This window comes from Camelus ferus, chromosome 5 (assembly GCF_009834535.1).
Source record: "Camelus ferus isolate YT-003-E chromosome 5, BCGSAC_Cfer_1.0, whole genome shotgun sequence".
NCBI lineage: Eukaryota > Metazoa > Chordata > Mammalia > Artiodactyla > Camelidae > Camelus > Camelus ferus.
In genome coordinates, this window is record NC_045700.1 from 40,651,165 (window position 1) to 40,912,027 (window position 260,863).

The 260,863-nt window shown below is 36.6% G+C and overlaps 2 protein-coding genes and 1 long non-coding RNA gene across 6 annotated transcripts; 2 read left to right on the forward strand and 1 right to left on the reverse strand.

Annotated features, from left to right (window-relative positions):
- Positions 1 to 18,125: 18,125 nt before the first annotated feature.
- LOC102513357 (glutathione peroxidase 1-like) lies at positions 18,126 to 30,095 on the forward strand. Its single transcript, XM_032479163.1, has 3 exons — positions 18,126 to 18,155; positions 24,478 to 24,822; positions 29,702 to 30,095. Exons 1-3 carry the CDS (start codon positions 18,126 to 18,128, stop codon positions 29,768 to 29,770), a joined length of 444 nt encoding a protein of 147 aa, XP_032335054.1. The 3' UTR covers positions 29,771 to 30,095.
- A 15,846-nt stretch (positions 30,096 to 45,941) lies between these two features.
- On the forward strand, positions 45,942 to 225,899 carry CSRNP3 (cysteine and serine rich nuclear protein 3). Of its 4 annotated transcripts, XM_014560204.2 has the most exons (7): positions 45,942 to 46,091; positions 60,832 to 61,002; positions 81,493 to 81,579; positions 151,140 to 151,310; positions 200,138 to 200,397; positions 213,079 to 213,375; positions 215,375 to 225,899. In XM_014560204.2, the coding sequence occupies exons 3-7, from the start codon at positions 81,567 to 81,569 to the stop codon at positions 216,419 to 216,421; spliced, it is 1,788 nt and encodes a 595-aa protein (XP_014415690.2). In that variant the 5' UTR covers positions 45,942 to 46,091; positions 60,832 to 61,002; positions 81,493 to 81,566; the 3' UTR covers positions 216,422 to 225,899. The 4 variants fall into 4 exon arrangements, with proteins under 4 accessions (XP_014415690.2, XP_006185891.2, XP_032335502.1 ...); XM_006185829.2 differs by lacking the exons at positions 45,942 to 46,091; positions 60,832 to 61,002; positions 81,493 to 81,579 and adding an exon at positions 134,155 to 134,393; XM_032479611.1 differs by lacking the exons at positions 45,942 to 46,091; positions 60,832 to 61,002; positions 81,493 to 81,579 and adding an exon at positions 135,699 to 136,242.
- On the reverse strand, positions 86,331 to 106,540 carry LOC116663646. The gene is made up of 3 exons (XR_004319905.1): positions 106,093 to 106,540; positions 93,334 to 93,344; positions 86,331 to 86,340 (listed from the first exon to the last, which is right to left on the reverse strand). It is a non-coding gene; the product is annotated as an uncharacterized LOC116663646 (long non-coding RNA).
- Positions 225,900 to 260,863: the final 34,964 nt, after the last annotated feature.

Genomic DNA, 260,863 nt, shown 5'->3' on the forward strand with positions numbered 1-260,863 from the left:
TTAAAAGAATATACCTAGAATTTTTTAAAAACTCAATCTGACACTTTCCATTAATAGCCTACCTTAATCTACTTACATTTATTTTATGTACAGGTATATTTGATTTTATTTTTATCACCTTATTTTGTGCTTTTTATTTTTCAAGGTATTTTTTCTTTGTTTCTTCCTTCTTTTCTTGTCCTCTTTTGCAACAATTTTGTTATCTTTATTTTCTTTTCCTCATCTCTACTAGTTGCAAAGATACACATTATCTGCTTGCCTGCTTGCCTTCTTCCTTCCTTCCTTTTTTCTTGCTTTTCATAAGTGATTACCTTTAAACTTTAACATGCATACTTAATTAGTGAACTACAATCAATAGTTGTACTCTTATCTGGAACGTTGAAGTTCCCTAGACTAATTACATATCATTGTTCACTTCATGTGTTATTTTTGTCTACTATTTTAATTCTACCTTATCTGACACCCAACGAATTAAGCAATACTATTATTGTGTATTTATATAGGCAGTGCTTATTTAGGCTTACTTAGATGTTAGTTAATTTCTTCCCTCAAATATGCTGCTTCGGCCTACTTCTTCGTTTCATGTTCTATTTCTTTCTTGAAATATATGAGGAATTCCATTAATAAGGTCGTAGATACTAAACTGACTCAGTTTTTCTTTTTCTGAAAATGACTTTTCAGCCACAATTTTAATAGATTAGCTTAGATTATAATTATTTTTGGTGTTTTTAAAAATTTTTGTGTCATTATGAAATTACTTTTACTAATCTGACTCAGAATTTATGCTAATATGATTTGAAGATATTTACTAATATCTTTAATTCGGAAAATTCTCAGCTTTTAGCATTAGAAATATTTTCTCATCCCATATTTTTCTATTCTCTCCATCTGGAACTTTTGAGGGTTATATACTGAAATTTCTAAATCTTTCTTCCATATCTCTTAATGTCTCTCTATTATTTTCAGGGCCCTTTCTGGATAATTTGTCAGGCTTTGGTATTAGGATAATACTGTCTTCATAAAACAAGTTTGGACGTGTTCATTCCTGAAAGAATTTCTGTAAGAGTGGAATTATTTCTCACCTAAGCGTTGATAGAATTCACTAGTAAATCCATCTGGAACTTGAATCTTCCTTGTGCAAAGTTTTAAATTAAAGATAGTAATTTCTTTAACAGATATATGGCAACTGAGATTTTTCCTGTTTTTTTTTTTTTTTTTAGTTTTGATAAGTTGCATCCTTAATAGTGAATTATTAAACTCTTCCCCAAACTCAGATCGAAAGTAAACAAGCTAATAACCATTATCATCCTACCTCTTAAATGTTATAATGGCTATCTAGACAGTCCAGTAAGGAAAGAAAATGGAAATGATGGTAATAGGATTGAAAAGAGCAGAAATCAATGAAATAGAAAATAAACTGTAGAGAAAATCAGTGAACCAAAAGTTGGTATTTTGATGCTGTAACCAGAAATTGACCCAATATTGTAAACTGACTATGCTTCAACAAACATATATATACAAAAAATAAAATAAAATAATTAAATAAATAATAAGCACGTTTATCATGGATTAAAAAATGAATGTACAACTTTATGTTTTCATAGACCTGAAAAGGCATTGATTGCTTCAGATATGTGAGTTATAAATGTTTACTGACCAGATGTGAATAAAAAATGTTTAGTTTCCTGAGAAAAAAAAAAAGTTGGTATTTTAAATACATTAATAAAATTGGGGAAATCCCTAGATAAGCTAATCAGAAAAGATAAATTGCAAATTTTCAATACCAGAAATCAAAAAAGAGGTATGATTAGAGATGCCACAGACATTACAAGCATAAATAGAGAATGATATGAACAATTTATGCAGCAAATTCAATAACTTAGATGAGGAAATTCTTACATAATATACAGTTCTTCCTATTCTGGAGCCTATATTTTATTCAATTCTCTGAATTTTGAGTCTTAATAAGCAAAAACTCAACATTACTATAAATTTATAAAAATCAAATTTGGCAGTAAGCAATGTTTTTTCCCCAGTTCTGATGTAATTGATATCTGAATTCTTTTATTTAAAACAAATAATAAAAACCTTATGTTTTTCAGATGGAAAGGATTCAAGAAGAGGAGAGAAACAATTAGAAGTCAAAATGCATTAGGAGACAACTCAAACATCTTGATAAACGTAAAAAATTATATGTATTTTAAATGATAAATCTTATAGAATATCATTGAAGTCAATCCCTATGAGGTAGGAGGGGTTATTGCCCTATGCTCAATTCTAGAAAGGCTTTCTATACAAGTTTGGCATTATGAGAGGGAACTATAAGTAATTCTAACTATTGCATTATTTTCCCATACTAACAAGCATTCTCTTGCAAAATATTCTAGTATTTTAGGATACCAGATTCTGATGTGTCTTGGTTGGCATTTTTGGGGGGTGGTTTCTCAAAAAGCTAAACACAAACATATGACCCAGCAATTCCACTCCGAGGTATTTACCTGCAAGAAATGGAAACATATATTCACACAGAAACTTGTACACAAATGTTTATAATAGGATTGCTTGTAACAGCAAAAAGGTACAAACAACCCAAATTTCACCACTGGATGAGCAGATAAAGGTTGTGATATATACATACAATGACATATTATTCAACAATAAAAAGGAAGTACTGATAGATACTACATCTTGGATGAACCTTAAAAACATTATGCTAAGTGAAAGAAGCCAGACACAAAAGGTCACATATTGTATATTTATTTTCATATGATATATCCAGAATAAGCAAATCCATAGACAGAAAAAGGATGGAAGAGGGCAAAATAGGGAGTGATTACTTAATGGTTAAGAGGTGTTTTATGGAGTGGTTAAAAGTTTTGAAACCAGAGAGAGGTGGTGGATGCATAACATTTGAATACACAAAATACCACTGAATTGTACACTTTAAAATGGCTACGTGAATTTCACCTTAAAGAATGTATGTATTTTTTTAAGTTTACGTTACTGCAACCTTATCCACTAGAGGGCGCTGCTTCCATTAAGAAATATGACTAGTACTTTTTTTGGCCGAGTAAGAGTTAGACTTGTAAAAACACTTTCTGCTTATTTTGCAACTATTTTAGATGTAAAAAAAAACAAAAACAAAAACAAGACTAACAATTGTACATTGAAAACATTTCTGGAAAAACAATGTTTTACATTTGAGTGTACCTCTTGAAGAAAAAACCAGTTTGTGAAGCATACGTAGTAAGATAAGATTCCCTTCCTTGAGGATAGTAGACCTCATGGTTCAAAAATTAAACGAACATGAATAAATTATGAAACTAAAGAAAAGGTTAATGGAAAGCACTTCAAAGACTCATATAAAACTAAATGAGCAAAGTGTCCAGGTATTCATATCAACACAAAGTTTCAAATACTTTTTCATTATTACTGTAAGAGAGTCTTGAAAGTATTTATCCATATTTTCATGAACACAGTAACGTTTGGTTTTCCAACGTAGCTCATATCTTAACTTCTCTCTCTGATTCATGAAATAATTAATCATGTATTAAAATTAATAAAGCTTCATTTGTTGAAATCATGTGAGGAATAAAATAGACTATAATCTTCCTGAGCTATTGTGGCTAGGACTTTTAACAAAGGAATCCAGAAAATGTCATGTATCCACACGTATGGAAATTTTATTTTCAGCTCCAAAACCACACAATAAGTTACTCTTCCTATGAAACGAAAGTCCTACTGCTACCATACACAGCACCTCCCAATTGTAGCAGGGAAAAAATAGCCCAAGAAAACATCGTCCACAAAGTAAATCTGATCCAAAGCATTCCGATTAGTACTATATAATGATAGTATTGTAAAGTGAGCAGTCAGCATTTCCCAAGGCACATTAACAGGAAGCAAAGCCTTCCTCAGGAATTAGCTGATAAAGGCTATAACGACCATACTGTAGCAAAAATCAGAATGATATCACCACTAAGTCATCTATGAAACAAGAAGCAGGCATACCAGAATAGATGATCTGGGACAAGACTCAATGTGAGGCCTGGCAAAAAAATCCAAAAATCCAGAAACATAAGCTTAATCATAGGCCTTTACTTAGGAACACCTGGAAATACAGGAGAATCTACTCTATAGTCAGTACCAAATCATGTGTAGATTTTCCTATAGTGCTTCAATTCAGACATTCTAAAAACCAACAAATGAAATATCCATTTGTCATCTCCATGAAATAACTTTCAGATATTTTTAAGATAGCATGTTGGTTTTCAACTGCTGACTAATAAGTAACCACAACATACTGGTTCAAACAACACATATTTATTATCTCCCAGTTTCTATGGGTCAGGAATCTGGGCACAGCTTACCTGGGTCCTCTGCTCAGGGCATCACAAGGCTGCACTCAATATTTCTTTGGATTCTGTGAAACATCTTTTCAATAAATCCCCTTTTCATTCATTTTTGTTTGTTTGGTCTCTTTTGAAAATTATATTAGTTTTAACCAGAGACGTCTTAAGTAAGACCATCAATAGGTTTTTGAGATGTTCTGGAGGCAAAAAAAAAAAAAAAAAGAAAGAAAGAAAGAAAAGAAACACAAAACGTCTGCAGGTAAATAATTACTTTGTTTCCTCACTTCTCACTCTTCAAGGAGGATACCTATCAAACTTAAAACTTTTAATAGCTTATAGTAGCTTCCTTTTCCACTCTCACCTTACATAGTTTCTTAGGGATACAGCAGATTTAAACTTAGATAAATTTATTTTCTGGGAAATGTTTTAGTATAAACTCATTGAAACCACCCACAGCAGCTCTGCAGCTTAACAGAGAGAGAAAAAATATAAACTTATAATTTTCAGTAGAAATAATTTAACATAAAAGAAAGTGACAAGTGCATTGTAAGGATCATGAAGAGATTCAGTAGCACTGAATGAGTTTATTGAGTATTCAATACAGCTTTTTTTTCATATGTAGTTCTTTTCTTTTTAAATTTTTTTAAACAGTGATTTATATATTTATTTAAGGGCTTTTTTTGGGGGGGTGGTAATCAGGTTTATTTATATGTATATTTTTAGAAGAGGTACTCAGGATTGAACCCAGGACCTCGTGTGTTAAGTGTGCACGCTACCACTTGAGCTATACCCTCTCACCCCCAATACAGCTTTTCTATGTATAAGCCATAGTTCATAAATTGTCTGACTCTACTTTGTTTCAAGATACATGTATTAAAAGACCATATACATAGATTTAATAAAACATAAATAAATTTGCCCTTTAACATTGTATCTTTTGCTGATTTTTCACAATTATAGAACCCTAAAGAATGAAGGGTTACACAATATTATTTTTGAAAGTTTTTAATCTAATAGTATTTTAACATTTCTATAACATAATTTTTTTAAAAACCTGAGGCTACTTTTTCCTTAGGTATTTTTCATTATGCTTCTTAATATGCTGAAAATATTTTGAGATGCATTAAAAGTATACCCTATGATGAAACTCACCTGCTTTAGAGAGTATAAAGTTGGATAGATGATAGATTGCTGATTCTTGCTCTTCATTGCTAAAAAATATAAGTCCAAATAGGCTACAGTGAATAGTTAAAAACCAACAACTACACGTATTTCTGTTTGAAGTTATCACTGTATTTCGTACTTAGTCATTGGAATAACAACTACTAATAGCACAGAAGCACATGTCCCCCCAACCTGCCATGCTGCCATGGGCCACGTGGGCCTGTCTGCCTCGGGGCCTGTTTTGCCCTCCCGGGTGGCAACACTGCCAGTGGTTATTGCTCAGTCTCGACTACTCGTTTTCTGCCCACACTTTACCTCAACACAGAGGAGTGATTCAAGTCTCCATTGTCACTCATTTCTTATGCCAAACTCAGCAGTGAAATGTGGCAGGATACACACTCACACATGTAAATTGGCAACGAGCCCAAACTTGAGAGCCTGAGATCCTGCCACCCCTGGGTAATCGTCTGAGTTCACAGGTGATGCTCACTCAGCAGCTTGGAGGCTGGGGAGGCAGAGTCCTGTGGGGAAGCGTGGCTGTGTGCTAGGAATAGGTGAGGGAAGCCTTTCCAGTTAGCTAATGGTAAACATGGAAGTAACTGTTCCCTGGGTAACCTGGGTCTGACACCATGGCCTCCGGGTAGTCTTCCTGATGTCTCAGGGTTGGAAGTCTGCAGTCCGTCTCTCAGAGTCTTACTAGATTCTACTTGGTCCTATATTCTGATTAGACCTGGGGGAATCTGGATCATGCATTTTGAATTTTATATACATTTTATTATTTTCTTAGGTAAAAAGTCCAGAAGTAAAATTGCTGGGTCAAAGATTATAGTTAATTTTATCATTTTTGACACACATTTTCAAACTGCCCTAGAAAAAGAATATAACTCGTACCAAATATTAAGTCCTTTTCAAAGCTATAGAAAACTTGTAGTGGCACAGGAATAGGTATAATAATACAATTATATTAATTCAAATCCAGAAATAGATTTAAATATGCATAGGGATTTAAGATATGAAAGATGATATTTCATATCATTTGGGAAAACATGGATTATTTAATGCATATAGTCAGGGAGCTGTATAGTCATCTGAAAAAGAAGTGAATCCCAATCTCCCTCCTTATAACAAAATAAATTCCAGATTTACCAAAATTTAAATATTAAGCGGGAGGTTATAGCTTAGTGGTAGAGTGTGTGCTTAGCGTGTATGAGGTCCTGGGTTCAATCCTCAGTACCTCTATTTTAAAAATCAAATAAATAAATAACCTAATTACCTCCATCCAAAAAATTTTAAGTATTACAATAAAAATATACAAATATAGAAAAAAACACAAGTCTTTTATTGGTGTTATACTTGAGTAGAAAATGACTTTCCAAGTATGCAAAAATCCCAAAAGTCCAAGGAAAATTACTGATTTTCTTGAGTATGTATAAATATTTTTTGAAAGACATGTATATGCAGGAAAACATTCAATAAATAAATCCACAGGAAAATAATAAAGTGGGACCATATTTTCAACACAAATGACAAAGAATTTCTTTTAAAAAATAGTTCACAGAAAACAAAATACAAAAAAAAAAAACTAATAAACATCTGATGTTTGGCATCACTAGTACTTAAAAATGCAAATTGAAACAGCACAGTATTTTTTAACACATTATATTGGCAAAGATGAAAACATTTGATAACATCTAGTCTAGTATGAGTGTGGAAAAACAGGCATTTTTTTTAAACAAGGTTCTTGTAAACTGAAATAACATTTTGGGATGGAAAATTCACAGTATTTATGACATTTTAAATTAACATATATCTTTTACTCAGCAAATCCATTACTAGGTGTTTATCCTATAAATAGATTCACTCAAATATATGTGATAACGTCAAGAATTGTCACCTTGCATTATTTATTATAGCAAAGAACTGGAAATAACTTAGATGCTTGTCAGTAGAGTTCTGGTTAAATAATGTGACAATTGCTTAATATGATACAATGCAGCTATTAACAGAATGAGGCAGATTTGTATTAACAGAAATGGATAGTTGCTGTAAGTAAGAAAATAAAGTTAAAGAATAGCATATTTAGAATGAGTTATTTGTGTAAAAATGTATATATAAAAAGACGTATTCTAATTGTAATGAGGTATCACCTCACACCAGTCAGAATGGCCATCATTAAAAATCCACAAATGATAAATGCTGGAAAGGGTATGGAGAAAAGGAAACTCTCCTACACTGTTGGTGGGAATGTAGGTTGGTGCAGCCATTTAGGAAAACAGTATGGAAATTCCTTAAAAAACTAAAAATAGACTTACCATATGATCCAGCAATCCCACTGCTGGGCATATATCCAGAGGGAACCCTTAATTCGAAAAGATACATGCACCCCAATGTTCACAGCAGCACTATTTACAATAGCCAAGATGTGGAAACAACCCAAATGTCCATAGACAGATGACTGGATAAAGAAGCTGTGGTTTATTTATACAATGTAATATCACTCAGCCATAAAAAAAGAATAAAATAATGCCTTTGCAGCAGCAATATGGAAGGACCTGAAGATTGTCATCCTAAGTGAAGTAAGTCAAAAAAGAAAGAAAAATACCATATGATATCACTTCTATGTGGAATCTAAAAAGAAAAGAAAAGAAAAGAAAAGAAACAAATGAACTTATTTACAAAACAGAAACAGACTCAGAGACATAGAAAACAAACTTAATGATTACTAGTGGGGAAAGAGGATGGGAATGGATAAAATGGGAGTTTGAGATTTGCAAATACTATCTACTATATGCAAAATAGATAAACAACAAGTTTCTACTGTATAGCACAGGGAACTCTATTCAGTATCTTATAGTAACCTATAATGAAAAAGAATATGAAAAGGAACATATGTGTATATATGTATGACTGAAACATTATGCTGTACACCAGAAATTGACACAACATCCTAAACTGACTATATTCAATTTAAAAAAGAAGATATACATGAAACTGTTAATTTTTTTACTTCTGGCAGGTAGAAATGGAGGCTAGAGGTTGGCCTGGAAACTTTCATCTTTTATATTATACTCATTTGGATCATTTTGTTTTGGCCACAAGCATGGGTTTTTGTTAATAGAATATTTTTAGTAGATTTATTAAAGGATGTTCCAATCTGTTCTTTCACTTGTTTGCCTTTTTTCAAGATATCTTCCTAATAGGAGTGGATAGTTCTTGAATGGCTTCATTCAGACTGATCAAAGTGGAACATCAGGGAGAGGAGGAAGTACATCGGCCTCTTACTGGGTATGATATTCATTCTGTTTCCCTGCTTCCATGATTTTCTCTAAATTACGTGATTACAGAGGCCCTGAGTATATCCCCTAGCCTTAGTTCTGGATCGTGCTTCTTAAACTCATAAAAAACATGACTCTTCCAATCCCCACCACCTCTCCCTTCTCTTTGCTTTTTACTCGTCAGTAATCAAGTCACTGACAAGTGACCCTGGATCAGTGGGTGGTGCCATCTGTTGGTCAGAAACAGGAACTCAGTTAGACTACCTTAGGTTGTGTAAGTTTAATAAAAGGATGTGTATGGAAATTAGGGAGGCAAGAACCCCACAGGAACTCAGGAACAGCTGAATGGTTGAGAGGCAGTGAAACTGAACACCATCAGTTAGAATTATCCACAGAGTATTAGGGCTTATTTATTTGGTCATCTCATTAACTGAGCACATCCTTCTGGGGCGATTATGGAGTCTTATCTCAGCTGGTACCAGCCCCCAACCAGCTTGTTTGTCTCATTTGGAGCTTTTTCTTCATGTCTTCACCTCACTCGTGGCTCTCATGTCCCTGCCTCCATGCGGCCTCCTGGATACCTTCTCAGCTTTTGTTCCCACATGTTCTGCTCCTGCAGATTCTGTTTCCTAGGATAAGTTCAGGAGAAGGGATCTCACTGACCTCATGAGTTACCCATGCTTGGAGATTTCCTAAGCCACTTTGGTTGGTTGCTTTTGAGACAGAAACCCACCTTGTGCACATAAAGGATTGGAGAATACAGAAATAACTTACCATAGGTTGGGGCCAATGTGTTAAAGGCATTTTAAGTTAAAGTAAGAGAATTATGCTGGATTCTTTGCCTAAATAACTTTAAAAGATCTCTGCAAGAAACTGTGGAATTTATATAACAATAAGAAAATGATACTTTCACTATTATTATTTAGACCTCTCTTTCAGCTGTATAATTAAGTAAAAGCAATGAAAAACTTATCTGATAAGAATATTGTATCTGATAAGAAGTTGGCCAAAAAACATTAGAAATTATCAAGTCTGGAAGAAATATTATGTAACTTATTCTTCTGATTTTCTGGTTTACATATATATTTTATAATGTATACAATATACTAATACTAATATATTATTAGATTGGTAATTATTAAGTAGACATTTAACTAGGGATATGTTTTAAAATCAACTGATAGTGTTTACATTCAAAAAGATTATAAGCTACTCACCTGACTGTTAACTTTATGAGGTCAGGCTGTTGAGAGCCTCAGGGACCAAAGCTGCCAGTGTCCCCCCATAGGACAGGCCACGGGGATCTAGATGGTACCCACTATGTGGCTGGTGCCAGTACTGACTCTGATGGCCCTGACCTTCTTCATTCCCAGCTTTCTCCAGATGTCTCAGCCAAGCCAGTCTCCCCAGCAATCCATTCTGTGTGGTTACTCTCCATTTCTTTTTTCTCCACTGTGTTGCTGTAGACTCTTAATTGAGCTCTTAAGCCCTCCCGGGGCTCTTTTTGTTCATGAATAGCAGTCTGTTTTGTACGGGAGGGTGAAAACTGGCATTTCCTACTCTGCCTTCTTGCTGAAGTCCTAGATCTGTCTTTTACTTATCACACAGAATATTTAAAAGACACGTACTTAAGGATCAGTATTTAATAAAATTAATTTTTACTGCTTCATGAGGAACATTCTGAAGTGAAACTGGCTTTTTCTTTCTTTCTCCTGCAAGTTTGTGGCAATAAAAATAAAATTACTAAAACTGGAGAACAGCAGGATGCCACTGAAGGTATTTTTGCTAAAGCACCAGCAGTTTTACCCATTAGTGCTTCTGCATCATCTATGCAAATGTCAACAAAGTAAGAAAAAAGCAAACAATGTCTAAGTGTTATTATGAAAAGCATTTTGACCTCATGGACCCCTGAAAGAGTATTGGGGAACCCAAGGCTCCACAGCACACTCTGTAGAACTGCTAATCAAATAGCAGTCCTTGTTGCTTAGTGGTGCTTCCACTAAAATATAAGCTTCCTAGAGTCAGGTTTATTCTTGTCTTGTTTGTCCTTTTAACTTTTTAAAATTTTTTAGGGGGGTGAGTAATTAGGTTTAATTATTTACTTTTAGATGAGGTACTGGGGACTGGGGATTGAACCCCAGACCTTGTGCATGCTAAGCTCATGCTCTTCCACTGAGCTATACCCTTCCCTTATTTGTCATTTTAGTTTTATAGCACAGAAAAGTGCTCGGCATAAAATAGTATAAAATAAATATACATACAAATATACATTTGTTAATGAATGAATTTAATATTAGTTGTATCTGAAGCCGGCAATTCACTGTTTTGCTTTTAGTGTTCCCCTAATAAATGTCTATCAGTCATTCCCCTGATAAATGTCTATCAGTTATTTTGGCTGATAAGGTAAAACAAACAAACAAACAAATAAACAAAAACAAAGACTCTATAAAGCTGGTCTTTTAAAAGGCTTTCCCTGCATGTGACTATAGCCTAAAAATTACATAGTCAGAAGAGATTTTCTCTAATTCCTTAGAGCAACTTAGTCTTGTGCCTGAAAGCTAGAGAAGTCACCTCTGATGCATGCTCTGGTAACTTCCCATCACTGAGCCCTGCAATGGAAGGTCAGCTTTTCCATGGCAACCTCTGTAACAAATGGTGCAAAACACATTCTTTCCTTTTTTTTTTTTTTTTTTTCCTTCTCTTTCTTTTACAAAAGCTTCCTTTAAAAGGCAGTGGGGAGGGTAATTATAAAACATTTAATGTCCAATTGCCTTTTCAAGTACTTTTTTTTTAAAGCCGAAGTACCTGCTTCTTATTTCAATTACTAGTGGCTGTGAACAATAGAGTATTTCTCACCACAGCAACTCTAACTGTATTTGGTCTGTAGTGAACTTGTCTGATGGAGAGCATAACATCCCCATCAAAAGCCACGCTTGCAAGGGCAAGTGTCTCCCCACCTTTGCACCTGCTGTTTTCTCTGAAGAGAATGTTCTCTCCCCCTTTCCTGACAGGTAAAACATTACCCGTCATTCAAGCCTTAACTCCAGTCTCACCTCTTCTCTTTGTCTTCTCCATATGCAAGTTATTGATACATACCATACTGTAGCACTTATCACAATGAACTTTAGATCTTTACCAGCAGGGATGATGTAATTGTCAACTTGGGGTCCACAGGACCTGGTACAGTGCCTGGAACAGAACAGATGTTTAACAAATGGCCTTTGGGACTGTTGTTGTTGCTGTTGTTTTAAGTCAACATCATTATCCTGTTGAGAGAATCACAGCAAAGTTGTTTTATCATCTAATTATGATGCAGATACATCGGGATACACTCCAGTACAGCATTATCACCTAAGAGAAACTATATTTCACAAATGCACACAAAATCACTAGATTTCATAAATTTTACAAAATCACAGGATTTTTTTTATATAAATCCTGGCAATCCATGGCCCAGTCTTGCCATGAGTAAGTGCAAAGAAATAGTAAAGTAGCAAGAAAAATGAAAAAGGCAGTTCAGTTCTTCAGGGTTTCCCAGAAACTTCAAGGAAAGAATACATTCATAAAGAGAACAGTTCATCTCCTTGTCCTGCCGGCAAAGAGTGGTCCACGGGCCAGCAGCACTAGTTTCACTGGGAGTTTATTAGAAATGCCAAATCTCAGTTGTTAGCCCCCAAATATATATTTTAACAAAGTTCTCATAAGATTTGTATGCTTGTTAATGATTGAAAAGCACTGATCTAACTTCTCAAAAATCACCCTTATCCATTCCTCTCATTTTCTTTAGAGCAGCTACAATCCCAGATCTCTGATCTGGGACTGTTTTGTGATTCTAATTTCTGCCAGTGGGTAATAGAGATCTTTCTGGAAAGGAAAACAACCCCCCACGTCATCTCCATCCTTCCTCAGAGGAAGGAAGGACTGTGAAGGTAAGAAGAGAAGACTCCTGGGAAGGATGAGGAAGAGGTAAAGCAACACAGCAGAGGGAAGATGCTTGCAGTTGTGAGTGGTTTATTCCAAGACATCTAAGGTTTGTTGTATTGTCATGAAAAATAGAACAAATTTTATTTTTAGCTTTTTAAAAAGTGTATGCTCTTGAAGAAAACTGCTTGCCTATTAGAATTCAGATTACTCTGCTCAGATTCACTGATTTACTCTAATTGTTTTATTTCAGCTTATCTGTCTGTGATCTGTGATTGAGCAACTCAGAAGTGTATTCCAAAAACAAAAAAGTGTTTTTCCCTATGCTTATTGAACTGTTGACTTGCAGTTCTAACTCACTACACTTAGCAAAAATATGAACTTCAGTAAGAATCTGATACAGATGATCTAAGGAGCCTTAGATGTTGACTTTTCACAATGGAAGCTGTCTTTTTTTTTTTCATATATTCATAGCTTGTTACTTTATATTAAAGGGATTCAGAATAAACCACTGTGGCATAAAAATGATTTTGAGCTGAAGACATCTGAGTTCCTGAAATCCCTTATTTGCCTAAGAGTAGGGACTCCCCAAAGAACCCAATTATCACAAATCACATCCCCAGGAGCAACGCTAATCTCTTCTTGGAGACCAGAAGTCAGTAACACACCCAGACATTGCTACAAAACCATCCCAACTCCCATCTATTCTCCTAATGCCCATTTATCTTTCAAAAAGTTATTTGTTCTTCCATAAGTGGCCTTTTAATTCCCTTCTAAGGGGTCATTTGTTCTCCCAAATGTGCCACTCTGCCCCTCCCCACCCCCTCTTAAGAGGGTATATAAGCCCCAAATTCAACTGCCTCCTTGAGTCACATTCCTTTGTGAACTCCCATGTGTACATATGTAATTAAATCTGTTTTTTTTTTCTTGCTAATTTTTCACTTATCAAATTTGAGGCAATCTAAATTGGTATTAAAATGGTGGACATACTCAAACCAGACTTAGTATGATTTAACCATTATACACTTATTTATTGAATAAAAATTTTGGCAAATGTGAGGTGAATTCACTCTGCATAATCAGTAAAACCACAAGAAGCCTGAACTAGCATCAGGGACACTAGTTGTGCATTTACTTGACGCTGATTCTTTAACCATTCAGGGGTCACATGTTGGTGTTTTTCCTCAGCCCCATGGTATTATTAAAAGAAACAGTGAATTTGAATACGTTTAGGAGAGGCATTTTCTCTGGTTTCATATCATTCCCACTATGCTTCAGTGTCCTACGTGTTTACATCTTACCTCTTATTTTTAATAACTTTCCAGCCCATTGAAGACAGTTAAGCAAGAGTCTTCTGATTTTAATTAGATTGCTCAAGATAACTGTAAGATACCTGCTAAAGTCTGAGTAATATCATCCTAAACAGAGAGCTAGGTCTAAATCCATATCATTAAATTTCATTTCAGCAGATTTTTGTTATGACAACATTATACAAAACAGCACAATAGTACTCAAATTGATTTTCTATATTAATAATTCTAAAATTTTTGAGGGTAACACACTAATAAGAATGTGATAAAGGCCATATACCTTCTCTCTAGCAAAATGTGTTTGCTTCCCTTGTCCCCCAAATATTCCAAAGCAATTTCAAGTTGTTTACGGGCTTCCTAAAGCCCATTTGTAGATTCCTTTTTTATTAGGTACTTAATATGGTTAAAAACTAAGTAACTTGTAGTTAAAAAATTGAGCTTTTGAATAAGCTACTACATTAAATGTGTGTTAGTGTAATACTGAAATTATCATGGATCTTAGCACTTTTCCTTTTTGTGTGTTTTCTCAAATTGAATGTTTTAGACTATAAATTCTTAAGGAAAAGACTATATCTATTACATTTCTCTCCCAGTGCAAAGCATAATTCCACATCTGGTATTATTACTAATAATACTGCATTACTAATCTTCATTATTGATCAAGTATATCCAAAAGATGCAGACAGGTTGGAAAGCTGATGTATCAACATATTTGGAATGGCCAAAGCATAGATAAAGAAAATGTTAAGGAAAAAAACATAACAGAACAAAGGAACAAAATGGGCTAAAACACAAATATGAGGAAGCAAAAAGCATATATGGAAAATGGTAAGAATCAAGAAAGATCCTACAGGACAGCTGTTGTCCAACTGTGTTCCAGGAAGCCCTAAGGTTGAGTAGAAGTAAATTAAGTATCATGATAAAGGGGAGGGACGCTAAGTAATCGGATCTTCAGAGGGCCCTTCAACACCTGGAAAACTAGAGCACTTTTATTTTTGTTTCTATACATTTTGGGTTCCATATGTAATTTATTTTGAAAGAAAAAGTTTCCCACTGTTGAAGCAAACAAAAAATAGTCAGTGTTTTAGGGTTGTTGTTGAAAACTAAATTTATCCAGCTTAAGGAAGATAAAGATGATTTATTATAAAGAAACTAGGCATTTCTCAGAAATGAAGGACAAAACTGTGGGCAAGAATTGAGCCTGCTACTCCAAGGGTGAGAATTAATAAAGCCTCAGAGAGAAACCTGGAAATGGAAATTCAGGAAATGGAAAAAAATCAGTTCGGAAAGCATGCTTTCTCTGCTTCTCAGAGCTATCTTTCTCAGTGAACAGACTTCATTATTCTTTTTTTCTGCAAAGAAGTTTTATTTGCTTCTTTGTTAACATGGTTGGCAGAAGCAGCCAGATCAAAAAGCTACCAGGCATTTCCACGGTGGGCTGGCTGATGGAGCCATGATCACAGGTAAAAAGGTCATAAAGATTAAAGAGAAAAAAGATAAACAGAGAATCTGTGACTTGTGAGATGATACCAATTGGCAAAATTTATGTGATTGGTCTCCACTTCCACTGCCTCCTGGTGTATACACCCTGCATAATCCCCTCCCCTTGAGTGTGGATAGGACTGGTGCATGTGATGGGTTGGCACTCCAGCAATTACATTATGAATCAGTTGACTTTGAGTTAATAAACAATGGAGATTATCATTCCTAAATCTGATCTAAGGAAGATGAACTCTAAAAAGAGGTGGAGTCTAAGAGAGCCATTCTGCTGACCTTGAGGAATGAACCACCATGAGTTTTACAAGGAAATGAATTCCACCAACAGCCATATAAGCCTGAAAGAGAAGATTCCTGGACCTCAGATGAGACTCCAGCTCTGGCTGACACCTTGATTGCAGCTTTGCCGGCCTTGAGCAGAGAATACAGTAAGTGGTGACTGGACTTTGGACCTATAGAAACTGAGATAATAAATGGACGTTGTTCTAAGCCACTAAGTCTGTGGTAATATTACACAACAATAGAAAACTAATAAGCCTATCTAGAGGAGGTGCTGGAGTTCCATTCTGGTAATTATGACATAAACTTTCTGAAAGCATTTATTTGATGCCAGTGCTACTGTTCCCTCTGAAGTGGTGAGAACTTCCCTCTCTACCCACAGTGCACACCTTCCACTAGTACAAACGAAACTGTCAAAAACCTAGTTGTGTGATAGCTTTTCCCTTCAGGTAAAAAGATATATGGGGTACATTTCTATGTGTCCTCTCTCCAACTAGATTATACATCCCATTTGATTCTGTTTAGGGGGAGCATGTGTTGTATAATTTTTGTAACTATTTAAAAAGTATGCTGCATATTGTTTAAAGTCTATTCAAGTGCATAATGGAAAAGCAAATGACATTTTGTTCATTGGTGAGTCTTTCACCAATTTCCCAAAGACGGTTAATATAATTTAGTTTAAAATATTCATTCTATTTCTAGGACTTTCAATTTCAAGATCCTGATTAATAGCCACTCAACTATAATGCCATTATCTTTTTTGACACTAAACACTATTTACTCACAAAAAGAATAATAAATGTCAATTACTTTTAGTCCAAGAATTATTTAGTATTTATAAAAGTTTTTAACAGCTACAACAGGTAGCATTAATACAATGCTTATAACACCCAGATAATTAATATTCACTTTATTATCATCAATTGATATATATACTTCATAGGAAAGAAAAGAATTTCTAACTTGACTAGATTTCTAAGGGAAAATATTTTCTCAAATCCAATTTTTCAAAAGTCAGATCTGCAAATTTTTTAACCTACATATTCAAATCAGTAAGATATTTTCAAACAAATATCCTCAGTACATGTAAATTTATTTATGTTATAAATAAAAATATTTCCATATCCTTACATTACAAAGGATGCAATAGAATTTTTTAAAAAATGAACTGAGGAAAAAAATGTTATTTTAATAATAAATTTAAAGAGAACAAAATACTTTTTCCTTAAAAATAAATAATATATTTATGTTATAGGGACAAAATTAATATTTCATATGTCTCATTATTTATAAAAATATTCTGGCCTAACACTTTATAGTATAGTGCAAGTATGAGTTTAAATTCAGTTTACTTAGATACTTGGGCTTCCTAGTCCATCTTAGCTGACAAAAAATGTTGCAGATCCAAATGGAAAAAACATGTCTGTTTTTTCTTTGCTTACTAAATCATCCCACTCATTTCTCTATGTAGTCCACTAAAAATTTTTGTTGAAATTCAAGCACATTTAATTTTCCCTTAAGTCCATTAGTTTTTCTTGTAAACTAATCAAGTGTTAATTATACCTTTAAATAATGGTTCAAAACCCACTGAAACTCTTTTGAAGATTTTTAATCAGGGTAGAAAATTTGTTTTCCATGTTCTTAAGTGTGCAGATTTTTAGCAACAAAATTATGTAATGATGGAAACATCCGTTTTCAAAATGCTCTTTCTGCAGCCTGCATTTATTTCAGAAAAGAGTTATTTTCTTTTTATTGAGCAACTTCTTGGATCTTAGTAAATTATTCCTCTTAATTAGGTTGGGAAACAGCTTGCATTAAGAATAGGAAATGTGTCAGCTAGGCCATTTTCAAGTGGTTCACTTGTGGTTGCATTATTTGCAATGTCTTCAATCAATTGCAATTCTTTTTAAGCCACTAGTCCATTTTCTGAAGGGTTAGGTCAGTGAAAACTAGAGGAAAAAATCCATATGTCCACCTAAATGAGTCCCAATGAATTGCTTTGTTGTAATAATACTTGAATGAAAATGTTGCCGTTGACCCTTCCTCCAGGTTAAAGATCCACCTTGCCTCCTACAGTAGGTGGCCCTTGACTGCCCCTAATGATGTGCTTATTGTGGGGGCCAGAGTATGAGTAAAGCCTAATGCCTTTCTTAGTTTTCAAATGAAATAAAATAATTCTGGTTTTTCTTCCCCTATTTTCAATAGATATCTTGAACAACTCACTTCGAAGACTGAAGTTTGTCTTCACCTTCACCAAAACCTAATGGTTCTTGATAAAATTTCAACTCCTGAGTCCCATCCAGACCTACAGGGATCATTTCGGGACAATGATCAGAGTTTTAAAACAAGCTTTACAGGTGATTACTATACACCGTAAAGCGACAACTTGTCTTGAATCAGTGATTCCCAAGCAAAGTAGAAAAACAGGCTTACATCAGAATTAACTTGGGATGCTTGTTAAAAATATCCAGACACTGGATTCCATCCAAGACCAACTAAAACCAAATCTCTATGGGGAGGACCTGGAATTTTAAAGTGATTTCTCATGCAGGACCCAGTATAGATAGAAACCACTGCAGTCTGTATCAGTGAAGTGAGCTTGTAATAAGAACTGATATTTTTCTTACTCCTCTGAATATTCTATTGCTAGCAAGCTTTTAGAGTTCTTTGAGGTTCTTGCTTTAGATCTGTGATTCTCAAAATGAGGGTCCTGGACCAGCAGCAACAGCATCACTTGGAAACTTTAAAAATATGAATTATCAGACCCCATCCTAACCCACTGAATCAAAAACTTTGAGTGAGGACCCAGCAACCTGTGTTTAAGGAGCCATAAATGTAATTCTGATGCACACTTAAGTTTGAGACTGCTGTTTGAGGTAAAATAATGAATATTACCTGTCCCATTTTTTAGGGGGAGAACTTTATAATAATTTTGTATATAAGAACTAATTTAATTTCTTAAAAGTTGCATTATTGACAATGATTAAAATCTCACGTTTTCTCTCTGTGTTTCCCTTTATGTTGTGTGCTGCAGATTTTGGCAAAAAGAGTACCATTTTAAATATTTGCATTGGGGGAGTCGGAGATCAGAATTGAGGAAATCTCTTAAGGTTAAATTCTCACAAATACTTCCTCCCAAAGACCTCACACCAGTCCGTGATTTCCCAGCAGATGTTTTCCATTATACTGTTACTGGGTCATGACAGCCTCTGCACGGTTTGCAATTGCTATGACAACCACATTTTTTGGTCTGCAGAGAATAGTACAGCTCAGAGGTGTACTTTTTTTTCTTAGTAATGGAAATGTTGATCCATCAAAGGGATTGATTCAGTTGACAACTGTACAGTTGATAAATCAGCAGTAAATTTGCAGGATTACATTTATTATACATGCTTTATCCAGGGAACAGTGTGCTGTTTCCACTAAATTTTCTAGACAAATAAAGATCCTGTGGTAAGCATATCAGTCTTTAAAAACTATAAAAAGCTGGGGGAAATGTTTTATTATTATTATAAACCATGTTTTTCATGTAGGAGAAAATGATTCTAGGGAAAAAAGCCACAAATTTTGGTGATTCATAGTTACTGTTTTACACTCATTTTGAACCTATTTTCCCCTTGGTCACTTTACAAAACGAAAGCAAGTATTAATTTGCAAAGCAATGATAATTTAATAATATTGTAGACTTGAAAGCAATACATGTAGCATCTAATTGTTGGTAATTTCATTTGGGAACTTGTTATTTAGGGTATCATTAGGTTTTACATACACAAAAATGCTATGGCAAAACATTTTCAGAATTAAGGTCCTTTGAAAAATGAACCAATTATCATTTTTAAATTAAATCAGGAGAAAGTTTTGTGGGTTTTTTCCCTCTAAAAGTGTATGTCTGGACATGATCATTTTTCTCTCAAGAATTATTCATAATGTACTGAAATCATGTTCTGGTGGGTTTATGACCTATATGAGAATGAAAATCTTTCAGAGGTATTTTAAATTATGGTAATTACTTTCAGTTGTAGGTCCCACGAAGTCAGGGTCAAAGTATGATGTTCTTCCAGTAAGCTGTGAAATCTAAGTGCATTTCTACTATAAACGTGATTGAGGATGGGCTCCATTTTCTGCTTGTTTTTGCAGTGTTTTAGTATTTTTTGCTTTGGAATAATTTTGATTAAAACAATCATATCTATGCATCACTTTGATAGGCAATTGTTCTGTTTTAATCAATTATTTTTTGAATTTGCATTCTTTGTTATAACTCAGTGAAAATTTGAAAATGTTTTCTCTTCTCTTTGTACTGGAAATTATAAAATTCTTTATATTGTTTCATTGGCAACTTTCTCTGAATTATAGACCTTGAAATGACTGTGTTTCGTACTTTTCTTTTACCAGTTGTACCTTATTGCCCTGTATCAATGGTGTATGTACTTGTATTATTTCCTCCTCGTACATTATGTGTTTCCTAAAGTTCAAATCTTTGGTTTGTCTTTGTATCCCTTGTAGTAACTAACACATACATAGGTGCTCAACAAATGCTTGTTATAATAAACTGAGATAAAATATTTTATGCCCCTGGAGATTTGAATTGAATTGTGTTAATTTGATATGGCTTTCTACATTTCTGAATTTTCCAGAACTAACTTTCTACATAACTGAATTTTCCAGGGAAACTAACCTACGTTTTAAAACAACAACAAAAATTAAATTCAGTAGCTACCTTTCTGCCTTGTTGTTTCTTTCAGTTCCACATCACCTGGTAAACAAGACAGTGGTGTTTGGATGTTTTTCTCACTCTCCACCCGCTCTGAAATTATGGAGAAAATTTTTGAAGTGATTGTTTATCCAAGGGAAATTATACACCCACACTCAATCAGAACGTGGAAGAAAAGAGTGCCCTTCTCTCCTCATCCTGTTCTTCCGCTTTCCACCCACTTCTTATCCTCTCCTGCTCTATGTCTTGGTGTTTTAGGAAAAGGAGACTCAGGATTTCAGAACTGGAAGGGACCTAAGAGACTATGAGACCACAGGTTGCAACCTCCGGGGCTCTGGGAGCCCAGCAACACTGCAGTGAGCGCAGTGGGCTTGCTGAGGACTGCGGTGTCCCCACGAACACGAGCTGCGTCTAAAGGTGACAAGGCGACGTGCAGGTTCGGCTCCAGGCAATTATTGCCAAGAAAGAATGCAGGCTGGTTCTGCCGGTTTCTTCAAGAAAATTCAAAAATTGATTTTTATGCAAACATCTCAATTTTAATATTTATTTTTAAACTTAAAAAATTAAAGTACAGTTGACTTACAATATTACATTAATTTCAGGTGTACAACATTCAATTTTTCTAGATTACATGTCATACAAAGTTATGAAATATTGACTATATTCCCTATACTGAACATTATGTTCCTTTCACTTATTTGTTTTATAACTGGCAGTTTGTACCTATTAATCCTGTTCACCTATTCCGTCCCTTCCCCCACACCTCTCCCCTGTGATAACCACCTCTTCTCTGTATCTGTGAGTCTGTTTCTGTTTTGTTATATTTGTTCTTTGTTTTTTTTTCAGATTCCACATATATGTGAAAACATACAGTATTTATCTTTCTCTGTCTGACTTATTTCACTCAGCATAATACCCTCCAGGTTCACCCCTGTTGTCACAAATGGCAAGATTTCATTTTTTTAAGGCTGAGCAATATTCCATTGTGTGTGTGTGTGTGTGTATTCCACATCTTCTTTATCCATTCATCTATTGATAGACACTTACGTTGCTTCCATATCTTAACTATTGTAAATAATGTTGCTATGAACATAGAGGTACTTATATCTTTTCAAGTTAGTGTCTTCATTTTCTTTGGAAAAATACCCAGGAGTGGAATTCTTTGATCCTATGGTAGGGCTATTTTTAGTTTTTTGAGGAACCTTCATATTGTTTTCCATGGTGGCTGCAACAATTTACATTCCCACTAACAGTATACTCAGGTTCCCTTTTCTCCACATCCTCACCAAAGCTTGTTATTTCTTGTCCTTTTGATGATAGCCTTTCTGACAGGTGTGAGGTAATAACTCATTGTGGTTTTGATTTGCATTTCCCTGATGATTAGTGATGTTAAGCATCTCTTCATGTCCCTGTTGGCCCTCGGATGTCTTCTTTGGAAAAATGCCTGTGCAGATCCTCTACCCATTTTATAACTAGGTTCTTTGTTTTCCTGGTATTGAGTTGTATAAGAGTTTTTTTTTTTTTTAATATACCCCCTAGTTATCAGGCATATCATTTGTAAATAACTTCTCCCATTCAATAGGTTGCTTTTCCATTTTTTTGATGATTTCCTTCACTGTGCAAAAGCTTTGAAGTTTAATTAGGTCCCATTTGTTTATTTTTGCTTTTCTTGCCCTTGCCTGAGGAGAAGATCCAAAAAAATATTGCTAAGATTGATGTCAAACAGTGTACTACTTATGTTTTCTTATAGGAGATTTATGGTTTCCGCTCTTACATTTAAGTGTTTAATCCATTTTGAGTTAATATTTGTATATAGTGTGAGAAAATTTCTAGTTTCATTCTTTTACATGTTGCTATTCAGTAGCATCACAATTTTCAAATGTTGGCAACTGATGGACATAAAAAAAAGCACTGTTTGTCAAATAAAACATATCCTCAGGCCAAAATTAGTCCATGAGCTACCAGTTCTCAAAATGTGGTTAGACCAAACTTTCATATCACAGCTGAGGAAACTCAAGTTCAGACTAATGTAAAAACTTGCCTAAGACCATCCTGGATCTTAGACAAAACTCCAGCTCTTCAACCATAGGTGCTGGTGACTTGATGTAGATATTTTCCTAAGACGTCAGGAATGAGGTTTACAAGCATGTTCTCTGTGGAGTTGGGGTGTCTGGAAACTGTTTTATATCTTTGATCATGGAAGCAGGAAGGCATCTGTTTTGTGGATTAGAAAGTGGCAACAAGGCTTTATTTGAGTAGGTGATGTGGTCCAACATCTGACAGGCAAGGTAGAGGAATAATGTTTTATTTATGTTCATTGCATTTCTTAATAACCCCAAGATCTTTTGTGCAGAATAACATAGCCACCTTTGAATTTCAGTTAAAATTTTGTTAGTGCTAGGGAATTGATAAATATTATACTACTTCTATTAGATTATTATTTTGATGAATGCTTTAGGGATTATTTATAATTTAGAGAAAGAGAAAATTATCTACTAAAATTGCAAGAATAATCTCTCTCCTGCATTTATAATATTACATTGCATTTTGTTTTCTGCATTTAAAGTGTTTTTTCTCTAAAGGCTCAAGAAACTTCCAATAGATCACTGGTGAAATCAAGTAGAACTTTCTCATAAAAAGTAAGGTTTCTATTTCCTTAGATAAAATTTCCTGAGATAAAATCCACTGTAGGGATTTTATATCCAAATGGTCCAGCATGCTCTGTCCTTGTTTCACAAACTACCCAAGACTGGAAAAAGGATCAACCAAACCAGAAAGGGCTAAAATCTGAAGATGAGAGTATGACTCATACAAAGATTAAGGAAGGCCTAAATCACAAAACACATCCCAAGGCACTCTTCAAATGTTTAATAAAGATGACTATCAGTGGTCCTCAGCTCAGATTATCCAAGAAACTTAAAAACAAACAAACAAACAAAAAAACAGTGCTCAACAAAGAATTCTGATTAAATTGATCTGGGAGGTGGGCACAAAGATATCTTATCCCAGTCCATCTCCACACAGTGGTGTTGGCACCTGGGGGAAACTGCAGTGGTTCCAGATGTAAGGTAAATTCTCTTCTAATGCTCACATCAATCCTTGTCATACACCCCAGGATGTTCAGTATCAGTAACTAAAGAGAAGTGAAAACCCATCTCAGTCCCATAGTGATGTGCTGGCTACAGAAGAGGAAACCTAGAGCCTTAGTTAATTGTATCCTAAGTACCAAAGCTGATTTCTGTTCAGGTGTCAATTTCCCTGGCCAGCCCAAGGGTTTCCAGACAAAGTGGCTTGTGTCTCTAAGACTAAAGTCCCTTCAATTCTGGGGACTCAGAGGTAAGCAGTAGAGGAGATTAGGATATTGACAGAATGAAGCACCACTTGCTGGACATGCTTAGGGACATGGTCACAGTAGGGTCCACCTAAGAGAAAAATATTAGAGCATTCCAGAGACAGCACCAGAATTCTAACATGGGAGGCTGAATTCTCATTCCTGGCTGGCAGGGATGAGAATAGCCCTTTGGCACCGGTCTTAAACTTATATTTGCATAACAAATCACTAATTTTCCCTAGAGGAGATGTTTATTTACCATACAAGAAGTTCTAGAGCCATGAAAGGCTGATGGCGATTATGGAATTAACCAAATACCTCAGCCAGCCATCTATGGATGGCTCTTGTGATGGTTAGTTAAAGGGCTGGCTGGGCTGCTCTAGCCCGCGGGGCTCCCCTCCCGTCCCCTTCCGTCCCCCTCCCCTCCCTTCCCTTCTTCACCCCTCCCTTCCCTTCCCTTCTTCTCCCCTCTCCTCCGCCCTTGCTAGGTGCGTCGCTCCGCGCTCTGTGTACGCCTTCTGTGCGCGTGCGCGCGCTGGCCAGCGGGCCCAGGAGCCTGGGCTTCCTGCGGTGAAAGGGGCCGCCCATAGAGAACCTGGCCTCGTCGCCGAGGCACAACGGTCCGGACTACACCTAGAATGAGCTGCAGCGGCGACTCGGCCTGGGCCCTGTTCATGCTCGGCTTCTGGTGCAACCAGTTTGTGCATCAGGAGAACGCCAAGAACAAGGAGATCCCGAAGGGCTTCAAGTCCGTCCCACTGATGGCAGGTTCGTGCCCAACTTCAAGCTCTTTGAGAAGTGCGACGTGAATGGCACCAAGGCGCACCCACTCTTCACCTTCCTTCGCGAGGCTCTGCTCACGCCCAGTGATGTCGCCACTACCCTCATGACCGAGCCCAAGTTCGTCTCCTGGTATCCACAAGGACGTCGCTTGGAACTTCGAGAAGTTCCCGGGAGGCCTGGACGGCGTGCCCATGCGCAGGTACAGCTGAAGCTTTCTGACCATGGACCTTAAGCCTGACCTGGAAGCTTTCCTGGGGGCCCAGCTGGGCCTAGGGTGCCCCTCCTACCCTTGCTCCTTAGCAGTGAAAGCGCTGCGTTCTGGGGATTTCATCCATGCAGGTGTTTCCTCTAAACCTGCAGGGAAGGAATGCCTGATGTCCGGGAATATCCCCCAGATATTCCTGTCCACCCCTGTCCTGTCCATCCTGCCTCCCCTTTCCCAGACCACAGCTCCTCACTTACACAGTGCTGAGTGTCAGCAGGAAAAAAAAAAAAAAAAAGAAGGAAGGAAGGAAGAAGAGAGGGAGGGAGGGTGGGTGGGAGAGACAGAAAGAGAGAGAAGAGAGCTGGCTGGTTGCAAAGCAATTCTTGAACACAAAGTTCAGGCCCAGAGATGGAGGCTGAATGCTCTAGTATGGCCATTGTCACAGGCCTTAAAGTGATGGGTTTGGGGAAGAACATCAGTCCTCTGAATCACAGTCAGTGAGAACTTGCTTCCTGACTGGACTTGACACCAGCTCTTAGTTTTCATTTAGTTAAGTCCATCAGCACAGTCACCTCCTTGCATGCTGGGTCAGTGTTTCCGGTATGTGCCACTTTATGGACTCAGAATCTTCATCTTCTCCTTCTTCCTCAGTGTCCACTCTGACAGCTAGTATTTGGGCCCTCAGAACATCAAAATTTTTATTATCCTTATCTATAGGAGAACTAGGACAAATTGCCATGAACTTGCTTCTTTAAGGGAGGGAGACCAACGTAAGGGATTCCTTGGTGTTTTTCTGTGCCAATATTTAAACAGTTGCCTTATCACCTTAAGGAAGAGAGAAAATATGTATATATACATTTATTTCCCTTTAAGCTCCGAGTAATTCTCTAATTTACATTTAATTCTCTGAGAGCCTACAGATAGAGGTTTATACAGTAGTGATAACCAACTTTCATAAATTTTAATATTTTAAATGTTAATACTTAACCTCAAAAGAATGTGTCTAGTGAACACAAAAGTTTAAATCACTTATTTTCCAGACTGTGTTCTGCAGACCTAGAGTTCTATGGTTTGTTAGCTGTTGCCCCATACACTCATGTGCTGGTGTAAACACACACAGAATGTACTGGATTGGGAAATGCTGTCTTAAGTAAATGTAAACTGGCATAATTACTCTAAAACTTCAAAAGTTTATGCCAGTTAACATTATAAAGATATATTTTAGCACATTTTAAGAATTATTCAACCAATCAATCCACCTTGGAGGATCATGTGATGAGACTGGTTTTTTTAAAAAGAATTTCAGAAAATGTGTTCAACATCATGTACTGAAGAGCCATGGATTTTGGACTCACAGACAGGATTCAAATTCCAGCTTTGTCACTTGTCCAGAAATGTGACCAAGGACAAGCAACTTGATTGATTTCTTGAGTTGAAATTGGATAAATAATATCTGTCTCACGAGATTGATCAGAGATTAAATTAGTTAACATAGTCCACACAACTTACCAGGCCAGCTAGTATTCCGTGATATTAAACACGATTTCCTTAGACTATTACTTATTGTTGGACATTTGAATTATCTTCAGATTTTCCTTTTCAAAAAAAGCTTTGTATGAACAGCTTGGAACAAATTACTTGTTTGCATTTAGATTATTTTCTAGGACTCTATTCCCCAAAGTGAAATTACTAGATCGAAGGAAAGAAATCATTGTATAGCTTTTGTCACAAATGGCTCTGCAGAAAATTTGAACCAGTTTATGTCACTTAAAATATATAAGCGGACCTTTTTACCCTAACCTGTCACCAGTGGATCTTTATTGTTTTGCTTGTTTAATGGGGATATACCTTAAATTTGCTCCAAGGCAATTTTGTTTCATCTCCAGAATACTGTGGATTTTTGAGTATGCTGGTTTACTGTCTTTATTTTTATGCAAGTGGGCAAGCTGTTTTTCTATTCCTTTGACGTTTATTGAGTAGGATCTGAATTTCCATGTTATAGGATCTTCAGCCAACCTCGTGTTTTAGAGCAGATATTGATAACACATGATAATGCTGCTTTAGGATGACTAACTAGCAAGCTTTGTCATGTGACTCCTACCCTTTGCTCTTCCACCACTTCCCATCCTCATCCTACTCTCTGAATTTTGTAGAATTTAGTGGATCTCAGGTTTTTTTGTTTTGTTTGTTTTTTTTTTTTTTTTTTGACAAGAGTGATACCACAGAATATCCAGTGTGCAGGTCCTGCTAGTCCAGTCTTGAACTTCAGTACTGTTAACTAACTTGTCTTGAACCCAGGGATTAAGGTACTTCCTTGTTTTGCCTCATGTCACTCCATGGGGATAGTTGTCTGTTCTTCAAAAATCAAGCTTTTTAGTTGGGGGGAGAGTTGGTCTGTGACCTGTTGATTGTAGGAGACACCTACTTCCTACCTGCAAATAAGGAGTCATCTTATTAAACTACTAACAGATGAAAAGCGAGATGAGTCATGATCCAAACTCTGAAGCTCTACCATTGTTTCCCACAGAAAGGAGTGTGTGTTATTTACGTAGCAAACGGAACAGCTCCCTCTTGCCAAGGTCCACAAAATGAGGCATCTCTGATACATATGTACATGACTCAGATATTTCCTTCTCTGTATTGGGGAAACATGCATGCTTTGTAAAAGAACAGATATTGAGGACTGTGTGCTGAAAAGAGGCAGGAGAGGGAGCCCTAGAGGAGGGAACCCAACAATTGTCTGCAGAAATGGTTCACTAGATGTCACCCCACACTTGAGTCAGGATTAATGTCTTTTTTTAACAGAGCACACTTCACCTTCCTGGCCAAAAACTTTTATTTCTCCTCCAAACTAAATTGATGGAATAGCTCTGTGTTGAAAATGATTCCAAGTCATAAAGGAATTTTTGGCTTTAACCAAAGGATTTTTAATGTCCATGAAGTATTGACATTTGAGCAATGATGTACTATGCTAACCTATTATGTAATTGTATATAGTGTATTTAGTATATAGAAATTTTAAAACAGAAATAAGCAAAAGAAAGTGGGAAAAAACCCTACATGACATGATCTTGCCTCCAGAAATAAAATTATAAACATTTTGATGTATCTTTCTAAAGTTCTTTCTACACACACACTAAAAATTTGGCTTGTAAAGTACATATTATGAATTCTTTTCATGTCAATAAATAACTTTTTGCTGTGGATGTGTAATCACTTAAATGTCATAATAGTGTTCTATTATTTATTAACAAGTTTCATATAATTAAACATTGGTACTATATGCTTGAGATCCTAATACGTTGAGAAAAGATACGAGCTTTACTGTATTTTTCTCATGTTTTATATTAATGTGGATGACAGTACCAAATCATATCTTCCTTAAACCATTTTAACATTTCCCTTTGAAATAATTGTTCAAACATTAAAAAAATCTTAGAGCAAGCCACTTTTGTCTAAGTACTTGATATATATATGTTTACCATTAAGTTTTCAATTCTAAGGAAGAAAAATCATGACGACCTGGCTTGATATGAGTATTCACTCTAGGGAACCCCGAAATGGCACAGGTTTCTTATTACTCTGTGGGTGGGGCTGGAGGGATCTGTAGACACATTTTATGTTCAAAATATTGTGTGTATGTCATTTACTGGCAAGAGACTCTATAGATTTCAAGGTTTTCAAAGATGTTAGAGACATATTCTTGAGACCAGATGTTTCTGTGTTCTAATTCCTTACTAGGTTAGTGCATGCAATTTATTAACGTCTCTGATCTCATTTTTCCACCTGTAAATGGGAGGTCAGGATATCTACCTTACTGTGTCATTGGAATCAAATGAGATCATGCTTTTAAAACTCCTGGTTCATAAAAGCACCAGGAGTTTATTTTCTGTTTTATAAATGCAACTATCTCATTTTCAGAAATATAATCCATGATTCTTCGCATCAGTTGAGTGCACAAGTAAATAATATGTGTTTAACTCTGTAAAATGCTTTAACATATTTTATTGAACTGCACAATTATAAGTAAACCATGCTTACTGCTGTTATTTCCATATGGCTTTTATCAATATGCTTTTGATCTGTTTATTTTTAGCATTATACATTTTTACAATTTTTGTCTTCCTCTGATTTTTTTCTCTCTCTTTTAATCCTTTCCTGCCTGAAAAACTACTGAAGTCGTTAAAGCCATCATGAAATAAGTCCTGTTGGCTTAGGAATATATGATTTCAGTTTCTGTTGATACTCACCATGTGCTTATGGAATACACTGTTCGGGTTTTGAAAGAGAATAATGATGTGATACTCTGACAGCTCATTCTCCACACCCTTTCCGTAATAGCTCAAGTAATAATTGGAAAGAGGCTGCTTTTCTTTGACAAAGCTGTTTAAAAAGTCTGGTCAAGTCTCACAGTTTTGTTTGCACCTACCCAGCAAGTGATGGAATAAAGCAAGAAAACTTCTGTCCCTCCTCACTGGTACACACACAACACACAACACACGCACACACATGCACACACAAACACACACCCCCATTTAACAGTTTCCACAGGAGGATATTGTGTTTAAGGAATGCTATGTTGATCCGTTGCATTACCTTTATCAGAAATGGTTTCTTTCTCAGGATAGAAAACACCACTGATCTTGACTTAGCACTGAAACAGATATGTGTGCTTGGTGTATTTGTGTACACAGACGTGATTTTGTACACATAAAATTCAGTTCTGTATTTCTTAAAATTTCTCCATCCTATAACAATAATAAAATACCCCCAGCTAGGTGGGAATTGGTTAATCTTTATTTGCAAGCCTTGCACTTCTAATGCCAGACATTCTCTTCTTTTTTCTTTTTTTTCCCTTTCTTTTTTTCCCTAGGTGGGCTTGTCTGAATATTTCCAGAAGAAGTTAGTAGGTGGCGACTTTTATCTACACTTTCTGTGGTAAACGTGTCTGCTCTTACCTTTGGTACTGTGCAAATTGTGTGCTCACGCTGTTTTACTATTTATGGTTGTACTTGCTCAAGCTGTGTTACTGTTCACTACTGCTGTAACATCAAGGCCCGAAAGAGAGGTCAAAATAAACACATTCTGTTCCTTTCCTCCATGGGTATTTTTAGAGTGCTTACTGTGCACCAGATACTACTTGTGTTATTAAGTGTTCACTTCTGATATTAAATTCTTCCTACTAGGTGTATTTATTCTCAGTTCTAGAAAAAGAAAAATCTGTATTCAGACTACAGTATTACATTCAATATATACCTTACATTCAATTTGCTGCCCACTGTATCTGGTTCATGAGATTTACTGGTTTCTGCCTTTCTGTGAACTTTGACAGAAAAGAGTGTAAGCATTTAGACTCTGTTTCATCATTTCAGATTTTAGGAAGGATTTAAGTTCATTGAAGTAGTCAATGTAATAACCACTTTCACTGACCTCCTCTTACTGAACAAATCCCCATTTCCTATAAATTGAGATAAACTGATAGAAAAAAACCTATACATTTGGTCTTGGACCCACATGTAAATTGACATGAAGTCATGTTATTTATTCAGTTACATTTTGGAACACCTTTTTACACATCTGGCACAGCACTTAATAGTGAAGACCTGATGATGAATAAAAATCTCAGCCCTCAAGAAGCTTTCAGGGCTAAGCTATAGGCTAACCTGTTTCTTTCCAACTGATGGAAGAACTGTGGAAACTTCCATGGGCTCCCCTTTTATATACACCCAAGGGTTGGATTTCAGACTCAAAACTGAGTTACTAAGGGTTCCTGAAATTAAGTATTCCTAAACTAAAATCAGGACACTGCTGATATGTACTGTGATATATGACTCTATCAATTTTTATTACCTATCCTTTCAGCGAATATTTATTTTTAAAATACTTGGCATATATTTACTATTATTAATATGCATTATACTAAATATACATCTGTATATATATTATAAGTATAAATATTATTTCTTTAACACAAAAAAACACAATTCTACAAAGAAGATATTGTTACTAATCCCATTATACAGAAGAAGAAACTAAGGCTTAGAGAGGTTTACATGATAGAAACAGAACTGGAATCAGGGTCCTGGTCTGGAGTCCACACTTTAATTACATTGTACCAGATTTTGGGGTCTGAGTGATGCATAAATCAGACACTTCCCCTGAACTCGTGGAGCTTAGGGAGACAGATATTAACTAAATCACACAAGTACATAAACACAGATAGTAATATGTACTTGGAGGTGCAGATACAGGATATTAGAACAAAACTACCATGGGCAACACGATACAATCTGACAGGGTAGGAAAAAATACCCCTGAAAAAGTTAGTTGCGCTGCTTTCTGAAGGATAAGCAAGCTTTAAATTAGTAAATGTAACAGAAAAGGACTTGGAGGTCAAATAAATAAAGCATCCGTAGACAGGACGAGGCTGTGAGGCAGGGAGTATGGTGGAATTTGAGGAAATGCAAAATGGCCGAGACACCTCTAGCAAGGAGAAACTGGCATGAAACCTGGGAAGTATTGGAGGCCAGATTGCGCCAGACCACAGGCAATGCTGGGAATGCTTGTCCTCTTCCTGGGCACTTTGAGAATCCATTCAGTGGTTTTATGTTTCTAAAGTTCTATTTACCTCAAAACCCTTGGCAAATTTTTCAAACCTACTGCACATAAACACAAGAACATAGTTGAAATGTCTTCAATTTTTGTGAAGAACATTTTGTTATAAGTATGTCTTCAGTTGTCTGGGGTTTTTATTTGAAGTTATTTATTGCTTTTAAATTTTAATTATTTTTAGCTTATCTTCATTGCATACTTAGTGGGTTGTAAAATTTTGGGTTAACCTCGTCCATCTGGAATGTCCAGTGTTTGCATCAGTAACATTTTTGGTCTATAATTTTTAAAATATTACCTCAAGATTAATACATGTTGTAGTATAAATTCTGTCTTAGTCCATTCAGGGTAGTATAACAGAATACTACAGACCAGGTGGCATAAACAAAAGAAATGTATTTCTCACGATTCTGCAGGCTTGGAAAGTCCAAGGTCAAGGTGTAAGCACACTCAGTGTCTGCTGAGAGCCTGCTTCCTGGTGGAAGCAATAGGAGAACTCGCTGGGGTCCCTTTGGTAAGGGCATGAATCCTATTCACGAGGGCTCCACCCTCATGACCAAATCACCTTCCAAATGCTACATTGGGGGTTAAAATTTCAACATATGAGTTTAGGGGAGACACAAAGTTTCTGTCCATAACAAATATGAGGATGCTATCCATATTTCTATAGAAAAAGTGTACATAATTCCACTCCCCAGGCTTTCTGAAGAGGAGACACTTTGTTGTTGTGATTAGGTGCTTTTTTTTTATCTTCCACATTGGAATGTGGCCATAGCAGAATGTATGTTTTACTGAAAGTCTTTTTTTTCCCCCAGTGGGTCAAATTCAAAAAATATTTCAGAGCCATTGCATGAGTCAGACATGAAACAAACCATTACCACACAACACATTTGTATGATGGAGATGAGGATGGGTAAAGAGACTGCCCACGTGCCACTGAAGGAAACAGAAAAGGCTGCAGACAAGGCAGGGTCTGGTCTGAGGCTGTGGCTGAGTGGAATTCTGCCAGGTTTTTCAGTGGAAGAGAGCAGAGCAAATAAAATGTATGAATGCATGGAGATGAGAGAATTTTGCATAATTACAAAGTTACGATGAACTTAGAATTCCAGAAAATAAGCAAAAGCCACAGCAAGTGATCAGCCAGGACAGGTATGTAGCTTGTGAGACATGGAGGGGGGAGTGTCTTGTTTGCCAACTTTTGAAAAGAAATCTCCTTTTCACAGAGGCTGATTTTAGGACCTATTACAACAAAGGACCCAAGACCAGCAGAGGAACTAGAGTCTGTGTTGAATCCAGAGACTTTCTTGAGAATGGTGAGTTATTTGACTTTCATGTGAGAAATTACATAAAAATGTTGTGATGGATATTGCTAAAAGGGAATAAACATTGTTGAGACTCCTCAAACTTTCTATTTTTATGGAAATTAGTAGTTAGGAAAAACACACAGAAAGGAGATGATCAATATGTATGTTCATAGATTTGGCTCCTGACAAAACACCCATATGATAATGTCGGGTCGACTCAGCACATTAATGAAATTTGGCAAGAGTTATGAATTGTCTTAGCAACCTCCCCAGGAAGTAAAGTTTGGCTGATGCAATGCTATCTGAGGAAAGGCCAGATCTGCATATCATTAACATTTGTGTTGGTGGCTTCCCAAAAATGGAGGTAGTTTGACCCAAAATGAGTGTTATAATAAACGCCCCTGCTTGCTACAGGAGTGTGAAACCATCTGAGGGAAGCAAAAAACCCAGACATTTCTTCAAGCACAAATGGCTGGTGTCAAAGCTAGTTGCAGTCATGCTATGTTCAGCAGCTGCACCTGCGTGGTAACTGGGGAGCTATCTGGCCATGGATGTTTGTTTCACACATCAGAACTGAAAGTAGAGCATGGAATACACTGGGCAATGTCTCATGAAAATGGAAGTTTTTCCTCCCTCCATAATTTGGGCCTGAAGCCTTAAAACAGGAGTAAACCATGACATAACAGTGTTTTCAGCTGTAAAAAAATACATATTTTTCTACACTCGTAATGGCATTTAAAAGGGAAATGTGCCTATTTGGTCACTGGCCACTCTCACATTATAACTCTCTTGGAATTTCCTTTATAGGCAATCTTTCCTAGAGACCCAGGATTGGCCTGAGACCAATTTATTCGTTGCCAAAAGTTATTTCTCAGGCCCAATTATCTAGGAAGCCCATAAAATGTTAGCCTGGGCAGGCTGAAGAAAAAGATTGTTTTAATCGGGTTTTCCAGAGGAACTCTCAGCATTTCCAATCCAAGATCCTGTTTTGGTTGGAAGAAGGTGCACAGAAAGAAACATTAATGAAGAAAAATGAGAAGTATTATCTCTTATACAACTATAGGCAGATTTCTTGCATCAGGACCCTCCTGATGGAAGTGAAAGAAATAATAAACAGAAGGAGTCTAGAACTAAGGGTCTCCTAAAATGCCCATATTTAGCACTGCACAGTCATTTAAGTAACCTTAAAGAAAGCCCTAGAAGTTAGAGACAGGATAAAGATCTCTTTTGGTAGTTATGTGAACCAGATGAGTATGCTAAATGCAAAGAGGACCAACAGGTTAGTGGGGATTCATTTCAGGTGGAGGGCTAGGAGACTGATAATGAGCTAGGACTTTACTTATTTATACCCTGTTGCCTCAGTTGCAACACCAGCCGCATGGCTGGATCCAAAGAGGCTCCCAACACGCCTTCAGCTGTTCAGAAACTACCCTGAATCCCTTCACTTCTGCTCCCTTATTCCTATAGCCTAGGAAAAATTCCCTTCCACCCCAAACCCAAGATCTACTCTCTTCCATTTCTTCTCCCTCCTTCTTTAAGGAGAAAAACCCCAGTTTATGTAGAGGAGAATGGATTTTGATCTTTACATTTTTCCAAACGTATCTCCTGTCATTTCTTACAGTTAGCTTCTTCCAATTGCTGCCTTTGAACATACCTCCCAACCTCATCACAGAAACCAAAGGTATCCTCCATCACATTGTAGTTAAAATTCTAGCAGGTAGCTATTTTTTTTTTTCAGAAAAATATCCACGAAATACTAGATCTCATCATATATTATAAATTCTATATTAAAAAATCCTACATTTCATTTATCACTTGATTGACAAAAATTCAAAAGTTTGACAAAAACCTCTGTTGGCAAGGCTGTGGCAAAGCAAACACTCTAAACATGGCTTCTGGTGGTCACACAAGATGGCAGAACCTCCTAAAAACAGGAATTTGTTAATTCTGGCAAAATTGCCTTTTTATATCTTATTATTAACCTTTTATATCTTATTATTCTGAAAAGTGGTAAATAAAGGGAAAATAAGATTTATCCTGCCTTTCCTATATTCTCTTAACTAGAATAAAAGTTGAAGAAAGTTTTTCAATTCTAGTTAACAAATGTACAAGGATTAGATTTTCACCAATTTTCAGCTTCAAATAAAACAATGAACTTAAGTTATGGTTATGAACACTTAGTATCACCAAAAAGAGTCCACCTAACCTTATACTGATACAAGTACATAACCAACCTAGGAAGTAAAAGTCTGAAGGTGATCAGACCTCTAGGTCTGAATACCAGAGGCACATGTTAAATCACACCACATAGATTGCAATCAGCAAAATTGGAAACTCTTACTGAGTATTCTCATTTTCACGGCAATATAGTTATTTGCATAAGTTTAATAAGAATCTATTTGCTTTGTAACAGGACACAATTGAAAATATTGGTTATGTTATCAAGGTTTTGACTGGAATGTCATATTTGAGAATGATGTACATAAAATCAGATATGACCAGACACCCTATAGGACTACGGTTGACATAGTAAAGCCCCTGTCGGCAGCCTTAAGTGAGTAGGCCGTGGGGCCCAGGCCAATGTTCACAATAGCTCACACCTGGTAAGAGGTAAATGTACGCGTGCGCTGGTAGCGTGAGTCCTCATTATGAACAATACGTATGCACCAGCTGAGTGAGTCCGCATTATGAATACTACGCATGCGCCACTAGCTTTCTAAAAGGACGAGCGCACCAGCTGGCGGCGCGCGGTCTTCTTGTACTAGGGTGAAGTGCAGTTTCGCTCCACGTGGGCCTCTTGCGCAGTCTGTTTGGCGGCATGTCGGCTCCTCCTGCATTTTTCCAGTTGGGCAGCTCACCTCCTCTTATCCCTCTCCAGCCTCCCTCGGCTGACAACCCCCTTCAGGGTTTCTGACATCCTTTGAGGTGAGTGAGAAAGGTTAATTACTGGCAGGCCAGCAACCTCAGGATAGTTTTGGGGACTTCAGAATGATTGAGAAATTCACCCAAATCTCTATGTACTATAGGTGAAGTCTAATTGTGAGTTCTGGGCTTGGCATCTTACTTTGAAAGGCTTTTAAAAGCCCAATCTGAGATTTCTCATGAGAAGTTCCAGCAAAGCCAATCTTAAAAAGGGCCTGTATGGTCATTGCTACCCTTGCTACACTTGTGTAAACAATCAGGACACATTCAGTGAGACTGGAGTTGATTTGAAGCAAATTCGTCTCACTGTGATAGAAATGGCTGTGACTGCGATAGAAAAATTGTTTTAATGGAAAACTATTGCACATCTTTGTGGGTATCAGGTTCTAGTCCTGCATATTGTCTTTGAGGTTTTGTTACCTACCTATAAGCTGGACTGGACCCTGAATTCTTTTAGTTTCCTCAAATACCTGGCAGTGACTCTCCAAACTAACATTTCCAGTTTTCTTCCACCCTTCTGACTTGGGATAACTAAGAACAAAAATTGCCCCTTTTTTTTTCAGTGCTCTGCAAGCTAAAGTTGGACAACTTGATATAAACTTAGGAGAAATCGCCACAACGGCAGCATGTATGGACAACCCTCATGCCTCTTGCAGTAGGGGCCGATCAAAGTTCACGAGAATACCCCATGACATTGCCAGAGACATTCAAACTGCAAAACATGCTTTGAGCCCAGCATCTAGACATTTTCTCACCTGGCTGACCCCACTACCCCAGACTCACACTGGGTTTATAATCAGTTCCAATCACTAACTCTTATTTTTCTTTTGTTTCCATAGAAATGCTTCCTATTAAATACCTGATTGTACCATATAAGCCTAAATTTGGGAGTCCACTTGCTTCACCACCTCCTGACATGAAACACACATGCTTAACTGAACTGACCTATTCTCAAGACTAGGAGACTGGTTCATTGAGATGCAAAGCAATCTACCAACTCAACTTCTAAACTGAGAAACTTTTTGAGGTCAAAGGCAGAGAATGAGGGTAGCAGAGTATACCACCACAAAATATGCCTTCTTTGGGATAAAGACTTTTGGGCTGGTTATTTTGAGAAAAAACATACACTTCACAGAGAAGCTCTGAAAACAGTAGAAGTTACCCTTTTGTAAAGGAAATTTATACTTAAAAAGGCAATCTCCATTTGTAAGGGACTTCCTGCACCGAGGAGATGACTGAGTTACAAAATCCTCTTGTAAAGGGAAAAGACATAGACTTTTTAAAATTTTTTTTGAGGGGGGAGGTAATTAGGTTTATTTATATATTTGTTTGTTTGTTTAAGTGGAGGTACTGGGGAACGTCGTGTTTGGGAAATACCCACTCTACCACTGAGCTATACCTTTCCTGCCCTCCAAAGGCATGGACTTAAGTTTGCAAAACAAACCTTACTTTTTCCTGGTAATCTCTCCATCACTGGTGTCCCTACACCTTACTTTCTTTTGTCTATAGCTAAAGAGGGTATTTGAGTCAGTGGCTTATGCCACTTGGGGTGTTATTCATTTTCCCTGGGTATCTCTCATGTATACATGAGGTATGCATGTTAATAAACTTGTTTTGTTTCTCTCTTGCTAATCTGTCTTTTGTTGCAAGGGTCTCAGCCAAAAACTCAGCCAAAACTTTCTCCAGTATTGTACTGTGAAAGGATTTCAATCTAAAAAGGAACCAGAGGATATGAAATGGAGATCTCACACGAGTCCTCAGAAGAACAGAACTTAAGGACTGAGAGACTAATTTCCTATAAATGCCTGATTTACAGAAAATGGAGAAAATGGAGACCCCTGATCAATGAACTCCTGACCAATGAACACCCTCCAAGAATCTCTGCCATCCTCAGGCCAATAAACATATTGCATACACTATAGTTAGACTCCCCCTCTTTGTACTTCTTGCCCATAAATACAGCTTACTCCAACCCCTCAGCTTTCTCTGTCTCTCTGTCTGTGTCTCTCTTTCTCCCTTTCCTTAAATCTCAAATTGCAATTCCTCTGCTATTCCTGAATAAAGTTAATTTTTGGTAATCCAAGCTTGCCTCAGTTTACTTCCTTACTTAGATTGACATTTTGCTTTAATATAATTAAGAAGTGGATAGTGTGAATGAAACAGTAATAGTCATGGGTTGATTATTGTTGAAGCTGGGTAATGGATACATTGGAGTTACTTTATTCTTTCTAAAATTGTTTGAAATTATCTTTTAATAAGTTAAAGACTATAATGTACCTTACCTTATAAAAATACAGACTTCTTGGGCTGAAGACCCATGATTTTGATTCTGAAAATCTGAAATGAGAAATAGGAATTTGTTTTCTAGTTTGGGTCCCAAAAATTTCTCTTACAGGTTATGAAAAATATACACTTTTTTGTCTCCCTAGCACTTGAATTATAAGAGTATTTGGCACATAGATTTGCCATGATGTTAAGATGTCTTTTTATCATCACAACTAGACAACAGTTAATGTTATTCCTATTCCTATTTTGTCTATTTCTCTGGTATATTTAGTTCCTTTGTCTAAGAGACCTTCAAACATTTTAACTTCGGTTATTCCTCTTGATGAGAGTGTATGTGTTTTACTCCATAAGAATTTTTCCTGAAATCCACAAAAGTAGGATGATGAGACATTTTAAAGTTAATTATATATGCCTCTCAATGATCAACTGCTATTTGCTTTCAAACACTTAGGTGAGAAAAATATCCTAAAATTTACCCTATTCATTTTTGTCCTTTCATAAGCTTAAGTTTATTCTTAATCCTTTGCTTTAAATAAGATCACAACTGCAGACTGATTTTTATCAAAATAAGAACAACAATGATATGAATCCTGTTATAGGAGAAGAGGGCACGAGAGAATGGTCGTGCTCCAGATCTCGGGCCAGACGGGTGCCATGAGAAGGTCCCTGGCTTTGCGCAAGTGTACGCAAGTGTACTTAAAGAGATACACACTCCATAGGTAGAGTGTGGTCCCTTTCAGGTGAGAGCGGCCCGGCCCCGAGGTATGGGATGGTTAATTTTTATGGGGCTGCGTACTTTCATACGCTAAGGATGGGAGGGGTATTCTAATTACTTTGGAGAACGGGCGGGGATTTCCGAGGATGGGCCAGCGCCCACTTTCCTGCCTTTCCGGGTCAGCGGGGGGACTGCCAGGGCGCCTGTGGGCGTGCCGCCCGGCATGCTAATGTATTACAATGAGCGCATAATGAGGCGCGAAGTCCACAGGAATGCAAGGCCCACGGGACGCGACCGCCGCCATCTTGGACCTAGTCAGCTCGAAGCCGTTTTGGTTGTATCCTGTTTTTCTCAAGGACTGTGTCATTCTTTTAAAGACTGCCCTGCCCTCTTCTCTCCTGTCTCAAGGCTACAGCATCCTCTTTGGTAAGGTCAGAACTTAAAATCTTACTGTTGTTTTTGTTCTCAAAAGGGAGATAGGAAAAAACCTGGGAGGGTAAAAACACCTCAGAGTTCGGTTGTGTGTGTTTGTGTGAGTGGTAACAGAATGCGGTGATTTCAGCTGGACTGGTTTAAACTGGTTGAAAAAATTTTAAGTGGATGAAAAACATTGGCCCCGGCATTCCATTGCCCTACGGAGACGGTTTGGGGTCTACTGAGTGTCCGAGCTGCACGGTGAACCAGCTGCTGCTTTTCTTCACTTCAGGAGAGAGGAAAACCAAAAGTTATTCTTTGAGATTTAAGGAAACATAGAACTACCTTTGAACCAATCAAGAACACTTAAAAACAGTATTCGGATTTTAAGGCCATTTTGAGGAACAGAAAAGCCGCCTGAAAACTTGGACAGTTTAACTGTCTAAGTCTTCTCAGGGTACCTGCTGCCACCTCAGATATTTGAATTCCATGGGAAACTTCAGCCAAACCCCACATTGTCATATAACCATGGCAAGAGTTTTCTTGTTCTTTTTGCTATTTTGCAAATAAAACTGTTTGCAATGTGCAGCTGTAAGTACTATTTCTTTTCTTCCTGCCTGAGTAGGACAAAACAAAGTGTAAATCTTTCATTTAAAAAACATTATTATTTTTCTACTTGTTTTCTTTTGCTTCCCAGAAATTCATATTTAAATAATATTAAATTTTAAAGAAATCTTTAGAAGCAACGTGTTGGCCCTCATTTTTGTCTTTTATATAAATAACCCGGAATTGCTATGATTTCTTGCTATGCTCATGCCAGATTTGTAATAAATATATATGTACTGATAAGGAAAGAGTGCCTACCCACAGCACTATCTGGAAGAAATGCCTCCCTGGGGACTATGGCTGAGATGAACTTGGAGGTGATAAAATGACAAAGTATCTTTCATTTTCATCATTCCCTCTGCGATGACTTTAGAATAGGATGTATAGTCCTGTAGTACCCATCACTGAGATTTACAGCAATTGTTCCTTTCTTTCAGATTGCTGTTACTTTCCTCAGTGTTACATACTGTCATTAAATTCTCCACCCTCACTATTACAGCTTCCATTACCACCCACATGGCACTACGGCTTTATCCATGGGTGGCAGATGTTATCACCATATGTCATCCGATCAATTTTCCACTCAAGGGTAATGTAATGTTTGGGGGAAAGCCAACTCACTCTGTAGTAAAGGCTTTCTCCGTAGTCTTCACCAGCCGTAAATGCAAGCATCCTTTCAACTTCTTGGCTTTGATACCTAACCAAAAAATCAGCAGGGATCTTAGAGATGCATTGCATATTTCCATGTTAGTTGGGTGCTCTCTCACTTTCACCTGCCAAGTTGTTTCCTATTAAGGAGTTTGGCACTATTTTGCTTTCCTCTACTTTTATTCTTCTCAGAATATTCTGGACAGGGAATCATTAGCTAGATGAATACCAAAGGAGATAGTGGTATCAGATCTGGTTCAGGAGGATGTTACTTCTTGTTTATTTCTAGGATCTAGATCTCACCACCATGTTCCAGAGTTGGCATTGCTCAGAGAGCAATGCTTATTCCATGTAATTCTGAAGGGTAGCCAACATTAAGACAAGATCAGTTTATCATTATTCAGCGTGATTTGCACGTGCTCTTTCTCTCATTCCTTTTTGTTTTTTCTTTATTCTTCACTTTTTCTCCCAACTCCACTTCCTTTCCTTGTGACTTCATATCTCTCCATATTTATTGATACTTATCATTTTTTTTGCCAATCACTGTGCTATGCTTTGTATATTTAAATATTAAATAAAATATACTTCTTTCAAGTTTTTCAAGTCTAAAAGATCTCAGATTATTTTGAAACCAGTCCAATCTAAATCACTGAATTTCCCATGCATTTTGGGTAATAAAATGTGGATTGTCTGGGAGGAGAGGAAGCTTGTTTTTATTGATCATGAAATGATCTCCCTTTAGTGTGCTCAGACTGCCTTACAGTTTGGTGAAGGAATTTCTCTTACATTATCCACAATCATCAATATTTTAAAGACTTGGGTTATATCCTTTTTCTATTTTTGTCTTATAGGTTGCAAGTTACCAAATCTCATGGTCAGACTCATTTGACACCTATTAATTCCAGTGATCCCTTGACTTGCCTTTCTCTAGACATTTTCTATTTATTTTCTGTCTTTCTTAATATGTGATAACTAGTAATGTGGCATTCAAGTGTAGAAAAACTGAAATTTTATATAAAATAAAAACATTTCTTTTAAAAATTTCTCATTTACTGTGCTTCTAGGAGACACGCAGTTTTGTGGGCACTTTTGGCAACATGAAATAATGTCTTTAGGAACCACAATGGTATCAGTCTCTTCCTGAGTTATAGCTGATGTTCAGACATTATCCAATTTTAAAGTTTAAATTACTTTTTCTTAAATTATAACTTTGTATCTACCCCAATGAAAACCACCTACTACTTTATTGTTCATTAATGCTGACCTGTAAAGTTCTTATAGTTTTATTTATTATGGAACTCTCTGGGAAATGTGTGTGGAATCAGAACACAACTTATTTTACTGTCCTTCAAGAACATTATATTAATATCACTTAGTTGTTGTAAAAACTAACAACCCTATTTGGAATGGTTTTCAGTGTGTATCCCTGAGGAAAGCATGTTATCAATTTAATTTTTTTCCAGAGCATCTTAACACTAAGCAAATTCTTTATTTTTGATACATCATTTTCCACAACCTTCTCCTATATTTTGTGATAGTTTTGGAAACAATTTTTAAAAATTACCACTTACCCATATAAAAATTTAGGCTCTTGAAGCTCTTTAACAAAGAGATCACATGGCACATTTTTCCCTCACAAAAATATGTTGTCAGCTTTGCTCCCATAACTATTCCAGTTGTTGCTACAGTCCACAACCCTCCTCTCTGTTAGTGTCCTGCTGGGATGCTCTCAGGGCAGGGGGTACATCTGCTGTTCAGTTTGGGTCTCTGCACGTTGCTAACTCAGCTCCAGTCCTCTGGTGCAGACCATGCATGTTTGTACATATAAGACATAGTTTGCCTCCACTGAGGGGGGCTCCACAGAGTCGGAAGCTTGGTCTTGTTTCCTGTAGTATTTTAATACCAAGAACAGTATTTTTCAGGCAGAACTGCTCAATAGATATTTGTGAATTCATGCTTTTAGAAGTACATTGTTAATTTTCCACAAGCAGCTAATGAATAGATTCTTATTAAGTTGTATTGGTCCTTATGATTTTATTAAATACCTTCGATCATCTCTTACTGTCCAATGATTATCGTGCTGTTCTCACAAGAGTAGAGGCCCCACTGATGGTCTCCTGGTCTTCTGGCACCTGGGTGATTTATAGCAACAGGCAAAATACTTGCCAGTTGCACCAAATTTTACCCTCGAGTTCTTACAAACATTTGGGTGATTGCCAGCAAGTTTTGCTGATCCATTCATTCCTGTGGACCAGCTAGCCCGAGAGTAGTCTTAGTACTCTTTATTACCTTTTGATTTGATGCTTCTGAATCTCAATTTCAAAAGGCAATTTAGGAATCCTTTAACGACTTCCTCGGTGAGGATCGGAATGAAGAAATGATTTTCTATATTTTTTTAAATCCCTTGTTCCGTTCATGAGAATAGAGACATGAAATAGCCCCACTGATCCTTCAGCTTATGTTAGGATATCTGGAAGTCTTTTATTTTGGACAGTCTGGCTCCTTGTATGGGGCTTCTTGCTTCTGAACTACATACTTGGATGCATCTGGACTACCACTCCTCCCAATTCACAGTCGTCCCTATTCCATTCACCTGGAAAGTCCTTGACTTGCAAAAATACAAGTTTTATAAAGATAGTCTCTAGCTAGCTAAGCAGACCTAATTTTCATTTAATCGTTTGGTCTGTGCTAAGCCTGTTTCCTTAGTGGTCATTTGTATTATCCTAAAACCTTATCCCTACAGCTCAAATGGGGGAACCTCTACTTAGTTAATACATAAATTATTGGAGTCCCTTCCTATTACAATCTGCTCTAATTTTGAGACTTCCACAAAGGTTGGCGATTCTCTTACTCTTTTGAGTTATCTTCATTTTCCAGCTCTCTAAGAATTCCTTAATTATTGAATAATGGTATTTAAATCTTTAGAGATTTTGTAATATTTCCTTGTCAGGAAAGATTTTTAAAGTCACTCAGACTACCCTCAGGTCTGTTATCTTTGCTTCTGGCAGCATGCAGCTGAGTTCCCATGGTGATCAAGGGTCCAGCAGTCACATTGCTTAGGAGAACATCTCCTCTGTCCCTACCAGCCTCTGCTGTTCCCATCACTTCTGTCAGAGGAGTGGTCTAGGTAGAGACCTGCAGTGCTGAGCAAGGAGCAAGGCCACCCAATGCCTCTGCTCATATTCAGCTCCTTTGAAATGAAGAGATAGCCTGGCAATCAGTGTGCTAGTAGATCCTTGTCCTGGTTGTATGTATATAACGCACAGAACTTGTTTCCATTTCTTTATCTCCCATTCATTCTTAGTCTGCCTCCTGCCACAACCACTCCACTGAAACTGCTTACTGTCAGTTCACCAAGAACTAAACATCAAATTCAATGGGCAACAGTGCTTCCAAAACTTAAGTCAGATAGAGAAAGACAAGTGCTGTATGATGTCACTTATAGGTAGAACTGTAAAAAGCCAAGCTGGTAAAAACAGAGACTGAAATTGTGGTTACCAGGGGATGGGGAGTGGAGGGACAGGACAGATGTCATTTAAGGTCCAAATCTATGAGTAAATAAGCCCTAGAGATAGATGCAATGCACAGTATGGTGAATATAAACAACAATATTGTATTATAAACATCAAACTTGCTAAAAGATTAGAACTTAATTCTTTCAACTCCTAAAAAGAAAGGATAATTATGTAACATGATAGAGGTGCTAATTACTATAATAGCAATCATATTATGATATATAAATGTAGCAAATTAACATGTTATACACCTTAAATTTACACAGTGTTATATGTCAAAAATATTTTCATGAAAGAAGTAAATAAACAAATAAGACTTAGGGGGAAGCTGTAGCTCAAGTGGTAGAGCTAATGCTTAGCATGCATGAGGTCCTGGGTTCAATCCTCAGTACCTCCTCTAAAAATAAATAAACCGAGTCACAACCCCCTACCCCTGCCAAAATAAAATAAATGATACAATAATAAATAAATAAAATACTAAAAAAAAATAAGACTTGAATGTGCATATGACTCACCTGGAGATCTTGTTAAAATGCAGACTGTGATTCACTTTACTGGGATGGAGTTGAGATTCTGCATCATGATGCTGTTCAGGGGCTGCCTGTTCTGCCCTCAGTGGACAGCACTATGTACAGTAAGACACCAGACTTGTCACAGCCTTTGATAGGACATCTTCTCAAGATTCTTTACGCCTTTGCCACAGAAGCTTTGCAAGCATCTTCCACATGAGAGGACCTGAAATGGGAATCAGGGATAGTTTAACCTTCTCCTTATCTCTGGCAGAGCCTCCCAGAGCTACCCGAATAACTGCACACACGCAGTAAAATCAGTGTACGTCTACGTAAAGTCAATTTCAGTTGACAGCCACACCCCTCAGCCAGATTGACCCCCCCTAAAACCTTTCCATAGTTATTCCTACACTACCAATAATTTGCCCTCACTCCAGTTATTCTTGGAGATAAAGAATACTTTCTTGCCACTTCTCTTTTTTCTCCATTTGGTCTTATTTCCATAAGGACACATTACTGATTTAAGAAACTGAATAGCAAAGCCTGTAAATATCTCATGTAGGCAGTATGTACCTCTAAGGTGGAGATAACATTCATTAATTTATATCTCCCCACAGAAACTTTTTCAGACTCTCACTAGTGAAAGCTCAGTTAATAGCACTTTTTATCATAGTGAGCCATAATTTGTATTATATTTTGTAAGAATTCAATCTGTATATAGTTTAAATTCTTTGTCAGTCTCAGATTAACTTCCTTTAAGCTGTGGACAAATGTGCTTTGTTCCTTTAAAGAAGTCTAATGATATTTTCCTCAATTGTTCTTTTATACATATTATGCCTAGTTAGTTCAGGAAGTGAAATGATTTTTGCCCAAGGTTATTAGAATAATATTGAAATTCAATTAGTCACTTTGAGACATGGCAACCAAATGGCTGATTCCTTTTTAATCTTTAACAAGTTCCATTATTCACCTAGAGAAATTGATGCCAGCATTTAAGGACTATGAAGTAATACAAACCACATAACTTTGAAATATTTAAATAGCCTAATTCTCTGGATGAATTATCTTTTTCATACTGACTAGGCTTGAACCTGGTTTTAACTGAAAACAGTGGCAAACAGTAGTTGAAATGCAAATAGTATTATATGTCAATGTAAAGGGTCTTGATTCATTTAATTTTATCTCTTTGCAAACTGAATGTGAATAATGTTATCTTGACATTCAGTCTCAACCTCCTCTATCTACATACCAAAATGTACAATGAGAAGATCATTTTTTTTCACTGAACAAAATCAGTGGGAACTGAAAAACAGGCAGAATAGACAGTGTACCTAAGTTTTACCACGAGTGTTTTGCTTTGATTTCAGCTGGGTGAGGCATTGATTAACCCTGTTTCCCTAAATCCAAAGCAAGACACTTCAATTCAGCTGAGTTCACCTGCAGATATTTTCCATAGCTTGGATCTGTTCTTTGAAATATCTTTTCTCTCTTCATTCCTTTCCTCTCCATATTCCTTTTCTCCACTCCCTGCCCCTCTGCCAGCTGCAAGGATTTGTCCTCTAAAAGGGTGGGGGTGGGAGGGAACGAGGGATGAAAGCAGACAGGGAGCATGAGCCGGAGAATGCCAGGATCTGGCTTTTGTTATTGGTTGGCTGCTGCCTGATGGATAGACGAGGGAGGAGTGAACTCTTCAGTCTGTTCTGACGGAGCCGAAGTGCAGAAACCATATTTACAGGTAAGAGCAAAAGAGAAAGAAAAAATTATTTTCTTTAAAAGAGAATGCTTCTCAATTCCTATTAAGACAGTTTTAGGATACTGAAATTATTCCGAAGACACTTCCTGAAAGTGGATCCTTTTCATTACTTGAGGAAGCTTTGCTATGAGTTATTCTTTTCCCCTGCAAAATCCTTGACTGATAAAAACACCAGAGGCATGTCTTATCCTGGATAACTTTCTAGCAAGTGTTAGAGGAAAAATTAATAGATAAAATGAGCCATTGTGTCTTTTTTGTTTGTTTTTATTCAAGCTTATTTTATTGGAAATCAAAGGAAGGCTTAGGAAAGATTGGTAAATTCCACAGGTCCTGAGAAAATGGAGTTTTCTCTGAATATACAGTGTAAAATTTCATGTGGTGTTTTTAAAATATTTACAACACAGTAAATGATTTAGGAAAATAATTTTTGCAGGTTGTAGACTCTTAGCACTAAGTTAGCATGAATGATTTATACGCATTTACACCCTTTTAACTTACTTCTCTTGACAAAGCTTATGCTGTTGGGTAGTTGTATCATTTTATGTAGTAAATTGTAAGCTTATATGATAATTAAACAACTGTCTATCAGCATGCATGGGGCCATTTTCCATTTTCAAAGCTCAGAAGCTTGTTTGTGAAGAATTAAACATTGCTATAAAAAATAGCATCTTATTAGGCAAGTTTTACTGGTAGTTTCATTTAACAATCAAATATACCTAGATAAGAATTCCATCACAGCATTTATATTGTGGTTATATCCCTAGGGCAATATTTTTTTAACAGCTCAAAAGTAAAGATTCTACTTTATTAGTTGTTTCTCTATCTTAATTTTTTCTTTTATTTACCCTTAGGGAAAACAGGGGAGAGTTCTAAATATATAGACTCAATGACACACAGTAAAGACATATGAAAAATAATTTTACTCTAAGTCCATTTAATTTCATAGTGATTTTAATTCATAAATATAGGTCAATTAAGGATGGGGAACCTCACTAAAATAGAGATTCTTTTAAAAAAGGTTATTACTGACTTGAACACATTGGCCGTCAATTAATACTTGTTGACTATAATAATAAAAGTCTTTCAAAGATATAAATGATTCGTTCATCTATTTTAAAAATTCATCTTTTGAATGAGTCACAAACTAATAAGAATGAATATGCATAATTTCTAAGGATTGTTTTGATCTTGTGTTTACATTTTGTTTTTGTTTGAGAGATGGATTTTGTCTTTGAAGAGCAGACAAAAACACAACAGTTCTTGCAAAATTGAAAAAAGAACGGGAAAAAAACTACTGAATATTGGGTAAAGATTATCTAAATGAATGGAGAACTATCTTTAATTTCCTAAATGTACTAAACATAAATTAATAATATGTTTATACACGTAAAGTGTCACATTGACCCAATCAAATATTCTTGCATGATTTATTTTGAACTGTTTCTGGATTTCAAAAATATTGTGATACCAAAAAATTGTCATGTTTCTGATTATTGATGGAGTCTTCTGATCTTGGTTTTTGAAACAAAATGATGGTAGAAATTAACTGACCCCTTAGACTGGAATTTAAGGTGGTATGTAAGAACAGACATTCACCTCCTGAAATGTGGTAGAGAAAATAAGTCAAGGCAGTTATATTTTTTGGAAATTATAAATTCCAAGTAAATCTACCTCCAGGAATGAAGGGGAATTGATGAAAATTAGAGAGCAGAGTTCCACATGGTTTTAAATTATTCTGTTTCCTTGGAAACCAGCTGCTGCAGATGCATTTTGCTTTCTTTGGCTAAAAATATCATCCTTTTAATAATTGCTAAGGGAAAGGTTTTGAATAAAACCAAAGTATATTGTTGCTGCTTTTTATAATTTCCTTAATAGCTCACATATTTTGGATGAAAAGTAGATAAACTCTTTCTCAATCAGCATTTCCTATCATCCACGGGCAGACGTCTGCATGAGATAACCATGGTAGCTTTTACTGCAGAGACTACAGGAAAAAGAGAGAGAGAGTGTGTGTGTGCGTGCAAGAGAGAAAGAAAAAAAAAGCATGAAAGAAAACAGTTAAGAGGTTCCCGTCCAAGTGAAGAATGAAAAAAGGCAAATGAAAACCATGTAAGGCTGCTCTGTGAGAGACACCAAAGCAAGACCATTTGTTTTTCCTTTAGTGCAAACATTAAGTTTCAAATATAGGTTTTTAATAGAGGCCACTACATCCAGCTTGTCTCCTGCTGCTGCACAATACTGTCTTTCCTTTTCCTCTTTATGTTTGTAGTGGTTAGCAGTATACTAAGACAATAAATCAAGAAACTTTATTTTAATATATTAGTCATTTTAATCATAAGAAAACCTTGACATTTATGTTCAAGCTATGGGTAATGAGGAAGATTAAATACATATTTTGACATATTAGATCAAAAATGTTTTTTAAGTTAATGTCCAGACCATGTTTTATTAATGCAGTCATTTCCTTACCTTTGTAATCTAATATATAAAAATTGCATGTTGCAACAACCTAAAAACTGTTTTTTAAAATATTATTAATGTAATACATTTGAAATTTAATAGGAATTATTGTAAATACACATATATACTCTGTTTTATTTGAAAATTTTCACTTTTTTGGACAAAATTCATTTTATGTGGCTTTTCTTTTTAAGAAATAAAAATCACAATTATCATTGTATTTTGCCATAGGCAATTTCTTAAAGCATTTTCACTATTAACTTTTTTCTCTCAGCTATTTGGCAAGAGAGAAAATCAGCATAAAGCTGTTACATCTTTCCTATTTTATCATTCAAATGAGATTCCTACCTCTGTCTTCTCTTTTACCATTTGTTTAAACGCTTTTGACATGTAATACTTTGTTTTCATAATGTTAACCTTAGTCTATTAGATTTATTGTTGGCAATGTAGTAAATAAAGTACTACATGCTTAAGCCATGTTTTAATATATTTAATATCTGGGCAATACATTATTTAGAGTTAAATTAATTTGTTCTGTCTGTGTTATTTTTCAAGAGTTAAGATAATGGGAAATATTTAGCTTTTATCAATTAACAAGCACTTCAGTGGCAGTACTTTCAGCATAAACATGGATGGCATTGAAGAGCATGCTGACAACAAATCAGACTAGTATGTGGATTATGCAACCTGTGTGAATAACTCACTTCAGGCACAATCAGAATTATCAGGAATATTTCAATTTTCTGAAAATTCCATATTGCATGGAATTACTCTCTACTACAGGTAATTTTTAAATACATTTTGTTAGTAGCGTCTCTGCTGCTTCAGGCTTCTTTATTTGCTACAAGTAGCTTTCCAGATTCATTGATGAGTCTATGTGGGTCTCTTAAGTCTTACAACATGTGTTCTGGAAGAGGAAGTATTAATAGCTTCCCCTATAATACAGGTAGACAGCTCCGTATCTATAATGGAAATACGTTAGTTTGGCAAATTACCCTACAATGCTAGAAATGGAAGGATGGGATTTAAAAAAAATGGAAATCACACCAGGGTAAGAAAGCTCGGGTCAGATTTCACAGTGTTCAAACTGTGAAATGTACTTAGGGTGATTCAAGCAAATGGAAACTCTTGTTACTATTTGTACTATGGTAGACCATAACAAAAATTTTATTGATCAGAATTTATTTTTGACTTAGTATGTATCTAATACTTGATAGTATGACATAGGGCTTATATAGGTATAGGAAGGGAGTTGGTCCAAAGCAGCATTATTACTCTTTAATTGCCGTTTTGTAAATCAAGGAGTAAAGAATGAACTTGCTTATCAAGCTGATAACCACATTCGGAAGTTTCACGTATCTCAGTGAATCAGTTGGGCAAATCGTTTGATTTCTCAGTCAACTGTTCAGCTCTCAGTTGTTGTAATAGACTAAATAATTTGACGTGAAAATTGTTGAATGTGCAAACGCAGAGAATACAGACTCGATGTAACTTTTCAAGCATTTAATTAAAGATTATGATTACCTCGATACATGTCAATGGTAATTCCAAGGATCACACATTAGCAAGAAAACTACTTGACACAAGGTCAACTTTGCTAACCATTCATTTTAGTCTAATGGCCCAAAAGGTAAATAGTAGCCATCTGATTTATTTCCAAAAAGTCTTTGTTCTTTAGTTAGATCAAGAGCTTAACACATTATCTTCCAATACAACAAAGGGTGAGGCACACAGCACGTTTCTATCTCTCCTGACTCACATGCACATTTGTAACTATTATTTTAAACAAAAACCACCAATCACCAGGTAAAAGTAGTTCTTATGTAAATTTTATATCTTTAAACAATATTGATTCTGAAGTTCTTTGGAAAATACTCATTTGGTTTTTATTATGCTCTTTGTGTGGGACTGACTTATAGAGAGAATTCTTTCCTGGAATGCTCATTTTGCCTCTGAAAAAAGTAAGGCACAAAGAAGAATTCCCACAGTGATTTTTTTAGTGGGAAATTGAACATCATGCAAAAAAACAATAGCCAAATACTATGAATTTGTATTAAATATTGTATATAGTGCATTAAATACTAGATGAAAGAAAAGCAGAGTTTAGGAGGACTTTGGAAGAAGGTGAAAAAGCACGTGGGGCCAGATGGTCCCCTATGGGTAACAACACAAGAATTTTAGAGTTTCACAGAACTCTCCATCTCAGACCTGCTTTCGGTTTCCCGTCAGCATGATCATTTTGACTTACCGTCGTAATCTCCTTGACTTTAAATAAATTAGCTGTCAGGGTCAAAAATGCATTTCAGTTTTGTTTTCTAGTAAGTGTTGATACAGTTAGGTGCTGTCATGTTGTGGGTATATCACAATATATTTAATAGATGAAACAAGTAATTTCCTAAGCAGGACTCCTGAATGTATTTACAAAGATTTTCACTTCCTTTTCTATCTCAGGGTTAGGCTAGCCATGGAAAATCAATATTTGTCATCAGTCATTACCCAAGTAATACTGGTTTTGATGCTGTCAGCATATTAAGGCAGAAAGATTCTGGGAAAGGTTTTCCGAAGTTATTTTAAAAATTCTTGCTTTGCTTTCTCAAATTCCTTTCGTGCAGCTCATAAAACTCATACATAAAACTTTAGATTGTTTGGCCATTGTGACATCTGAAACAGTAAGGGGCCCCAAGTGGACTCTCCCATCCTGCCCACTGAAATCCCCAGGGCTGAGGGTCAAATGGGAAACTGCGTTTGGGGTCTCTATTCCAAGCTTCCATATTCAGAGATCTTCACATACTATGTGAGCAGGGCCAAAGGGCACAGCCTCAGGGCCTCCACAGGCCTGTCCTGTGCTCCCTGCCATGGCTTCTTAGTGTGGTCCTTCCGGTCACTTCCTTGACTTCTCTCTAGTCTTTCATCAACCATCTCAATTATAATTCTGTGGCAAGGGGTTTCTTTGTCTTATATTGTCATCTACCATAATGCCTGATACCTTTTATGTGCCCCCAAATTGTTTTGCTAACTGCATAAATACGTGAATAATCTCTTCAGGTAGTCACCTTATTTTTTTCTTGTACCTTCCCAGTGACAGCCGCTCGTCACATGCTAAGATAGTCCCTTTCTTTCATGTGCTTCTTTGTTAACACTTCAACGTGACAGTGTTTGTTTCACATAAATGTCATTAAGCCATGCAAAATTTGGATTGCAGACCTTTTTTTCCTTTTCTTTTATGAGGGAGAGGTAATTGGGTTTATTTATTTATATTTGGAGGTGGTTCATGGGGATTGAACCCAGGACCTCATGCAAAGCATGCACTCTACCGCTTGAGCTATACCCTCCACCTGGATTGCAGACTTTTTATCATATAAACTCCTTTCAAGCTCTCTGACTTTAACAGGGGATTTCATCTGTATGCAGTCCCCGTTTCATGACCCCCTGCTCTGTGCTGTTCCATTATACTACTCTTCTGTTCCTGATCTCACACACGTGCACACACACACACACCACCATCATCATCATCACATATTAAATCAATGGATTAATTGTAAATTAATGTAATTATGTTTATATTAACATGTAATATACATGATAAATACTGTTTCTGTAAGAAAATAGAGTAATATGTATTTTACCAATCTTTAAGTGCTCTTATACATATGCTCTTATTCAATGAATCCCCACTGTCTTGAGTCAAAGATGTTCAGCAATATTAGATTAAAGTTTAAATTGTTCAGCAATATTTCTCTTCTACTCTGAACCCACTTTCTCCCATTTATCCTGTGTTCTGGGGGAACAGTTTTAATTCATGCTTGGCAAGTGACAATGCTGAATCAGCTACAAAGAAACCAAGGGTGTGTGCTGAGAGTTAATATACCCATTTTACTGACGTTTAATATGTCTCAAGGTAAAGATAAGCAAATAATATGGGATGGGTGGAAGTCTCAGTCTATCATAGCAAGTAGAACTTACCAACACACACAAAAAAGAATGTCATGCCCTCATGTCTAGGGAGTCTGTAGAGGAAGAGTGACTGCTAATATACCTTTAAATATGCTGATGTATATGGGGACTGTACTGTGGTGTATATATATACCCCTTAAATGGATGATGCAGTCAGCCAGTCAGTACATCTGCTTCTAGAAATGCATACTCTGGTGCAAATTATGTATTGGTGGTAACTGGCTAACCTATTAGTTCTTTAGATAGTACAGCATAATGATTGATGGAATGCCTACTCTGCCATCTTACTGCCTGTGTAAATTTGGACAAGTTACTTCAGCTGAGCCTTGGCTTCCCTTTCTGTGAAATTCAGTTATCTACCTATGTGATATTGTAAAGATTGATAAATCCACGTAGAATGTTTTTTACCACAGAATTTGAGACATAGTCAGGAATTGTGTGCAATTTTAGTTGTTATTTCTAGTCATCCTTTTCTGTTAATAAACCGAGAATGGAAGGAGGAAAATAATCCCCAGGGTTTTTAATGGTGTCCTAAATGTTATTCCTCATTAGGGAGCTTAAAAATTCCTTTTCCCCTCAATTTTTCCATGTTAACTACAGTTAACTCATTGGATATCAGCTGGCTAAATTAGTATTGTATGAGATAATGAACTTGTGAAAACAATTGAAGCAGTGAGATACCATCAAGAGTCAAGGAAGTGTGTGATGATTAAAAGTATGATTTCAAGTGCCAAAATGCCTGGGTTGGAATGCTGCCTGTAAGATTAATTAGCTTTATGACCTTGGTAGATCGAACCTCTCTGTACTTCAGTTTTTAATCTGAAAATGGTATTAATAATAATGCCTACCTCATATGGGTACAGTGAATATTAAATAAGTTGATATATGTTTTACTTTCCTGTTTCTTTGCAACAATTATCACAAACTTAGCAATTTTTTCTGCCTTTATCTATTTATTTTTATAAATAATATTTATTAATAACATTTATAGAATGAAGAAGCTGGTGATTAGGGAGATTCCATGATTGTGCAGTTAGTTTGAGTTCGAGTCATTAATAGTATCTGGGTCTTTTTTAAACCTTTTTTTATTTAATTGAAGTATAGTTGATGTATTATAAACTTAGCAATTTAAAGCATGCCCACTTATTAGCCTATGGTACTGTAGGTCAGAAGTCCTGCAGAGCATGGCTAAATTCTTAGCTTAGAGTCTCACAAGGCTGAAAACCGGGTCTGCTCAGCTGAATTCTTGTCTGGTCACTCCGGAGGAATAATCTACTACTACTCACTCAGTTCCATGTGGTTCTGGGACTGCGGTCCTGTTTCCTCCTTGCTGAAGCCAGAGCCACTCTCAGCTCCTAGAGTCTGCATACTTCCTGGTCATCTTCAAAGTCAGCTACAGAGAATCTCTTGTGTTGAATCCTTCTCACCCTTAATTTCTGTCCTCTAGTTTAAAGTTTTTATGTGATTGGGTCAGGCCCATGGATAATCTACCAGGTCACTGACTTGGGACTTTAATTACATATACAAATTCCCTTTGCCATGTAATGTGAACATACAAAGTGATATTTCACTGTATAATCCTGGGGCTATACAAAGAATGCACACAAGAGGATGGAGAATCCTGTATTCTACCTTAGAATCCAGCAGAATACCCATGTAAAATGCCAGAACAGTGCCTGGTGCATAGTAAGCACGATTTATGTGTGTTAGCTCTGATTCTTACTGAGTATATGAAAAATTCACAGAACTAAAAAAAATAGCAATGTCACAGTAGTGACCAGACTATAGTGAAATGACATCCTAATGCACCCATTAAAGACATAACTTTCCACTAGGTGACTTGGCAGCGTGTACTGAGAACCTTGTAATTCCACTTCTAGGAATTCGTCCTAAAGATACAGTCAGAGATGTACACAAAAATATATGAAAGAAAATGTTAATTATATGGTGATTTATAAAAATTTAAAAAGAAACCAAGCATCTCCCTTCGAGCTTTAGTTAAATATTACTGTATGGCCATTCAATGAAATGTTATGTAGCCTAAAACACAAAGATAAAAATCAAATAAAACAAAAACAAGTGGTGTAGAGAATTATTTAATGAGAAGGGAACATGCTTATGTTAGTAAGTGGACAGATTATAGGTGGCAAAATTAAATGTATAGTGTTAATCAATCCACACTCCTTTCTGAAGTGTGAAATAGCCTTTTGGCAAGATGGTCCCTTGACAATGGAGGGAACTTACCCTGACACTATCTGTCTGGTCATGCTCATCCATCCAAAGAACAAGAGCACCTTCAAAAGGAGACTTTGTAGCATCTCCCCTAGTTTTCTGTTCTGTTGCCATCCATTTCATACCCCAGAGTGTAAATGGCATGCCCTGATCTCTCACTTCCAATTTATAGCACCCCTTCATACTGAACTGGCTAAACTATATTCTCAGCCAAGATTTTAGAGTATTGTTTTTGTTTCTTTTTAGTTCTAATGCAAAGCATCTGGAATTCATAATACGTACCAGTGGAGGGTGTAGAAGTTAACAGTTATTAGGAAAGTACCTGCAGTGCACATTCTAACACTATAAAACAGCTACCATTAACCCCATTTAATAGATGAGAAAATTTTGGCTCAGACAAATTGAGTAACTCGCTGAAGAACTTGCATTTAGGAAATAGTAAAACCAGGTTTTCAAGCAAGTGGCTTCACCCTTTTCACCATACCAGTGATTCCAGGTAGTTCCTGGGACTCTTTTATATTTTTTTAAATTTCTCCAGAAAATTTTAATGACTAGCCTGGTCTAGGACACATCACCACTTCCCTATACCTGGAGGCAAATTCATGGTAACAGCGCAGACTGCTTTTTACTCCTAAGCTTTTTCCAGCTCCGGGCTCTCAGATCCTGAATTTCAGATTAAAATGTGTTTTTAAATGGGGGATCCAGATACCACCATGAGTTCAGATTAAAGCAATTCTTCCCATTTCTCTCTCAACCCAAAAGGAGATGTACCAAACTCTGTAATCTTTGGAACTAGCATTTCTCCATAGACACTACAACCCAGGCTGATTTCTTCTACATCTTGCTCTTCTGCTACTAAATTCTTGATAACTATCAATGCCCAGATCTCTCAACTCACCAATTTTCCATTTCTTCTTTGGGGATTTTCCTCCATTTTTTACAAAGTCTTTCCTACTTTCCCTCCATATTCCCAGGACCATTCAACCTACTTTGACTTTTATTCACCTTTATTCTGCATCCATCTCTGAATCCAACAGTCTGTCCCCACTCTTGTTCTAGTCTTTGCCAATTAACCTTGGTAACCAACCCAAGCCCATGATTGTACCCTAGTTTCACAGAAGTGTCCTTGTCATGGGGGAATAAAAGGAACTTAAAAATATATACATGGTGTTAGAGGTTTACTATTTAATATATTGGGCTTTCTGGTGTCATAGTTTCATAATAATAAAATCAACCATTGGGTATTTTATTCTGTAAAAATTGCCTAATGACAACAAATATTTAAGTTCTTGAGAGAGATGCATATAAGCTCTGAACTATTATTTTTAGAAAAATAATATTCATCTGTAAGAAGGGCAATGTATCCATCATTCATAGTAGTTCTGACCTCAAAATAGCAAATTATATTTTTAACTTTAGATTCACTTAGTGACCTGTCTTAATTCAATTTTTTCTCATTGTGTCATAAATTGAACATAAAATAATTTGTTTTCTTCCCCTACTCTTAAAATTTCTTCTGTCTTTTGAATGAATTTGTATAAAAGCACTCAACTATTATTTTGAATATTTTAATTCAAAATCTGACTCATCTATTTGGCTGATACAATTTATAATTTATAAAAGTTTTCATATTAGGAACAGCATTTAAAAATTATATTATTTTGTATACTTATCAAAAAGAATTACTAGATATAGGATCAGTAAGAATATAGTATTCCTGTTAGATAGACTAAGAAAATCTGAGTAGATTCCATTTTTTTGGACGTAGGAAACACAGGACCTTTAGGAGGTCCATTAAGAGACCCTGAATTAGAATTCTAAAACTTTTGACTTTTAACAAATATCATACATTTTTAGGTGCTAAAAAAATATAAATCAAGTTATCCATACTTGCCTCTGTTTCCTAACAGTTTCTTCCAGCCATATACTCTCAAAACAGCATTCTGTGTTACAGGGTGACTGAATATTGTTTAGGATTGCTCTCACTGGACTATGTAGAGGGCGCAAACTCAGTCAAGGACATTCATAATAACTGTTCTCCCTTCCCACCTATTACTGCAGACATCTGAATGGGGGTAGTGTCTTAGTCTCTCTCACAATTTAACTTCTCCTGCAAGATCTCTCTGTCTGTTGTCATGGAAATAATTGTAACATTGCAATTTTAGCACTACAACCAGAGCACACCACAGTAGAATCAAATTGGCAAACACAAAGTAGGATGAATCTATTTCTCCTCTCTTTCTCTCTCTGTCTGTCTGTCTCCAAGCATTTCTTATGCTTTGGGACCTTTTTTCCCATCCTTTCTTTGTGTTTATTCAGAATCTAATTACACAGTTCAGTCTCTCTTTAAATGGCTGTGCAAGTTTCTTCGAGGCTACCAGAACTAAAAGTATAGATGTGAGCAAATCCACACAAATTATTTATTTGATTTCATACCTGTTAAGGAAAAATTTCCAAATAGTTTCCTATAAATAATAAAAAAGCTACATCAACATTTTAAAAAATCTATCAACAGCTCTCTTTTTTTAGGAGATTTTCTGCAATTTTTTAAAAACCTCCATAAGTCACTTGAAGATAAGAAAGATTCTTCAATGGATTTCAAGCAAGGTCAACTCTGAGAGCCAGAGTCCTATAATTCTTGCAGTAATAAGTTGCGGTTATGGATTTTACTTCTTAAAAATCTTGAATAAGTAACTTTTAGGGAGAGTGGTGGATAAAATAGTTATTAACTCTTAACCTCCATTTTCCCACTAATAAGTAAATCTTTGATAGTGATCACCATCCATATAATGCCTCTTCTCTACCAAATTAAAAGAAATATTCCTTTAGAATAATAAAGGAAAGCTTACTTTGTCATTGTTAATTTGCAAAAGCTGTACCAGAAAGTGGTACGATGTATCAGAATTGGTCCTATTTGAAATCTAGCAGGTAAGGTGGTCCCACCATCATCAAATATTTGGTAAATTTAGAGACCAGAGACGGTTGTAGGTAAAATTAAGGAACCACATTGCTTTGGGAAGCATTTTGACCCTCCCTCCCCTTCTAACATCTTTCTGAATTCTTTCCCCCCAAAAGGAACCTACCTCTTCAGCCTGGTCAGGTTCTGATTTTAACTGTTCATCTGAGCTGCAAGTTCCTCCTTAATTTCCTTTCTTCTGTCAAATCTACCTTCACCATAGGCCCTCTGGTTTTCGCTTTTTTTTTTTTTTAAATGAAATAACAGGCAAATGAGTAGTCCTTTGAAAGTATAAGTCAGATCTCATCACTCCACTACTTAAGCCCTGCAGAAACCTCCATCTCACATAGAGTAGTCTCCAAAGTCCTTACAGGTTCTACACAATGTAGCCCCAGATACCTGTTTAACCTCGTTGCCTACTGTGCCCAGCCCAGGACCTGGGCACATGCCATTCCTTCTGCCTGGCCCGCTCTTCCCCAGGTGTCAAAACTGCTGGCTCCCTCACCTTCCCCTCTGTGACATTAGCTTACCAACTAATTCAAAATGCAATGTTCTCTGTCAGCGAACCTAGTAGTCACTGTATCACTGGGCTACTTATCTTTCTTCATAGCATTTATCTCCGCATGACATACTATCTATTTAATCTACTTATCTGTTTATTATTCGTCTACCCCTTCCCTTCAACAACACCCAGTAAGTGAGCACCATTAGAGGAAGGAATTTTTTTCTGTGTTGTTACTTTATCATTCTCCAGCATCTAAAATAGTCACTGGGTCATGATAGATGCTCAGTAGATGTTTACTGAGTAAATAATAAATGGCCCCTTAACAAAGTACAGAAGACAAACAGATCTCTTTTCTACAGGATGGCATAAATATCTGAATGAGGACACACAGATTCCCTTACTCAACAATTTGAACTGAGATATACTAAAAGAATGAGACAACTGGTGTTTACTGTTGAGGCTTTCAGGATACAATGAAGTAGAAGATGTTCTGTCAGAAGCCAAGCCATATGCCAGCTGGGGAGACTAAGAAGCAGAAAATACAGAAACCAAGGAAGCCAGTCAGCAGAAAGACTTGGAGCAGATATGCCTCATGGAAGTATAGCTACCAAAATTGAGAAAGACCATGAGGTCACTGAGAGGTACAAAGAAAGTGGCCAGTCTTTTTAAGAAAGTTAAAGTGACTTTAACTTTTTAAAGTGAGATTTGTTCCTTATTATGAGATAGGATTGCCATGCTGAGGTTTGATGGCTTAAGATGTCACCTCTCCTTGGTAACATGTATTGTGCAAACAGTCTTTTGTAAAATAAGTTTGTTCCCCCAACTTATGTATCTCTAGCAAAGGCATTTTAGATGTTGTGTTGGGCTAATAGCGGGAAGAATGTTTTGATTCCTTAGTCTGTTAACTCTTCCAAGTGTCAGATCTGAGCCATTCTTCATCTGTCTCGTAGAGTCAACCCAAATGGGGCTTTAAATTACAATGTAATTTAAAAACCACTCCTTTAATTTTATAAACAATATTAATAAGGAAAAGGAGAATGAGGAATGTGAAAGCTAACAGTGTCAAGGAGTGCTTATGAATGTGAGTGGGACATTGACCAGATTTTAGAGTGGATTAAATTGGGAAAGCATGAGCTGAAAAGCTCTGAACCTGGGTAGTGGCTTCTACCTTTGAGCCTGGGTGTGCATCTCCAGTTTGCCACAGTTCCCACTGCTTACCACCCACTATCTCCTTGATTGTAAGACCATTTGTTATTGTTCCTAGGCTATCATTTTCCTTAGGGTAGAGAAGTATTTCTTGATATATTTGGTACAAATAACAGTAGGCAAAAGAGAAGACTGAGATGACTACATGATTTTATTTTATCTGACCCTCTTTATCCATTGAGGGTAACTGCCATTGCAAGAACTTGTTTTCGCAACTGCAGATCACCTTAAGAGTGACTTTATGGCTATGAAGAAATTATTACTCTCAGAGGTCTAATGACTCATCTAAATTGACATTAACAAATTTTAAAAAATGCATCAGGCTACCTCTGCTGGCTTTCATTACCTTGTTGATACAAGGAATGAAGAGACCTAAATTAATATTTTATCCAATCTAAAAAAAAAGACACAAATGAACTTTTTTTTACAAAACAGAACCAGACTCACAGACATAGAATACAAACTTATAGTTACTGTGGGGGAAGAGGGTGGGAAGGGATAAATTGGGAGTTTGAGATTTGCGAATACTAACTACTATATGTAAAATAGATAAATAATGTCCTACTGTATAGCACAGGGAACTATACTCAATATCTTGTAGTAACCTATAATGGATAAGAATATGAAAAGGAATGTATGTATGTATATGTATGACTGAAATACTATGCTGTACACAAGAAATTGACACAACATTGTAAACTGACTATATTTCAGCAAAAAAAAAGAAAAAGAAAAAATTTTATCCAGCAAAAGGCGTAGGGACTGGTTTACCCTGTATAAAATCTTTTCAGCAAACCTCCGTGACATAGGACTCAAGTATTCCCTGTAGCTTTGCTGAACTGACTGGAAACATGATAAGACATCTAAATTCTGTAGGTATAGCCATTCTTAGCAACCAATTTGATTTTTGACGGACAAAGAGCCCCAGGAAAGTAGATGCCTTTGTACCTGAGAAAAAAGAAACCCCAGGCAGGATAGACATGCCCTAATCAGTATGCCCTGGATATGACAGCATGCAAGTGAGTGATCTGTTTCGTTCTGAACCCTGGCTCTGGCAATGACAGCACATGATTTACTAGAACAAATCAAATAAATGCATTTGACTCCTGTTTTGACGTTTCAAAACCCTGAAGTGTATTTCCTTATGCAGCCCTCTGATTTCATTCTTAATTTTGACTTTTTTTCTTATAAAATACTGCTGTCAGAATGAGAATGCAAATGGCAATGAATCAGGGTAGAACTGTTTTCAGTGCTTTCAAACGTGATGGAAAGAATGATTTCTGCATGGATATGATAATCTGGTAGAGATGGGTCAAAAAATTACAACCCCCCCAAATGATGTGGAGACCTTGACTATGCAGTCAGTGGTGAAATGTTTCAATGCTCTGTTGCTCCCACTCCTGTTACAGGTGCATGTGACAGTGCTGCAGCGATGAGTGGAATTTTAAAGGGGAAGTTGGAAGAAATTGACGACTCCTCACCCTGCTCCTCTTTGCGGGAATCCGATGATGAAGTTTTTAGCTGTGACAGTGCTGCCAGTGTTGATAGTGTCAGTCCGTCCACTTCTCATCATTTCACTGGTGAGTATCTGAGGCTGTATTTCAGGTTGTACTCTAAATTGTGTTGTATGGTCAATTCTTGGAGTTTTTATCTTTATCCACTGGCTTATATCTGCATCCAAGCTTTTTATCATAGCAGACTTAATTTGCAAAACATGATACGAATAACCATTCTGCTTATTTAAGTCTCAGTAGTGTACTTCTGTTTTTCTGTAAAGAGAGTATCGGATCGGAAATGAGTCCAGTTGCAGGTAAGCAAACAGCAATTGAAGAAAATTTTGTATGTGTCTTCAGCTTTCTGAAATAGATCCATCTTTTCGAAAGCCAATCATTTGAGCTCTTCTGAAAGTCTAATACTGGTCAGTGAATCGTGGAATATGTGCAGTGCTGAGCACAACGCATTCACTTCCTACGTGAGAAAATGTTTGTTTTTAAAAAATGCCCTTCTAAAATAAAAGCCTTGAAAGCTTTGAGATTCTATAGTTGTTTGGACACCAGTAAACTGCAGACCCAAGGCCAGGTTCATGCACTACAGAAAATACAGCTTTCTACATGTATTTACTTCTCCTAAGCAGTTAATGTGAAGAACATTATTTAACTTAGTGTAATATGTTTAAACTTAAAATTGTAGCCATTTCAAATTGTGTTCCTTGTAACAGATGCACATATGAAGATTTTGAAATAGGTGAATCTTTTCCAACGTCTCCATGTCCATTCAACCCCAATCATTAGGGGAAGAGAGATTTTCAAATTATTTTTTTAGATGATTTAACATCATGCAAAGCAAAACCAAAGTCAATAAAAGCACTATAAATTCACCCTCCCCTCATAGGATGATGGGTATAAACTTCCTTTTAAAGGTGCATTCATTAAGAAAACATAAAAATTTTCCAATACAAAAAAGGTTGTGTTTTTTTTTTTCCACAATAGTATTTCCTAGCATTATTTTTCTAGGGCATTTGTGTTTGGGAATTTTTTAACTCACCAAAACAGCCTTTTAAAATTCACACTAAAGTTTATATAATGTGATGTGACCCCCTCTAATTCCATTTTTAACCCTCCTCTCTCCCACCTCCGAGAATTCAGAAGTTTGTTTAGTATTCATAAATTCTCCCTCGTCTTTTTCAGAAGCGTTTAGAAAATAAAAGTAGGTATGATTTTATAAGTTTTTAGCATCTGCATTATTTATCTCTTGACTAAAGTAAAATTTATTGTTTATGAACTTGTACAAAGTATAAAAAAGTAAGAAGGAAAAAAGGAGCATTGGGAGAAGGGAAAAAACAATAGCTGTTTTGAGAATAAGATTAGTTACATAGGAAGGTTGTTGTCAGTCAATCAGTGGATTGGGGGGATAAGTTTTGTTGAAAATTTTTTGCCTCTGCCTCTAAGTGACTGTAGCCTTGTGGCAGGCACAAGCCTTGCTGTCACCCATGGTGCCTGGAAAAGCACTGGTGACAGTGAGAGTGAATGACGCTTAGACTTCTTTATTGAGTGAACAGATGAATTTTTAGACAATTTTTACACTATTTTGACAAGTAAAAGTTGTATACATTTAAGGCACATGTGATGTTTTGATATACATGTGCATTGTGAAATGATTACCACATTCAAGCTAATTAACATTTCCATCATCTCAAAGTTGCCTTTTATTCTTTTCTCTTTTTTTCAAGTATGCAGTACTTTATTTTTAAAATTTCAGGAAATTTTTTTTAAAACTGGAGAGAATGAGTCTATTGGATGTGCTTATCCTTAGAAAAGCAACAGTACACATTTAAATTCAAGACCCCCAGGAACACTCTATTAAATACCTTTTCTGCATACCTTGAGAGTTCTTCTTCCCTAATCCCCCAGCACAGAAGGAGCTGCCTAGTATTTCTCAACTTGTTTCTTTTTTGCCACTCCTGAAAAACACCGTCAATCTAGACCCTGTTTCTTTGTGATCCACCTCCTCTAGTGCAGGGCAGCATTTTCCACACACCTGTGATTCTTTTTTTTCAAACCTCTGGCATGCTTACAACCTCCCTGGTGTCTGTGCTTCTCCTAAAGTTATAAATTGACTCTCCTAAAAAAATCAATTGCAGGACTTCTCTATGCAAGATGCCTATTGATTTCTATAGCTTGTGAGTTCACGAAGTACCTATAATGGCCATTTAAACACCATCAGGTCTTGCAATTGTGGCTCAAGATACTTTGCAGCTGAAAGTTATGTTCTGGTGGTTTAGAGGGGTTTGAAAAATTATAGATCAGGCACTTTTTGTGAGTACCTGATCAGTTCCCTGGATGGGTAAAAGTTTGAGTGGAGAGTGGTTTTATTTTGATAAAATGAGCTATCTGATAACTTTTGCTATCTGGTTATAACTTTTCTGTTTCATCACCATGGCAAGAGTCTGTGAAGGTGGAGATATCTGCTGTGCACAGAGGGGTCAGGCCAGTGAAGAAAGCAGCAGCAAAGCTTGATTAACTTTTTCAGCACTTTTCATTGTGAGTTTTCAAGGGTTTTGAGGAAAACATTTACTGATACTCCTCTATAAGGAAATGGTGATATGCATCATTGAACAACTTGTAACAGAATGTGTGATCAAAACTATGATTTGGGATAAACAGTGGGGAGGAGGGGTAAAAAAGAACAGAAGGAAAATGTGACCTCTGGGGTATTCCGGTTACTGTGGGCTATTCTCAGCCTGATCTCCAGTACAAAACATTACTATTTTGTAACGTTGAACAAATTGAGGAAGAAAATGTTTTTAGTTTTTTTGAGAGGATCTAACGATCTTATACTTCAGAGTAAGACCAAAAAACTATAGTAAAGAATCAACCCTCATTTTGAATTCAAAGAATGTTAGAACTAGCATGGCCTTTGAAAACATCTAGACTGCCTCCCTTATTTTACGGATATGGAGACCACAGCCTAGGGAGAGTGCCTTAACAACAATCCAGATGTGAGCTAGTGGCAGAGGACTTTATTGTAGATCCCTAGAGGACTGACCTTTACTCGACTGTGCTGCTCTCTGATGGGTCTGTTACATCACTGACTACCAAGCAGAGGGAACCAAATCATTAAGCGAAAGACATGGCTGTATCTTTTGTGCCAGCTTCTCTTAGAAACAGAATGAGTATTTTTTGGTGAAGGTAATTGGCATCTCATCTCCTGTTTGCCACCCCCCCCCCTTTTCTTCGTTGGTTTCCAATGAAAGTTCAAATATCTCCTGGTATTATAATGCCAGTGATGAATTTATAAATAAATTCAATGAGCCTAGAGAAATAGTGGACCGAGAATTCAATTGAGTGTGAATGAACAATTTCTCCTTCTCTTTCTGTAAGTAAGTGACAGGGCAGACTGTTGAGTCTTTGCTTGTATGTCCCTGACATTGATGGAAATATCTTAACTGCAAACATGTTGTTTTACATTTACATGAAGGAAATTGGTTTGTCTTGGTGACATAATGCTTCTTGTGACTTAATGCTTCTTGTGATAATGTGAAAATGTTACGATGAAAAGTAGGTGAGATGCAGTATACACTGTGCATCACCAACGGCAGCTAACAAATAGAGAATTATTTCATTTACTTTAGAAGCAAAACCTTTGTACGTTCCACTTTTGCCAGAAGGGTGAAAGGGCATCCTGGATCCCCTGGAAAAAGAAAATGATAATGATATCTTTCCAACCCTTGAACTCCAGGACCCTACGTTACTTATTCAATAATTCAAGACTTCAGGAAACCCTCTTAACTTGTATTTCAATGAGACTCAGTCACAGCTTCTGACTGAATGCAGTAATTATATTCCATTTCACTGGCTAGGTACAGAATTAGCTTTTATGTTTGCTTGTTTGTTTTAAGCCCTGGAAAGCTTAACTTAAATTTGACTTTAAGTGTAAGAGCACAATCAGAATGAATTTCAAATAAAATTTTATATATTGGTATCAAAATGAACCTAGAAAAACAGCACATCGCCTGTGGTTTAAACTCTTACTTAGCTACCACAAAAAATTATATACAAAGGTAGTTCTGGTGGTGTTCACGTTACTATTCCTTACATCATTCAAGGCCTAAGTCCCTATTAGCATGAGATCCAAAATACATCATAGGAAATCTTCCAGTTTCCCACATCTCTTATTAATTCAGAATGTCTATAGCTGGAGTTGTTATTGTAGTTTTATTTCATAAAGTACAAGAATGAAAGTTTCTATTAGATATTAAAGATACCATCTTTATATCAGTGATCAGAATATTATCATCTGACAATGTAATTTTTTACAAACATTTCTTCTAGTCTCTGCATTTTATAAATTTCTTGGTAAGAATCATATCTGTACTTTGGGGTCATCTAGAAGTGTTCATGGACAATAAAGAGATGATTACCCAACTGCAAAATACTGTGACTTGAAAAACGGATCCAAATGAATTTAGGTGATTAAAATTCTGCTAACCCTTTTCAAAGTGCCATAACTTTTTGGCTTTGGTTTGAATACCAGAGGTTGACTGGCTTTATACTCGTTGTTTATGATGGTGATGATAAAATCATAGTGCCTGAAGCAAATGTCCTTGTGTTTCTCAGAAGATTTTAAAATTCATCATGCAAATAAGGCAATCTGATGCTCTCTGACAGCTCGAGGGAAGTATATTTGTGTGCATGTGAATGTAAAAAAAAATTAAACCTGGTTCGGCTGAAGAAAAAAAAAAAAAGCCAGTTGGTGCTATTTCTGAATTGGCTGCAATATTTAACCATTTCACTTTGGAAGGTATGTGTTTGTACTCTGAAAATGTTACTTCTTTTTTGTCTGAAGCATTTGGGAATAAACTGGGAATGTTTTAGGGCCACAGAATTGTACCATATGTTTTATATGTTCAGCTACAGTGATCTGGCATGAACTGGAATAGTTAAATGTCTCAAATTTACTGAATTCCACTGATAGTCAGATTAAGGTTTAAAGTACGCTTTTTAAATGTAATGAAGAAAGAGCAATTGTAATAAATATAACAAAACATAAATATTTGATTTTTAACCAAAGATCAACACATAAAAACTAGAAAGGTGTTTTCTTTTAATGATATTTAATTTTTAGGTAGGAAAGTATTTGTAGTGAGTTAAAATTAAAGTGGACACTCAATTTGTTGCATTTGGTTTTATCTTATCTCATAAATATAATAATGGAGCAGTAATAAAGATTGATTTATATAAATTATAGCTCTAGGAATTTGAATGAAGTATTATGAAACTTGATTTATATAATAAATTATTAAATCACTTGAAGATCCTAATGGATATGTGCAGTAATCTTAGCATGGCAAAAAACAAAAACAAAAAACTCAAACCAAATTCTATTAAAATGATTTCCAAAGCACTGTGAAAGCTGGTGAAGATTGCTGCACCAAGTGCTAAAAGCACTAGATATTTCTGGCTGAAATACATTAGTGTGTCCCATTAATTGTGCTGTTGTGGAGACTGAAATGCAATCAATGCTATATATTTTTACGCCATGATTGGATGATAGTGGTAATAAAAATATACATATTTTGGTTTTAAATCATATTAATGAAATTACTTTTAAATATTCACAATTAAGGATACTTTATATGTTTCATCTTTAAATGTGCTCTGATGCCTATAATTTCTACATTTAAAAAAGCGTGTATATTTTGAATCTTAACAATGCCAGAGTTTGGGGTATTTAATTCTGCCTTTGAGAAACCTGGCTTGGAAGAAATAAGGATTATTAATTTTAAACGTAGTTAATTTTTTTAACTTAGCCTGTTCTATTTCATAATTTCCCCAGAGGTGTTGTCCATTATCTTCTTGCTATGTCAGATCTGACTTTCTGCTGTTTGCTGTTTCTATGACAACCATCACCTTGGCTTGGAGAGAGTAGTACAAATTTCAGATATATATATATATATACACATACAATTTCAGATACGCGCGCACACACACACACAAACACACACGCACTTTAATAACTTTTCATTTACCAAAAGAATTGATGATTAGGCTGACAGTTGTGGTGGTTATTAACCAGTACTAAAATTAAATGCTAAGCTAAGATCATGGCTACATAAGACATATATAATGTATGATATATACATTTGGCCTAGATTTCTTAAAAGAATCTGCATAAGCTAGAGGAGCCGCAAAAGAAAACCGAGGGAATAAACTTGACAAAATTTATGGACACTAATAAAGAAGCATATATTTTTAAAAAGACACCTCAACATGAGATAAACAAATGTTTTGATGAAAAATTAAAGAATGAATGAAATCCAGGAAATCTAGGTTAAAGAGCCTAAATAAGCACTGCTATTTTCAACAGAACAGCTCTTACTTTTTTAGCATTCACTAGGTTTGCAGCTAGAATATGAAAATGGCTAAAATTTATAATTACAATTATTTTAGTCTCCTTAATGGTAGGGAATGGGTCCTATATTTCCCTCACATTACTTAATGTTAATAATTGTAACAGCAAGCTTTTATTAAACATTTTATCATTTTTCAGGCATTGTGCTAGATGTTTTAAACAAATCATTTTATTTGATTCTTGTAACACTAAGTCCTAAATAAGTTTATTTTTGATTGGTGTGTTCATTACTTTTTTATGAAAAAGATATGTCTTAATTGATCAAATGATTTTTGTTATCTTAAACATGACATGAGTGAACTGAAATAGGCTAATTGTATAGAAATTAATTAAGATTGTTGGATACAATTAGGGTCTCCTTCAGTAGGTACAGACCCATAAGAAAAATGTTTTCATGTCAGATGTTCATGAAATTTCCAACTTAGGCATATAATATTGCCAGTACAAATGAAATAACTTCCAGACTCCTAACATAGTTTTAAATTTATTAGTAAGTTAGAATTCGATGATCTAAAATTAGAACATTGAAATATTTTGAATCAATATATTTAACATTCATTTATTACTTTAAAAGAGCTTAAAAATTCAGCTTTAAAGATTATTTTGCAGCATTTTTTTCTTATGGTGAAAAGTTATACAGAACCTATATACTACGCAATTGGTTAAATAATCTATGGAAAGCCCGTACAATAGATTACCATGTAGCCATTAAAAACAGTTGAACAAATGTATCTATTGACATGAAAATATATTCGTATTAATAAATAATTCACATTAATTGTACAAGTTTGTATTAGTTTCATGCCATTTGTGAAATCTTACACATGAGGTATTAATGTAATAATATCCAGAAGCAAAAAGAGAAACACATATTTTTTATACAAACATAGAAATCCTTAAGAAAAGCTTTCTCTGAAAGTGGAATTATGGGTAAGTTTTATTATCTATAAATTTCTTAGTATTTCACAATATCTATATAGTCTCTATTTTCATATATTTCAGCCTAAGAAGACTTATTGTGTTCATTCATTTCAATAGTGTTCTAGAATTTTTCACTAGTATAATTGCTGCTGTTATAACACGCTTGTAGATCAATTTTTCCCTAAAGATGGAAATTATAGTTCGAACGGTATCATTTTAATTGCCCTCCAGAAAGCTTTACCGATTTATATTCTAGTAATTGAAGTAGTTGAGTGCCTATTTCCCCAGTGTCTTGCCAAACTAACTAGGTATTCTCTCTCTCTCTCTCTCTCTCTGTGTATGTGTGTGCATACCTATATACATACATACATACATACGAATAGGCCTGGCCAATTTGGTAGGTAAAAACTGATACCCCTTTAGTGCTTTAACTTGAATTTCTCTGAATACTAGGAAGCTAATTATTTATGTATTTATTTATTTACCCTTTTTTGTGTGTATAAACTGTCTATTGTGGTTCTTTTTTATTGTGATTTTCTCTTTCACTGTTTTATAATATTAAGGATTATTTAATTAACATGTATGCAATAATATTCTAACTTTTTTGTCATTTGTTTTTTAACTGTGTTTATGTTTGCCATAGAAATATGTTTATGTGGTCAAATATATCATGGAATTGGCCTTTAGAAAATGTTTAGGCAGACCTCTGCTCCCAAGATTAATTGCATACAAATAATCTCTTCTAGAACTTTCATAAATTTCTAATATATATTTAAATCTTGAGACCATTTGAAAATTACATTGGGATATTGTGTGAAAAAGGAAGATAATTGTCCAGTTTTCCTAAAATCATGTACTGAATAATACAATATTTGCTATTGATTTGAAATTCTTTTCTTATCTTGAACCAAATTCTCGTATACAATAAGATCAGCATCTGTGGTTTTCTTTCTATTTCATCATCTGGATGATTATTCCTAACCTAACAACGGTGTTATGTTATGACTCTCAAGTAAGTTTTATTATCTTACATAGGTGTTCTCAATTTGCCCTAACGCACTACTATAAACAGAAACACAATACACTACCATATTGTTTAAAGACTCTGTAAGTTATTCTCACATGATTGTTATTTGAATTTTAGAGGAGTATTGTCAAGCTACCAAACAAACCATTGCTATGCCATTGGAATTACATTAAATTTATGAGTTAATTTGGTCCATAAGGCAAACTGACATCTTTACAATTCCGTTCCAGGAATGCCAGATATCTTTCCACATTTAACTTTTATATTACCCACAGTAGAGTTTTGTGCTTTTCTTCTTGGCAGTGCATTTTTTCTTGCTGAGTCTCTAAGTTTTTAAAATACTTTTGTGCCTCTGACGAGTGAGACTTTTCTATATATGTTCTAATAGATTATTTCTAGTATTAGGAAAGGCATAGGCTTTTTTTTTCTTTAAATGAAAAAGCTTCCAGGGTTTCACCTTTAATTGACCATTGGATATCCTTTATACTAAGGAGGTACCCTTCTATTAAGAATTTTTAATTAATAATGAACATGAAGTAACATCCAATTCCTCACTGATATATATATATCAAGATAATCATATTTTTTCTTCAGATTCTTAATATGATGAACTGAAAAATATTTTTCCTAATATAAAACTATTATAGCCTTTGACTCTATTTTATCATTAAATAATTTCTTTAATCTCACATGAGGATCTAATTTAGTCTGGAAATTTGGTGCATTAAAAGATCCTTAAAAATGTTTAAAGTTATTTTAAAATCCACTTCAAAATATGTTTCATTGAGAGAGAACAAAACTGATGGCATCATTCTTCTGGATTTCAAATCATATTACAAAACTATGGTAATTAAAACAGTATTATAATGCATGAAAACAGACACATAGATCAATGGAACAGAATAAAGACCCCCAAAATAAACCCATGCATGTTTGGTCAACTAATATTTTATAAGAAAGCCAAAAACACTTGATGTAGAAAGGATAGTCTCTTCAACAAATGGTATTTGAAAAACTGTATATTCACATAAAAAATAGTTGAAACTGGACCCCATCTTAACACCATTCACAAAATTAACTTGAAATGGATTAAGGACTTAAATGTAAGGCCTAAAACCACAAAACTTCTTATGGAAAATATATGGGAAAACTCCTTGACATTGGTCTTGGCAAAGAGTTTTTGGATACGACACCAGAAGTACAAGTAACAAAAGCAAAAATCATCAAACTAAAAAACTTCTGCACAGCAAATAAATAATCAACAAAATGAAAAAGCAGCCTATGGAATGGAGGAAGTATTTGCAAATAATATATAAAGGGTTAATATCCAAAATATATAAGGAACTCATGCAACTCAATAATAAATAATCCATTAAAAAATAGGCAGAGCATCTGGGTAGAGTTCTTCCAAAGTAGACATACAAATGACCGACAAGTTCATGAAAAGGTGCTCAACATCACTAACCATCAGGGAAATGCAAATCAAAACGACAATGAGAAATCACCTCATGCTTGTTAGAATGGCTATTATCAAAAAGACAAGAGATAGAAAATGTTGGCAAGGATGTGGAGAAAAGGGAAGCCTTGTGCATCATTGGTGGGAATGTAAACTGGTACTGCCACTTTGGAGAAGATTACAGAGGTTCCTCAGAAATTTAAAACCAGCAACCCAGTGGAATCCAGCAATCCCATTTCTGGGAAATACCCAAAGGAAATAAAATCACTATCTCAAAGAAATATATGCACCTCCTATGTTCATTGCAACATTATTTACAATAGCCAACCTGTACCCATGGATGGATGAATGAATAAATTGTGGTATACATATGATGGAATATTATTCAGCCACAAAAAGAAGAAAATCCTGCCATTTGTGACAAAGTGGATGAAATTTGAGGACATTAATGCTAAATGAAATAAGTCAGGAAGAGAAAGACAAATACTGTGTGATCTCACATATATGTGAAATTAAAAAACATACAAACTCATAGAAACAGAATAGACTGATGGTTACCAGAGGTTGGAGAGTGGGAGAAATACGGAAAGATTGGTCAAAGGCTACAAAAAAATAAATAAAATATAATATTTCAAAATACATTTCAAATTCATGTACACACACACACACACACACACAAACACAAATGACAAGAAAAAAATGGTGCAAAAAGCACTATACTATTTCCACTTAATTGAGGAGTAGTAAAAAGATAAAGTGTAGATACTGCTTAGTGTGAAAAAAGGAAAAGCTAGAAACAGTGTTAAATACAAATAAATAGATATAGTGGTTCATTGGGTCTCCTTTATTTTTCTGATGAGCTAAAGGATAAATCATCTACTTTATTAAAAAAAATTCTCTCTTCAGTGTTGAAGTAGGATAAAAGAGAATGAAACTGCTGTGTTTAGCATCCCACATCTTGTAACTCCAGATTAAATTTAAATACATTTTTGTTTCTTTGTGGCCAATTTTTGTTGTGATAGCCTCCATCTGGTGTTGATCTGCCTTCGTTTTGTAGTCTGATTACCAGGCATGAATCAAAGAAATCAACTGGTTTCTCTATCTTAAAAGACTGGGAGAAATTACCTTTTAAGATTTCTTTCCCTTTTTTTGCATTTAAATTCTCTATTTAAGATGAGAGAGAGAATTCATTCAGTATGATGGTCAACCAAGACCTGTCAACATAACCACCTTCACTAATTTCTCTTACTGGTAATAAGTAACTATATCCAGTTCTTTAATTGCATTTGTCCTTGCACTTCTTTAAAATATTCAGACCAAATTTAACGGTCATGGTTATGTGAATCAAGACTTTTTATTGCAAGTGGAAATAACACACAATCCAGCTGAAACATAAAAAAAGATAACTTAGTTCATGTAACTGAGAAAGACATAGATGAAATCATATCAGGCAAAAAGTGGATCTGGGGCTCAGATGACAAACTCAGTGCTCCTCCACCCATGACTTGGCTCTGTTCTCACTTGGCCTCGTTTTCTCCCACTGCATATGGGATTGTGGGTTTCCCTTCAGATCTGTGGAAGGTATCTGCCACCAGCAATGTAGGAGGGTTCTCTTTTCTCCACACCCTCTCCATACATGTTTATCGTTTATGGACTTTTTAGTGATGGCCATTCTGAGTGGTGTGAGATGTTACCTCATTGTAGTTTTGATTTGCATTTCTCTGATAATTAGCAATATTGAGCATTTTTTCATGAACCTATTGGCCATTTGTACACGTAGACGTACACCTCTTCCTAGCGCTACATTCTTGAAGACAAGGAACAGTATCTTCCACCCTTGGCTCCAACATAGACGGTGAAATAACTCATGTCTCATTTCATGAGGAGTGTCTTAGTATGTCAACTGTATGCCCATTTGTATTCAGATCCAGTCTCTGCCCTTCCTCTGAAAATTGCTTTTCCTGACTGCCTTGCCTGTTGGCTTCCCTACAAAATGCAAAGTTGGCATTCATATGCCCACTTAACAGATGAAAAACTGATGTTAAGTAATTTGCCCAAAGTCACAGAAGAAAGATGAAAACATCAGAAAGATGCCAACCTCTGTTTTTCAGTATTCCAGAGCCTAAACACTTTTTTATTGCATTATCATGCTACTAATATTTTTCTCTTGAACTGCACTGAATCTTCATTTCTCTACTCATAGATTGAAAAATCTTCCCTTAGCGTTCATTTTTCACTTTATGGTAAAATCACTTTACTATTAAGTCATCTATTATGAAGTCTATCAACAGATAGACTTATGCAACAAAATTTCCTCATATAGTATCTAGAATAAATCCCTCTTTTTCTTTATCCACATGCTGTACTTGATACTAGCACAATGTGCTCCGTGGTGTAACGAGCAGACAGATTTGGGACCAGATTAATTGCATGAATATATAAACCCTATTTCTGTCTGCCACTACATGCAATGTTTCTGAAATCTGGGGAAAATACATAAACACATTAGTTACTTACTAAGTGCTGGGCACTTTCTACAGAGAATATTGGTGAAACTTCTCAGATCTTACTGTGGCAGAGAAGATAAGGACATACTTTTATAAAACAGACTTAAGATTTGTTTCTCATTTTTTGAAGAGAATGAAAGTCGTCAGGGCAGCCCTAGCGACCCTTTAAGACTTTATTTGGCCATTCCTACCCTGCAGGATGATAACTGTGTGGTTTCCATGAGGGAGAATGCCTATGAAAACATTTTAGGTAGATACCGTAGGCTGCTTCATTAACTAAAAGTTGAGGGAACAAATGCTGTAAAGATCTTCCTCTTATTCCTGTCAGTGGATTTTGCTTTTTCTTTTTTTAGGTTTAATTTCTATTTTCTGCAGCTGAGCATGAAAGTACACTAACATAGTCTGTAATTTAGCTGTGTTCCTAGGACCATCTGTAAGAATTTATGCACTTCCTGGGAATCTGATCAATTCTAGCAGCGATTCTCTATTTTCTCTGTGAAATTAAGGAGCCCTGCAATCAATTTTATATTTAAAAGTTGCTTTCTGCTTGAAAAAAATGTGGGCCTAATGTCCAAAAACCACTCTGTGCTTCAAAATTGGTTTCCCTGAATAATTCTCTTTATGCAGACACACATGCATTTTTATGTGATGTCATAAATCTCATGTCATGGAATTTGTTTAATGCAAGGAAGATTTGTTCCTTATCTCCTATTTATTTATTCAGTCACTTATTTTTATCAGTATAGACTCGTACATATTCATTTTATTCTTTGGGTTATAATGTAATACTGTCATTATTTTTATTGCTTAAAGTATTCCAACTTTGACCATTGAGAATTCTTTTGGGTCAGTTCTTGTGTCCTTCTGACATGACTGTGCCTATTGTTTTTCTTTCCCTTCCTTATTTTTTGTCACTATACAATGCTTTTGGTTCATACTGCCCTAATCCTGGAATCACCCATTTCTCAAAGAGCTACGCTTTTTTCCCCCCCAGTTCATTGGCTCAGTGGAAAATAAACTTCATTTATTTTTGCATTTTCTTTATTTTACTTGAATTATAGTCAGTTACAATGTGTCAATTTTTCATATACAGCATAATATCTCAGTCATGCATTTATATATACATATATTTGTTTTCATTATACATGTATTCTTTTTCATTAAAGATTATTACAAGATATTGAATATAGTTCCTTGTGCTATACAGAAGAATTTGTTTTATCTATTTTTATATATAGTGGCTAACATTTGCAAATTTTAAACTCCCAAATTTATCACTTCCCATCCCCTTTCCCCCAGTAATCATAAGATTGTTTACTGTGTCTGCAAGTCTGTTTCTGTTTTGTAGATGAGTTCATTAGTGTCCTCTTTTTCCTTTTTTCTTTTTTTAGATTCCACATATGAGTGATATCATGTGGTATTTTTCTTCCTCTTTCTGAATTACTTCTCTTAGAATGATGATCTCCAGGTCCATCCATGTTGCTGTAAATGGCTAAGTAGCATTCCATTGTATAAATATATCACAACTTCTTTATCCAGTCGTCAGTTGATGGGCATTTAGGTTGTTTCCATGTCTTGGCTATTGTAAATGTGCTGCTATGAACATTGGGGTGCATGTATCTTTTTGAATTATAGTTCCTTCTGGATATATGACCAGGAGTGGGATTGTTGGATCATATATTAAGTCTGTTTTTAGTTTTTTAGGGAATCTCCATACTGTTTTCCATAATGGTTGCTCCAAACTACATTCCCACCAGCAATGTAGGAGGATTCTCTTTTCTCCACACCCTCTCCATACATGTTTATCGTTTATGGACTTTTTAGTGATGGCCATTCTGAATGGTGTGAGATGATACCTCATTGTAGTTTTGATTTGCATTTCTCTGATAATTAGCAATATTGAGCATTTTTTCATGTACCTATTGGCCATTTGTATGTCTTCATTGGAGAATTGCTTGTTTAGGTCTTTTGCCAATTTTTGTATTGGGTTGTTTGGTTTTTTGTTATTAAGTTGTATGAGATGTTTATATATTCTGGAAATTAAACCTTTGTCAATTGCATCATTTGCAAATATTTTCTCCCATTCTGTAGGCTGTCATATTGTTTTGCTTATGATTGGTTTCCTTTGCTGTGCAAAAGAAGCTTAGAAGTTTAATTAGGTCCCAATTGTTTATTTTTACTTTTATTTCTGTTGCCTGGGTAGACTGCCCCAGGAGAACATTGCTAAGATTTATGTCAGAGAATGTTTTGCCTATATTTTCTTCTAGGAGATTTATAGTGTCTTGTCTTATATTTGTCTTTAAGCCATTTTTAGTTTATTTTTGCATATGGTGTGAGAAAAGTGTTCTAACTTCATTGATTTACATGTGGCTGTCAAAGAGCTAGGCTCTTAACTTGAGTCATTGGGCAAACAGTGATGCCATTTAAATGGGAAAGACTGGAGTAAGAGAAGGAAGCCTGGAATATGTTATTTTCTTTCTTTCTTCTTTTCTCCCTTCCCTCCTCCTTCTTTCCTTCCTTTTATTTTATCATTATTATTTTTGGACATGTTAAGTTTGAAAAGCCTATTAGCCAATTATGCAAAGCTGCAGAGTAGAGTGGGCAGTGTGTATAAGACTCTAAATCTCAGAGAAGAGGCTCAGGCTACAGATCTAAATTTGAAATTCACAAATAAATGGTGGTATTTAAAAACATAGGACTGGGTCTGCTTTCCTAGGAAAGAGTCAGATAGAGAAGTCTCAGACTTCAAACCACAAATGGATTTAGAGGTTAGAGAAAATGGAAGAAATCAGGCAGGAGAAAAGCCTAAGCCGTGCATGGTATCTTACAAGCCAAGTAAAGAAATACTTCAGAACAGGAAGTGTGGCTATCTGAGTCAGACTGTCTTGAATTTTTAAGGAAGGGCTGAAAAGTTACCATTGGATTTGGTAATATTCAAGTTCACTAAGGACATTGATAAGTGCTATTTCAGTGGAGCTCTGAAAATGAAGCCTAATTTGGGGGAGTTCAATATAGAATTACTTTTGAGGAATGGAGAATATCTTATTTTGGGTAGTGGCTATAAAATGGAGTGAAGAAATATGGTGGTAGTGAGATTGGGAATTGCTGTAAGGGATTTTTTTAAAGTTGGGAGACATTACAATGTATTTGCCGGCAAGTGGGAATAATTGAGTAAAATGAAGGAGAAATGATGATGCAGGAGACAGAAGGAATCACTGAAGCAGCAAAGACTGAGAATTAGTGAGAGGACATAGATTCCAAAGCTTAAGAGAAGGAGTTGACCCTAGGTGGGAGAAAGAACAGTTTTTCCATTATAACAGGATTGAATGCTGACTATATGGGTGCAAATATCGAGAGTATACAGAATATAATGTTAAGAAGATGAAATTAAATCAGGATCCTTTCAATTTTCTTAGAAGCACTATCATAAAGTGAGAAGGAAAATATGGGAAGAAATGTTGGACAGTTGAAAAGAAGTAAAGGTGCCCCCTTTTTGTGGCATCATAGAACTGAAGGATGAATTAATAAGGGAAATGTGGTAAGACTGTCAGGCACTACTGGGGACCCATTTGAAGTTTGCAGTTATATAGAAATAATTATGCCAGTAATGTAATAACCTACATTTTTTCTAGCCATTATCTGTTCAGCTATTAAGGGCAGGTTCAAAGTGGGAAGAGAGCTGAATTTAACCAGGTGATTTTGTTTTGGTCACATTGACTTGGAAAAGAGAGAAAAAGTCATTCAAGGTGAGTGTTGTGCAAAGGAGAGACAACAATGGTGAATAATGACCCTAAATTCAGTCAGTGGGGAAGGGTGAACATGAGTGGGATGAGAGAAAATTGTGTAGAAGTCAAGAAGCTTTTTTGTTGGCAAAGTGTATGATCTATACAACTTGGAGACTTTTGTTGTAAAGGTTCATTAAGGCTTCCCTTTGCCATATTGATGCTGTTTGCTTTTGTGATGGTAGAACCAGAAACACCTTTTAAATCTCTTTTATGATAATTTGTCAAGTTTGCACCTCTTCTTGGGTCAGTTTTGCTAATTTACAATTTTTCTTGGAAATTAGCTACTTCTTTGGGTTTTTTAATTTTCACCTAAATTTCCACCTAGATTTTCTTATATTTCTTGCAAAATTCCCAATAGTTTTAATTATGTCTTTTCCCATGCCTTTAAATAGAGATTTATCTGAACCATTTTGAGAATTGTTTGCACACTTTAGAGCGCAGCTGATTGAGTGGAAGAATCCCATGGTGACGACTTGATATGTAAATAGCCTAACTAGGACTGATTTAATTTGTTTTGATAACTCTTGTCCACTCTACTGAAATAGAATGACTAAGTGGTACTATTATTTTAGAAACTTTTTGGTCATGTGATACTGTTTATTATAGTTCAACACATTTCAGGGAAAAAAAGGAAAATTCATTTTTTGTTTGTTAGAGTGAATTAAGGGCTGTATATATTTTGATAACTGCCCTTCAGCAGGTATGTGAAGTAAAAAAAATTGGAATAGTATTGCTACTTAAGAAATAATTCTAAATAGAATCAGTGTGACTGTCAGTGGTGCTTTATTCTCTTAAAAAAATAAGGGTAAACTTTCTATGTCAGATTTGTCTTCCCTGCTAGATTCCTTTGCCCTAGCCCTTTGCTTCTGTCAAGAAGCTGTCCTTCATAGTGAATGATGCTTTTGTGGGTTACAGGCATATTAATCATGCAATACTGTATTTTGAGATGCAATTGCAAATGCAATTAAACTATTGCACTGAACTTATAAGTCATATTATTACCTTAGAAACATGGAACAGCAATTTCACGTTTCTTCACTTGTGTTCATAGACTTTCCTTTTGACATCTGGGAACTGTGATATGAGCCAAGCTTCCAGACATGCAGAAGTTATCAGCTTGGGGGTCTCAAATTCTGTGATTCTTGGAGAAGCAAGTTTATCCTCAAAACCCCCACATTTGCAAGAAAGATTTTTTTTTAAAGATAGGAGCAAGTTAAGAGTTTTTTAAACAAGTTATATCTCATTATAGCTAATCATTGAATTGTCCATTAAAAATGGCACAAGCTGATCTTACAGCTCAGTCAAGGCTACCAGTGAAATGTGACCTTCAGTGACATCAGTGAAGTCTAGCACGGCTATTGATTAAAACATGCCAATGAGAGCTTTGTGCCTCACTGACCTGCTGAAGGAGCCCTTTGGAGAAAATGTTGACAAACATGGGAGAGTACTTTGACCCTCGCTTGCCACTCCGAATGGCTGCTAGGGTTTGTAGGGTGGTTTGCAGTAATGTGCATGGGCAACCAGGAAGCCATGGGGCCTGGAGCAAGAGAGGTAATTCCACCTTTCCCTCTAGCCCTGCAATTTTGCAAGAATTTCTAAAAGTGAAAACTAGTTCTCAGGGCATTTCTCAGTTGAACCCCAGATATCAGAAAAGACTAGATATAAGCTGCAAGTGCACATTTTAAAATGATAATATAGGTTTATGTCAATTTTGTTTTTTACTTTAGATGAGCACAGGGTATGTAAGAACAAAAGACGTTATGTTTATATTAGTATACATGTCCCAAGTCTTCTATAAATTTCACCCTCCTTAAATATTTTTCATAGTACCTGAGATAGTTATATTTATCCACAAATCAGTCCCAGGTGTCATTTGTCACTGCTAAGGCTACCCATGGGACTGCAATTCCACTCAAGTAGTGATGTAGCAGGCTATGCTGAGGGTAGCTTACTCAGGTCATGATTACCTCATAGACGTAAGATTCCAGGAAAATGGTAGTTCCCACCCATCTTGTGTAGACCACCACTGATGTGCCAGGGGGCTTGCAGAGGAAAACTAGCAGCCCCTAGATCTTCCTGAGGCACATTATCTAGGCATCATTTCTCTACACAGTTGCCTGGGTCTCAGAGTGAAGTGCTATTGATCAACAGATCTTAGATCCACAACTCTCTCACATGTGCACACACACTTCCTTGCAGAGTCTCATACAGCCAGTGAGACCAAGTCACATCCACAGAGCCAAGGTGCTGAACCAGACTGGTGTCCAGCAATGCCCAGAACTGACATTGATCCTCACTCTTCAGTACTTGGAACTTTGCACTGAATGTGACTTGTTCTTCTAGGAATTATTCTTCCTTTGTGATGGACTCCCTCCCAAGGACTTAACAGACCTTAGCTAGGGCAAATCCTGTCCATCAAATATATTTTTATATCCTTGATCTTCAAACAGGTCAGAATTTGAGTCCTATTTTTTTCCCTTACTAAGGGTCCTTGGCCTTTGTCCAAATTACAGGTTAACTACAGGTATGTAAATTTTCATCACTACATTTCTCAATGCTTTTGCTTTTCTCAGTAGACTATCTTAAATGCCTAAAGAAAGTCTTTAATTTATTTGGTTGTAAAATGCAATTATGTTTTAAATTTCAGTGTTAACAGTTGGTAGTCAAAAGATAGTCTCTTCCTTTAGAGATAGCTACATGTCACAAATATATAGTAGTCAGTTTTCTTATTTGTAAAATAGAACGGAACTAGACAGCAGTTTCCCCACTTTATAAAAAGTGCTATAAAGCAGCAAAAACTTATTTTATTTTTAGGATAAAATCTTAAACGCTACCTCAATAGATAAAAATGACATTTAAATAATATGGGATTAATTTTCATTAACAAGAAAATTAGAGTTGAGATTATGAATGACATTTATAGACAGATTCAACTCAGCATCTAATTTATTTTTAGTATTTGGTTTTAATTGCAAAGAAGTTTTGAGTCTGTATTCACTGGATGCATTACAGGCAGATAGAGATCTGTTAGCATGTTTGTTGGTTTTTGCTTGCTTGACTTGCAGCCTCAGGATATGTATCATTAACAGAGAAGACAAAATATTTCTGAAATATTCCTTAAATTGAGAGTAATAGGTGATACAAGTTACTGCTTTAGCAGTCTTTAGTATGTCGTCATTTGAGTGCCCAATGTTCTCAACAGAATTTTAAGACATTTTAAATTATACTTAAAATTGAATTTTGAATCAAACTTTCCAAAATTTCTCAAGTTCTTCTGCTGAATCTGGGCTTCCCCGGAACCAAACTGGACCCAGTAACCTCTATTAGCTCTTTATTTCTAACCACAGTTTGATAACACTGCTACTGTTGTGAGTACTGCAGATATTCTAGTTTCTTCTAAGTCCATGTCCCCATGCACATTCATGCAGCTACCCATAAAGATTAAATGGAGAAAGAGGCTGGAGACACAGTTGTTCTAAGACAATTTTTTCTTAAAGATTTTTGATGTTTTAAGCTTATTTGAATGACAACATAAGTTGCTTGCTCAGTCTATTTCTTCATTCAAGTAACTCATTTGTAGTACTTCTACATTAGCTATTATTATTGGCTACAATCAGTAGTTCATTTCTGGCTATTGTGGAAACACAATAATGAACCACACTTCACAAGTTTCTCTACCTCCTTTTTAAGAAAAAATTTTATTTTTTTATATGGACATAAAGATTTATCTTAACTTTAGAATGGAAAGCTGATTAATTCTTTAGAAAAAGTGATTATATATATTTTAGTCTGGGAAAATAAAAGCATATAATTACTCCCAGGATTTTTATCTCTATAAATTATTGCACTAATCATTTTGAATTGTGGCACTGTAATTTTAAAAACAAGATTTTCCTTAAAGCATGTTTACTTTAGAGAATGTTTTGCTTAAATTAGTTTCTTAAAGCTTAGGTCATCTTAAAACCTGAATATATAAGTGTTTGTGTTAATTTTATAACCAGTTTCCTTTAAGCAAATCAAAAAACACAAAAATATTCATTGTGATTTTCAGCAACTATCTAGCTATGAGATTTTGGTTGATTTTCCTGGTTTTTTTGGGTGACTTGAAAATACGAATCTCCTGGAGACTAGAAAATTATTTAAATCTAGCATAATGCTGATTAATAAGATAAAATGTCTTTAACTTCTTGTCCATAGTAACAGTTGTTGATTGAATAACAGGTAAATAAATGAATGAAAGTGTATGAATAATTAGAAATTTACTACATTCTTCTAAGATAGATATTCTTTTTATACTAATTCATATACAGTACAATCATTCAGTTCTAAATTTAATGCCTTGTTTATATTCCAAGATTCCTATTGATTTTCCTCTGTGTCACATTATATTTACATCTTGTAGTCAGCTTTACAATTTGAAAATATAACCTTGTGTGACATATTGAAACATTTTCTTTTTTAAGGAAAAAATAAGGAGATATCAACAAACTGAAAAAATGTTTTCAGAGGCATAGTCTTCAGGAAGATACTGGAGTTCATGAGATCTCAAGGTTAGCATACTTTATTATTTTCATGCTTTTACACATCTGAGATATAACTGTGTCACTGTTCTGTGTTGGTATTGTTAGTGTTTAATTGGTTAATAAAGAAGATTGCTTTTATACAAAACACATATTTTTTACAATATCTTTCAAGATTTTTAGAAATTTGAGGGGGGAGGGTATAGCTCAGTGGTAGAGCGCATGCTTAGCATAAACGAAGTCCTGGGTTCAATCCCCAGTACCTCCTCATTTAAAAATAAATGAGTAAACCACAAAAAAAATGATTTTTACAAATTCATTTATTTATTTTGTTCAATTGGGTATGGTTACAAGAAAATATGGTTTCAGTAGAGAATCCATTGGTTATAACATTTTCTTCACTTTTTTAAGTTTAGTGCTGTTAGCATAAAATATATACATTAGGCAGTCTTATAAAATTTTATTTTTGATTTGTTAAGAAATGTACATCAGTTTAGCAAATCTTTAAATTTCTTTTGTATCTTTGGCTATAACATACATACATACATACATATATACACATAGTTTAGAGGGATAGCTGAGCAGCAATCCTGAAATTCTTTGATACCCATTCCCTGACTTTCTCTAGGTACAGTCAAAGAAATTGTATTTTTCCTGGAAAATGTGACCTCAGTAGAATGACAGTTGCTATGAATGAGCAAAAGGATATTTGAGAAACTTTTCTAAGTTGTTTAGGGTCATAAGTCTGGAAAAGAAAAGCAGAATAAGCCTATTATAATAAAGAGTTTAATACTACTCTTATTAAACTCTTTATTATAATATTGAACAAATGTAAAATACTCATTTGGAAGTCTGAGTTACAATGCGGGTTAACATGGTTCATTCTAATGGGATAGCTTGAGAAAGTGGATGATTTCTGACTACTTTATATTGTGGGACCCAATACCAAGTATTCATAGTTTCAAATGAAATTTATTAATGATCTGTTATTTATTTTTGTGTTTGTGTTTATTTATTTATTTATCTTTATTGAGGTAACATTGGTTTATAGTATTATACAAGTTGCATGTATACAACATTATATTTCTACTTCTGTATACACTATAGTGTGCTCACCATTAAAACTTTAGTTTCCATCTGTCACCATACAGTTGACCCTCCTTCACATCCCCCACCGCCACACTGCGTCCCAATCCCTTCCTCTCTGATAACCACTACTCTGTAATGATCTTTTATTTTGATTACCTTGGTCAGGCTTGTCTTCAGTGTCTACTTTTCCTCACTCATCATATCATATCAAGGATACAGTCATTCAAAATTTATTTATGACTTACCATATGCAAGACAATGGGCTGAGTGCTGCTTTGGTTGTTTCAAAATGAGTAAGATCTGGTTCCTGTTCTCAAGAATTGCCCAACCAATATGTTACTCAGAAATTACTTTTATTATTAATGCAAGCAACACATAATTAAAAAGACAGGCTAGGTTTAAAAGGGCATGTAATGAATTCTAAAGTGCAATGGGAATTATTTGGGGATTGTTTGTATTTTCACATTATGGCTTTTATTAGCCTACAATACTGAGAGTTTATACCAATGGGAGTGATGCTCCATTACAACCCACACCCAAATGACCTTTTATTAAAGTAGCACTTCAAGTACAACATAAGTAAGTAATGTGAGATTCTAAGAAAGAAAAATCTCTTTTCTGCCACAACTGCAAATTTAATGTTGTAGAAATAGTTAGGCAAACACCTATGAAAAGAACAAAGGTGAAGCATTGCCTACTTGGTATTTTTTTATTTCTGTACATGCAATTTCTTTATTAAGCTCACCAGAGAATTAAGTCATTTCCTCAATGACCTGGAAAGGCATGTAGGTTTGCAATGCTTGTAAGGTAGGTTTGAGTGCTATAAACCCCTAAGGAATCCATATGCAAATTGAAGCTGGATGAGTAAAGAGATTTGTAATGGAGTGGGAGTACAAACTCCACTTGAAATGGAATTGCACAGTGCTGTGCTTCTCAGATAAAGCTTTTAAAAAGGTGGTATCTTAAGACGTTAAAGCAAGTCAAGTAAATAAAAATAGTAAACATCTTTTTGAAAAGTCAGTGAAGACACCCCTTGCTTAATTGTTCCATGAGACAAGTGGTTAAATTAATTTATATAACAACCACTATCATTCAGCAAATATTAAGTGCATACTATGTGCATGGGGGCAATAGCAGTGAATAAAATACACCAATAGCCTTGCCTTAGTGGAAATTACATTTTAAAGGGTAGAAATATATAATCAATAAAAAGCGAAGTAATTTTTATGTTACATTGGATGGTGTTAGTAGTGCTATGAAGAAAAAGAAAACAGGTAAAGGAATACAGAATGTAAGGAGGGGTGGAATTTTTTAAAAGCCTAATGACCTAGTACTGTATAATTTATTCAAAAGAGGTAAGTATCACTTTTGCCCACATAGTGCCAACTAAAAACAGGTATAGTGAAATATAACATCTGATGGTAAATTTTCTATTCATCATTAGTTAAGGTAAATGTCATTAATGTATGTAAAATAACTAGTATGTATCTCAGTTTTACCAGAAAGGCGTTTTTAAATAATACATTTACTACATGTACATGAAATATTGTCAAAATGTTTTCAATAAAGAAATACACAATTGAACATGGATTAGTCCATTCACTTCCTAAAGAGTAAAGACTGTAGGTATTCATCGGTGTGTGGGATAAAAGTAGTCCATTTTCAGGAATTAAATAAATTTCATAAACCTAATAGTGAAAGCTCTCTATAACCACACATATAGATGATACATTGGTGATAGAAGGGCTGTATATAATTTTCACCTTGTTGTTTTGTCATCAGTCTTATTATCATTTTAGGAGAGTACTGAGTACTAGGATTGAAGACAAAGGGAATTATTTTAACAGTATCTCATTCACATAGTAGACTAATTTTTTAAAGGACATATGTCTTTCTTTGTACATTTATGAGAAGCAATATGGACATTTGGCTATATCGCTATTTGTGATTATCAACAAATGAGTCATCAGGTTTCTTTTGAAGGTAATTTGGTTAAATTTTTTTCTGTGAAATACTAGGTTCTGAGCACAAGATTCTGAAGTTGTTTACAGCCTAGATAATCCTGCCTGTTTTTTGCAATCTGCACTATAGATGAACCCATCACATAAATTGACATTATCTAAATGTCATTTAGTCTTGACTTACTGGATAAAACTGAAAATTTCAGCTAATGTGGTATGAGAAAAGTAGTTAAATCAATTTTTTCATTGTTAATAAGTTAATGTGAGAGGAATATTTAGCCATCCAAATAAAATTTAGATTAAAAGGTTTCAAAACCTATTAAACATTGCAAGCCTTTCAACCTTCCAAAAGATAAGTATTATAGATAGTGTATCATCTGAAGGAAATAAATTTCCGGTATTGAAGTAGCAAAAGAAGTACAAAGTTAAGGTCACAATTGTTTAGAGGGTATATCTTAATTAACCCCAAACAAAGAGTATATATTACATGTTGTATTGTAGACAGAAGAGATGGTCAGCTCTGTGAGACTGACCAAAATGAGGCAATCAGTACAACATTGTTGCCTGTTTTGGGAAAACTGAAAGAAAAAGAAAAACAGAGGCAGAGGGCTAGTGGAAGATTATGGGGGAAAACAAAGAGTTCTCTTGTAATGTCACTGTGTCAGAGATGGATTCCTTCCAAACCAACATTAACCTTTGTTTCATTCATCTGGAAACTTTGAAGGGAAGACTAGAAACTTTTGTTTCATCTCCCATATATTTATAAAATCTAAACCCAGTAATATTTTGCAGATTTGTACCACAAATCCAGTACCCCAGGGACTCTTCCAAATAATGACTCTTCCATCCTCTCACAAACCACCATATACAAATATACATCTTTGAATCTCACATCACCTGGCATGCCCATGCTCTAGGTGACTCCTCCTTCTTCACTTGTCCCCAGTGGTTCTCTAGATGATCATCTACTATTCTTGTTTTTCCATCCTCCTTATAAATAGTTGATCTAATACAGGTTTCTCAACCTCAGCACTACTGATACTTTGATAGGATAATTTTTTGTTGTGGGGGCTGTTCTGTGCATTGGGGGATGTTTAGCAGCATCCCTGGCACTAGTCATTGGTAATATTCCACCTGCCAAGTTTTGAAAACCAGAAGTGTCTCCAGACATTGCCCAATGTCCCTTTGGGATAAAATTATCCCAAGATGAGAAGCACTGATCCTCCAAAACCTCAGTAAATATCCACTGCTTGTCAACCACAAAACCTCCCAACCACCTCTTGTTCTCAGTTAAAATTCAACTAGGGCACTTTAAATTCCAGCTTCTCTTGTTATTGTGAAACTCACTTCTGACCATTTGTATGTTTTAAGCTTCTTTTTATTGGCTTACACCTGACCTTGGATCTAAAATGTCTAACAAAATAATGAGTGAATATAAAATAAATGAAAGAATTAGGGAAAAGGAAAAGGAAGGTAAAAACATAAGATTAAGTCAGGAGTTATGTTAGGTTTTAGGTTACAGATGAATAAACCCTTTACCCCTCACTTTTTTTTTCTTTGAATTCATGAATCTATCCATGTTCTTCAGGCCTGGCTTGAAATTTGGCTTGGACACCAGCAGTTCACCCTCCATATTTCTACAGCCTGTCCTTTTAATACCGTACATGCAAACCTGAATCTGTATAGGAAACCTCTTTTCTTATATGCAGGCATATGAGTGCCACAGGAGAAAATTATACCACTCTGCAGATGGATGGTTTTCTAATCTGAGTTAGCTTTCAGTAGCATTTACTAATCCTTTCACTCTGACCATGGTCAGCCACCATTTCAAAAGTTTGTCACCCCACTCAAGCCATACAGTCTCTCCCCTCACTATCCATGCACCTGCTATTTTGACAAGAAAATTGAGGTCATTGTGTGGAAACTACTTGTGCATCCTTGCAACTCCCTCCAGCATCAAAAGCAACATCTATCAACATTCTTTCTTTCCTCCAGTCTTAAGGGATCAGGAGTCCTTCCTGCTGCCCAAGGCAAAGCCTGTGTTTGATTTTATTCCCTAACATTGAGGCCAAGGCTTTTGACATTAGTTATTCCCTTTATGTCCTTTATCTTCAACTTTTTCTTCTCTGCTGGCCACTTTTCTTCAAGCTGTACATGCTTTTCAAACTTCTATCCAAAAAGAGGAAACCAACAAACAAAAGCAAACTGACCTCTCTCTCCACTGGATTTCACCACCACCACCATCCAATTTCTCTGCTCCCCAATTCATTCAGACTCTCCAAAGCAGCCGTCTACATTCATTATCTCCAACTTCCAAGATCCATTCATGCCTCAGCACAGTGTGATCTGATTTCTAACCCCATTTAACAGAGCATGCTCTCTCTAAAGGCTCCAATGACCTGCAGTCCTTATCTTGACTGGCTCTCTCAGGAGTATTTGATACTGTTAACTTCATTTTTCTTTTCTTCACTCCCTGGGCTGTGTGACACCCCTCCCTCTTGATTCGCCTCATACCTTGTATACCTCTTCTGTCTCTTCTTTCACAAATTCAGGAATCAAAACTCAAATACTGATGGGTGGCAATAGGTAATACAAATGAGTGAAATTAGCTAATTGAAAACAATGAACACTGCAGAGGCCAAACAACATGCCCACAAAAGTTCTTGATAGTTTACTCTTGCTTAGATGATAGCACTCCCTAGAGACCCACACTCAGCTGACTGCTCAGCTCTCCTCTGCTTTCCCTGATCAGACAAAGCCACTTTTGTGACTTTCTTAATGACATAGATGGCAGTGACTCCAATCCTGTCCTTTGATTAAACTGCATAATTGCATATTATACACACATGTGTACAGGATATCAATGCCTAGTAGGGACAGACACAAAAACAAATCAAAGAAATGGACCACGAAGTCCAAAAATAGACATATGTAAATGTGATCATGTAATGCAACAAAGAAATAATCGTACGTTAGTGGGGAGGCCTTCTAGTGAAAGGCTATTAACAACCCCAAGTACACACAATCAGTGTCTGATAAAGAAGATATTTTAAATTAGGAGAAAAAGGGAAGGACAATGGCTCACTATGTAGAAGGTACTAGAACAATTCTTTAACTACTTGGAGAAAAACAAGATGTGAGCTATACATCATACTATATTGAAGTAAATTGCAGATAAAGATTTATAATATATTTTAAAAGATTTAAAATTACTTTAAATATTTTTTAAAAATTTTAATTATTATTGAACATTTAGTAAATTCAGTAACTTAATAGGTATTTATGTGCCTTTGGTTTAGGTAAGACTTTAAGCAATGCAGGAAAGGAAAGAAAAATGAAAAATCATTTATTCCTTTTTATATTTGTGAAAAGTAAAACTCTCTCTTCTTAGTATACAGTTTGGTGAGATTTGACAATTGCATAGAATCATGTAACCTTCACTACAATCAAGATACAGAACAGTTCCAACACCCTCAAAATTCCCCTGAGATGCCCCTTTGTCAGTTTCCCCAACTCCAGTCCCTGGCAGCTGATCTGCTCTGGATCACTAAAGTTTTGCCTTGTTCAGAATTGCATATCAATGGAAACATATTTTGGAATATGGAAGAATTTTGCATCTGGCCTTTAATTATAATGTATTTGAGATAGGTTTAAGCTGTTGCACATTTCAATAGTTTGTTCCTTATTACTAGGTACTATTCCATCGTGTAGATGTATCAGTTTGTTAATCCATTCACCCATTAAAGGATATTTGCGTTGTATAGTTCTTGATATTTTGAATAAAGCTTCTATAAGGATCCAAGTAGAAATTTTTTGTGAGAAACTAAGTTTTCATTTATAATGGGTAAATGCCTGGGTGGGATATTGTGTCACATGTTAAGTACATGTTTATAACTTTCTAAGATACTGTAAAAATATATTCCAAAATGGCTTATACCATCCTGCATTTCCATCAACAATGTATGAGCATTCACATTACTCCACACCTTCACCAGTATTTGGTATTGTCAGTTTTTATTTTATTTTATTTTAGCTATTCTAATTATCCTTGTGGTTTTTAATTTACATGTCCTTAATAAATAATAATATTGAGCATTTTTACTTGTGCTTATTCACCATCTACAAATATACTTTTGTGAAATGTTTGTTCAAATATTTTGTGCAATTTAAAAAAAAAAAAGACTTATTTAGAGCAGTTTTAGGATCACAGCAAAACAGAGAGGAAAGTACGAGATTTCCCAAATATCCCCCACCGTTTACACATGCATAGCTTCCCCCATTATCAACATCCCTCACCAAAGTGCTATCTTTGTTATAACTGATAAACCTACATTGACACATCATTATCACCCAAAGTCTGTAGTTTTCATTATGTTTCATTCTTGGTGTCGTACATTCTGTGGGTCTGGATAAATGTATAATGACATGTATCCATCATTATAGTATTAAGCAAAGTATTTTCACTACCCTAAAAATCCTTTGTGCTACACCTGTTCATCTTTCCCACCACTGATCTTTTTACTATCTCCGTAGTTTTGCCTTTTCCAGAATGTCATATAGTTGGAATCATGTAGTATATAGTCTTCTCAGATAGGCTTCTTTCACTTAGTAATATGCATTTACATTTCCTCCATATCATTCTGTGACTTGAAAAGCCACATTTCTTTTTAGCACTAAAAAATATTCCATTGTCTGGATGTACCACACTTTATTTAATCCATTCACCTACTGAAGGACATCTTAGTTGCTTCTAAGTTTTGGTAATTATGAATAAAGCTTCTAGAAACATTCAGGTGCATATTTTTGCATGGACATAAGTTCCCAACTCTTTGAGTAAATATCAGAAAGTGTAATTTTTAAGTCATATGGTAAGAGTATATTTGATTTTTTAAGAAATCACCAAGTTGTCTTCCAAAATGCCTGTACCATTCTGCATTCCCAGCCACAATGAAGAGTTCTTGTTGCTCCACATCCTATCCAGCATTTGGTGTTGTCAGTGTTTTAGATTTTGGCCATTCTAATAGGTGTATAGTGGTATCTCAGTTTTTAAATTTGCATTCCTCTGATGACATATGATGTGGAACATCTTTTCATATGCTGTTTGCCATCTGTATATCTTTGGTGAGGTGTCTGTTCAGGTCTTTGGCCCATTTTTTAATCTTTTTCTCATTGTTGAGTTTTAAGAATTCTTGTATATGTATAGAGATTTTTGCCTAATTTTTTATTGAGCTGTTTTCTGTTGTTTAGTTTTGTGAGTTCTTTATAAATATTCTGGATAAAAACCCTTTGGGAGATGTGCAGTTTACAAGCATTTTCCCTTTCTGTGGCTTGTTTTTTGTATTCTTAACTTTTTTCCCCCACAGCATATGAGTGGTTTTGATTTCGATGAAGTCATATTTATCAATTTTTAAAATGAATTACAGTTTTGGGTTGTATCTAAGAGCTCTTTGCCTATCCCAAGGTCACAAAGATTTTTACCTATTTTTCTTCTAAATGTTTTATAATGTTGTGTTTTACATTTAGGCATGTGATCAATTTTGAGTAAATTTTTGTACAAGGTAAGGAATTGGGTGAGGTTTCATATTTTGCATACAGCTATCCAACTGTTTCAACATTATTTTTTTTAAACACTCTTTTCTCCATTAAATTGCCTCTGCATCTTTGTCAAAAGTCAATCATATTTGTGTGGGTCTATTTCTGGCCTCTTTATTCTGTCCCACTGATACATGTATTTGTAATTTTTCCCATTATCACAGTCTTGATTTCTATAGCTCTGTAGTAAGTCTTGAGATCAGATAGTGTATGTCCTCTTCTTTCTCAATATTGCTCTTCTCTGTAGATTTTAGTCAGCTTGTTGATATGTATAAAAATTCCTGCTGGGATTTTGATTGGAAATTCATTGATATATATTTTAAAAATGCTAAATTCAACTTAAATAAGAAAAACTACTTGAAAAAATATTCACTGTGTATATAAGGTACAGTCAATATTATTAAAATATAGAGAGTTAATAAATATTTCTAAGAAAATATAAACCTTGTTAAGATAATTGGCAAGACCTTGTGGGAACTTTTTACAAAAGATGTTCTGGTGACCTCTAAACCTAAAAAAGAAATGTTTAACATAACTAAGTAATCAAAGACATTTGATGTGTGATTATCATATAAACATATACAACTCTGGGAAATAATGTAACATACTGACAGAGAGCATCATTTTTAAAGTCAGACTGAACTTTGAATTCATTCTCTACTTATCTGTGAGGATTTAGCAAATCTTAAATTTTCTAATGTTCAGATATTCTATCAATTAAGTAGATATAAAATCTGGCATATTGTAAACACAAATTGGATTATTACTGGTGAAAATGTGGAGAAATAAACTGTATCATCTACAAGGATGGACAAGTAAATTGGTTCAATTTTTCTAGAAGGCCATTTGTCACTGCGTATCAAATAATCGTACTGTGCATATTCTTCGGAATTCCAAATTTTTAAAAACTTTAATAAAATAATTATGAGCACAAAGCTGTGTATACAGATGTTTATTGAGATAATACTTAAAATAATTAAAATGGGAAACATCTGTATGTCTGAAAGTAATGAAATAATTAAATAAATTATTAAATATCCATGCAAAGTAATATCCTGAGTTGGTCAAACTAAGTGTTTCCACAGCATATTTTATAATTGGAGACCTATCTGATATATACCAATAAATTAAAAAGTAGGCTATAAAAATGCTTTTACAGTATGATGTTCTTAAGTGATGTGTATGCATGGGAGAAAGGGTGATTATGTAAATGCATATGTGTATGGTTGTAGCCACATAAACACACATACATATAATAAAAGTGATTATGTCTGGGTGATTGGGTGTAGATTTAATTTATTGCTTTTTTGGTGTTTTTCAGTAGTTTGTAAGTTTCCTGAAAATACATTATTACAAAAAAATAATTTACAACATGGCAGGGATACAAAATCATAAACTACATAAAAACATAAATAGCCAACTACTTAAAACATTATTTCATAAATGACAGTGAAGAGTGATAAGCCTTATTTTTAAGGAAATTCACAAATTAATATGAATATCAGTAAGACTCCAGGAGAAAAATGGGCTAAAAAAATGGATAAACAACTTGTGGAAAAAATAAAATATGAACAGCTAACAAACATAAAAAACTTAATCTTTAACAGTAAAAGAAATGGGAATCTCAAAAGAAATGGGGATAAAATGTTGTAATTTTATGTCTATCAAATTAGCAAAGATATTTTATTGCATGTCTGTTTCACCATCATATACTGTTGATGGAAATATATTAGTAGTAAAATATGTTAAAAAAAAAAACTTTCATATGCTTATGCTTTCTTATCCTAAACAGACAATAGATTTCCAGACAGAAGCAAATGTATCACACATTATATATAATTGTTTGAAACACTGAAAATAACATGTATATTCTATAATAGGAGAATTGTTTTTAAAATTGTGGTACATCTGGGAGATTTATCTCCCATCCACTGAAATTTCATTTACAAGAAATTTTAGTGATGTGAAAAATACTCAGAATATGTTAGATGAGAAAAATAGACATGAAAAAGTGGAAATAATATAAATTAAATATATAAAAGGAGCAGTAAAGTAAATCAGAGACTGGGAGAAATTAAACTAAAATATTCTTAAAATATTTTATAATAATGTAAATATTACAAATAGTATTTGAAATACAGATTTTTTTCAAAAGTAGAATACAAGTGATTTGTTTTTTCCTTTATTTCTAAGAGTTCATAGTTTTTTATTGAGCTATAGTTGATGTACAATATTTTGTAAGTTTCAGATGTACAGCATAATGATTCACAATTTTTAAAGGTTATTCCCTTTATAGTTACTATAAAATGTTGTCTCTATTCCCTGTGCTATACAATATATCTTTGTAGCTTATTTACTTTATGCATAGTAGTTTGTACCTCTAAGTCCCCTACACCTATTTTGTCCCTCCTCCCTTCCCTCTCCCCACTGGTAACCACTAGCTTGTTCTCCGTATCTGTGAGTCTGTTTCTTTTTTATTATATTAGCTATTTTAATTTTTATTTTTTTAATTGAAGTATAGTCAGTTACAATGTGTAGTTTGAATTTTAGATTTCACATATAAGTGATATCATACAGTATTTGTGTCTCTCTGTCTGATTTATTTCACTTAGCATAATGCCCTCCAAGTCCATGTTGTTGCAGATGGCAAAATTTCACTTTTTTATGGTTGAGTAGTATTCCATTGTGTATATATATACATATATACATGTAAACCACACCTTCTTTATCCATTCATCTGTTGATGAACACTAAATGTTCATAGTTTTCATGTAAATCTTAATTTTTTTAAATTTGCTTATCTCCTGTCTGACTCAAACCTTTTCCTGCTACCATGTTTATCATCTCATTTAAAAATAAAGTCATGTAAGTCAGGAAGCTTCTCACTCAGCATTCATTTCCAAAAACCATGACCAAATTTGATGGAGTCTTTTCTTCATACTACTTCTCATCCCCTCCTGAGAACTGCACTGTTAGTACCACCTCTTCAATTCTGCTGCTCTTCATCTCTCAGCTGGAAAAAGTGATGGTCTGTTGATGAGTTTCCCCAATTCCATTTGTGTCCCTTTAAATCCATTCTCAATACAGCTGCCCAGCTAAATCAATCAAATCAATCAAACTAAAACAAATGTCTGATCATGACCTTCATTCACCCTCCTACATTCCTTCAGAGATTTCCTGTACATTGACAAGATCCAAGTTACTTGTCTCGAATACCTGCTTCTGCATTCTTCTTCAATATCTTTGCTTATCATGCTCACCCTTAATTCTACATTTCATCATATACTTACATCTTTGGTTCCATAACTTTGTGCCTTGATGTAGAGGCTTATTTGGATTGAAATGCTTTTCTGTTCATCCCCTCCTCCCTTTTCTTGGCTTCGCTAACTCCTCTTTATACTGAAAGGCTTAGGTCTAGTCCTCATTCCTCATCTAGGAAGTTTTTTTCTGAGCATTTTTCATGTTCTAGCACCATATGTTTACTGTCTATCAGATAAGTGACAACTTTATTCAAATTATCTACTTACATGTTATCCTCCCCTCAAGGCCAGCGAGCTCCAAAGTGTAATGCATATACCCTATGAGGTGAGCAGGAAGATCTTTTGAGATGCAAAGTAAAACTATTTGTATCTCTATTTATGTTTGTTCATCATTTCTAACTTCTGTGTTTAAGTATTTGTATAATTTAGGTAATATATTTGTACAGTAATAAATTATATCATATATAAATGCATATACATACATATATAGGAGTGAAGTACATGCAGAAAGTTTTTTTTGCTGGTGGGAATGTATGATTTACAATGCATGAAGACTATCACTCTGAAACTTCACAAGGGCAAGAAATATACCTTATTTATCCAGATCATATAGCAAAGTATTGGACACATAGGGGCTCTCTGTTGAACTTAACTGAAAGTAAAATTTTAGCAAACTCTTATTCATGTTTATGAAGTTAGTTGTGAAGTGATTAAAAATTTAAATTAAGGTACAAAATTCTCTTTCTCTTGTTTACTAAACTTACTATGTACGAGAGTTAGAGGGAATTTGAGAGAAAAATAGAAAGCAGTAGAGAAAAAAAGTCCATACGAAAGTAACTTTCATCATTGCAAATGGTTTTGAATTATGAGGAATGTGAAGTTTTAGTATACGTATGCTTATAGTTTCCCAAAGTTAGCTAAAATAGAATGCAACATTGTCAGAAGCAAGAAGGTCTGTGAGGATTTATAAAAGGGAACGTGCCTTTCAAAGCAAATGAAATTTTGAGGATAGAGTGTGATTGTGTACCCGATTCTACAAGTCCAGAACTCGCAGGTCCTTTAAAATTCCTTCACAAGGAGCTGCCCAGTTTATATATGCATTGGGATATCAGCCAGTCAGGTTTAATACTAATCTGATAGAAGAACCGAAAGTCTAAACCAGAGAGAAAAATTTCATCAAATAAGTTTGATTACCTTATAGGGAATGACTCTCCTAATTTTAATAAAATTGTAGTCATAGTTATCTGTAATTCCAGAGGAAGATTGTAAGGAAAGTCATCTTCATGGTTTGCATAAGGACAAATGGGTACATGAATGAATTAAATATTTATGAGCCGTGTTTTGGTGTTGTTTTCAGGGTAAATGTGAAGGTATATGTCTAAATATAACATCAGCTGTTGGAAAGGAATTTTTCTCTTTTAATTAGTTCAAAAATTTTTTTATGAAATTGATAAATAAAAAGGCCCTCTTGGAGTTTTTTTCTTAGAAAATATTATAGCTCTGTGTTTTTCTGTCCCTCCTTTATTTTAAGTAGAGCTGATTCTAACTTAGTTGTTTTTTTAGGTTTTTAACAGCAAGCCAAAAACAAGCATCTAAAAATTTGTGTTACTCTTGGACAATTCTGTCTTACTCTAAGGCATACATTTCCTGAAACAATGTTATTTTTATCTCACTCATGATTTCCTTTAAGAATCAAAGAAATGAATATATGGTATGCAGTATTTCTCATACAACCTCATATATTAAGAAAAATAAAAACTGACAGATGGAACCTATTTCAGAACACATAAAAAATCCCTTAGTTTTAAAGTTCTTATGATCTTTAAAATGGTTTTTCAAAACAGGATACTATGCTGTATTTTGGAGACAAAAGTTTAGGAAATTGTCTTCAACACAGGTTTGATTTCCAGTTGTCAACATCATGTAACTAATTTCTGTTACATCCATTAGACATGGTAGCTTCGGCCTTTCTGTTAAATATAGATGGGAGGTGTTGGAAAAAATGGCTGTAATCTTATGCTTTATTTTATCTCTAGGTATTCTGTTTTTTCAATTTCTAAAGAAAGAAACATGACATAAATAACAGTCGACAATACAAGAGTACAAGTATAATAACATGAATATTTCCAAACTCTCCTTCTAATCAGCATCACCCTCATGTGAGACTGACTGGGAAGCATTCTGCTTTGAAATCCACTTTTCGATGCATCCTGTAACAATGGGAACCCCTTATTTAGCCACCTCTACCTGACGATCTCATCAGGTTAAAGGCACAACGAAGTGCTAAAGGAGGCCGAGCTGCCTCATGCTCACATGGGGGTGCTCTGTGTTGAAACTTTCAGAGCTTTATTGATGCAGTCAGACTAGAAAAATTAGGGCAGAACCAATTTTCTCCATGGCCTTCACCCTTTCCCACAGACCACAGATAACCACCATTATCAAAAAGAAAAGTAAAATTTCCCTCTTCTGTTTTCTGTCAAGCTAAAATAATGGGATTTCTTTATTCTTCTCAAAGATGTTTCACTAGGTCAAATATAAATCTTAGCAGAATATCACTTATGTTTCAGAACAAGTAGTTTATTTCCATTTCTTTCCCTCTATTACTGATTTATGAATAGTGAATATTAAAATAAACTTAAATTTGAAAGCTTTACACCAAGTTGATGAGATTTTTAGCTTGTATTTATTAATGGACAAAATATGACTATGTTTTTATTGTTTTCAACATGTCAATTATAAAAATTTGTGTTGATGAAATTAATACAACATAAAATAAATCCTAGATCTAGGAGAGAACTAATTCTTCTCATAGATGTAAAATTTGAAAGAAAAAATATAAAGGAAATAAGGTAAAAATAAGATGTGTGTGGTGAAATCATCTTATCACAGATTGTATTGCTTTCTTTAGTAAAAAAACAAAACAAAAAAAAACTATGCTTTAAAATTAAAGAATCAAAACAAATTTACTTCATTAAGGCAAAGGCTAAAAACTGAAAGTCTGAAAACTGAAGACATATTTTGTTTGGCTGTCATAGTTGGCTTTTTTTTTAATTAAATTTGCTGAATTTCCACTACTTCTCATTTTCTTACTCTGTGCTATTTCACATATTTTGTTATCTGTCTGGCCCTGAAGTCATCTGGGTTTGTAACCCAAGTTTTAAAAAGTTCTTATTGCCTGATTTTTAGAAACATTAGCAAGTGTGTAGAACAGATTCTCTTATTTACAATTGGTAGACATGAAAATTCTTTACTATATTTTTTGAGGGTATTTGGCAATATTTACTAAAACATTAATTCCTTTGAATCTTCCATCTCTCTGAAGTTATTCTACAAAAACACTCATATAGGTGCATAAAAGATTTTCACTGACACATTGATGAAGAGTGAAAAATAGGAACCCTTTCAAGTACATGTCAATAATGTATTGGTTTAATACATTATAGCAAATACATATAATGGGTTATTATATAGCTCTTTAATAAAATAATGAGCTAATTCTAATGCACATTAGTATGGGAAGATATTAAGTATTTTTAAGTGAAAAAAAGATGGTGGCAAAATATTTTCATGTTTCTGTGAATAATTATCTCATATTATTAAAATGATAGTACATGAGAATATTGCTAATGTATCCCAAACTAGTCGTTGTAGCTGCTATCTTTGGTGGGGTGGGATTCTGATGGGTTTCTTATATTTTAAACCCATATTCCTGTAACATTTAAATTATTAGAGCAAGCATAGATGACACATAATAAAAACTATAGACATCTAAAACACTGAAATTTTCTATAGAAACTATCAGTTAAGAAACCATGTTCCTATATTATTTATACCTTAGGCATAGCTTGGCTATTTATATAGTAAGAATAGCGATATATAATATCCAAATTGTAAACATTCATTGGATTATGTTTTACCAGCTTTTTACTTCTTTGTTTTCTTATTTAAGTGAATAAAATGCATGGTTAGAGACATAGATAAAGTTATTAAAATCTAACTCATTCTTAGAGAGAAGAAAATCACTTAAATATTTAGGTATTTATTTTTCATAGACTTAAGAAGAGAAATATGTTTGGAGCCTCATAAAAAGTTTTATGCTGGGTACGAGGTCTGTTCTCAATGATTTAGATATTTCTTCCTCTGACTCATATTTTAAAATTCTATAATAACCTGTTTCGGAAGGAAAGAAAAATCATATTCCTCCTGCTGTTGAGATGAAAAATTTGTCATCTCTGCCTTAATCATGAACTAGGCAGTGAGTTACAAAGTAAACTTAGCAAAATTTAGATGCTCTGTCCTTGTAGACTGTTTGGTTTACAAATGGACAGATGATGTATAAGATGACCTTCTTGTTATCAAGGATAGGATCAAGAATGAGGCAAGCTTGCCTGCAGGAGAAGGGATTTGTGTGCTAGCCTTGGAGAACTTTATGTCTGACCTGATCACAATGACAGCTTTATTACCACAAAGAGAGAGAATTAAAACCTGCTGGCCTAGAGAGGAACTTGAAATAAAGAGAGGATCATGCTCTGGAAAATGAGATCATGGCTTGGACTATTGTCATCATTGTCAATTGCAAACATATAGTGAGAACCCACTAGATGAAAATCATTGAATTAAGTGTGGTGAAGCTGATGTTATAAAACCCACCGGAGAGGCTGACAGAATGATATATATTTACACAGTTGATTTAATGGTATATTTAGTCATTCTTGACATCACCAGAATTGGTAACACTCAAAAGTTTCTGTTTCCTATGAAACTAAGACTCTTCTCATAAAAATGCACACAAAAGTTTGCATGTAAAATCAGAGGTTCATTCATCCATAGATCCCTGATTTTCCTGTGTAAGGATTTTCTTAGGTTAACACTAAAGGTGAAAAGGACAATCTGGTTTTGAACTTCACAGTATTTGCATGTTTGTGCACCAGAAATATGCTCCCAAAATTCATTTTAATTATGTCAACACACCCTACTGTGCATTTGTCAGTTTAAATATAAAATGTCAAATATTCCGGTTACTTTACAAACAATAGTAGTTTTTTTGGTTGTTATTGTTGTTTTAATGTTAGTTCACAACAGGCAGCCTCAGAGTTTTAAAATGCAGGTTCATTTGAACTCATTACTCTTGTTTATCTATTTATTATTAATCATGCTTTTTACTTCTTTCCTAAGAGTTAGTTGACTAAAATTTCCACAAAGTTTCCACAAATTTCAGCTGAATGTGCTTTCACTCATCAATGAACATGCCAATATCCAATGACCACATGAAACCATACTTTATCATTTAACATATTGAATTCTGTCAGGTGTCGAATAGATAATAACTGTCTTTAAGACTATATTATTCTGGGTGTTCTTGACCTTACCTTTATGAAATTACTCATAGACCTTCTAGAGTGTGTGATGTTAAGCATGTGTCAAGCCCTTCAGTTCAATGCAGTAAACAGACATGCATGTAAGATTGTACCCCATGTCTGTCCCAGAGACACTGGCACAGACACATGTCTGGTAGAATCTGCTCATTCTTCCAAAAGTGATATTTAGACATGATCCACCATATGTAGTTCTTTCCTGTGTGTCAGTCATTGGACACATTAAATGTTACATCACATGAGACAAGATTTTAAATTGTTTTCAATTAAATAGATGAATAAATAATATGCATTAATATTAATTAATGTGTATTAATTAAGATCTGCAAAGAGACCATATGTTGCACTGGGTACAGCCATTGTTTCCATATTGTATCAGACGTATGGTAGTCCCCAAAGGGAAATTGAAAACAGGACATTGAAATCTATAAACAAACAAGCAGAAAACTCTGCCTTGCCTTTCCTCTCTCTATCTCAATAGATTCTCCAAAAGTACTATCCACAACGGTCCAGATTTCTGTTTTCAACACCGTTTTATTGTCTCTGCTGCCCAGGACAGAAGATAAAGCAACATTTTCAAATGTCAGGAGAGAAGGGTGGTGAATAACAAACTTAACTATTACTGATACATTGAACGCTGTGCTGCTTTTTCGTGTTTATGGCTAAGGGACAAAACAAGGGGGAGGGAAGCAGCTTACTGAGTGCCAGTAGGTTTACACATCCTGATGTCGTGAATGCTGAGCTCTAGGGATTTGTTGGCCACGTGGTAAAGATTTTCAAAGACTAAACAACAGGGGACCAAAGGCCCTTTACTGCAGAAACCTCACCTTAAATTTTCCAAATGACAAATATCCCTGGTTCCTAAGCATAGAGTGAATGATACTTATCTTTCACCTCAATGTTGTATGATGAGAAGCTGAAAGAGTTTTTATTTTCATCGATGAATATCATTTGTCAATATTACAATTGTAAATGGGAGAAAAAATTTTACCACTAACTTCAAACTCATTTGTTATGAATTATTAGAAATTGTTCAGAATGTAACACCTCCTCTCAAAGAGCTCCTAAGTTTTTACATTTCACTTGTGGTACCTCAAAGAAATATCACTGTATTACTCACTCAGAACTCCCTTTTCTGTGTCCTCCTAATGTTTCCCCATGTCTTTCTCTTGCTTTTCTCCATCCTTCCCTCTCTATTTTCTTCTCTTCTTGTTGATTTTGGAGTTTCCTTCCCTCACCTTACTTAAATATATGACCTAGAACTGCTGTTTGCCTTCCATCTTTCTTTTTGATGTTTTTCAATTCAGAAAACATTTATTGTCTACCATGTGCACAATCCTAAGTGAGGAAAATATAGCTTCTGCCTTGGGGAAACTGGAGCTTTTTTTCCCTTTGGCTTCTGAGGAGGAGTAAGAAAAACAAAGCCAGAATGTTTGTGGATAAAGGAGGAGGACTGGTCTGGCCCTTACCTTGAGCATTATTAGCAAGGACCAGCAGGGTTCCCCCACAGTTCAGTAGTGACTACAATTCCTTAAAGGGGCAAAATCTTTCATTCTGTGCTATGGGAATGTCTGTAAATACAAATACTCCTGAGAGAAATCTAGTTAATTATGTTCTCCTTATTTGAGATTCCTATGGTGTGATTATTATTATCATTATCATCATCATCATCATCATCATCATCATACACTGTCCTGCTTCAAACTGTGCTATTTCCCAAAAACCAGTAGGAAATAAGTGGGACAGACCATTTTCAGGCTCTAGGATTCTGACTGCCTGTGATACCTTCATCCCTCTCTCTAGTGTTCTTACTTCTTTGAAGACTTTAGCTGCCTCTACTTTCACTTATCTCCGTTGTCAACTCCTTGTGCTACCCCACTTTTCCCATTGCCCCCACTTCTATCTCCTCCTCCATAACTCTTGGGAAAGTAGGGGGATATGTCTAGTCTGTTACTGTTTTCATATGGTCTTAAATTGCATTTGAAATGGGCATTGACATTTTCAATGACATCCTCCTTAGTATCTTGCCTTGACACTTCTCCTATTTTTTTTCACAATTATCTCCAGGGATAGAAATAGTCCCCTGCCTCAGTTGAAGTGTCCCCCACCCCTCAATTAAAGAAAATGAAATGGATTCTCTTTCATGGAATATTTTCTGGAATGTGACAGTATATTGGTAAATACTATTTTAGGGACCCACACCTCATTCATGAAGGCTCTTACACCTGTTGCCATCACTAGGTACCTACCTTAGCAATTCTCAAGTAGCAAAAACTGTTATGTGTAACATTCCTATCACTACTTACTTCAACATCGCCTGAAATATATTTAGAATTTCCCCCACATTTGGTGAAGAATATTCGTCTTTTTAAATCTTCATTTTTATTTATTTTTTAACATTTTTATTGATTTATAATCATTTTACAATGTTGTGTCAAATTTCAGTGTAGAGCACAATGTTTCAGTTATACGTGAACATATATATAATTCATTGTCACGTTTTTTTCTCTCTGAGCTACCACAAGATCTTGTATATATTTCCCTGTACTGTACAGTATAATCTTGTTTATCTGTTCGACATTTTGAAATCTCAGTCTGTCCCTTCCCACCCCCCGCCCCCTTGGCAACCACAAGTTTGTATTCTGTGAGTCTGTTTCTGTTTTGTATTTATGTTTTGTTTGTTTGTTTGTTTTAAGATTACACATATGAACAATCTCATGTGGTATTTTTCTTTCTCCTTCTGGCTTCCTTCACTTAGAATGACATTCTCTAGGAATATCAATGTTGCTGCAAATGGCGTTATGCTGTCGGTTTTTATGGCTGAATAGTATTCCATTGTATAAATATACCACCTCTTCTTTATGCAGTCATCTGTTGATGGACATTTAGGCTGTTTCCATGTCTTGGCTATTGTAAATAGTGCTGCCATGAACATTGGGGTGCAGGTGTCATTTTGAAGTAGGGTTCCTTCTGGATATATGCCCAGGAGTGGGATTCCTGGGTCATATGGTAAGTCTATTCCTAGTCTTTTGAGGAATCTCCATACTGTTTTCCACAGTGGCTGCACCAAACTGCATTCCCACCAGCAGTGAAGGAGGGTTCCCTTTTCTCCACAGCCTCTCCAGCATTTGTCATTTGTGGACTTTGAATGATGGCCATTCTGACTGGTGTGAGGTGATACCTCATTGCAGTTTTGATTTGCATTTCTCTGATAATTAGTGATATTGAACATATTTTTTTCATGTGCCTATTGATCATTTGTATTTCTTCCTTGGTGAAGAAACATTCTTAATGATTTTAAGAAATAACTATCATGGGGTAGCAGGTTGGAAAGGTGAAGTGATACTCAAAAAACCAAGACAGGCTTAAATTTTCTTTGAGTCTTGTCCTTTATCTTTAAAATTCATGCAAATCTTTGCATACAACTCCACGATATGTTTATGTTTATTATAATACAACAGAGTGTTTTGATTACTTACAGCATTTTCTCTAAGTATTTTCAGTAAAACTGACAGGTCAATATGCATTTCCTTTGCTCTGTGGTTTCATGTTGTCTACCATGCCTCCCCTGATAGAGAGGCTAGAATAGACAAGAATTTGCTTTTTACTTTATCTTGACCAACTAGGACACTAAATTTTTTGGTTAATCAACTTGATTTTCTTTCCAGTCATGTACACACTCAACTTTTCCCCTCACTCCTGTATGACATTTCACCTGACATGATATAAAAGCCTGAGCTGTCTGTCCAGTATTTGGTTAGTTTTCCCTCATGCTTGTGTATTTTTAACATTTTGATATAGATCATTCTAGATGCCTTTGATTGTAAACTCCAGGAAGACAAAAATTTTGTTTCTTAGTATAATTTATAGTGTGACTTGTACAGCTAATGTGTAACAGGATGTTTGATAAATGCATTTTGGTGATGATTTTAAAATTTCTTTTCCACAGCTTTCTTTACATAACCTTCTTGCTTGAATGACTGTGGAATTTATGTTTGCATTCCAGATGGTCACTTGCTAGAGATATGGTTAACAATAGAAAGAAATCGGCAATAACCATAGTGATATAAAAATGGCATAAATTTAAAAAATTAATTTAATACATACCTGGGCTTTTTTATTTTTATATGAGACTGATTCTTGGTTGAGGGTGTCTGTTAGTAACTATGCTGGAGCAAATTGTAAGAAACTTTCTAAACTTAAAACTGGAGATAGTGGAAATCAGAATAAATCCACAGGTGATGCCTAATCCTTGAACTTGAGAGATCTCCAAAGTTGCTGGTAATATGCCAATAAACCCAAAGGATGAAATGCCAGAAGTAATTGACCTGTAGTCCATCCCTAATAAAACAACATGAAATTACAATACTCTCCAGCCCAAACCTCTAACCTATTACTATTCCTGGAGAGCAGAGTGCATTGTCTCACTGAGGCAAGGTGTTGGCAGGCAACCAGTTTTCTCTCTCTTTTTGCTCTAAAATGCGTTGAATAGGCTGTTGAACTTGTTTATATTATTTGCTTCAGTGGCTTGCGTTGGCAAATTACTCCCTGTCTTTATTGTTAAATTCAGTGTACTGATGGTGTTTTAATTTTAGTTTGTAGGCCAGTGTTTAACGTTTCCAGTAGTGTAAACAATATTGGATAAGTTGATATTCTCTCTGAGAAAGAAGCTTATAAATTTTATCTCATCCTCTATTTGAAATTCTTTTACCCAACACCTAGAAAGTCTTTGTTTTTGCATTTGAAATTACGTTAATTCTATGGGAAACGTAATTAATGCCTGTGAAGTTGTCCTTTGCTCTACTGCTGGGCAAAGCATTCTCTTCTTTATCTCCTTAGAATGTTTAACTGTGAAGGCAGCTTCTCCGCCCCGCTCTCTGCTCACCAAGCCCCCAGACACACGCAGACTTTCCCCTCCTATTCCACAAGACACCTCATTGATCTTTCCAGTTTTATTGCACCAGTTCTTTGTTTTCCACAGGAATCCCTGCTGGCTTGTCCCTACAGGGTTCTGGCTGCATTCTGAATTACCTATTTAGTTTAAATCTCCAAAGCCTGAACTCTGAATTCTAGTAATTTAGAGGGAGAACTTAGCTACCAGGCCAGCCTGGAAGGATGAGCCATTTTCTGTGGTTGGTAGTTTGGTAGTCATTCTGTATTTATCTTTAACATAGTTTCTGGATAATTTGTATAATTTATGCATCTAGAAATAACATCAGAGGAACATTTTGCACACATTTTTGAAAATCAAATATTTCTGTATGGCAAGGTTTTCTCTGAAAAGCATGCCTTTCCAAAAAAAATGTTACATTATAACATCTTGTATTGCTCCAATTGCTTGAATTTGGAGTCAGTATTTTATATTCCATCAAATAAGCAACCTCTTTTACTTGAATATCCATCTAAAGGATCAATTAGTGTTCAGAGTTCAAATTTCAGCTCAATCCTGTCTAGAGCTTCTGGCCCCTCTCTAACTGATTACCTGCTGGGGAATCAATCACATCCTCTTCACCAAATGAATTTTTTTAGCCAGTGAGAAAGGGCTGTCAGTTTCTTTTACTTACTGTATAACTGGCATATTGGAGATTATAGACATTTATAAACGAAAAGCCCTTTTGTCTTATTCTCTACCTGATGACTTTTCACATAGCTTCTAGAATTCGGGGTTTCTGATGTGAGCATGAATAGAGGCCATCCTGTAGGACACTGATTATCCTAAGGCCTCTCTCCTCTGTCTTTAGCCACTTCAGGATGACCTGAAATTGGAGGTCTGCCTACCATGCAGTGGGCAGTACCTCCTGCCAGTGTGTTCTGCCCACTTTATCATACAGAGTCTTGCCCCAACACAGCTGGAGCACCGTGGGGCATCCGCCTAGGAGGCACACACCATGGAGTCCAGAGACGAGCTAGACCATATCTGCCTGTAGAGACTGCGATCCACACGCAGACTCGTCTGAAACAGATCAGATAGCCAGTCAGCTCTTACAGGCATTGGAATATGTGTTGTGCCTGTGTCCTCTCCTGCACAGGCTGAGAGTTACCTGGCTCCCTGGATTGTCTGGAACATCAACTGACTCACATTTAACTTGAGGCCTTGGGATTGTCCTCTTTTGTTGGACCGGATTGTTTCATCCATCTTCCTTAACTGTGCCGATAACTACCTGGAGACTGCAGCGCTATAGCTGCCCTTGTCTCTAAGGTCTTCCTGGATTCTCATATTTGTTAGCATTTTTATTATTGGAATTTTTTATCTAATTGTTCTACTTTTTTATTAATAAAGGAAAATACTTGTAGCAAAGATCATGCAATGTAAAAGTACATTTAGTCAGTGAAGATAGAAATAAAAGTTAGTTGCTATGACTTAACTAAGATCTTGAGAACATTTAAATTATTTTTTAATCAGAATTTGAAACTAGATATGTGATTATTACCACATCTCCAGGTATCATTTAGCTATAGCTTTAAAAGGTCAAATATGTTATTTTCTACCTATTTTAAAAACGCTGTTTTACCAGGGGGAGAGGGGACTATTTCTCAGTCATCACACTCAATTACTTTTTTCTTATTCAGGGTTGTGTTGATGTTCCGATGAAGGCAGAATTTGATTAAAATAGTAGGATTTAGCTTATTTTGAAGTTGCAATAAAATCAGTGGTTTTAAATCATTCATTCAATAAATACGATTAAACTTCTATTTTATGTACAAGACACTAACTATTCTAGGGCCTTGAACACATCAACAAACAAAAGAGATGGTTATCTTCCCTCCAGGAACCTGCTTTCTAGCAGGAGAAGGTAGACTAGCAATAGTAATTAATGTAATATTAGGTTATGTCTATCTATTATATATATCGTATATGCTTTTATATAAAATAATACACATTCTATATATGTAAACTATCCAGAATATAATATAATAGGTTAGAAAGTGATAAGGGAAAAAGAAAAATAGAACTGGGGAAGGGAGATCTGAAGTGCAGAATAGGGGGCGGTTGTCGTGTTAAATAAGGAGAACAGTTTGCTGACAGGAGGAAAGAATTAAAAGAAATTGAGGAGGTAATCAAGTGTTACCTGACAGTGCTCCAGGCAGAGGGTTCAAGCCAGAACAGAGGCCCTCAGGTGGGAGGGAACCCCATTTAAAAGACAGCAATGAGGACATGTGTGGCTGGAATGATTAAGAAGAATGACTAACAAAAGACATGTAGGTGATACAGTCAAAGAAATAAAGGGGTCCTGGTTATATAGAGCCTTTTGATTAATGAAGAACTCCACTACTCTGAGTAAATGGAAGAGCCCTTGAAGGGTTTTGAGAAGATGGTGACATGATCTGACATAGATATTCTAAAGGATCTGCCAGGCTGCTGTGTTAAAAACTGACAATAAAAAAGAAAAAAAGGCAGACGAAGGAGACCTCTTAGGAGGGTTGGACTGGAGTGATAGTAGTGGAGGTGTAAGAAGTGGTCTAATTTTGGATGTTTTAAAGGTAGTTCCAATGGGATTTATTGACTGGTTGTGAGGTGCTAGAAAATGAGAGAAGACAAAGATAAGACAGCAGCTGGGATCAAAATATAACCAGTAGGGATGGAGAAGGCCCACGTATAACAGGACTGAGTGGGGCAATCAAAAGTTCAGGTGAGGACAGTAAGTTTAAAATATCTATTATACATTCAAGTGGAGATACTGAAGATGCAGTTAGATATTGGGGCATGGAGTTAGAACAGCCTGGACCAGATATACAGATTTGAAAGCGTTCAGCATGGAGATGATGTATAAAACCATGAGAAAACATGAGATCACAAAGGCGGCAAATGTATTTTTTTAATTGAAGTGTAGTTGATTTACAATGTTGTGTTAATTTTTGGTGTACAGCATAGTGATTCAGTTATACATATACACATATGTATTCCTTTTCATATTCTTTTTCATTATAGGCTATTGCAAGGTATTCAGTATAGTTCCCCATGATATACAGTGGGACCTTGCTGTTTATCTATTTTATATATAATAGTATCTGCAAATCCCAAACTCCCAATTTATCTCTCCACTTCCCCTTAACCCACTGGTAACCACAAGTTTGTTTTCTATGTCTGTGAGTCTCTTTCTAGTTTGTAAATAAGTTCATTTGTCTCATTTTTTTTAGATTCCACATACAAGTGATATCATATGGTATTTTTCTTCCTCTTTCTGACTTACTTCACTTAGAATGACAATCTCCAGGTCCATCCATGTTGCTGCACATAGCATTATTGTATTCTTTTTATGGCTGAGTAGTATTCCATTGTATAAATATACCACATCTTCTTTATTTAGTCATCATCGGTAGACATTTAGGTTGTTTCCATGTCTTGGCTATTGTAATCAGTGCTGCTGTGAACACTGGGGTGCCGTTATCTTTTCAAATTACAGTTTCCTCTGCATATATGCCCAGAGTGGGACTGCTGGGTCATATGGGTCAAATTATTTTTAGTTTTTTAAAGAATCTCCATATAGTTTTCCATAATGGCTGCACCAAACTACATTCCCACCAACAAAGGGTTCCCTTTTCTCCACACCCTCTCCAGCATTTATCATTTTTGGACTTTTTAATGATGGGCATTCTGAGTGGTGTGAGGTGATACCTCATTGTAGTTTTGATTTGCATTTCTGTGATAGTTAGCAATAGTAGTATCTTTTCTTGTGCCTATTAGAAAGGTGGTAAATGTAAATAGAGAAAATATCCAAAAATAGAGACCTAACCCTCTCCAATTTAATCAAGAGGTGGAGGAGAAGAGAAGTACCAGCAAAAGACACTGAGAAGGACCAGTGAAATAGGAGAAAACACAAAAGATGTGGCATCATGTGTCACATGAATGTACATCAAAGGGAAGGAAGTGTTAAGGTTAAGTTGTGTCAGTTGCTTCTGATGGCCAAGTAGAGGCAGATGGCGACTTGGCCATTGCATTTAACATGGAGACCACTGATGGTCTTGATGAGAGCTGCATTAGCGGGCTGGTGGAATTAAAGCTCGATTTGAGTGGGCTTAATAGAGAGTGGATGGAGAAGATTTAGTGTATATGTAGATAATTATTTCAAGGAGTTATGCCACAAAAGGGAGCAATGAAGGGGACCAGTAACTGGAGGGGACATGGTGCTGGGCGAAGGTTGTCATTTTCTTAACTGGGAGAGATAACAGCATATTTATATGAGAATGATCCAGCGGAGAGTGGAAAATTAATGACGTAGAAGAAGGAAAGAATTACTGGCTCAATGTCCTTGAGTAAGCAAGAGGGGGTGGGATCTAGTGCATAAGGAAGGTGAGCACATTGGGAAGTTTTTAATATACTGCTTTGACACCAGATGACAAGGTCATTATAAATAGTTCAAAGAGTCCAAGATTCAGAGATGGGGGGGTGGGCATGTGGATAGGTACCTGGGCTTATTGTCACTTATTTCTAGGCTATTAATCCTTAACCAGGGGCTATGAAGATAGCGACCATATCTATCTTATTTATCCTGTGTGCCTAGTGCCTGGGATAGGTCCTGGCACATTAAAGAGGTGCTTAATAAACATCTTCCAGCTGACTGATTAGGTGAAGGAGATATTTTATTTTCTTCTCTTTTATCTGTACTTCTTATATTTAGCATAATTTACCCTTATTACTTTTTTCTTCCAGTTTTATTGAGATATAATTGATATATAGCACTATATAAGTTTAAGGTATATACCCTTATTACTTTTTAAATTAGAGAATAAACTTTATTAATCTTAAAGAAATAAATGGATCCAGGAATCTATAATTGGTGATTTCAAGGGAAATGCAGTATTTGAAAAACAGTCTACCTTAGTTGATTTGCTAAATACTGTGTAATTCTGAACCAAAACAAAAATAATATGTATTAGATGCTAATGACGTGGTAGGGTTTTATGTTTATGTAGTAAGATATTACAGTTAACCCCATTTTATAGATGAGGAAACGGAGGCTCAGAGATGTTCAGTATCTTGTCTGAAATCATAATGTGAAGTGAAAGACATGGACTCAACTTGGGTCTGTCTGACTTCCTGCTCTAATGCTGGTACCCTGCATAAAAATATTATGCAAAAACCTAATGCAACATTTTCTTTGAATCAGATTCTTTCTAAGTAGTTTCTTCACTACATAAATTCAAAATTGTTTTCTAGCAGTTTTATCTTGGCTTAAAAAAGTATTTTTAATTAGGAGCCTTTTAAGAAATGTAAAAGCACACTTGAATGAGTTCAAAGAATTTCTTTTAAATAACATAATGTGTTGCCAGATTGCTTTTTGTGATAAGTACCTATCTTTACTACCTAGGGAAGGTGGAGGAAGAGAAAGAGCTTACAATATGGAAACCCATTCATAGTTTAGGAACCTGAAAAACATTACAAAGCAGAATCCTTATTTCAAAAGTGGAATTTTTACTGACTTAGAGAAAAGTACAGAATTTAAGTCAATTCATTGGATAGGTATCTGGGATTATTTTAGCTATATTCTGATTTTTTTAAATTTGAAATACATTATTAAGCATTGTAAACATCTTTTGAAATACTATTAAATATATTAAGTAAAAAGTGAAAGTTTCCTCTTCATCTCCCCTCTCCTAATTGGTAAGCACAATCAAAGCTGACCGTGTCTTCTTTCAAGCCCTTCTCTGTGTACGGTAAAAAAAAAGAAACAAGTTGTCTTGGTGTTCTCTGCTTTGGAATACACCTAGGAACTGCACTCGTTTTTACATCAGCAGAGCATCCCATGTTATACATGTGTCGTTACTCATTTAACTATTTCCATATGGAAGGACATTTAAAACTTTTTTCAGTTTTTCACTGTTACAAAAAGTGCTACAATAAGCACCTATGTATTTCCAGAGAATATGTTCCTAGATGTAGAATTACTGGCCAAAAATACTGGGTATTCAAAAGTTTTGACAGATAGTGCCAAATTACTGAGCAAAAAAAAGGTGTCTCCTCAGCAATGTAGGCAAAAGTCTGCTATCACAGCCCTTTGCCAACACTGGATATCATCAGTCTTCAAATCTGACAGTGTGGGTGTGTGTGTGTGTGTGTGTGTGTGTGTGTGTGCGTGCGTGCGCGCACATGCTTTATTGATATCTCTGGGTTTTAATTTGCATTTCTCTGATTATTAGAGAAGTTGAGTATCTCTTCATATGTATATTGGCAGTTGGTATTTCTTTTTTCTATTAAGTACCAAATGCTATTTCTATCAAAATATGCCCAGTTTCTCAATGATTTCTCCTTCTAGGTTTGACTGAAATATTCCAGAGGGTACCCAAATTTTACCTAGGAAATAGGAGTACATGTGCAGGTCAAATGTATTTTCAAAATGGAAAATGTATTTCTTTTTGTGGATCTTTTTCTTGACTATTAAAGTAAATCATGATAAAGATAAGGAAAAAAGATCCAGGTGTGCAAAAAAACCAAACTATTTTTAAAAAACTGTTAAGAACACTTTTAAGAAAAATGTTAAAATCACTTATAATAACAACCCAGAGGTACCCACTATCAACATTTGGCTACATACATATACTTTATATTATTTTGTAGCATACCATTTTATAAAAGTGATAAAAGATGATAGTACATGTTGTTTTGAAACCTGAAGTATATTAAAATTTAATTTATTTTGTTTTTAATGTGAAAATAATGCACACTCATGGTAAATCACACAAATACCTAGAAAAGTGTGATGTGGAACTCAGAAGTTTCTGTTCATTCCAACCCTTGCACAAGATAATTTTTTGGTTTGTTGAATTATTTCCTCAAAAATTGCCTTGTTATTTTGGTACTCAGACCTATGGAGAAAGCCTACTTAAGCAATAGTGAAGTGGAAATTCCCTCAGAATATGCACTGGTAATAATTAATCACGAATTTTGCTTTTCCTGAAGTATCATGGATAAAACAGAGCCTTTGGGTTTGAAGACGTGATTGGAGTTCCATTTTTGCCATTTATTAATAGTCCAACATTAAAAATGACTTCACACCTCCTTAGATGTACACTGGGATTAGTAATACATCCCTCTCCAAGAGACTCTGAGGATTAAGTGACATTATTGCCTGACACATGGCAAAGTGCCCAATAAATATGTTTGAATTTGAATTATCCAAACTACTCCCTATAACTATATTTATCTTATAACTAGATTTATACAGGAAATAATGTTATTTTCACATCATTTATTTATAACCAAGAGTTTTTGGCTTATAACATAGATGGAAACAAGACTTTTTTTAAAATGTTGTGACATAAAACATAAGAGCTTCACTAGGTCATAACATTTATTACTTTCAAGCAAAGGGAGTCTCAGTTGTTTGGAAATCATTATGTCCTAAAAATTGAGAGGCATAAATATGAGCATGCACATAAAACCTATTGGTAGCATCTTTTTTTGTAAAGCGACATTAGAATAGCATATTTATTTAATCATGGTATCTCAGTATTCCTGTGAAGAATCTGTTGTGGACAGGATAGTCTTTAAATAGAAGGTTTAGCCAGAATTATGTCAAAAATTAATACAATCCATATTTGTGGCATTTTTCAAAACTACCCCTTTAGGAATTTCTATTCCAGTCCAAATAAAAAGGGAATTAGCTTTTAAAACTATTTTTCCACTACTTACTTTCCTATCCTTTCAGCTTTTTTTTAGTAATTGTTTAACTGAGGTAATGTCTCTTTCCCTCTCTCTCTCTCTATATTTATGTATATATGTATTTATATATATATGTATATATTTTAAGTAGTAAAGAGTTTTATGGCTTACTTATTTTGAATTCTTTGAATCTGGCTATTTAATCTATTCTTAGTTATATAGAGATTTTCTGAAAATAATTTTGAGCTAGTGTTTCATATTGTGAAGATGATTCTATTTATAATCTGAGCTAATAGAGGCTACATTTTTGTGAAGTCTACATCTCAGAGCCCTATTAAATCTGGGAAGTACCAGAAATGGTTCTCAGTTTTTCAGTGTGAAAATATCAAAGCTTCTCCAAGATTCACAACTAAACTCTATATATTTATTTGGGAGAGTTGAAAGTTGGAGTAATGTGTATTTAAATTCAAGAGACCAATTTGAAAGTTTACACCTATAGTCAATTAATCCAAGTTAATAGTAACTGTCTGCTAATGAAACTATGCTGATACAGAACTTGGCCTCTCTGGTATAGAAAGTTCGGGGCTTTCCATGCCAGAGAGTCAATTTTTTGCTTTGCTTAAGAAACATACCCTAGTTACTCAACTTTAATTTAAGCTTAAATGTGGTAGCTCTCAATTACATATAGCATTGTTGTTCTCAATGAGCTGTTTCACTTTTCTTCTATGTTATTCTACTTAAATCTTCACAAAATTGCTGAAAGATACATCTCCTTACTAGCACTCAAATTGGGAAGAATTGAAGGGGTGGGGAACATGACACAATCTAGCATGACAAGATGACAGAGACTGTGTATTCTCTACCCATTAAAACCCCCTACAAGGCCACACAGGCTCTAGAGTACAATGAAGGTTCATTGTTATGGCAGCCTAAAGGAGCTTTTGGTCTTTCTCAAGTCCACATTGTGTCCTCTCACATTTGTATTGATGTCTAGAGATCATCATCAAAATGACCTTGGAAATGTGCAGAGGAAAAGAAATGATCAGCCCAGCCCACAGGTTTTCCTGCAGTCTGTTGCTCCTTACTGAAGAATCATAACATTTTAAAGTGGGAGGCTTATCAAGTCTTTAGCAATTCAATTACCATTATATGTGTAGGACCTTGAATATTCTAAGATCTGGCTTAATAACCCAAACTTTAGCCAGGATTGAAAGATGTAGTAAAACGATAAACATTCTTCCCAGACCATAATAATCATTATTAATGATTTGAGGATGAAAACAAAGACATTAATTTAAAAACCCACAAAATTTTCAAATGTCACTGGCCATGGCATGAACAAAAAAAGAAAAGAAAGAAATGAATGCCAACTGAGAAGGCAAAAATGTGACTTTGATATTGTAGAATATTATTGTAAATAAAGCCTTATTTTAGAGAGCAGTGCAATACATCAGTGAGCCTGTGGATGAATTATGATGTGATCCTATGGGAAAAAGAAAAATCAAGGAACAGAGTGGACAATTTATTTTGAATAGAGTAGGAATGGTATTAACAGCTCAATTAAGTGCCAGCAGTTTAGAATTAGCTAAGAGTCATTGTCTTCCTGGGACAAATAAATTCTAGCTGTTCTAAATAACTTGCTTTATGTTTCACATAAATGTGAACAAAAATGTGCTTACATCTTTCCTGCTGACAACAGAGCAAGCCAAAAAAGGCTTAATTTGCTGAGTGGAAATGAAGATTGATCCATCTTTGTTTTCTAGAACACTGTCAGGGCACAAATTCTTTTATTTCTATATTTAGGCTAACATAGATAAATTTTCACTGGAGACATCTGGACCAACTCTTCCAAATCTTCCCCATTCCTTGCTGTCCTACTTTCTCCCTCTGTCCCAAGCACACATTCACTGGCTGTGTCTTAGGAGGCCACTGTCACTCTGTAGGTGAGTCGTGCTCGCTCATCAGTTGCTCTGCACTGGATTCAGGGCTCTGACAGGAACAGCTATTTGATAAAGTGACAGCGGTCCACTTTTCCTCGAACAGAGTGTCTCTGCATTTTTGTTTTATCACACAGTCTCACCTTCTCCACCTCACCTTCTGAAGAAGACTTATTTTCTTTTACCTCTGCAGTTACTCTTTCAGATCCACCTTCTCTTACCTTTTTCTGTCATCTGCTTCCAGAGCTAGACAGCTTTCACTGTCCCTTTCTGTGCTCTCATTCTTTGATTCCAAATCTGCCTGAGCTTTAAATGTAATTCCAAGGTCATCCCCCATGGAGTGTGGAAGCTCCTAGTTTCGCACTTGCCAGATCAGGCTAATCCCCTCATCATTTCATCTCCACTCAGAGCCCTAGGGGAGGCACGCTGTTATGTGTGCTCCCCACCCCAATGTGAACTCTGAAAAGAGGGTTGAAACAGAAAATTTTAAAAGTTCTCACTAAGAGAAAATGAAGTAGCCTCCACACCTTATTTCCATAGTGCTTTATCTATTTCTCCCCAAATCATTGTCTCCCCCAACACCCAAGGGAACAGTGGGGGCTCCTGCTGTTTGACTCTCTACCACTCATCTTTCTCCTCTGTTGTCCCTAAGTGCCACATCACAAGTGGAGACGGAGAAATTACACATTAAAAACTCCCATGTAGAGTCAAAAGGCCCTGAAGATCTTGATAACTATATCTTTCTAATTCTAGTTGTTCATTGCTAAAATAGAAAGCTGAGAGCAGAATAAAATTGTATTCCCAGAGGAATCTAAATGGTAGCACTTCATAGCAAACAAAAAATTACGTTCACTGATTTACAAACCCTATGGCTATATCATGAAATACTGGGTTGCCACTCTGGATCTGGGAGCAAAACAGGAATATATAGATTATTCCAGAAAGAACACCTCAGAACTCCATACAAGTTTAGGCTGTAATGTCATCCTGTTCTCAAATGAGCCAGATACATGAAAGGAAATCTTCAGAGAGCATTTAAAGAGTTGCCAAAGAAATACAGAAATTCAGTAAATAGGAAAAGTGTGAAAAGTGTTCACATTTATTTTTAATGAGGAGTCCAGCCTATTAATTCTCATGACATGATTATAAACAACAAGAGGGTCTACATCCTTGCTTTATGAAGACTTTATGAAAAACACTCTCCTCCAAAATATTGAGAACTCACATTGCTGGGAAGGCTAGTGTTCTGACAAAAATCTCTGATCAATTCTCTTGCCCTACATTTTTCATCTATTAGCATGCTGGACAGACTGGCTCAAATGGAAACTTAATTAAAAGAAAAAAATTATTACTTTTTCTGCAAATAGGTAAATGATGATTTTTATGGACTTCCTCATTAATGCAAGTGTATAATATACTAAAATCATCTCATCACAGAATTCTACTTCCTGGAGCTCACAGTCTCACCCCCTTCAGGCTCCTGCAGGTGTCTCCATCAGTAATCCGGGTAGCAGGCCGGCCATTTATCCTAGCATAATGCTCATCCTCCATCAGCCAGTACAAAGGGGAGATGTGTTGGCAACATAGTTGTCAGCTATGGACTGGTTAGGATAATAGAAGTGAATATTTATTGAGCACTCTGGAAATCAGTTTATATTCGTGTCTCCTTGAATCTAAAAGGTACAAACTATCATTCTCTCCCTATACAGCCATCTACAGACTCCATATCTTCCCCTCCTTCCCTGAAAATTTTAGTTCTTGTCTCACTGTTACACTTCCTAACATCATCCTTTCGTAATTCTTGGTTATATCAATGTCCACGTAGATAAGCCTTCCAGTGGTAGTTTTGTGACTGCCTTCTCTAAGAGCATTATTGTTACTTTCCTCCTGTGTCAATATCATACAATTTTTCATAACCAATAATTACAACTCTTCTGTGATTTCAATCTCAACCACCCCATTTCTCTAACTTCCTCCTATCTTTCTAGCCCCTTCTGTCTGATTATCTGATTCTTATAATTCTCCAACCCTACTAGGAACTACCATGCAGGGATCCCACCACCCTTCCACTAATGTCTTTTTTCTTTCTGACATAAACTAGATTCCATGGCTTATCATTGTAATCACTTCCTTAAATTGACCCTCAATGCCCTTTGCCCATCTCTCTTGCTTCATAGTACGTTCCTGGCATGAACTCAGTCTAGGTTCAATCTAATGCTGCCTGTTTCAGACCTGTTTCCTGCTGAACAGGACTGGAGAAAAATGTACAACTATGCTGATTTATTTCTATTTAAATTCAAAACCACTAATTTCAACTGAACCTTGGTAGTAGCCACTAATCCTATCTTATTTTCTAGGTCAAGTAAGTCCCTTCCTATTCAGAAGACATTCTTTCATTTCTTATTAAAAAAAAACCCCAACACCTCCCTCTGCCATCTTTATGATCAGTTTATCATCTTGCTTCCTATTTCACTGAGAAAATAGAAGCAGAAGAGAAATTTCATAGGTTCTCCTCCAAATCTCTACCTTCTGTTTGTCACTATGGATGAACTGTTTATGTTTCTATCCAAGGCCAGACACTCAACTTATATACTTGATCTCTTTCCTTGTTGCCTACATAAAAATACTGCTCAGGTAAGATAACTCTTTTCTCCTGTATCATCACTATTTCCCTCTCCTATATCATTTCTATCAGCATGTAAGTATGCTTTTATTTTCCCTTTAAAAGTGAAGTCTCTTTTCTGCCACTTCACCTTCCATCTGTGCCTCATTTTTCTCTACCCACTTAGTGAGACTCCTTGAAAGAGGTATTTACACTTTCTTGTCAGGTGTTGCCCTACCACTTCATCAAAACTGCTCATCAAGGTCACAGTGTCCTTCGTGTTTCTAAATATAATTGTAAATTCTCAGTCTTCCACTTACCTGACCCATCAGTAGCTTTGGAGAGAGTTGATCACTTCCTCCTGTGTGAGATAGATAGATAGATAGATAGATAGAATAGATAGATAGATAGATAGATAGATAGATTTAACTTTCTTTACTTTGCTACCAAGAAAGCACACTTCTGGTTTTCCTCTTGCCATGTTTGCTGGTTCTTCTCAGTTTCCTTTGCTGGTTATTTCTCATTTCCCCAGTCACTAAACATTGGGGTAAACAGGACACAGTCCACAGACTGCCTTTCTTCTCTATCCACAATCTAGAGGCTTCACATTTTATTTATTCACTGGAAAAGGTTTATCTTTAGCTTAAAGTCCTTCCATAAACTTTAACTCATACATATAGGTATATAGGTAGAACTACCTGTTTGACATCTCCACTTAAATATGTAATAGACATCTCAAAGTTTGACCTAACCTAAATTCCTATTCTTACTCATCCTTTGGAAAGCTTTTGCAGTCTTTCCCAGCATGAAGCACTAACACCTTTCTTGTAATTGCACAGGTGAGACTCCTTGGAGTCAAGGTTGTCTCCTGTCTTTTCCCTCACCCAACATCTAAGAAGTCTTTGATGCTACTTGAAAATATATTCAGAATAAACCATGTCTTACCACCTTCACCTGATTCAAGCTTCCATCATTTTTCATCTGTATTATTGTAACAGCCTCCTAACTAGCCCCTCTTTCTACCCTTACTCTCCTACAGTGTCTTTTCAACACAGCAGCCAGAGTCATCTGTAACATTCAGATCATTCACTTTTCTGCTCCAGACCTTCCAGTGAATCTCAGAGTCCTTACAGTGAGAGCACTGTCTGCTGCTTCTCTCCCGCCCTGACCACTTCACCCATGTGCCTGACCTAGTCTCCTCCTCACTCCCTCCCTTGCTCACGCATCTCCAACATTCTCGCCTCCTTGTGATTTCTGAGACAAGCCAGATCCTTTGTATTTGCTATTTCTTTTTTTCTGGAATTCTCTTCACTGCAGATATCCTCATGGCTCACTTCCTCCCCTTCCTCAGGTCTTTGCTCAAATACCACTTCTCGGTGAGGCTTTCCCTAATCACTCTATCTGAAATTTGACAACTGCCTCCTCCATCCCAACACTTCATCCCTATCCACTGTGCACTTACCACTGAATGATATGCTGCATATTTTATTTAGTTATTTTCTTGTTACCTATTTATTCTTTTTCCCCTTCTTCTCCTACATCCACTAGAATGAAAGTTCCTTGAAAGCAAGACATTTTTGTGCCTAGAAAAATGCCTGAAACATAGTCTATGTCTTATAAGTATTTTTTCATGAATGAATTGACTTTCCATTTTAAATATGAGGCTTAGAAAGCATAAACCCAAACCCATAGAGCAAGTGAGCTGTGCTGCTGGGAATGGAACCCAGGCACGCTGAATCCCATGCCTTGTCCACACTCCGCATGGCTTACCAAGTACTCTTCACCTACACCTGTTCACCAGATAGTGGAGTAAGAGCTAGAGTGGCAGTGACCAACCATACCTTGCTTACTAATTCATGGCGAAGCTGGGACAGTTACAGAAGAGAGAATTTGGACTTTCAACACAATTGGAAAATAAAAAGGAAACAATGAGGAAAGGCTCTTAGAACAGTTTTATGCATTTAGAGGCTGAATTTTATTATATGAGTAGGAATAGCCAGAGAAAAAAGAGGAGATATTTTAGGTGATAGGAATAGCAATGTGAAAAGACGTGGAGGTATACATAGTTGCATTTTATGTTCAGTGCCCTATTAGTAGGAGGTGGGAAAGCATACAGGGCTTGATAGAAGGTAAGACTGAGGCAGAAAGCAGAGTCCATATGGTGGAAGGTCTTGGGACCATGCTAAGTATCCTGATAGTAAGTCACTCAGGAATTTAGCGGCAGAGAGGAGAGTCCTTTGATTACGTTTGTTTTGAGATTGCCCACCCGGTGGCAGATGTGAAGAGGGAGACTAGGGACTAGACCAGCATGATGGTCTAGCTCAGTGAAAAGGCTGGGGAAAGACAGCAGTGGTAGGGATGCCTCTAGGAGTAAAACTAAGGAAGATTTGGTGAAGAAGTCAGTGCCTAATTAAACAGAATTAGCAGTGAAGGCAGGAAAGCATTGAGAATGATTCTGAGTTTCTTGGCTTCAGCAACAGGGGTGGTGTTGCTGGACTAAGATATGAAACAAAAGAGAAGCGTGTCAGATGAGAATGACTACAGGTTCATTGTCTGACATGGTGACTTTGAGATACCTCAGGGAAATCCAAGTGGTAAAATGACTCTGAAGTCTAAAGAGAGGTCAAGACTCGAGATGGAGACATAGAGGCGGTCTGCATAAAAGGGAAAGTCATATCCTGGGAATGAATCAGACTGCCAAGGACAGGAGAACAGAGAACAGGAAGCAGTGGGTGGAAAACGCTGGGGAATACCTGGTGGTCATGGTTGCCGGAAAGATGGCTGGATGAAGAGGAGCCTGCCATGGCAACCAAGAGTCACAAGTTGGGAAAGTGTAAGATGGCTGGGGGAATATAATACAAGTGACAGAAATAGAACACTTTTAAAAAGGTTGAAAAAATAAAGGGAAAGTTTCTTCTGGAAAAGTCAATTTTAAAGGAATGGTGGAAGCAGATGCCTTATTGAAGAATAGATGGGAGATGAAAATTAGAGTAATTTACGAAGATACTGGGTATGAAGAGAGAAGTGGAGCAGTACCAAGATGGCAGTGTACAAAAGCTTTGGCTTTTTTTTTCAAATGAGATGAGGAGGTGTGTGCTGGGCTGGTATTTATCCTATACTCAACAAAATTATTCACTAGTTGCTTATGGCTCCTACTAGATCTGATTGGCGAATTTATCTATTCTGATTGGTCAGAATCCAGAATCACAGTCAGCACACAGAGTTATTGCTAAATATTTTCAATATTCTCCTTAGTGTGATTTTGGCTAAGGGGAAGAAAGTAGAAAAGGAGTGGTTGAAGTTATGGAAGAGCAGCAAAGGTTAGCAAACTAAATCTGAAAGCCAAATTTGATCCACTACTTCTTTTCATATGACCCTCAAAGAATGGTTTTATATTTTTTAATGATTGAAAAAATGAAAATTAGCAGAACACTTCATGACCCATAACCATTTTATGAATTCAAATTTCAGTTTCCATGTGTAAAGTTGTATTGGAACATAGACACATCGATTTGTTTACATCCTGTCTACAGTTGCTTTTGCATTGCAGCCACAGAGTTGAGTGGTTGTGACAGCAACCATATGTCTCACAAAAGCCTAAAATATTTACTGTCTGGTCTATTACAGAAAAAAACTTGTTGACCACTAATTTATAGTACAATTTGTGCAAAGAGAGAGGGAGAAGATGGGATAGGGGCATATGCAGAGGTATTGGCCTTGAACAGGAAAAAGGCTACTTCATCCTAGGAGACGAAGAAAGGCTGATGCGATTGTGCCAATGTAAACAGTTTTCTAGGTGCTGTTGGAGGAGAGGGGAGCTCCGCCCCACCGCACACACCCCACACTCTAAGTGAAATGTGTTAGCTGCCTTCGATCATGACATTCTAGAGGACAAAAACGGTGTCGTATTCATCTCTGTCTCCCCCACAGCTTTTCAGCACAGCGCCTTTCTTTCAGTCAGTCTCACTAAATATTTAATTGAATCCCAGGTGAAACTCTATTATAAGCACATTCCTAGAAACCTCTGCCCTTAGGGCCTTGCATTTAATTCTCTTACTATCTGAGCCCGCATTTATTAAAGTTTGATGTTATGTTTAGAGGTGTAAGGAAAATGGAAGCTGGCTTCTTATTCAGTCAATTTCCAGTTTGCTAAATGGAGTCAGTATAGTCAGAGAGAGTTAATATGCTTATTAAAATTGGCCTGTTGTTCCCCTTTTTCAGCCTGAATAGCTCTGTAAATCACTAAGGGGTTTTAAGAATAAATACTATACAAATATAAGGTATTAATACAGGTATTTTTAAGCTACTAACAATGTAAAAAGAAAATAGGAAACAAAGAAGAGTTGAAAAGTTAAGGAGGAAAAATTATTACAGAGTAGGATATATAGCAGCCCTTAGTTATTTTATTTAGCCAGCATCGTGAGTTTTAAGAGTTTGAATTTTAACACCCTTGGGTATATACTACTTCTTCACTGCCATTGTCACAGTTTCTACTGTCTTATACCTGCTCATACAAATACATTGCCAGCCTGGACCTAAAAAATATTTAAATTTGTAATTGCTAATGAACAGTTATCTGAAAGCATAAGAACAGTACCAGTTTGAGGTTTATTTTTGTCATGACTTAAATATCCATGCATACACATAAATACAAGATTATTTATTTGAATATACATAAGTTAACCCCAATCACCCAAATCATCAGATCTCTCTTGTTTACTTAAAAAGTAGCAGCTTGACAGTGGTAATCATATTGCAATACATAACTATATCAAACTAACACATTGTATACCTTAAACCTACACAATGTTATATGCCAATTATAACTTAATAAATAAATAAATAAGCACCAACATTTAAAAAAAAATAACAGCATGTATGTGAAAGTGTCAGTGATATTACCTATTAATCTATTGTAATGTGACAATTAATTTTGCAAGCTCAGTTATCTAATGTTCTTTAGCCCCCCAATAAATCTTTGCATCTCCAAAGGGGGCATATATATATATATATATATATATGTGATGACCTACAATGATATTCATCTTGGCATGATCATCCTTATCATTAATATTGCTGAAAAGAATACTCTGAAGTGACGATAGCATAATAAAGCCCAACCACAGAGAATGTATCTACATATACAACATAATAGCAACTAGGCACATTTTCATATGCCCATGCTGTAGCCTCTCATCTAGAAACTTGTCGAACTCATCTAAAGTACCGCACAAACTTACAATAAAGTGATGTGTCAGGAGCTGTTGAGAGAGAAGGAGAGAAACATGTGCAAAGGGAAAAAAAGCAAAATATTTTGCCTGTTAATCAGTTCACATGGGATATAGGGATTGAAATACAGGAGTTTTTGTTTCTTCTTTCTGATTGCATTACTTTCAACAAATAAAAAGTTTAGGATCCTTGCCACTTTCTTCAGTAAATCACTCTGGTACCAGAAAGCAAAACAAAACAAAACAGTGCTTGGTCTGTGAAGGTGAGCGAAACAGCAATAAAAGCAGTCTATCGACTGTTGATCTCTACTGACAGAGGTGCAGCTTTAAGATCACTTGTTCTAAATGGTATCAAACACCTCATAGGTAAAGGCTAGGAGAAATAGGATATGGTTGTCAGGTGAACAGGCTTTTTATTAAGTATCTTATTTTTGGCTTTCTGACTAAATAGCGTTCAAACGCATTAGACCAAGATGAATGCTGGGAAGCTAACATTTTAAAAAATGAACAGAACATAATTTATTAGCAGACTATTCTTTAGAAAGAGTTCCAGTTATTCACAAGTAAAGAAAAAGGATGCACAATAGAACTAATAGTTGTACTAATGAGCAAAATCAGGTTCTACTGACACCATTTAGTTTTGACACATTGGAATTTAAGGGACTGTAACTAAATTAAGATGTCTATGAGAACAAATAGGGAAAATATTAAGGTTGCATTTTAAGCCATCTTCCTAGTCTCCTATTTGTCCCATATTAGGGAATTACTCTGCACGTAATACTTCTTCAAAACTAACATCATTTTTGAAGATGACCCATGGAACTGGTCTTTGTAGTAAGAGAAATGGGTAGTTTGGGCCCATGGTTAGCACTCACCTCAGCCATACTTTTCATAACACCTGTGAACAATCCTTTTCTCTCCATCTCTCTTCCTGTGTCCTCGTCTATTGTGTTACTCTATAGCCAACCCAAGCCGTATGCTATCTCTTCTCTCTACCTTCAAGCCATGTAGTTCTAAGTGGTTCCACCCATGCCCCACGCCTTCCCATCTCCTGTGACAGTGTCCACCAAACCACCAGAAGTCAGGCTGCCATGCTGAGCTCGAGCTATTCAAATCGTTCTGTTTTTGACAGGAAGGCAGGCAACACAGTGATCAGGTGCTAAAGTACTGTCAAAAAGCAAAGCTCAGAATATCTATGTATAGTTTGGTTAACTATTCAATCAGATATGAAATGCAGGTCTGTATGGTGAATCAGACTTTTTCTCGCTATGTACTTGGCTTGCAGATCTGCATTGTTAGTGATTTGTCTTTAATCTCTAAACTGTTTGGTTCACTGGTGTTTATGATGTGATTTGGCTCACTGAAGCTTAAACCTTTCAGAGGCAAAAAATGCTATTATTTTCATCTTTAGATATGGCTGTCTACTTTCATACAGTGTATTTAGGATCAGGAAACATCCCTTTAAACACTACCCTTTTATCTAACATATAAAAGCAAAGGCTTTAAATCCTTATATTAGTTACTAAGGACTACCACTTGTCAAATACATTTCTGTAGAAGAAATGGCTGTAAAAGGCCAGAGTGCCTGAGTGAAAAGAGCATTAGTCTAAGCTAAGAAAGTGGCCACTTGAAATATTTATGCCTTACTTTTCCCACCAGTAAAATGGGATAAAGTTACAAGTGGTCCTTCTTCCTTGCATGGCTACTTAAGGATGAAAGAAATGTTTAAAACATCTCAGGAGAAAATTCAAGTCCATCAAAAAGTTGAATAAATTCAAGTTACACAGCACAACCTCCCTAAAAGGCCATATGAAATTGGACTTATAAAGGGAGAATGATGGAAATATTTTTCTTCTCCAAGAATGATTTCTTTCTTTTCCAATTCAGTAATGATTCTTCTGTTTATTCTGTGTTCTTGATATTCTATGAAAAGTCATTTCAATTTTGGCAACCTACACACTGAATCCAAAAATGGATTGTTCATTTGGGTTTATTCTCTCTGTAAATATTATAAAACTACATTTATTCTCTCTTGTATGAATTTAATGCCAATGTTTATAAAATTGTTGCAATAGAGGCCATGTTATTATCTCTTTTGTTATATGAAATTCTCCACAGCTGAACTGAAATCTTAATATTTTCCACAGCACAGTATGTCCCTTGCCTCAAGAGGAAAGAATAGACAGTTGTGATAGACAAAAACTGAGGAAGAAATTTCTACTTTGTAAACCCCTTTTCTTTCTGGTCCATCTGCTGTAGGTTTGATGGGGGAGGGGATTCTCATTATCAGTCAATGTCTCAGTAAGTATTTCTTATGTTAATGACCATTAAAGTGTAGTGAACTTAATGCTGAGTGAATATAAATACAAAGCTCTCCTATATGTAATATTAGCATGTAGACATTTTAGTCTAGCTAATATACTTTTATTTAACACATGCCATGCATTGACAGAAAGCTTCTGTTGACAGAAATAGTATTCTTAAAGTGGCTTACATGTTGGCAGATGTGTTGATCCAAAATGTGAAATGTTTGTGAAGGCCCATTAGCAAAGCCCGAATACCCCTTGACATGCAAGTGTCTGCACTCTAACAGAAATCTACCTCTGCCTCCAAAGAGACCATGATAGACAAGTAAGTGTGTGCAAAATCAGAGGTGCTGCTCTTGGACATGGGAACAGTTGAAGCACATCTTTTCTGTATTTGGAAGAAAAGGAGGGAAGGGAGAATTATTGTTGGCAAAGGGGTTAGTAAGGGTGATTGGTACTTAAGGAAAAGGCCCAAGAAGTTTTATCAGTTGGAGAAATTTTTAACAAGGCTGAAAATGTGTTATCAGCTGTGGAACAGCTACTAGAGGAGAGAAATTGCAAGATATCCTGTCTGATCCAATTCTCATAACCCTGTTGTGAGGGGTGGGAGGAGGAAGTGTTTGCAGTATTTCCAACTTTTCATCTGTTTTTTATTGAGACAAGCTAAAAAACAGAAACTGGAAGCTGGTGTCAAACAATAATTCTGTCCTCTGAATTACAACCTGCATGTTAGGACCAGCATTATCAAACATTCTAAAGACAGCTATCTAAAAGCTTGTGTACACTTTATGTCTATAATCTAAAAACACTTTTGCAAGAACTCTTTCAGCAGCATTGAGCATCTCCAGTGTGAAAGGCTTGTGGTCGGCACTAAAGATATAAATATGAATAACGCAGAACCTTTATCTTTGAGATCCCAGTTTATTGGTATCCTTCTAGAAATGCAAACACATTAATACAATATGATGTTACAAAATGGATAGTGAAGTAATAAAGACACATGAAAGAGAGAGAAAGGAATAGTCTTCTCTCCCTGTGCAAAGGATATGGAGATGGGCTTTAAGAGAGGACAATTTTGAGCTGAGTCTTGAAGAAGGAGCAGAGTTGACCTGATGGGGAAGAAGAGAGTATAAGAAACTAGAGGACCATCTCACAGTTAATACTATGCTGTCACTTGGATGGACCTAGAGATTATCGTTCTAAATTAATTAAGTCAGAGAAAGACAAATACTGTATATCACTTCTATGTAGAATCTAAAAAAATGACACAAATGAACTTAATTACAAAACAGAAACAGACTCACAGACGTAGAAAACAAACTATGGTAACCAAAGGGGAAAGGAGGGGGAAGGATAAATTAAGAGTTTGGGATTTGCAGATACTAACTATATATAAAATAGATAAACAAAGTCCTACTGTATGGCATAGGGAAATACAGTCAGTATCTTGTAATAGCCTATAATGAAAAAGAATATGAAAAGGAATATACATATGCATAACTGAATCACTATGCTGTACACCGCAAATTAACACAATATTGTAAAGCGACTGTACTATAATTAAGTGCTGTGGACTGAGAATGGGCTTCTGTTTCAGACTCTCCTGTTGATAGCCAAGATTTATGGTTCATTACAGATTAAAAGTTGCCTCTCAAATTGTTGCCTGGGAAACACTGTCCAGCTATGTTATGATTGGTTCTTTTCCAGTATACAATTAATAACTATAACAAAACCTACCAATAATATATTTAGATTCGGAAGTTTCAGCATCATGTCTCTCTGGGGTAGTAAGAAAGCAAGAGTTCAACTGCTGGACTTCTGCTTTGCAGGCACCCTCCCAGCATAAAAACAATGCAGTGTGAAGACATTAATATTTTCCCAATGAGATGCTTTCACCCCAGGCTTTCCAATTTTTCTGCTGTTAAATTTCAACTGGAGCTACATAATGCCCAACTACAATTTTTTTTTTTTGATTCTCAAGATCTTCCTTCAATTTAAACATGTATCTCTTCCCTCTAGTGCCCATACCATTTTTTGTGAAAATACAGTCTCTCCTCCAGGCAAGTGAAAGAATTTATCCTAACGTAGGGCTTAGCAGCTGGGTCAGAAGGAGGGTTATTCACCGAGACCTTACTGTGCCACCTCCAATCACCCCTTCTGGTCCATTGTCACCTACAGAAGGCGTGGGAGTAGATATGTGAACCTCCTTGCAGTACCTCAAAGGCGAATTTACAAAAACAGCCCAGTGTGTGGTTGCTTGTTGAAAACGTTGAAAAGAAATCTGTTCATCAATCAAAAGAAATCATGTCTTTAAAAAACCTAGTAGACAGGATGGCATCAAGTGTCAAATCCAGCCTAAGGATAAAGTGTGGAAGCAGAGTTTGATTTCCCTGATATCTAAAGGCTTAAACTTACAGCAGCTGAAATTGTTTGAACAATATTCTTATTTTTAAATACCATTTCTTACTATTAAGTTTTATCATAATTGATCTTAATATAAAAATCCTAATATTTTAAATTTATATTGTATCAGTAACAGGAAGCAAAACAGCTGTAAAATATTAAAAAAGCCAAAGTCAAAAATGAAAATCACTTGCTATCTAAGGCCCAAGAGATAACTATTTTTTATGATTTTGATTCTACTTTTCCAATTATCTTATGCTTATATATATTTAAAATATTGAGCTCATAGTGTGTATATTGCTTTAAACTCACACATAATCCCTTAGTTCCTTTAATTCCTCTCTAGTCTTCTTCTATACATATTAGTTTTAATTATGTTTGTTTATATTTCTGGTAAATTTTTTTCATTAATTATTATTTTGACATTTTTATTATTTTTATATAGTCATAATGATTCTGATTTTAATGGCTGATTTTCTGCTACATTGATGAATATATATTAAGTATATTTAGGTAATTTAAAGTTTTACTTATTATAAGTGTGGTTTCTTGAAATATCTTTTTGGGGGTAGATAAATTCAGTTTATTTTAATGAAGGTACTAGGGATTGAACCCACAACCTTGTGCATGCTAAGCATGCATTCTACCACTGGACTATACCCTCCCTCCAAAATATCTTTGTATTTAAAACCTTTATTTTTCCTGTAGTCCATTAAACCATAAATTTATTTCTGCCACCTGGTTCCACAGTGGCCATAGAATATAGTAAATTAGAGAAATGGGGAAATGGAATAATGTAGCCATAGGCTTCCTAGGTCAAAGAAATATTGTATAAATACCACATAATAAGCATATGTAGACAACATTAAAAGCACCTCACAGTGAGTGGCTGGGAAACAGTAGCAATGTAATGTTCAATGTTGTCTCAGCCATCATAGTGGCATGTTCCATAGATAACTATCAGTAATTAAAGGCAAAGTTCCAAATCTTGCCATGACTTTGAGAGAGTAGCAATAGCTGTGGTATCCATGGTTGTAAGCTAAAGTTATCAGAAGTCATAATATTCAGATAAAATATATTTACCGTTCTCTGTATTCTTAATCCCACATAAGAATTTCTTAGAATATATAGATAGTTTAATTGAGACTGTGATCAAAACTTGTTTTTACTGCTTATAAGGCTAATGGCTTTTCTTCAGTGGCATGTTGATGCTCTAAACTAAGACAGGTGTGAAAATGTTCTTTAGCCTGTGGGCCTGAATTAAGTAGCTCACCTTCTAATACGAAGGAACACATATGCATTATGATCCCATGTGTGTATAACAGTTCATAGTCATATACCAGTATCATAAGGGTGTATAATTTCCTTCCCTCCAGAGATGAAAATTAGAGGCAAACATGCTTGGATCATGGTTTCATGTAAAAGTGCTCTTTGATAAAAATAGACATGAATAATGAATACTAAATAGGAAGCTGACTGTATGAACAAGAAAGAAAACACATGCCTCATTTCAAAGAAGTCACTAGCATTAATAGCAAGCTACGGGATTAAGCTCATTAAAACATTTGCCTAAAGGAGAAATCTAATTTATTACTTGTATTTCTTCATGTCATATGATTAATATAAAGCATGGAGGTGGATTTTGTGATCTGGATCATGATTTTAATCTGCATAGAACAATTTTAATAGTTTTCTTTATGAGTACCACAATTAAGTTCAGCTGATGGTATTCCAGATTTGAAGTTTGATTGTGAAGTTGATTGTTCTTTCTTTACCTTTAATCAGGCTACTGAGAGGAATTCTATACTCTTAAAAATTAGCTGTGACAGAGGAAATTGTGTATCTGGGAAATAGGTTTTGTGTATGAGCGCCTCTCCCCAGGCATTGAGCACTCAGAGGTCAAGATGGAATCTTTGCATCCTTAGAACCTTGTACTTTTGCCTGGTCCATGGTAATTATTAAGTATTTACCACTGAATGGCTCTATGTCTAATCTTCCTCTTGTAATTCTAACCTTGTTTATTGGTGTCATCATCCATGCTGTCTTCCAAATTAAAAATCCTGGATTCAGGGTTCCTCTTCACTTCCAGCCTAAGTGTCTGTTGATTTACTTCCTTAATATCTTTCCTCACCATCCCCAGGGCTGCCACTGTCTTCATTCAGAGCTTTTTAACTTTTTTCTAGGGCCTTTCAACAGTCTGATTTGGTCTCCTTTCTTCCAGACCCTCTCTCCAATTCATTCTTCTGAGTTACTTAAATAAAACACAGTTGTAGTGAAGCCACTTAAATACAAACTGACTCCAAGATTAATTCCAAACATCCCAGAACTAAAAATGCACAATCCCACCAAGATCAAATAATTTTAGCATTTTCACAGTGAAATTTTTAGTTTCTTTCACACATACATTAGTCATGCCTCAGAATCTATCTATTCTAGCCCTTCTGCCCAGGATACTCTTCTTTCCCACAAAAGAATTCCTACGTCCCTTAAGATTTATCTCCCGTGTCTCTTCTTCTGTGAAGCCCATCATGACCACCTTAAATAATATGCTTCTGTAGAGCCACACTGCATTAAAACCATACTACCTGGGTTTGGTTACTGACTTTTGGTAAATCGCTTAACCAGTCTATGCCTTAGTTGTCTCATCAATGACATGGAGGCAGTACAAGTAGCTACCTCATAGGCTTGTTGCAGTGGTTATATGAGTCGATGAATACATGTGAAATAAAACACTTCAGTCTTAAGTGATTGATAACTATTAGCTACTTTTATATAGTATTGTTCACTCCTGTCTTTATGTTCTTATATATTCTTCAATTAGAGAAGGTATCCTGTTATGTTATATCCATCTCTTTGTATCTGTCCCTACCGCTAGATGGAAAGCCACTTAGCTTGCAGAGACTTTTCATCTCTTTAACCTGTCAGAGCACTGAGCCAGGTTCTGAGCATATAGTATTCAGTAGATGTAAAAATGACTAAAAGTACGAGTGAATGAATGAACTCAGGTAAAGAGTACGCGAAACTGTTTCTGTATGTCTCTGTTGCACAAATCAAAGTAGATTCAATCTATTAGCCAAGAATCTGTAGACTTGTGTTGATGAAATAAAATATAGGAAACTCTTTTTCTTGTGCCTTGAACCCAAAAGCAGTGTCAGAGCCCTTTTGTTTATGGTGTAACCTTCCCATTGACATGGAAAAGCCACTGATCCTATTAAATGATTATTTTTTTCCTTATTCTGCCTGCTCAGTTCATATTTGCTTTTGTATATGCTGCTTGATTCCATATATTTTTGTCCCAGGTTAGACATCTAATTCACGTAAGAAAAAATCATTGTAATCAACTTTGATGGTCACTAGGAAATAAAGATATCCTTTGTGTTCTCAGAGAGGAGGTTTGTTTCACTTATTCTTTTCTCTTGATAAATGCTGTTTTCTAATACCTTTGTGGTGATAGAGACTGAAGGAGGCGGGAACCTGGATACTTTCTTCTCTGGGTCATTTTGCATAAAACTTTCTTTACAGCCATGTTCAGATGATTTGTGTACATATTGTATATGCAGTGGCAGCAATTATAGAGCTATTCCTACCATTTAACCTGTATCATTCTGAGTGCCCGTTCACTGGCCGCTTAACATCTGCTGCTTTGGTAGTCTAGTAACCAGACAGAATGAGAACTCAAAAGAATTAAACTCCAGTAGGCTTGTTTACTATGACAGGTAATGGTGTGTGGTTTTGGGGGATGGGAAGGGGTATTTAAGTCTTGGTTTGCATTATCCAAAATTATCTATTTCTTTAATCTTTGCAGAACTAAGACATATTTGTCTTTTCCCAATTTAGGAATTAGATAGCAGAAAAATATAAATAGTCTCCTCTTTGTACTCTAAGGAAGGTCCTATTGTTTCATAATTTTTGCAGCCTCTCAAACACAACATTAACAATATTTGATATTAACAATTTCTCAATGTATTTGAAAGTGGACAAACTGAGGCCAATACAAATCAAAATACCCATGAAATTACTAAATCTGTCTAACAAAACTAGTTTAGTGATTTCTACTTGTCATATTTGCTTTTTCCACCACCCTCCTAAGATATATTTTCTTTTAATGCACTCATTAGATTCATCCATTTCACTGAATATGTAGATGAGACTGTCCTTTCATGTACTTTTAAGTTTATTTTGGTATCTGTGTCATACACATGTGAATATGTTCCAGTTATCAGTTGTTGAGTAACTACCACAACACTTAGCAGCTTAAAACAGCAACCATTTTATTATTCTTATAAATTCTGTAGGACAAGAATTTGAGAAAAGCTTAGCTCAGCAGTTCTTCTCCACATAGTGACAACTAGAATCACTTCATTGTATTCATTTGGTGGGTGGGTAGGTTTGGAGTGTCCAAAATGACTTTACATACATGTTAGGCATCAGGAATGGCTAGAGCCCTGGGCTTAGGTTGGGCTGTTTGCCCAGAGTGCCTATATGTGGCTCTACATGGCAGCCTTAGGGTAGTTAATCCTCTCTCATGGCAGCTCAGGGCTCCTGGAAGACTGAAGAGGCCCCAAGAGGCTCAAGTGGAAGCTGCAAAGTTTCTTAGGATCTAACTGTGGAATTTCTGAAACATTACTTCTGCAGTCTCTGTTGGTTAAGCAAATCATTAAGACTACCTTAGAATAAAGGCAAGGGAAAGGAGATTCAACCTCTTGATGAGAAGGGTAACATAGGAGTATGTAGCTATTATATGCATATTATATGTATGACATTTGATAAATGATTTTTAATTGCAGTAATGATTTTCAGGTTTTAGGAAATAATACTGAAAATAAAGAAATTGTATTGATTATACATAAAATGCATGTTAAGTCAATAAAATATTCAGACTTTACAAAAACATATCCCTACTTTACTACCTCTCCCATAACTTGCACAGCAATTTGTTTTTAGCTAGACTATAATCTTTTTGGGTACAGTATATATTTCATTTTTATATTTGTAGCACCTGTCTCAGAGCTTGGTACATGGTAAACTTTCAATAAATGTTTGTTGAATTGAATTGAATTAGTCCTGGATTTTGAGACTGACTTGGCCAACTTATTGACTTCTCTGAACATGTTTGTAAAGAAGGATGAAATGTAGCAAGAAAATCCAACCTTATCAAGGGTAAATCCAACAGGAAGTACTGGTATATATATGCCAGTTAATACGGTTCCAGGGAACACGAGTGATGGTGTCAGTATATCTTCTCCATCTTCCTTCGTGCAGTAGAATTTTCAAAGGATCAACTATTCAGTATGTCTATGCCCACATTATTGCATGAGCTGAATAGCAAACATTCTGAATTACTTATGACAAACTTCAGTTATTTTGTAGAAAGGCGGGTCAAACAAGATTATTCTGTGATGGTCTCTTTGTGATTAGAGAAAAGCCAAGCTATGGAGTCAATAGTAAGAGTCAAAATATCATTTTTCAATTCACAGCTTTTAGTATAACAAAATAAAACGTCCTTTTATCTTGGATGGATTTGCTTCTTTAAACTGTGATTGTATGTTTTTCAGTTAATTTCAAATTTAAAGAACTCTTGGCTGATGAAATTATTATATAAGCAGAGGCACTGTTGTTCATTGTGTAATGTGAGACTCAGAAACTCTGCTGCGATACTCTTGTCGTATTGCTGATAGAATTCCAGAATTTTGAACGGAAGGATGGGTATATTTTGTTATTTATTTTAATCCTGAGGCAATTTTATGAGATTTGTTTCAAATCACTTGCTAAATTCATTTCTTTTTTCTGCATATATTAGGGAAAAAATCACCTCTTTCTTCCAAAAGTCCTATCTGTTATTATAACTGTTTGTCTCTACTATTAGGATAATGCATTTAAAAATTATTTTAAATAATCATTAGAACTTTACATCATTTCTTCTCTCTTTACTAATATTAGATGATAATTCTTGGTTAAAGCCAACTTAGGAAATTGAAGTGTAAAAATATTGCTGTATATTTCCATGACATGCTTTCCGAAGATTTTTCTGTTCCTGTTTTGCAGACTTGCCAAGTGAGGCATAAGATGAGAGAGTAACTCACCAAGGTCATTTAAGACAATAGTAGACCTAGAAAGCTTATTACTGTTTCGTGATTGTCTTTCTAGGTCTTTCCAGTTGTCCACCTTTAACTACCTTTTTCAACATGAATGAATTTGATAGGCTTTTATATTTAATACATTAACTTGATAAACTATAGTCTTTCCATTGGAGACTCATTATTTTACTGATAATTTTTTAAAATTGCTATCTCTATATCCCTTGTATTTATTTATAGTTCTTTCTTTTTGTAAATTATTTCTTTACATGCATTCATACAAAATTCACATACATGGATTTTTATTTCTAATTTCACACCCTTTGCCCCTCCCTCTTCCAAGAATTTGGAAATAACTTAGTTTTTTGCTGATTCTTTCCTTCCATTTGGCAACCATTTTATTTCACTGTTTTTGAAGTGATGCAGTAAGAGAAAAATGGCTGCCTTTTGTTTATTTCCTTGTACATTAACAAGATGATATCATCAAAGATATTAGCTAGAATGTACATATCTTCAAGAACCCAGAGGTACACTATCAACCAGAAACACTCTGTTTTCCTTTTTCTTTTAATGCCCCAAGGTTTTGTAGCTTTAGCGTAGCTCTTGTGTGCAGGGGGAAAATGAACATGAGCGTTTTGGAACAAATGCATTAAAATGGTGGCATTTAAAACATCTGAATATTTTTTTCAATGTTAAGGAAAAAAACCGTGAAAAGCCATTTATTTAAGTCAAGAAACATTCTAAATCAGTGCTAACACTACAAAAGAAATAATATAAAGAACGATGTGAAATCGTATTTAGAGACTGGGTACTTAGCCACAAGTTCCTATTCTGGCTTTAAATTAGTTTTAAAAATTTCAATTGACACAAAAAATTTTTAAGTTATAATTATTTGCAAAAATAACTTTTCACTAATGGAATATAAATTTACTATTTTTAAGATTTATAGATTTACTATTTTTAAGATTACTATATTGTTTATGAACACTATTACAATGTACCATATATCTAACTGTACAAAAAATTTATTTTCTGATCTTCACTATGATGCTTCTGACTTTTTCTTCTGTGCTCTTTGTTGCATGTTGCATCTATTTGTCACAAGATTTCCATTGAGATCAATAAGCAATAAGCTTTCAATTACCAATTTCAATTTAGATTATTAAAGAGATAAGTTTATTTTTTTCATCAAATTCCAGTTATTAAATAGCTTTTTCATTTGGAAATCCACAGTCCATTTTCAAATTCTGAGAAGTGATTTTAGGTAATTATTTTCAAAAATATTTTAGAAAGACAACCTGACTATACATACGTGTATATGTGTATGTATTAATTCAGTATCTATGTAGCAGAAAATTCCTATAAATATTGAGTAATCAGTTCTGAAACTACTTGTTAACACTGAAATCAGATAAGGTAAACCATATGCTTTATTGAGGTAAGCTGTCTAAAATAAGTTACTGCAATTTTAAGAATTAATATGAACCACATGTCCTTTAGATCTTTAAATTGAAATCTTCATTGTTCTTTTAAGTCAGCTGTTCTAGGAATGTGTCATCTTTTGAGAAGATAAATTAATCATCTACCTCACTTATATACATCAATAAAAGAGACTCACCCTCTCATTTACTTTATCAAAAGTAATTAGAACATCTCTTTTTATGCATATATAGTATCTATTAGTGACTGAGATTTTCATTGAGGAGATTTTGAGGAAAACAGCCACTTATCCTTTTAGAATACAACCTCCTCCAAGAAAAAGAAACACCAGCAATCTAAAGGTTAAAACCTACTGTCAAATCATTCAGTTGAGCAAGGCTCTTTAATAACATTTGTGCAAAAGTACTTTCAGAAAGCAGAAGGTAGGAAACAGCTCTTTGCTAGTTCCCCTCCTTTAAATTATTATTCAGCCTCTTATTAAAATAAAACCTAGTGAACTTCTTTTGAATGCCTGCTCGAAGCTTTTTATAATAATAAAAAAAAATCTTGTGAAGGGATTTCCATAAGTTGTTCTGCATTAATGACTTGGAGCAGCTTCCTAATCTGTTATTCCTTCCTCCTAGCAGACCTCAGCTGATAAAAATATCCATAGACACAGTGAAGTCAGTGGCATGCCTGGCTTTCTCAGACAAAACTCCCATGTGATCACATATAGGCAGCCTCAGTGAGGCTGATGCCGTGCAGCAAGCAGTAGGTAATGAGTCTTTGTGCAGAGTGAAGCTCTTGTCGCTGAACAATAAAGCATACGGTACCAGCAATAAAACACAGGGCTGGCAAATTTCAGAAGATTCCGCTGAACCAGGAAGAACCGTGCCTTCGGTAATGCTGACACACATTATAAAATGATAATCAATTTCTTTTGGATTCTAATGAATAAAGAGTGCAAGGACTAAGACTCCAGCTATTTGAACAGGTCAGTGATTTTATAAATTACTCCAACACTTCCTTGTGTTTGATTGGATTTAAATTAAGATGGGCTGATGTGTGTTTTGCCTTAAATAAAAACTTTGCAAGATATTTACAGCGTGTAATATGAAGGATGCACTTGAATTGACCCAATTAGATTACATTGTTGATGTTGTCAGATGTGATAGAGAAACATTTACATGATTATAGTAAACTGAAGTTATTTATCCTATTTAAAAATTTATGGGTTAAAAAATCATTCAATAATTTTTAATATTCTATAATGCAGAAATAATATAAAGCAGAACACTACCAATAAATAGCTCACATAAAAAACTTAACATTTACTTTTCCAGTACTAAAAAATCCTGTATTGCAATAGTTTATGTATCTTATAAATTGGATGATATATCATTCAAAATTTACCGATGTCTTTCAGTGTACTGCAAGAGGAAGCTTTGGCACATTTAATTATTTCAATAAAAATTTTGAAAACAAGAAAAATTTTAAATTGCTCATAATGCTATCTTTTAGAACAATGCATTTTATATTTAACTATAATATGTTATATCTCTGTATGAATAGGCTATGTGCCTTTTATTTTTCATGTTATTTTTCTTTTGATAGAAAATATTATTGCATTAAACCTTTTATTTCATAAATATTATTCATTCACTAATGGAGAAAATAAATCAGCTTAATTTAAAAAAGAAGGGTGGATTAATTATGTGATGATGCATATTTCCATTGACTCACCATTTAGAAAAGAATATGTGCCTTCATGGGTATTTATAAAAATACGTACACACATGACCTTCTGTATCTAGAAAATAACCACTTATGAGCAAGAGAATTTATGTTTTAAATAGAGAAACTGCTGTGTGTAGGAAGACAAGGGAAGAAATAACTCTAGCAAATAATAGCACAACACTGAACATCTCTGCCAAAGACAGACGAGCATTTCTGCTGCATGAATCTTTAGATTTAAACACATAGTTTAACTTTGCTCTACATTTTTACTGCCATATTATTTTAAAGGCATCCTGGGACCTAAATTCTTTACAATTAATTTTTTGGACACCATTTAGAATGATCTTCTCTAAGGCACTAGGGCACATTTAACATTTTACAGAATTACCAGTAACTTCATGCATTTGTGTAGTGACTCAAATAAATGTATGCTTGTGAGATGCTGTTTAAACCACAACAAAAAGAAATACCCTATGTCCCTGATTATGCGTGCACTATGTATTCCAAGAGGAAAAAAATAGCTATGTTTCAAAAACAAGAGAAGTTAATGAAAATTTTAAATTGGCCTTCCACATGTATTTAAATGAAGGATTTGACTATTTGGGTTTCCTTGGTTACCGTAGTCGCTGCTGACAGATTCTTTTGGTGGGGAGGGGGGAAAGCAGGACTCTAAAACAAAGAGTTAAAAAAACGGATCCATTAATAGACACGGGGGGCGGGGGTTGAGGGGGAGCGCTGATGCCGACAGCCCAGCGGCAGTCCGCGCCCACTCCCGATTGCGTATTCCAGCTCTCCGGTGATTCAGGTATTCTGGCAGAGCTGCAGTTCCACAATCCCTTACCCAGCATTCCGTTTCAGCTGCTGGAGGGCTGCCTGAGTCTTATGCAAATGAGACCAGCTCTGAGGCTTTGACTGCAGAAGCGAGAGGAGGGGGCAGAAGGGAGTTCAGAGGTCACGGGTCTGGTGGAAAGCTGGATCAGTTCGCTGAAAAAAATGCACTGGGCTCCTATGCAGCAGTGTTTTGCAGCAGTTACATGAAGTGTGGTTTATTTCTCAGAGTGAAGATTTTACAGCGTGTGTGCCGTAGTCGTTTAAAGTGCACGCAGGTACGATGGCAGATTTCATGATGCGCCTGATTTTATTTCTGTAAAAGACATTGATGAGGATTGGCTATTTTAATTCATTGTGGAATTTGGCAGGGTGCTCTCTGTTTTCAGCGTCCCTTAACTAGTTTATTAAGCCTTCTGAATGTTTTCTCAATTTTAAACATGGGTGTTTTGTTCCAATGGAATAATGTCATGAGAGAAAAAATTGGATTGGGAGAGAAAAAAATTCCATTTTTTGGAAAGATTTTTAATTGAAGAGATATCTGGGTTGAAACATCAAGATAAATATCAAGACTTTCAACTTTTTAGAGGATTTTCACATTTTAAGAAATGTATTTTAAATAAGAACTGGGTTCCTAGCCTAAGATTTTAGTGAGGTATCTGGAATTAAATAATGGAGTTCTTTTGTTCATATCCCACACAATATCATAAGGACAGTTTTAATAAGTTATATTTTCATTTCATTTGAAGAGAGGGTTTCAGTTTTGAGAATCTTCATTCTATATTTTATTGGTAAACACCTTATCAAAGAAATAAATTCTTATTTGGAGGTTATATCCTTTAAATACTTTAGTTTCCATTAATTGTTACTAATTTTTCTTTGGGACTTTTTAGACAATGCTATTTTGAGCTCAACATGTTCAACTTCCTATGACTTTTCCTTGTAGTCAAGTCTGGACTGTAAAGTGATCCTCATAAATGTCACAAGCAGGACAAAAGTCTTTTTCCATGCACTAAATATCACACTTATGTAAAATGTGCAATTACATCATAGTAAAGTCTGACCTGAACCAAACAAATGTATACTCACTTTTATTGTTCATGTTGCTTTTTTTATTTCCAAAGCATATTTTAAAATAAACTTAATTAGAAAAGCGTGATCAGACTGTTCATCCATATTAAAAATTTTAAGTATATCAATTCAGCAGTTACAATGCTGATGGGAAAAAAATGTCATTTCAATTTGCATCAAGTGTGCATCTATCTACATTATAGGTTGTATGTATCTGAAAATAAGTTGGAAAGATGAAGAGGCAAAATAGTGTTTTGTCATGAAATAACTGCTTTATGCTTTCATATTTGCATAAGGTCTTTTAAAATGAATTATATGAAGCTTACATACAAAGAGCTAGTACATGTTTAGATAAACTTAATTACTTTCTTCTGCACTGAAAAGGGGGTGTTGGTTTTATTATAATGAGTAAGACTTGGTCGTTTGGCAATAGTATCTTTTATTTTAAAATGGGGGGGAGATGGGGGGTGGGGAGCATGAAAGGCAGACCAAAACAGGAGGAGGGCCATTTAAAATGATGAAGGACAATTATTTTAAATATTTATGAAATCACTTCATGGTAGTCATTCAGGGTCAGATTCTCATCCTTTATCACTCTGTGGGGACATTGTGACATTTATCCAGGAACCCGAGATTAATTTAGGAAAAGAAATTCATGTTTTGTGTGAGTTTTTTAAACAACGAAAGAACTGCTATTTTCTTCTAAAGTCTTTTTGGAAACTTTCAATAATGACTAAAACTAAAGGTATATTTTAAATAAATAATTTCCTTTTTATATTGAATGGAAAATACTGCCCTCTGGTCCAAACAACGTATTTGTAGACTTTTGTAGACATAAATTATATGTATATAATTTATTATGAAATATATATGTATACATATATGTTCTATATGTGTATATTATATATAACATAAATAAATTATGTATGAATACATACATACATGTATTTTAAACAGCCAAATAAAATCTGGTCAACCTTATTTAATCCAACAATTTTGAAAAACAAATATTCTTTATTTTATTTTTAACTCAGGTTGTGACTATAGTTTATACCTACCAACCTCTGTGTGTTCTAGGCAGGGCACATGAAAGAGGAAAGAATTGGGTTTAAAATTTATTTAGCTGTCCAGTACTATTAACTTTATAAATACAACCATTACCAGTTAGCACATTCTGAATACAGAAGTAAAAACAATGCAGGCAAAGAAGGAGATCCTGTGAAGATTCTTGGAGAAAACGTGGTAATAGACAAATGTGAAATAAAGAGAATTGTTGTGCTTCCGTGAGCCACAAGAGAGCTATATATGTCCTGCAGCAAATTTACGGCTTTGAATATCCTGGATAATTTATGTCTCTATGCAAATTAACTCAAAACTTTGAAGTTTTTTTTGCATTCACTTGAGCCGTACTGCTTCCATACAAATCTCAGTAGCATGTACCTAGTAAGTTCATGGTCTGGATATGTCAGTGTATATAGAAAAATGCGTTTGTGTAAATGCAATTCAAATCAAGTTTAGATAGTTAAAGTGTAAATAGAGTAACGTAAAAACAAATCATTGAAGGACATGCGGTTGGTGTACTTGAAGAGATGGTGTTAGACTTCAAAGGAATCTTTAAGGATTTTTCAAAAATTAATTTCCTGCTTTTTGATTACGAGTCTGTCTTTGTCATCACTTGAAACTAGAGACCATATTGTAAGCTTGGAAAAGATTTTAGGGCAAACATGTTGTACTCAGTCTAGCAATATGGAACATAATCTAAAATCTACAAATAACTGTTGTCATCTCAAAATCATATGTGTGGGTTTTAAGTGGTGTTATCACTATGCATGTCTTTCTCCTGAACTTCTAGTGTCTGAAATAGAAAGAAAAAGAAAATTACCTAAACATATAGAAGGAAAATATTGAAAATAATTGAGTATTCAAAACAATCATGTTTCTTTCTTTATTTTAACCTGGCATTTCTTAAGAAACAATCAGAACAAATGATTAAATTTTTATCACCTATTCTGTAATTTAAATAGAATTGTATTAATTTTATTGAAAAGTATAAGGATGTTAAAATTGTAAAATTGTAAAATTGTAAAATCGTGAATTTAAGGTCTTATTTCTATTCCATATTGTTAGACACATGGCAATGTTATAGTAATACTTTGTCCAGAACAGTTGGAAAATAATCTGTACTAAATTAACCAATTTTCTAAGTAAGTAAAGTTTATAACTGAAACGGCCAGTTTTTTTTTTTTTTTTAATGTTAATTGCTTTCACAGAAGCAAAATATAGTACATATCATTCTGCCTTGTTGAGCAAAGTGGAAATCAGTTTAGGCTTTTCTTCTTGGCATAAAAATCATTATTTCCACCATTACATTGACTTACTGCAAAAGATAAGACTGTTCCCCAACTGTGCCCCAACACTAAATGGTGTTACTATTTATGTTTTTTCATATAATTTTATATGCTTTTTTATATACTTGATAGCCTATTTTAAAATTTACTTTCTTTTCTCATGTTAATATTTATTATTTTAATACAGTTAATAATTGCTTCTTACCTGAGAGCAGTTCAAAAATCAAATTTTTGCACTTTGTTTTACATTAAATTCTAAATCATATAGACTTTGGTGGGCAAAGGGAGAGAGATAAATATCCCTCTATGCTTCTCCTATGTACTGAACTTGTGACAATGCATATATGTAGTATACTGAGCATAGAAACATAGAAAATCAACAAAATTTGTCTTTGTTTTTTTATGTTCAGGATATTGAAAATCATGTTTGAACTCCAGGTAAATGAGAAGTTGGTTGTTGTTGCTATAATGAGAATCTGTCATATTAAACCATAGATAGAAATTTGAAAATACTTTGTCTAATATGGAAATGAGGAGTCTATAGCAGGTATACCAAGGAAAATACACAGAGCAATTGTTTTGATGACATTTGACTAATCTTTTGGTGTCATATAGCTATTCTTGCCAATTTCAGGAGTTCCAGTCTATTTCATTTCTAAATCCTGAGGCTTTGAGATATATCACCTTCCACTACCACGCTAGCTAGGAAGAGTTGTTACTCGGGCAATCCCTTGTCTCCATGCAAGTTTATGAATCCACATATTCATTTAGAAATGCATTTAGTCGTGTGTGTGTGTGTGCGTGCACGTGTGCGCACGTGTATGCATGTGTGCACACCTTACGTTCTCCCCAATCACATACAAGTAAGTAAGACAAGGGAGCCATCAATCCTCACTTCTTTGAAAATTCATTAGTATAATGCACATGTTAAGATACACAAAGTGACTAATACCACACCGGCTAATAATACAGTTCTCATACCTTCTGAAGCTCTTTGAGAGTGAAGGAATGTCGGTTCTCATTTCGTAAGAATTAGAATAGTCCAAAGTACTGAAAAAATAGTCCAAATAGTCCATATTGTTTTCTCTTGCCCATTAGCATTTTAAAAGGTCAGAAAACTACTTTAACAAACCAGAGTAACTTTGTTTAATACAATAAAACCTTGTAAATTTAGGGAAATTCATGAGCAACTGAAAAACCAGGAAAATATTGTGTATCATTTTCTTGATAGGTAAATGCTTTTATTACGTAGTTTATTGAGTGTGTGAGTTCAAGCTATATCATGGAGTATGGAAAGGCTGAATAGGACAGTGGTTTGGAGCTTACACTCAAGTTCCAACCCTGGTGTCACTTTAAGGCATAGTCTGCCACTTATAATCCATGTGGCCTTGGTCATTGTACTTGAAAACTCTAAGCCTCATCTTTATCTATACAGTGGGATAACTGTTCCTATATAAAGGGTTTCTATGAAAATGAAATGGCATGTTGCATGACTGGCATAAAATAAGAGCATTAAAAGTGGTAACTAATATTACTGTTTTTCAACCCACAAGAGTTGATTCCCTGGTACTGGTAAGACAAGTTCAGCTTAAGCTTAGAGTTATAGATAATCACAATCTTAAATTTCAATGGATGAGGAAGAGATATGTTTTCCAAAAATAGAAACCCAGTAGGAGTTTATTGGAGGTCATCCCTAGGAAGTACAGAGCAGCTGATATCTTACATTCAAATGGTACAAGTAGAGAAGGCAGTCACCATAGTCATTAAGGTTCAAACTCTATGTGTCTTCATAGATACCTTAAACCTTTCTAACTAGAAGCACAATCCTCACATATGATGTGGTAATATGCATTTTTCTGGGCTGTCTTATTTTACACCCTTTGTTGCTTCAAAATTTTTCAGCTTTGGGCTTTTGCCCATAAGATAGTAGATATCTTTTCATTTCCATGTTGACTTTGTACAGTGATGGCATTAGTTATTCATCTTTGCTCCAGTCCAGAGTTCTGGTCTCATTTACAGACTACGGACTTGTCAATAACAGAGGAAGCCTGGCACATGTTAGGTGCCCAAGAAATGTCTGCTGAGCCAGTGCTGTCATTGGAGCATGAGAGCCCAATTCTATCCAATGACTTAAAAGTGCTAATTTGAATCATGAAACAATCTCTATTCACACACTTTTCTATTTGAAGCTTCATCTGATCAGAATAATGTTTAGCTATATTGCATCAAATGATTGTCTTTAGATTTAAATTTCAGAAGAAATTTAGAAAATATATCTCCTTTCTTTTTTTTTACTTAAACATTACTTTAATAGTAGCATGCCTAGAAGTGCTTTGTGATGAATATACATTGGTAACAATTGTTGATGGGGAGGAATATTATGACTCTCTGCTTTTGTGAAACTTGTTTGAATGATGAAGCTCTTCTAAGTAGTGGGTTTCCATATTTTAAACGATTGTATGAGTTTAGGTGTGATGTATTTCTATTGTGAATCAGTTTTAATTTATGCCAGTATAACCTTCACTGAGACTTGAAAACCCAGGTATTTAATCTTACTCTCTAAATTATTTTTACTAATTGCTGCTTAATGCAGTGTCAGCTGCAGTTTGAGTAACTATTGTTCTCTGCCTTAGATAGTAAAAATCTATATCTTGTCTAAGGTAGTGATTCATTTTAAAGAACGTCCAAAGTACTTTTTTATACTTATTCTAATTTTTTAAATCTTCTTTATTTTTTGCACACTGTCTTTGTCAGAATCCCAGTGCTTGTATGAGTTTGGTCCTGAAACTTGGCCATATTTTATTCTGATGTCCACTTTAGGGTACTTTCTGAGGGAAGTATTTTTAAAAGATCCTTTCCCTTCAGACTATTCTGATGATACTTCTGAAGGAAAAAGATGTCATATCTCTTAAATATCCTTTGATCTGCACTGGCTAGTCTACTTTATTATTTAATCAGAAACTTTCTAAAAGACTGAAACTTCTTAAGTGCTAAGGAGAAAAAAAAAATGTTCTCTTTCAGTGCTGCAGTAATAATTCTAAATTCTTCCACGTCTACGTGATCTTTTTTTTTCCCTTAATGTGGTAAGTGTTGCCAGTCGTCCAAGAAATTAGGCTAAGTACTGCTCTTCAGTCTTAACAGCAAGCATATAAAATAAATTTTTCATTGGTACTTTTGTTGTTGGGGTAGGAAAATAGGCTTACAACAGGCACTTGATCAATTTTCAACAGTTTAAAAAGCCTCGTCATGTTCTTGGTTGGTTTTCCCTGCTCTTGCTAACTGAAAAGAAAGCGTCCTGAAAGTTAACTTTAGAGAAGGGCTTTTGAATTCAGCCCATATGTGTTCTATTATATCATGTTGCCAAATAACAGGTAATGAACAATGTTTAGGGTTAAGAGGCATTAAAAACCAGGTTCTGACTATCTTATATGGATGCTAATCCCAATGGCAGGTATTATAGAAAGCTCCTTGGGGTCTCTCCAGCCAGACATTGTCATAAAGAACCCCTTCACCATTAGTAAGTAGAGTAGCCTTCCATCCCTTTATCAGCAAGGCATAAATCAATTTAGCCACTGCAGGCAGTTTGCACACAGTGAGGAAAGAAGGTATGGACAGTCAGAGACACCTGCCTTTGATGGATGCCAGGATTTTTATCATTTACTCCCTGGTAGTGGGGACTGCATTGCATTAGAGTCTTTTCTTACTAGTTATGCCCTGTGCCTTATTTTGATAGAGGTGGAAACTGAGACCCAGGGAGTTAATCCTCTTACTCAGAATTAGACCACTTGTTAGTAGCTGATCCAGGAATAGGCTCCAAAGTGATGACCATTCATTTACTGAGCAGGCACTGGAGTCCATATTCATTCAGTCCAGGAAGAACCTTACAGTCAAGTGTGAGAACTGTCAGGAAAACCAGTAACTCTGATGTACTGTAGTAAGTACTGCTAAATGCATCTTCTGGGTGCTGTGAATGCAGAGAGGTCACTGGACCCAATGGGCTGCTGGTCAGGGGATAGTTCTCAGAGAAAGTTTGGCTCCAGCCTCTTGGGCAAATGATCTAGATTTCTGAAACCTCAGTTTCCTTTATTAAAACTACTTTGCAAGATTTGGGAAAAGATTACAGAGAATAAGTACAAAGTATCTGGCCCATAGTAGGTGCTCACCAAGTGGTATTATTATAAAAGGAGCAAGGCAATCTTAACTACATTTTAGGAAGGACAGACACTGTTTTGGGAATGTGTATCTCAACTTAGAACTGTTCTAGTCAAGTATTCTACCAACCCATAAAGTTAAAGACAAAGCCGGTTTTGAGTAGTTGTTGTAGAGTAGTGTGTCGCAGCCAAGAGAATACTGAAGAAAGGAACCCTTAAAATCAATAAGGAATGTCCACGGGAGATGCACTAGGCCCTGTGGCACACGTGGGAGAAGAACCTAGGGGAGCCAGGAAGCACCCTGCCCTAGGAAGTTCATGACCCTGGTATAAGGGAACAGGAGGCAACAGATGTACAAACTTCTTTGATACTTTGAACTGATGTGTTCACAGTGAATCATTTCTTCAAGTTCTGGATATCCACCAAAGCTGAGGAAATGGTGTGTCACCAGAGCAGAAGTTCTTTACCAGGGAGTCCATGGATAAACGGCATGCATTTGTACTTACGCACAATTTTTTTCAGGGGAAAGTTTTCATCTTTTTCATCAAATTCTCAAACTGCAAATCATCAAGCTGTAATGTGAAATCCAAGGCAAATAAAGCAGCTCAGACCTTTAACTCAAAGGTCACAGGCAATTCTGGCACAGGGAATTCATACATAATAGGAGAACCCTACAATCATTTCTCCAACAAAAATATTCATTTGACAGGAGTGCTCCCAGCGTTTTTGGCTTAAGCAGACACCTGGACAAGAGAAGTACATTTGGCCAACTTGTGCTTCTTGAATTGGCAAGCCACCAGCAGCATTTTTCACACTGGTGGTACCCCATGGAAACACCTTGCAGAATTTTACTTTGTGAATTCATTGCCAAATCCCTATCTTCTTGGCAGCCGATATGTTAATTTCTTGCCAAATGGATTAAGGCAGAAATGGTCCTCCTCGTGTTGTGGAAGAAGATATCCCCCTTCCTTTTTTTTTTTTTTTTTTTTTTTTTTTGGAGAAATGCATAAGCATTCTGAGAATGTGGGCATGGTAAGTGTTCAGTGCATTAAAATCTGATGCCAGCTCCTTCAGACAATAGCTGTCTCATTTAGCAGAGACTTTAGCCTGTGGTCAGTGTTTGGTTAACATAATAGTGTACACGCAGGAGCGGTGTGAGTGTTAGGGCAGAACATCCCAGATTGCTCAAATTCATGCTGTGAAAAAATTGAGAATGAAGAGGATTTGATACTAACTCATTTAAAATTGTATCCTGATAGAAATGCTTCTGGATAACTAAAGATATACTACCAAAAGAACAACACAGTATGATGTTTTAGCTAAGCCCTCTTTTCTTAAATATTGGAATAAAACCTACACACCATCAATTGAGCAACTGTCCTCTTCATCCTCTATCTGGCCCTGTAGACAATCTGGTTGATGTAGTGTGACATTGTGAATAATCTTGCTTTTGCCAGCTAAGCTTTTCCCACCTGCTATCACAGATGAGCCACACGCCAGTGTTTTCATCAACCTATTTGCAATGCTTCTCATCTCATCATTTGAATTTGGTGAAGCAACCAGAAGAAACATCAGAATTGCTTTCCATTCTGCATGATAGTAAAGAAGAATAAGCTTCTTTTTCTGTGCAACTTAATCTTGACACTGGTGTTTCCTGGGCTCGGAGCCCGTTGCTGACTGCAGCAAGCAGCCTGAGCTTACCATTTCGTTGGGAGAGAAGTTTATCATAGTTTCTTAGCTTTTTGTACTTGCTGGAAGAATTTGATGAGGACACAAAATAAATGATTTTGTTCCTTGACAAGTAATGAAGAACTGTCCTTCATGTCAGGTCGTAATGCAAGTTAACATGCACCTTTGATGTATGCCACATCACCAAGGCAGAAGAGTCTTTGTTAATGACCTTTGCAGTTGAAGGTTACTTTCATTTTGATTAACTACAAAACTAGCAAGCAAGCAATCCAAAGAATATACCCAGACTCCCAGGTAAAAGTGAATAGAGGGGCTCTAGATACTCACCTTTGTTCTAGAGAGAGGACCATGGAAATCCCTTGGTGCAGGCAGCCTCCATGGAATAAGCCTGCCAGGTCAAATGAACCAGGAACTCGCAGCTCACCACCTGCTCTTTCATCAGGCCAGAGAAGAGACAGTATCTCACCAAAAAGACCTCCGCATTACCATATAAGGAAATTCTTGCCATGCCAGAATTACTTCCTTTTAAATTCATTTCTTCCTGCATCAGTGATAGACCACGCCAGTCCTTAACTGATTAACCATCTCCCATCCCTTCACCTTTTTCCCAATTGTTGGATAAACTCATGAGTCACCCTAATGACCTTACATATTTTATTTACTGGGTTTCATCTGAATGATAAAGCACAGGAATATTCATGTATGGTAGTTCTGGTTGGTAGGTGGCATTTTTGTGTGTGTATAGATGTTTTTGTTGATTTCATCCTCATTTTGCTTTCTCACCAAGGGCCAAGAGCACCAGTTAGGTGTATCAGAAGAAATGCAGAATGCCCAGTTAAATTTACATTTCAGATAAGTAACAAATAATAAGTAAAATTATATCCCAAATGTTATTTTTTAAGCTAAACTTTGAATGTAACTGGGTGCCCTCTGTTTTGATTGGCTAAATCTGACAACCCTAAAATGATTCTTCTGCAAATCAGACAACTTGCTCCTTAGAAGGAGATTGATGATATTCTTAAGGAATATTTTTCTGTGGTCATTTCCTTACAATACATAGCAAAACTTTAGGAAATAGGGACCAGAGTGTAAGAAGAAATAGGGATTAAATGTTAGATGAATATAAATGGGATAGTAGGTATAAATGAGTTACCTAGGAAAGCTGTGAAATTTTTAAGTTGTCATAAGAGGGTGATATGAACAAGATTCCAACAAATAACCAAAGTTTAGCTTCAGTTGTTCTTCCAAAGGCATTAAAATGTATGTTTTTATCAACCTCCTGATTTGGCATTCTTAGCCAAGCTTTCCCACTTGTCTTCACCCTATATCCTCTGGCTCCCGATACTTTTTCTAGCAATATATTAAATAAAATAATTTTAAGTATAACCACAGAAAATCTAATGTAGTTTTATCAGTATCTTTTTTGAGGACAAAGATGGAAACATTTATACTTTTCTACTACTTTTTTATTAAATGTGCTCAGAGGCTTCTGAGCAATGGTTACATCTGACACAAATATGAAATAAATAGTGTATGTTAATTAAAAATAACATATCCAGGATCACAAGATATTTATTAGAGTTTTAAAATAAAGTAGTTCTTAATTGAATTGGGCAATATAAAGGGCACTTGGGTATAGAGACAGAGGAATCCCAAGCTGAGAAGCTGGCCAAAGGGTGAGTTCACAGACTATGTTAATAAATGAGAAAATTAGATTAATCAGTGTAGACAGGGAGAGAATATTGGCTTTGGAATGCAGGTGAACTTACTGAAGCCTCTGAGTGACATTCTCTGGAATGATACCTAATTAGGTGGCTCCTTGCCTAGTGGCCATGTAGTCGAATGGTCTAGGGGTGACACCTGACCCAAGATGGACTGAAAGGTTACAAACCCCTTGGAACATTAAACTTGAACTGAGAGACGTAGAAGTTGCTAGACTTAAAACTAGTAACAGTGGTGCTCTAAAAATATAAAAATAAAAAAAAAAAGAGCAAGAAATTTCCACAGCCATAATCCTAGAAGCTATCCTTATTCCTGCAGTTCTTCAATTTTGCATTTCAGCTCTGTCTTAGATTGCATGAACTAGTTCAGGATTTTTCCAACAGATGTCTTTGTGCTTAAGTTAGCTAGAATTGGCTTCTGGGTTTCTTGCAAACCAAAAAAATTGTATGACGTTTTGAGGTCAATTTCATCTCATTTTGATTCTCATTCAATCAAATATGCCAGATATTTTGTTAGGAGAAATAGAGTGATGAATGAGATGAACATGATTTCTGCTTTTTGGAGCGTTTAGTCTGTCAGAGAAAACAGACACTGACAAAGCAATTAAAGTATGGAAATGTAAGGGTTTCATTCATTCTTCAAACAAATACTTATTGAGCACTTAGATATAAAGCATTGTTCTAGACCCTTGGAACATCAGTAAAGAAAACAAAGATCCCTGCCCTTGTATCTTTCAGCAGGGGATGAAAAAATAAATAGTAAACCTAAAAATACATAAATAAATAATAAAGATTTAGAATGTGGTAAGTCCTATGGGAAAAGAAATTTAAAAGTAGAAGGAACAGTATGTATATCAAAAGGCTTAGACGCCAGAGAGGAAATGGGTTGGAGAAACTGAAGGATTGTTAGAGCTGAAATATTGGTTAACAAGGCCAGTGGCTCAAAATGAAGATGAAGAAGTTAGCCAGAATAGATTGTTAGGGACTTTATAAGCCATTTGGAGAATTTTGAACTGAATCCTAAGGCCATCCAAAGTCACTTAAGAGTTTTAAGCTATAGACTGACATGATCACATTTGCATTTTAAATTTATCATTCTCCTTCCAACCTGGAAAACACATAGAAAGCAAGCAGTAGTGGTTGAGAGATAATAATTAGGAGGTGGTTGTCCTAGTCCAAGTGAGAAATGGTGATGCTCTTGCCTAGCATGTGTTTCATGAGTGGGAAAATGGTAGCTGGGTTAAGATGGCTCTGTTAATGAGACTTAGATTTTCTGCTTCTCATATTTAGAGTAAATTAATGCCTGTCCAGATTTATCTTCTGTTCTTTGAGATTTGATGCTATATGAAGCCAGTTTGAAATGTTGACCACTTTTTCATTGGCTTAGGATCTACCAAGTTTAATTATGCCTCATCTTTAGGAACAAAAATATATTAAGTGGCTATTTAAGGAACTCTAGCAGCCATAGGACAAATGTTAATTCTACTCACTTGCATCTGTAACTAGCTAGTCAAATATTGTTGCCCTCAGATTCAAAAAGAAGCAATACTGGGTACAAGCAAACCAAGCATATACAACCCCTTATATAACAGGGTCTTCTCCCTAAATTCTTGCATTCTTTTCTTCCCTCGTGAGCTAGTATAGATGATGTAGGAGAAAACCACATGCTCCCTTTACAACTTTACTATTGGGTCCCGATCACAGTTTATATACTGGCAAGCAATGGGTCATTTGGCCCTCGTAATCTGTTATGATATCTTGTTATGTTTACATAATATTTTTTAAAGGCAGTGAAACTAGACAAGTGTTATGCTTGGTTGCTGCACAAGCAAGTTAGCATTTAACTAGTTTCATGGCTATATGTTAAGGTTATGCCCCCTGTAATTATTTGAATTTTTAATTTTCAGCATACAAACTAATACCACCTTGAACAGTCAGTTCTTTCCTTCTTTTGACCTGGGTCTAGCTCAGGCTCTTTCAGCCCTAAAGATGTAGATGGAAATTACAGCCAACCTTCAGCTCCATGGCTTCCAGTCTTGCCAGTACGAATGTAGTAACAAAAGGAAAAAGAGACTACTGAATTCCCTTATCATCCCTCCAAAAGTTTCCCCCCCTCATTCCTGAGGCAGTGAGAGAGGAAGAGAAGAGAACCAAGTACCACCTTTCACCATGTTGGAACATAATTACCTTTAGTCCAATTGAGTGTCCTTGATTCTTGAGGAATCTGCCTTTCCTAAGGAAGCTGGAGAAGATCAGATAAGAAAGTGGAGCTCAAGGACATGGTTTTGAACTGTTCCCATTGCAATATCTTGTTATAAAAACATACTTTTTAAACAGGGGTTTCCATCTTGTATTACTTTGTGTCTTGGAGTCTCTCTCTCATGAATTATTTTGCATCTTGTTTGAAGTGAACCATTTTAAAATTTATATCCTGTCCTACTTTTATTTCAGGAACTTTACTTAAAATATCTTTTTTTTCTCTCCATCCTACTCAGATATGCATGAACATTTTATGCATTTCACACTCTTTAAGATGGAGAAAAATAATGTGCTAATCTGAATAGTGGTAAAATCAGTGTCAGAGTAGAGATTTGATTCTCAAAAGAGTGGACAGCATAGTATCTTATTGCTATCAGTTATCTCCATTGTTAATAAAAGTCATGAAAAAGACATGAATTAGTAAAACAAAGCAGAACAAGAATCTGGGGCTATTATCATTTCCATGGAGCCCAGCATAGTGGATGTTAGCTCCTTGAGGGCAAGTAACACATTCTACTCCCTTTTGTATCCCTTACTCCAAATTGAAATTAATGATACTTAAGAGACATCTATTATGATACTTAATTTTACAAAAAATCACACCAGAGATGGACAAAGAAGATTTTGACTGGGAATTGAGTGTTGGGTTATATAACTCTTCAGGGCTGGTGTATGGACACACCCAAGGAAGGAAAAGTCCAAGGAGGGAGCTGCTGGAGAACAGAATAGAAATTAGACAAGTGGTCCTCCAATTTGAGTATGCATCAGAAGCACCTGGAGGGCTTTGTAAAGCCCAGAGTGCTAGGTCCTACCCCCTGGGAGTTTCTGACTCAGTAGATCTGGAATGGGGCCTGAGACTTTGCATTTCTAACCATTTCCCTCCCAGGTGATACTGATGCTGCTAACCCAAGTAGCTGACTGAAAACTACTGAATTAGATTTGGAAAGCTGGCCCCACTGAGGGGATCTGGTCAGACTGCCAGCCCTGTGATCTGCACAGAGAAGGGGTGATTTCAGAGATTTCTGAGGATAGTACCTAGATAATGTAACTAAGAACTCAAATGGGAGTTAAAATCAGCTGATGTAAATGAGGTGGAAGATAGAATGCATGGAATCAACTTAGTAATACTTTCAGCTAAGTTAATTTAACAATGTAAGACCATGTGCATATATCCAGGCTAGTTTATATGTAAGCTATTCCTAAAAATACCCTTACACTGCAAGGAAATTTTATGCCCATCAGCTGACTGTGCACATGTCAGGGTAAATGGGGAAGGTGGAGAAGGGCAGCTCAAGCAGAGGGGAAAGCCCATTTATCTTAGAGACTGGATTTAGGAGAAACCATGCCCACTCCTCACACTAGTCTTCCCACCCAATTAGTGCTACATTCCAGTTAAATAGCCTTAGGAGGTTTCTGAAACAGCAACCGCTTCAGCAACCAGGAATCATGGGGATATTGTAATATTTAAATGGAAACTATCTCAAATTTAGACCTGATTTCATATGCTTCATTGTGCTCAACTAATTAGGTTTCTTGCATTTTAAAATTTGAGTATGAAATTTTTGCATACTTATCTGTGTTCCTTCCACTAATCATTTAGGCCTTTGGGGAACATTGGCATTTGTTTTTGTTAAAGAATTTTATGGACTCAGGTGGATTTTCTCAATCTGCCAACAAAAAGGAATAGAGGTATTACATTAAAATGAATAATTTTTTAAAAATGATACATTTTGGTAAGCAAATTGTCAAATGCTCATATCTCATTTAATTTCATTTTTGTTAATTTGAAACTTAAAAAAAAAAAAAAAACTAGTGATCCTTTCAAGGGAAAGCTCAGCTCGTGTAAAAAAAGCCACAAAAAATGACTCCGGCGACCTTGGCTGCACATCCAGCGGTCAAATGTTTCAATGCTCTGTTGCTCCCATTCCTGTTACAGGTACATGTGACAGTGCTGCAGCGATGAGTGGAATTTTAAAGAGGAAGTTTGAAGAAGTTGACGGCTCCTCACCCTGCTCCTCTGTGCGGGAATCTGATGATGAAGTTTCCAGCAGTGAAAGTGCTGACAGCGGGGACAGTGTCAATCCGTCCACTTCTAATCATTTTCCCCGTGAGTAAGGAAACCATACCTGAAGCTGATTGTCTGGTTCTACAGGGAAAGCAATTGTATCACCTAGGTCATTTTTTAACTTCTATTACTGGTTTTGTTTTGCTTTTTATAATTGAGCTGGAAAAAAAAAACATGATTAGGTGAAAATGAAATATTTTTGAGGCATCCGTGAATTCCTTTATTTAGACTGCTTTTGGCAGTGGCCCAAAGTGAAAGTAAAATAATCTATATTGGAAAAAAATATTTGTAGTTAATATGGTAAAGCATTATTGTCTAAATAGCATATAAAAATGTCCCCAAAGATAATCCACATGATAGGAAATATGATTAGCAAATATTTTAAAGCATTTAATAGTGTTAACCAATGGATTCAATGAAAAAATAATATTGTTATTACTTTTCGAAGGAAGCATCCTACTATGGCAGAAATGATACTCTAGGAGAAAATAAGGGGAAAGAATGTATTTGGGAGTGGGAGGTCGAGGTAACAATGAGAATGAGCATGGCCAACCATGCATTTAAAGGTGGAAAAGCAGCAAAACTCTCACAAGTGTGCGAGTGAGTGCAATTTTTACCTCTTTTCTACTCTTCTCTTTCTTCTCTTATTTCTAAGAATAATATTTAAAGCCCACAAAGAAAAAAAAAGATGTATGCTTTCTCTTTTTCCTTTTTCTGCCACACTGTAACATCATCCCTTCCTGTCAGGCAAGGTACTGTGAAGTTTGAAGGACTGATGAGAAAATGTCATAAGGTAATACAATCTACAGACTAGAGGAAACTGACTAGTAATAGCTAAATAATCTTGAATTTATGTTTTCAACAGGAAGATTTTAATATATCATGATATCATGATAGGTAAGTAGTCTTAGTTTTTCTGTTTTTCAATTTAGTAGCTGATTTTATTAATATATGATCCATAACATAGAACAGAAATGTGACAACCCAGAAAACCAAAAGAATTAACCATATTTTTAAGAGTTAATAAGGAACTCAATAAAACTGCTGAACATGAAACAAACATACTAAAATCAACGGCATTCCTTTAAGCAAATGAAAGTAAGAGAAAATGTAATAAAAGGACAATTACAGTTATAACAGGAAAAAATTGTAAAATATTCAGGAACAAGGTTTTTGTGTGATGTAGGTGATCTACAAATACTATGTCATGATGATATGAAATGGGCTTGTGTTTTGATTCGAAAGAAGATACATGTTTACCTATTTAGTTTTAATATTAACAGTGATAATAGCAACAACATGATCATCTAATGGGGTTTTGTAAATATTGAAGAGCAAGTGAGAGAATACACATGAAAGAACTTTGTAAAATGTCAAGTACTAAGCACATGTTATATTAAAAATTATTCTCATAGTTAACATTTATTGGGTACATGCTATGTTGCAGTAGTTTTATATACATAATCCCTACACTTTACAGCAACCTTGGAAGTACCACTACCTTCAATTTACAGAGGAAATAACTGAGGCTCAGAGAGGCTAAGCACCTAGCCCAAGATCACACAGGATTTAAGCCAAGACTTACATATATATATGTGTATCATAAATATATGTGTATATATTTATGTGTCCCACTCTACAGTCTTCACCTTTTCCATTATCTCATTCTGCCCCTTAATTATATAATATTGGGCTTTTAAATGTTATTTATTGTGAGTTAGAAACTTGAATTAATGAAGAGACAGGTTATGTTTGTGGATATAAAGGTAAATCCATTGAAGCTTCCTAAATTAATTTATAAATATAAAAGTATAATCTCAATAAAACCCTCAGCTGGATTTTCTCAGAAGGTGATGGAATGATAAAAATTTATTTGGAAACATAAGCTAATGAGAATAAAGGGGTATTTTCTAAAAGAAGCTATAAATGTTGAAAAGCCATTTCAGATAGCAAACTATAGTAGAAAATTATATAATGTAACTTTTTTGGTACTGTGCTAGATCTAGGGAAATAGAGAAAATCTCAATGTGCTATAGATAAGAATTTTATATATACATGTATATATAAAGAGCATTATAAAACAATGGGAAAGAGGAATATTTAATAAATGGTTGAGATATTAGAGTTTGAAAAAGAAGAAATTCAGGTACACATCTCACAACGTATGCCAAAATACATTCCAGATGGATTAAATAGCTAAATATTTTTAATCAAATTTTGGGGGAAGTTGCTGTTTGTTAGACATTTGGTAGGATTGTTGTCTGAGCTTTGAAGTAACAGAAAAAAGTCACATTGCAAAATGCTTAACATATTTAATAATATAAAAATATTAAATATACCTACTCCCCAAAAAAGCCCAAAGTGAAAGTAAAACCGTCTATATTGGGAAAAAATATTTGCAGCTAATGCAGTGAAGCACTATTGTCTAAACAGCATTTAAAAAACACCCCCGAAGATAATCCACATGATAGGAAATATGATTAGCAAATATTTTAAAGCAATTAACAGCAATAGTAATAACAGCAAAGATTAAAATAATACTAATAAGATTTCATTAGTATAAAATCATGGAAATTTCATCTCCATAGAAATTAGCACTCCTTCCTCCAGTAAAAAATAATAATACTTAAGTGCTGGTGAAGGTCACAGTACAAATTTTACGATCATACATATTGATGTTGATGGCACTGAAATTTAGAAAGCACTTTGGAAGTGGTAAGAGCCGTAGTAATGTTCATCTCTCTGTACTTCAGAGAATTTATCTGCAGGGGGAAACACCAAAAACACAGGGGAAAATGCATAATTGAAAATGTTGGTTGCTGAAATGGATAGTACCAAAAAATGGGAATTGGGGCAGGGAAGAGGAAGGTGACATGTCCAAGAGTGGGGAAATCAGCCATTAAGTTATGGTAGCTTATAAAATTATTTTCATGAGAGTTATGAAGACTTAAGAGATAATGTTCAGAAAAGCACAACACAAAATTTTACTTACACCGTCAGGGGAAGTCTGTGTATCATGGGCAGTAAATGGTCAGGTACTCTAAAAACTGAAAGTGATTTGATTTGTTGACATGTTAGAATAATAGATGAATTTTCATATTTATTAATTTTTCCCTATTGAAGAAAACAGACATATTTCATGATGTCCAAGAGGTAATTGAAATGTTTCAACTCATCATCTATTATCAGTGGTAGTTGGCAGTGATTAGTTTACTAATTGCTGATTTAACTTTGTATTAAATGAAATCTAGCAGAGATTTTTCATGATTTTTAAAGATAATTAAAGGAGGAAAAAGCAATAAAAAGACAAATTCTCTCCAGAATATTTGCTGTGTAAAAGATCTGAGCATATTAACCAATGTGAGAGGAATGGCTAAAAGGATTTCTTGTTTCTGGAAATGTATTTCAGATTATTTGATAGTCTAAAAATTGATGCACGAACTTTTATAAGATACTTCATTTATTTTTTCAGCTAAATTAAAGTATGTACTTACCTGCAGTCTTATTTACATGTGAATCTGTGGACATAAATTTTTAGAAATGTTGTTATTGATGAATCTTATTTCTTTAATATATTTTCCTACTTTCAAAAATAAGAATTACCCTAGAGTAAAGAAGGATTTTTGATGACAATCAAATTTGTGTAGTATTAGGAAACCAAATTTAGTTTCACATTGAGCTCTTTTAAAATACGGTTATTTAAATCACACTTTTCATGAGCTCATCTATCAAATTTAAAATGTCACATGCAATCAGTGCTTTATAAGCACTAATATATTGTGTAATATAGCATTTTGCTATCATTGCAAATGTAAGACTTGATAAGAGTGTGTGGTACATGTTAGCAGCTATGGTAGAAAATTCCATGCTAGTCTAAGCCTTCTGGAAAGATATTCAAATTGCAGCACATCACATTATGAAAACAAAAGCTTCAAAATTAAATTCAGGAAAGGCATTATGCCTTTTTCCTTGGACTTTTGAGTTTCGCTAGGCAACTAGCATACTTACTAGCAATCAACCAAGGTTATATCTTGTACTTCCCTTGAGATAGAAGCAGCTGGATTCTGTATTGCTGTGGAACGCTTTGTTTCATCAAATCCCTGTGGCTCTACAGCCAATCAGCCTGTGCTTGAGGGCTGTCAAAAGGAGAGCTACAGAGAAGCTGGAGAGAATGATTTTTTTCTGCCCTCCAAGGTTCTTGGCACTTCACGCAAGTAATGAGAAGCTGTATGATGAAACAGCCTCCAAAACAAAGTCATATTTTTTCCTGAAATGGAGTGTTTCTACAAGTAAATGTAAAGTATTTAGGAAATAGGACTATCAAAAGGTAAAATGATGGGTAGTGTAAATTGCACGTGAAACCAGGTAGTAGATGTCTTACATAGGAATAAGATTTTCTGATTTACAAGATGCTTTCACATTCTTGACCTATTTGGTATCCAAAGACTGTTGTGTGATTAGGAGCCATTGTGCTCATCTTATAAAAGTAGAAATTAACATTCAGAGAGGTATTATTAATTTATCCAAGAGCTGAGATTATAACCCATGTTTCCTTTCCTCCCTCCTTCCTTCCTTTCTTACTTCCTTCCCTTTCTCTCTGAGTACATAGGGCATAAATATGCTGCCATGTGCATGCAAGTCACAGTCTTTCTCCAATGTCATTTCCCTCCCACTGACTGCACTTTTCATAGTGGTATTAGAGATAAAGCATCAATAGAAATCAGATCTTGACATGAAAGTTTGTGCTGGAATTATGACCAGAACATACCTACTCTCTTTACCAAGCAGTTAAAATGCATTGAAAATTTAGATCCATTTTCAACAAATATAGCTTATCTTACATTACATGCTCCATGGTAGCTGCTTTCAGACATGTCAAAAGGATAGACTGCAGGTAATAAATATAACTCGGAGATTTGGTGACAGATCATGTCTACTCAGCATTGTGGCAGTAATTTGACAACTTACTATAGCAAAGACAAATAGCAGTCTACCCCTGAATCAATGATTTTTCAAACAATGGAGGAGTGTTTAGGCAGAAACTGAACACAAAAATTTTAGGGAAGCCTTTGGACAGGACATAGGACCACACAACCCTCAAAAGTTCCTTTCTACCCTGTGGTAATATGGTTCTAAGAACAAGGATCAAAAAAGTATCTTAAGTTACATCAGAGACAAGTAGGAAAAGATAAGCAGCATAGATCAAGGCACCTCTGAAAAGCTACTGTTAAACTGAGATCCTCAGCCTCTCTGCATCTCCTTATATTGGAAAAGAAACAGTTTACCTGGCCTTGTGAGATCAGACCTTCAACCAGTTGCAGGTCTGTTATACCAGCTAATGTCCTTATCTGAACACCAGACATGGATGAGTTGAATCATTAAATGTTAAGTTTAGTTTAGTGGAAATATGAGAGTTAAGTAGTTGGGACAATTATGAGTACAGGAAGATAGATACGAGTTAGTGATCCTCTTGGAAAGTACTCACTTGAATATGCGATAAAGGCTATTGACTGATACAGTGGAGTTGTTTTCAGATCATTTCATCTGAGAGATCTGAGAGATTCAGGATGATGAATCAGAAATAGTCAGTCATTGCTGCCTCCTGTGATCTTACTTAGACCATCCTTCAGGCTGAAATGTCTTCTCTTTTGCCTCTCAATCTCTTGACAGTGAAGTTCTGTACCTGCTACAAGGTTCATATCAAATATTTTTCCATGAAAGCTTTAAGTCTCTCATTCTACTCATCTCTTTTGCCTAAATATCCTGGTATTTCACCAGTATTCAAGAACTTGAGCAGCGGTTTTCTATCTTCTTTCCATCCCAGCATTTCCCACCAAACCATGATGTCAGTAGCATTGTGCTGGCTCATTGAACCATTAGCCTCGTATTTCTTTGAGCACCTCTGTCCTAAAGTCTTCTGTTCCATTCACATCCTTACCTCCATTTCATTTAGCTGCTTGTGTACACAGCTTCACCCAGAAGAGTTTTATAAACTAATGCAGCTCTACTACTGAAATATCAAGTTTCCCCTTTTCCTTTTACTTCCTTCTTCCCCCTACCCACTTTTTTTAACCGCATCCTCTTGTTTTCCCCAACACAGCACTCACTTCTTGTCTTTACTTAAGTTTCCATCCTTTACATTTGCTCCATTATTTCAGCTTTTTTTTTTTTTTTGGTGGCCTGGACTGTTAACCATTTTCCTCCCATATCCTTTACTTCATATTCCATTTTTTTTCAAAACACCTGAACACTTTTAAAGAAGTTTTGGAGAAAATGACAAACCTGTGTGTTCTCAAACCTGGCTACCCATAATTGCCACACAACCATCCTCCTAAGGTGCCCACAGTCAGTTTCTCTTACATCTCAAAGCACTGAGTATTTATTAGACTCATCATGTCCCTCCACCTCCTACCTCATAGTCAGCAGATCAGCTTGCCTTCCTACTTGTCCTTATCTGCATGTCCTTAACTTCCACCTTTGATCAGGGCGCTCAAAATGCGTTTTAAAGGAGTGAGTGTAAGCTCATCAAAAGCAGGAACTAGGTCCTTGTATGTCTAGCGTATAGTAAACACTTACTAAGTATTTGTATGAATGGATGAATGAACACTAATTAAGCCTTTACCATTTGTCATTCAGTGCACTAGTACTCGGAGCTGAAAATATAAAAGTAAACGACACATGATCCAGTATCTGTAGAAACTTATAGTCTAATAGCTCTTCAGCCCTTCTCCAAAATTTATCACATTCTGTTTTTACATTAGTGTTATTTGTGCACATACTTTATCATTTTGGAGATTTATAGAGCTTAAGCACATAGTCTTCTCAGCACTGAGACTGGTGATGGTTCAGCTACTATTTAATACTTGATAAATAGCACTTAGCTTTGTAAAGAGTTTTCTTTTTTCAATACAACTAAGTCGCATAAAGAAAAAAAAAGATGCATTTGTTGTAGGACTTCATAGTGACATGGACATTAGTGGAAATAAATACCAATTTACAAGCTAACTCTGTAATTTATGATTTTGATGGGTGTCATTGTGATATATCAGGATCCTGATTTCTCGGTTATCATATCTGAATATGTGTAATGGTGAACTGTATTTTAAATAGGATCTCATAGTAATTGTGTATTCCTAACATGCACGTGTACCTGTCTGGTTTCGTTTGCTTTTATACAGCTTTCCTAGGCAGACACACCACTGTTCAATTGGACGCTGTGTGGCTGTTTAGGCAGTAGCTGTATAACACACTAGAGAGAATCCATGTTGCTTTCACCTTCACCATCCTTTGAATCGGGTAGAAAGAAAAGGCATTACCCAGTCAAATCACTGACATAAGTATAGTTCCTTTAGTTGTCATTTGGTTTGGCTTAAATTTAAAATCAAGACCTCACATTTAGCCTTAATAAGTGTAACTTATTAGATTGAGCTCTTTATTTCAGCCTATTGAGATTTGGCAAAAATTCTGCTTTTGTCTTATTTTCTTTCCCCCCACAATCACATGTTATATAGCATATCTCTAATCTGTCCACTTACCTCCATCTGTGTTGCACCCTCCCCACCTCCCCTCCCTGTACCTATGACTGCCATCTCTCTCCTGGACTGCTGCAGGAGCCTTCCAGCTGCTCTGTGCTTCCTCTTCTGTTAGAAACTCAGCCTCTTCTCGATGCAGGCGTGTATTGGATCACATTACTTTCCTATTAAGTCCTTAGGTTGCTTTCAGTTGTATTCATTACCTCAGCCTCCAAAACTCCATGGCTGAGCCTGTGCTCTCCTCCTCAGCTTCCCCTCCTACCTTCCTTCTGTCTCCAAACTCCACCCACACTGACCTTGACTCAGTTCTCTGAATGTAGGAAACCTTTCTTGCCCTAAGATCCTTCCTGGAACAGTCCTCCCATGACTGACTCTTTATATTTCAGGTTCCAGCTTAAGTATCTGCTCTTTAATGTCGCTGTCTCTGGTCACCCCATCCAAGGCATGCAGGTTCAGAGTTTTCATTGCTTAGTGATATGTATGGAAGTTTTTACAGGAAAAATGATAGCTATCTTGTAGTTACTTTCCAATAACCCCGCAAAAAAAAAAAAAAAGAAAAGAAAAAAGAAAGAGATCGATGAAATTTAAAAAAGAGATTTAAAAAAAGTACACTCTACTTGTTTATTTAATTAAAATTTTACGTATTAAGAAATATGTAGATACAACTTATCCTAAAATTTCTGTGAAAGGATCAAGGGCTAAAAAAAATGACCAAGTAAAATTTTGAAAAAGATTAAGAAAAGGGGAAGGTGTGCTTACCCTAACATATCTCAATACTTAAAATGCTATAATAGTTAAAACACATGACTGCACATGGAACAAATAGCTTAGAAACAGACCAACATTTAAATGGCAACTTAGTTTGTGTCAGAGGAGACTTGCAAATGAGTTGGGAAAGGAGAGACTGTTCCAGTGAATGTCCTTTTAACAGCTGGCCTCCCACATTGAAAAAGATAGAATTACATCCCTACCTCATACCATATATGAAAATAAATTTTCAATGAACTAAATACCTAAATGTAAAAAAAGGATAAAAAAACTATAAAACTTGTATAAAAAATTTAGGAGAATGTCTTTATGTCAAGTATGATACAAATAACACAAAGCATAAGAAAATATGATATATTTGAGTATATTGAATTAGGCTTGTGTATGACCAAATAGGCCATCAGAAAAGTGAAAAGATAGGCCACAGACTGGAAGAAAATATCTGCAATTCATTAGCTGACAAGGACTTACTATTTCAACAGGAAAGGAACTCCTGAAAAATAAGAAAGAGTCAATCTAGTAAAAAAAAAAAAAAAAAAAAAAAAATAGCCATAGACTGTAGACATACAATACACAGAAAAAAAGGCTAATACAATTATGAACAGATGTTCAATTCTGTTAGTAATTAGGGAAATTATAATAGAAAGAAAGCACTATTTTACACATATTATCAGGTTGGCAGAATTTTAAAGTTTGACAATATCATGTATCGACAAGAATGCATTGAAACGGAGCTCTTACAATGCGAGTGTGTCAGATGGTTCAGCCATCTAGGAAATCCAGTAGTGAAAAATCAAAAGAAAGATTAATCAGTCCCTCAGAATAGGATTGGATAAGCTATAGTTTGTTCCTATAATGATGAATTGGGTAACAGATTGAACTGCACAGTCAGGTTTACGTGTGTGTGTGTGTGTGTGTATGTATATACACAGTTGAGTGAAATACAGTTGAGTGAAATACAGAAGTTGCAGATAAGACAGTACTTACATAATTAAAATACAGACCAACGCTCTATTTTACAGAAGTAAAAACATATGGAAGAAGCGACAGACAACAATGTGAGGATCATTGCCTCTGGAGATGAAGGGTGTAAGAATGGGTGGTGGGTGCGTTAGCTGTACTTTCTCACTTTTATTTATATTTTTTTTAACATTTTTTATTGATTTATAACCATTTTACAATGTTGTGTCAAATTCCAGTGTTCAGCACAATTTTTCAGTCATTCATCGACATATACGCACTCATTGTCACATTTTTTTCTCTGTGAGTTATCATAACATTTTGTGTATATTTCCCTGTGCTATACAGTGTAATCTTGTTTATCTATTCTACAATTTTGAAATCCCAGTCTATCCCTTCCCACCCTCCACCCCCCTTTTATTTATATTTTAAAAGGAGCAATCTAAAGAAAATATGTCAAATATTAACATCCATTAAATATGGATAGTGAGTACATGTTACATCTGGAAGTTTGAAATATTTTATAATTTTTAACAAGTTGTACGTATCTTGCTCTTGGGATGAAAGTCTATGGATCACCCCACTCTCTCCATTTCTATTATTTTCTTTCTCAGCACCTTTTTTTTTCTCCTTCATAGTGCATGCCACAATTTGCGACTCTTTTATAGTGTATTTGTTTACTTTTGTGTATCAGTTTTCTTTACCATTGTATTCCTAATAGGGAAAGGCAGAAGAGCCCTGTGGCACATTAGAAACTTCCAGGCCAAATTTAGTCATTAAGTAGAACTAAATTGAATATATTTCTTCAGAGCCTTCCTCTTGTCCACGTGATAGCCAAGTGACATTGTCAAATGTTTTCCTAAAATCCTTTCACAGACATTCATTGCCTGTGTCCTAAAATGTAGGGCGCCATTTCTTTCCCAGGTGTCAGGCTGTAGGCTGCACAGTGATATCTAGAAAAACCACCATCGGAATTTGCTTCTCGTGCTTATAAAATACACTACACTCTTATACTCTATATGCAGTAAGTCCCACATAACCCTTTTCCCCTCTATGGTGTTAAAATCAAATATTGTTTCTTTTAGTTGATTATTGGCAAAGTAGCTGCTTGTGTTTGGAAGCTGTTGTAGAAGAAAAATATTTAGGTTTGCTATGATTTTTCTTTTCCCTATGCATCAGTTTAATTTGTGAGAGTGAAACTCTATTGCAAATTTCTTCAGTTTCTTATGATTGAAAAAAGTCACGACTGAGGATCTAGAAGATCCTCAGTCTAGTTTTGGTTCTGTTACTGGTAACTCTGACCATGATTATATCCTGTTTTTTTCATTTGAAAAATGTGCAATTAGATTGATTTTCAAGGTAGTTTAAATTGCATAGGATTCCTTTTCTCTCCAAACATAATATGCCTCTGATAGTCTTTAGTTTTAGTTGTTTATAGTATCATACTTGAAAGCATCTATGTTTTCAGTGTTTATTTTTATGCTTGTGTACCATTAGCGTACCTATATATAAGTCCAATAGAATATTCCATTTAGTGCTTTTAGTTTGTAGGTTCCACACCAGGAAGAAAAAGAAAATCATGTGAATTTTGTTATATTGGTTACATTTTGGGATGCCTTAATTAAAGAGATAATGCACTCCAAGTATCATACACTAGATCTGTAAAAAGGACAGTTTAATAAAGACTGAGTAAAAATAAGTGATGATGTTGGAATAAGGTTGTTCCATTGACAGTGAAATATTGGAGAAATAAATAGAATATTCATGTACATAGACAATTTTAAAAAATTATCTTCAAAGCTGTCTTTAGCTGAAATGTATGAGTGAACACTGGAATATCTCATTACCACACAGGAATATTCTAACTGAAAATTTCTAATGAAAACGACAAAAGAGTGAAGAGTTGGAGGGAATGATTTATCTGGAATATGTCTAAAATGCATTGTCATTTGATTTCATAGAATGTTACTTATGAAACTAAATATCTACATTTGTCTCATTTATGTGCTAATTGTGTTTTAATATTGGTGAGGTCAACCCTGCTTGTCAACAGAATGTACAGGCATTTAGGCAATATATTTTAAGAGGCTTTACTGCCCTAAAATATCTCCTACCACATGACTGAAATTCCCACCATCAATGTCATCACTTTGGGTTGATTCTTTTGGGATGGCTATTAAAATCCACATGTCAGTGGCCTGTCTAGTCTCTAGTACTTAAAAATGTAATGTCTAGACTCAAATTGCCTACATTCTCATCAAAGATTTTTCTACTCAGAATAAAGTAATGTAATATCTCTGACATTTGGTTTCTTCATCTATACATAGGAATAAAAATAATATCTACATTATAAATTTGATGGTGGCTTAAATGAGCAAATACAGGCAAAATACTTCAGATTGTACTTGATATTTAGTAAGTGCTCGAGAAGTGTTAGCTATGATGATGATGGTTCCAATGAGGGACAACACCAATTTTATTAATGGTTATTCTGGAGCACAACCTACGTGGAGAATTGTTCTCCAGAGGAAAGAGACGTATGATAGCTGTGTTTTTGGTAGAGTAGAAGAGAAGTCTAGAAAAGGTCTAGATGAGAGAGGCAAATCCAAATATCTTCAGATCCAGGCAAGTCATAGAACTGTGAGAAAGTAGCCAGATGTATGATGTGAAGGCATGGCAGATCTAGAATAGACCTTCCTGAAAGGCTTTATATTTAATGATAACAATATACCTCTCAGCCAATGAAATTCTTCTTGAGGCTGTATTCAGTTTACTCACTGCCTGTTTGCTACTTCTGGTCTAGGCATTGGAACGTTGTTCAGGGGACATCGTGAGATTCAACACAACAGCCATAGAAGTAAGAATTTCCAGAGTATACTCTCCATTCTTGCTGGCAGTAGTCCTAAAATGTCATAAGGGTTCAGAATAATAATCATAGCAGTATAGCTGGCATTTATTGAATTTTTATTAAATATTCAGTGCTGGGTACTGCGCTTGCATTTTTCCTGTGTTATCTGACTTAATTAGCATAACCTATGAAGTATCTGATGCTCATTTCAAGTAGCTGCCCAGAATCACAAAACTAATATGTAGTAGGGCCAGCTTTTGATCTTTATGTCAGTGTGACTCTAGATCCTATACTTCTATATTATTATATTATATTGTTTTCCCATAATTATTGTTGGAAACAGCATTATGAATCCTTCTCATCCTTCTCATCACTTCTCAGACTTCTGAAAACATCTAACAGTTTGCAATTAATGATTTTATTTTATACTTAGAAAATTAAATCATACCCACATGGATTTCTGCAAAGGTTAAAATCAAGCCTAGATTAAGAACTGAATATCAGAGAAGAAGGTTTCATTGAGCAGGTCCTTTGAGGCTTCCATAGAAAGGTAAAGGTGCATGGTTAAGAGTTCCAACTGAGTATCCAATTCAGAAAAATATAGTCAAGTCCACTGCTAATTAATGAAATAGAACATAGATTCCATTTCAAATGAAAGAAGCTCAATAAATATTACATGGGTCGAGTTCAAAGTGAATAAGCTGTATTTGCTTACTACCTCTTTCTTTTGTATACAAATTCCAGGGTTGATAGAATCTTGTCCTCTTAGATTTTTCTGAAGCTGAACCACTTAGTCTTTTTCTGAGTGATATTTCCTTTTTAGAGTAAAGGGAGCAGGGAGGAAGAGTTGCTGACATTGTTATGATTGAAGGCGTAAGACTGGGCATTGTGGCACCTCCCAGCCAGGCCCACTTCCCTGCAGGAAGTACTTCAGAGCTGCAGAGAAGAGGGTGTCTTGGCAGCTGCCTCTAGTTTGATTGACCACATCAGGCTTTAAAAATATCTGTGGGCTCATTAGCAACAGCCATTTGCAGAGCTCTCTTGTAGAACATCTTAATGGAAACGTGAGAGCTTTCACGAGTGCACTCCAAGAGAGGATTTGTGGGAAATAGTCACAGCAGGTGTTTGATGTCTTTTGGACTTACTCTCCTGAATTCTAGGCACCATCAGAACATCAATAAAGTGTGACTTTTGTGTAAATACCAGGACAGAGAAATAAGTGTTGGCATAGGTATTTCTGGAAATTTTTCTGTAACATTTATCAAGGACAATTTACTAGAAGAAATGGATAAGTAACTTGAGGCTTAAAAGAAAGAGAGGGAGAGAAGGCAGGGGAGGAAGAGAGGGAGAAAGAAGATAATGCAGTTGATTGGACTGAAAATGTATACTTACGTACTCAGAATGTGGGATTAGGAATGGAAGAAAGGTAGCAAGCAGGAAAAGCATTGCAGTGTGGCAGCCTGTACTTGGCTCAGGTCCACAGCACAGATAGCAAGCAAGTAATAATATTCGTATTTAATGCATATGAGTATGCATTAAAAAAAACCAGAGGCTGCTATTCCAGTTAGCATTTCTTGAAGTTTCCAGTTAAGAGACAGAATCTATTGCAACCTCATAAGGGTGGGTTTCCTTTTGAATGGTAAAAGAGATGTGAGATTTTTAAAAAATGATGTTTACAACTATACTTTACATGCATTAATACATTTAATTATCACAGCAATCCTAGGAAATGGCTATTACTTTTAATCCTAATTTTGCATATGAAGGAACTGGAATTCAGAGGTTAGTGACTTTTCCAGGGTCCTCCTGTTAGTACGTGGTGGAACCATGTTCAAACCTTGTGCCTGAGCTCTCGACCATACATCTTTACTTTTCTATGGAAGCTTCAAAGGACCTGCTCAATGAAAGCCCTTTTCTTCTCTGATTTACAGTTCTTAATCTAGGCTTGATTTTAACCTTTGCAGAAATCTATGTGGGTGTGATTTAATTTTCTAAGTATAAAATAACATCATTATTCCCAAAGTCTTCATTGTACAGCTTTTATTTGTATTGCCTAAAACATAAAGACATTTATACTTTACCGTATTTGCTCTTGCCTTTAACTCTTTTTTTAAAATAAAGACTACCTTATATTGTCTCCATAATAGTTACAAAACCACAAGGTGCTTGCCAAAGTATTACATGCATATTTGCCATATGCAAAGTTTTCTAACATTATTTTTGTGGTTATTCTTGGTAATCAGTTCTCCAACTTGCGAAATTGTATTTTGTATAGAGTAGCAAAATCGATCACCTTAGAATTCCTGGATAATAGAACTGTGCATGTTGAAGGAGTCTGTGTCAGAGTACTATATGACTTGCATTCATTTTTCCAAAGGTTTGAGGACATGTGGGTGAAAATATTGGCTGACCAAAATTTCAGAAGTGGAGACTAGATTGAAATAAAGAGGCATTTATTTGAGGTTTGTTAAGACTGCAGCCTGGGATACACAGATTTTAGAAGCACTTGAATTGTGTGCTCCAGGACTACAGAATGAGAGAGGCTTATAAAGGCAAAAAACTGCAAGGGTATATAAATTGTCGATAATTTTGGAGCTGGCAAGAAGTAAGGGTGCTTGTTAAGCAAGCATTTGTGGGTGTCTGAAATGACATAGTTGCAAAGGTTGGGGTGGGGCTTTGAAAATACAGGGTTGCAGCTAGCACCTGCTAGCAGATACTGTTTTGAAAATGGCTGGTGGTGTCCTCGAGTCTGACACAGTTTAGAGAAAATTTAAGTTCTTAGTGATGCAGAAATATGTCTGAAACCACATTCACAATAATAATCTGGCTCCATTTTGGATGCTGAATTATAGTTAACTCCATTTTCATTTTTAAATGATCTTACATATATCATCATAACCATTAAAATGGTGAAATTCTAAAAATATTGTTTTGCACTGTTTTGATGGTTATCATAATAGCTCTTTTGCTTTTATGTTTATTTTGTACTTTGAGTTATTCCCATAAATATTACATTGACATAAAATTGTATTAACTCACCAGCCATGGTGGGGTTATTTACACCACAGAAACTGGCAAACACCACACATCAGGGCTATCAATTTATTGTTTTGTAGATTGTGTAGACTTAAGAAAACAATGGAAAAAATTTGAATAATGCAAATTAAACTTAAAGTTATGTCATTTCTGTAGCTTTTACATTGTGCATACCACAAAAAGCTGAATAAATATTTTTCTAGTCAAAAATTATTATCCTACTTAGCAGAGAAGTCATTCGCATCACTGATGAATGAGTGGAGTTTCAACATGTTTTGATGTTTCATTTTCCTTTTACTCATTTACTTTGATGAAAATGGCAACCAATATCTTGACTACATTCATTTATCAGCTGCAACCAGAGTTGACAATGGATATAAAATTAGGCAAAATCAATTGATTAAATGGAATTACAATAGAGTATTTATATTTTATTATTTGCAAATAGTGTACTATGCATTCTTTTTTTAAGCCAGGTACCTTTTGAATTCTCTTTCTTTTTTATTGAAGTATAGTTGATTTACAACATTGCAGGTGTACAGCAAAGTGACTCAGTTATACATATGTATATTTCTTTTTCAGATTTCATTTCTATTATAGGTTATTACAAGATATTGAATATAGTTCCCTGTGCTATAAGTAGGTCCTTGTTGTTTATCTATTTTATATATAGTAGTATGTGCCTATTAATTCCCAATTCCTAATTTATCCCACCCACTATCTTTTCCTTTCGGTAACCTATATGTTTGTTTTCCAAGTCTGTGAGTCTATTTCTGTTTTGTAAATAAGTTCATTTGTAACATTGTTTTAGCTTCCACATGTAAGTGATATCATGTGATATGCATTCTTCATATAAATAAAATTTATAATTTTATGCATTTTTCTGGGGAGCCAATTGTTAACTAATCAATTAGCTCTATGATTATTGTTAAACCCACTAGTTTTTTGTGTGTTTTTTAAATTTTTTGCACCTTTCCTTTATTCTTTTGAATGCCCTGGGCATAAAATTTTAGTGTTTCTTAACTGATAACATGATATTTCGTTAATTTTCATAAATATTGACTCATTACAAATTGTTAAAACTGTAAGAATTGGGAGGAAAAGCCATTCATTACAATAAAATGAAAACAGAATTTGGGTACTAATTTGTAGATATTTAAGTATTTAAGAAAAATAATCCATCCTTTCTCTTAAATTTCTCAACCCATTTCCAGTCCTTTTATGCTGTAACCTTTTGTCTGACTTGTGATCAGTTAGCTCAGTTAGAATTTGAGTGTGGATATCAGGCACAATTCCAGACTGCCCACTGCATCAACTTCTCTCTCTTCCATGGACACAGGCTAGCCCCAGTTTAGATCAGATAGCTACACTGTCTATTCTTTGATTCTGCAGTAACTAGCTAGAAGATAAATAAGCAATTGAAAATGTACCACAGATATAGACAAACAGTTCAGAATGTGTGGTGCTCTATGATCTTTGTACACAGATTGTAGTCATATATTATACACCAACAAAAATATTCCATCTGCGACTTTTCAACACAGTGGTAGCAGTTCTTTTTGCTGTGTTGTCTTTAAAGCAGATGCTTGAAAAACTGAGTGTCTTTTTTCCCCTTCTTGGAAATGGAAGTGTATTATCTTAGTAATATAGCCCTTGTTCGTCATCAACGTTAGCTATTACTTACTAACACTAGCACGCTACTGTTAATGAACTGGACTCTGAAATTCACAAAGTTAGGCACCCTTGTTGTGGAGAAGCAATAGCAACAGGAAGACATTGTGAACCAAGAACTAAACATATTGACATTTACACATGTTACACCACTTCATATAATTGCGAAGCCAGCATTAGGACATTTTTGCTATCCATTCATCTCTTCACGCTGTCTGCAGCCCACACAGAGCAAATTATATATGTGGAAGGATTATGGAGTGCTAGAAATAATAGCCTTTGTAGGGATAGGAAATGCTCTCAGGTTAATTGTAAAGGGTTTATTAGAAGAACTAAATTTGAGTTGGGCTGAAAGAATGATTTGGTAACGTGCTAGAGGTTGGAAAAAGAAGTATATAGCAGGATTTTGCTGGATTATCCTTATGAATGTTGTTATTTATGTGGTGTGAGGTTGGGAGGCTGTTCAGAAGTGTTGTAACATGTTAGGAACACATTCCTTTTCATTTAGACCCACCCTCTGCATTCTTTCTTTGGGAATGGTTAATATTAGGGCTTTCAAGCCATAAAGCCCTAAGTTACAGCCAATGTCGTGTGAGTGACTTGGTTTCTAATAGAAGGTGCATGGAGTCCCAGTAGTGTTCTGCATCACAGAACTACAATAAAATCAGGGAAAAGAGCAAATCTCTTCTAATTTATAATTTTATCTAAAATTGTGTCTTCTGTGTCCTAATTTTCCACTTACGGAGTTGTGAAATGAAAACTGACAAGGTATTTTTTCTTCTTACTAAAACTTTTTGACTCAGATTCACACAATCTGAATACTATGGAATCATACTGACTCTTTTTGCGACCACAGAATATTTTATTACATTAGGAGTGAGGTTAGTGAGCAAATAGTGCTTCTTGTTGAGTTAGGTGGTTGGGGGCCACATGTGATTCCCACCCTCACCCTCCGTATTGGACCTCGTGGATGCTGACAAAATCAAGAAAGTGGCAAAAATGTTGAAAGAATATGTCTTTTTAAAATCAGTTATAAAGTTACACACACACAATGTAAAGCATTATCAAAAAGAGAAGAGTTGGAGCCTTAGACAGTTCTTGCCTTGTATCCTGTAGCTTATTCACTGGCAGATATCCTATTATAGGTAATTTTGACCAGTGGTATTTCCCTACTGGCTCAATCCAATAACAGAGGGACTAAGAAATTACAGGGATAAAGAGTTTAGAGAGTTCTTTCAAACTTTTAGTGAAGTTATGCATTTGATTATTAATAAGGCTAAACTTGCTACTCTGATTGGAAGAATAGACTTAGTAGGAGCAAGGCTTAAAAATCAAATACAAATTCTCAGATGAAGAGCATATATCTCTCTGCAGTGGGCACTCCAAGGAAATGTAACCTTTTTTTTCCCTTATTTTTAGAAGATTTTATGTATCACATAAGCAAAAATATTTAATTGCACATTTTTTAAAAAGTAGAATTAAAAGAGCCTTGTAATTAATAATTACTTATTACATGGTTTTCTATAAGTGTTATTGATAAAGCATATAAACACTTTAACTTTTTACAGTTTTTCTTTTTGATCAATTTGATTCAGCCAGAGTTATGCCATATAAACCTTCTAAAAATGATCTAAGTTATCTGGTCCTCTACTGTTCAAAAAAAGAGAAAAAAAGAATGAAATATTGTTAAGTGAATATTTTTAATTTTCTTTTTTTTTTTGTCAAATCTATGCAGATGCTGCTACAGTTAAATAAAACATATTCACTTAAAATAAAAAAAAAATAAAATAAATAAAACATATTCACTTAAAGTAATTACAAATCTAAAGTGGCTTTTTGTGTGTGTATTTCCCAGTTAACAGATAATGTGAGGAATGGTAATTTTGATATTAAAAGGGATATTACATTATAATCCCTTTTCTACAACCAAAATGTCAATGTTGCCTATGGGTTAAATGGCCTCAAGCTTTGTTTACCATCCCTCAATTTTATCTTCTCTTTCATATACGTGTGTGTGATCATTATATATATAAAATGATTTATGTATTAGGTAGGTAGGTAGGTAGGTAGATCTGTTCTTTAGCTGACCTCTCTCTAGTTTGCTTTTTTTCAAATTTACACATTAGGAGAGCAATGACCACTATATAATTACTTCACGTTCCTTACCTTATTTTCATGTATTTCCCCATTGTAAAAGAACATAAGGCTGTGGTCACATGCTGATACATCTTAAGCTGGGATTCAGAAACCGAACCAAACCAGTACCCGGCCTTGGTGGATAGTCTTGGATGACTGTAGTCCTGGCTGTTGTGCTGAGTCCTGTCCAACCACAGCTGTTCCTGGCAGCTTTTCCTGCAGGCGTCCTACCAAAATATTATTATTTGTGCTCTGCTTGCCTCCTTCAATCCCTTTTTTGTAATACTGTCGATGCCAGCTCCCGCTTTCTTTTCTGGCTTTTCATCTCACTTTTCTCCCAGCAGGCAAAATTGTCCTCAAGTATTCTTTCATTTGATATGCAGAGAATGGAAGACACAAAAAAATAAAACATAGCTTGGCCCTCAAGGAACTCCTAGTTTTAGTGATGGAAAAAGAAGATGCAGGCAGTATTCAGTAGAGCATAAAAAGAGTCAGTAGGAATAAGGAAACTCTGTGATGCAGCACAGAAGCAGAATATTACTGTGTAAAAGGGTATGGACCCAGAATAAGGGCATATTTGAGCTGTTTTGTTTTTATTTAATTGCAGATAATAGCATTTTTTTAGCTTTTTTTTTTTATTTTATTTTACCATTTTTAGGTGGAGGTACTGGGGCTTGACCTCAGGACCTCATGCATGCTAATAAACATGTGCTTTACCACGGAGCTATTACCAGCCCCCTACCTTTCTTTGTTAAGGATAACTTAGTATTCATTCTCATCAAATTCTCTATCTTTTCTTGTTCTTAATACAGTTTGTACCATTGAAAAAACTTAATCTCACCACATTTTAGTCTTTATACCTGTATGTACTGTGTGCACATACACACAACACAAACATGATTTGTCTTGCTTCCCCTGTTGCCTTGGCCTCATTTTCTCCTTGACTCTTGTTATTTTGACTTCCCACTTGATATTTCTACCTATGAGTGCTACTAAATGTTTCCACAGACAATTCAAATGTTTGTTTTGCTCTTTGGAGCCATCAGCTTTACCACATGGAGAATTTTCTTCAGATCATTTAACAGGTTCCCCTACTCTTAACAAATCTTGAAATGCAGAGAATTTCTCTTTGTGGTTGTCTTTCTATTCTATTTTGAAATGTCTCCTTTCTATAGTAAGGCATCTTACTATATTTCTGCAGTATTTTCCACACTGAAAAATAATTTCTGAAATTTCTGTGGCAGTCAGAAAAGATAGTATGTCTCAAATTGAATTCAAAAAGTTCTTCCTTGCAAATAAATATTTGTGATTCTAGCGGCCCATTTCCTTCTTTTATACATGTATTTTCCACCATGTTATTATCTAGCTAAGCCTCCTTAATTCTCATCTGGCTTTATAGATCTTTTGATGGGTTAGTTCTGGGCCTGTATATTTTTGTAAGAGTCAACATATATACTTATTATAATATATAATTATATATAGTATATATTATAATAAATATTAATGTATTATAGTTAATATATTAAAGACAGGCATATATTTAAATAGCTTTTCTTTAGTATCTATGTATGTGTTTGGCTGATGTAACAAAATAATAGCCACTTTAGCTACATTATAGATTATAGTTTATGGTTAAGGTTATTCTTTTTTACCCTGAAGAAATTGTTTTAACTACTTTAGATTGCTGAAATAAAATTTAAGGCAATGTATCATTCATTTAGTCAGGAAATAAATAATAATCTCACATTCATCAATTCCTGCCATAGTACCAATTATGGTTAAGGTTATTCTGTAGTTTAAAGAAAGTAGAATTTGTTTCTCCCTAAAATAAGGGTCACTCACTGCTGATATGACAGCTCCCTGGTTGTGGGAACTCAGGTTATGTACAATTTCCAGGTTGACTATTTGGTCTCCTGTCGCGGTGTTCACATTCCCTCTAGTGGGTAAGGGGTAAGGGAAGAATGGAGGGCAGAAAGATACCTCTTTTAAAAGCAAGACCCAGAAATCGCACGTGGGATTTTTACTCATACCCATTGGTCAGAAGCTAGTCACTTCATGACCCAGGTAACTGCTGGGGAGGCTGGGTGACTGCTTACAGTTATATCAGCAGAGAAGTCAAGATATTGATGAAAGAACTACCAGTCTGTATGCTAATCTACACTCCTGTATCACACTTTCTTCTCCTCCCACCCAGACCCTGGTCTTTAAATCCACTTGTCCTCCACCCCTCTGAAGAGTGTCCATGCAGACACCTTTTGACATGACCAGGCTTTTGTACATCTGCACGTACTGTTTTGTTGACGCCCCTGTGCAGCAGTCTTCAGCAGGCAGATACTGAGATGCTGTGCGGTCACTGGTGGTCTCCCGCCCCTCTTCCGAGTTCCACTGTGGAGCCTCAGAGTCATCTTACAGGTGGCTGTGGTCTGGCCTTTCTCCCTCTCCCCTTCCACATAGAGCAATCTCAGGTGAAGTGACTGCCTGTCTCCTCTCCACAGAAGCCATGGTCTCCTTGTTGGGCTCATTTTTCCATTCTTCTCTGGAGCTTCTTGCCCCCCGCCCCCAACCCCGACAAACAGTAACAAGAGTCCCAGCTACCCTGTGCCGTGACACCAGCTCAGTTACCTTGTTTATTCTTTCCTCCTGTGCCCTAAAGATGATTCAGGAAAGCCATCTAGGAATTTGGGGGGGGGGGGGAGAAAACAGTCCTTATTTTATATAACTTTGGCTTTTTAATAAAGAAGTTTTATTAACTATTTTATTTATCTTGAGCTCTTCCATATATATTCAGAAGCTAAAGGATAAAATAATCATTATCAAATCACAGGGCCAGGCTGGGATTTGGAATATAGACACCGCATCCTGGTTCCATGGGCCTCCGAAGGGAGCGAACAAAGGCCCCGGTCCCTGCTCGGCAGCATCACACAGAGGGCTTCCGTCCCGCCGTCCTTTCTTCTTCCTGAAACATCCGCCAAAGACAGTCTTTTTTTTTTTTAACTTTGATGTAAGCCGACCATTTCCTCTCTTTCAGGGACTTAAATGTCTACAAATTTTCTGTGGATTCGCTCGATTTTTTTCTCCTTGTATTTTTTCATTGAGTTGAAATTCACATAAAATAAAGACATTTTAAAATATACCATATTCAAGGTAGGATGTATTTTTAAAATTTTACTTTGATTTTCTTCATTTTATCATGAAGGGTCAAGATACATCTTTCATTTTTGCTTTTCTTATTTTTAAATTTTTAAATTAAAAAATGTGTATATATAAGATATACATGTTTTAATATACATATATAGTGAAATGATCACTGTAAATCTAATTAATACATCCATTTTCTCACATAGTTACCAACTCTGTGTGTGTGTGTGTGTGTGTGTGTGTGTGTGTGTTTGTGTGTGTGTGGTTAAAGCCCCTGAAATCTACTCTTAATAAATTTTGGTCTGCAAAACAATATTATTAACTAAAGTCATCAAGCTGTACGTAGCTCTCTAGGCTCATTCATCCTTTCTCAGTGCAGCTTTGTAAAGGTTCATCCATTCTGAGGCATCGTGGTTCCTACGGAGTTCCTGGCTGGCCAGCTGCTCTCATCCATTGTTAAACTGGTACCTCATAAATTTCCCCTTAGAGGTCCTCCCCTCTTCACAAAAACTGCCTGGTTTCCTCTTCTTAACTAAGTAGCCTTCTTTCCGTCCTTCAGCCCTCAAGGAAAGCCAAATACACTGAGGTTCTCACGTTTCCTTCCTCAGCCTCTCCCTATTTTCTCCTCCTTCCTAACACCTCATTCCTTTATTTATTCTGTCCACTCCAGTAGTCTCACCCACCACTCACTAGAAATTGCTTAGGTGCCAGATGTTATACTTGTTAATCTCCATAACCCAGTGAGGTAGATATTCTCATTTTACAAAGAGGAAACAGGCATAGGGAGGTTACAAAGCCTCAGAACAGTGGGAAACGAAATAGTGGCTGAGCCAGGATTGAAATTCCAGTCCTACTCTGAAGCCAACACTCTGTCACACTGCCCTTCAGTTGTATTTGTCACGTTATGTTTTTAAAGTCGTGCAAAGTAATTGAAACAACATGACAGTCCAAAAGATCCAGTTTCAAATCCTGACTCCATCATTTGGTCTGTGTTCTAGCCAAGTCAATAAACTTCTGAGTTCATTTTCTCACCTGTAACACGGAGCCAATTATCCGTTCTTTCTTTCAATAAATAATTTACCAAGCATCTCCTATGTGCTGGCCACAATTCTAGGCACTGAGGGCACATCCATGAGTAAGATAGACATTACCCTGAACTCAAGGAACCAACATTTTAGTGGGAAGACAGATAATGAATATATATATATATCATGTGGTTGTAAGCACGCTAAAGAAAAATAAAACGGGGAAGGAGAGTGTGAAAGAGGGGAAGAAAAGACCTTTACAAAAATGTGAACGTAAGCAGAGACCCAAAGTAGAAGAGGGAGCAACATGGAAATCTGGGATAAGAATATTCCAGGCAAAAGGAAATTGCAAAGGGCCAAAGGCTGGATTTAGTAATAACTAACTCAAAAGCTTGTAACGGTTATCTTACAAGTGTATATGGACTGGTATATTTCAGGTACATAAATGTCTTCTTTTCCCCTTCAAAGTTTTCATATATTGCCAACACTTAGTATTTCCTTGTCCTAAGCATGTCTGAGAGCTGAACGCATCTAAAAACTTCCTATTTTGCTCCACCACTATGATGTGCATTTTCTTCATGACCCTCCAAACAGGTCAGCCCGGAGCGCCTGCTGCCACCTCCTCCCATTCTGCCACCTTTCACTGCCCTGCTCTCTCCTCATTGCACCCAGGGGCCAAGTGGCTTCACCCCAGCATGGACCGATCTCTCCCCTGAGTGAAAGCTCTTGATTCTGCCAGGCTTTTGAACATAGGATAAAGTTACTTCTGTTTGTCTCCAAACCAGAGAAAATCCCCACTCCTGCCTCTAGTTTTCCATACCTTCCATCACAACCCATTTACCCATGAACACAATGAGCAGATTGTTTTTCCTTCTCCAGTAGCATTTTCTTGACCATCATGTAGTATGCATCTCTGGTCTCCTTGTTTCTGGTGTGATACATGTTGCTTATTTGGCTTTATGCTTTCATGCACTTTACTTTTTTTTTTAAATTGAAGTGTAGCTAATTTATCATGTGTTAGTTCTTGGTGTACAGCACAGTGATTCAGTTATACATATATTTTCTTTTTCACTGTAAGTTACTACAAGATATTGACTATAGTTCCTTGTGCTATGCAGTAAGACCTTGTTGTTTATCTGTTTTATATATAGTAGTTTGTATATGCTAATCCCAAGCCCCCAGTTTATCCCTCTCCCACTTTCCCCTTTGGTAACCATAAATTTGTTTTGTATGTCTATGAGTCTGTTTCTCTTTTGTAAGTAAGTTCATTTGTATCATTTTTTTAGATTCCACGTATAAGTGACAATATATGATCTTTGTCTTTGATTTACTTAGTATGATAATCTCTAGGTCCATCCATGTTGCTACAAATGGTATTATTTCATTTTTTATGGCTGATGTAGTATCCCACCATATATCTATACCACAGCTTCTTTATTCAGTCATCTGTCGATGGACATTTAGGTTGCTTCCATGTCTTAGCTATTGTAAATAGTGCTGCTGCAAACACTGGGGTGCATTATCTTTTTGAATTAAAGTTTTCTCCAGATACATGCCAAGGAGTGGGATTGCTGGATCATATAGTAACTCTATTTGTAGTTTTTAAGGATCTCCATATTGTTTTCCATAGTGGCTGCACCCGCCGTGCACTTTAGAGAAGTAGTTCTTCACGGCATCCTTTGAACCTCCTCACCTCCTGGTTTTTCTCTTTTAATCCCTGCTGGTTATCTCAGATATTCTCTTAAAGACTCTTCTTCTTCTCACTTAGTAGTTGACAATGCTGAGACCTTGGGAGACACTTGACTGGCTGGATATTCCACCCCTACATTTTCCTTCTCCTTCTTACCTGAGAAGACCTCTCCCTCTGACACAAGCCCACCCATCTCTTCTCTTTAGCAGGTGTGATCATTTTTCCTCCATTTTCTTGATTTCTCTATCATCTGTGCTGGGCTGGTTTGTTTTTCTTTCCATCACCTGAAATCCTCTGTCATTTCCCCTGCAAGCCATTTTGCACTCGTTGCTTTGTCTGTGATGGCCACAGGTAGCTTCCCTGAGTTCTCTTCTCTTTCATTCTGGACCCTTAAAGTAGGCATAGCCTACCTTTATGGAGAAATGATGTGTGGCAATCTGCTAGAAGTAGCCCTTTCTCCCTCCTTTAAAAGAACACACTGATATTCTCTCCTTTTTGAAACCCATCTTCTTCCTTCACATCATACCAATATCTTGAACCACATGCAAACCATGTTTTTGGCACTTTTCTCTATTAGTTATAGCCATTTTCTACCTAAAAGAAGACTGTCCAGTAAATAACACTTTCTTCCACTTGCCGCACAACCTACACCTTACTTTTCACAAATACTGCCCACCCAGTAGTAAATTTGACTGAACAAATTCCTTTATTTGATCCTCAGCACCCAGAGACATGGTCAGGGCATGACTTTCGTTTTTTCGTAGATGAAAAACTAGGACCAGAGAGGTTTTGCAACTTGCTTCCCAGCATACAGCCGGCAAGCAGAGAGCTGCCACTTGGACCCTTTCTTCTGTAGACCCTTACCTCTCTAGTACCCTTCAACACTTGGCCCAGCACATTGTCCTGATGCTTTTCATGCCTCACAATGCTTGCCCAAATAAACAAACAAAACACTCTTTGGAGCCATTGTGGAATTCTTGAAGAGAATTCAGCCTCAGCCTATTCACTTTATGAATACACATCAGAGCTTAATACACGTTAAGAGTTGAGAACACTTTGTAGATCACGTGTGACTCTGCTCAGGAGGCTTCGTCTACTTCTTCAGGTGCTTGCCAGGTGGTTCTTCTGATGGTCCTCCCTCCTTCCTCGTCCCAGGGACAGAGAGAGGACTACTGTGTGCACTCACTATTTGCCCCCTCCTGACTTATTCAGTAATATGCAACACAGCAGGTTCTGTGGCCCTGGAATTCTCCCACATCCTTTTAATTCGGAGGAGCCATGCTTTCTCATTCCCTGGTTCATGCATCTCATTCTCACCTCATTCTCACAGGTAGAGCGCCCATGATTTTTCCCCAAAATGCTGTACATTCAGGAATGTGCTTATGATCTCTCTATCCATATGAAGTGGTGAAGCATCATAAGGTTGTTTGGTTTCTTGTCAAGTTAGGAGAGAGGGCAGAGTTGGAGACAGAGTGTAATCCTCTCCCATAATAGAGTCTACTCAGTGAGAAATGAAGATATCTCTAGACATGCTTGATTCAGAAATTGAATTAGTACACATTGAACTCCAGAACCATCAACTTAATGATGTTTGTGAAAACCTGAAGCAGCAGCTGAGTGTTAATCCTATGCGATCACCCTCTCTTTCTTCCCTTTAAAAGTTTTCACCTTTATTTATCTTCAGATTGCACTCTACCTTTCACTGAGTCCCTCTTAATCCCGGATGTCCTGCCTGCTGCATTCAGCACACTTTCTTCTCTAAGATCTAGAAGACGCCAAGCTGATTTCCTATGGTTTGGTTCTAAACCACTTAAAAGAAAGGTTGCAGCTTTTTCTTTTGTAGTCAGATGGGCTTGATTGTTTAAAACAATCTTTCTTTCAAAGAATCTCAACAGACTATACAAAAGCTTAATCATCGTGTCTGTATGTAGGCTGAAGTAAGACCAGGGTGCACCATCCGAGGGTGCCTGTTCTTAGATTTTTGAAGAAGTGAAAAAGCTCCTTTTGGTCTCCTTTTCTGCCTGAAAAATTAAAATCTAGTGTTCTTAGTGAACAGTGTATTAATCTTAATCATGCATGTGTATTTTGGATTGGTCTTCTTGTTTTCTACTAAGATAGTATTTAGAATTGCAATTTTTACTTCTTCTATCCCTAAATCTGACTCCCTTTCCTCCACTGTTTATTCACCTTGCTTTGTTTCCTTTCTTGCTTTACCCATTTGTAATGCCTTCTCCTCAATCACTTTGAAATCTACCACATTATCTCCTGTTTTTTAGCCCATGGCCTCCCTGGGGCATTAACTGTGGTGAACAATGGGCACATTTGGGCACCAACGAGAGCCTGCTGTGGGGCTTTGTCCCTTCAGCTGGACACCTACGACTTCTCCAGCCTGGGTCCCCAGGATCCTCTCCAAAACTGCTCTCACACTGCATCTCTTTCTCTCCCAGATATCAGATGAAAGACAAAGTAGACACTTTATACTTCCCCGTGCATGGATCTCTCTCTCCCTCATTGTGAATTTGAGCACCATTTTAGGAGACATTGACCTTGGATAGCTATTCTCTAGTGGGCATTTTATCAGGAATTCCTTTATTTCTCATTTCATAAAATTGCTAATATTCAACATGTTCAAAGTCAGCTCTTTCAGTTCTTCAAAGCTGGAGGAGCAAAGGCATGTTGCCCTCATTCATTCAACAAACATTTATTAAAAGCCTACCCGGGGACATCCGGGGACATGTGGATGCCCCAAGAAGGCTAATCGTTTGTTCAGCATTCTCTTACTAGGGCCAGGGTTTTCAATTATTTGTAGACCTTTTTTATTATGTTCAAAATGAGAGATTTATTACCTGCACTAAACATTATGTAACATTATAACTTAAACATAGTTGTCTTGCTGTTGAAACTTGCTGAACCAGATAACTTCTGAGGAGGCATGTAAGAGGGTTTTAAATTTAAATGATAAAATAAATCACATGTTCCTGGTAAACAGCAGGTATGCCAGGCAGGCATCAGGCACTTTCAGAATTTCAGCTCCCAGTGACTGCTACTTTAGGCCACTGACGAGGGGCTGGGGGCAGCGCACGTGCAGGAAAGTGGCTCTCCCTGTCCCTGCAAAGATCAGCTTAGTGTTCCTGCTGCACATATCCTCAGCAAAAATGAGTGGTGACAGTGAAGGCTTTGGTATATTCTCACTCATGAGAGCTGTCTACTTTGTTGGTAACAAGACCATTTCCAAGTTACCAGTCTCCTTTGGAAATCTGGCTTTACTGGCACATGTATTTTATTTACTCCAGTGATATTCTAATACCCTGTTATGGATAGGAACCCTTGGCAACTACCCAGCTGTCCTGTCCTTAATGTAGTAGGAATATTAAGGAAAAGCTATACATGCTGCTCCATGCCCCAAAAGACCTCAATCCAGCAGAAGAAGCAGAAGTGGAAACAGATAAGTCACACAAATCAGTAATTAGGCAATCAGAATGTGTCTTGTGTTTCAATGATACTTATATAGCAATAACCTATTTTATAAATCAGAGTTCAACAAACTACAGTCATTGCAAGACAAACCTCTCCTGTCATCAGCTTTTATAAGTAAAGTTTTACTAGAACACAGCCAATCCTCATCCATTTCCATACTGCACATTGTCTGCAACCGCCTTTGTCCTCTGATGGCGGAGTTGAAGAGTTGCAGAATATAGAATGGCCTGCAAACCAAAGTGTTTATTATGTGGCCCTGGACAGGAAAGGTTTGCAATAAAATGTGTATGAACTTATTTCAAAGGGGTGGGGTTCAAATACCATTGGCATTTAAAGCATTTGACTCAAGACGTGCTTGGAGTATTTTCAATTTTTGTGCTGTGAGGCCAAGCCTAGAAAGGATAATGATATATGACCATCCCCACAATAGTAGAAAACCATTAAGCATTGTATGAGTGTTTAGAATACTGCCTAGCTAATTCAGAATTTAGTGAGAAAATGTTCTTTTTTATTTTCTTATCAACACTACAAGCCCATCATCCTGCTGAGAAAAAAAAAGTGAAATAAGAAAAACCAAATGTTGTTTTCTCTTTTTTCAACAGTCTCTCCCTGCAATGGGACTTCAAAATCTTGCATTTATATTTTTAAAAATCTAACTCTAGAAGTCAACAATTCTAAACCATTTATGTTTTAATAAATTCTCCAGCAGAATACTTCATTGTGATTCATTTAAAAAAAAAACTTGTATTAAATGAATATCTCTTCATGGGATAGTTCGAATAAATATAATTGTGGCATACTCCGTGATTCACCCACATTTTAATTTTGCTGCTGTTTTTAGCCACGTTTGCACTCCCCAGTCTAGTTGAACAACATGGACTAAGTGACTTAGCAGCTGTCAGTTTCCATTGCCTATCTGCAGGGTAGACACTCTTTATCTTATTTGTAGGGCTGTGCCAAGAATTAATGAGAGAAAACCTGAAAAACACTTAGCACTGTGGTAGGCATATGAGAAATGTTACTTTCCTTCCCTTTTTTTTTTTTTTTTGATACATTCTGTAATATTTGACCATTATTTCATGTCACACTTAATGTAAATGTTCCTGTCACCTTAAACGTAGCAAAAGGACCACCCAAGTGAACCAGACTCTGACTGTGTGGTTAAGCTTGTTTCATGTCTCTAAAAGCCTTCATCTCTGTTATTACCTGATAATTCCATTTCAAGTGATTTAAACCTGGGGATGCCCTACTCCAGAGGACTGATAATGCAATACTGTTGTTCAAAGGAAGGCAGCCAGGACTGTCTCTTATTGTTTCTTTCTATCACTTAAATCACCTGTAACTATGTTGGAATAGAGATCATTAACCTCCCAGAGTCAGCAGGTTTTGAATTTCTATCTTTAAGAAAGAATGTAATGGTCTGTCATGAAGCCTTAGATTCTGGCAGTCGATAATATTTCGATCTTGTTATTTTTCTAGGATTTGTTATGAACCTGCCCAGGAATTATCTACTTTTTAATTACTAAAAGACAAAAATCTCTTCTGAGAATTGCAGCTTCTTTAGTCTTGCTTTTTTCAACAGTCTAATGCCTTTCTCTGTTTTTCCACATAATAACTTCAGTCCCCTCAGCTCACAGGCTTTCCAAGACTCCCCACTGAGAACAGAATAAAATCCAGTCTCCTGATCACAAGATTAGAGTTTAAGACCAAACTGATCTGTTCTCCTGTTACATGTTGGATACTAGGCCTTGTGTCTAATTCCTCTGTTCATTTCCTCAGTGCTGAGAATAGTGCCTGGCACTTAGTAGGTGCTCAATGAATATCTGTTAAATTAACGGGTTACCAAAGTATAAACAGAACTTTGTCTGCAACCACCCACTCTTTGTGGCTCCCTGAATGTGTTCTGCCCTGGCCACCTTAGGGTTCTTTTCAGAACCATTAAAATCCTACCCACACTTTCAGGTTCCCTGAAACCTTTCCTGATCCTTCACCCAAGATTAATTTCTCCTTGGAGTTTTCATAGCATCCCCTACATCTGTTACAGTAGTAAAGCAATTCACTCATTATACAAGTCTTTATTTGTTTTAAAATATTACTTACGAGATATGTATTGAATACCTATTCTGCAGTGTTCCGGGCATTGAAGATATAGTGGTGGAAAAGACTGATCAGGGCCCTGTTCTGAAAAAGTTTATATTCTGATGGTCATAATGCTAACAAACATACGAATGCTTGACATCAGGCACTGATATGGACTCTGACAAAAAATAAAGGACGGAAAGGAAATGGAGAATGATGGATGGGTGGCTCTTCCATACAGGGAGGAAGTGTTAGGAAGTACGAGGCCATGTGTTAGGGACTGAGAAGGTAAGGACCAGTGAAGCGTGCTCCTTGTTCTCCACATCATGAAGAAACTCACCTGTTAGGTGACAATACTTGCACTCTAGTGTCTGGAAAATACACTAAGACAACCTGTAGAGGAAGGCCATCCTAGCGCCAGTGAGGCTGCCTTGCTATTTCAGGTGTATTCCTTATTACATGGTCACCTTGTCCAGGAAGGCATTGTGGGGTGTTGATCTTGGAGCCCCCAGCGTGCTCACAGTCCCTGGTGCGTCCCAGGCCCATCACCAGTTCAGCCAGTGCCATCCGAGCGGGGCCATCTCAGCCCTGAGGCTGGAGCTCTGGGAGGAACCTCCTGGAGCTCCCATCTGGTGTTCTCTGCTGAGGGAGCTGGTGGCTCTCCCCTGTGAATCCCTGTCCACACTGAGGAGCCCCCGGCAGCGGATCTGATGCTGGGAGAGCTGCCAAAGCAGTGCAGCCAGCCCTGTCCCCTGGGGCGCCTGTGAAGTCATCCTCCTCCTTTCTGTTTGAAAAGGTAACTGTGATCACAGGGGAGGTGTGTGGGCAGAATCTAGAGAAACTCTTACTCTTTTCTCTACATATATATCAAAAATGTACCCCAGAACCACAGGGGACAGTTTGATTCCTCTTGGTTGACAAAAGCCTGCCTCTGTTTTCCTTTAGGAAAAGAAGGCATTTTAAATGGCAACTTTAGATTCCAAAGTCTTCAGAAACCTCTACCCTTATTCTCAGAGGCACATCTGAAACTACTCTCTGGGATAATCAGCTGCTTGAATAAGGAGGCTGGCGTTTGGTAAGACAGAAAGGAAGAGAGCAAGTGAGAAAGAGCTAAGGAATAATTCGTACAGGTAGAAACTTGACATCCTAGAATGCTGGTACACACAGGACAAGCACCCATTTTAGATCCCTAACCTTATTTATTATGTCATATACATATGAGACAGTATTGTCTTATCTACACACAGTATCTCACCTAATGGTACGATGAGTCTAGACTGGTCTAGATCTTGTGTGACATGACAGTAGTTATCTAGATGAGGTGGCCACGGTCCAGTGCAGCTCTCCAGCATTGCAGATGAGAATCGCTGAACTCTGTAGAATTGAAAATCTGTTTCAGACTCACAGGTAATCACTGCATGACAAAATGCGCAGCCTTGCTCCCCTCCCTGGCTCTGCTCTTCCTCACTCCGTACCCATTACTTTTCCCTCCGAATTGCTCCCCTGAGCCCAGCAAGCGACATCCTTTTATTATACAAATCCCTTTAGCTCCCTCCAGCTTCTGCTCCCAAATTTATTCAAAGGCAGCTTAGGAGTAGCAGACTAAAGGGTCAAGAAACCTGGTTTTTGTTGTAACCCAGTTTCCTGAATCTATGTAAACACGTGACAGTCTTTTAAGAGCATTCCTATAAACATTGAGAGAAACAATGTCTTCCATTGGCTCAAGTGAACTTCCTTGTTCTTATTAGTTGTGGCCAGTGGTGAACTCATATGTAAGCAGATTGACTATGCAGAAACCACTGAGAAATTGCCTGGGTTATAGGTGCTTAGTATATGTTTATTCAGGGAATGAATAAATATGAATGCATGCCTGTGTAATTGGGTGCAAAGATTATGAGTGTATAAGTGAAGAACTCTTTGAAGAGTGAATAACATAGGAAGATGATCTGTGTGTGTTTAGAAATCTGTGTGTGAGGAAAACCGTTCTAATTCCAACGATACGACATGTGTCTTGAGATGTTTTCCCAGTAATGTTCATGTCTTTGCCTTATTCAAGTCTGTCTCTCTCATTTAGTTCTCATAACTAACAGCATTGATGTACAAGACAGGACCAGTGATTACCAGTGATTACTATTATCATGTATGACCAAATTAGCAGATCAACCAGATTCTTATCATAAATGGGCATATGACTATAAAAATATCCATCTATGTTATTTGTATATGTAAGTACATGTATATTTGAATTCTAGCAAAACTTAGACTCTGGATATTTTCCCACCCATTCCATCATGCTAATTCTGCTACATTTTTATCATTTTTTAAATAACTGGAGAATTAAGCACTAGTTGACTCATCACCTAAAAATTCTTTTGGTTTTTACCAGTACTGGAGCAGAGCACACAGAGATTTGGTTTATGGCTGATGGATTGGGACAGAGGGCTGTGACTGGGCAGTAGGGTTGACCCCTGTGTAAGACAATCAGCAGTCCTATTCACAATAGCATAGATATCATGGCATACTGTTCTGAAACAACTTTTTGTTTCTTGTTTTTAGCTAAATATCTGACATGGTGAAAAGAAATGTGGCAGAAAATATTGTGTGGAATCAAGGAAATAGGCAGGCCACAGAGCTATGATTCTAGGTTGATTCAACAAGGCTATATAGCAGGAACTCATAAAATAGCTTGGAATTAAAGGAATAAAACTAAGCCCCAAGTAGGAGGAAAGAGCTAAATGAAATGAGAGCTGTCGATAGGAAAGCTGCCGTTCTAAGTGGAATGCAAATTCAGAACCAAGAGTGAGGCTGTCTGGGTCTTTATATAGAGGTTTGGCAGAAATGCTGCTATCCAGTGGATGTGACTATGCCCTGCGAGGAAGAACAGACTAATTGTATACCTGGGAGGCTAATGGAGATGAAGCTATTAATATATTTCCAGGCTCATTCTCATTGGCTCTGAATTAGTACTCACAACTGGCTGTGATGGGACAGGCATGGAATGACACATAACCATTATGGAGTAGTTTATGCGCTTAAAGATACTACATGTAATTCTGTGTATACATACTTGTGCTTATGTTTAATGGAATTTTCAAAATGTGAAACATATAGTCGTAAGTGCTAGTGTATAAGATGACTCATTTATAGTAATGCCACTTCATGAATGCATTAAACAGTTTTATGGTCTTGTGTTCAAAAAGCTATAGAAGTGTTCTTAAAGTACAAGATGGAGAATTTACAGGCTTTTTGTGATGTTCATTGTATAAAAGTTGAAAAATTCAAAACAGGATAAAGAAATTGATTTTTTTTAAAAACAATAATCCTGTACTCCAGATGATCAATATTAGTATTATCATACATTTTCCCAATATTTCTTTCATGTGTTATTTATAGTTGCTACATATTATTAAACATTTTTTCCTAATCTGCTACTTTTTTTTATTGAATACTATATCAGGCATTTTCTAGTACTGCTAAAACAGCTGCAAAATATTATTAATTTTATTGGCTACAGAAATCTCCTTTCATATAGATAAAGCCCTGTTTTAGCTCAGCCACTTCTACAGTGTCAAGAATTTAGGTGGTCTTCAATTTTTCATTATTATACATAACTTAATGAACATGTTTGGACATAAGCAGTTTTTTAAATTTCTGATTACTATATCCTTAAGGTCAATTCCTAGATTCAGAATTATTTTTATTCAAAAAAGATGAAGATGTTCTAAGGTTCTTGGTTTACATTGAGAAATTGCTTCCTGAAAGTTGTAATCATTTATGTACCCATCAGTAGTAAGGAAAAGTACACATCTCTTTTTATTATTACCACAATTTAAGGTAGGTATAATTTTGTATTATTTCCAAATTAAATGGGAGAAGACTATTTTGTTATTGTTTTGATTTTTTATTTACTTGATTATTAGTGAGTTTGAACACTTTTTATATATTTTAATCATTTGAATATCATTTTTGTCACCTTTCTATTTATTAACTTTGCTTATCCAATCGTTAGAAAAATGGCCCATGAACAGAGAAAAAGGACATCTGATTCTTGTTATTCATGGTAGTTATGTTCTATAAATTTGCAACAAACACTAAATTAGCAAATACTGAACCTCAGCTCCTGGGCAATAAAGGGTTAGGTTTCTGGGAGCCTCTGGTCATAACATTTTCATCCACCAATCAGTACATACCTTGTTTAGTGTGTTTCTGTTTTGACACCTTATTTAATATTTATTATTGATTAACTAACATTAAACTCATGGCCTATAGCACTGTGACTGGTACTCAAATAATTATCTAACGTGTGTATTTTCTCTGTAAGGCATATCACAGCCTTGTGCTTAGGAACACTAGACAGTATTTCAGCACTATACTTCAGGACCAGTTTAAACAGCAAAATGACCAACAAAAAGCCCAAAGGTGCATACCACGTGGAGGATGCTGGTTTACACTAGGAGAGTTGAATGGGGAAACAGACAGTCACCTTGTTGAGCCAGAGCTCTGGGCATGTCTTTCAATGACCATGAAAGTGTCCTAAGTATTGATTGGAGTTACAAATAAGTTTCAGTGAGTAGGTGAATTCACAAATCCAGAATCAGTGAATAATGATGATTGACTGGGTTTTCGTGTCTTAGTTATCTGGCCACAGGTGAATGGTGGTAAATCTGAGTGCTTAAAGAAATGAATGGATGAATAAGTACAAATTGATTCATGTTACAGGGAACAAACAGAAAGAAAAGTGTCCTTTAAATCCTATAATTTTGAAATATAGACAGGAATCGCCATACCCACAGCAAGAAAAGAGCAAAACTGAGAATGGTGAAGCCAGCGTGCTGACACCTGAGAAGGAGCAAACTGGGGAGTGTGGAGGGCATGGAGCCAGCATGGAGCCAGACAGAGTTGAATGTGAGTCTCATTTACCAGCCTGTGACCTTGGATGAGAACCACTCTGAGCCTCCATTTTTCTCCTCCACAAAATCAAGATTAAAATATCCTCTTTAGACTAAATGTCCCTTAGGGGTCCCTTTTGTCTCTTATTCATAGTTACAACACTAGGACTTTGCATACTTCCCAAAATATACATGTCAGTTATCCGATATATATCTGTCAGATACTTGATGGCCAAAATGTGCCAAAAATGAACAAAAAATGTATTTGGAGTCCAGAATACTGTACATTTAAGTCCAGAATAAAGCATTTTCATTGTAAAACCTTTGTGATATGGGACTAGTCCCTGCCAGTGAATAGTTAACACATATTGATCATCCCCTTCAGACACTCTGCTGCTCTATATAAATGATTTACGTGAATTCAGATTATATGAATGATTTATTGATCTCTTTATTTTTATTTAACAAACACTTACATAGTACTTACTATGCACTACACATTGTTTAATGCTTTACAAATATTAATTTATTTAATCCCTGTAATGACACTATACAGTATTATTATTGGAACCACTTTATACATGAGACACAGAGTAAGTAGCTTGTCCAAGGTCACACAGCAAGTGAATGGCAGACCCAGGATTTGAACTAAGTGCTTTGACTCCAGAGTTCATGTTTATAACCTCTATTTCATCACAACAGCCCTGGGATATTCGTGATAAGGAAACGGGGGTTAAGTAACCGACCTAAGTTGGCAATGAACCTACTTGGTGTGTCTGACTCCAAAGCCTGTGTCATTGGGATTTATAGCTCCAGGCCGCTAGCATTCTGGTAATAAAACAGCAGGGGCTTTCAATGGTTTACTACTTAGGTTGTTTCTGACTGCTTCTAAAACACAAGCATGCGTTTTCTCTCTTCCTGTTTTCTTAATAATGCAGCTAGATTATCATTGACATAATTCTAGATTTTTTTTCTGAGCCCAGGGAGCAGATGTTCATGGAGTACAAGAAAGATGAAGAAAGTATTAGTCCATCCCAGAACTAAGAAAGAGAGGCCGTGTATTGTCAAGATTAACAGCTTGAGCTCTGGACTGATGCTGTCTGCATTCAGATAAGGCTGCTCTGGTCCCAACTGTGAGGTTTTGGTAAACTGTTTCACCTCACTGGACCTCAGTTTCATTTATAAAATGAACAGTTCTACCTACTGAAACCATGCTTGTGTTGTGTGAGGATTCAATAAATTAATACTTATAAAACACCAAGAAAGGTCCTTGGCACACAGTAAACATTCGAATAAAACTTCACTGATAGAAGCAACACTTTAAAATTATCCAATTCTGTCTTTTGCAGTTTCATCTCTTTTGCAATTATACACCTCTATCATTAAAATTGGCATATGTAGAAATATCCCTACTTTATATATAGATTATCTAAATGTGTAGCAATAGATTGCTTGAAATTTTAAACTAGATTACAGCAGTGGTCCACCAAGTCCTGGTTTATCTTTCCCTAATGCCCCTAAGCTGCCCTGGGGCACCCTGGAGCATTGTGTCCAGACCTCTCCTCCCCAAAGAGTTCTTCACTCAAAGCTACCTATGGTCTCCTCCAGTCTTTCTCAATTTCAATGACTTACTAAAGGGAAAGGGGTAACTTCTGTTGAAGGAAAGTAATTATATCCATTACCATCTGGGAACAATAATAGTCCCTTAACTCTCCTAAGATTATTCACATACTCAAAAAACATCCTCTATTATCCCTGCTGAATCCTTGATCAAAGGCTAGAAGTTGGGGTCAAGGCAGGGTCTACTTCAAATTGATTCCGCTTTTCATTTTTTTTCCTTTTTCCAACTCTAAAATCTAGGAGCCCCTTTGGGGAATGAATTGGTCTCTGGCAAGGGTCAGAGATGAATATTTTGCTTGTGAAAGTCACTTTAAAATTGGCCTTAGAGACATTGAAGACTGTATGTACATGATGTGGGGGCTGGTCAGAGGAACTGGTTAATGGAGAATGCTGAGAACCAAGGTTTGTAATTTGAGTTTGCTCTGGATGAAAAAGGAAACAAATCATTGAGAAGTGGTGCTCTTTAAGATAGAAGAGGTTGAATTCCACTTTTATAAAATGAAGTATGCTCAATCTGTTCACTTTTTTTTCTCTTCCATCTCAAGAGATACAGAATCCTAAAATGTAGAAGGAAAAGAAACCTTTTTACACCTTTGCTTCTCCCTTACATAGTCCAAACCTGAGGTCGCATTTAGCTTTGGGAAAAATATTTCTTGTAACAGACCTTATATTGTAAAAGTAGCATAGAATAAGGAAAACAGAGATCCCTGGGGACTGTTTCTGTACATCCAGAGGTACCTGAGAATACACGTGCGTGTGCACGCGCGCACACACACACACACACACACAGTCAGTTCTCCATCTCCACGGATTCTGCATCTGTGGATTCAACCAGCCAAAGATCAAAACTATTCAAATAAAATTCCATAAAGTTTCGAAAAGAGAAACATGAAGTAGCCATGCTCTGGCAATTATGTACAGAATATTTACCTTGTATGTATAATAATTTACATAGCATTTATATTATATTAGGTACTATAAGTAGTCTGGAGATGATTTAAAGTATACAAGAGGATGTGCAGAGGTTATGTGCAAATATTATGCCATTTTATATAAGGGACTTGAGTATCCATGGATTTTGGTATCTGTGGGGGTCCTGGAACCAATTCCCCATAGATACTGAGGGACACCTGTATTCGCCTACATACACACCCAAATAGGTGTGATAGCAAATTGTAGCCGGTACCACTCCTGGGAGCTGCCAAAATCATTCTCAAGATCTTTCAACTGATTCTCTCCTACAGCATGATGTTTGCAAAGGGAAATATCTGTGAGCTATGAAGAGACCTAGAGAAACAATGCTATACTTCATAGGAATAAAAATACTTCATTAAGCATTCTTCAGGAAATTCTTTAGTTCATAGATTCTTTATAGGGAAAGATTGCTTCTTTTTGTGTTTTGAATATTGCTTTCACATACTAAGCAATAGTTATGGCATAGGTTCTTGTGAAATTATCATTTTATAAGAATTACAGAATTTAATAAAAGTAGGAACCTATCAATAAATTCCATTCATCCATTAAACAGCTATGTATTGAATATCTACTGTATGCCACACTATTCTAGATGCTTAGGATATATGGATAAAAGGGCTAAATAAAAATTGTTGGGAGACATTAGCTGTGGGTTTTGGCATTCCTACATGTCTTTCTGAGGATTCCAAGAAGGCACTGCCCTGTCTCTTATTTACCTGGGCCATTTCTCAGTGTTGTGTTTGTAGCAAGCAACCCTGAAGAATGAGGTAATGTCTCCTTCTGTGACAAAGAACAGGCTTACTTACTGCTTGCTAAAAAAAAAAAGTGGATTCCCAAGTTCTTTATGCTTTTGGTACAATGCAGACCTACTGTGTGTGCGGCACTTATCTGGCCCCTCCACATTGCCCCTGTAGAATTCGGGGGGCAAGGAGTACCCACAGGAACAAGATGCTCATGCTCCCTGCTGTACTGTGAACAATGAAGTATTTGCTTCTGACCCAGGGTCTCATGTCTTTTGCCCCATCTGTGAAACAGTAACAGGATAACTCTTCAGTTTCAAGGTAAAAATCATCCCAGAAAAGACAAATCTCTGCCTTCATTCAACTGACATTCTAGCCCGTATTGTATCAGTTCTATCTTATTTTGAGATTCAATGAAAATTTAAAATCCTCCTTGCTGACTTCTACTCCTTGTCTCAAGAGCTCATCAACTGGGGCTTTTCGTTATGTTACATCACTACTACCAGTAAAAAGACAAAAATCTGATGTCTCAGAACATGGCTGTATATTACAAAATTTCATAGGAAATTAATATTGTACCATATGATTTTATTTTTACAGATTAATCACTGCTCTAAAGCAAAGATAACACTTTACACACTAAGAGACAGAATCATGTGTAGATGTATCACTAATGGACTGCTAAAGGCAGGAATTGCAGTCATGTTTTTACTAGAGGTCAATACCAATTAGTGATATTTTATCAGCAGGATTTCTCTCTCACATCATGTTGTAATATTCAGGTAACTCTTTCCCCTACCAGCTACTTACTTTTTAGAGATGGGTTTACAAGCCCATTATTAATGGATTATTTAGAGGTTTATTATGGTGTCAGAGTTTGTTTTTTATGTTAGATCTTCTGAAATGTAAAGTAGAGTGTATTTCAAATGGTTTGTAACACAAAAGTTATGTGCACCCTCAAGCCATGAGGGTGGCATGTCCTCTCTGCAATATATAATGTTTTTCATTGAAAGGTACTTCAGGAAAATAAAGTGACTAGAAATTGGTGAGGAAGGAAGACATGTTGACCACGAGGCTTTGGGGGGAAACTGTCAAAATATCATCTTATCATTTAAAATTAAGGACAAAATATTGAGGAAATGTAAATATTTACTTATTTAGCCCATAGTTGTTATTCATTCATCTGATTTAGTTACACACACACTTATCAAGTGAGTCTTCAGTGCCAGGCTGTGTGCTGTTCGCTGAGGGTTCCCCAGGGAGCACAATGCAGCCCACATCCCCTGGTCCTCACGAGGCAGTGGTGGAGACACACACACACTCATGTTATCAGTACCAAGGCAGCGATGTCCTGGAAATGTGTGCATAGAGCACTTACCTCATCTTAGGGATTCTTTGAAAGGCCTCCTAAAATCGACATTTGAGCTGAGTCTCTATGTTTCTGGTAGATACTGGGTGATAATTCTATGCCAGACATGGTGCTTAAGCAATTTCTTTATTCATAGTTTTTAAAAGTGTTAAAACAGACAACAAGGGGCTTATGAGAACTTGAAGCATATGCTCAATCAAAAAATATGTATGTTTGTAGAAAATATCATAAAGTGTTTCTTTTTCTTTCCTCTCTCTCTCCCTTTCCCTCCTTTCTTTCTTGTTTACAACCCTCCCACACCACTCATGACAGCCAGGAAGCAGAAGGTAGCTCAGTAACCCCAGCTGCCCCTGTCCCAGCTGCCTTCCCAGCCTCTGTTTTAATCCCAGCTCTGCAGCCCTGACTCTCTTTTTTAAATTTAGAATTTCTGACATATGGAGCCAGGAATACAGCATTGATGAATTTCTTCCTTTTGTGTTTTTCAATGATTTGGGGTTTTATTCGCAGTAAATATAGTAAAGGCTTTTTAGGCTTAAGGATTGAAAAAAAAAACAATCTGTGCTTTCAGATTTCATCCTTCCTGGCAGGGTTCAAAGTTCAAGTGTATTATGTTTGACCAGTGTTGTTCTCCAGGATGACTTGATCTTAGAAGAGTTTTGTTGCTCTTGTTGTTTTTGAAGATTTTGTTTTGTTTTGTTGTTATTGTTGTTCCGTGATGTTCTGACCTGGATTATCATGATATATTAGGCTTGATGAGACTATATTGTTGCGCCAGATGAAATACTGTGTGAGAAAGTCATTGAGCAGGTGGAAAGTGCTGTTTAATCCTTCAAACAGGAGAGGCTCATGGTGGTACTGAGAAAATGTAAAAAGCAGCAAAACAGGTTGGTAGAGCCCAAGAATAGCAAATGTCTCCTTCTGTCATTGTGTGAGCATTTTAATCAAATGGCCTGCTGCATGCAGCTTTATTTTGCATTGAGATATTCCATGTCCCCAAAATATTTCTCCGATGGTGGTAATGAATTGCATTGCCCTCTCAGTTGTAAAAGCGCGGGTATTCTGCTGTGGAGCCATATGGTTCCCATTTATTTTAATGTGTCTTTGACATCAGGAGAATCGCTGAGACAGCAGAGGAAAGTGCTTACAACTTGGACTGCAGCCAGAACTGCGAATATTTATGTTTAGGAACGACTACCTTTTTTCCCAATAAGAAACAATATGGTCTTGAGATGGTATCCATGTTGAGATTTTAATAAAATGAGAGCTTAAATTTATATATTTTGGAAACGGCTGTTACTTTAGTAGCAGTGAAATGTATTTCTCAAGCATGAAGTTGTAGGGTTTAATTGCCCATATGAGAGATTAAGGAAACAAGCTGGGAAGTAGGTGGTACTTATTTTCTCACTGATAATAAAGAAACACACTTTTTCTTTGGTTTAACAGCAACACCAAGATAGTACTCTGCATATGTATGTAATGCTTCCCATCTGTGATTCTTAAGGCTTTTTACAAAGGTAATTATTTCTGATAATATTCCTGTGAGGTAGATAAACATAATTCTGAAAATACTAATGAGGAGACTGAGAAATGCAGATTCCATTAATGTCATCTGTATAATGGATCTCAAGTTTAGAATTCAGATTTTGAATTGATTGCATTATCTGATAATTTATTATTTTCCAGGTATCAGGATAGGATAATATTTCCTCTAATTCGTTAGTAATATGATAAGCTCACAATAAAGAAGCATCCTTTGAAAGTGAGAAGACAAATAAATATCTCAGTAAGAATGTATGTTCCATATGTAAATATTAATATTAGTTCTGCAGAAATCTTAGATTCTTCAGAAAATTTTAATGTTATCTAAAGGAATATACATAGTGTAAAAAGAGAAAAGAGCTGATAACATTGATCAAAATTCTGAGAAATTGTTCTTACCAGTAATAATATCAGATGGCTAGTTGACTATGTGGATCAGGAAAAAAAATTCCCAGCTTTCAGGCCATTTTGGGTAAAACTGAACAGAATGCAGGGCCTAGATTTAGCAAAACATTTTAATATTACATTGTGTTTCAAATATTTTACTTAAGAATTTCAATGTATAAACTTTAAGTGATATATCATGTAAAGACACAATTTATCATATAAAGACCAGAAGGAAGACTTCATCTCCAATGTAGAATTGAAACGCTGAGATTCATGATGCTAGTACTGTAAATTTGATGGATGAATTAATGAAAAAGGAAAATTACAGTGAAACTTGGTAGATCACTCAGTTAGTGGCACTATTTTAATCTATGGTTTAATCTAAATTTGTTTTAGTTTAACAAGTGACCATCCCCAGTGTTAATTGCATTTGATACTGATGGCTAAGATGTTCTGTCACATCACATTTTCAGTGGGACATGAGTTCAATGTAAGCAGAAGAGGGTCTGTGCTAAGTCAGTTATACATGAAGATTACATATAAAAGAGAGCATGATTTCTTTGTTAAACTTTTGCTCTTTCAATTTTTTTATTTCAAGTTTATGACTTTAAAATATAGTATTTATTCCCTTTGTCCTAACAAGTATGAGAACCAAATGGCCCCCTCCTTATTTGTTTAGATTACTCACAAGAATTAGGGAGAAAGTGCAGGGGGCATCTTAAATAAATAAAAATGTGTGGATGGAAAATAGCTACTTCTGAAAAATGACCACTCTTTGTGAGCTAATCCTCTTAATTATTTATGACATCAAAGCTGGAAGGTCAGAGTTTGCACTCAGTTTTTATAAGCAGCTTTCTGAATCCACATCAAAATCCTGGCTAGGAAACCTGATTTTTTTTTTTCCCCAAGCGGAGAGTGGCAAGTAGATGATTACACTCTTAAACCACCCCTATCGTGTTAAATTCAGCTTGCGGTGTGCTGAGCGGCTGGGCTGTCACTGTCAGGAGGAGCTCCGGAGAGAGCGGGTTCCCTCCACGCAGCTCTCTCACTTGCTGGTGTGGACGTAGCTGACAGACTGGATGCGGACGTGACAGGCATGTTCATGACCCAAAACAAAGCTTTAGTCGTCCAGCCTCAAGGGTCGTATTTTTATATTATTTCTCTTCTTGTTAATTTTTTTTGCTTAAATGCAAATGCAGTATTTACACATATCTTGATAGAAAACTTATTATTTCACATAACTCTATGTGAGAGGGTTTTGTTTTGTTTTGTTTTTGTAAACTAATGATTTAAACAAAGGGTCTCATCTTAAATTATTTCACTCAGAAGCTGCAAGACGTTGTTAGTCTTGAGAGCCATCCATTGTGAATATTTTCACTTATTATTAGAATGAAAAACACTTACAGCTAAATGGTTAAACTACCTAATCTTGTCTATGAATTATATATGAATTATGTGAATTATAAACCTGTTCCTCCTCTACAGAAAGACATCAGAGTGATGACTGTTCTTAGGTATGTTTATCATATTTTATATTCTCCAGTCTGTTTGCCACTTTACTAGTACATGGATTGGTTGGTTGGTTTGAAATGGGGAAGAATGGCATTTAGGAGCTGGGGAGAGAGATGTGCTACATCTAAAGGAAACCAAATACAAACTTGAACTTGATATCTCAAACATCACTTCACACGGGAGCTACTTTTTCTTGATGTTTGTTTTTGAATGCTGCTTTCATAGTAATAAGGGCAGTAGTGAAAGGAAAAAAAAAAAGCCCCTGATTTGGATTCTGACATTTTCTTACATTTACTGACTCTCAGTTCTGATAACCTTTTTGGAAACACAAAGCACTTTTAATTCCAATATATTGGGAATACACCATAGTGTCTCTAACATGTCCACTGTTCGGGAGAGTCTCTTCCTTTTGCTTGTTACTGTTTTTGCATGTGTTATATCCTTCATAACTGAGTATAAAATAATGGAACATTCATTTGGCCATTGGCAGTAGGCCACTTTACACTACATACTTAAGGTACTTTGGATTTTGTTCGTGGTTGGAAAGAAAATATTCCCAATCACTCTTTACTTTCAGTTGGCCGCCTCTCTTTCACCCAGGCTCTAAGATATTTCCTTATTATCAATGTTTTGGAATTGATCCCACTTGAATGGTTTAGTACTGCCCTAAATACCTTACTTGAACAAAATGACAAAAAGACAAAACAAAACAAAACCCACAGCTGGGGAAAGTGTATTTGAGAAACTTAAGAATGTGAGTGAAAGGAATAAAAGGGGACAATTAGAACAAGAAGGATTGCTTTTGATAGCAAACTTGGCTTCATTTTCAAAAGGACTGCTCTGATGTTTCTTGGTTGCTAGATCCCCATTTTCACTCCTTACTTGTGGTTGACATTGGAAACCATGTGGTTGACACCATGATCAAGAGGGGCCAACCTTGACAATCATGTCAAGCTGGAGAAGATTTAAGAATATGATCACAGGAAATTTGCAGAAGTCACTTGTAAAAATTGAGGACATTTTTTTTTAATCTTAATAACGTTAACCATTGGAAATTGATTTACTATCCAAGCTGTTATGATAATTTCTATGCAAAATATTTTCTGATGAAACTAGATTTTCTGTTTGAAAGCTAGGCTTCATGACTTCATATCTGATTTGATCTTGATTTGTGCTTCAAAAGGTAAGAAACAACATGCACACTTTCCAAGCCCCTGATTAATTTGATCTGTATGATTTTAAAACACAAATTTTTATCACCCAGAATTTACCAAGATAAACTAATTTCAGCTCTCTCACTTTGCTTCTACTAAATTTCCCCCAAAGAAATGAAAAATAAACTCAAAATACTGACTTACAAATCATCTGGATTTCCCTGTTGAGCAAAGTGCATAAGAGAATAAGTATACTATTAGCCTCATGCCCAAATGATAGAATTAATATTTTCTCCTTTGTTTAACATCAGACTGGACCATGAACTCTCAACTTCCACATGCCAAGTTTAGTGCCAAAATACATAGCTCTGTTAACTGATTTCTGCCTTTCCAGCTATCACAGGGATTTGCTTATGGTTGTTGACACTAAAAAAAAAAACAAAAAACAAAACCAAGTGTGCCTTAAGTGGGTAACTGGATTGCTGCTGAAACATTAGCACTAGAGTGGCTGCACTATGGTGGAATCAATGGTCCAGAATCTGGTCTTTGTGCAAGCAGAGAAGGCAGACTCAGGTGTAATGACACACACTGACCACATTCACAAATGGCTGATGTATAAATCTGAAAGCAAATTTGATTATTTTCAATAAGAAATAAAATTGACGAGTCAACCAGATGGTCTTGTCGACATGAAGGTATATTCCAGTGTGAACGAACAGGATGGTTTATGAGTGTGGAAATGGAGTAAAATCATTTGAATTTTCTTGGAACTTGATGAATTCAGCTTTGATACTTTGATATACTCACCCCCTCTGTGGGATCAGAACATTGAGAATATTTGTCTCCTCAGAGCACTGGCTCTTCTGGATGGTTCTGAAAACACAGTCTTAATTCTTAGTCTTGGCTTTCATTTTTAATCCACTCTGGTCTTGAACTCTTTATGTGATGTATGACACAGCTTATTTTATTTTATCTCCTGCATTCTTACCCTGGCATTGTGAGTAAGTCAATTTCTCACTTCTCTTCTCCATTCATTTTTAAAAGCATTTTTAAGGGTGGGTAGCTTCTGCAGATAGCTAATATCAGTTACCCTGTGCTGTTTATTACTTAAATTTACAACGATCAATATTATCTTCATAACATGTGGTCATTTTACAGCAACGCCAGTATGCCCCGATGTGTGGTCCCCAGGCCTATGTCCTGGGCAGGATATACAGCCCTGTTGCATTTAGGCACTTCTGCTTCAGGACGGTAACTGTGAACAGGAGAAAAGAAAAGATGCCGAGAGACAGCAAGAAATTAGTATGAAAACAGACTAGTTATTTTTCAAAGCAGTGATGAAAGCCACCCTCTCCTTCCTCTTCTCTTCTTGCTCTTGACCTCACAGTAGTAAAGTGAACATTGAACTCTGCAGAGACACAAAGCTGAGTTCAGTCATTCTGCAACGGGCACGATTACTAGATAGGTGGATGAGGGAGGTTTCAGATTCCCTAAGGCAGATGTGCTAAGTGAATTCAGTCTGTTTCTCCCAGGTTTGAAGAACATAGACTCTTTCTTGGTAACTTCATTCTGTGATGTTAGTCAAACTGGGGCCTGGAGACAGGTGATAGCCCACAAGGGCCCATTCTAGGGCTCCAATTCAATCATCACAAAAGAGACCTGGGTGGCTCCTAAGTTTAGGAAAGCCACACTTAAAATATCCTTCGTAAGGCTAATCTTACAGCATTTCAAAGCCTTCCTTTTAAATATATTCCATAGGCTTTTTGATCATTGTTGCTACAGTGCCACTTAACAATATGCAAATACTAAAACAAGTATAAGCACATGTTTGAATCATAAACCTCAGTGGGTAGCAGGAGCATTGAGCCTAGCACACCTTGACCGTGTTAGAAATGCCAAGAGCCCAGGTAAAAGGCTCCTGCTCTCTGTGACTCCTGTCTTCCTCAAAGCCTTAGAAAATCATCTCTAAACTGTCTTTTTGGGAAGGTGTAATCTGGCTTTTGGAGAAAAGATGGTATAATAAATTCATCCAAAAAGTTGAAGAACTCTTCTTATCTAAAAATACAGGTACAAAACCTACATGGGGTGGGTATAGCTAAGAAGTAGAGCGCATACTTAGCATGGTGTGAGGTTGTGGGTTCAATCCCCAGTACCTCCATTTAAAACAAACAAACAAAAAAACCTAAATAAGTTTTTAAAAAGGAAATGTGTCTAAAGTACTAAGAATTGTCTAAAAAGTAAATAATACAATTGTCAGAGCTGTTTATAATAATAATCTTAAATGAGTACATTAAAATATTTTAATTGTATTTGTAAATTGTGGCCTTGAAAGATAATGTCTTCAGGGAATAATTTTTGTGATGTCAATAGTGAAAAAGGTTGAATGTTATCACCCCAAAACCAGAGGCTCTAGCCTGCTGTAAGGCGGTGACGGATGAGGTCAGATACAAGAGCAGATTACTGGGCAGACAGTTGAATTTTGCTTTCTACGGTGATCTTTTACATTTTGACAAATTCTTCTCTGTTTTGAGATGATGTAAACATACAGTTATGAAGCAGATCAGAGCTTTTAAATCTAAGTTGAAAGTTGCCTCTGCTGCCAGGTGTACAAGTATGTTGCCGTGAGTGTATACATAAATAAATGGGAAAACTACACATACGTTTGAAAGCATTTGCTTGCTGGCAGTCTCTTCTGGAGAAGTAAGACAGTAGAGGAAGGAAAGTAGGGAGGGCTAAATTCTTGCCCAAATGTCACACTTCTCTTGCTCTGTTATCTTTTGAGTCTGTTTATTGTCTGAGTTTCTCATCACTGGAAATGAAAGTTCCATGCGGGCAGGGATCACCATCTGGGTTTTTTTCGCCAATATATCCAGTCATTTAGAAAATATCTGGCATACAATAGGTCCTTGGTTTATATTTATTGAATAAATAAACCCTCGAAATGAGTTGTATCATAGCAGCCTCTCTGTATTTGGCTTGAATGTTTTATGGGGGAAAATGAGACAAATGAATGTGAACTCCCTTGGCAGAATATTCTTATATAAATCCAAAGTGATACTATGGTCACTTTTCTTTCCAGATAAAAATCATCTTGGGAGTCTGCAGCAGTTCACATCTGCCTGAGGCAGTGTGACACCAAATCTCTGCCTTGTTCAACTCCCTTAGCGTGAGCTCAGCTCTCTACTGGGACATAATGGTTAAAGACTGGGCTCTTGAATAAAGAATCCCAGTTTCACCACTAGTTATATGACTTTGGCCATGTTATTTAAACTTTGGTGAATTGGTTTCCTCAAAATGGAGACAGGTAATTTCAACACAAGAAGTTGTAAGGATAAAATGAGATAATTCATGTAAAGTTCTTTTCATAGTTCGTAAATGTTATCTCATATATATATATATGTATATATATATATATACATATATATATATATATACATATATATATATATATATATGTTTATGTCCAAGGAGTTCAATGATTCTTTCTGTCTGTTTCATTGAAAGAAATCACTCATATTCTGCAAGACTGAGTTACTTTACTATAAAATAAAAAGACTGGGCTAGATGATGTCTATATGTCTTCCAACTCCAAAAGGTTATGATTATAATTTGTCGCTCTCTGTCTCTCAACTACAGTGTGTGTCTCAACCTTCTGTGGTGCGCTGTGCATCTCGATGTCCTTGTAACCAATAATAAAGGTTCTGATGTATCTCATGACATTTTCAATTTTCTCAGTGTATGCTTGGATTAAAATTGCACTGTCCATAGTGCTATGAATTGGAGTTTTCAACAAATGAAAGCTTGATTAGATTTAGATTATAAAAAATACCTAAAAAGTGTCATTGCACATTTTTGTGTGAATTTTTATTGCTTTTTGGACTTTTCTGAAATTCAGAAATAGGCTTTTTTTTTTCATGCCAAGTGCCTTCCCTATCAAAGTAAGAGCCAAAGTATGAGGGTTTGTAGTATGTCTTTTCTAATTATAGTATGACATGACTCATGTGAAAACCATAAAACCAAAACTTAAAAGGTTAGGAGAAATGAGAAATTAAATTCTGCCACTGATTTACAGACTATTGGCAACTCTTCTAAAAGTTTGCCCAGACTACCATTAGAGAAGGACTTAAAAGTGTACTCTATCACAGCTAGAAGAAAATTTAAGACAGGAAATAAAGATCTGTGCCAACTCTGATACAACATTTTTAGTGTCTCCCAGCCAGAAAGATCGACCGTAGATTCAAGATCGTCGAGTGGTATTTTCTAATTCTTTGCTTCATCTCAAAACTGCTGCCTTGGCTCATTGAATTGTCGCTTTCTCTTTCAGCTTCCTCCATCCTCAAAAGGGAGAAGCGGCTGAGGACAAAGAATGTGCACTTCAGCTGTGTCACCGTGTACTACTTCACCAGGAGGCAGGGCTTCACAAGCGTGCCCAGTCAGGGCGGCAGCACCCTGGGCATGTCCAGCCGCCACAACAGCGTGCGCCAGTACACCCTGGGCGAGTTTGCCAGAGAGCAGGAGAGGCTCCACCGGGAGATGTTGAGAGAACACCTCAGGGAGGAAAAACTGAATTCTTTAAAACTAAAGGTATAAAAAAATTAGAAACTCACTTTTTGCCAAATCCCCTATCTTTACCTTGATTTGGTTGAATTCGCCATTTTCATACTTAAATCCACAGATGAAACTAGGCGTTTTCCACAACAAACTGTCTGTGGTGGCTTTTTAAAGTGAAATCGGTATAGTCTCTTCACTGAAAGCAGTGTGGGAAACTTAACGTGACATCATTTATTTATTCATTTGATAAATATTTATCACTGAGTATTGCTAAATCATAGACACTGTGCTTAGGCGGGGGCTAACTGGTATGAAAAATAGATGTGGTCCCTTTTCTCCTGGAACTTAACATAATCAGTAGGAAACAAAAATATTAATCATGTAGACAAAATCACAGCTTCATTAAATGTTATGAAGGACAGTTGCAAGGTACTATGAAAGTATGTAACAGAGAATCGATGTGGTCTGGAGGTCAAGGAATGTTTCCTCAAGGAAGTGACAATTGAAATGAAGTCTGAACAGATGACTCGGCAGGAAAGGTTGGCAAGAGTGGTTTAGGCAGCAGGGGGAGCTGGAGCTGCCTTGTGGGCAGCTTGTGAGCGCACAAAGGCTTGTGTGGCGGGAGCAGAGATGAAGAAAAGAGTAGAATGGCCTGGGGGGTGGGGGGGTGCGGGCTTTGTAGATCCTGTTAAGGCATTTTTGTTTTGTTTGTTTTTTCCCTCTTCATCCTAACACTATCCGAAGTCATCCAGGAGTTTTAAGTACGGGGCTCGGGGTGGCAGGATAATATGATCTGATTCATGCTATGGTGTGAGAACAATTTCGGGGTAGGGGCAGCCATGTTGAGGGAGCATATGGAGTCAGACCAGTTAAGAGGCTATTACAATAGTCCAGGAGAGAGATGATAGTGGGTTAGATTAGACTGATGATAGGGAAGATGAAGAGAGATGGACAGAAGGAGTAATTTAGGATATGAAATCAACAGTCCTTGATGGTGGGTTAGATTTGGAAGAAGTGGGGGACTGTCAAGAATGACTCCTAAATTTCTGGCTTGCAAAACTGAACAGGTTGTGGGTGATAGTACCTTTCTCTATGATGAGGTTGTGACAAGGAATCCAGGAAGAGAAGCGGGTTCAGGCTGGTGGGGGAGGGGGAGGTGATGAGATCATTTTTAGACATGCTGATTTTAAGAGGCTTTTGAGTTACTGAAGAGATGTCAGGGAGGTGTCCAGGTGGAGGTACCTTTGTTGTGCCACCTTAGAGATTAAGTGGAGAGAAGCCTGGCTTAGAAAATCTTTTCATCAACCAGAGAGACTCTTTATATTTGCCTTGACCCATCCGCCTGTCAATAGATAGAAAACACTCTCCTATCATTATCTAATGACAAAGGAAATCTTTCTTAGGTAATCCAGGCTATTTAACATAAAGGGTCACTGGTTAAATAGCAGAAGCACCATAAGCACACCTGTGTTACCTGTATCTTTAGGATCCAGTATAAAGTCGGTTGGCAGAGGTATGATGTGTGTTTCAAACAGCTTGTTTTTATGTGTTTTGCAATTTATGTATGTGCTTTGTTTCCATTTGCACATCAAGGCAGTTGCTGAAACTAAGCTGGACGCCACCTAGCCTAGAGCATGTCTCAGATTTCCTTTGGTGGTATTTTTGACAGATTTCATTGAAAGTCCCTTAAGATTTGTTGGTAGCAAGCCACTATTATTGTTGTTGTTTTTCATGATTGCTTTGCAGGTAGCTTAATTTAATAATAATTCTCAGGTTTATTTCTGAAATGCACCTTCTGCCTTTCTGACCCACTGCAAACCAACTCTACCCCCATCCAAAAAGTGAAGTCATTCTCAAACTCAGATATTGGCAGAACAGTACTGATGGCAATAGTTAATAGCATTCATTAAGTGATTTTTATTTGCCAGACATTTTATAAACATTATTTAATTTAGTTCTTACAAAAACCCAGTGGGATAGGTAAATTATGAGACCATGTGTACAACCGAAGATAAAGAAGCACATGGTTCTAAATAACTGGCTCACTCAACAGAAAAGTGGTTTTATTATCTTGTTAACTTCCTATTCTAAAATTAATTAATTATCCCCTATAGATGTTGAGAAAGACAATCTCTGTACCTACAGGGAGTCGTCCCTTTCTGGGGTTTGGTACTGTGTGTAATGGTTGTTAACAGCTGGGAAACTGTAATTCTATCTGAGAACTAAAAGATTTCTTGTGGTGAACTTTAAAGCACATTGTACATGTGATGATTGTTGGGGGGTGGGGGTACACACCTCCTGGAACCTTCCTCCATGTCAGGCAGTGATATATTCTGGTACTATAATTTGGAGTCAGTTACGTCTCCCTTTTATTTTTTTAACAAGCTAAAGAAGAAGCAAAAAGAGGCTTCTATTATTAATTCACTTTTTCCATTGTACTTAGTGGTAGATGCTGGAGTGACAGTCATCTGAGTGGGTGTCATGTCTTGGTGTGTCATTGACAACTGAAAACGTGCCGCTTTCCCTTTTGGTGAAGATATAAATGAAAGGCATTTGGATATCATCAAGCAAAAAGATAATGGGATTTTTAAGGTGAACTGATCTAAGCCACACTGTACTGAAAGTACTCTGAAACTCAGAAACACGTGTCACATAAAACTAATAAAAGACCACAGCAGTGTGGACCTGTTGGGTAAAAAATCTGAGGGGAATTAATGGAGGAAAACTTGTATATTTTAATTGTGACTCTTCTAGAATATCAACTGTTAAGATTTTTTAAGGGACATGACTTTTTTTTTTTTTTTTTTGAAGAATAGTCAGTTACAGTGTGTCGATTTCTGGTGTACAGCATAACACTTTTATGATTTTTAAAATATCATTGACTATACTTGTATAAGGTTTAGCCATCCAAAATCTAAAGTTAGCTATTCAAAACCATTATCTATCCCAAAATTTCACTCTGATACTTGAAATTTCACTTTTAATACGACATTTGTTCTGAAATATTCCTCCAGGATAAGCGGCAAAACGTGACTAAATTGATTCCATTCTTTGGCTGGGGCAGCAGGAGAGGGTCACTGGCAGGAGAGGAGGATTGTTAAAGACAAACTTTCCACGTTGGTTTTACCTGGAGGTGGTCCTCTGAGTGACAGTGAACTTCCTATTGAGTAAGGAAAGAGAAGCAGCATCTGATGAAACACTTTCCAAAGCCCTCACTATGGAGTCTGGATAAAACACCCCTGGAAACTCATTGGACGTGGAACTGGGTGGTTTCCTTCCTACTTATTTGAGAGCCAACAGCCTTGGATCCGTTAGGAGAAGCTTCTCTTTCCACTGTACCTGTGTGGCTTCCCAGGGTGACTCTGTCTGTAGGTTCCAAGTGGTGAACCCATTTATACACTGACACCTCCTTCAGTGGGGCCTTAATAGTGAAAGATTAGTAAAAAGAACACAGACATAGCGTCTTGATATTTCTTTATAATAAATATTTTAGAAAAATAAAATAGAAATGTAGTTTTTCATTGGAAAATGTCTTCTTATTTAGTGAATCATCTTAATCAAATTATGAGTTGATAGATTAAGAAAAAATACAGACAATTAGGTTTGTAGAACAAACCCAATCTTATCCCGGTGGAGGGGAGTTCAAGTGTGTCTTTATTGTTGGTGGTGTGGTGTTGGTGTTCCAAACACGGTCTAAAAACAATTAATAGAGAAAGCTTATTGAATAAAGTACATGTTTCTAGAAGAAATAACCAGCTTCAGATTTCTAAATTACAGAGCACAGTTCTTTTTCCCTGTCAAGCCCATTCAGATGTGTCATACTCTTCACAGTAATCAGTGCAGTCATCTTAATACTATACTTTTTTCCAAATTAAGTGCTTAGATTTCATCTTCTGCATCACATTGTTGAATAATTACATTAGCCTTTATTCGCATTTCACATGTATCTGTAAAATGCATTAGGCAGCTATTTATATGTTTCAAAAGAACCTTGGCATTCAGATTGCCGCTGGGGTTATATCCTACTGGATTCTACCCCTTGTAGGAAATTTAACTTGGCTTTTGCAGCTCTGACTGGACTCCCTTCCTCAGTGTTTTTTTCAGCCTTGATTATTCTTCCTCTCCTTTCTAAGCTAAGATCTAGACTCTTTCTACTCTGGTACCATTTCCAGAGGCTTTCCAGGGTTATATACTTTTCTCAACTTCTCGGTCATGTGTTTCCTGAGTTGGTTGTTCTCTTTCTGCATAAAGAAAGAGTTGCTGAGAGTTTCTCCTAGTTCAGGAGAAATCCATCGAACTGATTCTTCTGATTCAAACATGTGCTGGAGCCAGCTTGTAAAAACTCCTCACTATAGTGCATTGTGCTCATCTCTTCCCCAGGGTAGCTCGAAATCACCCGTGATGGGAGTGCTCACACCGCGAGACTTGACAAGCACAAAACACACACAACACAATTAGACAAACACAACAAACTAGCCAACAAATTAAAAATTCCCCCCACCTTGTTTTTTTCAGAGACCCAGTTAAATATTTACCAGCACACTCTTGGATTCATTTAGCATATTAGCTGCTGCTAGAAGAGGCAATATTTGTCTAAACCAGAAAGGAGGATAAAGGAATGTTTGAAAAATTTATGTCTTATATGTTGATATTACCATCCTTTCTGGTGACTTTTTGTGGTGATATGTAAACCAGGGACTCTTATTGTAAATTCAGATGGTTGAAATTCTTATCGGCTGGCAAAACAGCCAAACGTTTCTGGTTCTTCAAGGGCATACTTAATCCAGTTCCAATTTGCCACCTGCAATTAACAACTAATGAATCGAAGAATTATACTGTAAGATTTGATTGAATATCAAAATGATATGAATATTTTACTTTGGTTTGCCAGAGACCTCAGTGACCCGGTGATCCACCTGGCTCATACCAAGACACCAGGAATTCCTTTCCTCAAACACATATCCTGTGGGTATTTGGATATACAAATACAGATTTGTCTATTCAGCCTCTTCTTGCATATCTCTGGCAACCCAGAGCACACTGCTTTTTGAGAAAGCCCATTCCATTTATGCAGCTTAATTGTTAGAAAACTCTTCTTTATATTGATCAACCTTCTATCATCTAATTATACCTTTTCTGGGCTCTAGGCACATAGAATAAATCTTGTCTCTGCTCTCCAAACCCCAAATGTTTGAAAGCAGTGTTGATAGGCATGTAAATATTTGGCAATAGTTCACATGGGCCCCATGTGTCTCTGCTCTCTATAGGATTAAATGTCCCTAGTTGTTTTCACTAATCCCTCAGGGCATGGTCTTCAGAAACTGTCTAGCCCTGGTTTCCTTCTTCTGGATATAATGCTGTTTATTAATATCTACCTCAAAATATGCACATTGTACTCCAGATGGGATTTGTTCAATGTATAGGAAAATGTTACATTACCCCCTCCCAAGTTATGGATACTCTATCCATGTGTACGTTGAAGGTACAATAGCTTTTTTGACCTTGATCAATTTGTTTGTTCCAATTACACTGGCAGTAAATAAAACAACAAAAAGCAAGCAAGCCAACACACAAAACCCAGGTAAATCAGGTCTGCGTCATCATGTAAATTAAAACTTTTTAACGTCTCCTGGGCAAGAATCCTCTTTCATGCTAGACCTGGGGTGCAGAGGGCAAGCAATAAAGTTTTGTTTTTTATTTGAAGAACTCGAACTTGTTGTCTGACAATGGGATAAGCCTGCCTTTTAAGCATTCATCTGAGGTATGATTTAAAAACTATATTTAACAAGACTGGACCAAGTATCCTCTCAGAGTAGTGACCCTCAAGAGGAAAAGAGGGAGCCTCCTGTGTCACCACCCCACCATGACCCCTGTGCAGACTCCTTGCTAGGGCAGGACACTGCTGCTGCTGGGATGTATGTGAGCCACATTCCACATTGGTGGTGCAAAGGAGCTGAGCATCACTGCTCTTTCAGCATTTCAGCTAACTAAAAATTCATGCATTCAACCATACCCTTATTAATCAGCTCATATTCCATCCTTCCATGTGCACAACATAAGAAATGTTGCTAGGGAATCTCAGGACTAGATCTCTGGTTTTCCAGTTGTGTTCCATGGGGTCTGTGTACCTGACTCTCACTTTTGTTTTATATGTTAAGATTCTACATGGACTTTAACTTGACAAATGGACATTCTCTCCCTAGTGAGCCCAAGTAATAGTCTGATAGTCACTGCTCCCAGTTTTCACATGTTCAGAGACCATCTGTTTAAATCATCTCTTCTGGAATTTTATCTAGAATCAGCACTTTTTTAAAACAGTTCACTCCCATTTTGGTTATCTTTTAATTCCTTTCCCCATGACTTCACAGATGTTAGACTGAGCAATCATGACTACGCTTTTGCATCGTCTAGGCCTGGGGATTCGTACACAAAACAGCTCTTTCACTGTCTCCCACCTCTTTTTTTTACATGAACTCCTTGTTAACATATCTGTTCTCCCATTTCTGGTTTAAAGGCTCTTCTTTTTGATAGAGACAATGGAATCAGAATTAATAAATAGTTTGCTTTGTGTCCTTGTGTCTACCTCAGATTTTGTCTGTCAGTTATTTCCTCCTCCCTGCTGCTTCTGTACTTGCACATGTATTTTGTTGCACTTACCACATATGTCATATTTATTACATGGTCATCTCCCCAGCAGACTGTAAGCTCCTTACATGGCAGAACTGTCATATACCGGTAAACCCTGATCCCTAGCATAGCTGCTGGCATTATAGCATAATGGTTAAGGATATTCATTCGTTTAAAAAGTACTTATTAATCAATTACTGGGAGGCTGCAGTTTAACAAGGTGCTGGAGATACAGTGGTGAGCAGGACAGATGTGGTCTCTGTTCTCAGTGTATTCACATTGTAATGGGGGAGATATACATAAAACCAATCACCAGAACAAATATATTACTACAAAATTAGATAGCTAGTAAGCTATGCTGATTAAATGCAGGCCAGAGAAAGTGAATTAAAAGCCAGCTGAGAAAATTAAGAGGAACACATTGGTTCAACAGCAGCAGCTATCACTTGGGCCACCTTCTTCTGCTGGCATATCTATTAGAAAGGCCACCTCCGCAGTCCCACAAAATAGATACTCAAAGGAAATGATAAGTGGTGAGAAAGTCTTATCTTCAACTGGCTTCCTGTTTTCTTTTCTAAGTGCTTGTTCTCTGTATGAAATATATATATTATATATATATATTTATATATATATATAAAATTTCTGAATGAGATATATCTAAGGAAGCTTGTCTGCTGTCTTGCCTCCTGCCCCTCAGTGCTGAGATCAGTTCTTGGAGCATGGCTGCAGCCATATCTTTTTCTTTCCTTCAATACAGGTTTTCTATTCCTCTAAGAATTTTCACTCCAAACTGGTCTTGTGAGCCTGGCTCAAGCTTTGGGGTCAAATAGACCTGAGTTTGATTCTCAGTACAATCACTAATTATCTATATAGCTAGACTTTGGCAAATTATCTCCTCAAGGCTTCAATTTTCTCAACTATAAAAAAAAAATAACTTCCTAAGATTGTTTGTTGTGAAATTAGGTGAGATAATCAATGTAAAGTATTTAGTTCAGTACCTGGTTTTCAGTATATGATAACTTGGGTCATTCTTAACATCATTATCATTTTAATAGGCAGTAATCCATGTTTGTGAAATTCTTTTCTTCACACTTATTTCTGCTGTAATTTTTACATGTGTTAGTAACTTTGTAGTAACCAGTAGATTTTATTGCCAAGAATGCCTTTCAACCATTGAAAGGCAGTGTTTTTATTTTTGTGGGGTTTTGTTTTGTTTTTAACATTTTAGTCAATCCACATTTTTTATATTGTTTCCCTCTCCACGATCATTTTGCATTGAATTAGGTTTTTTCTAGCACTTAATTCACCAAAAAGTTAATCTCGTTGGAATTTGTAGTGGAATACATCCACTACACGATACAGCAGAAAAAAAAAAAAAGATTGAACGCTGGTTTGACAACCCCCACCCCGCACCCCCTCGCGGTACCTGACCCAGGGCAATCTGAGAATCACTGCACTGATTCTAACAGTCCTGTGTAAGGTGTTCATCCCTCGAGTGTGTTTAGATGGACAAAGGTTTTACTCTGTTGAGGTTTGGGAACTGTTTACTCAAACTTACTGATACATATTGGACAGATTTGCAAAAGTAAAATGTTTCAGTTCTATTGAAGAAAAGCTATAGTCCTTTCATTTGTAGAGTAAGTCTGGATAAGTTTACACAGTGGCTCAAGAACTAAGTCTCATCTAAGTATCACCATTAGAGCAGAGCAGGCACACACACATGTACACACACACATACACACCCCTTGAAATACTTCCAATACAGTATAAATAAATGCACATATATATGGGATAAACATAAAGATCATTAAATTGAATTATGAGTTAAGTCATTACTTATCACCTGTAAGATGGCCGAGGCAGGGGAATGGAGGAGCTACTTTGTAAAAACCTGCTTATTACCTTTTTGTTCTTTGCTTATGGACCAAGACAGGAAGGGATCCCACACAAGTTCAGCCAATCTAGATAAATTGCAGGCCAGTAAAATCATCATGCTCTGTCCCGTCTCAGGCCTTTGAAACTACTGTTGCTCAGTGTGGAATTCCTTCTGCCTCCCCCTGTTCCTCTAGCTGCCACTCCATCTTTAGATTTAAGCTTAGATGTGAAAGTCTACCCTCCTCACCCACGACAGCCCCACCTCTAGGAGCCCCTTCTACACAGTCTCCAATGCCCTGTGTCACCCCTCAGCTGGGAAATCCTTATAAACTGGATTAAAATGACTAGATTCCTCTTCTCTTTACTCTAGTCCTTTGAGATCAAGACTCATGTCTTTTGCACCTGTACACCTAGAGCCTAATACAAAATAAGCACAAAAGACTATTAAATGTACATTAAATAGATAAAAACAGTGTATCTATGTAATTACCAAGGCAGCTAACAGCACAGGCTGTAGAGTTAAATGTCTAGGATTGTGATGGGCCACACACCTCACTGCTTGTGATCTTGGACAAGTTATTTAGCATTCCTGTGCCTCAGTTTCCCCACCAGTTAAATGGATATAGTGCTAATGTCTAGTTGATGAGATTTTCGTGATGCTCAATGAGTTAATGCAGGTAAAGTGCTTGGAGTAGTGCCTGACACAGATTCAAAACTCTTGTTATTAATATTACGATTATCATCTCGTATCTGTTTCTTTCACCTCCCTTGCACCCCCACCTCCAGTCTCTCTCTTTTTCACACACTTATACACACACAGTCACACACACACACACACACACACACACACACACACACAACAAAAGCAGGTTTGAGGGGGAGAATTGTTTGGTGGTCTCCTTAAACCACATTTTTGGCAAGTTTTCTTTGAGCTCTTGGAAAGGCAACATTTTTTGGGAAAAGAACACTGAGCTAGAAATGCTCCAAGTCCAAGATTGTCTTCTGAAGAGTCTACTTCAAAGGAGAGCATTCCTTTGAATGTGCTGGTTACCCTATATGCATTTGTTTTATAAACAAAATAGCTTTTTAGACACATTGCACTTAATCCACATTATAGTCCAAGTACTGCATTAGGCACCATCAGAAACTTGGAATCTTATGTGTTTGATAAAGGGAAATGCATGCTAGAATAGGGATCATGAAATTAGATTCTATAAGCATGTCTTGGAGAGGTCACAGTTAATCTGAGCTTCATTAATGCATAAAATAAGGAGGTTGCATTTGATGAACTAACATCTGAAAATTCAATGATTTTATTTTGAGTTAGTAAAAAGACATATAAGAGTATCACTCCTGTCAAAGAGAAAAAAAATGTACAAAATAAATATTCTTGTAAAGATGGGTCATAGGGTAAAGGAGTCAGCAAAAACAAATGAGGAGATCTTGGAAGACTCCCTAGGTTTTACTGCACGAGATCTTGAGAGCATGACAAAACACGAGTTGTGGACAGAAATAGGGAGTTCTTGGACTTATTTCCCTATTGCTCTAATATAGAAAAGGGCATTTGAAAATAATGTATGTGATACTCTGATTTAAAAGAGCATTTAAGCTCAGTAGGCTTGGCCTGACTTTTAAAGGAACAAATGGGCATAGACTGGAGGAGAAGACTGGGGAGGACTTCTGAGGGGACAGCAGAGAATAGTATCTGTCAGTGGCTACATGCCAAGCCAGAAACTGAGGAGGAGGAGATAAGCCAGTTGACCAGGATGAACTAGAATATTGCCAGTCTTCGTTAGAAATGGCGGACGATATTGGGGGAGGTGAGGAGAAAACCTTTCTAGGTCACTTCAATGATAGTGTGAGATTTTGAAAATCTAGATTAGGGCCCCTGGGGGGTTTTGAACAAGAGCGAAACAGTATGCAGCTCTATGTCAAGGACTTTAAGATTCTTAAGTGAATTTTTATTTTAAAATGAAATTGTTTCTTATACTTTAAGTATATGGGAATAAGAGGTGCAGATTTTATTTCTAAGGGCACTTATATTTGGAATAAGCATCATCTGTAGTTTATTCGAGATACAGTTTTTCCTTATTAATTCTTAGATGCCAGTTGGTTATTCATGTTGCCCTAAAATTGTCATGTTTTTAAATGTTTGCTGAAATCTAGTTTTTTGTTGACTTTTAGATTTCATGTATTATATGACAGCAGCCATTTTTTTTTTTAAATCAAACCTTGTGGATATGAAATGAAGTTTTTTTGTTCTTCTTGTGACGTTACCAGTTACACAAGGGAGCATAAATATCCTAGAGCACAGAGATTAAGTAGGAAGGAAGTATTGAAATAAATCGTGCTAAGTCCTGGGTGTTCTACATAGGCTGTGGAGTCAGAAGCTTCATGAGGTTCACATAGACAAGCCAAGAATTAGTGAAAACATAATTTAAATGCCACAGAGGTGACAAGATGGAAAGGTAGCTCTTCCTGTTTGTTAATGAAGCTTTCCCTATCACAGAGGATTGAGTATATGTTAAATAATTACACACTTGAATTCCTTAGAAAATCAAATCTTTTCAAATAGAAAGATGCTTCTGCTGGCAAATAAGAATTAACAAAAATGATAACGGCAACCAATCACAATAACATCCCATTAGTAGACATCGCAGAAAAATGAAAACAGATTAACAAATACATTTATAAAAAATTGCAAGGGAGGAAAAGAATTGCAGATCACACCAAGAAACGAAACCCAATAAAAGGAAATGACCATCTTTGCGAGAACACAGATTTGAGCTATGAAATATAAACAATTTATAAATCAGTAGCCTTTGAAAATATACTTCAGGGATCCTTTGCAATATATTTTAATATACACTTGCTACTATGTTGTTTCCTCTACTTGAACGCAAAGACCAATCTTCTATTTGTTTTTCAGTATGTTCAGAGTTGTCCAGATTGGGATTTTGGGTCAGTAATAAATATTCTTATCTAAAAGTCAGACTTTTTCCTATGAAGATGAGAGAATGATGTCTGATATCACCAGAGTAATTTAACAGTTTGATAACTGAATTGTCGTTAAGATCAGAAAGCATTGTAATAATTAAAATTAATGAAATTTATGAAGTAATACATTTAAAAGTTAAAGAATCAAAATAGTTTCCCTATTTAGAACTTCCTTGAATATCCCTTACTGAATTTCTGCATTTATTCCTGTGCTGCTTCTCAAAATATATTTCTTGCTCATATTCAGAGAAAATGTCTCTTTCTAAATGCTTTTTATGAAGAAAACATACTATGTGGTGGTATAGCAGTTAAGAAGTGAAATACTGACTCAGAGTTTCCTGATGGATAAAATTAATTTAGAAAAGAAATATAAATAGAAGCAGCGTAGTCACGGGTATGAGACAGTTGTCCACATGCGCTGTTATGCAGAAGGTATTGCTTTAGGTGGTTTCCTGTGAACTCCTTTGAGGGCCGGTTCATTGTTGAGGTTGCCCATTGGTGAGAGCCTGCCGGGCTGCCCTCTGCTCCTTGTCTTACTGAGAGCACACTGACCTGACTGATGGCTTCATATCCAGCCCTCGTGGAACTTACTGTAGGGAGACCATGTTTGTAAGCCCAAAAGCACAGTGCAGCACAACTTTATTTCCTAGTACATGGTTTTTCTAGAACCCAAAAGACAGGGTTGTTATTTCAAGGACATGTTTGCTGATTTAGGTGGCAGTGGCTTCCACTAAGATGCAGTCACCTCTGAACAAGGACACATTTATTCCAGCATCAGATCTGCCCGTCACGAACTGAGTCTAAAGATAGCTTTCACTGATGGGTATCTGTAACCCTTGGCCTTTTTCACATCAGGCTGGCTAAAAGCTCCAACAACTATAGCTCCTAACATTAGGAGGTTAAGAGTTCCAATTAACAAGTCTTCTGTTACCAGTCAGTCCATTTAAGAGCCCATCATTTTGATGCCTTCACTTTCCTTCCTGTGACTTCTCAAAAGAAAACGATTTGCCTCACACACACATTTTCTTCATCCCCATGAATCATTTATTTTTGTAACTAGAAATTTTCTTCTCTTAATCTCCCTCAGCTTTCCACAAACCCTTACTGATTATGGGGACATGATGTTATGTAATAGCTTCATCCTTACCCCGTGCAAAAGTAGGGATTTCAGACCCTGCCCAGTTAAGTCTCTTGTTTGCTTTTCTGCATTTCTAGATGACAAAGAACGGCACCGTGGAATCGGAAGAAGCTAGCACTCTTACAGTGGACGACATTTCTGATGATGATATTGATTTAGACAACACAGAAGTAGATGAGTACTTCTTTTTACAACCCCTGCCAACAAAAAAACGGAGAGCCCTGCTGCGGGCCTCTGGAGTGAAAAAGATTGATGTGGAGGAAAAGCACGAGCTGCGAGCCATCCGCCTGTCTCGAGAGGACTGTGGCTGTGACTGCCGGGTGTTCTGTGATCCAGAAACGTGTACCTGCAGCCTGGCAGGCATTAAGTGTCAGGTAAGGACCAGGATTTCGGGGAATCCAAAGACGAGACATTATACACCATCCCCTAAAGAGGTGGTTGTGTTACATATAATGAAGTTTCTCACCCATAGAAGAAAACTATGGGGTATGTGATTCAAGAAGAGAGAAATGCCAACTCAAGGGCATTTATGGATATTCATAATATGCTTATTATATAAGATATAGTGTGAAAGGCAATCCAAGCTGCAGTTGTCAGTTGAAATTTTTTCCTCTTCAATTCATTTATTATATTACCTTATTTTGGCTTTTTACAAGCATTCAGAGAGATCATGACATCCCTAACATTTGAGTTTGTACTTTCTGATCCATCCATGGGGTATAAGATGATGGCTGGCTAGAGGTAGTGTAGACTAGCGGGAAAACTACTAGCCCGGGACATAAGAAAACTGAGTTCTCCTCCTGACTCTGCTTTTTACCGCTCTGTGAAGTTGACAAGTCAGGTAAATTTTCTGGGTTCAGTTTTCCAATCTTTAAAATGAACGGGCTGGACTGCATCAGGGGTTGGCAAATTAAAACTCACAGGTCAAATCTGGCCTGCCACCTTTTTTGTAAGTGAAGTTTTACAGAAGCACAGCCATGTTTTTGTTTGTTTGTTCTGTTTGTTTGCGTGTTGCCTGTGACTGCTTTCACACTTCTGCGGCTGAGTTGAGCCGTTGCCACAGAGGCTGTATGGCCCACAAAGCCCCAAATATTTACTCTCTGGCCCTTAAAAAAAAAAAAAAAAGAGTTTACCAACCCCTGGACTAGATGATTCCTAGGTCCTTGCCCATCTGTGATATCATTGGTGCTCCATGATTATTTAGGTGTTGTTATTTATGCAGAAACAACCTTTTCAATAAGAGCCCCTTAGGCAGACAAAAAGAGAGGACAGTTCTTATCAGTTGAGCAGTTGCTTGAGGTGGATTCACAGAAAAGGGCTTCATGAGTAAGAAGCACCTATGGATTCTGGCTCTGACCCTAGTTTTTGTTGGGACCAGGATAACTGTGGAATCTGCCTTCTCCTCTGTAGCATGGGAAGTTCCCTGCGCTGGGGTGATGTGGCAGGAAAGGGCAAGTTCTCTATGGTTGCCTGTGCTCTGGTCGCATTCAGGTCAGTTTGTGGCATCTGAGGCAATTAGCAAATGTCGTAGGAGTTCGTCAGATTGCCCAGAATTCCACTCTCCACCTGTGTGAAGAGCTCAGCACTTGCTGAGCCCAGTCACTCTATCTACAGAGTCCAGTCCCTCAAACAGTCGTAGGCTATAGACTAGATGAACATCCCTCGAGAAGCTTGTAGTCTAAGGGAGGGGGCGGGGGGAGAGCCGGCAGCTAAACACACGAGGCCACCGGTCACAGTCACCAGTGTGCGTACCCACCACGGCCCTGCAGTACACATACGTGCATCAGGTACCAAGGATCCAAAGGAATGAGAGGGGAACCAATGGGAGTGGATTATCAGGCTGCCTGACACCAAGTGGTATCCATTTGGACTCCTCTGGCAGAGAAGTTCATTTTATAATAAGCGAAGAGAAAGATTCATATCTAGTATGAGGAATGTCATGTAATTTAGATTAAAATTAGCAGGTGGAGATGAGGGCAGTAAGTTTTTTAAAATTAGGCATGTGAGCTGGTATGCAGCAGGGTTTTAAAGGGAGCTTTGGGGAAAAGACAGAAGCATTGGAAAAAACGGGAGCAAAATTAATGGGATGGAGAGGAGCGGGCAAAAGTGGAAATGGAGATAAGTGAAGAAAGCACAGGAGGGATGAATGAACTAAAACTACATACCGTAACTCATTTTTATTTTGAATATAGGTGAACTCTTACGTTTTAAGCCTTCTCTTACCCTTTTTGTTCCTGTTTGCAGTTTGATTGTCATTTGTTCTGGCCTAATTGGGTTGCAGTCCTCCCAGATTCAAAGGGGTTGCCATGAGGTCCTGGATTTTAATTTGGTGTGTGAGAGTTCCCGGGGGCTAATCTGTGTTCTCCTCCCAAGGTGGATCGAATGTCTTTCCCGTGTGGGTGCACGAAAGAAGGATGTAGTAACACAGCAGGTAGAATTGAATTTAATCCTATCCGTGTCCGGACTCACTTTTTGCACACAATCATGAAGCTTGAACTGGAGAAAAACCGAGAGCAGCAGATCCCCACGCTGAACGGCTGTCACGGTGAGATAAGGGCCCACAGCAGCTCCATGGGCCCCGTCGCTCACTCCGTGGAATATTCTATCGCTGACAATTTTGAGATTGAAACTGAGCCCCAGGCTGCCGTGCTGCACCTGCAGTCGGCTGAGGAGCTAGACTGCCAAGGGGAGGAGGAGGAGGAAGAGGAGGAGGAGGAGGACGGCAGCAGCTTCTGCAGCGGGGTCACCGATTCCAGCACGCAGAGCTTGGCCCCGAGCGAGTCAGATGAGGAAGAGGAAGAGGAGGAGGAGGAGGAGGACGATGAGAAAGGGGACAGCTTCGTGGAAGGTTTGGGGCCCCACGCCGAAGTTGTCCCTCTTCCTTCCGTCCTTTGTTACTCAGATGGCACTGCCGTCCACGAAAGCCACGCGAAAAATGCGTCCTTTTATGCCAACTCTTCCACCCTGTATTACCAAATAGATAGCCACATTCCTGGAGCACCTAGCCCAATCTCCGAGAACTACTCGGAACGAGACACTGTCAAGAATGGTACCCTCTCGCTGGTGCCTTACACCATGACCCCGGAGCAATTCGCCGACTATGCCCGCCAAGCCGAAGAAGCCTACAGCACCGCCCACTACCCAGCCACCAACCCCTCGGTCATCGTCTGCTGCTCCTCGGCGGAGAATGACAGCGGTGTGCCCTGCAATAGCTTATATCCCGAACACAGGTCCAGTCACCCCCAAGTGGAATTTCACTCCTACTTGAAAGGCCCCTCCCCGGAAGGGTTTGTCTCAACGTTAAACGGTGACAGTCACATTTCAGAGCATCCTGCTGAAAATTCTTTGAGCCTTGCAGAAAAGAGCAGATTGCACGAAGAGTGCATCAAATCACCCGTGGTGGAGACTGTCCCTGTTTAGTAGCTCAACTTATTACCAGTACCGACTGGTCTCCTATTTAAAGCACTGTATTTAATTGGATTTCCTGGGCTCATCATTGTGTAAACTGAGGACCAAGAGAACTTGGACTGTGGTGAATCTTCCAGACTGTATTTTGTTTTCTCCTTTCTAGCTGTGTGACTGTGCCATTGCACAAATCAGTCTCTATGAGGATTTTAAACGATTTCAGACTGTTTTGATAGAAAAATGCTAATTTTAAAAAAGCATATCTCACAGTTGCCTACCTGTCAAACTGTGTGAAACCTGCCAAGCTGTGTCGATCAGAGCTCCAAGTTTTGGATTATCGGGCCTGTGCAAGATTGTTAACTAAGACTGGGAAATGATAAGATTTAGAGTCCTAATTTTCAATATATCTGAAGATGATGGTGACTTTTTAATGTAAAAGTAACTATTGTAAGAAAAAGATTTAATCGTTCCATGTGTATTTTATTTATGGTAGTTAGAAGTCATGTTTTGATGAAAATGAACAGCAGCATGTTCTTTTAAGCTGAAGATGCCTAGTTAGCACCACCGAGCATGCCCACATGGACTGCCTCTGGAATCCATTCACGTTTTTATGATCATAACTGATCAGATTTGCAAATAGTTTCTTAAGGGTGAAATAGGCCTATTTTTGCTATTTTGGACAAATAAATGAGTCTATATGAGCAGGTCCTTACACAGTTTTCTCTAAAGTTAAGAGTTAGGACAATCCTCTGGTGAGGGTCGAGTTCACTGCCCTCCCTCAGCTGACTGCAGAGATGGAGGTAAAAGGAATTGCCTTTCTTTTGTAAACAGCATCCTCTTGGTTCTTAGCTGGGACAGCACCTTCAAACTCTACTCCCCTACGTCAAAATGCACTTTAGTGCCCCTTCATGGTACCTTTTGAGGGGTGGGGACTGAGAACTCTTTGAAATGAAAAATTAAAAAAAGTTTTTTTTAAATCTGTAACTATTATAAGATTTATAGAATTAAATAGAGGAATCATCCAATGATACTTTATGAAGGAAAAATGACCTGTTTTCCTTCGCCACTCTGAAGACCTAACTTGGTAACAGCAGAGGAGGCTGAGGAAACGTGGAAGAGACACAGCCTCAGCAACCAGCCTTTTCTACAGCATGATCAATCCATCTCTACAAAGTGAGTGTGTAACGAAATTTCCCCTTAGGCACTAGCTGATTGAAAGGGGGCCTCTACCCAGATACTCAACTAGGCCTTACTTTTCTGAAGCATTTCGATTTCCCTTGCCTGGGACAATTAGCAGAACAGTCCAGAATGCATTGAATACTTCCTAATTACCTCACGTTCTCTTATTAAAGGGGACAGATAGAAATAAAACATGCACTCCCCACCCTTAGATTATCTGCACTTGGTTTGTCAGAGGACTTCTAAGATCCCGTTTCCCTGTAAATTAATTTAGGTAACTAAATAGTGTGTTCTACCTTTTTTTTTCCCCCAATGCAATATGACTATGCTAAATCTGTTTCATTATTTTTGACCTTCTATTGTTATATCATTTCACATTTTATGCCTCTTTGAAATGTGGACATGCCTTGCTATTCGGTGACTGCATCACTACGTATTTTTATGTCTTTTAGACTTGGATGTTTAGAAATGTGGATACAAATATATTGTAGATCTCAAGTTCTTAAAAAAAACACTATTTTATTTAATTGAACTTAAAGATGTTTGATCTAGAGAATGTCCTCCAATGGAAAAGTTTCTACTAAAACTTGATTTGGGGAAAACATGTTTACTTGGCAGCTCTTCCACTGTGCAGCCGGTTCCTGCCCCTGCCCGACCCCACACTTGGGCCAAATTTATAACCGTTTAGTATTAAGGTTAAAGCAGCTTTGGGTTTGTCCTTCTAGAGGGAGCAGTAATGAGGGCAGGGATGTTCCTTTTGAATGACAAGTCCTTTGGGCTAATCAGATTGAGGTTTTGCTCCAATCTCAGTAGTATATCGCTTGTTGTCTACAAAGTTACAGTTTTTAGTGTTTGATCTCCAAATTTTCTTCCCCTGGCATTACAACCTAAATAGCACAGGCCCAAAGAGAAAACGACAAGAGGCCATTGTTACTTCATTCAAGCACGTGAGAGAGCAGTGCATGCGGTACTGGCTGGGCTGTTACAAGTCCTTGGGGCAGTTCCTGTGGAGCACTCAGCTTGCTCCTGGAGCGCAGTGTGGCAGAGTAGGGCAGAGGTGGCTCTGGCTGGGCAGAGTTGAAGGGTAGAATGCCAGTCTGGATTCTGAAAGGATAGATACTTAATTTAGTTCAGATTTGTTTTCACAAGAAAGTTGATGCCTACTTGTTTATGTTTGGCTGGTGGGGTCTCTGTTTTGAGGCTTTATTTCCTAAAGGATGCTTAACCTAGAAACAGGCAAACAAACAAAAACAGAACTTTTTTCCCCTAACTGTTCAACTGGGGTTGAAAGGCACTGCTATACAGTTGATTAACCTTGCAGCCACGACAGCTTCCATTCCAATGTTCTTATACATAACTTAGCCCCTAAATATCTCCCACAAACTACATATACAGATTACCTATTAAAACACCCCCACCAATCACACATGCGCACACAACAGATGTATAACACACACCGAAGAATGAGAGATTTGAGGCAATGGCCAATAACGGGTACTGAATTTTTCCCAGCCTAGAATCTAGTTGTGTTTTATGATCTAAAAATGTGGTCTAGAAATGAAGATCATTTTTAAAGACGTAGTTTTAAAATATTAGGTCAAAGTTGCAAATAATACTACTGGTAGAATCACTTCATTGTTACTTCCTTTCCCAGAAAAGCTGAGACAGCACAGTGTGCCATTTGACTTTTTTTTTCCATTAATAGGCCTTCTATTCAACAAAAAAATGCCCACATGCCAGGAAAGCATTACAGTTTTTCTAAGCTTTTTAAAATGGGGATCAAGCTAGATGCAGCCTATGGACACTTAGGATCTTTATACCAATACACAATAGCCTGACCTGCAGCTGTTATATTGCCCCATAGTATAGCTAGCCAAATTATAGTCTTTTTGGCACACAGCTTTTTAGTCATTCACCGTCAGTGGCAAAGCTTCCTGCTTTGGTCCCTGTTGTTTTAGCACCAGCCCCTCTACCTTTTATTAGGGCTTAATTCCCAGTTATAATCCAGGCCAAATTGATTTGCAAGTCAAGTGGCTGGAGCAGCTTGCATATCCTTTGTCATTCTAGGTTTCTTTTGGGAGAAAGAAGTCAATGAAAGAGATTTACTTAAAGTTTTTTTTCCCCCCATCTCTTGATCATTAAGACATTAGTAAAAATCCCTTTGTCTCCTGTCTTTTGGTTAATTGAATAATATGCTTACTTCTCAAAAGCCAGTCTATTCTGTGTGATGAAAATATATTTTTCCCAGAGTGCCAATCACATATAAATGTGAAATGAACACTTATCAATTAATTTTATTATTAAAAATCTTCACAATCATATATGGCCTAGTAATACCTCCCCCAATAAAAAACTATGAATTACAGAAAACTGGCCACAAATTAATCAAGAAACAAGGAGATTACAAGTGATTATGTTCTTGAAAATTTTATACCCTAAAAGATTACTTCTAGGCAAAATTCTGGTTTGGTTATTAAACAGGAAAATGTATCGTGATTAATTTCAAATAAATTGCTGTATCACTGATTTTTTGGTTAAACTTATGAGATTGTTGTACAAGTTAAAGTCCTTTGGTCTTGATAGTTAGGATTTATTAAATATCACTTCTTTCTTCTAGCAAATATTTATTAAATACTTACAATGATAGGGGAACTGTCCTAGGTGGTTAAAAAGAGGAGGAAAACACTACTTATTCTAAGGGATTATGATGACGATGAAGAGTAACATGAAATAATCAAGCCTCATTATAATCCATTTAATTTGTGATGTTATAACATGATATTAGAAAAAGTGACGTCAATTCTTGTCTAATTATATGTAAACTACAACTAAAAAGACACTTCCTTTGCCTAAAGTAATGGAACTCACTGGATCCTCCTTCTGGCCTCTCTCTCTCTGTATCTGAAATTTATGAATTAAATCTGGACTCAGCTAGAAGAACTGAATCCAATGAAAAAGAGATTGTCCAGATAATTGCTTCTTCAGTGTTAGGCCTATGTAAGTGATGCTAAATTTATACCAGCAAACTCCTACCCGACAGTTTCAGAGACAGGTTGACTCACATATAACCCAGGAAACATTCCAGGAAAGCTTTGAAGCTATAATGTGGAACACCATCACTCTTGCTTTTGTTTATAAACAGCCTATCAAAATAGCAAAGCCTGAGTTCCAGGTTCCAAAGACATTGCCTTGCAGCTTGTAGCAAACAGAGAGGTCATTCGGCACCCTCACTTTTACCTGGCATGACAAACCATTGATTAGCAGGTGGAAAATTGACATCCTCAAACGTCGAAAGACTGCCTTTTTCAGAGGTGCCATGAGCCTTCGTTTCTCCAAATCTGACTTGCTCTTTCTCTTTAAAATGGCACCTGCTCCTGATCTGGAAGAGAGTATAGAGTATCACTATTGTAGTCAGTGGATAAAATACCAACCTGAAATGGGAAGTACCTTTGTGCTTTCAAGGCAAGACTTAAGTATAATTTGAAGCTGAAACTATCTGTGTATCCTTACCACAACCACCACCAAAAGCTTAAAGCCTTAACTCTTAATTTTAACACAGATTTGCAACTACTGATGACATTATTCTTCCTGAGATCTGCTAACTTGTGCTGGGGTAACTTAAATGCCTAAGCCAAATGCCACAGCTTTGCACCAATAGCACAGCTTATCAGATGTTTTCTGTAGTATTAAAGAATTTAATTGACTTAATTTAACTGAATATCAGCGATTTGAAAAATTCACTAGAATTTTAGAAGTGTCAGGGTTGGGCAAGGATGTAATATAAGCTTAATAAGTTGTGGTGTCTCCTGGGACCCATAAAGTTTCACGAAAGCTGAAAAACTAGAATTTTATAATGCTGGAAGAACTAAATTCACAAATGGCAGCCCAAAACCCGCAAGGGTCAGTTACAGTGTGCATACCTTCACAGCCCTGTTGTTCACATCTGCAGTGCACCATCCCCATCAGTTATCCCTTACCATCTAAAAATCATTTGATGCTTTTAAAAACACAGGGCTACAGCATGCTAAAGAAACTATTTTAAAGATTTAAACACATTTTGTATTAAAAAGACAGATAGACTTGTCAAAAGTAATGAATATGGAAATGAAAGACTATTTTGCCTGCCAAATCTGAACATTCAATGTGACTGTTTAAAAAATCACTTCTAAGTTTTATTTCAACTCCTCTCATAGAAAGGGGAACATGAGACTCCCCCTTTCTAACCAATGCAGGTGTTTTTTTTTTTCTCCTTTCTTATCAGAAGTCCAAACTCAAAAGCTTGATATGACTTGGGTTGTACTTGGTGAGTAGCCCTGGCGTTAGTTTAATTTGTGCTGTCTGGATAGTAAGTGTAATAATGCCTTGAGTTATGTGTCTTGACAGTGGGGATTCAGACAGAATGATGGGAAGCAGGAAGATACAACCAGATTCAAAGCCTAAACCAGTGTGGTTTTTTTATATGCAATTTTTGTAATCTAATTAACGTATATCCCAGGATTTTAGTACAATACAGGTATTTGTTACATTCATGGAAAATGCATTTCAAAGAATTTAAGTCAGATTGTTGACTACTTTCTTTCACTTATGATAAATATACCACTAGACAGGGTAATTGTTTGTACTTGGTACTTTACACTTGGTTATAATTCAAGAGAAGCTAACTCTAGTGTGTCATTTGATTTCATCTCATAAAAGTTCCTGGCAGAACTAAAGTTTCAAAAGAATATGATAGAATTTATTTGGGACACTATTTGTATTCAACATGCTAGTGGTGCCAAGCATTACTCATAACCATGGTGATGGTCAAGTCAGCTCAGTGACTCTTATTTTTAGTGACATGTGTGAGACCATTTAAATATTTTTAAGATAATGTATATTGATTAGGAGGGTTTAGGAGAAAACAAATTTATGGTAGAAATTAGCTTTGCCTTTGTCTACCTTAATTTATGTGACCTGTTTGAATGGTTTTAGTTGTAACTATGGAATTCTTTGTGAGGTATTCCTCTACTTTCTCTTGTGGCTTTCTCACAGTTCCTTTTATCTGGCCTAGCAGTATCCTGCAAGTTATTTATTAATGAGTATTTGGAAGGAAACTGATTTGGAAAATATCTCTTTATAAATTATCCTAATAGCTTCATTCACCAGAGATCTTCATCAAGTCCTAACACCACTCTTAGGTAAGACCTGAACCCCCTTGTCAGGGGTGTGGACTCCTCACATGCTTTTACTGTTGTCTCTAAGTAGGGAACCTATAAAAATGAGATTGAAATTTCTAAATCTGTAGCATATTTATACTATTTTGTTTTGCTCCTCCTTTTTATATTAGCCACCAAGCTTTCCTCCTTAGCTATAAGTAAAGCCCCGTCCTTAAAGAAAATCCAAAGATCTATATACCATTTTGAAATGACACTTAAATATGAAAGAGAATGAAGAAATGAAATAAAATCCAAATCTGAATCCTCCTAAAGAGGAAAAACCTAAATACCTAAACCTAGAAAATAAATTGCTTGCAGTTAGTATTGTTTTTTTTTTTAATTTAGTGTTGATCCTTGGATGGATTAATAATACCTAAGTGATATCTAAACTTGATGGATTTTACATTTTAGTAGTTGGCAAAGTCATTTCCTTTGTACCATAATCAAATAGGGTCCACTGTCAAAGGTTACTGTCTGAATCTTGATTCATTAGGCACTAGTCATGCCAAACAGGTATCTCAGAATTGCTTAATCTTTTCAAAGATACTCATAATGGCCAACTGTGTGTGAATAATGGAAAGTTTGAGATTCTTCTGTATTCTTCAAATTTTATAGCCCTGAGACTAGAAAAGATCTCCAGAGGTCATCTGGTTCATCCATCTACCTCCAGGGAGGACTGTCACTCAGGCATGCTCTACAGAATAGATACTCATCTGTTCTTAACATCTCTAGGGAAGGCGGTTTCCTTGGCAACACAGTCCAGTTCTCTTAGTTTTTTTCTCACAATAAGAAAATATCTTGGCTAGTCTTTGTGAGCTAGGCACCTGGCAACAGTTGTGGTGATTTGGGTCATTGTATTGGGGGGCTCAAAGAAAGTTGGGTTTCCCCTGTCTTTGATGTTTGTTACATTTGATAATTCCTTAAGTCTCCTAAGATATGAGAGTTTAAAAAATAAAGATATGGGTATTGAGACAATACTCAGTAACTTGACCTCCTCTCAACAAATATGACTGTAGTTTTTTGTTTGGTTGGTGTTGGTTTGGTTTTTTTTTTTGTTTTGTTTTGTTTTTGCTTTTTTTACCATTGCTATGATGTCAGGAAAAGTGACTGTTTCAGATTCCCAGGGACAAACATCAGCATGAGGATCAAGTGAATCAACTTTCAAACTGTCCAATTTTCTGAGAAGTTACAGTTATAAGAAGTGAGCATCTTCTAACTTCTTGCTTCTAAATAAGTACCTTCTCATTAATCTTACTCTACCCTTAAATGACAAATGAGAATCTCAAGTTTTTCCACTTTTTCTGGGGAAGACGTGAACTGTTGTGGAGAGTCTGGTGTGGAATAGAAAGACTCCAGAGAATTACTCAGCCACCATGTGACCCCAGCCTTTGCTCCATGTTATCCAAACAGTGGCTGCTTGTCTTCTCAGGGATCAGCAAAATGATTTAAGACTTTGTCACCTTGAAAACGGAAGGAGGAGTTCGGGAGGGTGGTGATTTTTCTCTGATGACATCACTTGGCCCCAACACCCTCTGCAGAGAGCCTTTTCTGTTCGCTCAGAGTTGCCTCCAACTCAGAGTCAGAACTCACCGAAGATGAGGAGCACCCCTCAAAACCAGTGTTTCCTTTATCCATGGGATTTTTTTCAATCTAGGTACAACTGCTTATCTCCCCCAACTTCACATGCGCTTGTGAATTGACGGCCACATCAGTGTGGTTGCTCCCTACAAACAACCATTAGGGGAAATAACCCTTTTTGCTTTAAAAAAAAAAAAAAAAAAGGCTATAGAATGCTTGTGTAAAGAATGTTGAATCATTTGGCCCATGTTTTAATTGACTCTAGACACTTCTATGGAAATAAGTCTGAGGCGTAGTTTGTGAAACATGTTTCCAAAGTGTGTGATGTAAAATAAACGCTAGACCTTTACAGTACAGAAATAGATTAAAAAAAACCTGTAGATTACAACTCTGTTCCTAAGAACCTCAGCCTTTATTGTGTCTTAGTAAAGTTGATCTGCTTCTGTTTTAGTTAATTGCATTTCTGGTGTAATAGCCTCTTAAGCTAGAACTATTAATACATATGTGCTGGTTAATGCCTGTTAATGCAGAAAATGGCACTTTGTTATTTCAATGTGTTTCCCTTAATGTCACAGGGTATAAAAATTAGATAGGAAAAGGTCATTTGACATTGGTCAAAACTGCATTTTCCCCATTTAAAATATACATGTATAATTGGTTACATAGACACATATCACCTTTTGCAGTATCTTTATCTTGGTCATAGTCCTTAGACATCAACTGTGTCTCCACTTTCCTGCTGCCATAGAAATTTGGCATATTTGCAAATTCTGGTGAAATGTAGTGAGCTGAATTTAATGGCTGATCAAATGATCCAAAGCACTTGGGTGTTATTCTTCAGTCTCAGTTGAACCATTCAGACATTGAGAATGGTCTTTACACAAGGGAAGTCTTTTGTGGGTTTTTTGTTTTGTTGTTTTGTCTTTTGGATTTTGCTGGCAAGACAAAAAAAGTAATTTAAAAACAGTGAGATCAATTCACTGTAATGTTTTTGTAACATTGTGATTGGTTTTATCTTTTAGTTGATTTCTGTTATTACTTTGACTCAATTTCAACAGTATTTCCATATTTTATTACTGATATGTTCAATCTTACTACTTAGAGAGGTTGAAAGGGAAGAAAATCAAACTGCAATTCATACATAAGTTCACTTTACACTAAGATGTCATGTTGTTTGTCACATAGTTTCCAGATTGATTTCTCTTGTGTATAAGTTATAACATCAAAGATGCCAAAGGGTATATAAAATAAGCTACAATAATATTCAACAGAACTTAACCTGGACCTTATGTTGTAATAATTTATTCATATTAGCTGTAGTCTTCTGTATTTATATTTTCAGTATTTATTATAATTGACATGGAAATTTGTGTATTTATTGTGGCTTTTTATTGCAGTCTGTATATATATATATATATATAAAACAAATAAGCATTTTTAAGTCTTATCCTTAAGTTTCTTTTATTAGTGGCACTTGTATTATGCTGTACTTTTTATTATATATTGTACAATACCTTGTCCATTTGTTTGCAGCAGAGTAAAACCGGTTTCTAAGTTGTTTCTGCTGTTGCATTTTTGTTGCATTTTGTGTAAATCCTTTGTTCTCAACATCCTGAGCTGTCACATACACACAGGAATACCTCCCTCCTTCTGTGTAACAGATACTTCCCTGAAAAGCTGTGAAGCCAGTTCCTGTGAAATAGCTCATTATGTAATCATCTCAAAGATGTGCTAACTTTATTATGATTGATCTCTAAGTGGAGATTTTTAATAACATTATCTTCCTCTAGTCACCCCTTTCATCAAGTTAATACATGTAAACAACTACTCCCTTTATGGGATGCCGAGAACAGAAAATGTGTCTTGTTACTTTCTGTTTTCTCAGCATCCAGCTTAGTGCCTAGAACATATTAGATGCTTAAAATATGTTTACTGGTGTATGTGCAGTACAGAAATCAGTGTGCATTTGCAGGGGTTCAGACGAGGGAAGGCTGGCTGGTGAAAGGGTGAAGATGGTGTCAGATTCAGGGCGAGAGAGAAAGTCAGTTGGTAGGGGACATTCCGTATTCCACATGTGCAACAGCTTCAGGAAAAGTTGAGTCAGGACAAATCATCCCCTTCTGTGCGAGGCAGAAGGACGTTTCTAAAAGCAAATGACTTACCTTCCAGAACAAATGAGCAATCAGAGGAGGAGAATCGATTCAGAGATTGCAAAGCTCGGAAGATCAGTTTAGAGAGTGGGACGTGTTTTCTTGGGGAAATGGAGAAATCCTGAAGGTGTTGGAAGAGAAAGTTCAACCTAATAAGAGTGATGTTCAGTGGTGTGGAATCAGAGTGGTTGCAGGACACAGACAGTTTGGAAGATGAGAATGCCAAGGTAAAAGTCTTCCTTCCTCATGGCTACTGCCATCACTCCTTCAGAAATCATTTTCAAGAACCTACTTTGTTTAGGACACTGTGCCGGAGAACCATGGATGCAGCAATGAGCAAGACAGGCAGGTCCCCTCCAGACAAACAAGGATGAGGTCGAGATGATTATGGCAAAGAAAAGGTTGGTCATTTGAAGGCCTACTTAGGTGTGAGGCACTGAGTAGCAAAAAGATGATGAGCTTAAAATACTGCAGGTGGAGTATGGGGAAGGATTTAAGAAAAAAAGATGTATCTTTAGCAGAAATTAGGATGATTCAGGAGGAAGAGATGTGTTCATTTTGGACATTGAATTGTTGCTGAAATACGCAGATGCGGACAAGGGAGAAATCAAGCTACAATGCAACAAAGCCCTGGCCGGCCGGCCCCACTAGGGTGCTCAGGAGCATAAGGGGTTCCTCTGAGCCTGGGGGCTGAAAATGGCTAGGCCTTTATAGCCACTCCACAATCGGTCACTAGATGTGGTCCTGCCCCCAGGAAGGGGCTGCTCTGAGGCAAGCTGGTGCTCTGTCGTAGAAGAAATACCTGAGAAGGGCCCAAAGCTGGAGGCTGTGTGCTGAGAGCATGCTCAGAAGCTGGGAAACTCCTTCCTTGAAGGAGAACCCTTGAAGGCTACCACTTGGTTGAATTTGCAGTAATCCACCCTCATTCTCCAGGATCCATCTGCATTCTGCCGGGACTAAGGTGACTTAAATGGAGATATGACGGGTCCTCCACCCCTGCATCCTTTAAGTCCTTAAGGGTGCAGTAACTGAGCAGGACCCTATGGGGCCTTCCCAGGACAGACCCCTCCCCCATTTCCTCTGCTGTAGCTCCCCTGTGCAGTGCCCAGGTAATAATATCTCACGCATATTTCTTGAGTTTTTCAGGTGCTAAAAACCGCCACCAAATGGAATAAATTAACTAATGATCATGAGCATGTAGCCCCCAGACCCTCTGGCACCTAAGGCTTGATCACCATCAACCAATCAGAGAATTGTGCACAGCTGAGTACATACCGTTGTTTGCCCCTCCCTCCGCTGATCTTTAAAATGGCTCAGCTGAAACCATTTGAAGGAGTTTGTGGTTTGGGGGTCACGTGACACTCATTCTCCTTGCTCAGCCCAGCAGTAAACCTTTGCTCTAAACTCTGATATTTAGGTATTTTGATGAGCCTCATTCTGTGGCGGGCACATGGTAACAATTTTGGCAAAGCCAGTCTAGCCAACCCCACCCAGGGGCAGCCACTTCCCTGGGTCCCAGCAGCTGCCTGAGCTCACTTCACTCAGGGGAAGTGGGAGGGACTCGTCCAGACCAGCGCTGGCTGCCCCAGGGCATGAAGCCTTTTGGAGCTGAGAAACGTCCTTGGGAGCTGCAGTCCCACTTTCGGAATTGCCTGGGGGTGAGTCACTCGGCTTGTGCAGGCTGGAAATTCTCTCCACTCCATCTGGGCTCATTCCCTTGCTCATTTTGTGCCATTCTGGATCTGTGCTCTTTCGAGAGCTAGGTTAGTCTGTTTAGAGGCCCTCTGTCAGGGAGTGGAAGTGGAAGTTTTAGACTATACCTCCTCTGATTGTCTGTTAATGCAACCATAGCTTACTTGTTGTCTGTGTTTTTGTGTGTATCATTTTGGAGTGAGCCATTCCTGCTTGCACAGGATGGAGAAGTTCTACCCATTCCACCTGGGTTCATTCCCTTTCAGGAAGTAAGCCATTCTGGGCTCACTGGGAGCGACTCTGGGCATGTTCTCTTTCGGAAGCTGAAGGCCCTTTTGGGGGGGTGGAAGTGGAATTTTGGGACTACACCTCCTCTGACATTTTGTTGTTTGTGTGTGTGTATCAATACTTGCATTGGCCTGTTGAGAGGTCTTTGGTGAGTAACTGGGCTCACGTGTGAAGACACTCCTATTGTGTTGCCTCATGGCTTTGGTTGGGATTTTCCCTTTTAGGACTAGCCTTGGTCGTTCATTCAGCTTCATCTCTGGTGGGGCACTGGTTGGGGTTCTCCCCTTTTGGGTTGACGGGGCATTGGTTGGGAGTCTCCTTTTTGGGACTAGGGAGCTGGGACCCTGGGAGACCTTTTTGAATTGTTGTTTGCTTGATAATTTGATAACATCAGCTGTGAATAATTAAGTATGGATGATCAGAGCTCTGTTCCATCTTCCCCTAGCGTACATTTTGCAAACTGGGGGATCTTCAGCTATGCTCCCATAAATGAAAGAAAATAATTTTTTTTATTGTAACACTTTGTAGGCTCAGTACTCCCTGAGAGCTGGAGAACAATGGCCCCTAATAGCTCTGCCATTATGTCAAAGTGGGACATTTGCAATTGCTCCAGCTTTTACCTTTTGGGGGTGGGGGGTGTCTTGGTACCTGAGCCCAAATCCTGTTCTCTGTCTCTGGTTTTGCTGAAAGTGAGGCATGTGAATGTGTGCAAATGATACATATATATAAAATTATCTATTACTGTTGTTTCTTTAAACTTAAGTGGATATTTGGGAGCTGGAAAAAGTAAACCCTGAAAATAGCCAAGATGGTTGGGTTTTGTAAAAGCAGTTAGAAGAAGAATTTGCATCTCTTTTCCTGAGCCTTTTAGATGTAGATGATCTACCTGGACTCTCAATGAAAAAAAATAATTGTTGTTTTTTTTTTTTTTAACTCAGAAAAACTCTGAGATCTCTGGTTCTGTTTGTCTTTACATAAAAAACTAACTTGTGGATGAGCGCTGTTTAATTGACTTAAAGTTAAATGCTTACAAATTAAACACTTCTAAGTATAAAAGTAGCCATATAGAATAAAGCTCAGGTTTATGTAATATAGGAAATATTCAATGTTGAACTGATAACAGATATTAAAACTAGCTGAAGCTTGTTGTAATCAATACAGACACGTTTTTATTGTACCTAGGTTTACTGAAGGTCGGTAAGTTCATGTTTCTTTTGCAGAGTTTGTCAGCAGAAAGAAAAAGATTAACTGGGTGTGATGAAATTCTTATATGTGAATTGAATGCAAATGAGATAAGAGCTTTAGGAATGTCTACTTAAAAATGATCTCTCCAGTTATTTGGTGGCTTAAATTTTGGAGTTGTATTACATTAAGTTAAGTGATGGAAGTTTATTGAATAGTCGAGTAGCTAGTTAATTCCCAAACAAAACTGAAATATTCACTAGAAATTAAAATTTTTTAAGCAATGAGAATTCTAACTTAAATATATAATTGAAGTCACTAAAAATAATGGGGGAAACACTTCAGTATACAGTGGGAAAGTAGGGTATATGTTTTGCATATAAAAGGTATGAGAGTGGACAGCCGCATGTAAATCAGTGAAGTTAGAACACCCCCTCACTCCATATGCAAAAATAAACTCAAAATGGCTTAAAGACTTAAACATAAGGCAAGACACTATAAACCTCTTAAAAGAAAACAGGCAAAACATTCTTTTTCATAAATCTTAGCAATGTTCTCCTAGGGCAGTCTACCCAGGCAATAGAAATAAAAGCAAAAATAAACAAATAGGACCTAATTAAACTTATAAGCTTTTGCACAGCAAAGGAAACTATAAACAAAATGAAAAAACCTATGGAATGGGAGAAGATATTTGGAAATGATGCAACTGACAAGGGCTTAATTTCTAGGCTATACAAACAGCTCATAGAACTCAATAAGAAAAAAGAAAATCCAAAACTGGGCAGAAAACCTAAACAAGCAATTCTCTAATGAAGACATACAGATAGCCAATAGGCACATGAAAAAAATGCTCAGAGAAATAAAAATCAAAACTACAATGAAGTATCACCTCACACCAGTCAGAATTGCTATCATTAAAAAGTCCACAAACAAATGCTGGAGAGGATGTGGAGAAAAACTCTCCTATGCTGCTGGTGGGAATGTAGTTTGGTGCAGCCAGTGTGGAAAACAATGTGGAGATTCCTTTAAAAATTAAAACTAGACTTACTATATGGTCCACTCTTGGGCATGTATCTGGAGGAAACTCAAATTTGAAAATATACATGCACCCCAGTGTTCATAGCAGCACTATTTACAATAGCCAAGACATGGAAGCAACCTGAATGTCCATCAACAGATGACTAGATGAAGAAGATGTGGTATATTTATACAATGGAATACTATTCAGCCATAAAAAAGAATAAAATAATGCCATTTGCAGCAACATGGATGGACCTGGAGATTGTCATACTAAGTGAAGTAAGTCAGATAGAGAAAGACAAATACCATATGATGTCACTTATATGTGGAATCTTAAAAAAAAAAAAAAAAGACAAAAATAAACTTATTTACAAAACAGAAGCAGACTCATAGAAAACACACTTTTGGCTACCCGGGGGAAAGGAGGGGTGAAAGAGTAAATTGGGAGTTCAGGATTTGCAGATACCAACTACTATATACAGAACAGATAAACAAGGTCTCACTGTATAGCACAGGGAACTATATTAAATACTTTGTACTAGCCTATAATAAAGAATATGAAAAGTAATATATATATAGTATAACTGATTCACTATGCTAAAATTAACACAACATTGTGAACTGACTATACTTCAACAACAACAAAAGTTATGAGGAATAGAATTGCATTTTGTTAAGAAAAAAGAAAATGATTTGGTCCTAGAGCTTGTTGTTTTTAAATGGGAAAATAAAGCACAAGTTAATATGGCTAGAGAAAGTTGTGGAAAGTTTGTAGAAAAGGAGAGCTAAAAAGGAGTTCTGCGCATGGTCGGGTTGAGATTGGATTGAACTTGATTGGGGAAGTGGATTTTGTTATTAAAAGTGAGCTGGTACAGGACTGGGTTTGGTTCCTCTGTTCAGAGAACAAGTTTACTTAGAATGCTTCTGATAACAGATGATGTGAAACTTTTTGATGTTTTTTGACAAAATTTCTATCAAATTCTAATTAAAGTTCTTTTGACTTCAGCTAACTTTGGGATGCTGTAGAGGGCCCCTGAGACATCTCAGAGAAAAAAATACCAAACCAACTAGGATTGTTGGAGTGCTGAATGACACCGGATGCACTGTCAAATGGGCGATAAGTCTCAGATTACATGGTATGGGTGAATGTTGTTGGTATGGACGTTCTAGAAATTATATAAAGTTTCTGAAATTTAGGCATGTCCTGGTATAATGCTATCAGTCAATTCTGGTTGTTATCTTGGAATGCTGTTTATCACAGCAACTTAAGCTTCTTTGTTTAAAAAAAAACATTGTGATCGGGTCTTTTGCCTTGCCTTTTTGGGTTTTTGCCATTCATGGACAGTTCAGCTAATGCTTTGGGGAGCTGCTTCATCTTCAGGAGGACTCACAAAAAGGGCTTTTTGACAGGTGCAAGTTTCTTTTCGATTATACTGCTGAGCTGGGTAAGGCATTCAAGAAGTCTAATGAAAATTCTTATTTCATAAGACTTAGCAAAAGGGATTGACTGCATAGGATTGAGTGAACTGGTGAATATTATAATTTGGGGGGTTATCTGAAGTGTAACTGGCTATTAATCTGTATTCTAATTGAACTGTTTACCAAATATTTGTCTCCCTTTAAGTATTGCCCCCAATGTTTAGAAAAGAAAGCGAATTCCCTAATGGAGCTGTCACAGAGTGCAACTACTCATAATGTATAAACAATGCTTGCTGCAAGCCTGTTGCTAAAACCCATGTACGATGCTTGTGTAGCACCTGGATATCAGTGATAAAATGTATGGCCTCTAAAGTACTTCCCCATTAACATCTCCCTGAGGCTGCTGTCTAATCTAGTTTCCCCCCAACTTCAATAATTAGGCAAATATAAAGGAGGCCTAGCACCAGGGACATGGTCTGATCCTGGTGCAAGAGCCACCACCCTAGCATCGAGGGACAGAGATTTTGATCATCAATGCTTTCTAGTAGTTAGTAATCAAAAGGGGAAATCAGGGGGAAATCTGCACATATTGAGGTATGAGGAAGTCATTCTGACTCATGCCTGGTTTGACTAAACTTCACTGACCAAAGTGGCCTGTTTTAAGACCTTTTCGACATGCATTGTACATCTGCTTTGGCCTTGTGGAGGGGAATGCGTCTGAAAGTCACAATGGAGCAGCTGTGGTTCAGACATCCAAGCTAAAACTTGGTGGTCATTGTGGACACAATTTCAGACACGTTCCTGTGTTGTTGAGGACTCTTAATTTTCTGGGCTGTGTCATACTTGGGATGCAACCAGCCATTTTCAAAGCAGTGTCTGCTGACAGATGGGCACTGCTATCTCAAGATCTCTTCTTGTAACTATTAAATTTGTAGACAATAAAATTGCTTTAGATCCAATGTTAGCAGAAAAAAGGACAGATGTGTAGTGGCCAATAACTTTGTCATGTGTATAACTTCTGTCATATCACATCAGAAGTTAAAACCTACTGAGATAAAAGTAGATAACTGGCCACCTGTCTACAAGTGTCCCCGGAAGTGTCAGATCCAGACTGGTTTTCAGGCTTATTCTCCCAAATTCCTCAGGGAATGAGATCTTAATCATACAAGACTCAGATCTAGGATTTGAAACTCAGGAGTATTTCCAACTCAGTGTCCATTCCCCTGATCAAGGTAGGACTGTGCCATGGTTCAGCAGGCATTAGCCAGAGTGGTCATTGCCCCATTCCCTGAAAGACTGGTTGAGGGATGAAATGGGATTGGAGATTGAAATCGAGTTCCTCTGCTGAGTTTGATTAACCTCTCTATCCAAAATATCATTCTTATTCTTGTCCAACACCTGTTCTCCTCAAGATTGAGGAGTATCACAGAAAAGGGGGGAATTGTAACTGAGCAGGACCCTGTGGGGCCTTCCCAGGACAGACCCCTCCCCCCATCCTCTGCTGTAGCTCCTCTGCAGTACCGAGGTAACAGTATCTCATGCATATTTCCTGAGTTTTTCAAATGCTAAGGACCACCACCAAATGGAAGAAATTAACTACTTGATGATTATGAGCATGTAGCCCCCAAAGCTTCTGGTGCCTAAGGACTGATCACCATCAACCAATCAGAACTGTGCACAGCCGATCACATACCCTGGGCTGCCCCTCCCTCAGCCGGCCTTTAAAAAAACTCAGCTGAAACCCTTTGGGGAAGTTTGGGATTTTGGGGGACACATGCCATCTGTACCCCCTTGCTCGGCCCAGTAATAAACCGCTGCTCCAAACCCTGACCTTTTGGTATTTTGTGGCCTCACTGTGCGTCGGGAACACAAGCTTGTATTTGGGAACAGTACCACTAATTTCCACTATCCTTCCCGGAATGCAAACTTGTTCTTTGTTTTACCTTGATTGGGGGCAGGAGACAGGAACAGTTTCAGAGACTCCTCTTGTCTTTCCTCAGTCTTAGAGCCTTTATTCTATGAGCCAAAGGTCCTATGTGGGGATTGCATGGATACCAAATATGCAGATCTCAATTATGTAATCAGAGACAGGGGAAATGGCCGCTGAGTGGGTCTACAGACCTAGTGGACTTAAGCCAGCCCTTGACCACGACTCTGTTTATTTCCTGGTGCTTACATGTCTCCTCTTGAACAGGAAGCTTCAGTTCTCCAGGTCATTGTCAAGTCTAATCCAGTGTCAGACAGTCCTTAAATGTTGGGGTATTTCCCTTCTCCTGGTGCCAATAATTGAAGTAAATGGTTGTAGGTCACTTTTCAGAAGGACTGGGGATATTATGATCTTGTATTGGGGTGATTACCTTCTGGCTCCTGGTTATCCATCCTCATTTCTTATAATGGTATAAAGTGAGAAGTACCCATGTTGGCTGCCCATCTGTTTTTTCTCTAGTTACACCAGTTTCTATTAACCATTTCCATGACTCTCTGTGGGTCAGGACCCCTTCACTGCCACTCTGACTTTGCTGCTTATTATGATAATTGCATCCTCTTGGCTTTTAGTAGTCATGTTAGCAGATGAAGGAACCCCTAAATTACAAAGCCCACCAAAGTGTGGGTCCTTGCTGCTAGCTGTGAAAGAATTTACACAGCAGAGGCAGAGGGAGAAAGTGAACAGCTCCTCTATTGCTCAGAAGGGAAAATGGAAGGAAAGCACTCAAGCAAGGAAGCAGGGGTGCTCAAGCGGGAAGCCATCAGGCAAGATGAGCGGTAGGGACGGCTCCGGCCTGGGTCGGGCCACGTGGACTTTTATTAGAGGTTTTGGCCATCATGTCCTCCTTCCGGGTGTGATGGGGCCAACTGGTTCTTGTTCCAGTTTTTCAGTCCTTGTATGGGCTTTTCTGGTTGTTGTCATGGCAGTCATCAGCTGTCATGGTGCTGGTGGGTGTGTCATTTAACACGTTGATACATTACAATGAGCGTATAATGAGGCTCAAAGTCCACTGGAAGTCAGATCCTCCACCATCTTGGACTGGGTTCTAACCAGTTCTTGTTTCTTCTCTGCAGTTGCCTCCTGGGACTTAGATAAGAGTAATGGTTTCTATTTGAGGGAGAACCAGGGGTATGATCCGGGGGGTAACAGCCTTGGTAACAAAAAGGAAAGTTGCTTTTAACCAGAATGCCTGCAATCTGGTGGACCCAGCATCCCCCCAAAAAAACATCTCCAAAGATTCTGTTCAGCCATGAAAGTTTTAAAGGGAAGTGAAGAATAATCTCAGTTAATGGTGAGACAGGTGGTCAGAGTCGTTGCCTCCCCCAGTGCCTGCAGGCTTGTCCTAATCAGCTGCTGGGGCCTGTTCTTCTATGAGTCAGGGAGGCCTGGGAGAGTTCAGCTTTTCTATAAACGAGAGGCAGGGGTGGGGGATGTCCCACAGGGTCCAGCTCCCTTTCAGTTACATGCCACCAGTTCTCCTCCATCATTTTAGAGTTCTACCAGCCCCACTGGACTGCCACCTTGGACCAAGAAATATCTGCTCCACACACCATCAGGGATGGGGTACACATTACCAGCCAAGTGGCAAGTGCAGCTCCAAAATTCTATCATATTGACTGCTTTTTTGGCCCATTCTTGGTACCAAATATCAGGTTGTGTTTTCTAGAAACAGACTCTAAAATGGAGATTGGCATGCAGGGTATTTACTAGGTGTCAACACCTGTGGGAGTAAAGAGGCGGAAACAATTAAATGGAAGAATAAGTCAAACTGTGATGCAGCTTCAGCACTACCCACAGGGGGCTCCAAGGCCAACGTGGCCCATTGGAGTTGTCACCTAGTGAGCCAAGAATGTCAGGTAGTTAAGCCTGCCATGCTCAGTCCTTGGAGGTGAGTGCCCCAGGTTGGTCACACTTCTGAGCAAGGCATCTCTCTGTAGCTAAGGCCATCCTTGAAAGAGAGATACCGGTCAGCCCTGGAAAGAACTGGGGTGGTACATCTCCATGTCCATCAGATTTAGGATTCTAAAGAAGGAATTGAAGACATGTAACAGTTAAGAGATATAGGTAAAGTCTTGAATTTAGGCTTAACAAATGTACACATATTGACCTGTACAAGATTTGTCCTTCATGATAGACTCTCCCGCTGTACCTCCACCCCTGTGGAGTGCTGAGTGCAATTCTGGTTACTGCAGTTCATGAAGACTCTCCACTTCTGGAACGCAATGCGTTCAGAGGAGAGGAATCAGGTGTAAAGGGGGTAACATCTATCACAGGAGAGACCTAGTGAAAGAACTGATGTTTACACTGAAGAGAGGTTTTCTTCAGATACCTAAAGAGGCTTGAAATTATTCCCGGCAGAGTTAATAGCTAAAAGTCTAAGAAGGTAGAAGTTTTCATAATATGGAGAGAATAATTTTAATAATTAAAACCAAGTAAAAAAGCAATGTTGCTTTAAGTTAGCCCCTTGAAGGAGGGAAGGGGCATTTCTGATCAAAGCAGCTATCTCAGACAACTGCGTAAAGTTCAGATTCGCCAAATGTAAGACCTCAACAGTGGCAAAAAGGGAGAATAAACATGAAGTCAATGTCAGATCATCAAGGTCTTTGTATGTCACACTTAAGTCTTTGACTATTAGGCAGTCGTGAGCTTATGCCACTTGGAGTTTTAAAAGAGTAAGTCCAAAAGCAAAATAGAATGAATTAGGGAAGGTGTACAAGACAGCAAGCAGAGAAGCCAATTAAGGGTGGCCAGGATCGATGGAACCAGGTCTATCTTGCTCATCATTGTATTTACAGTGCCTGGCACTGCAGCTGTACATGGAAAGGCCTCAGTAAGTAACTATTGAGTGAATGCTCGAGCCAGGTACCAACAGTAGCCTGCACCAAGATGATGGCTGAGGGAACAGAGATGGGGGCAGTCTGTTCAAAACATACGTCAAAATGCTGAAAGAAGGTGAAGGGAGAGGAAGGAGTGAAGGATAATACACTGATTCCCTGATTTGCACCACACGTACTGTAGACTGGAAACACTAAAAGAGGAGTAACTGGTGGACAAGGGAAGGGAAAGGGAGGGAAAGAAAGACTGAATTCTAAGGCTCACCTAATAAGCTGCGATTAGGAGCTACCTTTGTTGAAATTTCTCAACAAAGTCTTTGCTAATGCGCTTTCTCACAGATGCTTGCTATGCGCGAGTTCCCTGTGATTAGCACCACCCTGTTGGTATGGAACAGCCTAGCCTCCACTGCTTTGTGGAGTTTTCACTGGTAAAGCAGAGCAGCAAGCCAATTACTGAGATCATTCAGATGAAAATTTTACTTTTGCCTGAATTAGCCAGAGAATTGAAGCATAAATGGACCTTTTCACTTGACTGATTGAGATAATTGCCTCACTTTTCTAGGGGAGACCGATAGCTGGGAGGCTGTGTTTGGTCACCAAAACATTTTTGTAAGATGCATTATTGACTTTTCTTGAAACATCCACGCTTGGCTGGGTGCCATACTCGAGAGCTACACCTTGTCTCTCTAGGTATGGGAAACAATGCAGAGAAACACCATACCTGGGAAAACTCAAAGCTTGAATTCTTTCACTTGGGCCAACCTGAAAACACATGAGCTCAGGCCTTCAGAAGAGGTAAAATGGCATCGAGGGGAGTCTGGGAGGAGGCGGCAGGGCAGGAAGTCGGCTCAGTGGATAAGATGCAAGAAGTGAGAATTAGCTCCAGGTGCAGGGAAACAAATGGCTTTTCCTGAAAGAAGTGGGTAGGTGGACCTGAAAGAAATGTGTAATTTACATTTATGATTGCAGAAGTGAGAGGAGTTAATAAAGAGACCTGAGTAGGGGCAGACATTAAAGCAGCAGCAGGACTCAGATTAGAGCCTTTGGCCTGGATCCTGTGTAATAGATTTCTATTTCTCCCCATGTAACAGCGTGGGACATGGGGAGAAAAGGACTCTAAAGAAACAGCACAGCACCTGAGCTTTTCCACAGCATTTACTCTCTAAGGGCCTGCTGCTTCGACAGCCTGGGAGTGAAAAGACAAAACGTGGTTAGTGATGACCTAGAAAATTCACAGAACAGCAAGATGCACGTTAGAGAAACCCTCACAAGCTTTCATTCTAAGAGGAAAGGTTGTCATGTGTATGCGTTCATAATTACTTTGTGATGGCTCCCCCTACTGGCCAATAGGCAGAAGTTCTAGATTCTGAAGAGAAGTGGGAGGGCATACAGGCCAGGGAGGCATCCTATTTAACTTTGAAGTTTCTTGCATTAACAAAAGAAATGTTGTTAAATAGATTTTATTTTCTGAGTATCAAAGTAAAAGAAGGGAAATTTCAGCCATGGCATTTATAAAACCCACCAGAATTACTCTTTGATTCTTATATTCATTATCATAAGGGGATGTTTCAAGTCTGGTGTTAGGATTTGTGATTAGACAATAATGTGACTGCTTTAAATGTTTTAATTTTTTAAACTTCTGTATTACATCTAATTTCAAAAATTACTTGAGGTGATGGATGACACATACACAGACACACACGTCAGGATAGATACATCTCAACAAGCTGAATTTTGAGAAAGACCTTCCGCCTGCAAAAGGGAGGCTGTCACTGTCCAAAGAAATCTTGAATTTTGTTTTGTTTTGTTTTGCTGTCTAGAATAGCTTTAATAGTGGCAAATATTAATACTTTGAAATCTATTTAGCATTTTGTAACACCCATAAATCATTCAGAATCAACTGCATTGAATCATGAATGAACTAGTGAAGTTGAACAATTGCACGTAGAATAATAAAATGTCTTCCACATTGTTCCCCAGTATTTTCCCCCCAAAAATCTTAAAACTGTCAAATAATTTACCAACTATATATCACCCACCTTTCCCACAGGCTGTGTATATGTTTTTTAAAATTTAAACATAAGGACTTATACTTTAAAATTTTATTAAGAAAGTGTTCTTTAATATCTATATATAGTATCATCAAATATCTTTATGTGCATTTGTTGTCAAGAAGTCTGAGTAGAGCAATTCAGGTGCTACTACAAAACTAATTTTTTTACTTTCATCTAAACCAAGACTAATAAATTTTGCTTGCAAGACAAATGATATTGGCATGGAAATAATCACACTATTAAACTGTATTTCTTATTTAAGCTGATTCTGCAGTAGATAGGCTACTCTTAAGATAGATAGTTTACATTGAAATTATTCATTCTCATTAGATTTTTCACTCTCTAATTTTTATTTTAGTATATCCACTCTGTTAGTCAAGAGATTCTAAATGATCCTATATTTAGAGGCAAATAAGCCTCTAAATCTCAGTGGTTTAAAACCTAGTCTCACTTCAGGTCCTTTTTTTTTCAGTAGACAAAGTTATTCTTTTTTTTTTTTTTAAACACCTTTATTGTGATATGATTCCTGCAGTAAACTACACATGTTTCAGATGTACAATTTGATGAATTTTGATAGATGTGTGCACCAATGAAGCCACCACCACAGTCAAGATAGCTGACATTTCCATCACTCCCCAAAAGGTGCAAATTTTTGAATTCCCAATTTATCCCTTCCCACCTCGCTTTACCCTCTGGTAAACGTAAGTTTGTTCTCTCTGTGAGTTTCTGTTCTGTAGATAAGTTGGACCTGGAGATTATCATTCTAAGTGAAGTAAGTCAGGAAGAGTAAGAAAAATACCATATGATATTGCTTATGTGTGGAACCAAAAAAAAAAAAAAGAGAGAGAGAACTTATCTACAAATGAACTTCACGTCCATCTTAAATAGGCGGGGCACTCTGCTCCAAGGTGTCCTCCTGCAAGTATTGAACTGATGGGGTCTTCCAGCATCTGAAACATTGCAGGCAGCGGGAGGAAGGCAGTTGATCATGCATTGTTTAATGATTTCCGGCTGGTGCTTTATACTGGAATTTGACACAACATTGTAAAATGACTATAACTCAATAAAAAAATGCTAAAAAAAAAAAAAATGACAAGAAGGGACAACTCTAAAAGAAAAAACAGATTTCTGGCTGGACGTAATACATCACTTCCACCATCACTGCATTGACGAAAATAAATCGCATGGACAGAAATAGAATTGCATTTTACTTCTTATTGTCTTAATTGATTCCCAACAAAGAGACTTTAATTTTTAATGGAAAAAGGGGGCTTGGGTAATGCCGTCCTACTGTGTGCTTGGAAAGAGAACCAACCCTGGTGAGCAGCACCAATAGCTACCATACTTGCACTGAATGAGGGACTTTATCTGAATGTAAGGAAAAGGAGACAGTGCTTCCCACCTGAGAATCAAATACAGCAACAAGATACAGTGAAATTTATGTTTTGATTTTTTAACAGAAAGAGGTTTAACATTTGCTGATTAGATTTAATGCCTGAAATTCTTTCCAAGTCTTACTTTTTACTGCAATAAATTGTACTTAAATTGAGCTCTCCAGGGATTTCACAGTGATTGATTGATAAGAGTGTGATTTGGGCCACTCAGGATAAGTGTGAGGGTAGGGGCAACGACGGGAGAGCAGCTGCTTTCAGAGCTCCGGCCTTAATCTTGAGCGTTGCCATGGTGACTGCTGGCAGCGGGAACCCACTGGGAGTCCAGTAGGCGCGCTGGCTGCCAGACCTTAGTATCAGACGGTGTACCATCCCCAGCCTTTCATAATGAACTCTTTAGCCAGGGTGTTTCTGCTTTCTATCCTAGGGGACGGTTTATTCTTGCTTGAACTGTCAATTTCCAGACATCCATTCAGACAAACTATTTTCTCTTCTTACCTGTACTCTTCCTCTCAGCTCACTTGCATATCACAGCCCATCTGTTTCCCCATTTTCTAGTTATGTAATTAACAGTTATTAACAGAGCAACCTCAACACACAGGTCGTCTAATACAACGCTGACTGATACAGCTTACAGTGATGACAAGAATGTTCTATGTGTGTGTTGTTCAACTACCGTAGCCACTGGCCATACGTGGCTAGTCAGCACTTGAGATGTGACCAGTATAACTGGATAACTAAATATTGAAAGTTTGTTTAATTTTAGTTCATTTTAATTTTGTTTTAAATAGCTACACGTGGCTAGGATGATTGTATAGAACAGCATGGTTCTAGAATCACACTGAAGCCCAGCAAGGTGTAATCACCTACAGCCGGCCAGAGAGGAACCATCCTCAGTGGCTTCCTCTCATTTGAAGCAACGAATTACCTGCTCTAAAGCATATTATCATTATTGCTGTGTAAGGTAACCTTTGCCCTGCAGTAACGTCCTTGCCTCTTGTAAATTTAATTATGCAGTCAAAGAAAGAAGATAAAAGGAAATATGATAATTTGGGCCATTACAGGTAATAGTCATCTAGAAGAAAACCTTAATAAAGGGGAAAGATGTTACTGTTTCTAAATAATATATTAGTCACATTACTGTGATTCTGCAAAAGAACCACATCCTAACTAGAAGTCATTAGTTCTAGTTCCGGAGTTTATGCTAGTTAACTGTATTACTTAAGGAAGACAGGAAGACACACAACAGAAGTTTTTGCCTAAAATTTATCCTCTCTATGAAAAGGGGGATAATAATTTTTACTGTGTGTTTACTAACATGACTAGGCTTTATTTAAATCTCATTTATTCCTTTTAACAAGTTCATAAATTAGGGTTTATTATGCACATTGTACAGATGAGGAAACTGAAGCTTAGTAGGGTTAAGTGGTTAAGATTTCTCAGCCAAGAATTGGAAGAACCAAACTTCATTCCACCTCAAGTCTGTCTCCAAAGCCCAAGTTCTTTCTAGTAAGTATCATTAGAATGTTTCCAAAATCCCTTCCAACCCTTAATTATCACTAAAATGAGTGCCATGTATTTAAACCACTATTGAATGAGCTTTACATACAAGCAAAAACAGAATTCTTAACTGTACTGCATGTTGAAAAACATGATAATGACCAGTAACTATTAGATACTACCCAGGCTGGACCCATCTAAGATACCCTAATTCAGTGGCTTTCAATTCTGGCTTCACTTTAGAATAATTTGAAGAGTCTTTTTAAAAAATACTAATGCCGGGGACCCTTCTCAAACCTGTTAAATTAGAATCTCTAGGAAATGGGCCCAGGGGTAGTTTGTTTTAAGACATAGAAAACAAATTTATGGTTACCAAAGGGGAGAGGTGGGAAGGGATAAATTGGGAGTTTGGGATTAGCAGATACAAACTACTCTGTATAAAATAAACAACAAGGTCCTACTGTATGGCACAAGGAACTATGTTCAATAGCTTGTAATAAACTACAATGAAAAAGAATATATACATATATAACTGAATCACTAGGCTGTACACCAGAAACTAATACAACATTGTAAATCAACTATACTTCAATTTTTAAAAATACTTCCCATTATAGAAAAAATGACTTTCAGCACAAAGAGTGAAGTAATTTATCCAACTTCACTCATGGACTTACGAAAAGTCCAGGACAAAAGCGGAATTCTCTTAGTTTGGTTCTCTCTCTTTAACCTGGCATTCAGTGTGTAACTCCTTAGTCTAACCAACCTTTTCCACATCATCCCAGTACTCCTGTATCCTTATTCCTATGCACGAACAAACTAGTAGACTTGTTTTTCCCTCTGAATAACCTCCATGATTTCTGTTGCACGACCTTAGCACATACACTTCCCTCTTCCTTAAGTCCTCACATTCTTGATTGTTAAAGTCCATTAGGGTCAAGTCTTGCCTTTTCCTGAGCTAACTAGCATCAGATGTGCATTGACCTCTGAACTCTTGTGGTGTCAGTACAGCTGCTCTGTAGAGATCAGGATGAAGACTCCCCAGCCAGTCTATTTATTCCTCAGTGTGATGATCTGATTAGCTCTTGGGCTTGTAGATAATCTAGAAAGTAATACTGAGTGGGGAGAGTATAGCTTAATGGTGGAATGTGTGCTTAACATGCACTAGGTCCTAGGTTTAATCCCTGGTACTTCCATTAAAAAATAAATAAAATAAAAATAAATAAACCTAATTACTTCTCCCCACAAAAAAAAAAAAAAAAAAAACATTAAAAAAAAAGTAGTACTGAGACAGGAATGGATAACTAAAGATGTTTAATCCAATTTGAGCACCTGGATTTTCAAGTTCTACCTCTATGAATTATGTTTAACTTATTTCAGCAACTTGTTAATAATAAATTACTAATGAGCTTGAATTACTTGTTTTGTCAGTCTAGATAAATATTTTCCTTCTTCAATAATTAAAATCTCAATTCCTTGACTTACAGATGGCAACTTCAGTATTTACATCTAAGTGGAGTAATTGCCTTTTTAAACATATTTCTTGAAAATATACTTCATATACCATAACATTCACCATTGTAAAGTTGTTTTTAGTATATTCATAGTTGTACCACAATCACCACTATCCAATTCCAGAACATTTTCATTACTCCCAAAAGAAACCCTGTAAACATTAATAGACACTCCCCATTCTCCCTCCACTTTCTCAGCCCCTGACAAACACTAATCAATTTTTTCTCTATCAATATGTGTATTTCATGTAAATTAAATAATCTAATAAGTGATCTTTTGTGGCTGGCTTCTTAAGTTTAATGTTTTTAAGATTCACCTATGTTGTAGAATGTATTAGGATCTCATTTCTTTTTATGGTTGAATAATACTCCATTATATGAATATATCACATTTTTTTTTACCTATTCATCGGTAAAGAGATATTTGGGTTATTTCCACTTTTTAGCTAATATTAATAATGTTGCTATGAATGTTTGTGCACCATTTTTGTGTGTGTGTGAAATAGGTTTTTGATTCTTTTTGCTAGAAGTAGAATTGTTGCATCATATGATAACCTATGTATAACTTTTTGAGTTACTGCCAAAGACAGATACTGTCTGATATCATTTATATGTGGAATCTGAAAAATAAATGAATAATGTAACAAAACAGAAACCAACTCATAGAGAACAAACTAGTGGTTACCAGATGAAGTGGGGGCAAGATAAGAATAAGGGATTAAGAGGTACAAACTACTGTGTATAAAATAAATAAGATAAAAAGATGTATGCACAGCACAGGGAATTCAGCCAATATTTTATAATAACTTTAAGTGGAGTATGATCTAGAAAAAATACTGAATCACTATCCTGTACATTTTCTAGTTTCACTATGTTGAAACTAGCATAATATTGTAAATCAACAATACTTCAGTAAAAATAAATAAAGCTCTTTCACTGCATGAGTGACTTGGGGATCTGGTACCACTTGGAGACTTTCCAATTTCCTTTTTCTTTTGGTGCTGTTTCCCAAACTTAGCCAGAGAAGGAGATATTATTGGAGAATGCAGATTCTGGAATCAGCTCTAGTCTTCCAGGTAGGAACTTGGAGATCTGTGTCTTAACAAGCTCTTCAAGGATCCTAGTGATTGACCAAGTATACAGAATTGATGCTGGATCTTTTATTTCTTTTGCCTAAAGACTGAACAGCTCAAAGTTGAACCTTAAAGATAGCCTGAAGACAGTTGGCTTAACTGCTGGGATAGAAATGATGCTAAATAATTTAATAGGAACTTTCATCAGGACTGTAAGAATGAGCTGCTAAAGACCGATTGTATGAAGCACGGGGAAGGCAAAGATTTTCTGGGGACACACTTCATCAAATGCTGTTGTATGTAGAACATGAAACCTAGGAGTCTAATTTCCCTGTCAGGTCACATTTCCTCTTCCATAGTGTACCTAATTGAGTATGTGCAAAACTGAAGAGTTGTTTTGATTCAGAAGTAAAAATGCACAATGTATTTCTTAGTTTACAGTCTTTGTTCCGAAAGTTTCCTCTGAATTAGTTGCTTAGAATCACATAAATATCTTTTAGGAGATGTAGTAAATGGTGAAAATGGTTAACACTTTTAGATATTTGCAGCATATAAAATGTCTGTTTAAAATAACATTGCCGAAGAACAGGTCAGTAGACCTATCTGAAGTTCTAGAAATAGGTCATGGAGAGAAGGAAGGAAAAAGACGCCAGAGGCAAGAAAAGAGGAAACAAAGGGGCAGTGTGTTTCCTCTTATTTTCTGAATGCAGGGTTCACCATAAGGAAAGTGGTTTTGCATCTTTCTTTGCTTTTTCTGGACCCCTCCTCTTTGGTCTGTGTGGACTTCTAGCTACACCACAGGTCGGCTGGCCCTCTCCCAGGCAAAGCTCTCCTCTACTTAGAGTACAGACCCTTGTTCCTTCAGCACAGCACAAAAATCTCTGCTAAGTTTAGCTGGAAAACCTTAAATTCATTTATAACCCTTTTACCATTTCACTGGCACCTACCTTGTCTTACAAAGGCTGTCACCCAACATATATATACACAAACACACACATTTATATGATTGAGGGCATATAAAACAGAGAAGAACAATGATGACAATGAAATCAAGACACAGGCAGGAATGCTAGGACCTCTAACTTTATCCCACTTTTCAAAAAAACTTAAGGGGTACCACTCCTTGTAGTAGTTATGTGTGGTCTGAAAGGTGAAATTCTCTGTCATTCACATATAATTCCAATTCTCTCAAATGGATAGCATTTAAAATTTAAATCACCAAAAACTCAGTAATGCCCAGCTTCCTGTAATATACCCCACAGAGATGGGCCCAGTCCTTTATTTAAATTGTTTGTGTCAGTGTTTTCTTTATACTAAGGGGAAAAAATCGGGTTGAAACAGGAGATCCACGGTTACTTTGTTCCTGTTTTGTTCTGTTTTAGTTTGTTGTAGTTGTTTTATTTCTTTTTATTTTTACATAATTTCAGATTTATAGAAAAATTTCAAGAGTGGTACAGAAAATGTCCACATACCACTCACCCAGATCTCTCAAGTGTGAAATTTTACCATCTTTGCTTTCTCTAACAGGATATTTTTCCTCCTGAATCATTTGAGTAAAGTTGCAGAAATGATGCCTCTTCACTACTAAATCCTTCAGTGGTGGATTCCCTGGGATTTGGATCCTCTCTAGGGGAGCCCCTACACCCTCTGAAGCACACAGGCTGGAGAGTTTTAATGCCTCCCTCCCTGGGTTTTCAGATCAGCATTAGACCCAAACTTCTATTGACTGAAATATCTCCTCGGGAGTTGGGAGCAGCTCCCAGGAGTCCCCTGAAGAGAAAAAGAGGTCAATAACTATTGTCCACCCTGTCACAGCCTTTGTTTTCTAATGCTTTTCGACATCCAAAGAAGCTCCAGTGTTTTAAAAAAAAAAAAACAAAAACAGTTTCCCTCCCACCTTAGCTGCTGACCTAATTTAGCTGAACACACCCTATTAAATATTTATTAAACATCACTTCGTGGAAGCACTCTATCAAATGGGTACACAAGGGCAATGCCCACTGGGCAGGCTCCCAGTAAATGGAAATGCACAGTTCAGATTTCGGAGGGTAGCTGATGCTCTGAGAAAAGTAAGTGTAACATGAACTTGACAATTTGGAAAAATGGTTCTACACAATAGCAGAAATCCTTTTTTTCTAATGGTTTAAAAAGCAGAATCAGAACCATCATAAATACAATGTAAGAGAAGCTAGATTTCATGTTCCTACTGGACATGGAAATCAGTCTCCATCTATTGTTTGTGTTTCGCATTTGCAACCTTTCATTTTCTTGAGCACCAAGGGCAGATCCCAGTGTTTTACAATTTGGGGCTGCTTCTTATGAAGATGAAACAGAATCCTGAACATAGAGTGCATACACCTAGGTACAAATACCGATAAAAATGAGAATTGAAATCTCAACAAATAAATTTTTAAAAGCTGACATAGTCATGTCATCAAATCAATAAAAATAAATTTGGTTAATTAACTAACATGCTTCTATAATACATTTTCCTGAAGTTTTTAGCTGCATGCTCTCTCCATATGATGATTTTTAATGTCATTTTCTACAAAGAGAATATAAAAATAATTCCTTCATACTCTACCATGATTAGATCAAATTTCTATCAAAAATAAATTGACTCCAATTTTATTAGAGTCAGTTTTAAGCAATGGTTTAAACTTCCCTTTATAAGTATGTTCTTAACCCTCTGTGATGGACAACAGGGTAGGGGTGATAGATTATATTCAGTCATCTCTCGGAGGAACTTGGATCAGGCTTGGATCTCCTTTTGCTAGAGTGAAGGTAGAAGAACCAGAGGATACTGAGACACAGGAGGAGGAGGAAGGACAAGTAAAAGGGAAGCGTTTAAAACAGTGAGAGGATGCTGAAATCTTTCTGAACACAGACTCATGAGGCTTTTGGTAACATTTTCTCTTCTCCCATCACAAAGTGAATTTGAATGCCAACGGGCGGGCTCACTTCCATCGTGGGGAGAAACGTATATAAACCTAAGTACCAAGCAGCCCAAAATGAGTGATAAACAGGATGAGCAGCACTTTTCAGCTGACTCCAGAGAGACAGGAGCACCCGTGGAGGAGGAGGACAGCTTATCGTCGCTGCTACACTTGAAAAATAAACACCAGCAATATAAATGCCATCAAAATGTTGACTCTCCTCGAACCAAAAATTTTGGTTTCATATTCAAAGCCATGCCCATTTAGAAGAAAAGCACATTCATTGGGGTTTTGTGGTTTGGGGAAAGGACTGCCAGAGAGACGTGGAAGCCACAGTGGAGCATTCCTGGACAACCCACGGCAGGCCCGGGGAGATCACCATGCAGGCAGCTCCTGCTCCCGAAGAGTCAAAATAGCAACAGGACCACAAATAATTCAAAGCCTGGAACCATTTCCCCTTCTCCAACTCAAACTCTCCTGCTTCTATTAAATGGCTCCAGCCATCCTGCTCCTCCACAGAGCCCTTCCTAACGGAAATGGTGGCAACTCCCTTTGAACTCTACTTCAGATAAACACGCAATTCCCATGGTTCCCTTAGAACTCCATCAAATGCACTTGCTCTGTGGTTGGAACATAATGCAAATCCTTTTATCCTGCTTTTGTTCAGCGCTCGTTTCTTTGGCTCCACAGCCTTCACATCCGGTAGGCCCTTCTGAAGTATTATGTTCCCCATCTAATTCACCGAGCATTTTGCTTAGCAAAGCCTTTTATACAGATAAATAAATCTTTCTCATGAATGCTTTAGGACATGTTAGAGACAACAGGGCCATTTTAGAGAAAATGAAAAAATAATGGTAAGAAAAGCAAACCATTGTGATGTGTTGCCCACCTCCACCAGCCCCCCACCGTCATCATCCTCACTGTCCTGCCTTCTTCACCGAACCATTTTTTCTTTTTAATTATGAAATGCTTCATACATACAGAAGACTGTATGAAATATAAGTCTTCATTTTCAGGAAGAATAAAATGAACACCTGAGCCCCCACCTTAAGAAATAGACTGTACCTGAGACGGTCCTTGTGTTCCCTCCCAATCACGGCCCCATCCTTCCACATTTTGAAGTAAACACTGTCCTGAATTTCTTGTTAATCACTGAAATTTGGGGGAGGGTATAGCTCAGTGGAAGAGTGCCTGCCTAGCATGCACAAGGTCCTGGGTTCAATCCCCAGTACCTCCATCAAAAATAAATAAATAAACCTAATTACAACCCCCCCCCCCCAAAAAAACCCAAAAGAGTGAGAAATCACTGACTTCTGCTGCTCTTTAGAGTTTTTCTACCTATGGTTTATCTCTATAACAATACATAGGTTTTGCTTTTAAAAACTCAGTGGCCATCACAAGCCTCTCTGAGTAGGAGAAAGGTCAATATTGCTCCTGATGGAGAACAGCTCCCAGAAGATAAGCCGGCAGAGGCTCCCTGTCACAGCGTGGCTCCAGTTTCCCCAGGAGTTTACAAAAGTCACTAATAGGGAAGCAGAGGACACAGACCAGGACAGAGGGACTGCCCAAGCTGGGGCATCTGGGTGGCGAGTCTGGAGCTGGAGGTCTGTCAGAATAGAGTCAGAAGAGGGGCCAAATCTGCCTTCTCTGCCTCTAAGTTCAATGTGGCCCACCTCCTGCTTTTAAAAGTAGGTGAAAGAGCGCCCTCTTTGGCCTGATCCAAGGAATAATCTCCAGATGCCTGGGGGGAGCTGACGGCAGTCAACCTGGCTAACTCTAGGTTGTCCTTTAGAGTAGAGCTCACGGTCCTGTCTTTCAGGAAAGCTTCCCTGACACGCGCCCACTGTTGTGTGCAGGCTCACCCCCTTAACTCCCTTTGCACTCTGTGCTAACCTCCACCCCCGACTTCTCACTCCTGCTGCAATCATCTGCTTAGTCACCCAGGGAACTGGACGCTCCTTGAGGGAGCAGACGGTATCTTACTCATTTAGCCATCTAGTGTTTGTCTAACTTCCTGACGCATACACATTTCACTGAAATTAAACAGCAAGACTTACTAAGCATGAGGCAGAATGTGTGGTGTGTGGTCTTGCTACCCTGTCCTTATTAGGGATGGGGGCTTGAGGGGCGGGTATCTCTTCTGTTAAAGTTCTTCTGTGAATTCTCCTTGCCTTCTCCTGGCTTTGGGCATATCACATCTTCTGCAGATATTTCAGTTACTGTCTTTTGCACAGGTAAGGAGAACTTTCCACAGTGATGTACACGAAATCAAGATGTTACAGATACATTTTCGCCTTCAATTGTGCCTAGAATCAAACACGAGTATATAAATATATACACTACTTACGCATATGATTTAATCACCTCCTCCTATTTTTTCTAGCACAATTAGAAGTTGTTTTTACTTTATAATTAGAAGGTGAATCTTTTCTAACTATAGTTTTCTATGATGGTAAGCACCTTTACTGATTTACTAATCAAAAAAATAAAAATTAGTAAAAATAAGATCTCTAGATTATATTACCTCACCACCCAGAATTAACCATGTTACACTGCTGTGTGTCCTCTCAGATTTAACTTTTTTCCCACAAAAAAATGGGATCATCCTGAATATACTGTTTTTTAACTAGATTTTTTTCAACAGTATGTCCTGGATGTTCTCCCCTCTCAATAAATACAGTTCTTTTTTGTTGTTGTTGTTAGATGTTTTTGGTATTTTGTTAAGTAAATAGTTAACATGATATGAAAACCTCCATTGTAGTCCAAATAGCTTTTATCTTTAAGAGCACACACAATATAACAGCTTTCAATAAACACACTTAAAAAGAAAGAATGTTTATTGTCTGTATACGAATCTACACGTGTAGTAAAATTATAATAAAAAACAAAGTAAAATAAACAAACAAATCAGAAAAGTGGGTGTTTTTACAGAGCAGGGAAAATTGGATTTGTGAAGGGTCTAGCCATAACTTTAAAGACATGAATATTTTTTCATTATTTTTTATACCATAGGTATCTTATAAAATTTATATACAATATACTATTTTATAATATAGATATATGAAAATTTATTCAAGCAATCTTTTTCCAATAAGCATTTATATTTTTCCAATCTGTCACTGAATAAAATTCTGATGAATATTCTCATTCTAAAATGTTACAAATACCTTTCTTTTCATCCTAGGATAAATTTCTAGAAATAGAATTGCAGAGTCAAATGGTTTGCACAATTTTAAGGCCGTTAATACATACTGTTGAACCACCATTCAGAAAAATTATGCCAATTTCAGTTCCCACCAGCATCATGTGAGTGTCTGTGCTCAGTCCTCACCGACACTGAGTGTAATTATGGAGGGGAAAAAACCCTTTCTTCCAATTTGATTAGTGAAAACTTGTCTTCTATATTTTTTCTAATTTACATTTCTTAAATTACTAGCATAACTAAACCTTTTAAAAATTTTTACTTTTTCTTTTATTATTTGTGAATATTCTTTGCTTATTTTTGTTAGAACACTATTCTTATTGATCTGTAAGAGCTTTTTCTATAATTAAAGATGCCAAATTTTGTCTGTGTTATACTGTGTGAGGCAGAATAATGGCCCCCCCAAAACATTCATTGCCTAGTCCCTAGGACCTCTAAATATGCTATGTTACATGTCAAAGGAGTTAAGGGTCCAAATGGAAACAAAGGTTGCTCATCAACTGACCTTAAACTAGGGAGATTATCAAGGATTATTCAATGGACTGAAAGTAATCATAGAGGTTCTTATAAAAAAAAAAAGTGGGAGAGTGGGACAGAAAAAGGATCAGACTCAGAGAGATTTGAAGATGCTACACTGCTGGCTTGGTGATGGAGGAATGAGGCCACAAACCAAAGAATGTGGGCGGCCTCTTGAGGATGGAAAAGGCAAGGAAACATGTTCTCCCCTAGAGCTTCCAGGAGGAACACAGCCCTGCCAACAGCTTGATTTTGGTCCAGGGAGACCCATTTCAGACTTCTGATCTCCAAAACTGTGAGGTACTAAATTTGTTGTTTCAAGCCACCAAGATTGTGGTAATTTGTGATAGCAGCAATAGGAAACTGACACACATGTTGCAAATGTTTTCCCAATTTTTAATATACAGAATTTTTTTTATTACTGAAGTATATATAGTTCAGGTTAACAATGTTGTGTTAGTTTCCAGTGTACAGCAAAGTGATTCAGTTATACATATACATGTATATATTCTTTTTCAGATTCTTTTCCATTATAGGTTATTACAAGATATTAAATATAGTTCCCTTTGCTATACAGTAGGTCCTTGTTGTTTATTTTATATATAGTAGTGTGTATCTGTTAATCCCAAACTCCTAATTTATCCCTCCCCCAGCTCTCCCCTTTGATAACCATAACTTCTTTTCTATGTCTGTGAGTCTATTTATGGTTTATAAATAAATTCATTTGTATCACTTTTTAGATTCCACATATAAGTGATATCATACGATATTTATCTTTCTCTGACTTCACTAGCATGATTATCTGTAGGTCCATTCATGTTGCTGCAAATGGCGTTATTTCATTGTTTTTTTATGGCTGAGCTGTTGTAATATACAGAATCTTTGCAAAGCTACCAGAGTGGCCTTTATAACTTGTGCTTTTTAAAATGCATTCTCTATGTTTCTTCTATTCTCAACTACAGTGAAACAGAAAAAAACTGATAAAACACAAGTGGTCTAGTTTGGCTTCAAACACTTTATTCTCTGTTTTAAGAAGTGCTTATAAAAAACAGGAGGCTGTTTTCTCTTATTCTTCACCTTTTTTTTTCCTTTTCTCCTTTTCCTTCCCCTTTTCTTGGAGGTGGGCTGGGGGGTGAGGAGGTCAGAAGAACAAGAAGGAAATGGCATTTTCAGGGAATAATGAAGTCAGTACATTGGATCTGTGTGACTAGGAGAAAGATAGTGAGGAAAAGAACTGCCTGAAAATAGAATTTGGGGCCAAATCTTTCCACACTGGGTCTTCAGACATTATCTAAGAGTGAAAAACCATTACAGGCTTTTAGGTAGGCAAATAATGTGTTCAAGCCTGCAAGTTAGCAATTAAAAAATATTTTAAGCATAGAAAATACAATGCAACTAAATTCAACTAAAATACAGTTCAAAAAATACAGTGCATGAAAACAAGATATTTCTCAGACATTTTTATTTATTATCTCCAATGGAAATAGATGAAAATGTGTTCAATTAAGGAATCTGTTACGAAAATAGGCTATGAAAGGAAAATGTACAAATTCTTCATACTTAGCATCTAAAAGTGCCCAAAGAGCACAGAATCATAGCACTTTAAAACTGATGTGATTGTTTTTAAACTAGAAGTTGCCTAGTATGTACAACACAAGTGTAAAAATATTAATTTGTGCTTTTTAAGATGACAGAGAACACCTATTTTTTCAAACAGAAGTCATTGCCGTCTTCTGGAAGACACTGGTAGAAATAACTGGCAAGGATAGAAAGTAAAGAATTAGTGGTTTTCAGTTAAATAATGTATTAAGACAAAGTCAGTCCTTCAGTCCTAGAAATTGCTGCTGAGGGCGTAGTGAAGGCCGGGGCGGGGCGGAGAGCTGAGCAGGGCACCCCCCGCCCCCCGCGGGCAAGGTGTTTCCCCAAGTGCTTAGCAGCAGTACATCAAGACTGGAAGTGGAGTTGAGTGGGACAGCCTGCAGCCGGCTCAAATATGAGTGTGGGGGCGGGACAGGTGTGCTGAGCGAAGTCCCTCTGAGCGCACTAGGCTTCAGCAGCTGCCCTTTGAAAACTGGGCGCAGGCCAAAGACAGATATCCCAAGTTGCAGAAAAGGGGGGCCATGCTAGAGAGAAAATGTAACTCCCTGTGACCCAAACTGTTGGCAGTCAGGCTATAAAGTAGGGAGAGCGCTTTCATGATTTGAAAAACAGGTGCCTGCACGGTAAAGGGTGAAGAGATCTCTGAAGTCTCGCTGATGTGAAACATCAAGCCCCGCTAAAAGGAAGACCCTAATCCTGCCCTCAGGGTACTTTAGGCAGTATTGAATTGAATCCTGTTAAAGTTGTAACAAAATTCAGGTGCAATTTAACAAATCAGATTGACCAAGTCTCCCACTCCAGCAATTAGAAAGAAGGAGCATGCCCTTTTCTTCAGGTAAATATTAATCACTTCAGGCTTCATTTTTCTTTCATATACAGTGCTTAGCATAAAATATAGAAATAACAAGCAAGACAAAGAAGCAGAAACATGTCACCCATAGTCAGTAGAAGCAGACACAGAGAGTGGATGGGTATTGAACATAACAGGCACACTGAAACAGCTACAGTAAATATGTGAAGAGAGTGGAAAGCATGCATCAGAAGTTGGGAAATTCAGGAGAAGAATGCAAGCTTTCAAGATCCAAATGGAAATACGAAAAATGAAAAATTCAATATCCAAAATAATTAATTTCATTAACAGTAGAATGGACACGGGAAAACAGTGGACCAAAAACCCCACACCAAACCAGCAATGCTATATTGGATTTGAACATCATTAACCAACTTGACCTAATCAATATTATAGAACTCTATGTTATTTTCAGAAGCACATGGAACACTGACCAAGATAGATCATATGCTAAGCCATAAAATGTCTCAATGAATTTCAAAGGGCTGAAGTCATACAGAGTATGGTATCTTGTCACAAAAGACAAACTAGAATTCAATAGTAATAAGATATTTAGAATATCCCAAAACATTTGGAAATTAAACAATACACTTAGAAAGAACCCACAGGGTCAAAAATGTCACAAGACAAATTGGAAAATAATTTGAACTGAGTAAAAACACAACACATCATAATTTGTAGAATTCAGATAAAGTATTAAAGGAAAATTTATAGCTTTTAAACAAGAATGGTTTAAAATCAATTATTTAAGCTTTCACCTTGAAAAACTAAAAAAAGTGAACACATTAAAGCCAAATTAAACAGAAGAAAGGAAATAATAAGAAGAATTGGAATACATGAAAAAGAAAATAGAAAAAATAGTCAAAACTTGGTTCTTTGATACAAATTAATAAAATTGATAAACATATAACAAGACTAATCAAAAAAAAAGAGAAAGAAAAAAACAGTACAAATTACCAGTATCAGGAAGGAAAGAGGCACATCACTAACAATTCTTCACATATTAAAAGGATGATAAAGGAGATGTTTTAGACAAATGTATACCAATAAATTTGCAATTTAGAGAAAATAAATTCCTTGAAAAAATATACAGCAAAATTGATATAAGAAAAGTTGGAACACCTAAAGAATACTAAATTAACCCTTCATTAAAAACAGGTTAAATTCCAAAATATATAAAAGAACTCATACAATTCAACAGCAAAGCAAACAAAAACCAAAAAACCTGATTTAAAAATAGGCAGGGGACATTTTCCAAAGAAATATACAAATGGCCAACAGGTACATGAAAAATGTGCTCAACATCAGTAATCATTAAGGAAATGCAAATCAAAACCACAATGAGCCATCAGCTTGCTCCTGTTAGAATGACTATCATCAAAATATGAGAGATAACAAGTTTCGGTGAGGCTGAGAAGAGAACCCTTGTACGCTGTTGGTGGGAATGTAAATTGGTGCAGCCACTATGGAAAACAGTATGGAGGTTCCTCAAAAAATTAAAACTACCATGTGTTCTAGCAATCTCATCTCTTGATATATATCCAAAAGAAACAAAATCATTATCTCAAAAAATATCTGTATCCCTATGTTCATTGCAGCAGTATTTACAATAGCCAAGATGTGGAAACAACCTCAGTGTCCACCAACAGATGAATGGATAAAGAAAGTGTACACACACAAGAATTTTATTCAGCCATAAAAAAGAAGGAAATCTTGCTACTTACAACAATTTGGATGAAATTTGAGGGCATTATGCTAACATAATTAACTAAGTCTGACAAAGAGAGCGAAATACTGTACAATTTCACTTACATGTAGAATCCAAAAAAAACAAATTCCAAGATACAGAAAGCAAATTGGGGTTGCCAGAAGTGGAGCATGGGGATGGTAAAATAGGAAAAAAAAAGAAGCCCAGACCAAGATGGCTTCTCTGATAAATCCTATCATTTAAGGAAGAAATAATATTTCTATCACACATTGTCTTTCAGAAAATAAAGGAGGAAACATTCCCAATAGTTTTATGAATCCAGCATAACCTTGATTAGAAAACCTAATGAAACCATTACAAGAAAATTCTAAACCAATATCTTTGATGAACACAGATACAAAATTCCCTAACAAAATATTGGCAAATTAAATCTTTCAAAGCATAGAAAGGACATTGTAATGGAGGTTTTAGCCAGGGCAACTAGATGAGAAACAAAGAAGTAAAACTATTTCTATTCAGAGAAGACACAATCTTATGTACAGAAAATCCCAAGTATTCCACAAACTATTAGAGCTAGTTAACAAGTTCAGCAAGCTTGCAGGACGCCAGATAAATGTAAAGGCAAATATAGGACACAAGATCAAATGCAAAGAATCAAGAATCACCAAAACAATTTTGCAGAAGAATAATAAAGTTGGGCAGCTTGTTCTACAGGATTTCAAAACCTACTCTAGAACTATAGTAATCAAGATAGGGTAGTATTGCCATAAGGAAAGACATGTAGTTCAAAAAAATAGACTAGAGAGCCCAGAAATAGACACACACACACAGTCCACTGATTTTTAACAAGGGCACCAGTGCAATTCTTTGGGGAGAGAAAGTTCACAAATGGTATTGAAACAACTAGATATCCTTATGAAAATTAAATAAGTAAATTGCAAATTCCTTCATCACTCCATATATAAAAGTACTTCAAAATAAATTATTCACCTAAAATAAAAGCAACAAAAATTAAGTGTCTAGAAGAAACAAATATATCTTCAAACCCTTGGAACAGGCAAAGATTTCCTAGAGTATACGAAGCACTAAACATAAAAGATGTGATAAATTACATTTCATTAAAAAGTTCTGTGGATCAAAACATATCATTAAGAGAATAATCAAGCTTCAGGCTGAGAGAAAATAATGTCTTAAATAAATAAAAAAGACTTGTATTCATAATATGTGAAGATCTCTACAGATCAATAAAAAAAACACTGTAAACTGACTATACTTCAATAAAAATATATATACAGAAAAAATAATAAATCTACCCAATAAACCTGCATGAAAGACTTAAACACCTACAAAAAAGAAATATGACTGTCCAACATGAACATGAAAAGGTGTTCAAAAATAATTTCTCTTCAGAAAAATAAAAATTAAAACCACCATAAGAATCCCTTCCACACTCACTAGAATGTCTAAAATCAAGAAGGTTGAAAATACCAAATGTTAGTGAGGATGTGGAGCCACTGGAAGCTCTCACATACTGCTGGTGGGAATATAAAATATTACAACCATTAAAAAAAAATACCCAGCTATTTGACAGTATCTTTTAAAGTCAAACATACATCAAATCTATGAATCCATTCCTAGGAGTCTATCTAAAAGAAGTAAAACCATACATTCACAGAAGGACTTGTATGTGAATGTTTATAGCATTCTTGTTCGAAATAGCCAAAAACTCGAAACAAGAGAAATATCCATCAATGGAAGATGGATAAACAAATCGTGGTGCATCCACACCTGGGATATTACTCAACAATTAAAAGGCAAATCTACGGATAACATAAAACTTCATGGATGAATCTCAAAAACATTATGATGAACAACAAAAGCTCTGTGCATTTTATTGTAAATAAATTGTATCTCAATAAAAATTAACTTTCTAAAACAAACTAAAAATTGCTGCTGGGAGAAAACAAATTGTCTAGCTGTACACAGTACAGAAATAAAATATATTTGACCTAATTGAGAGGCAAGAAAAGGACAGTGAAGCAGTGCCCGCAATATGATTAAGTGGAAGCATTTTTATACATATTATATGCACAGTCATTTAAATATGTATGCCTTACATTTTAAAGGAAAAGGTAATGAGGAAAGAATGCAAGTCACGATATAGTTTACAAGTCCTAGGATTTGTACTAAAGTCATTTGTCTTTTTATTTTTTATATCGCTGGCATCTGAACTCCCTTCCTATGCCTTTAAAATTTCTGCCTTCTGCTGCAGAGCCCCCAAAGCCAGATGCCCACGTTCATAGGCTCCATTGCCCGGAGGGCGGGGCACACGAACAGGCGCAGTCAGTCTGCAGGCCCCCTGGATGCTGACCTGGGAGCTGGTGAGAAAGCGGGAATGCGTCCTGGCATCCGCAGCGGCAGTAACTTTGAGCGTTGAGTCACAACTACAGCAGGAGGGTCATGGAGTAGCCAGTGTCAGCAGTGCGCGGTGCCAATGCCAGGCAAACGAGAGGGACAAACCGTTGGTTTGGCGTTTGGTGGCAGTGGAAACGGTATCCTCACCACATGGCTCTGCAGCATAATTTTCGTTTCAAAGCTTCGCTTTATCCTGCCCATTTTTCTAGCCTTTTCTCCAGTGTTCCAAATGATTCTGTCAACTACTCAGTATCCTTTCAACAAATTCCTTTTCCATCGAAATCATCCAGAGTTAATTTCTGTTGCTGGAAATAAGAACTCTGATGGAAAAATGAAATAATGAAAGCACTAATATAGAATAGCAAAATAATACTCCTTCTAGCTAACAGAAGTTTTACAAATAAGTAGTTATTTGGTCGGTTTTTTTTAAGCCTTTGAAAGCAACTTTTAAAAACACCCTAGATTTCACTCATGCTTTCAAAGAAGTGTTTTTCACAATCAATGTCATGTTTTAAAAGGGGAGACATTTTCAAAATATCCACTGGAAAAAATTAGACTTCTCCTGTAATAATTTACACAGTGGGTCACTGAGATTCTAAAGGAATACTGTAAAATTAAGAAATTGTTCAATAGAAACAAATAGTCTCAAGGCTAACATTCCAGGAAGTATGTGTCTGCCTGTGACTGATCTAGTGCTCAGAGGATAGGTTTGGGGAGATGCTGTCATTTTTTGTGTCACTCTGAAAGCTTGGGGATATGCTAAACATCTTACCTTTCCTTATCAATTATGAATTTATTCAGCCATCAATTTTGTTGAGTCTATTTTGTACCTACTCAGAATTTCCACCTATATGAACTCTTTAGGTAATGAGTTTTAGAGACTTAACTGTTTGCTATGTGAACTAGTGCTTTTATTTTTTGGTTCTATTATTTTTGTACTAGAGGATTTTATAAATAAGTCTATGTTCTCTGTAAAGTATCTTTTGAAGAAGACTCATAATTTTTCTTATCAAGATTTTTTAAAGTTTGTATTTTCTTCATCAGTCCAAGCAAAATCCTTTTTGTTGTTGCTCTTTTTTTTTTTTTTTTTTTTTTTGCCCGTTGTTCCTTTTCATCCTCCATGCCTATACATGGAGCCCTTCCCCATTGGCACCCATTCTGTGTTTAGAATAAATATTCTTTAAAAAATACAGAGTTGTTTTATGTAGAAGATGTTCACATTACCTAAACTGTAACGTGACATGAATTTCATGGTTTCCTTCCTTGCCCCCATGAAGCTGACATTTTAGTGGAGAAAAAAGACAAGTTTACACATAAAATCAGACAATAATTTCAGGTAGTGGTAAATGTAATAGAGGAAAAAGAGTGATGCCGTGTGATTGAGTTACTTTATATAGGTAATTTCTTCTGAGATTATTTGATCTGAGACCTGAAACATGTAAAAGATACTGTTAAGAAGAGCATCCAGACAAAGAAAGCATAGGCTCTGAAACAAGAGCGAGCTTGACGTGAGACAAATGGAAGAGACAACTTCTATGTCAGGAGCACAGTGAGCCAGAGAACAAGTGGTCATAGATGAGGCTGGAGAAAGAGGCGAGGGCTGGGTCACCCAGGATCTTGGAGGCTGTAGCCAAGGGCATGGATTTTATTCTGAGAACAACCAGAAACCCTTGGAAGATTACAGAAGCAAGGAAGCAATGTGCTTTTTATTTAAAAAGCTAACTTTAGTTGCCGTGAAAAAAATTCAGCTGGAGGAATGACCAAAAAAGCAGGGAAATTTAGTTAAGAGATCATCTTAGTCCATGTGAGATATATATGGTGAGATGGTTTGGAGAAGGGCAGTGGGACTGGAGATAGAAGCATCTGGTACCAGAAAAGCTCCGAGATAAGAGAGTTTCAGAAATGAGGTTGTAGTAAATCATATCAAATTTTGTGGAACTTAGAAGTACGAGAACAGAAAAAGGGATATTGGCTTTGGCAACTTGGAAGTTGTTAGTGACAAAAGATAGATTGGAGGTCATTGAAGAATGAATGAAAGTTTTTTGTTAAGAAAACCAGATTTGACCCTCATTCTCTTCTGGTCCCTTCCCAAATCCCATGAAAATGACAGTAAAGATACAGAGAAAATCCATAAACTCATAGGAAAGAGAAGAGGTTTGTTGACAAATTTTCGGAGTTTGGAAAGCAGGCCAATTAGCAGTGAGTGTTAACAGAATGGAGGAAGGTTAATTCAAAGCTGGGAGTGGAGAAAGAGCAGTAATCCGTTCTGCACTGCAAGGCCCCTGAGAGGACCAAGACCTGGTGGTCCCACCTGCCTCTGGAAATGAGGGAGCAAATGGAGTTGGGAGACGAGGACTGGCTAAAAGTCTATTTGCCCGGCAGTTAGACCACTGGATCATCTCTTACACTCAAGCAGAAGCCTAGAAATTCACTCATGGAAGAGGATAAAACAGAGAGGGTCTCCAGGACAGGAAACACCAAGCACAGCTGAGGATAAGAACCTTCGGTGTCCAGTTTTGTAGATTCTGTGTCTCCCTATTTCTTGGTTTACTTGTTTATTGTGGAGGAGTATACCACTCAGTAACTTCCTGTGGAAGGGTTCAGGATGCACACATTTTTTGAGACCTTTATATCTGAAAATATCTTTATTCCATCCTCACAATAGGTTGGCTGAGTATAGATTTCTTGGTTGGAAATCACTTTTAATTAGTATTTTGAAGGTGTGGTTCCATTTCCTTCTAAATTCCAGTATTAAACAGTCAATGCCTTTTTCATTTTTGATCCTTGGTAGTGATGTTATTTTTTTCTCTCTGAAAACTTATAAATCTCCTATTTGCCCCAGCACTGAAACTTCACAGTGAGCGTCATATTACTGTACATTTTGTTGTGCTCTTTACTCATGTCTTTCAATTCCGGGAAAATTTCCAAACATTGATTTTTTTAATCTCTTTTGTATTATTAGTTTCTTCCTGGAAATCTTATTATGTAAGTCCCCTAATATATTGATCTTCTAATGTTTATATGTATATTAATTCCTTAGAAAATATTCCACTGTAAGGCCAACGCCTTTTGAGTATGAGTTGGTTTATGAGAATTAGGTAACATCTTTCCTGCACAAACCACACTAAAAATGCATCATCTGAGGATACTTCGTTTTGCTTTCTTTAAGGTGAAT

Bases quoted from the DNA above. Each gene is read 5' to 3' on its own strand.
- LOC102513357 (XM_032479163.1), top strand. From the start codon at position 18,126: ATGATCAGAGTTTTAAAACAAGCTTTACAG. The intron at 18,156-24,477 runs GTGATTACTATA...GACTACACCTAG, and splicing joins TTTTAAAACAAGCTTTACAG to AATGAGCTGCAGCGGCGACT. The intron at 24,823-29,701 runs GTACAGCTGAAG...TTTTTTCCCTAG, and splicing joins GACGGCGTGCCCATGCGCAG to GTGGGCTTGTCTGAATATTT.
- CSRNP3 (XM_032479609.1), top strand. From the start codon at position 151,103: ATGTTTCAATGCTCTGTTGCTCCCATTCCTGTTACAGGTACATGTGAC. The intron at 151,311-200,137 runs GTGAGTAAGGAA...TTTCTCTTTCAG, and splicing joins CACTTCTAATCATTTTCCCC to CTTCCTCCATCCTCAAAAGG. The intron at 200,398-213,078 runs GTATAAAAAAAT...CTGCATTTCTAG, and splicing joins TGAATTCTTTAAAACTAAAG to ATGACAAAGAACGGCACCGT.